Below are 244,502 nucleotides of genomic sequence, written 5' to 3'. Positions count from 1 at the left end.
TAGAGTAGGAGAAAGTTGATGCATAGGTGCTTTTGTATTTAAGTCCATTATATACTGGGTAATGGAGATTTAAGTACGTTCGTGAGGATCTGTGGGAGTTCCTTGGTGGCATGTTGATTAGGGTGTCCATGTATGCAGGGGCTTCACCATAGATGATTTTATGCACTAGAGCGCAAATTTTAAAAGTGAATATGGTCTTTGACAGGTAGCCAGTGCAGTTTCTTTCGCAGAGGCCTTGTACTTTCAAATCTAGATGCACCATAAATGAGCCTGGCAGCCGTATTCTGAGCTGTCTGTAGTTTTTTCAGAAGCACATCTTTGCACCCTGAGTAGATGCCATTGCAATAATCAAGACGGCTAATGACCAGTGATTGCACTAAAGTGTGAAAGACGTCTCTAGGAAAATATGGTTTTATGCGTTTAAGTTTCCAAAGAGTGAAGAACATGCTTCTGACGGTAGAAGTCGTAGGTTGCTCCAATGTTAAGTTTCGATCAACTATCACTCCTAGGATTTTCAGGGATTCAGAAATTGGGAGGGTAAGCTCAGGAGTAATTAAGGCTTGCGGTGCGTATTTGTTATAAGGGGAGGAAAGAATGAGGCAATGGGTTTTCTCAGTATTGAGCTTGAACTGAAAGGAGTTGGCCCAATCGAGCATGGTGTGTAATCCAACTCGTAGTTCCTCATGGATCTCGCTAAGGTCTGCTTTAAAAGGAATAGAGATAGTGATGTCATCAGCATAAATAAACAGGTTAAGACCAAGTTTGGATAGGGCAGTGGCCAGAGGGACCAGCATGATGTTGAAGAGAGTCGACGAAAGTGGGGAGCCCTGTGGCATACCGCTGGCTGCCTTCCAGATAGGAGATAAGCTTGAGCTGGAGTGCACTTGATAGGTTCTTGATGTTAAGAAACCTTTCAACCATGCTAATACTCCACTGGCACCAAAGTAATCGAGTAACTGTAGTAAGATGCGATGGTTCACCATGTCAAAAGCTACAGTTTGGTTGTAAGGATATCTACAGTGAATATTGTTCATACTAGTAAAAAAAAGGCCCGTTTCTGGCACAAATGAAACGGGCGCTAGCAAGGTTTTCCTTGTAGTGTGTATGTTTGAGAGAGTATGTGTGAGATTGACTGTGTGTGTATGAGAGAGAGCGAGAGTGCTGGGTGCAAGTTTGTGTCCTCTGGCCCCCCTGCAGCCACCGTGCGATTCTCCTCTCTCCCCTGCTCCCCTTCCAGCCACCCAGCGATTATACTTTTTCCCTTGCCCCCCTGCAACCACCCACCGATGGCGTTCTGTCCCTTGCCCCCCCTCCAGCCAACGTGCGAGCCTCCTCTGTCCCTTGCGCCCTTGCAGCCATGCAGCGAGTTTCCTGTGTCCCCTGCGCCCCCTCCAGGCACCCAGTGAGTCTTCTATATTCCCTGCCCCCCCCCCCTCCAGCCACCCTGCATTTGTTGTCTGTCTCCTGCCTCACCTCCAGCCACCCAGTGATTATCCTATCTCCCCTGCCCTCCCTGTAGCCACCCTGCTATTGTCCTGTGTCCCCTGGCCCCCCTGCAGCCACCCAGCGATTGTCCCCTGCCCCCCCCAGGCACCCAGCGATTGTGCTGTCTCCCCTGCCCCCCCATCCAGCCAGTGATTTTCCTGTGTCCCCTGCCCCCCTGCGATTTTGGTGTGTCTCCTGGCCCCCCCCCCCATGCAGCCAGCCAGCGATTATATTGTGTCCCTGCCCCCCTGCATTCTCCCTGCGAATGTCCTCTCACCCTGCCCCTTTTGCCACGCCCCCTAGCGTCCGTCACCGTTCCCTTCCCCCGATGTCTCTGTTGCCAGTGCACCCCCTTCCACCCCCACCCATGTCGTCGCTGCCGGCGCTCCCCCCTCTCCGAAGGCCCCCCCACCCCAGTGAGCTGCCGAAACAGAAACAGAAGATTTTAGCGTGATTTCAATGCCCCTGCAGTACGAACCCATAGAGTAACGTCTGCCCCGCCCTTGACGTCATCGCGTTTTGACGCGAGGGCGGAGCAGAGCTACAGTGCAGTAGAACGTTGGAGGTGAGAATGTGCTCCGCCCTCAATGTCATAACGTTTGACGCAAGGGCGGGGCCCAGAGACTGTGATTTTCGTGGCTTCAGAGCTTCGAACTTACGAACCTGGCTTCAGTGACGTCAGTCAAAATAGAACGTTGAGGGTGAGTTTTATATATATATATATATATATATAGAGAGAGAGAGAGAGAGAGAGAGGTTTGCACATATCTGTCTTAAAAGTCAGTTAATCTGCATCTTGTCTTGAAACTTGGACCTAGCTGCCTACCTTGAGAACCAATAAGAAGTAATCCCTGTACTATTGTTTGTTTGTTTATTCGTATTTGCACAATACTGACAAGTGGAATAAGGCAGTTTACAATCAAAAACAAAAAAAAAACGAACTGGAAAAAGAAAAAGAACTACATTTCCAGTTGATAGGTCAGAGGAGACAATCATGGCAACTAAGTTTATTAAATACTACTAATGCTGTGAGAAAATTATTATGGGGCATGATATTCAAAGGGTTTATGCTCCCAACTTTGAGAATTGGCCTCATGAATTGGCCTCTTTGAAATTTACTAGGGCTGAGTGCACAACTTTGTACTCAGAATTTCACTGAACTCCCTAAATTTAGGAGCATAAAAAGTGGGTTGTCAAAAGGGCACTGATTTTCTGCACCAGGCTCAAAATTCTAGGCAAATGAAAGGTAAATCTAAATTTATAACCATAACTTTTAAGCTAAAGCAAGATGATTTTCCGGCTGAAAACTTGAGCTCATAAATTTGGTTGAAAATAAAGAACAAATTTAGGATCTTCATTTTTTTTTTTGGGGGGGGGGGGGGTGGTTCCCCCCCACTATCAGGACCATAGTTTTGGGGGTTTTTTTTAAGTGTGGTCATTTAAATATGACAGTTGGTCTGGTATGAGGGACCTGGAAAGAAAGAGGACCACTGTGACAGCCTGTTTTGAATTTGTAGTCCGCACATCTTACACAATACTGAGTGGATTACAGTAAGGCATTCATAGAGAGTAGCGAGCTCGTCAATTTGGATTAAACAGTGTTGTTAAATTTTCCTCTAATGTCTAAGCGAAGGGGCAAGTTTAGAGGTACGCCTCTACACCGAAAAATCTGTTGGATCACCATGACAGATTACAATAACATATGCAGACCTTATCCAATGATACCTCCAGTCCCCCTGAGTGTGAAAGAGCCTGGAAGTGTAACTGGAACTCCTGCGTGGGAGGTAACCAGCATTAGCATCTCTTTTGGTACTGACATTGACTATAGAGGAAAGCATTAATTGCTCACAGAGTTTTAGTAAAGGGAGAGTTGCTGGTATTAAGGGAAAAGGCAATATGGCTTTTCAGAACTTTTCCCTCTCGGCTTCAAACCTTTGCAACCTCTGGTAAAGCCTGAAGTAACTTTGGAAGCATTATGGACTGCTAAGGAGAGCTTATATCATGCCTATTCATATTTTGTTTCTATTTCATCATCCTCAACAGCTGAACTGCAGGACATTGACACTAAACTGAACTTTCAAACCTCAAGGATAGATGGTTTATTTAATTTGATATTTAGCCTTCTTTCCCAAGTAAAGCCCAGAACATGTTACACAAAAAACAAAATCAATTAAAAACGAAATACAGTAAAAAGTCAAACATAACCCCCCCCCCCCAAATAGAAACAGATAATTAGAATTCTTATCACTTAGTTACAGTAATATTTTAACAGCTTTCCTGAACCACACTAGTCAGCTGGAGGACCATGAAAAAGTCTCTACTTGTGAATACAAGGGACCACTAGGCACACAAGTCAAGATCTTATTTTAAAAAAAATATCCAGGAGCAACCCCATGAAAAATCTTAAAAAGCAAGAACCAATAATGTAAAGAGACAATGTTTCTCAACAGGCGGCAAATGTAAAGCAATAGGCTGTGCCGTGGCATTTTGTACCACTGTAACCTTTTCAAGCTTTTAGCTGGCAAGCCTTCAAACAGGGCTTTACAGTAGTCAATCTGCTATATCAGCCTGGGTAAAATAGAAATGAATCCTACTGAGCTGAAACAAGAACTACTTACCCATGAAAATTTACTTTTAAAAGTTGAGCTAGCATCCAGCTCTACTCCTAAACTATGCATTTGATCTTTCAATATTATGACCACTCCATCCCAAGACAAGTTAGGATGAGGATTAGTACAATAAATCTACAAAAGTTCAGTCTTGGAAGAGTTCAACTATAACCTAATCAAGACCATCCCACTCTTAATTGGGTATCAAGCAATTTTTCAACTTCTCCCACTGACTATCAGGAGCAGAATTCAATGGAACTTATAACTGTATATTGCCAGTAAAAGTATGAACATGAATCCCATGTTTCAAAGATATATCAACAATAGGTCTCGCATAAAGATTAAAAAGTAAAGGAGACAAAAGAGCACCTTGAGGTACTCCAGATAGCAGAGGCTTGGGTTTTGAAATATCAGATTCCACCAAAAACACATTAATATCTGTCGTCCAAAAATGATCTAAATCAAGACAAAACAACATCCCTTATTCCAAGCTGAGACAATCTGCTCAGTAAAATAGTATAACATAGTATGTGATGGCAGATAAACACCTGAACGGTCCATCCAGTCTGTCCAACAGCCTCATTCATTCTCAATTCTAGATTGAGTCAACAATGAATGTGATATTATATAATTGATCATGATCTTTGTTTCAAGGACAGAGACTGTAGAAGTCCGCCTGGTTCTATCCTTATGTCCCAACTACAGGATTTGCTGTCAAAGCCTATTCAAATCCATCTTGTCATTTGTGGGACACAGACCGTAAGTCTGCTTGGCACTGTCCTCACGTTCCAAATTACTGAAGTTTCTATTGAAGCTCTCTACAGCCCATCCTAAGCCGGTTTGCTACATGTGGGACATAGAATGATCAATAGTATCAAAGGCAGCACTTAAATCCAATAGTACCAGGAGAACATCCATACCTTTATCCAAATATTTCCAATAGTCATCTACACTATCTAATAATACGGTCTCTGTGCTATTAAATTTCCTAAAACCAGACTTATAAATAATAATAAATCTTGCTCATCAAACAAACTTCTACAACTGAACTAATTCTATGTTCTCTAATAATTTTGACAAAAAAGGTAAATTTGAAGCAGGTCAATAATTTTCTGGTTTAGTAGAGTCAAGTTTGTTTTTTTTAAGGTGAACAGCTGCTGTGGGACTACACCTTGTTTTAAAGATTCATTAATCAATGGTAAGAACATTTGAACTGTTATCAATAGCCTTCAGCAAAGTAGAACAAAGATCAAAAAATGAAGGATGAATAGAATCAACCAAATTACAAAGTTCTGACAACATAAGTACATAAGTAGTGCCATACTGGGAAAGACCAAAGGTCCATCTAGCCCAGCATCCTGTCACCGACAGTGGCCAATCCAGGTCAAGGGCACCTGGCACGCTCCCCAAACGTAAAAACATTCCAGACAAGTTATACCTAAAAATGCGGAATTTTTCCAAGTCCATTTAATAGCGGTCTATGGACTTGTCCTTTAGGAATCTATCTAACCCCTTTTTAAACTCCGTCAAGCTAACCGCCCATACCACGTTCTCCGGCAACGAATTCCAGAGTCTAATTACACGTTGGGTGAAGAAAAATTTTCTCCGATTCGTTTTAAATTTACCACACTGTAGCTTCAACTCATGCCCTCTAGTCCTAGTATTTTTGGATAGCGTGAACAGTCGCTTCACATCCACCCGATCCATTCCACTCATTATTTTATACACTTCTATCATATCTCCCCTCAGCCGTCTCTTCTCCAAGCTGAAAAGCCCTAGCCTTCTCAGCCTCTCTTCATAGGAAAGTCGTCCCATCCCCACTATCATTTTCGTCGCCCTTCGCTGTACCTTTTCCAATTCTACTATATCTTTTTTGAGATACGGAGACCAGTACTGAACACAATACTCCAGGTGCGGTCGCACCATGGAGCGATACAACGGCATTATAACATCCGCACACCTGGACTCCATACCCTTCCTAATAACACCCAACATTCTATTCGCTTTCCTAGCCGCAGCAGCACACTGAGCAGAAGGTTTCAGCGTATCATCGACGACGACACCCAGAAAAAGTCATAACAGATGATTCATGATCAACAGCTACTTTGTTCTTTTTATATTTAAAGCTGAATGAATTCTCTCAATTTTTTTCAAAGAAACAAAAGAAAATATTTTGCTATCTAGATGAGAAGAAACCCCTGTGAATCACTCCTAGCAGTTAACAACTTTTTAATCAATGCTTCACGACCTATTAAGTGGTAATGATAACAACTGAGAAAATAGGTCCTCTTAACCTCAAGAATTGCAAGTTTATAATCATGGGCTTCTTTCTTCCATGTATTTTTTTTTCATCAAAAGTTTTAGCTTTACACCAAGGGCCCTGTTTACTAAGCAGTGCTAAGGGCGTGTTAATGTTTTTTTAGTACGTGCTAATTAGCACACAATAAAAGCTAAGTTGCCCATAGGAACATATGGGCAACTCATCGTTTAGCATGCGTGCTTACCAAACAGGGCTCCAAGTTTTTTCGGGTTTTCTAACCTTTTCAAAACCTGAAGATGATCATTAAACCAGGGAGAGTAAGATTTCAGAGAAGGAACTTTAATCATATTTGTAGACGCTAAGCTCTCATATAAGCTCTAGATTTCAATTTTCAACTTTCTCATCAAGTGTGTGGGCTTCTAAGTCAAAGTTTAGTCGGAAGAGACTAAGAGCAAAAGCAGTAGGGTCTACAGAGTTAGGATTCCAGACCTCCTTTGCTGATGAGCCACCTAAAGAATGAGCCAACCCATTAAAAAAATGATCAGACCATGGCACTGGTGTAAGAACTGGTCCAAAAGGTTTATCTTATTTCTTCTCTAGAAGAATTAAAGACCTTTCAAGGTATTTTATGGCTCAGGATAAGAACTTAATGAGAATATCTGCAAACTTAATAGACTTAAATAGAAATTTAAATTTAAGACTTCTTCATTTTCCACACTTTTCAAGTTCAGGTTTATTGAGAAATTACTATGCTGCTATGTGGGCGGCTTACAGGCTATCAGCTTCTCCTCAGAGAAAGTTGATTGTGACCCCTGAGGCAGGCGCTTTGGCACCGAAACACGGACCGTGTCGGGTCCTTGATATTGATATGAATATTCTGAATAAACTGTTTTTTGAGATTATCTCCCTATTGGTTTGCGCATTTGTCAGCCTCTACTTTTGCTGTTTTGCTAAGAATACTGCCCATCACAAACAGCTATTCCCCAGCCCCTGACTGAACAAACAAACAGCAGAGCTTCCACTGGCACTCAGCAAGGGCTGATGCAAGACTATGAACCTAGATGAACCTTCAGCCTTATGCTTGCCCCCTTCTCCCTCCACCCTATAAACGTTCAGCTCCTTACCTACCCTCCCTCAAGATGGTACGATTTTAAATATACAAAATTTTTTAAACAAACTATTGTATAGTGGATCATCCACCTAATACCACCAATTTCAATGACAAAATGAGTCCTATTAATCTTAACAAAAGGAACCTCAAAACTTCCAGTAGGGATGAATACCAGAAGTATTAAGAAAATCCACTACCTGAAATGGGAGCAGAATCATATCATCGGTTCTTATGAAATAATGAAAATAGGAGAAAAGAATCAGCTGCAAAAACGTCTTCTCCGGAACAAAATCAGGTGATTAAAAAAAAAAAAAAAACACACTTTTTTCAGAATAAAGGACAGGTGGATGATCACACTACAGTACCAAAAAGCAGTAAATCATACATAAAGACACTAAACTAAATGAAAAACAAGAGGATACCCCTCCAAATCGCAAACTGCACTCAAAACTACAAAATGTACAAAACAGTCCCCACAAAAAAACTTAACTGAAGTTGTCCATTAAGCTGTCCTTAAAGTTGTCGGTAGTACTTTCTCCAAGACTATCTTTGAAGCTGTCTTTATAGATATCCTTAGAACTGTCTCTGGGGCTGCCGTGCAGCTAATATAACCAGTTCAGCTACAGTCCAACATCAAATTTAAGGCAGTGCATTGTGGAGCCCTCTTGGTCGTTATCTACATATCTTCCTTTAACAAGAGCGCCTTGTTTCACTGATCATCATGCTATATCAGGAAGGAAAGTTATTTGTGCCAGGATTACTCCATGTTTTCACCGGTTCAAAGATGGCACTGAAGAGACACTCATGCCGGCAATTTAAAGAGCCCAGACTGCCACCTAGCCAATCATAAGCCACTTGGCTAAACCAACTACACATTTAGGGAGATCTACTTGTTATCAAAACAACCACCAAAAAATAAATCCACCCGAAGGAAGGGCATCATTAGAAATAGGCATTCCACTCTATATTTCTATTTAGACCATTTGGTTGCACTGTATTCAATCTGTAAATCCATTGTTGCTCTTTATGCCATAAGATTTTTTTTTTATTTTCCTCCCACCCTCTCTTACCCAAAATGACCTGGTCAATCACCATGCACCTCAAATGGTCAAATTGATGTTTATATTGTTGACAGTGTTTGACCATTGGTGCTTTAAGTTTCATTTGAGATATGCAACGACGATGGTCAATTGCCTGGGTTTTAAATTTACATATAGTGTGTCCAATATATAAAAGGTCACAAGGGCAATGAAATGCATAAATTACATTCACTGAGTCACATGTAGTCTTATGTTTTAATGTCAATGTACTGCCATTTTTCAAAGTTAAAACAGAACTCTCAATAGTTACTGAACAAATAGAACAGTGTCCACATTTTACGTGCTGTCCTTGATTTGATTGTTTGACAGTCCATACATCAGAAAAGCTTAGTTTATCCTGTAAATTGGTGTTATGGGCAAATGATATCATAAGATGTTGGTCCTGGAAGGTTTCATTTGTCTGCATCACACTCCAATGTTTCCTAATTATGAAAGCAATCTTTGGCGATCTATTGGAGTACTTCAAGATATAGGGAACCATCTGAGATCTCCCTTGTTCTTTGTTATAAGGCTCCAATAAAGCCTCCTGGTGATTGTACAATACCCGTTTAAAAGAGTTTTTAATCGAGTTCAAAATGGCTGCCGAGTAGAGCAGACGTATTACAGAAGCTCTTGCAATTTTCCTTTTTTTAAAGGGCTTTTTGTGTTAGCCATACCTTAAAAATGCCTAAGAGAAGGGGGAAAGCTGCTGCTGTAGCCTCCCAGCGGCTTAGTACCCCAACTCGAAGTGGTCCAATTGATTCTTTTTTTGCAGCGAGTTTTGGATGCCAGAACGCCGGTGAGCGGCTCGCTGCCGTCTCCTGTGCTGGTTGAAGGAGCACAGGAGACCTTAGAGCTGGAAGTCTCTCTAAGCCCCGACGCTCGAACACCTCCTCCTCCTCCAGTGCCTTGCGAGATTGGAGTTCAAGGTATGGCATCTCCAAGTCTAACCCCGGAAAGGGAGACAGACGAAGGACGACGGGAGGCATATGAAGATCACCAGGGAGCTGGATTGATCGCACAGGCTGAAACATCAAAGGAGGAGCAAAATGCCTCAACTATGGAAGGAATTTCCTTACAACAACAAATGGGGGTAGGTGCTTTTTCACTTGCAGTTTTTCAAGTTAAACCTCCCGAAGTTACGTTAGACTGTTTGTGGACACTCATTGCAGATTTGGGCAAGTTTAAGATAACTATATTTATCATTTTTCCCTTTTAAGTATATATGTAGTTTATGTTGATGCAGGGCAGCTATTGGGCAGAGAAATCCATCTGCATTCTAAGGCATTATTTTGTAGTATCCCAAGAAACACTATTCATACCTATATACATAGTGCCCACCCATATTAGGTATGGGCACACCCAAAAATTCAAGTCTGGCTATGCTACTGGTTTTAGTGGCTGTTTACCAGGAGTAGGGTTGCCATATGTCAGGATTTACCCGGACATGTCCTCTTTTTGCCAATCTGAACGTTTGTCCGGATTTCTGGACAAACGGGTGGACAGGTGGGCTGTCCTATGCTAGCCTCCCGGCCCTCCCCTCCCCATACTTACTACTCTACTGCCCTGGTGGTCTAGTGACCTCTTCAGCCTTCGGGGCAGGAAAGAGCCCCCTCTTTCCTGCCTGGAGCGCTGCCCTGCATCCTGTTGCTGATCTCGGCGCTGATTCAAAATGGCCACCGAGAGATGAAGCGACCTCGCGAGACTTCAACTCTAAGCGGCCATTTTGAATCAGCGCCGCGATCAGCAGCAAAGAAGGAGCTTTTTCCTGCCCCAAAGAGGTCACTAGACCACCAGGGCAGTAGAATATGGTAAGGTAAGGGAGGGGAGGGTAGTGGAGGAGGGGTGACGGGGTGTGTGACAGGGGAGAGGGGAATATGTGACAGGGGGCGGTGCGAGGGTGAGAAAGGGGGTGGGGCATGTCTTCTTTTTTGGGGGACCAAATATAGTAACCCTAACCAGGAGGAAAAAAAACCTCTGCACGCAATATAACATGCCAGGGTGTCCCTATAATAAGCTCCAGACACACTGATTAGGATTTATAACAAATTACTACTCTACCTAAGAAAAGTTATTCCGTTATTATACTCCCTCTGTGTACATCCCTATACTGCACAAGCTGGCATGTTTGAAAATATAAGTGAGATTAAATAAAAATGCTACCAACAATAAAGAACGACAACGTGGATACAGCAGCTCATAGGTTTGCTTTGTTTTGAGTGCATGGCGATGGCGGCTACGCGGGGAAAGGGAAACAGAGACTGTCCTAATTGGTTTGACGTCACTGTTGGTTATCTAACCTCCGTGCTGGAGACTAGAGAACAACCTAGACAGAAGCAGTCGTCACGTCGAGAAGTTGAATTCAATTGCTACAAAGCTTTGAAACACACAAAATAGGAAGAAACAAGAAACACCAGATTGAGGCTTGACATGTACTGAGTGTGTCAATTGGAGCACCCGAACGAGGCTTGGAATGCAAACAAAGAGCATCGGACAAATGAAACGAAAACCTCCTTGGCATGCAAGGCGGCCGAAACACCAGACTGAGGCTTGCTGCAACGCTCATTGGTTGAATTAGTAAACACCGTCCAAAAAGCGCACACGCACTGCAAGAAAGTAGCTCCAAAACCTGTAACCGACAACGGCAAAAAATATGCTCGCAGCCGGTCCTCAAACCCGGGAAACAGACCTAACTAGCACCTTGACTGAAAAGTAGCCCCCAAACTACAACGAGTCAACATTTCCAGCAAATAAATCCAGACCAATTGGGCGAGAAAACAGCGGAAATTGCAAGCTTGATCTACCGGCTCCTTCTCTCTCCTTTGCGTAAGCCCCACCTGTGGCTGTGACGTCAGACTCCGCCCTCAGCGCCGGCCCTCCTCTCCCGCTCGCCATGATGAACAAATGAACTCTCGGGGAATGAAATTTAAATTCCACAAAGGGGAGAAAGTGCTCTGCTTCGAACCGGACCCGACCAAGGCTAAAGTGCTGTACGATGCTAAGGTGAGGAAGGGTAGGGCTGGCATCATAACTAGGGCCTACTTGCAGGACAGATACATCTCTCCCAGCAGTGTGCCCCCCTCTCTCCCTCTATTTTTTTTTCTCCGTGTCCCCTCTCGGAGTGACTTCTCGCTTCCTCTTCCTTACTTCTTGCTGGGTGGCTCTGTTTTGTTTTTCTGTCGTTTTTGTGTGTGTTGCTCTTTCTCCTGAGTGGTGCCTTTCCCACTTCCCTCTTTTGTTCACTTATCGGGATATATCGTATATTTGTGTTGCCCGTACCTTTTTTTTTGTGTGTCCCCTCTCTATGCTTTGCCACCGCTTCACATCCAGTGCTGAATGTTATCCTAGGGGTATTTTTCTGCATTTATTACTCATCATAAGCTTATTAAAGGTAGGCTGACAACTACTGATCTATAATGATAGCGTTAAGATCTAGTCTTGTTTTTGTTAAGTTGATTTATGTGGTGCTTTAAGTTTGTTTTAAATTTGGTGTATGCTGACTTTATTGTATCTTTTTTGTTTAACTACGTACAGGGCTCAGAGCATGAACAATGGTAAATATCAAATATTGCATCTTTTAGGGGGTGGGGAGGAAATGGTATTGGTTCTCTAGGGATACAGAGAGTGGTCAGGGTATTTAGCTCAAAGGGGGAGGTTTTAGGTCAGTTTTAGCTTTCTGATATGATGTGTTTTGTCACTATAGCATAGGTTTTAATGTGTCAAATGAGGCACTATAAATCACACACAGCCTGTGGGTGTAAGTTTAAAGCCAAGATTGGAATTGGGTAACTTGGGATAGTAATAAATGCACATTTATCCCCAGAGTTCCCATGCTGCTGCCTCCTCTCCCTGTCTTAGTGTATTTTTTTTTACTGTCCTTTTAAAGATCTTCTTATTAGTAGGAATTTTTTTTTCTAGGAAAGAAGGTGTTGGTGGGGTAACCAGGGCCTTTTTTTTTTTTTCCTCCAGCTGGTATGATATATACAGCCATGTGGCCCAGAATAGCTGTATTTGGAAGGTAGATGCTGCTGAATCTGAGGATCACAGGTTTGATGCTGGCTGGTGCACCGATGGGGGAACAAGTTGGGAGAGTTTGAAAGAGAAATGTAATGAGGTGGATGGGATGCTTTAGGGAGGCAGGAAAAAAATGTGCTGGTATGCCGTACTGCCTGAAGAAAAGCCCTGTTTATTACCGGTGTTTACAAATAGAGTCATTCCGTGACAAGTGGACCAATTTTAAAGGTCGTCCCCACCTCACCATCTCAGATTTTGATGAAATTTGGTACATAGTTTCTTTATGATCAAAAACTAAGCTGTTCAAAAGACTAAAAATTGGAGGTTCTAGGGGACCTCAAGTGAAGGGTTGCAAAATGTCGCCTGAGCAAAAATGACATTTTGGGCCAACTTCCAGAAGCTGTAAAACTGGAAGTTTTAGTAGTACAAGGGGGATATTTGGAGAACCTGCACTACTTTTAGGGCTTAATGAACTGGCAAAACCCCATGTTCCTAGTCCTCTTACATTTTGAATGGTTTAGGCTCAAACTTTGCCAAAAAAACAGCAAAAATCAATTTACAGCGATGTTGAAGCTGCTGTAGTTTCTAAACTAGTTGGCCTTTCAGGTTGATGTTTGGTAGGTGTACTAAATGCATGGCTGTAATAAGGCATTCCAGTTTGCAGCACTTTCCTTCAAGTGGTTGAAAAATTATAAGCGTTCAAAGTTGGTATAAAAAGCATTTTTGCTCATTTTGGGCTATCTTTGATGCCCTTGATCTCCAGTGGGACAGCTTCAATATTCTTTCTTTTAGCACCATTAGAAAGAGCAGATTTCCTTCTATCAGAATATGTAGTTTTCATTTTGGAGTCTCTTCATATAAGGATTGCAAAAATGCCCTCAAATGTTTGCGGGCAGCAGCCTGTGACTTCTTCACTACACCCTTGATACAAGTGTAGTAAAAGTGATTCTTCTTTCAAAAAGCACCAATTTTTTTAAAAATAAAGAACACATTATGTTATAAAACTGTGTTCAAGTAAACTAAAAAACAGGGTGGAAACCATTGTATACATACATCTTGTTGAAGAAACTCGCACCTGCACCTACAGGCTCATTTATATTGAATTAAATGCCACAAATGAAGATATTAATCACTTTAGACTGAAGTAAAATTTTACCCATTGAAAACCTGATTGCAAGAATAAATGCGTTTGTTGAACTGATGCTAATGGTCATCAATGGATCCAGAAAGATCAGATGAATTTCCACTTTGCTCAGTTGGCTGTTCAAGTACATCAGAGTGTCATTTACGGACATACAATAAAAATAAAGGTTTGAAATTAATTGAAGAGCTTCTGCCTGATCAACAGAAGTTGTTACAAGAGCGTTCTGGTCAACTTTTCGATGCTGGATCAACTATTTGCCTTCATCATGAATCCTTACTGTTGAAAAAGTTTGAATTTTTGCAAAGAACCTGCTGTAACCCCTTTTCCAAAGGTGGTCATAATGCAAAAAGGGGCTTAAGAGTGCTGGATGACACACTAGCAGCCCAGCTAAAGGCCTTAACAAGCAAAATATTTGTGCCGGGTCAGAAACTGTCCATCTTGTCGAAAAGACGTCAGTAACAGAGCTGCTGATTCTTTATCATCATCAACAACAGCAGATGATGAACACAGTGACATTTCTGGCAAGTTGAACACAAGTTTGACATATCTTGGTATTTCTCCATTAAAGTTCAAAAAAGTCAGCAAGCGTGATGTACGAGGCTACACCAAGCGCAAAATCAGGCGAGTGCAAAATACTTTATCATCTTGCAGTTGCTGATGGGTTAGACCTAAATGAGTTTGAAACTCAACCTTCTACCAGTCAGAAATGTGACAAATGTTCTGATTATGATGACCTGCTAAACGAGTTGAAAAACAAAGTCCAAGTTTCAGCAAATCATGCAGAAAAACTGCAAATACTAACTTTAGCACCAAACAGCTGGTCTATTGAAAGAACTGCCTCAGAATTCATGGTTTCAACTAGAATGGTTAAAAAAGCAAGAAATCTGAAATCAGTTTGTGGAATTCTGGCAAAACCAGACAAGAAGAAAGGTAAAGTTTTACCAGAAGAAATCGAAAAAAAAATTCTTGGCTTTTTTGAAGATGATGAATTCAGTAGACTGTGCCCAGGGAAAAAAGATTTTGTCTTTGTCAGAACTGGCACTGAAAAAATTCAAATGCAAAAGCGCTTGCTGCTTAGCAATCTAAAAGAAATGTTTGTTGCATATCGTACTCGAAATGGGCCAGAAGTGGGTTTTTCCAAATTTTGTGAGCTAAGGCCAAAATGGTGTGTCACTGTTGGCTCATCTGGTATGCATTCAGTGTGTGTTTGTCATTCATCAAAATGTGAAGCTTATGCTTGCTGGAAGCCATCTGCTGAACGAAGATTACAAAGCACTGATGGCTAAAACTGTGTGCAATTTGGAATGCAAAGAATGCATGCTTCACAGGTGTGAAATATGTCCAGGTAAAGATGTGCTTGAAAATTACCTGACAGAAGTGTTCAGTGATGCTGACCCAGGTGAAACAATCGAGTTTAAGCAGTGGGTTCATACAGATCGCACCACACTGGAGACCAAACAGATGTATGTTGATGATTTTGTATCTGAGCTTGCATTGAAAGTTTCAAACCTATCAATTCACCATTACATTTCCAAACATCAGACACAATACTTAAAAACTGTTAAAGAAAACCTAAATCCTTGTGAAATTGTTGTTCTCTTGGACTTTGCTGAAAACTACTCCTTTATTGTCCAAGATGCTGTTCAAGGTTTCCACTGGGAAAACAGTCAAGCTACACTGCATCCATTTGTTGTGTACTTCCGTGATGCTTCAAGTGAAATTCAGTGTTTGCATAATAAGTGACAGCTTGCGGCATGATGCAGTTGCAGTACATGCATTCTTGGAAAAATTAATCGCGTTCTTGAAAAGCAAAATTGGAGAAATAAAATATGTAACATACTTTAGTGATGGCTCAGCTGCACAATACAAGAACTTCAAAAACTTTGCCAACTTGTGCTATCATCAAACGGAATTTGAAATAAGTGCACAGTGGAATTTCTTTGGCACAAGCCATGGCAAGTCACCATGTGATGCCATAGGTGGTACAACAAAGCGACTAGCTGCTCAGGCTAGTTTGCAACGACCTAAAAATAGCCAAATTCTCACAGCACAAGGCTTGTTTGAATTTTGTGATCAAAGAATAAATAAAATCAAGTTAATTTTTGTTTCCAAGGATGAAATTGAATCTTCAAGATCTGCACAAGAGGAAAGATTCAGTAAAGCTTCCACAGTTGCTGGAACTCGTGAAAATCACCAGTTTATTCCCACTGACTTGAACCAAATTTCTGTCAGTAGAGTGTCAAATGATTCCTCCTCATTTGTTGTCAAACTTTGTCGGTCAGATGACCCAGTGAGTGTACCTGGCATAAATGTGTCTCAGCTTCAGCCTGGGCAGTATGTTGCTTGTGTTTATGACAACAAATGGTGGATTGGCAATGTTTGTGACACATCATTTGAAGAACATGATACCTTGGTCAACTTTATGCATCCATGCGGGCCTGCACGATCATTTCATTGGCCTAGCAGAAGAGATTCTTGTTGGATTTCTGAACAGCATATTCTAGCAGTTCTTCCAGTACCAGCAACTACAGCACTTGGACGACAGTATACATTTCCAGAAACAGCAGTGAAAAATTCTTATCACTTCAGCACTGAGGTTTTACTTGGAAACCATTAAGACACCCCCATTAGGCTTGAGAAACTAGGCAAAGACAACCAAATGAGGCTTGGGAACCTCAAGTAAGATGCCCACCTTCAGGCTTGGGAACCTGTGCCAAGTGGCTGGACTTGCCTGGCTATCGGGCGTGACCTCTCGGCGATGAGGTTGCCACTTCCTATTGAATTGGTAGTGGCGTAGCCACCATGGACCAACGCATGCTTAAAGCAACTGAGTGACTTATACAGCAATTAGAAACATTGATGGGCCCTATATCCGTTTCATCTATCATTCAACAATACTGGCCAAAAAACACTTTTTTTGCAATCCTTATGGAGAGACTCCAAATTGAAAACTACATATTCTGATAGAAGGAAATCTGCTCTTTCTAATGGTGCTAAAAGAGAGAATATTGAAGCTGTCCCACTGGAGATCAAAGGCATCAAAGATAGCCCAAAATGGGCAAAAATGCTTTTTATACCAACTTTGAACGCTTATAATTTTTCAACCACTTGAAGGAAAGTGCTGCAAACTGGAATGCCTCATTACAGCCGTGCATTTAGTACACCTACCAAAAATCAACCTGAAAGGCCAACTAGTTTAGAAACTACAGCAGCTTCAACATCGCTGTAAATTGATTTTTGCCGTTTTTTTTTTTTGCAAAGTTTGAGCCTAAACCATTCAAAATGTAAGAGGACTAGGAACATGGGGTTTTGCCAGTTCATTAAGCCCTAAAAGTAGTGCAGGTTCTCCAAATATCCCCCTTGTACTACTAAAACTTCCAGTTTTACAGCTTCTGGAAGTTGGCCCAAAATGTCATTTTTGCTCAGGCGACATTTTGCAACCCTTTACTTGAGGTCCCCTAGAACCTCCAATTTTTAGTCTTTTGAACTAAAATTTTGCACAGCTTAGTTTTTGATCATAAAGAAACTATGTACCAAATTTCATCAAAATCTGAGATGGTGAGGTGGGGACGACCTTTAAAATTGGTCCACTTGTCACGGAATGACTCAATACCGAGCCTACCCTAAATAAGAGGTTAACTGGTGACAAGGAGTAGAAATGGCTATGACCAGGACTGTACCAAGCGTGTGTGACATTCTCACTGGCACCTTCCTGCCCTTTCTTGCCCTCATTACCACTGCCAATGAGAGGAGACAGTGGGCCGAGAGCACTGTTTGTGCCCCCCATATTTGAGCCATGTATAGTCATTGCTTTTGGTATGGTGTTGCTATACTTTTTGGGCAGGTCTCTTCAAGCTTTTCATTTGAAGGGCCACATAGGGCATCTCAGAATATGGTGAAGACCAAACAGGTAGGTGAGGTCCACCTTGAGGAATAGCTTGCTGAGCTGAGAGAAATATCCATTGTACCTGAATGTAACTCCCCTTGAGCTACTACTGAAAAAGGTGTGAGCAAAATCTAAATAAATAAATGTAGGGGAAAGGAGCTGTATCTGGCGTTCTCATTATTATGAATATTGGAGAAGAAGGGAGGCAGGCGGAAGGTTTGTAGGTGCAATACAAATAACCAACCCCCGCTTTTCCCCAATAACTGACCCTTGAGGAAGTGGGGAATGGATGGATGATGGGTAGCATACTGTTTTTCACTTAGTCCCTCTTCTACACCAATATATGGTTCTCTCCCTTTTTCACCTCACTCTTTTTAAACCTCTGCGTATCTTATCTCTGAATTCATGTTTGCCCTGTGTATCTATTTTCTCTTTTCTGTCTCTTCTTATTCCCTATCATTCCCTTCTTCAATTTCTACCCCCTTCCTCTGGTTCTGTAGCTTTGGAGCAGGGCACACCTGTGCACACGTGTTCCAGTACGGCATCTCTTGGAGCAAGGAGTTACTCGCACAAACACACCCCTGGTCTTGCAGCCCCAGGAACCAAATGAATATGCATATTCATTGTGAATATCATGGATATCCTGAAAACCTGACTGGAAAGGGGGTACTCCAGGACCGACTTGGAAACACTGGCTTACAGCACCAGGAGTTTGTGCAAGTGTTTTTGGTTCCTGGGGCCGCAGGACCAGGGGTGTGTTTGTGTGAGTTCTCCTTGCTCCAAGAGATGCCGTACCGGAACGTGTGCACAGGTGTGCCCTGCTCCAGGACTGACTTGTGAGACACTGCTGTAAGCTTTGAAGTAGGGAGATAGACACATACCAGCAGCCTTGCATCACCAAGAGCAGCAAACTTCTGCTCCCTCGGTAACAGTGATGCCCATGACTGCTGCAAGATGACGTTGAACTGTAATTGTAGGGATCAAAGATGATAGGTTGTATTAATTTTTGGTAGATTTAGCAGTCTCGGGCTCTGGAGACAGTGGTTATTCCTGGCTGTAACACTCACCTTTTGTCAGGAGAACGGAAAACAGCCTTAGGAGGAAGATCTGAGCAGAGGGAAGGACCACTGAGGCTGTGCTGCCAAGTCTGCTGGCTGGAAACCTGAAGCTGAGGGAGGGAGTGAAAAGGCAGAATAGAATACATTGGTAAAAAAGCAAAATGAAGAAAACAATTTGCTATAGAGGGTCAGAAAAATTTCACCTTATTCTGGTAGACCCTCCCTACTCTAGCATAAAGAAATGAAGCATGAAACGTATGTTGAGAAATCAACTAAGACATCACTGTCACTTCAGTGCTTTGGTTCTATTAAAGTGCCTAGGAGTTTTCTGGGCCAGATACAGCTCAAGTGTCTTTAATACTGCTAAACTCAGCACTTTTATTTGTCAGCAATATGGAAGTAAAGTTTCAATAATTGACAGTTGGCTAGCGATTTTCTATGAGAAGTTCGTGTAAATTTACGTTTGTTTGCTTTCCTGGTCAGGTTGTCGATGTTCTTGTTGGAAAAGACGAGAAGGGCAGAAAAATCCCAGAATATCTGATCCATTTTAATGGTTGGAACAGAAGGTATGTAGTTCTCAAAACATTGATGGCAGTCTCTTTCAGGATAGTTAAACATTTTATAGCTGCTATAAACTCTGACTAAATGCTGCAGGGTGGTGCTTTTTCTTTCAGCTAAGAAATATGAAATCTACATCTCTTATTCTCTGAATTCTAATAGTGCAAATTAATAACTTGTGACTTGGGGTGTGTGGATGTTAACATGAAAGTACGGTTTATGAAGTGCAGAGTCAGACATGAGAAATCCTTGGGCTAGTTACCTGTTTTGTAATTCATATGAGGGGTGATATGATAGAGGTATATAAAATGAGTGGCGTGGAAAAGATAGATATGGAGCGTCTGTTTACACTTTCCAAAAATACTAGGCAAGGGGACATGTGATGAAGCTGGAGTGTAGTAAGTTTAAAACAAATAAGAGGGAAGTTTTCTTTACTTAGCGCGTAATTTGACTCTGGAATTCGTTGCGATTAACTTAGCGGAGTTTAAGACAGGTTTGGGCGGCTTCCTGAAGGAAAAGGCCATAGAATGTTATTAAATGGACGTAGGGAAAAATCCACTATTCCTGGGACAAGCAGTACAAAATGCTTTGCTCCGTGGATCTTGTCAGGTGATTGTGACCTGGATTGGCCACTGTCGAAGACAGGGTGCTGGGCTAGATGGACCTTTGGTCTGTCCCAGTGTGGCGATGCTTATGTCTTATATGAAAGGCACAATGGTGCTTGGGTCCTTAATTGATGATGAGTTTCATTTAAACATCACATCTCGTTGGTAGTACAGAAATCTCTAGTCCTCTCTGGGGAAAAATTGTCACTAAAACCATTTTTGGAGCCACATGCTCTGAAAACACTGATTCGTGTGTTCTTTTTTAATAGGCTGGATTATTGCTATGCACTACTCATTGACGTTCCTTTGTATTCTTTTAGATATCTCCAGTTTACTCAAAACACTTATAAAACTTAATACGAGAAAATGTGATCGTGTGTTCCCCCTCACCTTTTTTAAAAAATATGAACAGCATTAGTTGCCTGTGCAGAGTACAATTTGTTATAAGATACAGGGCCTTCTTTATTAAGGAGTGTTAGCGTTTTTAACGCGCCTACAATTAGTGTGTGCGCTAACTGTGTAGGCACCTATAGGGATATTGTAGGTGCGTACATAGTTAACGCATGTTAGAAATGGTAACGTGCCTGTAACATGGCTTAGTAAACAGGGCCCCTAGTTTTTGACCCATAAAGCTCTCTTTACTGGTATTCCTTTGTACTTTGGATCCTTGCTGATTCCATACTTTCTGTCTAGACATCATTATTCCATGACAAATTAAGTGGTCATCCCTTCTCTTAGGAAAATTAACTCTTGCATCTTCATGAGATTCAGCATGTTCCAGTAGACATGCACACTGAGAAATCTCTTCCTAAATTTTAAACCCTAGTGAAGTCCTGGCTTTTTAGCCGCGCCTTTGTGGACTTTGTCTAGTGATTTGAAGCTTTTTTTTTTTTTTTTTTTAAATGGCATGATTAGTTTGTTTTATACCGTTTCCTATTATATCTCGCAGTATTTGGTGTTATGGTTTGTATTGTTGTGCTCTTATTCTCCTCTTCCTCTGCCTTGGCTGTTCGTGACTATGTATGCATGTATTGTCTTGGTTTTAATTGTACTTTTTGTTCACCGCTGTAATGGATTAATGAGAACGTTTAGAGGCGCTTTTACTAAACCTTACTGTGCACTAAGTGACATGTGGCCCATAGCTTTAAAATAGGACATGCAGCATTTACTTCCGGATTCTATATAGCGAGCCTAGAGATACGCGCCGAAATTCAGGTGTATTCTATAACACATGTAACTTGGCTTAACAAGCTAATCAGCATTGATATCAGCACTTAAGCAATAATGAGTACTAATTGGCAATAATTAGAGTTTACGCACACAACTCGCTAAGCGTATTCTGTAATGAACTCTGCCTAAATTCTAATGTGTGCAGTTCAAAAGGGACATGGCTATGAGAGGGGAAATGGGCGTTCCAAAATTTACACGCGTAGTTACAGAATATGGCCCAGTGCGAGTAAATCTACGTGCAGGGATTTACGCCACGTTTTTGTTGGTGTACACGGAGGCGCGTAGTTTTAGGCACTGGGATATCAACTAAGCATATTCTATATACCGCTCCTAAATCTAGGTGCCACTTATAGAATAAGCTTAGGCGGAAATGTTTACCGTGCGGATTTTTTAGGCACCTTATATAGAATTTGGCCCTTAGTGCACTTTAAGCTTAATAAAAGGGCCCATTAATTATTCTGTTAATCTAGCAGAAGACTTTTTTATTGATATATTGAGCTTCTTAGCAAGCTATTGCTAACAGGTAGCTGAAACAAGTGTTTCTTGCAGAACTTGTAAGTGATATAGAATTGTTGAACATAAATCTATTTCAGCCTTGCCTGTCTGTGAAAGCAGAACATTTTATTGTGTGTTTTCTTGTCTGTGAAAGGTCTGTCTAGATAATGAACACACGTAGCCAAACATGTCCTTAAAAATACTTAAATGACCAACTCTCTCTTTAAATTAATGGAAGACTTGGCCGTTGAGGGGCCCTTTTATTAAGCAGCGTAGGCGCCTACGCACGCCCAACGCTCATGAATTTGGAATTACCGGCTGGCTACTGTGTAGCCTGGGCAGTAATTTCATTTTTTGCTCGTGTCCACAACGTGCACCGGAAAATAGTTTTATTTTCTGTCATGAGGGCGGTAATCGGCATTTGAATGCGTGTTGACCATTACCACCCGGTTAATGCGCGAGACTTTACCACTAAGTGAATGGGTGGCATCCACTCTCTCATTACCTCTCGCCTTGACTACTGTAACCTACTCCTCACTGGCCTCCCACTTTGCCATCTATCCCCCTTCAATCTGTTCAGAACTCTGCTGCACGTCTTATCTTCCGCCTGGACCGATATACTCATATCACCCCTCTTCTCAAATCACTTCACTGGCTTCTGATCAGGTACCACATACAGTTCAAGCTTCTCCTACTAACCTACAAATGCACTCGATCTGCAGCCCCTCCTTACCTCTCTACCCTCATCTCCTCTTATGTTCCTACCCGTAACCTCCGCTCTCAAGACAAATCCCTCCTTTCAGTGCCCTTCTCCACCACCGCCAACTCCAGGCTCCGTCCTTTCTGCCTCTCCTCACCCCATGCTTGGAATAAACTCCCTGAGCCCATACGCCAGGCCCCCTCCCTGCCCATCTTCAAATCCTTGCTCAAAGCCCGTCTCTTCAATGTTGCCTTCGGCACCTAACCACTATACCTCTATTCAAGAAATCTAGACTGCCCCAACTTGACATTTCGTCCTTTAGATTGTAAGCTCCTTTGAGCAGGGATTGTCCTTTTTGTTAAACTATACAGCGCTGCGTAACCCTAGTAGCGCTCTAGAAATGTTTAGTAGTAGTAAGGTCTCGGACCCAAAATGGACGCGCAACAATTTTCATTTTGCCGCATGTCCATTTTCGGCTCCAAAAAAAGGGCATTTTTTTTTTTTTTTTTTTTTTTACAGGTGCACTGAAAAATGGATCTGCGCTCGTCCAAAACACGCGCCTACCACAGCGCAGGCCACTTTTTAGCATACTTTAGTATTTTTAAAGAGGACATGTGATGAATATGCATACCCAAACCTAGGCAGACCTTTCATAGTCTTTTGAGCTTCTGACCCTAATTATCAGCAGCTGGTCAAAGTGTGATAGTTTATGGTCCTTTGAACCTCCTGGCCAGTTGCTTATAATGTCTTGATTTGTTTGCAGAGACTCATTGTCCTGTGTGTGAGGCTATTCCATTAAGGTAATGCACAGTAACCATGGAACTAGCTTGAATATTTATAAAGGATTTTTTTTTCCATTTCTAAATATTTACCTTTTCTGAGAAGTTACTCACAGACGAGCAGCTAGATTTTGGCCTCATAATAGGAATGTGTTTTCATTAAAAACAAAAAGTTCCATGTTGGTTATTTCTGTTTTTTAATAATATGCAGAAAGCAGTGATGTAAAAATCCACACTAAATTAGAAGCAAAAAAGAAATTGGCAGTACATTGAAAGTGGTGTGTTTCAACTTTTGACATAAGCGCTATTTTCATTTCAACATTGTAAGCTCTTTACTCTTGGTGGGGGCCCCCACCCTAATGGACCAGCAATATCTGTTTGGTTCTGGGAATCATCTGTTCTCATTTCTTGCTGCCTGCAAGGTAGCAGGACAGTGGTTCCACAGGACCAGGTAGATATTGCTGGCCCATCAGAGGTAGAGGGAAAAAGCAGGTAATTTTTCCACTCTGGTTTGAAGACTGGCCTGGGATGCTATAGCACCTGGGACCTGTAGATTTCTAAGTTGAGGATCCTGTATTGATGTTTGTGTGTGTTTTTTTTTTGTTTGTTTGTTTGTTTGTTTTTAACTTCCCATTTATTTTCATTGAAGTCGTTGGTAACATTGGTGGTGCAGTAAGTTTTTGACATTCTAATGCTAACTAGAGCTGTACCAAATAGCATATTTTACTATTTGGCTGAATATGAATAATGTAAAATATTATTCGGCCGAGTACGAATAATGGGCATTGAGCTTTAACATAACAAATAAAAGAAGCAACATGAAATTAGAGAAAGTGTTTATTTCAGTATGGTTTAGCATAGTAGAGCCCTAAATTATTCATATTTGAATTTAAATAGCAATTTGTCCAAATACGGCTAATGTATTTGGGGCCAAATTGAATATGAATATTTGGTACAGCCCTAAAGATTGCTACAGTTTATTGCGTCAACTTCTTTGGGGTACAACCTCTGAGTAATGGGCATTGCTGGCAGCTGATTTAGGGGGTCCTATTTACTAAGCTATTAGGTGCTAATGCAAAAATGGCCTAACATGGGATGTAAAAGTGCCATGTGATTTTGCATGTGTGCGGGCTAACCATGCACTAAAGTTTTTAAAGGAGTGTGTCTGGGTAGAGAGAGGGTGTTTGTGCGCTATCTACATTGCCTCACACTAGTGCATGGATAACACGGGAGCACTTTCTGCCTACAAAATAGGTGGCATTAAGTACTCGCTTCTTAATTTTATAAAAATGGCCATGCACTAAGAACATTAGCGCATGGCCATAAATGCAATAAATAGAAAATAACAAGTTATTACATCCACAGTAAGTGCTAAAACCAATTCTTGCTGCAGCTTAGTAAAAGGATCCCTTAGTATCCTGAGAGCAATGTTTTCTAGAAATATCAAATGTTCTTTTTTTTTTTTTTGGCCCACTCGCTTCCTTTACACATATTTAAGAGCCACTGCCTAACCCGTGCCTGTAGTACCTGATTGTGTGCTTAAAGTTGTCGCATTGTGCATTCACTTGTGAGTTAGCTGTGTTGTCACGCTCTGCACTGCTGTTTTTACTTTCTTTTCCTAGCTGGGATAGATGGGCAGCAGAAGATCATGTTCTTCGTGACACAGATGAAAACCGCAGACTGCAAAGAAAGTTAGCAAGAAAAGCTGTGGCTCGCATGTAAGAAACACTACCTTTTATTATAATTTGATTGGGGAATTCCCTATGTAAGTTAATAGCTATATATAAGTAAGTTAATAAATATAGTTTTTTTTTTTCATATATCATTACTAGTGTATGCCTTTCCTCTTTGTGAAAGAGGGTGCCCTCTTATAGATAGTATACTCCTAAATGAAAAAGTAGGGGGGAAATTCCTGGAAATAATATAACACAACAGCTTTTGGGCTGTACATATCTGATGTGTAATATATAATAGTGCTTATTTTAGAAAATAGGATATTGACCTTGGAATGAATTTGAGCTGTCTTTTAAACAAATGTTTAAGGGGAGGAGTGTTGGCAGGATGATGTGATGCTCTCCTCTCTGTATATTCTGTTCATACAGTAGCTACAGTGCCCCTCCTTCAAATGTCGGCAGCAGACCATTGTAGGCTTGAGACTGTTATCTATCAGAGCATTAGTGCAGTTTGATCCTGCTGCTATTCATTTATTCATCTGCACTATTTTTCTTCTTGGTGATGGTGGACTGTGTGCAGCCTGGAAGCAACAGGTGGCACCTCCCTTCATAAAGATTGAAGCAGTTATTTATCTGCACTTCTTCTTCCCTACCCCTCTGACCTTGTTCCCAGTAAAGTTGTTTTTTTTGTTTTTGTTTGGGAGGGGGGGAGGTGTAATCACTTCCTAGAAACTTTAATAATTTCCTTAAGGTGCCTCTGCTAATCAGTTGAAATCAATAGTCTCCCTTCCCAAAGCATGCTGTCAGTTGTGTGACAACCAATTTAAGAGGTAAATTACAACTGCATAACTTGCACTGAGTGGGAGCTACCATCAATAACCACACAAAGGCTCAAAACTCTACAACAAATTTTTTTTTTTTTCCCAGCACCGTATACTTATCTCGATAACCTCAGCGGTGACTCTTCACATGGGCATACAGCTCATGACTCACCTGCCTCTTCATCGGTCGAAGATGCAATGTTAGCAGGCTCTATTGAATCATTCATTTAATTAATTCTTCTAATTTAATATGTTAAAACTTAATCCACTACTTTAGCTTTTTAGTAGATTTCAAGATCCAGTGCTGGGTGACAGCACCTTCTAGATAGGTGAAGCATCACCATAGCGTGGGTCCCTATCAGCTTCATACCCCACCCTAAAGTCTGTTTGACACTGGCACTCTTTCCCTTTACTTTGTGTCTTCTATGCCCCCACTGCGGTTTGGCTGTCTATGATGTTTGAGCTGTGCGATGCAGGAAGTTGGGCCTGTAGTGTAGTTTTCAAGTTTTGTGAGACTTCCTACGTTGCATGGCTCAAGATTCACAGAGCTGAATCACAGTGCGACAGCAGGAAACAGTAAAACTTGAGCCAGATAGCTATAGGAAAACAAAATTTCAATGGCATGGAATCTCGAGTGCCAGCATGCAATGTCTGGGTACTATGGTGACCTGGTACCTGTCAGAGCCTATTAAAATTGTGATTTTTGTTTTCTTCACCCACAGCGTGATACTTGGTGTGAACTAGTGAAAATGTGTGTGTGTGGTGGGGGGGGGGGGGGGGGGGAAGGGTGGTAATCAACAATTTCCCACCAATTTCCCATTAGGGGTGGTAATCAATTTTTACCAGGTCTGGAGAATCAGTTTTATTTGCTGGGCATTACATGAGTGTTGCATATGCTTACATGGATGGACTTCCAGAATCAACACTCCCTGCTCCCAGGAGGCTGTTTTTGCTTATTACCAATTATGTCGCTATATAAGGTTCTTAGATCCTGGAAATTTTGGATTTCATTTGAAAGACCGTCTGAATCGAGTATTTTGGCAAATTTTCAGATGATGACCTCAGTAGCTGCAGTTCACCGGGCATTATGAAAGTTGGCCGTGGGAAGCGGTGATGTTGCCTTGTAGACAAAATAAATGGTGTGTAGATATAGATATCTCCTTTAGAGTCTCGGATATGTACCAATTGATTAAACAAATACTGGAAATTTCAGTAAATGCAGAGCTGAGAGGTACCAATTTAGAGTGCTCCACAGGGCTTACAAGTCGGGTAGATAGATGTCCTGATTTATTTAAAGTGCACTCAAGTGCCTATCTCTTTCTTTCATGCCTTCTGGTCTTACCCAAGGATTAAAGCTTTTTGGCCAGCAACAGTAAGATTACATGGAAAGATTGTTGGGTGCATCTATTCCTTTCTTGCTGGCAGGTTTACTCTTGGACAAATATGAGGCCTTTCAAATTCAAAGTTGAGGTCATTGTTTATTACTTCGGAAGGCTGGCATACTGGGTGAAAAGAGTATTCTCAGTGTTTGGTTAATAAGGAGTCTCTAGCCTTTTCGGTCTGGCGCAGCCGATTGCATGCACTGATGGTTGAATCCAAAAGCCAAATTTACAGCTAAATGTAAAAAGTTGTTGCTGGATATTTGGGGAGTATACATTCAATCTTTGGCTCATAGTTTAATCCTTAATTTTTCTTGAAGTCATAGATTTAGAGCGGAGTTCCTCTCTGCATCCTATTGAAATTCTTAGCTAGTCTTAGTTCAAGTTCATGTAGTTTTATTTTATTTTTTTAGTTTGACTTTTTGTCTTTTATAGTAGGTATTAGTTGTTCAGTTGGTTTTACTTTTCATTAGGTGGGGAGATATGACACCAGTCTCCCTATTCATTTTCTTTTTCTTTTATAGTATTGTACAATACTTCTGTTAGTTATTGTAGCTTTTGAATGATATTCTGTTTTGGGTTTGGGGGGGATAGGGAGGGTTAGTGTTCAGTTACATTTTGAAATACTATTGTGATGGGGGAGGGGATTTGTATGGGAATTGAACTGCTACACACTGAATATAGTTCCTGTTTTATTCTTGTTTCATACAGTTTGCAATAAAAAGGTTTTAAATAATTTGTGATTTTTCAGTGCAGTAGCCTGTTTCTGAGATGGACATGGGGGAAGGGAAATGGGACTTGATACCTTTCTGAGGTTTTTTGCAACTACATTCAGGTACTTATTTTGTTCCAGGGGCAATGGAGGGTTAAGTGACTTGCCCACAGTCACAAGGAGCTGCGGTGGGAATCAAACTCAGTTCCCCAGGATCAAAGTCCACTGCACTAACCACAAGGCTACTCCTCCACACCACTGCTTACCCTGGGATTGGTAGCATGGAACAGTGCTAGTAATTGGGTTTCTTCCAGTTACATGTGACCTGGAAGCAGGATACTGGGCTAGATGGACCATTGGTCTGATCCAGTATGGCTATTATGTTCTAATGTTCTACTTCTCTTACAGGAGAAGGAAAGGAAAGAAGAAGAAACATTGTAGGTTGCCTGGTGTAGACTCTGTTTTGAAAAGCCTTCCTGCTGACGAGGAAGAGGAGAATGATGAAAACTGTAAGTTGGATGTTTGTGTGGGTACCAGATCTTTTTTGGCAACCCAAAACTGGAACACCACACCCTGAGACAGGACTCACTTCTTCCCTAAAAATTCTGAAAGTAATTGAACCCAGGTCACTCCACTTGGCATATTTCAAGCTTACAGTCTTGTGTTTGGAAGTGTGAGCCTTTGCTTTATGAAGTGGTTTTAATTGTCTTTTGACAGCTGCATTAATATCTACACATACAAGAGTCTAGAGGCATTGCAGCTCAAAGTTCTTTATTTTCAAGTCCCACTAGTATGATAAATTATTTTATTCATGTAGGGCTCCTTTTACTAAGATATACTAACAATGTGCCCTAACAATTAGCGCTCACTAAATGATAAGATACCCATAGGACTGTAATGGGTGTCTTATTTAGCGCGTGCTAAATCCATTAGCACACCTTAGCAAATGGACCCCATAGTTTAGTGCAGCAGATAAATAATTGTATGACATTTATTATGTAATTTCATGAATAGGCTATTTCTACTCAACCTTATTTATTTCAAAGCTATTCAAAACAGTTTCAAGCGGATCATGCTGTACACATACAGTTAAAAAAAAAAACAAAAAAACCCTGTTTTAACATAACGTGCTAATTTTCATAGACTTAAAAAGTTACATAGTAACATATGTAACTTTGTATGTCTGTGCTTTGAAAATGAGCCTCTTAATGTTTGAGATTCTTGATACACCACCTTTTTGTAGTACAACCAATTGATTTATATACAGGTACAGTAGCTGTGTCAATGATCTCAAAAGCAAAGGAAATTATGAACTGTGGTTTATTGCACATGGGGCCCTGTTTACTAAGTTGCGCTAGTGTTTCTAGTATGCGCTAACGCTAGAGATGCCCATAGGAATATATGGGGTGTATGTAACATTAACGTGCTTGTTAGCGTGCCTTAGTAAACAGGGCCCTTGGTTTCCTAAGTGCTTTGAGAAGGAAAGGGGAAAGGGAGAGGAAAAAATGCTAATGATTAAATGTTTTGTCCTTGACACAGCATTCAGTAGCTCTTCTGATGACAGTGATGAAGAATCAGATGAAGAAATAAAAAGTGAAGAAAGCGACCTTGATGAAAAGTCAGAAATGGTACATTGTGTTGTTGTTTTTTAATTGATATGTAGAAAGACCTTTTTGAAATGGATTTGCGTACAGTTCTTGAACAAAAATATGCCCAAATTCTCATGTCACTGTATAATATTGTCATGTATGTTTTTAGTGGGGGCTTTGAGAATTATGTAGTGGTCTTTTCTGGTTAATAATCTTTTCATGAAGAAATAGCTCAGACCTCCTTTAATCTCTTTATATACACTAACTCTCTTGTAAAGCTGATGGCTTCTCTTAAGCCATTCAGTGATTGAGGTTCCTTTCATTCATTATCATGAGTTACTCTGTGCTCCATAAATGGCAGTGATTTTAATTATTCAAATTTTTTCCACACATAGAGCACGACTCAGTTTTTGTTAAAAAACAAAAACAAAACACTCCTAGTAAATTCTGTAAGGTTGGAAACACTCATATAGCTGACTGCAGAGTTCTAATAGGAAAATTTCTATACGGAAATGCACAATAAAGTGGCACATCTCATTCACTGGAAGTTTTATAAATGCGACAGAATCACTCTACTAGAAAAGCACTGGATCAGTACTGTGGAGAATGAAGTGATCACTTGCGATGTTTGTTTATATTCCAACTGATAAGTTTGATTCAGGCAAATTGGACACAGTGATAAAGGAGAAAAACATAAAGGGCATTGAGAATAATTACTGTTACTAACACTTCTATTGTGTATTGTGTGGAGAGAAAGCTCAAAGTGCAGTCAAGAGACCAAGAAAATGTGGCAGAAAGGTAGTTACATTTCCCATTGCTTTTAATCGGGCCTGCGATCCCCAATAAAACCTCCAACCACACCTGATTTATTTCCTATATATGTATTATATGTTATGAAAGCAGAAGGAAGTTGGGGGTATTTTTTGGTACTATTCAAGTGTTGGTGATTTTTGTTAGCAGTAAATTTGAGAGATTTGAAATCCACATAATCCTGACTTAGGAGTGCAATTCATTATGATTGTGCTATGTACAAAACTAAACTATTTGAAGGCATTGACCCTAGGAACCATTCTTTTCCTGTAATCATTTTAGTTGCTTTTCACTGTATAGCTTTGTAGTTCCTACATCTTGTTTGAGATGGAACAACCAAACTGTACACAGTATTCAGGTGCAGTCGTGTCATGGATTGATAGAGGCATTATCTGTCTTTTTCTCCATTCCTTTCAGAGTGTACTTTATGTAAAAATAAGCAAAACAAAAAATGTGGAAACTATGGTAGCAACTGGACTGATGTAAAATATATTCAGTGCTACAGTTTCAAAATATTTTGGAAGTATTTTGTTTCTAAATGGTCAAAGCTGCCAAATATCATAGTAAATGACGGCAGATAAAGACCTGGATGGTCAATCCAGTCTGCCCAACAAGATAAACTCATTTTACGTGATATGTGCTACTTTAAATGTATACCTGAGTTTGATTTGTCCTTGCCATTCTCAGGGCACAGACCTTAAAAGTCTGCCCAGCACTGTTCCTGTACTAGAAGTTCTGAAGCTAATGTCAAAGCCCCTTAAAATTTAGACTCCAGCCCATCCCTTTCTATTCAGTCACGATCAGGGCGTAGACCGTAGAAGTCTGCCCAGCATTGGTTTTACTCTCCAGTTACCCGCGTCGCCACCCAATCTCCGCTAAGATTCCGTAGATCCATTCCTTCTACACAGGATTCCTTTGTGTTTATCCCACGCATGTTTGAATTCCGTTACCATTTTCATCTCCACCACCTCCTACGGGAGGGCATTCCACATATCTACCTCCCTTTCCGTGAAAAAATACTTCCTGACATTACTCCTGATTCTCCCCCCTCCCCCCAACCTCAACTCATGTCCTTTAGTACTACCACCTTCCCGTCTCCGGAAAAGGTTTGTTTGCGGATTAATATCTTTCAAATATTTGAACGTCTGTATCCTGTCACTCCTGTTTCTCCTTTCCTTCAAGGTATACATGTTCAGGTCGGCAAGTCTCTCATACGGTTTGCAACACAAATCCCAAACCATTTTTGTAGCTATTCTTTGCACCACTTCCAGTCTTTTTAGATCTTTAGCAAAATACAGCTTCCAAAACTGAACACAATACTTCAAGTGGAGCCTCACCAGCGACTTGTAGAGGGGCATCAACACCTCCTTTCTTCTGGTGGTTATATCCCTCTCTATTCATCGTAGCATCCATCTGGCCATATCCCTAATGGCTTGGAGTTTGTTGGGTTTCAAACTCCTGTTCTTAAATGCCTAGTAACATACAAAATGTTACTCCTCTTGAAGGTATTGTGTAGTCCTGTCCCTTGCCCCTGCAACCAGTAGAGAATGACACGGGGACAAAGTTTGTCTCCGTCCCCGTGGGCTCTGTCCTCATCTGCAGAAACCTTGAACACTTATGATTTTATATTTAAATCTTTTTATTAAAATATAAAAAGGAACAATATGCTGTGCAACTGTTGTCTAAATTACAAATAGAGAACAATAATAACAATGAGCAGCTATAATAACCCTCCTTCCCACCACCACTCTGTACCCTTCCAACCCCAACAATAGGTGATTTCAACTACATCAAGAAATCCTAATTCACACTGTTAAAATGTCTAGGGGTATAAAATACAACCCGTTCTATATGCCCTGAAGGGGAAAAGTATGCCCTATAAAGCACTGTTATGGTTTTTTAATCTGTGGATAAATAAGAAATCATCAACATGCTCAGGATTCAATCTAGCTCTCCTGTCTTCCACAGTCCTTCCTGGAATAGAAGATGTGCTGGTAGCAGGATGTACAGGATCTCCCATGCAAATTTTGCTAGTTGTGGCCAGTATGTTTGCTTGTTTTTCCAAAAAATCTAAATATCTTTGTAGGCATCACTTAAACATAAATAACAGTCCAGTTCATAGAAAATGACACGGGGACAAAGTTTGTCCCCTGTCCCCGCGGTTTCCTGTCTCCGTGTCATTCTCTAGCAACCAGTAAAAATCTTTATTGGTGTTTCACTAAGCCAATACAAAATAATTGTTCTCTTTGGAGCAGGTTGTCGCACAGAAAAGCCAGACGCAAATATGTATATGAACACAAGCGGGAGAGGATGATAGAATAGAGGAAATTGCCATTTTTGTAAACATATAAAAAATAACATAATAATGGAAGTTCACAGGAAAATCCATATATGATCACATTAGTTTAGGAGAAATCACATGATTTAGGAGAAATTAAACTTACAACAGTATATATATGTTTCCATATCATCAAGCTGATCAATCCATAGACTGGTGGGTTGTGTCCATCTACCAGCAGGTGGAGATAGAGAGCAAACTTTTGCCTCCCTATATGTGGTCATGTGCTGCCGGAAACTCCCCAGTATGTTCTCTATCTCAGCAGGTGGTGGTCACGCACAGCAGCAGCAGCTCTGGCTAGGCCTCCAAGCCTAATTTTTAGGTTTTGTTGAGTGCCTGGGGTTGAGGGCTCTTTTGAGCAAGTGCAAACCTGGTGGTGCCAGGTCCCTCCTTTTCTCCCCCCTCCCGCTGGCTCCGTTAAAAAAAAAAAAAAAAAAAAAAAATTTTAAACGTCTTTAAAGGCGTTTATTTCGACGTTTATTTAAGCGTCTATTGCAGCTACTCACTGGGACACCAGGTCGTTACAACTCGGAGCGGACAGCAGGTAATTTTACCTTTTTATAGCGGGCGGGGGTTCCCCGATTCTTCTCCTCGTGGCACATGGCGTCGGAGGGCGAGGGCGCAAAGGGTCGCTCCCCGGGTCGCTTGAGCGCTTCTAGAGGGGATGCGGGGGTCTTAAAGCCTGATTCGCCCTTGTTGGGTGGCAGTTTCGTGACCGATGAATGTCCCGGTCCTTCCTCCGGCGTGGCGGTTTTTCCCGCCATAAACGCCCATCCCCCGCTCCTCGCCTCCGCCATTTTGGCCGGCCACGCGGCTCGGACGGCTTCTTCTTGGGCCGCCCTTGAGGTTGGAGACATTAATGCCATGAACGCCCTTAATTTGGGCGACGGCACAGAAGCGGCTAAAGTTAAGAGCCGTTCTTCCCGCGCGGCTCCTTCGCGGAGTTTCGCGCCGGACGCCATTTTGGATGCGCAGCAGGCCTCTCCCCCGCTGTTGCGAGCGCCGGTTGAGAGTGCGCCTAGGGCTGTTGCCCAGGCTGCGGAAGTGCACAGTCTGGGGGGTTTCTCCCCCGAGTTTGTTTTGCTGCTGCATCAGGCCTTCCTCATGCACAACGCTGCCCCCGCTCCCTCGTCTGGTAAAGAGGTTGAGGTTCCCAGAGGTAAACGCCCTCGGGTTGATTCCCAGGCCTTGGAGGAATTTGTCTCCTCCGATGTAGATGAGGGCAGCGTGTCTGAGGTCTCCCAACGGTCCTTTGCGGATTCCTTGGAGGAGACGGATCCCCGCTCGGATGGAGCGGATGACCCCTCTGCAGCGCGGCTTTTTCGCCCAGAGGATTTGCCCAACCTGTTGTTACAGGCCATGGACACTTTGAAGATTTCCTCTCCGGAGGACGTCTCTCCCTCAGCCCCTGTTGGCTCTGCCATTATGCTGGGGACGAAGCGCCCGCCTAGAACCTTCCACGTGCATGATGCCATGCACACCTTAATTTCGGCTCAATGGGATGTCCCAGAAGCGAGCCTTAAAGTGGCTAGGGCTATGTCCCGCCTCTATCCTTTGGCTGTGAGTGAACGTGAGGCCTATCTGTGGCCTACCGTGGATTCTTTAATCACTGCGGTGACTAAGAAAACGGCATTGCCGGTGGAAGGTGGCACGGCCCTAAAGGACGCCCAAGACAGGAGATTGGAGGCGGCCTTAAGGTCGTCCTTTGAGGCGGCTGCTTTAAGTTTGCAGGCCTCAGTTTGCGGCTCCTATGTGGCCAGGGCGTGCCTGACTATGGTGCAGCGGGCTTCCCCCTCGGATCATTCCTTGAGGGATGATTGGCCAGCCCTGGAATCGGGCTTAGCCTATGTGGCAGACTTGCTGTATGATGTCTTGAGAGCCTCAGCTAAAGGCATGGCTCAGACAGTCTCTGCGCGGCGGTGGCTTTGGCTGAAACATTGGTCTGCTGACCACGCCTCTAAATCCCGCCTGGCTAGGTTGCCTTTTAAAGGCAAGCTGCTCTTTGGGGTCGAGCTGGACAAAATCGTGACCGATCTCGGCACATCTAAGGGCAAGAAGTTACCAGAGGTCAGGGCTCGGGCTAGTGCTCGTCCCGGTACCTCCAGAGGACGGTTTCAGGAAGCCCGTCGGTACCCGCCCGGGCAGGTCGGGTTCTTCTGCCCCCTCTTCCTTTAAGAGGCATTTCTCCCCCAAGCAGCGTTCCTTTCGCAGAGACCGCCGTCCCGGAGGTGCTCCCTCCGGTCCTCCCCCAGGGTCTCGTACCCAATGACGGGGTCTTGGTCCACGCCCCAGTGCAGATTGGAGGACGGCTGTCCTCGTTTCTGGGCGAGTGGACCACAATAACTTCAGACGCTTGGGTGCTGGAAGTCATCAGAGACGGCTACAAGCTAGAGTTCTGCCGACCCTTAAGAGACGGGTTTGTACTCTCTCCCTGCAAGTCTCCGGTCAAAGCTGTGGCAGTGCAGCAGACTTTGGACAATCTGATCCGCCTGGGTGCGGTCGTTCCGGTGCCAGAAAGTCAGCTTGGCAAGGGGCGTTACTCCATTTACTTTGTGGTACCAAAGAAAGGAGGTTCTGTCCGGCCTATCCTCGACCTCAAAGGGGTCAATCGGGCCTTGAAAGTGCGGCACTTTCGCATGGAGACTCTCCGCTCTGTTATAGCGGCAGTGAAGGCAGGGGAGTACCTGGCTTCCTTGGACATCAAGGAAGCGTACCTGCATATTCCCATCTGGCCTCCTCATCAACGCTTTCTGCGTTTTGCAGTCCTGGGCCGACACTTCCAGTTCAGAGCCCTCCCGTTCGGGTTGGCTACTGCTCCGCGGACCTTTTCCAAAGTAATGGTGGTCATAGCGGCCTTCCTGCGAAAGGAAGGAGTACAAGTCCATCCTTATCTGGACGACTGGTTGATCCGAGCCCCCTCTTATGCAGAGTGCGGCAAAGCTGTGGACCGGGTAGTTGCTCTTTTGAGCTCCCTGGGATGGATCATCAACGGGGAGAAGAGCCAGCTGCGCCCGACTCAGTCCCTGGAGTATCTGGGAGTTCGATTCGACACCCAAGTGGGCAGAGTGTTCCTGCCAGACAATCGGATTGTCAAACTTCAGGCTCAGGTGGACCAGTTCCTGGTAGCCTCTCCTCTTCGGGCTTGGGACTATGTGCAGCTGTTGGGCTCTATGACGGCCACGATGGAAGTAGTGCCCTGGGCCAGGGCTCATATGAGACCACTACAACACTCTCTGCTGCAGCGCTGGACTCCGATGTCGGAGGATTATGCGGTGCGTCTTCCCTTGGATCCAGCAGTGCGCAAGGCGCTGAGCTGGTGGATGCAGGCAGACAAGTTGTCTGCAGGAATGCCTCTGGTGACCCCAGAGTGGATTGTCGTCACGACGGACGCCTCATTGTCGGGCTGGGGAGCCCACTGCTTGGGAAGGACAGCGCAGGGGCTCTGGTCTCCTGCAGAGGCGAAGTGGTCTATCAACCTCCTGGAACTCAGAGCCATTCGGTTGGCGCTTTTGGAGTTCATCCCGGTACTGGTGCTGAAGCCTGTACGGGTACTGTCGGACAATGCCACGGCTGTGGCCTATGTCAACCGCCAGGGAGGTACCAAGAGCGCCCCTCTAGCCAAGGAGGCTATGAGTCTATGCCAGTGGGCGGAAGCGAACCTGGAACAGCTGTCAGCGGCCCACATTGCCGGAGTCATGAATGTCAAGGCGGACTTTCTCAGTCGCCATACCTTGGAGCCCGGAGAGTGGCAGCTATCTGCTCAGGCGTTCTTGGACATCACGAAGCGCTGGGGCCAGCCGAGCCTAGATCTGATGGCGTCATCGGCCAATTGCCAAGTGCCGCGCTTCTTCAGCAGAGGACGGGACCCTCGATCCCTGGGAGTAGATGCTCTTCTCCAACAATGGCCGACACAAGAGCTTCTCTATGTGTTCCCACCCTGGCCCATGTTGGGCAGGGTCCTAGACCGGGTGGCAAGACATCCCGGCAGGATAATCCTGGTGGGTCCGGATTGGCCCAGACGTCCCTGGTATGCGGACTTGATCAGGCTCTCAATCGACGATCCTCTGCGGCTGCCAGTGGAGCAGGGCCTGTTACATCAGGGTCCCGTGGTGATGGAGGATCCCTCCCCCTTTGGTCTTACGGCCTGGCTATTGAGCGGCAGCGTCTGAGGAAGAAGGGCTTCTCAGACAAGGTCATCGCCACTATGCTGAGAGCGAGGAAACGCTCTACTTCTACTGCTTACGCCAGGGTTTGGCGTATCTTTGCAGCGTGGTGTGAAGCAGGCTCACTTTCTCCCTTCACTGCTCCAATTTCTTCAGTGTTGGCGTTCCTGCAAGAAGGTCTGGACAAAGGCCTGTCGCTCAGTTCCCTTAAGGTCCAGGTAGCGGCTCTGGCTTGCTTCAGGGGCCGCCTGAAGGGTGCTTCCCTGGCTTCCCAGCCAGATGTGGTGCGCTTTCTCAAGGGAGTTAATCACCTGCGCCCTCCTCTGCACTCAGTGGTGCCTGCGTGGAATCTCAACCTGGTGCTAAGAGCATTGCAGAAGCCGCCGTTTGAACCCTTGTCGAGGGCATCTCTGAAAGACCTGACGTTGAAAGCAGTCTTTTTGGTGGCTATCACTTCAGCCAGAAGAGTTTCCGAGCTCCAGGCGCTCTCATGTCGAGAGCCTTTTCTGCAGTTCACTGAGGCAGGAGTGACTATTCGCACAGTGCCTTCCTTTCTGCCCAAGATTGTTTCTCGCTTCCATGTGAATCAGCAGCTCTGTCTCCCTTCCTTTTGTAGGGAGGACTACCCAGAGGAGTACTCTGCTCTTAAATATCTGGATGTGAGACGAGTCATCATCAGATACTTGGAAGTGACCAATGATTTCCGGAAATCGGATCATCTGTTTGTCCTGTTTGCAGGTCCTCGTAGGGGTCTGCAGGCTGCTAAGCCTACAGTGGCAAGATGGGTCAAGGAAGCCATTGCAGCGGCTTATGTGGCCGCAGGGAAGGTGCCGCCTATCCAGCTGAAGGCTCACTCCACAAGAGCTCAGGCGGCCTCGATGGCAGAGGCCGGTTCCGTCTCCTTGGAAGAGATATGCAAGGCGGCAACTTGGGCTTCGGCCCATACATTCTCCAAGCATTACCGCTTGACTGTGGCTGCTCGGGCGGAGGCCCGGTTTGGAGCTTCAGTGTTGCGGTCAGGGATTTCTATGTCCCGCCCTGGGTGAGTACTGCTTCGGTACATCCCACCAGTCTATGGATTGATCAGCTTGATGATATGGAAGGTAAAATTATGTATAATCATACCTGATAATTTTCTTTCCATTAATCATAGCTGATCAATCCATAGCCCCTCCCAGATATCTGTATTGTTTTATTCTGGTTGCATTTCAGGTTCAAGTTTACTCTTCAGTTACTTCAGAAAGACTTCGTGTTCAAGTTTTTTCACTTGGATTCTTCAAGAGTTAAGACGAGTTTGTGTTACAGTGAGCTGCTGCATTCCTCTCCCCTCCGTTTTACGGGGCTGGATTGAGACTTATAATTCTGCCGGCACTCCCTCCCGCTTCGTGCGGCTGTAGGGCAGTTTTGTACCCCTCCCGCTTCGGCGGTGTTCGGGTCAGTCAGCTCCTCCCGCGGTTGCGGTTGCAGGATAAGCCAGATCCCCCCGCATCGGCGGGGTGGTGTCCCTCCCCCGCTCCGCGGGGATGAGCTGGACGGATTCCCCTCCCCCACTTGTGTGGGGATGAGCTGGGTTAATTCCCCTCCCCCGTTTCGGCGGTGGTGAGCTGGGCAGAGTGTCCCTTCGTGGGTGTAATTCTCTAAGTGCTGAGTCCTGCGGATGGAGCTTTGATATCGACATACTGAGGAGTTTCCGGCAGCACATGACCACATATAGGGAGGCAAAAGTTTGCTCTCTATCTCCACCTGCTGGTAGATGGACACAACCCACCAGTCTATGGATTGATCAGCTATGATTAATGGAAAGAAAATTATCAGGTATGATTATACATAATTTTACCATATATATATATATGTGTGTATGTATGTGTATATATATATATATATATATATATATATATATATATGATTTTATAGGTTTAAATCTTTAATTGGTTGCATTCCACATACATTTAATATTAAAAACAACCGTTTTCTTCTTAAATCTAATGTCAACTTTATTATCTCAAAAAATATTTTTATATATATATCACATACATCCAATAAAACAGATCACATACACTTTCAATCATTCTATCATTCAACCACTTCAATCTAAATATGATTTCCTAATAAATTCTTAAAACCATATTAAATCTTCACATATCAACTGGACATTCATATTTAACTATCTTAACATATCTTATCGTAAATAGTATCTATTGTCCCATATAGTATTAAATCGTATAGATATTATCCATCGTTACTGATATTCCATCAGATGTCGTATGAATTGTCTTTCTCTATACTTGGACATCAAAACTTTGTTCGTTTCGTCAAAACTTGTTATGAGTCCAGTGAAAGTGTCCATAAAAGTTTCTTTTGCCTGGAATTCTTCCAGACTGTAGAATGAAACATACAACCCGACACAATTGTGTTTCACCAACTAAGGCGTCTTCAAGGGTTATTCATTCGTCCTACAAATGTAATGTGCATAATATTCAATCCTACTTGACTATTTTACACATTCTTACAACATCAAAACTTAAAAATTGTCAATCATTCTTACCGGCTTCTTAAGACGGCTAGGAGCACACATCCGTTAGCAGCATGGAAGGCAAAAAAACGCCCGCACATGCGTACTAGCGGTCAAGATTCCCATTGGTTATATCAAATGTTTAACCAATCAATTTCACGGTTAAGTCCACCAGGAACTACCGTATTCCACTGATGAATCAAGCGTTGCTCTTTTTTCAGTAGGCTGGAAGAGAGATTACCTCCTCTTTCTAATTTAACCTGATTAAGGATATATATATACACACACACACACACTGTGGTAAGTTTCATTTCTCCTAAATCATGTGATTTCTCCTAAACTAAAGTGATCATATATGGATTTTCCTGTTAACTTCCATTACACAATATAGTAATATTCTGTTATTTTTTATGTGTATACAAAAATGGCAATTTCCTCTATTCTATCATCCTCTCCTGCTTGTGTTCACATGCACACTTAGTGGCCATTGGCTAATCCCTTTTCAGTAAAGTGTGATCCCAGTGTGCAGAAGCCATGTAGCAAACAAGTAGTATGAAACACCTGGAGGGGCATAATCGAAAGGGGCGCCAAAGTTTTCCTGAGGACGTCCTCGCAGGACATCCCGGCGAAGGGGCGGGAAAACCCGTATTATCAAAACAAGATGGGTGTCCATCTTTCGTTTCGATAATACAGTTGGGGATACCCAAATCTTGAAATTTAGGTCGACCTTAGAGATGGTCGTCCATGATTTTCGGCAATAATGGAAATCGAGGACGCCCATCTCAGAAACGACCAAATCCAAGCCAGTTGGTTGTGGGAGGAGCCAGCATTCATAGTACACTGGTCCCCCTGACATGCCAGGACACCAGCCGGGCACCCTAGGGAGCACTGCAGTGGCCTTCAGAAATTGCGCCCAGGTGCATAGCTCCCTTACCTTGGGTGCTGAGCCCCCCAAACTCACCCCCAAACCCACTACCCACAACTGTACAACACTGCCATAGCCCTAAGGGGTGAAGGGGGGCACCTACATGTGTTTGTGGTGGGTTTTGGAGGGCTCACATTTACCACCACAAGTGTAACGGGGGGATGGGCCTGGGTCTGCCTGCCTGAAGTACACTGCGCCCACTAAAACTGCCCCAGGGACCTGCATACTGCTGTCATGGAGCTGGATATGACATTTGAGGCTGGCAAAAAATATTTAAAAAGTTTTTTTTTTTTTAAGGGTGGGAGGGAGTTAGTGACCACTGGGGGAGTAAGGGGAGGTCATCCCTGATTACCTTTGGTGGTCATCTGGTCAGTTTGGGCAACTTTTTGATGCTTGGTCGTAAGAAAAAAATGGACCAAGTAAAGTCTCCCAAGTGCTCGTCAGGGATGCCCTTCTTTTTTTCATTATGGGTCGAGGGTGCCCATGTGTTAGGCACGCCCCCGTCTCGCCTTTGCTATGCTTCCGACACGCCCCCATGAACTTTGGTCGTCTCCGCGCCGGAATGCAGTTGAGGACGCCCAAAATCGGCTTTCAATTATGCTGATTTGGGCGACCCTGTTTGAAGGATGCCCATCTCTCGATTTGTGTCAAAAGATGGGTGCCCTTCTGTTTCGAAAATAAGCCTGCTGGTGTCCTATTTTCTGAACACATATTTCCGTTGGAACATCTTGGACTTTGCAGGGTCCTCAGTCTCTCTTTACCATCAAGGTTATATCCATGTTATCTGCCATATATGGGCCGCATAGCATCAGTTCCTCCTAAGTGTCACCTTGACATGTGGCCAATACTTTCCATGTACTGATCAAGCACTCTTCTTACATGCAGCTGTAGGGAGACAGTAAAATTATGCTGATGACAGCAATACTAGGAAATCTGAGGGCTAGCAGGGCCATCTTACAGGCCTAGTATAGTGAGAAATATACAGTATGGGCTCCAGAAATATGCATATCACTGCAAATGAGATCCCACTGGACACTTTATAGGTGCACTGTCATCTCTTTCTTTTTTTTTTTTCCTGTTGGCCAGTCTTCTTATGCACCCACCCATTTTAGGTTTTGCCTCTTGATTACTGGATGCAGTCATCCCCCAAACCCGTTCCTGCGCTGCCTTCATACACAGAAGTTAGATGCTGTATACTAAGTGTGACTACTATAGCGGGAATTACATATGTACTTGGCATGTCAATTTCACTAGCTAGGGATAAACACATCAAATTAAGGTCCAATTACAATACTTTAACCATACGATAACATCTTATATATTGCAAAATGCTCAACTTGATGGTAGGCTGTAGCGTGAGAAAACAACTTATTTATTTATGACATTTATATGCTACATTATTCCAAACAACCTCCGGTTCAATGTGCCTTACAAAGCACAGTGAGAATAAGCAAATAAGTAAAAACAATGTATAAGAACACAATACTTAATATCAAAAGTTCAAAACCATTCCAAAAATAAACATCATAGAGACCATGAACTTGTCTAGAACAACACTCCTAAATGAAGCCTGGTGAAGATGACCTTCAGAAAGAAATTTCCTAAAGAGAAATGATGTCAGCAATTTACGGAATAACGGGTAACTGTCTGTATTTTAATGGTATTTGGTACCTTGAAAAGAGAAATTGGTGGAAATTGCTGATTAAGTGATTTTCTTGTAATTAGGGAGATGAAGTCAAAGATAACTTCTGGTGCCAAAGTGAACATTATGCAATCAAAGGCTGCATATAATCCAGTGATGCACCATATATTATTTGGAAAGTTAAGAGCACAGAGCTTGAAGATTACCTTAGCTTTAATAGGGAGCCAATGCAGCTCGCACAATAAAGGAGCAGCCCTTTCAAAGCGAGAAACGTGACAGATCAATCTAGCCGCTGTATTCTGGGTTGCTTATCTTTTGAGGACACTCTCCTTCCATCCTGCGTACATAGCATTACAGTAATTGAGTTAGGACTAGAGACTAAATTTAGGCAAGCGCTTTTACACAAGCCATTGATTTAACTGCTGTCAGGCACATAACTGCTAGTATTCTGTAATATATACATGCAAGGGCCAGACAGGCCCCTGACCCACCCAGACCCCTCCCATATCCATGCCTCCCTTGCAGTTGTGCACTGTGGATTTTGCATACTCAATGTCTGGAATCCCAACTAAGAGCACCAAATATAGCCAAGAAGTGGCTAATTTCGATTAGCAGCTAATTAAATTGTTATGCACGTAACTGGTACTTTCTATAACTGATACATGCAACTTATAAAATTGTATGTGCAAGTTTATAGATTTAGGGGCCTATTTTACTGCAGTGAATTTCAGTTGCCAAATTCTAGACAATGCCTCAAACTTCACTATCCACCTTATAATTGAAAGAGAAAAACGCCTAGATTTCGACCCAAATCGGGAGATAGACGTTTATCTCACAAAAACGAATAAATCGGTATAATGGAAAGGCGATTTTGGACGTTTTCAACTGCACTCCATCGCGGAAGCATACAAAGTTGACGGGGCGTGTCGGAGGCGTGGCGAAGGTGGCACTGGGGTGTGGTTACCCCCAGAGGGAATCGGGGATGACCTCCCCTGACTCCCCCAGTGGTCACTAACCCCCTCCCACCACAAAAAATGATGTTTCACAACTTTTTATTTTCACTATCAAATGTCATATCCACCTCCCTGGCAGCAGTATGCATGTCCCTGGAGCAGTTGTTAGGGGGTGCAGTGGACTTCAGGCAGGTGGACCCAGGTCCATCCCCCCCTACGTGTTACTACACTTCTGACATTTAGGGCACTTTTTGGGGCCTTATTCGTGAAAAAACAGGGTCCAGGAAAAGTGCCCTAAATTCTAGCTACAAACGCATACTTTTTTCCCATTATCGGCGAAAGGCGCCCATCTCTCCTCGGCCGATAACCACGCCCCAGTGCCACCTTCGCCACGCCTCCGACACGCCCCATCAACTTTGTACGCTTCCGCGATGGAGTGCAGTTGAAAACGTCCAAAATCGCCTTTCCATTATACCGATTTATTCGTTTTTGTGAGATAAACGTCTATCTCCCGATTTGGGTCGAAATCTAGGGGGGCACCTACATGTGGGTACAGTGGGTTTGGGGGGTTGGACGACTAATAAGCATTAAGCAGCACAACTGTAACACGTAGGCAGGACTGGGGTATGCCTAACACATGGGCGTCCTCGACCGATAATGGAAAAAAGAAGGGCGTCCCTGACGAGCACTTGGGCGACTTTACTTGGTCCATTTTTTGTTACGACCAAGCCTCAAAAAGGTGCCCAAACTGACCAGATTACCCCCAGAGGGAATCGGGGATGACCTCCCCTGACTCCCCCAGTGGTCACTAACCCCCTCCCACCACAAAAAATGATGTTTCACAACTTTTTATTTTCACTATCAAATGTCATATCCACCTCCCTGGCAGCAGTATGCAGGTCCCTGGAGCAGTTGTTAGGGGGTGCAGTGGACTTCAGGCAGGTGGACCCAGGTCCATCCCCCCCTACGTGTTACAGTTGTGCTGCTTAATGCTTATTAGTCGTCCAACCCCCCAAACCCACTGTACCCACATGTAGGTGCCCCCCTTCACCCCTTAGGGCTATAATAATGGTGTAGACTTGTGGGCAGTGAGTTTTGAGGGGGATTTGGGGGGCTCAACACACAAGGGAAGGGTGCTATGCACCTGGGAGCTCTTTTACCTTTTTTTTTTGTTTTTGTAGAAGTGCCCCCTAGGGTGCCCGGTTGTTGTCCTGGCATGTGAGGGGGACCAGTGCACTATGAATCCTGGCCCCTCCCACGAACAAATGCCTTGGATTTATTCGTTTTTGAGCTGGGCGCTTTCATTTTCCATTATCACTGAAAAACAAAAACGCCCAGCTCACAAATTGTCGAATAAAACATGGACGTCTATTTTTTTTTTTCGAAAATACGGTTCGGTCCGCCCCTTCACGGACCCGTTCTCGGAGATAAACGCCCATGGAGATAGACGTTTTCGTTCAATTATGCCCCTCTATGTCTCTCCATGTAATTCACACCTTCCAGGGTATCTACCCTGTTGTATGTGAATGCTACCAAAATAAAGAGAAATCTTTTTCCTATACATCTTCTGCAGCCAAAAAGAACTGGATCAAAGACCAATCCCTGTCCTTTTTCTCAGATTTTGTTCAATTTCCCACTGCCTTTTGCCTCTCACCAACCAGTTGCTAACCTAATGTGTTTCTTGTGGGGTCTGTATCAAGAGTATTATGGTTTTTGAGCTTCCTGTGGGAAACTGTTAAGTGTATGACATGTAGTATTAGCCCCTCCCCATCCATCTCTGTCATCATCCAGTCAAAAGAAATTGATCAGATTTGTCTGACAGGACCTACCTCTAATAAAAACCATGCTGCCTTGGATTTTTTTAATCCATTAGACTTCAGACGCCGCATTAGCCTCTGTTTTTAGCAATGCTTCTATTAATTTACTCATCACAGAGGGCAAAAATAGGCCTGTAGTTCCCAGTCTCATCCATACTGACCAATGCCTATATTGTAGCATCATTGCAAAGTCCTGAATTCTCCACCAGAATGGTTTTGGTTCAACAGTATGGTGACCTACTTAGTTGGCAGTATTGGAAAGCTTTTACAAAAGGATGGGGATTCTGGTTATAATAGGCAGTCTGGGAGTTCTTTTTTTCACAGAAGGCTAGAAGCTCATCAAAGAGAATTGTAATTGGAGAGCCTTATGGCGTTAAATGGTAACTAACAACAAATGGTTATTTTGCCTCTACCATAAAAAACATAAGAGTAGCCATACTAGGTCAGACCAATGGTCCGTCTAGTGGGGTATCCTGTTGCGAAGCCAGGTCACAAGTACCTGGCAGAAACCCAAATTTTGGTAACATTTCATGCTATAAATCTGAGGGCAAGCAGTTGTCTCAATAGCAGACTATGGAATTTTCATCCAGGAAATTGTCCAAACCATTTTAAACCCAGATATGCTAACTGCTGTTACCACATCCTTTGGCAAATAGCTCCAGAGCTTAACTATTCATTGCGTGAAAAAATATTTCCTCATTTTTTAAAAAGTATTTCCATGTAACTTTCTTGAGTGTCCCCTAGTCTTTCTACTTTTGGAACAAGTAAAAAATTGATTCGTTTCTACTCATTCTACACCACTCTGGATTTTGTAGAGCTCAATCATATCTCCCTTCAGCCATCTTCTTTTCCAAGTTGAAGACCTGTTTAGCCTTTCCTCATAGGAGAGGTGTTCTATCCCCTTTATCATTTTGGTCGCTCTTTGACCCTTTTCTAAATCTGCTATATCTTTTTTGAGATATGGTGACCGGAACTGAACGTAGTACTCAAGTTGAGGTTGCACCATGGAGTGATACAGAGGCATTATAGTATTCTCTGTCTTATTTACCATCCCTTTCCTAATAATTGCTAGCATCCTGTTTGCTTTTTTGGCTGCAGCCGCATACTGGACAGAAGATTTCAGCGTGTTGTCTACTATACCTAGATCTTTTTCTTGGGTGCTGACCCCCAAGGTGGACTCTAGCATCAGGTAATTATGATGCAATTTTTCACAGTCCGCATGCGTTTTAATAACCTTGAATAGTTTTGTGTCATCTGCAAATTTAATCATCTCACTCGTTCCAGTTTTCAGATTATTTATAAATGTTAAATAGCACCAGTCCCAGTACTGATCCCTGTTGCACTCCACTATTTACCCTCCTCCACTGAGAGAAATGGCCATTTAACTCTACCCTCTGCTTTCTGTCCAATAACCAATTCCTAATCCACAGAAGGACATTGTCTCCTAGCCCATGACTCCTTAATTTTCTCAGGAGTCTCTCATGAGGAACTTTGTCAAAAGCTTTCTGAAAATCTAGGTACACTACATATCCAGCTCAGCTTTTTCCACATGCTTATTCATGTCTTCAAAGAATTGAAGCAAGTTGGTGAGACGAGACTTTCCCTGTTTGAAACCATGCTGACTCTGTCCCAGTAAAAGCCATGTTTATTTATGTGTTCCATAATTGTATTCTTTATAATAGTTTCCGCTATTTTACCTGGCACTGACATCAGGCTTACCGGTCTGTATTTTCCCAGATCACCCCTGGAACCCTTTAAAAAAACAATTGCTGTTACATTGGCCACCCTCCAATCTTAGGCATTATGGACGACTTTAATGACAGGTTACAGATTACTAACAACAGATCAGCAATTTTGTGATTTGAGTTCTTGAGTACCCTTGAATGCATGCCATCCAGTCCAGGAGATTTACTACTCTTTAATTTGTCGACTTGGCTCAGTATTTCTTCCAGGGTAACCAAGATTTCTTTCAGTTTGTCCGCATCATAGTAACATAACATACGTAGTAAGTGACAGCAGATAAAGACCTGAATGGCCCATCCTTCACCCTTGAAAGACTAAAAGAATTTATTCAGGAGGCCTTTTACAAAGGCAAGCTAGCGTTTTTAGCGCGTACTAATAATTAGCGTACGCTAAATGCTAGAGACACCCATAGGAATATATGAGCGTCTCTAGCATGTAGCGCTTCTGATGTACCTGAAAAAGGTGTTTTGAGTTTTTGCCTCTATGGTTAGTTTCTCTGAATATTCTCTTTAGCCTTCTTTATCAATGCTTTGCATCTAGCTTAACTGTGCCTGTTGCATCTTAATTTGGGTTCTTTTTCCATTCTTTGAAGGATTTTCTTTTGGCTCTAATAGCCTCTTTCACTTCCTTTTAACCATGCTGGCTGTCGTTTTCTCTCCACTTTTGTAAATAAGTGGAATGCATTTTGTCTGGGTTTTTAAGATGGTATTTGGTATTTTTAAACATCTATTTCTGATTTATTGGCCTAACCTTTGCAGCCGATCCTTTTGGCTTCTTTGTAACCATTTTCCTAATTTTCTCATAGTCACCCTTTTGAAAATTAAATGCTGCTACACTGGTCTTCCTTTGTGGCTTCATTCCAAATAGTAGCTCAGACTTGATCATGGACCCAAAACCATTATCTCTCGTACTATGCACTGCACTCCACCAAGAACTAGATCTAAAATGGCTCCCCCTCTTGTTGGTTCCTGTACCAGTTGCTCCAAGAAGCAGTCCTTTATTACATCTAGGAATTTTATCTAGCTGTGCTCCCTGCTGTAATATTTGTCCAGTCAATATTGGGGTAATTGAAATTTTCTGTTATTATACTGTTGCCCAATTTGCCAGCTTTCCTAATTTCTGCAAACCTTTCTTCATCTGACTGTTCTGTCCTATCGGACAGTAGTACAACCCTACAAGAATACTCCTTCCCTTCACACATGGAATTTCTATCCATAATGATTCTGCTTTGCTATCTGTTTCATGTAGAATGTTTGTTTTGTTTGATTCAATTCCCTTTTTAATAGAGCAACTCCCCCCCCCCCCTCCAATTTGCTCCCAACTATCATTGCAGTATAATTTGTACCCCGTTAATGCGGTGTCCCATTGATTGTCCTCCTTCCTCCAAGTCTCTGAAATGCTTGTTATATCTAACTCACCATTTAGTGCTATATAGTAACATAGTAGATGACGGCAGAAAAAGACCTGCACGGTCCATCCAGTCTGCCCAACAAGATAAACTCATATGTGCTAGTTTTTTGTGTATACCTTACCTTGATTTGTACCTGTCTTTTTCAGGGCACAGACTGTATAAGTCCGCCCAGTACTATCCCCGTCTCCCAACCACCAGCCCCGCCTCCCACCACCGGCTCTGGCACAGACCGTATAAGTCTACCCAGCACTATCCCTGCCTCCCAACCACCAGCCCTGGCACAGACCGTATAAGTCTGCCCAGCACTAGCCCCGCCTCCCAACCGTCTCTGCCACCCATTCAAGGCTAAGCTCCTGAGGATCCCTTCCTTCAGAACAGGATTCCTTTATGTTTATCCCACGCATGTTTGAATTCTGTTACCGTTTTCCTCTCCACCACCTCCCGAGGGGGGGGGGGGGAGGGAGGGGGAGGGGGGGGGCATTCCAAGCATCCACCACCCTCTCTGTGAAAAAATACTTCCTGACATTTTTCTTAAGTCTGCCCCCCTTCAATCTCATTTCATGCCCTCTCGTTCTACCGCCTTCCCATCTCCGGAAAAGGTTTGTTTGCGGATTAATACCTTTCAAATATTAGAACGTCTGTATCATATCACCCCTGTTTCTCCTTTCCTCCAGGGTATACATGTCCAGGTCAGCAAGTCTCTCCTCATACGTCTTGTAACGTAAATCCCATACCATCCTCGTAGATTTTCTTTGCACCGCTTCAATTCTTTTTACATCCTTAGCAAGATACGGCCTCCAAAACTGAACACAATACTCCAGGTGGGGCCTCACCAATGACTTGTACAGGGGCATCAACACCTCTTTTCTTCTTCTGGTCACGCCTCTCCCTATACAGCCTAGCAACCTTCTAGCTACGGCCACCGCCTTGTCACACTGTTTCGTCGCCTTCAGATCCTCAGATACTATCACCCCAAGATCCCTCTCCCCGTCCGTACCTAGCAGACTCTCCCCGCCTAACACATACGCCTCCCGTGGATTTCTACTCCCTAAGTGCATCACTTTGCATTTCTTCGCATTGAATTTTAATTGCCAAACCTTACCATTCTTCTAGCTTTTTCAGATCCTTTTTCATGTTTTCCACTCCCTCCGGGGTGTCCACTGTGTTACAAATCTTAGTATCATCCGCAAATAGGCAAACTTTACCTTCTAACCCTTCGGCAATGTCACTCATAAATATATTGAACAGAATCGGCCCCAGCACCGATCCCTGAGGCACTCCACTACTCACCTTTCCCTCCTCTGAGCGAACTCCATTCACCACCACCCTCTGGCGCCGGTCCGTCAACCAGTTCCTAATCCAGTTCACCACTTTGGGTCCCATCTTCAGCCCATCCGTGTCAAAAGCCTTACTGAAATCTAAGTAGATTACGTCTACTGCACGTCCACAGTTCAATTCTCCGGTCACCCAATCAAAGAATTCAATGAGATTCGTTTGGCACGATTTCCCTTTGGTAAAACCATGTTGTCTCGGATTTTGCAGCTCATTTTCTTCCAGGAAATTCACTATCCTTTCCTTCAGCATCGCTTCCATTACTTTTCCAATAATAGAAGTGAGGCTTACCGGCCTGTAGTTTCCAGTTTCTTCCCTATCACCACTAATTCTCTCATCTTATGTTTTTAGGCTTCTAGAATTTGTATACAGGCACTTCAAATTGTGTTGTTTTTTTTTTTCCTTGCATCTACAAGTTGCTCTGAAGATGGGGATAATTTGCATCCTTTACTCTGTTCTCCCATTAGATACTCCTGGCTTTCTTTCACCATTATTGAAACCTCTCTATTGTGATTCTATAAAGATTCTTTTTCAATAGTATCCACACATTTTAGTTAAACGGTACTCCACACATTTTAGTTTAAAAGCTGCTCTTTCACCGGTCTGTACAGGCTCCCCCTTTCCCAAAATGTTGCCCAGTTCCTAACAAATCAAAATCCCTCATCCTTGCACCATTGTCTCAACCAGGCATTGAGACTTCGAAACTCTGCCTGCCTCTTGGGTCCTGCATGTGGAATGGGGATCATGTCTGAAAATGCTGTCCTGGAGGATCGGGACCTTTTGGCTTTCTACCTAAGAGCTTAAATTTAGCTTCCAGAACCTCCCTCCCATGTATTCCTATGTCATTGGTACCCACATGTACCAAGCCAGCCTTCTCCTCCCCAGGACTATCTAAAATCCTTTGTAGGTGATGTGTAAGGTCTGCCACCTTTGCACCAGGCAGGCAAGTGACCAGGCAATCAGCCACCCAGCTATCTACATGCTTAATGATCGAATCACCAATTATAACAATTATATAAACCTTTCCATCTGGGCAGAAGTTCTTGGAGACGTATCCTTGGTGCGAGATGATAGTGGTCAGGTCCTGGCTACAGGAGAACTTCCTACTTCACCATGATGATCTCCTTTTAGGAGACTTCCCTCCTCCGAGGCAGCACAGAGGCTGCCAGACTGGAGGTGGGACTTCTCTACAGCATCCCTGTAGTTCTCTGTTTCCCTCATGTCATCCAAGTCTGCTACTCTAGCCTCTAGAGAACAGACTTGTTCTCTGAGAGCTAGGAGCTCTTTGCATCAGGCGCCCACATATATCCTTTTGCCAACTGGGTGATAATCATACATGTGACATGCAATGCACCCCTCTCGCTTCCTGGAGCAGATACTTAACCCTGTATTAGAACCTGTTCTTTTGCAAGCTGGGCTGTACTTATCCACTCTTCAAGGTATGGTGCATGGCAGCTGGTGGTCCTGTAGATATACAGGGAACTAAAAGGCTTTCATTTCTTTTTTGTTGCCGTTTTTCTTTTGTTTTCTAATAAAATGCTGTCAGAAAAAAAATTTTTCCTTTTTATTATTTGTAGTCTAAAATTATTTTTTTTTTCTACTTGCAGAAAGAAGAGCAAGAAACCCATTGTAAAAGGGAAAGGGAAATGGAAGAAAGAACAATTACCATTGAAATACCGGAGGTTCTAAAACAGAAGCTGGAGGAAGACTGCTACCATATTAATAAGAGAAAACGGGTATGACAATCTCTTATGGTTACAGGTTCTCTGTGTTCTGTTTGGGGTCCTCAGACTCATTTTTGTGGGCTGTAACTTAGCCAGATTTTCAGGCTTCCCACAACAAATCTGCATGAGAGAATGTAAGCAAATAAATGCCATGTACAATTACTGTGGAAATATTTTAAACATGAATGGATTTTGACCCTCAAGTGCAAAATTTGAGGATCCCCACCCTTGGCTTTTTAAACAAAAGGCAGGTTTGGACCCATATATCAGAGCTTGTTGGAGTCAGGTGTGACCTGGTGGCAGTGTGCTCTTTTATGAAGAGGGAAGACATCAGTTGGCTGTTGTGGCAACGCCTGCAGGCCAAAGGCGGTGGTGCAAAGAAAGTCTTGAAGGAGATTCTATTAAAATACCTATTTACCGCTTACTTGGACACTAAAATCTGTCCAAAGTGGCCCTTCTGGCCCGGAGCAGTATTTGTTGCGCTGGGGTACACTTTGTGCAGTCTTGTTTCAAAGCCTCCAGTAGACAAGCCACTAGTTCTTGTAGCTGCTGCTTTTTCTTTCCTTTTTGATATTGTTAAAAAGGTGTGCTTCTCAATCCCAGGATTTTTACTTAGCCAGTTGGGTTTGTTGGATTGCCACAGTGAATATGCATGAAATAGATACATTTTGCATATAGCGGATCTCTAGTGTATGAAGATTTATCTCCTGCCTGTTTGTGATCATCCTGAAAACACGACCAACTAGGTGTATACATCAGGAGAGAGTTGAGAAGCTCTAGAAGAGAGAATGGAAGCTGGAGCCTAAATGGGGCCTGGCATCTCTGGATCTGAAGGATGTTGTAGTTTTATTGAGCTATCTGCTAGGTACGACTGGCAGATGTCAAAAACTGATTCAGTAGCGCTCTCAGGCAAACATCGGCACATTCTGACTTTTTGTCTCGAGTTTCTTATGCAAGGTGAAATCTAAATATGTAGATACTAAGAGGTTCTTGCCAAATTCTGACCTTTTAAAAATAAAAAAAAATATATATATATTTTTTTGGTAATTTACTAATTAGTGGGTTCAATATTAGCTGCTACTTGTGAATATAACACATCTAAACATCCCTGCTTGAAACCTGCAGTACTTGAGGATCTGCCCACTATGTAAACCAAAAGGCTCTTGAGTGTTTGATCTGTATATCCAACGTTGCTCTTGTTGCATTAGTATCTTCATGATCACCTCCTCTTACTCCTTAAGGCACCCAGTCAGTCACAAAAGATTTCTAGTTATCAAGTCTGTGTCTTTTCTCGTCACAATGTACTTCATTCTTCATTCTGTCCAAACTTGATATATGTTTGTTCTGATCTTCAACAGCCTAATAGTTTTGCCAATACACAATTTATCATGGACCTAGAATCACATAAATAACAAATTCACTTTTACAGTTTGTGAAATTCTTCAATATATATTAAACGATCAGCTTGGGAAGGTGTGCCTATGGTGCATGGAATGTCTTAATAAGACATAGCAAACAGAAAAAAATATAATACTTTTAATACAGGAATGATTAGTGGTTTCTATTGATTCTTACCAGCCTTTCCAATGTATATTGTGTATTATCTTTTTGAAATGTATAAGGTGTTTTGCTCACTGTGTAACATTTTAACATGCATTATTTTATATATTTGTTTTATGTACTGCGGTTGACCCTTCATTTCCGTGTTTATATACATCTTTTACAATTTTTTATTAGTGGTATATTTATTTAAATTTTTTGTGCTTTACCGGTTTAGACTCCTGCAGAAGGGCCTAAAGCCACAACACAGCTTGTGTTGTGTCAAGCTTTTATTAATGCAGTAAAGTTTGTATGCACTTTTTTTTTTTTTTTAATGTTGAGCACGAAGGAGAGGGAATCCAAAAGCACACAACTGAAAGCGAGTACCCAAAGAAGCACAAGAAACCTTCAGGAATGGGATGTCACAACTATACTTTATTAATTAGACCCAACATGGTCCGTGTTTTGGCAGAACCGCCTTCAGCAGGGGTCTAGGCAAATAAACATAAATAATAAGGAACAATTTACAGGAGGTGTGGATTTAAAACAATACTTAAACATAAATGAGTATAAATCACTGATGTCATTAAAAAATTTACATAAATGTAAAATGAGAATACAAACCAAAGAAAATGCTAAACAAGAAATGGGAATAATAAACTGTTACAGGAAAATTATGGATTTCAACTACAAAATAAGAAAACAGTAATTATGTTTTTTTAGTATGTATATATTTTTTGACATCGCTGCTTTATATCATGTTATGTTTAGTACTGTTTTAAATTATTTTATGGTTGAAATCTATAATTTTCCTGTAAATTGTTCCTTATCTGCAATTTATGTTTAGCATTATCTTTGGTTAGTATGTTCATTTATTTATATTTTTAATGATGTCACCGATTTATACTAATTTATGTTTTAAGTATTGTTTTAAATCCACAATGTTCCTGTAAATTTGTTGTTTGTTTTTATTTACCTAGATCCCTGATGCAGACAGTTTCACCGAAACTTGTACCGTTTTGGGTCTGATTGATAAAGTATAATTGTGTCGACCCCGCTCTTGAAGGCTCCATGTGCTTCTTTTTCTGCTTGCGTTCTTTTGTTGTCGTTAACCCTGCTGTTTGTTTGAGAGGACAACCAGTTGATGGTTGTCTTATTTTCTTTATAGAGGTCCAAAATACACTTTTTTTTTTTGGGGGGGGGGGGGAGGGGACACACTGAGGCGTATTTTAAAAGCATTTAGACTTACAAAGAGGCAGATGCAGCAACCAAACGTAAAAAAATCTAAATCGTTAAAGTCCCTAACGATTTTAAAATAACGAAAAATGCACCAAAAAAAAAAAAGTCACACATGCTGAGATCGGTATTGAAACGTACAATGTATCAAAGAATCACAATACACATCGTTAATCGGCCCCCAAATCATGCGCAGAGCAGCCAAGCATTGATGTTAGCTGCTCTGCGCATGCCACAAACAGTCAAAACACAGTCAAATCACAAGCACATGGCTCCCAAATCAAAACAAAAAAAAAAAAAAGGGTCGGGAGGGGCAAAGGCGCTGGTCAGGAGCGTTCTGTATGGCCGTCCTTGCCCCCCCCCCCCACCCGTGGTCGCCGTTCCCCCCGCCCCACTTCCCCCTGCATTCTAAATTAAAAAGCAAGAAGAAAAGCAAACGTATCTTTAGCAGCCCCGGCCCCCCTCCCTTCCTCACTACTCTGTCTCCCCTCAGCTCCGCCTCCCGACATCCTCAGCCCTGTGCCCCGTCCCCTCTTGGGGTTGTCACCGCCATTCCCCTCCTCCATCGGGCCCCCCTCCCTCTTACCGGGCCCGTGCAGCACCTCTCCTCTGTCTGAAGGCGCTGCACGGGCAAGAAGAAAGCTGATGCCTGCCTTCGCCCAGCTTCTGTCGCGCGTCTCTCTCCTCCTGCGCCCGCCCCTGTCTGACGTCAGTAACCTACGTAGGTTACCGACGTCAGACAGGGGCGGGCCCAGGAGGAGAGAGACGTGCGACAGAAGCTGGGCGAAGGCAGGCATCAGCTTTCTTCTTGCCCGTGCAGCGCCTTCAGACAGAGGAGAGAGGCGCTGCACGGGCCCGGTAAGAGGGAGGGGGGCCCGATGGAGGAGGAGAATGGCGGTGACGACCCCAAGAGGGGGTGGGGCACAGGGCGGAGGATGTCGGGAGGTGGAGCTGGGGGGAGACAGAGTAGTGAGGAAGGGAGGGGGGCCGGGGCTGCTAGAATTTTGCTTTTTCGGGGGGGGGAGCGGCGGAAAGTGGGGAGCAGCGGGGGGGGGGGGGGCAAGGCCGTCCATACAGGACGCTCCTGATGAGCGCCCTTGCCCCTTCCCCTTCCCGATCCTTTTTTTATTTTTTTTATTTGATGTGTTTTCTGACGTCCTTTGGACCAATCACAGCGCTTTTAGCTCTGCTAATGCGCTGGGATTGGCTCAAAGTTTGTTTATTTTTTCACTTAATGATTTTTCCTGGCACAGAGCTGTCCTAACGTGAGGTCCAGACCTCTCGTTAGATTTCCTGCCTTTTTCCTGCGTAAAGGCAATCGGAAAAGGTTAGTGCATGTCGTTTCAATGGGGTTTTCACACTAATTGCTCATCTCCATTCCGTTTTCGTTAGCTGCTGGCTTCCTCGGTAAAAGCCCTTTGATGCATGCAACGGATCAAATTTTCCTCGTTGGAGGGTCATTAAAGGCTCATTTAGCTTTAGTGCATCTGCCTCAAAGTTCCATAGTAACCTATCAAACTTTGAGAGTCTAAATGCTTTGAAAATGAGACCTACTTTCAACTATAATACAGGTTCAGTCCTTTGGAACATTGTCAAACATCCTAGAAAGTTTTGAGACTCATTTTCAAAGCACCTAGGGCCCTGCTTACTAAGCTTCGTTTTAGGCACGCAAACATTTTAGTGCACGCTAATGCTAGACACACCCATAGAAATATATAATGGGTGTCTGTATCGTTAGCATGCGCTAAAAGGTTTGTTCGACTTAGTAAATAGGGCCCTTAGTCTTACAAATTTCTGTACGTTACTATGGAACTTTATAAGTCTTAGGGGTCTTTTTACTAAGGTGCGCTGAAAAATGGCCTACGGTAGCGTAGGCGCGGGTTTTGGGTACGTGCAGAATGATTTTTCAGTGCACCTGTAAATTTCCATTTTTTATTTTTGCTGAAAATGTACATGCGGCAAAATAAAAATTGCTGCGCGTCCATTTTGGGTCTGAGACCTTACTGCCAGCCATTGACCTATCAGTAAAGTTTCACGCAGGAACTGGGCGGTAATGACGTGTGCCAAATGCCACTTGGTGCGCGTCCGATACTCGTGGTAGAAAATAATTATTTTTTCGGACACACGGCAAAAATGAAATTACCGCAAGAGCCATGCGGTAGCCGGGCGGTTACTACATTTTGGCGCACGTTGACTGCACGTAGATGCTTGCGCGGCTTAGTAAAAGGGCCCCTAAGTGCTTTGAAAATACTCCTCTATGTGTCATATCTGCTCTTTTTTTAAAACTTTTTTTAAATTATTGAATTTAGTAGTTTAAATACCTCTCAAATATATATATATATATATATATATATATATATATTTTTTTTTTTTTTTTTTTTCATTTGTATGCCACATTTTCCCACCTATTTGCAGGCTCAATGTGGCTTACATAGTTTTGTTATGACATTGTTATTCCAGGGTGTCAGAAACAATTAATAATGTGCAAAGATTAAGTAAGGGAAGAAAGAAGGAAAGTATTAAGCGGGTAAGTGTAGAGGTGGACTTTCATAGTTGGGTGGGTTAGTAAAGTGGATTAGTAGGACTGTAGATACAAAGAAAAGAGAGGAAATTAATATTACAGATAACAAAATAAAGAATATAAGAACAGAAGAGTAGCCATACTGGGTCAGACCAATGGTCCATCTAGCCCAGTATCCTGTTTCCAAAAGTGGCGAAGTCAGGTCACAAGTACCTGGCAGAAACCCAAATCATGGTAACATTTCATGCAATAAATCTGAGGGCAAGCAGTTGTCTCAATAGCAGACTATGGAATTTTCATCCAGGAACTTGTCCAAATCTTTTTTTTTTTTTTAACCCAGATACGCCGCTAACTGCTGTTACCACGTCCTTTGGCAAAGAGTTCCAGAGCTTAACTATTCATTGAGTGAAAAAAATATTTCCTCCTATTTGTTTTAAAAGTATTTCCATGTAACTTCCTTGAATGAGTTAAAAATCAATTTACTTCTTCTTGTTCTACACTACTCAGGATTTTGTAGACCTAAATTATATCTCCCCTCATCCGTCTCATTTCCAAGCTGAAGAACTGTAACCTCTTTAGCCTTTCCTCATATGAGGGGAGTTCATCCCCTTTATCATTTTGGCTGCTCTTCTTTGAACCTTTTCTAAATCTGCTATATCGTTTTGAGATATAGCGACCAGAACTGAATGCAATAAAGAGGTGGTATAGTATTTTGATCTTATTCACCATCCCTTTCCTAATAATTTGTAGCATCCTGTTTGCTTTTTGGGCTGCCGTAGCTGCACACTGAGCAGAAGATTTCAGTGTATTATCTACAACGACACCTAGATCTTTTTCTTCAGTGCTGACCCCCAAGGTGGACCCTAGCATTAGGTAACTGATTCAAATTATTCTTTCCAATGTGTATCACCTAGCATTTGTCCACATTAAATGTCATCTGCCATTTGGATTTGCAGTCTTCCAATTTCCTACGGTCTTCCTGCAATATTTCAGTATGCACGTGTTTTAACAACCTTGAATAGTTTTGTGTCTTCTGCAGATTTAATCACCACACTTGTTCCGATTTCCATATCATTTATAAGAATGTTAAATAGCACTGGTGCCAGTGCTGATCCCTGGGGCACTCCACTGTTCACCCTCTTCCATTGAGAAAAATGACCATTTAACCCTACCCACTGTTTTCTTTCCAATAACCAATTCCTAATCCACACTAGAACCTTGCCTCTTATCCCATAACTCTTAACTTTCTCAGGAGGCTCACCTTTATCCACATGTTTATTCACACCTTCAAAAAATGAAGCAAATTGGTGAGGCAAAACTTCCCTTGGCTGAACCCATGCTAATTCTGACCCATTAAACCATGTTTATCTACGTGTTCTATAATTTTATTCTTTATAATAGTTTCCACTATTATGTCCGGCACTTGACATCAGGCTTATCGGTCTGTAATTTCCTGAATCACCCCTGGAACCCTTTTTAAAAATCGGCATCACATTGTCCATCCTCCAGGTACTATGGATGATTTTAAAGACAGGTTATATACTAATAACAGCAGATCAGCAAATTTCTTGAGTTCTTTGAGTATCCTTGGATGAATGCCATCCAGTCCAGGTGATTTACTACTCTTTAATTTGTCAGTTTGGCTCGGTTCCTTTTCCAGGTTCACCGAGATTTCTTTCAGTTCCTCCGCATCATCACCCTTGAAAACTATTTCCGGTATTGAAGACAGTATGTAGTGGGGTGTTAACACTCACCAAATGTGATGCAGCTCCACCCGCTGTAGAAAAATTAGTAGGCTAAGGGGCAGACGTATGTTCCTCAGAATAGGGAAGCAGCAGAAAGTGACAAATTACTTATTGTTCTGTGGGGAGGTGGATCCTCTATTGGCTGGAAATGTTGGTCCATAGGTCCTTTAACTGTGGCCAAAGGTACCTTGCTTTCCTCTTCCCCTTATCAAAAAGGAAATAATTTCCTCTTCCAGTCTCCTCTGGGCTCCAAAGGGGCTAGTTGTGCCCTTTTGGCCATGGACCATCGGCCACACGGGCCGCACTCCATGGCACCAGCTGGAATAAGAAACTTGGACTTAGCAATGATGTCACTTGCCAAGGGAGGGGGTGCCCATGGAATTGCCTGTCAGCGAGTCTAATGGTACAGCATACTCACACCCTTAGGTAGTAGCTCTCCCCATCTTTGGCCATTTTAACATATTAAAAATAAATGTAATCTGTGTAGTACATTTCCACAAGAGAATACTGAATCTTCATGTAGAAATATCTTCGTCTCCCTCAAAGACCAAGCTTTAGAATCTTATTCTATTCCTGTCTATGCTGTCAAGGATATCATTTGCTTGTTATAGTGTCTGATTTAAGATATGCTGCTCTTCCTGTATTGTTGTGCACCATCTTGAGTAGCTGAACATATAGAGTCCACTTTTATTTTATGTCTAGCACCTTTCTCCCCTCTTCAGCCACAACATCCACCGATAATCCAAGCCAAAACCAACATTCATGTGACAAAGTGGACTCTGGTCTTCAAAAGCTCGTGTTTTAATAAATTTGAGGGTCCTTTTATCAAGCTGTGGGAAAAAGGGCCCTGCCCTAGTGGCGGGGGCCCTTTTTATTGCAGTGGGTAAAAAGCCCCCAGACAAACATAGCTATGCGGTAAGAGAACTTTTACCGTGTGGCCCTGCAGCAGGGAGCCCTTACCGCCACCCAGTGAGGTGGTGATAAGGGCTCCTGCGACAACTTGGCAGTGATCTGTCAGTGTGCCCCAATGCCCAATTACTGCCATGCAAGCCATTTCCAGGGGTTTTGTTTTTCCCCTGGAAATGGTGCATGTTCTGGGTGGAGCTACCAACGGTGGCCTTGTTGGGCCGGTGGTAGTCCTGATTTAATGTTTGGTAAGCCCTTGTTGGGCTTACCGCTTTGTAAAAGACCCTCCTTGGTTAGTCTGTATGGTACCAGCTGACTCTTACTCATGTTACACCAGATTAACACAGCTACCCCTTTTACAGTGTTCACAGACACCTGTCTGGCCTTCTGAGTGGCTGTAGCCATTCCAGATGGTGCTCTATCAACAACCCAAAATAAGTGTGTAGTTTGTCAGACCTTGCAAGCCTAATTTTTGCTATGGCTCTGGGTATTTTGCAACCTGCCAGATATACTCGGCTTGCTAATTAATTCATCTACTTTCTTTCTTTCTTTCTTTCTCCCATTTTACTTTGAGGTCTGTGTTATTCTCTACCACATAATCCAGTAGAGTAGGGCATTCTAAGCAGCCACAACCCTGCTGTGAATTATTTCCTGATTTTTGCCTTCATGAAGCCTCCATAGCATATCCACTGAGCATCCTAATTGAGACCATATCCTATGTTTATTATGGAAGTTGAATAGCCCTGTGCTCTGTCCAAAGAATTTTAGATAAAATTGCAGGTCTTAATTAACTAGCGCACCTGGCATTTTTGATAGAAATTTAATCCTATTCTTACCAGTTGACAGTAGTTTGTTTAACTGATTTGTGCTTTTGGAAGGAAAACCAGTCTCTGGTTGGTAGGTGCAATTAATTGCAAATTTGTGTGTGTAGTTGTAAGAATTATTAAAACATGCTTTTTCATTTAAAGCATTTAAAGGTCGGTGCACACACACTGCAGCTGCTACGCTTGTTTGGTTAGTCCAGAAAGTTATTTTATTGGTTTTTGAACTATATATCCTACCATAGAGTTGAGCATTTTGCAATTTGTAAGATGTTATAGTATGGTTAAAGCACTGTAATTGGATCTTAATATGATGTTTTTATCCCTAGCTAGTGAAATTGCCCTGCCAAACAAACATCATAAATATTTTGGAGTCTTATGTGAGACATTTTGCAATTAATGCTGCTTTCTCAGCTAATGAAAGAATTCGGCACCATCAGACTACTTCAGCTGGCAACATGAATCTGCATTACATCCCACCAGAGAAGAAGTAAGAAATAAGAGGGTTAAATTTATTTTTCCCATTTCACTTAAGTATGATTCTGGAGATTTTGAGAGATTTAAATGGTTTGGGTATAGAAATAATCCTGAAATGAGTTGTTTTTTTTGACAGTTATGGTGCCCGGATTCATAAGTGGAAGCAATGCTGTTTTGTGATGCTCCATAAAGAAGCACTTTTATCACCTTCTAGGGTGATCATCCTAAAAGCATTCCATTTTAATCTATGATAAATTTTGCCATTGAAACATTTTTTAAAATAGTCTATTAAAGAACTGATTTTGATTTCTAAGGTCCTGTAACTGTATTGATCTATACTTATGACAGATGTATCAGCTGAAGGGGCATTGCTATAAGACTTAACTTTGCAACTTTTGTGTGTGTGTGACAGAATGGCTGGCTGAAGATTAATGACCAGAACACAAGAATCTTACATGTGCATCTTTTTAAACAAGTTGGAAAAACGTTTAGTAAACTTTAAGATTCATAGAAACAAACACTATAGCTGTTTTGTTATCTCCCCCCCCCCCCCCCCCCACCTCCTCAGCAAGGGCTCCTGGGCCTGTCCTTTGTAATCCACAAACTGCTCTAGTGCCTGGGATTTTGCCAGCCTTGGCCATATGTGCATGGCTTCAGAGCACAGTGCTGAAAGCTAAGTTCCTTTTGCGTCTGAGAAAAACATCTTGGTGGAGGAGTGCAGCTGGTTGCAGACCCGGGGAAACCGGTTTCAATTCCCTCTGCAGCTCCATGTGACCCTGGGCAAATCACTTAGCCCCCTCCATTGCCCCAGGTACAATATAATATTAGATTGTGAGCCCGTTAGGGATAGTACCAGTACCTGAAAAACAAAATTGTAAACCGCTTAGGTCTAGGCAGTATATAACTACTAAAAATAAATAAATCCGTGTTGCACTGTGGAGTATGTTGAACATTTCTTGTCCAACCCTGCCAAAAACACAAATAGCAAGCAAAATGGGCAAAGAAATGGCAGGAAGAAAAAGCAGAGTTTTTGTTTCTCAAAAGCTTCAGTTGTCATAACTACTGAGTGAAAGCTTCTTTAAAGACCATACTTCTCACGTAGAAAATCTATTTTTAGCAGTTGCTTGACTTTATTTTTAGGAAATAAGCTTTCTTGTTAAAGCTTTTTTTGCAGTTTGTCTTGAAACATTAATATTTTTTGTAAGCTGAATCTGTTTTGGTTTTAAGTAAGTGAGTATTGTTTGTCTAACAAGGCTAAGTAACCAGCCTAGAATTATAGGGTAGCGCGGGATAGACATTTTAAAAATAAATAAATACAGGCATGAGGGTAATAAGTTGACTAAAGTTGATCATTTTGTAGTATTTTGTACAGCTGCATGACTATTGGCAACAAAAGTTTCTCTGACGTGCTTTCCAAATTCATGTAGTGTGTGTTATGTGTTTTTTTCCCTCCCAGTGTTGAGCTTTGTAAAGAGATGGTGGATGGGCTCAGAATAACCTTTGACTTCACACTCCCATTGATTCTACTGTATCCATATGAACAAGCTCAGTTTAAGAAGGTGACTTCCTCCAAATTTTTTCTTCCAATTCAAGAAAACACGCCTATTGTGAACAGGTAAATCAGTTTGTTTATTGCATTAGGGTAGTGCTTTTTAACTGTCAAATTGCCTAATCTTGGCTATATTCTATTCTATTTTGTCTTTATTTCCTAACCTTTGCAGAAAGCGGAGTTCTTTACAGGTGGTGATTTTTTTATTGTGTAATTAGTCTGTAGCTAGGAAGTGCAGATCAGATATTTTCTCATCATTTTAACTTGCCCTTGTGTGTGAGTTTTTTTTTTTTTTTTTAATTTACGCCATACATCTTATTTAAGTGAGATGTATTTTATTGCACTAAATATGGAGCCCTTTTACAAAGCGCTAAAAAGGAAGTATCGCTGGACTACTGCAGCACCCCGGTTGGTAGTTCCCACCCCCAGTGCACTATTGTGTCCGGCACTACAAAATATTTTTTTGTAGTGCCGGTATGTACTCGGCAGTAACCACCGGGTTAGCATTAGAGCCCTTACCGCCACCTCAGTGGGTAATGGTAAGGGCTCCCCCCCCCTGAAATGGTCATGCGGCAAGTGCTTCACTTGCCACATGGCCGTTTTCCTAAAGAAAAGAAAGACCTACCTTTTTTTACCCGCTGCGGTAAAAGGGGGCCTTGACATGCCAGCACAGGCCCCCTTTTGCCACAGCTTAGTAAAAGGGGCCCTATATGAACAGAATATTTAGGTGCCCTTTTATTAAGCTGCACTAACAAATGGGCTTGGCGCCTCCTTATGTGAGAATTTTCCTGCGCATTAAGCCTATTTATAGCATGGCTGTGAAAAAAGTGTTTGTTTTTTTTTCTGTACTTTTTGAATATATATGACCATGTGCTAATGTTATCATCAGCACTCAGCCATTGAAAAAAAAAAATTACCGCAGCAGCGCTTACCTTTCACTGTTTAGGAGAGCTAAAAGCTCCCTTGTTACGGATGCACCAGTCAGTTAGCACTGCAGTACTGTTGGCATGCTAGTTGATGAGCACATTCGTGCCCGCTCTCTGCCCTTACCTAGACACATCCCCTCCCAAACAAAATTTTTGTAAAATTTGCATACTTAGCATGTGCAAATGGCAAAACTTAGCGTGGAATTCTTTGACTTGTCCAACGTTGAGCCATTTTTGCTGCTTTAGGCATACTCTAGCACCTGACACAGCTTAGTGAAAAGGGCCCCTTAGAATGTCATAATAATTCTGAGATGTTAACAAAGGGACTTGACTTTTTTTTTTTTTTTAAGTGGTATTTCTTTTGACTAACAAGGCATTCTGTGTTGACATTTCACTAATTAAACATTATTCATAATTTTTGTCAGCAGAAACATTTGGTAACGTTCCAATTATACATCTGAAGTCTCTATATTCTGAAATGCCTTTTGACTTTTTTTTTTTTTTCAGTACTCTTCCCCTTCCCATTTTGTTCTCTCCTCTCCTTATTCATGCCCCCTGTTTGTGTACTTAAAATGCCCATGTCCCATTAATGTTAAAATAGTTGGTATTAATGGTCATATCTTGCCAATAAAATTACATCTCTCTATATAAAACGCACCTCCAACGTTCTATGAGGCCAAGTTTCCCAGCATTCCAAGTACTTGGTCATGGTGTAGATCAGTTTTCCAACATGAGAGCCTGCCCCGCCCTCGTGTCACAACGTGATGACGTAGAGGGCGGAGCACATACACGTGAAGAAACAAAAACCACACCCGCTCCCTCCCATACCACACACGATGATGTCACACGCAACGCGAACACAAACGACAACCAAGAAAGACAGCGAGGGAGAGAGCCAGCCACACTGACTGTCACAGGAAGGGAGAGACACAACCAAAACGTAAGAGGGAGGGAGCCAGGCAGGCACGCAAGCAGGCAGGCAGCCTGAACGTCGGAGGGAGGGAGGGAGCGAACGAAAGAACCAGCCAGCCACACAACGTGGGAGAGAGGGAGCCAGCCAGCCAGCCACCCAGCTTCATCATGGCAGTGGGAGGGAGGGAGCCTGCGGAGGAGCACGAGGGCGACACCGAAGACAATGCAGCGGCATTAGATAAAAAAATAAACAAACGCACACAACTGCACTCCTTCCTCCAACACTTCACAGAGAACAGGCGATTAGCCATAACCATTAAGACACACAACTAAACTCCTTACTCCACCAGTTCACACACAACAGACGGCTACCATGCTATGCAGCAGTGACATAACTCCCCTTCACTGCCAGACAGGCAGGCAAGGAGGGAAGGGGGGGGGGCACTCCTCCACCAGTTCACACACAACAGACGATTACCATGCTATGCAGCACTGACATGGCTCCCCTTCACTGGCAGGCAGGCAAGGAAGGAGGGAGGGAATGGGGGGGAGGGGCGACATCCTGCCACACACTCAGGGAAGGGGGGAGGGGAGGGGCAACACCCTGCCACACACTCTCATTCCCACACACACACACACTTGCACCTGGGACAGTGGGAGGGAGGGGGGCCACCCTGGCACAAAATCCCTTTCAAAACATTCATTGCACAAAACAAATGCCTTGCTAGCGCCCGTTTCATTGCTCTCGGAAACGGGCCTTTTTTACTAGTATTTTTATAAATGCAGTGTGGATGAAATAACCCACAGCATCTCCACTTTATCAGGTTTCTTCTGGACATAGCACTTAAGGAATAAACTGTACCTCAGAGGGATTTTCTTCTCAAACTAAAGTAGTGTTTGAACCACTTACCTCTTGTATGTTCATTCTTTGAAAATATTCCCCTTGAACTAGTTAACTTAAGATTTTATAGGTACTTTCAAACAAATGGACACTACTAGCCCCCAAATTCTATGAATTGTGCACGCGATTTAATTGAGTAACAAGCTGATTAGTGCTAGTAATTGGGCACTAACAATCGGTTATTAGTCCTGATTGGCAATTTGAATTTACACACGCATTTTTGTAGTCAGTACTCTCTAAAGATGCGTACGTAAATTTTTCTCCGAGGACAAGCAGGCTGCTTGTTCTCACAAATGGGTGACGTCCACGGCAGCCCCTCTGATCGGAGATCTTCCTAGCAACAGAGTTTGCTAGTTCTCGCGCGTGCCCGCGAGGCCGTCTTCCCGCCCGAATTCGCTCGTGTTTGCTAGTCTCCTTTTTTCCGCAGCTCGGGACGGCTGTTTTTTCGGTTGCTCCGCACCCCTAGGAGATCCCTCGCGATTCGCGTTCTTTTTTCTCTTTTAAATTTTACCTCTATTTCTAGTGTTGGCACGTAAGTTTTCTTTCGTGGTCGAGTGCGGCTTTTTCGCCGCCTTTTCGTTTTTTGGTGAGTTTTGGGGCCTTTTTCACCATCGTGGATTTCGATTTTGCTGGCATGATTTTTCCGCCCATGTCATCGAAGCCTTCCAGCGGCTTCAACCCGTGCACCCAGTGCGGCCGGTTAATCTCTCTCACTGATAGGCACGCTTCTTGCCTTCAGTGTCTGGGGCTGGGCACCGTCCTCAGGCCTGTAATCTCTGTCTTCTTTTGAAGAGGAGAACTCAGGAGGCGAGATTAGCCCAGTGGAACAGTTTGTTCGGGGCTTCATCCGGCGCGTCGACATCCTCCGTTCCGCGGTCTTCGGCATCGGAGCCTTCGGTACCACGCCCATCATCAACTTCGGTACCGCGTTCATCGGTACCGGAATCAACATCGAGGCCTTCGGTATCGAAGTCATCGTCTGGTGCAGCTGCGAGACCGGGATCGTTCCTCGTGAGGATGTCGTCGGAGGGTGCTTCGATGTCTGGAGTGCAGGTGAGGGCTGTCCATTCCCCTGCTGGTGGCAGTGAGCCCATGAGCAGGTCTACGCCTGTCTCGAGGGCTCCCGCGGTACAGCCCCCCCGGGATCGACCCTCTTCGGACCCGGACCCGAGGAGACGTTTGGATTCGACGTCTTCCTCTTTGGTACCGGGGGGTACCGAGGCCATGCGTCTTGCTAAGGCAAAGAAGCACCGACATCGGTCACCCTCCAAGCGTGGTACCGAGAGCTCTGGGTCGCTGGTACCGCCGGCACCCAAGCGTCGACATTGGGAGGACCGCTCACCCTCCATTCAGGAGGTGTCGATGCGTTCCCCTGTGGACAGCCCGGTACTGCCTCCATCCCCTGAACAGATTCGCAGCTCGTTGCCGGTACCGGCCCCACCGGCTTTCTCCACAGCCTCTCTGAACGAGAGCCTCAGGGCCGTCCTTCCGGGGATCCTGGAGGAGCTGTTTCGCCCTTCTCCGGTACCGGGGGTGCTTGCGCCGCCGGTGCCGTCGAGTGAGGCGACGGCTGGGCCCTTGTCTGCGGTGAGGACGCCTGCCCCGGTACCGCTTGCGGTGCCGGTGCCGGCCGCCTCCCAGGAGGGTTCCCCGACGACGTTGATGGAGGGAGCTTCATCGTCTCCACTACGGGAGTCCTCTTCTCGACGCTCCCACCGTGGCTGTGTTTCCACGGAGTCGAGGCAGGCGCAGCTTCGGACCGAAGTCCACCAGCTGGTGTCCGACACTGATGAGGAGGCCTCGTGGGAAGCAGAGGAAGGCGTCGGATATTTCTCTGACGAGGAGTCTGACGGTCTTCCTTCTGATCTTACTCCCTCGCCTGAAAGACAGCTTTCTCCTCCGGAGAGTCTCTCTTTCGCGGCCTTTGTCCGGGAAATGTCTACGGCAATTCCCTTTCCCGTGGTCACGGAGGATGAGCCGAGAGCTGAGATGTTGGAGCTCTTGGACTATCCTTCGCCACCTAAGGAATCGTCCACAGTACCCATGCAACATGCCGGGGGGACAATGTTTTTGGGGACAAGGTCGAACAGGTGGTTGAACAGCTCCACCAGCGGGATACCGCTTTCGACAAGTTCTCCCGCCGGCCGCCTTCAGCCTCTACCTCTTCGGGTAGACGTTTTTATGGGGGAAGGAGGACGGTTCCCTATTCTTCCGGTAAGCGTAGGTACAATCCTCCTTCCCGCCAGCCTGCTGCTAAGGCTAAACCCCAGCGCGCTCGCTCTCGTCAGCAGTGCGCGCCTCAGGCCCCTGCGGCTCCCCAGCAAAAGTCAGGGGCGGGCTTTTGACTGGCTTCTGCAGAGCATAGCCGACGTTCCAGTGTCTGTGCCGGACGGCCTACCGGTCGGGGGGAGGTTAAAATTTTTTCACCAAAGGTGGCCTCTTGTAACCTCCGATCAGTGGGTTCTCCAAATAGTCCGGCTAGGGTATTCTCTCAATTTGACATCAAAGCCTCCAAATTGCCCACCGGGAGCTCAGTCCTTCAGCTTCCAGCACAGGCAGGTACTTGCAGAGGAACTCTCCGCCCTTCTCAGCGCCAATGCGGTCGAGCCCGTGCCACCGGGGCAAGAGGGGCTGGGATTCTATTCCAGGTACTTCCTTGTGGAAAAAGAAAACAGGGGGGGATACGTTCCCATCCTAGACCTAAGGGCCCTGAACAAATATCTGGTCCGAGAAAAGTTCAGGATGCTTTCCCTGGGCACCCTTCTTACCATGATTCAACAGGACGATTGGCTGTGCTCTCTGGACTTAAAGGATGCCTATACGCACATCCTGATTCTGCCAGCTCACAGGTAGTATCTTCGATTTTGTCTGGGAACACGGCATTTTTAGTACTGTGTGCTACCCTTTGGGCTCGCCTCCGCACCCAGAGTGTTCACCAAATGCCTAGCCGTAGTAGCGGCTTCTCTACGCGGGCTGGGAGTGCATGTGTTCCCTTACCTCGAGGATTGACTGGTAAAGAACACCTCCGAGGCAGGAGCTCAGCAGTCCATGCAGGTGACTATTCAACTCCTGGAGCTGCTAGGGTTTGTGATAAATTATCCAAAGTCCCACCTTCTTCCAGTTCAGAAACTCAAATTCATAGGAGCTCTGCTGGATTCTCAGACGGCCCGTGCCTACCTTCCAGAGACCAGGGCCGACAATCTGCTGACCCTTGTCTCCTCGGTGCGGGCGTCTCAGCAGATCAGAGCTCAGCAGATGTTGAGATTGCTCGGCCACATGGCCTCCACGGTTCACGTGACTCCCATGGCCCGCCTTTTTATGAGATCAGCTCAATGGACCCTAGCCTCCCAGTGGTGCCAGACTGCTGGGAGCCTAGAGGACGTGGTCCGCTTGTCCACGAGGTTTCTCCTCTCCCTTCATTGGTGGACAATTCGATCCAATTTGACCCTGGGACGTCCCTTCCAGATTCCTCAGCCGCAAAAGGTGCTGACCACGGACGCGTCATTCCTGGGGTGGGGAGCGCATGTCGATGGGCTCCACACCCAGGGGACTTGGTCCGTCCAGGAACAAGGTCTACAGATCAACCTCCTGGAGTTGCGAGCGGTCTGGAATGCTCTGAAGGCTTTCAGGGATCGGCTGTCCCATCAAATTATCCAAATTCAGACAGACAACCAGGTTGCTATGTATTACATCAACAAGCAGGGGGCACCGGATCTCGCCCCCTGTGTCAGGAAGCCGTCAGCATGTGGCATTGGGCACGCCGGTTCGGCATGTGGCTCCAGGCCACGTATCTGGCAGGCGTAAACAGTCTGGCCGACAGATTGAGCAGGATCATGCAACCGCACGAGTGGTCGCTCAGTTCCAGAGTGGTTCGCGAGATCTTCCAAGTGTGGGGCACCCCCTTGGTGGACCTCTTTGCCACTCAGACCAATCACAAGGTCTCTCAGTTCTGTTCCAGGCTGCAGGCCCACGGCAGACTGGCGTTGGATGCTTTCCTTCTGTTTTGGGGGGGAAGGCCTCCTGTACGCGTATCCTCCCATTCCTCTGATAGGGAGGACTTTGCTGAAACTCAAGCAAGACAGGGGAACCATGATTTTGATTGCTCCTTTTTGGCCTCGTCAGATCTGGTTCCCTCTTCTTCTGGAGTTGTCTTCCGAAGAACCGTAGAGATTGGACTGCTTTCCAACCCTCATCACGCAGAACAAGGGGGTGCTTCTACATCCCAACCTCCGGTCTCTGGCCCTCAGGGCCTGGATGTTGAGAGTGTAGACCGCCTCCTTGGGTCTGTCAGAGGGTGTCTCCCGAGTCTTGCTTGCTTCCAGGAAAGATTCTACCAAGAGGAGTTATTTTTTCCTCTGGCGACGGTTTGCTGTGTGGTGTGATGGCAAGGCCTTAGATCCTCGTTCTTGTCCTACACAGACCCTGCTTGAATACCTTCTACATTTATCAGAGTCTGGTCTTAAAACCAACTCTGTAAGGGTTCATCTTAGTGCGATTAGTGCATACTATTACCATGTGGAAGGTAAGCCGATCTCTGGACAGCCTGGATTAAGAACTGGTTGAAAGATAGGAAGCAGAGAGTAGGATTGCGTGGCCAGTATTCTCAGTGGAGGAGGGTAGTTAGTGGGGTCCCGCAGGGGTCTGTGCTGGGTCCGTTGCTTTTTAATGTATTTATAAATGACCTAGAGATGGGAATAACTAGTGAGGTAATTAAATTCGCCGATGACACAAAATTATTCAGGGTCGTCAAGTCGCAGGAGGAATGTGAACGATTACAGGAGGACCTTGCGAGACTGGGAGAATGGGCGTGCAAGTGGCAGATGAAGTTCAATGTTGACAAGTGCAAAGTGATGCATGTGGGTAAGAGGAACCCGAATTATAGCTACGTCTTGCAAGGTTCCGCGTTAGGAGTTACGGATCAAGAAGGGATCTGGGTGTCGTCGTCGATGATACGCTGAAACCTTCTGCTCAGTGTGCTGCTGCGGCTAGGAAAGCGAATAGAATGTTGGTGTTATTAGGAAGGGTATGGAGTCCAGGTGTGCGGATGTTATAATGCCGTTGTATCGCTCCATGGTGCGACCGCACCTGGAGTATTGTGTTCAGTACTGGTCTCCGTATCTCAAAAAAGATATAGTAGAATTGGAAAGGTACAGCGAAGGGTGACGAAAATGATAGTGGGGATGGGACGGACTTTCCTATGAAGAGAGGCTGAGAAGGCTAGGGCTTTTCAGCTTGGAGAAGAGACGGCTGAGGGGAGATATGATAGAAGTGTATAAAATAATGAGTGGAATGGATCGGGTGATGTGAAGCGACTGTTCCAGCTATCCAAAAATACTAGGACTAGAGGGCATGAGTTGAAGCTACAGTGTGGTAAATTTAAAACGAATCGGAGAAAATGTTTCTTCACCCAACGTGTAATTAGACTCTGGAATTCGTTGCCGGAGAACGTGGTACGGGCGGTTAGCTTGACGGAGTTTAAAAAGGGGTAGATAGATTCCTAAAGGACAAGTCCATAGACCGCTATTAAATGGACTTGGAAAAATTCCGCATTTTTAGGTATAACTTGTCTGGAATGTTTTTACGTTTGGGGAGCGTGCCAGGTGCCCTTGACCTGGATTGGCCACTGTCGGTGACAGGATGCTGGGCTAGATGGACCTTTGGTCTTTCCCAGTATGGCACTACTTATGTACTTATGTAGTTCGCTTCATGAGAGGTTTGCTTTTGTCAAAGCACCCACTCAAACCTCCTACAGTGTCATGGGATCTCAATGTCGTTCTCACCCAGCTGATGAAACCTCCTTTTGAGCCGCTGGACTCCTGTCATCTGAAGTACTTGACCTGGAAGGTCATTTTCTTGGTGGCAGTTACTTCAGCTCGCAGAGTCAGTGAGCTTCAAGCCTTGGTGGCTCATGCTCCTTGTACCAAATTTCATCATAACAGGGTAGTCCTCCGTACTCACCCTAAGTTCTTGCCGAAGGTGGTGTCGGAGTTCCATCTGAACCAGTCAATTGTCTTGCCAACATTCTTTCCCCGTCCTCATACCCGCCCTGCTGAACGTCAACTGGAGCGGACAAGCTCACACAGACAGTCCGCCCAACTTTTTGTTTCTTTTGATCCCAACAGGAGGGGAGTGGCTGTCGGGAAACGCACCATATCCAATTGGCTAGCAGTTTGCATTTCCTTCACTTATGCCCAGGCTGGGCTGACTCTTGAGGGTCATGTCACGGCTCATAGTGTTCGAGCCATGGCGCGGCGTCAGTGGCCCACTTGAAGTCAGCCACTATTGAAGAGATTTGCAAGGCTGCGACGTGGTCATCTGTCCACACATTCACATCTCACTACTGCCTTCAGCAGGATTCCCGACACGACAGTCGGTTCGGGCAGTCGGTGCTGCAGAATCTGTTTGAGGTTTAGAATCCAACTCCACCCCACTAGGCCCATGTTTGTTCTGTTCCAGGCTGCACTCTGTTAGTTGGAAAAGTTTAGGTCAATCTCAGATATGTCCTCTCCGTTGCGAGGCCCAATTGACCAATGTTTGTTGTTTTGAGTGAGCCTGGGGGCTAGGGATACCCCATTTGTGAGAACAAGCAGCCTGCTTGTCCTCGGAGAAAGCGAATGCTACGTACCTGTAGAAGGTATTCTCTGAGGACAGCAGGCTGATTGTTCTCACCTACCCGCCCGCCTCGCCTTTGGAGTTGTGTCTTCCCTTCTCTTGTTTTTGCTTGGTACGGGACTAGCGAACACGAGCGATTTCGGGCGGGAAGACGGCTGCGCATGCGCGCATCGTGGGCGCGCGCAAGAACTAGCAAACTCTGTTGCTAGGAAGATCTCCGATCGGAGGGGCTGCCGTGGACGTCACTCATTTGTGAGAACAATCAGTCTGTTGTCCTCGGAGAATACCTTCTACAGGTATGTAGCATTCACTTTATGTGCTGATCCAAAAAGGGAGCATGGCCATGGGAGGGGCATTCCTAGAATGTGTGCAAAGTGTTATAGAATACTGCAGATCCACGCCTAATTTAGATGCAAGTGTTTACACCAGGTTTCAGTTGGTGTAAATTCTCTCACCCAGAATTGGGCACAGATGCTGGCACTAGTCTTTAAATGACGCACAACTGGACCGCTATTTATAGAATTGCACTTAACACTTTTGTTTTTTCATTGCCCAAATTTGGGCACCATTTACAGAATCTAGTCCTGGTTGTGCAAAAAAACAAAATGAGTTTCTAGCTAGCTTTTTCCTTTTCCCACTCCCCCCACTTCTAAACAAACAAACAAACACACAAACATTTTTCTTGTTCATGTCAATTAGTGCTGGTTGCTCAGTATTAAATTTAAACAGAAGATGGCAGAAACACCATTTGGTCTAGCCAAAATATTTCCTTAGTTTGCTCATGAATCTACTGTAATCCTATGGTCCCTTGTTCCATATTGGAATTTCCATGGAAAGAAGTCTACTTTCCTTGCATTTATTCCTTAGCGGTATTTTAAATGTCTATGATATCTCGCCCCCCACACACACCTCACATTTTGTTTAGGGTATGCATATTTAAATCTTTAAGGGCCCCTTTTACCAAGCTGTGGCAAAAGGAGGCCTGCGCTAGCATCGACGTGTGTTTTTTTGATGATGCGCGCCGAGGCCCCCTTTTACTGCAGCTGGTAAAAGGGTAGTCTTTCTTTTCCTACAGGAAGTGGCCATGTAGCAAGTAAAGCACTTGCCGCATAGCCATTTCAGAGGGGGGAGGGGGAACCCTTACCACCACCCATTGAGAGGGACAGTAAGGGATCCCATGCTAACCCAGTGGTAACCGGGCATCCCATGACACTGATGGTGTGCTGGGGGTGGGAAGTACCGCTGGGCTTCCTGTGTAGCGAGTGGTAAGCCTGTGTTGGGCTTACCGCTGCTTTGTAAAAGGGGCCCTAAATGTGTTTCCCATATGCTTTATGATGAAGACTGTCAGACATTTTAGTATCCATGCCCTGGACAGACTCCAGCTTATATCCTTTTAAAGGGGCAGTTTCCAGCATTGCATACAATACTTCAAATGAGGTCTCACTAAAGTCTTATAATGAAGCACTACTGACTCTTAGCATCAAGATTCAATGAATAGCTCAGAGAGAGCCCATCACTCCCACTTTTATTTTTTTTTAATTTGGCAGTTAATTTGTTGAGTACTCATTCTTGGGAGTATAATCCTAAAGATGGTAATGTTTCTGTTTGCAGTTGACTGGAAGCTCTGTAGTTACAGTGACTCATAATTAGCAGAACAACTCCTTCATGTCATGAAAAGCTTCTTGGATGACATTTTTTTAAATGAGCACTGGGTACTGTCATATGGGCGTCCGTGACTTTTGGGCGCCCTAACAGCGGCATCTAAAAGCCCTCTACTTCTCTTTCCCCCCTCTCCCCCATGTTCTGACCTCCAGTACTCCTCAGGCACAGGGTTTGTGCCTGCTTGCTGCAGCTGGGGGTCCTTTGGCAGAAGAGAACTGTGGGCTTCTTCCAGGCAGTGTCTGTGATGGAGAACAGAACAGGCTTCCTGAAGAATTGCCCTCTCTTACAGGAACCACCGACAAGTACCGGAGGTCAGTGCAATAAGGAGGGAGAAGTAGAGGATTTCCAGATGCCACCATTTGGATGGACAAAAGTCCAGCACCCTAACAGCAATGATGAATTAGTGCCAATACAGTGGCATACAAAAGTCCTCCATTTTAAAATAACTTTTATTTTTTTGCTGAATAAATGTACTAAGGCAATCTTCATTACAACAAATTTGAGCAAAACTGAAAATATCCCTCTTGATTGCCAACTGTGTGAGTTTGTTTGATGTACTGCACCATCAGTAATTGCCATCTGAGCAATTTGTAATTACACCCTATATTAAAATAGTACACTGCCCCAACCAGTAGGCTACTTCAGGGATCTGCTTGCTGCACTAAAAGCCTCAGATGTTATAGCCAGTCCTATCATAGAGGCTGATATGTACTGTCTCTCCTACATCTTTGGGGTGGGGGGGGGGGGGGGTGGTGGGAGGGTCAGTAACCACTTGAGGAGTAAGGGGAGGTCATTCCTTTATTCCTCCAGTGGCCATCTGGTCATTTAGGGAACTTTTTTGTGGCTTAGTCGTTGGGTCTAGCTCAAAACATCTTAATTTTTGGCCTGGACATTTTTGTTTTGTTCCATTATGGTTAAAAATCCCGCCCTTAACACACCCCACACTCCCCATTGAGATTTGAACGTACTGTAGACTAACATCATAGAAAAATGTCTGGAAAATGGGTTTAGAAAATACCGATTTGGATGTTTTGGAGAGAAAAACGTACAAATGCTCTTATGCCACTTTTTAAATGTTTTTATCTTTCGAAAATGAGTCCCTCTGTATTGTAAGGTTAGAATTTTGTAGGGGATTCTCTGAGAGTGGCAGCCTGTTAAAACAAAGGGGTGACAGTGTTTTGCTGTTGTAATCATCTTTTAACTGTGGTGTTTTTTTTTTTTTTTTTTTTGTTACATTTGTACCCCGCGCTTTTCCCACTCATGGCAGGTTCAATGCTGCTTACATATTATATACAGGTACTTTATTTGTACCTGGGGCAATGGAGGGTTAAGTGACTTGCCCAGAGGGTTAAGTGACTTGCAATCATTTTTATGTCTACTGCTCAAAAGCCTGAGAATAGAGCATTGCAATTATCTAATTGCCCTAGCACTGGGGAGCGAAGCAATTTTCATAGGGCTTCTTGGTCAAAATATGACTTTACTCAACAAATCTTTTTTTTTTTTTTTTTTTGTTTATTGTATGGTCTCCAATTGCTTCCTACCTTGCTTCCATTACTTATGAAACTACATAGATGACTAAAAATATCTATCTCAACAAATCTCTTTTAAAGAAAAATTTTGAACCATGGATGAAATTTTGTATTTGGAAATTCATTTAATCATCAATATGCACCTGTAGTATTCTTAGGGAATGAAAATTGTCAATTTTATGCCATGAGGTGCTGGGAAGAGCTTCCAGATCTTCTTGTAAAAACTAGGCCTTTGGCTTTTCCATGTTTAACTTCATTTTGTGAAGTTTCAATCAAGTTACAATTTTGTCAAGCTGCAGATTTAGAGTAAAGATGGTTACTGGGGCTGCGATAAATCCAGTGTACTCAGTAATTGGATGTCATCTGCATAGGCAAATGATGTTCTTTGTTTTTATTTTTTATATTTATTGCAGTTTTGACATTTTCACAAGTAACTCTGTCATGTTAGAGAAAAATGAGCATAGAAGGAAATAAGGCAATAAAAACAAAATCATGATTCCATTCGGAAAGGAAAAGCTCTATTACATCTAAAATAAGTGGGGAAACGACAAGAAAACTAAAAGGGAACTATCAAGGAAATATTAGAAATGGTATTAAGAACACAAAAATGAACCAACATTCCAGACCGCTTCAGTCGTTACCACTAGGCATTGATGTGGAAATAACTGAATTCAGCATCTTTTTAGCATACAGGAAAAATCTCAATTGTTCTGGGACATCAAAAACATATTGCTATTTTCCAACATTTTAATCAGATATTTACAAATGTATTTAAGGCATCAAGAAGCACCAGGCTACACATTTCTTTACATATAGCAACAAAAGCATTTTAACAAATATTAGTTCTAATGATTGAATTAACATGACCAGAGGTGCCATAAATGTTGAATTGGTGCAAAGGTAGATAGATTCCTGTGGGACCCCCATAGACGCTGGAATAAGTTGGCGACAATGTTAGATCTATGAGAATATAGTAGTGCGCTTAACAGTGTCTGCTACAATTGGCTTCTGTTTATAAGGGCCTTCTCTGGTGCTCGGCACACCAGATATGAGGTTATTCTTCTCGGACAATATAGTACGCAGAGAAATTTAATTTGTATACTATACAGGGACTCCTGAGGCAGGCCCTTGTGGCCGAAACACGATTTGTGTTGTCCATTGCATATTTTTTGAATAAAACTTCTGATAACTCAAGAATGTCCATTGGATGTTTGTTCTACACCATCGTTAGCTGTACACCACCTTTTGTGTCACCTCTGCTGTGTTTGCCCCAACCATTATACTCTGAAGTCTACCTGGTAAACTGCTATGATCAACTAAATCAAAAACAGGTAAGTCTAAGTTAATTAGCACCACTGTTTTATCTGATCTAAGTGGACCTGGATAAAAATGGTGATATCTAACATTCTCCGAGGACAAGCAGGCTGCTTGTTCTCACGACTGGGTTGACGTCCACGGCAGCCCCCACCAACCGGAAGAAAACTTTGCGGGCGGTCCCGCACGCAGGGCACGCCCACCGTGCATGCGTGGCCGTCTTCCCGCCCGTGCGCGACCGTTCCCGCTCAGTCTTTTCTTTTCCGCGCTGGAGAGAGCCGCATTCGTCTCTCTCTCTGTCAGCCCCGGAAACCGGATCATGCTTTCGCCGCGAACTTTTTTTCTCTTCGTTGTTCTCCGTTTTTCTCTTTTATTTTGTGTAAAAAAAAAAAACGCTGAACTTTGTTTTTCCCTCGTCTTTTAGCGGGGGCGTCTCGTTGCAGCCTTGTGGCCGCGCGATCGATTTATTTTCGAGGTGTGACTTTTACCGCCACCATCGACGACTTTGACTTCGCCGACGCGATTTTTCCGTCGATGTCCTCGAAGGTCCTGAGTGGATTTAAAAAGTGTGGTCGGTGCGGCCGGCATATCTCGCAGACCGACACCCACGCTTGGTGCCTCGGGCCGGAGCACGATACCAAGACGTGCACCTTGTGTCTCAGTCTCCGGAAACGGACACAGGTAGCGAGGCAAGTTCTTCGGGACCGTCTTTTTGGAACTTGCGCCGGCCCCTCGACGTCGACTTCGACGGCATCGGTATCGACGGCCGGATCTTCGGTACCGGTATCGATGTCCACGAAATCGGCACCGACCCCAGGAGCACAGGTCCCGTCGGCCCGCCGGTACTCCGGAGACGGCAGCGGTGAGAAGCCGATTGGGCAATCGGCCCCGGTCACTCCCTCTACCCAGGGCCCTCGGGACTGAACCCTGTTGGACCCGATTCCTCGAGGCCGAGGGGGATCCACTTCCTCCTCCTCTGTCCCACCGAGCGCCGATGATGGGCACCGTATAAAGGCGAAGAAGCACCGTCATTGGTCGCCCACGACGCATCCGGCTCCCGGCGCCAGGGATGAGTCGACGCCGAGGAAGCGGCAGCATCGAGAGGAGAGGTCCCCCTCTGTAGTAGAGGTATCAGCACGTCAGGGTGCCAGCACTTCGGTGCAGTCTCCTGGACCCGAGCAGCTTCCGGCACCGACACCTCTACCGGCCCCCTCGTCTTTCCCGACAGCAGGCCTGGACGAGTGCCTCCGAGCCATCCTTCCGGGGATCCTGGAAAGTCTGATGCGCCAGACTGTGCTGGCACCGGGGGTGCTTGCGCCCTCGGCGCCATTGATGGAGGCGCCGGCGTGCTCTAGCCTGGTGCCGAGGCCTTCGACGCCGCTTGCGGTGCCGGTCTCGACCGCCACGCAGGTGGAGTCGATGGAGGGAGTTTCATCCCCGCCGGCACGGGACTCCACCACTCCGACGCCACCGAGGCCTCGGTGCCTCGACGTCGAGCCGGGCCCGGTTGAGGACTGAGTTGCAGGAGCTCATGTCCGACACCGAGGAGGAGGCCTCGTGAGGGGAGGAGGAGGACCCCAGATATTTCTCCTCAGGGGAGTCTGTGGGCCTTCCCTCCGACCCCACTCCTTCACCAGAGAGAAAGCTCTCACCACCTGAGAGCCTCTCCTTTGTATGTTTGTGCAGCGCTACGTATGCCTTGTAGCGCTATAGAAATGCTAAATAGTAGTAGTAGTAGTAGTAGCCTCCTTCGTCAGGGATATGTCTATTTGCATTCCCTTTCCCGTGGTCTCTGTGGATGAGCCGAGGGCTGAGATGCTCAAGGTCCTCGACTATCCATCACCACCTAGAGAGTCCTCCACGGTGCCGTTGCATAATGTCCTCAAAGAGACACTGCTTCAGAACTGGTTGAGACCATAATCTAATCCCACCATCCCCAAGAAAGCGGAGTCCCAATACAGGATCCACTCGGACCCAGAGTTAATGCGGCCCCAATTGCCTCATGACTCAGCGGTCGTGGACTTTGCTCTCAAGAGGGCACGGAGTTCGAGGGATACCGCTTCGGCACCCCCGGGGCGGGAGTCTCGCACTCTGGACTCATTTGGGAGGAAGGCCTACCAATCTTCCATGCTCGTGACCCGCATCCAGTCTTACCAGCTCTACACGAGCATCCACATGCGGAATAATGTGAAGCAACTGGCGGACCTGGTCGACAAGCTCCCCTCGGAGCAGTCCAGGCCTTTTCAGGAGGTGGTCAGGCAGCTGAAGGCGTGCAGAAAGTTCCTGTCCAGGGGTATATATGACACCTGTGATGTCGCATCTCGTGCTGCGGCCCAAGGTATAGTGATGCGCAAGCTCTCATGGCTGCGTGCCTCTGACCTGGACAACCGCACCCAGCAGAGACTGGCCGACGTCCCTTGCCGGGGGGATAATATTTTTGGTGAGAAGGTCGAGCAGTTGGTGGACCAACTACATCAGCGGGAAACCGCCCTCGACAAGCTCTCCCACCGGGCGCCTTCAGCATCCACCTCAGCAGGTGGACGTTTTTCCCGGGCCAGGCAGGCTGCGCCCTACGCCTACAACAAGCGTAGGTACACCCAGCCGGCCCGAAGGCTTCACCAGGCACACGGACAGTCCCAGCGCGCTCGTTCCCGTCAACAGCGTGCGCCTAAGCAGCCCCCTGCGCCTCCACAGCAAAAGCCGGGGACGGGCTTTTGACTGGATCCATGGGAACTTAGCCGCCATCAAAGTGTCCGTACCGGACGATCTGCCAGTCGGGGGGAGGTTAAAATTTTTTCACCAAAGGTGGCCTCTTATAACCTCCGACCAGTGGGTTCTCCAAATTGTGCGGTGCGGATACGCCCTAAATTTGGCCTCCCCTCCACCAAATTGTCCTCCGGGAGCTCAATCCTTCAGCTCCCATCACAAGCAGGTACTTGCAGAGGAACTCTCCGCCCTTCTCAGTGCCAATGCGGTCGAGCCCGTACCACCCGGGCAGGAAGGGCAGGGATTCTATTCCAGTTACTTTCTTGTGGAAAAGAAACGGGGGGGATGCGCCCCATCCTAGACCTGAGAGGCCTGAACAAATATCTGGTCAAAGAAAAGTTCAGGATGCTTTCCTTGGGCACCCTTCTGCCAATGATTCAGAAGAACGATTGGCTATGTTCCCTGGATTTAAAGGACGCATACACTCACATCCCGATACTGCCAGCTCACAGACAGTATCTCAGATTCCGCCTGGGCACAAGGCATTTTCAGTATTGTGTGCTGCCCTTTGGGCTCGCCTCTGCCCCACGGGTGTTCACGAAGTGCCTCGTGGTGGTCGCGGCGTATCTACACAAGCTGGGAGTGCACGTGTTCCCATATCTCGACGATTGGCTGGTCAAGAACACCTCGGAGGCAGGAGCTCTCCGGTCCATGCAGTGCACTATTCAACTCCTGGAGCTGCTGGGGTTTGTGATAAATTACCCAAAGTCCCATCTCCAGCCAGCCCAATCTCTGGAATTCATAGGAGCTCTGCTGAATACTCAGACGGCTCAGGCCTTCCTTCCCGAAGCGAGGGCCAACAACCTCCTGTCCCTGGCTTCCCAGGCCAGAGCGTCTCAGCAGATCACAGCTCGGCAGATGTTGAGACTTCTGGGTCATATGGCCTCCACAGTTCATGTGACTCCCATGACTCGTCTTCACATGAGATCTGCTCAATGGACCCTAGCTTCCCAGTGGTGCCAGGCCACTGGGAATCTAGAAGATGTCATCCGCCTCTCCATCAGTTGCCGCACTTCACTGCACTGGTGGACCATTCGGACCAATTTGACTCTGGGACGCCCATTCCAAATTCCTCAGCCCACGAAAGTGCTAACGACGGATGCATCTCGCCTGGGTGGGGAGCTCATGTCGATGGGCTCCACACCCAGGGTCTGTGGTCCCTCCAGGAAAAGATCTTCAGATCAACCTCCTGGAGCTCCGAGCGGTCTGGAACACACTGAAGGCTTTCAGAGATCGGCTGTCCTGTCAAATTATCCAAACTCGGACAGACAATCAGGTTGCAATGTATTACATCAACAAGCAGGGGGGCACCGGATCTCGCCCCCTGTGTCAGGAAGTCGTCAGGATGTGGCGTTGGGCCTGCCAGTTCGGTATGCTCCTCCAAGCCAAATACCTGGCAGGCGTAAACAACAGTCTGGCCGATAGACTGAGCAGAGTCATGCAACCGCACGAGTGGTCGCTCCATTCCAGAGTGGTACGCAAGATCTTCCGAGAGTGGGGCACCCCCTCGGTGGACCTTTTCGCCTCTCAGACCAACCACAAGCTGCCTCTGTTCTGTTCCAGACTACAGGCACACGGCAGGCTAGCGTTGGATGCCTTTCTCCTCCATTGGGGGACCGGCCTCCTGTATGCTTATCCTCCCATACCTTTGGTGGGGAAGACCTTACTGAAGCTCAAGCAAGACCACGGCACCATGATTCTGATAGCGCCCTTTTGGCCCCGCCAGATCTGGTTCCCTCTTCTTCTGGAGTTGTCCTCCGAAGAACCGTGGAGATTGGAGTGTTTTCCGACTCTCATTTCGCAGAACGACGGAGCGCTTCTGCACCCCAACCTTCAGTCTCTGGCTCTCACGGCCTGGATGTTGAGGGCGTAGACTTCGCTTCGTTGGGTCTGTCTGAGGGTGTCTCCCGTGTCTTGCTTGCCTCTAGGAAGGATTCCACTAAAAAGAGTTACTTTTTCAAGTGGAGGAGGTTTGTCGTTTGGTGTGAGAGCAAGGCCCTAGTACCTCGTTCTTGCCCTGCACCGAACCTGCTTGAATACCTTCTGCACTTATCAGAGTCTGGCCTCAAGACCAACTCAGTAAGGAATCACCTTAGTGCGATTAGTGCTTACCATTATCGTGTGGAGGGTAAAGCCATCTCTGGAGAGCCTTTAGTCCGATTCATGAGAGGCTTGCTTTTGTCGAGGCCCCCTGTCAAGCCTCCAGCAGTGTCATGGGATCTCAACGTCGTCCTCACCCAGCTGATGAAACCTCCTTTTGAGCCACTGAATTCATGCCATCTGAAGTACTTGACCTGGAAGGTCATTTTCTTGGTGGCAGTTACTTCAGCTCGTAGGGTCAGTGAGCTTCAAGCCCTGGTAGCTCATGCTCCGTATACTAAATTTTATCATAACAGAGTAGTGCTCCGTACTCACCCTAAGTTCCTGCCAAAGGTGGTGTCGGAGTTCCATCTTAACCAGTCAATTGTCTTGCCAACATTCTTTCCCAGACCGCATACCCGCCCTGCTGAACGTCAGTTGCACACATTGGACTGCAAAAGAGCATTGGCCTTCTACTTGGAGCGGACACAGCCCCACAGACAGTCCGCCCAATTATTTGTTTCTTTCGACCCCAATAGGAAAGGGGTCGCTGTCGGGAAATGCACCATCTCCAATTGGCTAGCAGATTGCATTTCCTTCACTTACGCCCAGGCTGGGCTGGCTCTTGAGGGTCATGTCACGGCTCATAGTGTCAGAGCCATGGCAGCGTCGGTGGCTCACTTGAAGTCAGCCACTATTGAAGAGATTTGCAAGGCTGCGACATGGTCATCTGTCCACACATTCACATCACATTACTGCCTCCAGCAGGATACCCGACGCGACAGTCGGTTCGGGCAGTCGGTGCTGCAGAATCTGTTTGGGGTTTAAATCCAACTCCACCCTCCAGGACCCGAATTTATTCTGGTCAGGCTGCACTCTGTTAGTTGTTCTTCGTAGGTCAATTTCTGTTATACCCTTGCCGTTGCGAGGTTCCATTGACCTGGGTTCTTGTTTTGAGTGAGCCTGAGAGCTAGGGATACCCCAGTCGTGAGAACAAGCAGCCTGCTTGTCCTCGGAGAAAGCGAATGATACATACCTGTAGCAGGTGTTCTCCGAGGACAGCAGGCTGATTGTTCTCACCTACCCTCCCTCCTCCCCTTTGGAGTTGCGTTTTTACTCATTTTTGCTTGTCATTCAACTGAGCAGGAACGGTCGCGCACGGGCGGGAAGACGGCCACGTATGCGCGGTGGGCGTGCCCTGCGTGTCCGGGACCGCCCGCAAAGTTTTCTTACGGTTGGTGGGGGCTGCCGTGGACATCAACCCAGTCGTGAGAACAATCAGCCTGCTGTCCTCGGAGAACACCTGCTACAGGTATGTATCATTTGCTGTGTGGGCTTGATAGATTAGTCCTTAAAAAGCTGTTTGATTGGGGTGCAAAGCATTGGTATTTAAAAACTTTGAAAGCTGATTTGCAGTGATCCTTTCTGTTAGCTTTGACAGAAAAGACAGATTGGCGATAGGGTGGTAACTTGATATTAGTTGTGTATTTTGTTTGGGGGGGTCCTTTTTTTTTTTTTTTAACTGTATTTTTAATTTGGGAGATATATATGCTATCTTCCATGCTTTTGGTACAATGCCTGACTCTAATGAAGAAGTAGTCATGTGTAAATAAGGGAGAAAAATAGACTCAGATTTTTATTCAGAGTGAAAGGTTTAGGATTGTGCAGAGTAGTTGTAATCTTCATGGAGCTAAGAAATTTTTGAAGTTCAGCAGTTTTGTGTGCTTATTAAAGATAGTGAATGAGCTGCATGGTGGCTAGCTTTGAATAAGGCCAAATTGGTCATCTAAGGAGGACCCAGTATCCATCTCTTGTATAGGTGTTAAAGAAAGTGGCTAAAGAATTATAAAAGGATTTTGAACACTGCACATCAGCAGTTTTAATCTTCAAAATGGAAGGTTCTGTTTGCAGCTGTAGGTACAATAGTATCTAGTGACTTTTGTGGTCTTATACTAACGGACTAAAGTATTAAAAAAAAAGTTTTGCTGAGTTAGGAGCTGTATTGATCAGTTTGGGAAAATAGGTCCTTTGAGCTGCTTGTAGCTGAATGCCAACTGTAGAGTATATTTTGTGCAATATTTTTGCCAGTTAAGCTTCTTGTACCAGAGTTGTTGTTTAAGAAGTTCTAGTTCAGATAAAGGAACTCGAACAGGAACCTGTATATAAATACTAAGGCTTGGAATGAGCAACAAGTTAAGCATAAATTACAGAGATCCTGCTCAGAAGGAATGGATCCTAAAGAGCTTAGACGAGATTGGGTGGCAAAGCCGCTGGTGGGAAACGGAGATGGTGCTGGGCAGACTTATATGGTCTGTGCCAGAGCCGGTGGTGGGAGGCGGGACTGGTGGTTGGGAGGCGGGGATAGTGCTGGGTAGACTTATACGGTCTGTGCCCTGAAAAGGACAGGTACAAATCAAGGTAAGGTATACACAAAAAGTAGCACATGTGAGTTTATCTTGTTGGGCATACTGGATGGACCGTGCAGGTCTTTTTCTGCCGTCATCTACTATGTTACTATGTAGAGATCAGTAAAGAATATTATAGGAGACTAAAATTTGATTTTGAAGAGTACATTAACATCACAAAATAAGACAGAAGCCATTAAGCAGGTGGCAGTTCCTGGCAAAGGTATCAAACAACTGGATGTACAAACAAAATTCTTCATGTCCATGAGGTAACTTATAAGAATCTCTGTACTTTCTTTGTGCTGGAGGGGTAATGGGCCTCAGATATATAGCTTTTATTATAAGCCTCCAGGCCTACAACAGCTTCAACAGATGCAAATCTGCAAAAAGTATTGAAGTATGAAAGCAAAGAAGGTATGAGGGAGAATCCACTGGTTCACACGGAATAATCAGAATTTGTTTTTTTTTTCTCTTGTTTTAACTATCTTAAGAGTTGAATAGCTGTTTTAAGCCATTTTCTCCCCGTTTGTGCTGGATATAATGGGGAAGAAGAGGTCAGATGTGTACCTACCTGTGGGTGCAAAGTTCTGTTCTTGACCTGCTGATTCAGACCTTGTTCAGTGTTGCTGGCATCATGACCCATTGATCTGCTACAGTGCCTTTGGAGGGCCCGACATTCAATGAATCGAGCCTTAGTGCAGAGTAGGTGTCTTGGGGACCAGAAGATAGACTGGTTCCACCAAGATTGGGAAGTAGCCTCATCAAGCACGTGCTTTATGATTTAGTCTGTATGTACTTGAACTAGATGGCTGCAGTGGTGTGGCCTGCTGTTGGCTCTGGCTATGACATTGGGTGGTGAACTCAGTCTCCAAGACCCACCTTAGCAAGTTGCCCTTCAAGGGCTGCCTGTGGTGAAGCTAGTAAAGGACCAGGGGAAGGCGAGGCATCAGCGCCTATCCAAGGACAAAGTTCTCTGGTACATTCCACTGATTTTGGAGTGGTAAGCTGAATGATGAGCAAGGTGAAACTTATTCTTATCTGTTTTCCTGGAGTCCTGCTAGATCAGTCCAGCATTCTGCCACAGAAGACTGGTGTTGGGAATTCACTCTGTGGCTGTTCTAATTTGGAAGCTGTGTGCTGCTTCCTGTGCTCCTAGCATATTGTTTAATTCAAAAATTTCCTGGTTTGTTTCCCTGAGGGCTTTAGTTATGTTTTAGGTGTGTGCTTTGTTAGATACTGACCAGCACCTGGCTGCACCTCCTTTTGTTTTGGTGATGTCATTGGAAACACTCTTGTTTCTCTACCTCCATCTGCTGGTGGGGTACATAATCTACTGGTTTGGACTGGTCTAGTGGGACTCGAGGAAAGGAAATTAACAGGTAAGAGTAACTTTCACCAGTCTTTAACTGATCTCAATTCCTTCTATACCTTCCAACATGAAAGAACAATTTTGAAACAGTCAAAAAGTAAAAATAAAAAAGGGGGACAGTTCTATAACTTAGTACCTCCGTTTAGGCTTTTTGATGCTGCACACTGTGTGCCATAATGCTATTGCAAAGTGCTAATGTAAGCTCGATTTGGCATGCCTAAATTTTAGGTATGACTGTAGCAGGGGTAAATGGGTGTGCCTCAGGGCCCTATGCAAAGCACGTAACTTATAGAATTCTATAAGTTTCACATGCAAGTTGGAGACATGCCCATAGCCCACCCGTACTTCACCCACAAATCCACACCCTTGCAGTTACACACTAGAACACTTAGGCATGACCTAATCGCTTACATGCGTAAGTGCTCATTTTGGCGCTTCTGACGCACATAAATGGCACATACATGTAGATGTTGAGTTATAGAATTGCCCTTCAAAGTCTCTTAATTTTATTAAATATTTGTAGTTCGTCTCAATACATGGTGAAGCCCTTTTTTTTTCCCAGCTATAACAGCCATGAGTCATTTAGCAAAAGTGTCTACCAAATTTTCATATTGGAATGGTGCAGTTTTTGCCTGTTCTTGCTGAATAGCTCAGGCTCTTTCAAGTTGGCTGGAGAAGATTAATGTACTACAGTCTTCAAGCCTTGCCACAGATTTACTATTTGAAATCTGGTCTGGGCTTTTGGCCACGAGCACATTCACTTTCTTCTTGTTTAGCCACTTGATTTGTTGCTTTTGCTTTGTGAGTTAAGATTATCTACTGAAAGGCAAATCTCAGTCCCAGGACTATGGGAGGATTTGCGATTGTGGTGCAAAATGGACCGGACTCCTTCAACATAAAAAAATTATGTGCTGTCACTGACAGTGGGGTTAATGTGGTATATACTTGCAGGATCTTGAACTTGATGAGGTATCTTTGGTGCACAGCTTTGCAACTCTGCGTACAATAAATCATTTTTTACATAGGGAAAACAAGTTCCGTTTCTGGAAGAAATCTGTGGTGATTGGAAAATGCCCAAACCATAGTTGAGTTACTACTACTACTACTACTTATCTGCCTTCTCCTAAAGCCGGCCAAATTGGTATAATTGAAAGCCGATTTTGGGCAGCTTCAACTGCTTTCTGTCGCAGGGCCGGCCAAAGTTCAAGGGGGGCGTGTCGGCAGAGTACCGAAGGCGGGACGGGGGCATGCTTAAGAGATGGCCGGCTTCGGCCGATAATGGAAAAAAAGAAAGCCAGCCCTGACGAGCATTTGGCTGACTTTACTTGGCCCCTTTTTGTTCACGACCAAGCCTTAAAAAGGTGCCCCAACTGACCAGATGACCACCGGAGGGAATGGGAGATGACCTCCCCTTACTCCCCCAGTGGTCACAAAAAATAAAAGTAAAAAAACTTTTTTGCCAGCCTCTATGCTAGCCTCAAATGACATACCCAGCTCCATGACAGCAGTATGCAGGTCCCTGGAGCAGTTTTAGTGGGTGCAGTGCACTTCAAGCAGGCGGACCCAGGCCCATCCCCCCCTACCTGTTACACTTGTGTGGTGGTAAATGGGAGCCCTCCAACCCCCCCCCCCCCCAAAACCCACTGCACCCACATGTAGGTGCCCCCTTCATCCCCAAGGGCTATGGTAGTGGTGTACAGTTGTGGGGAGTGGGTTTTGGGGGGGGGGATCTGGGGGGGCTTAGCACACAAGGTAAGGGAGCTATGTACCTGGGATCATTTTGTGAAGTCCACTGCCCCCTAGGGTGCCCGGTTGGTGTCCTGGCATGTGAGGGGGACCAGTGCACTATGAATGCTGGCTCCTCCCACGACCAAATGCCTTGGATTTGGCCGGGTTTGAGTTGGCCGCCATTAGTCTCCATTATCGGTGAAAACCAATGGCGGCCATCTCTAAGAGACCGTATTATTGAAACGAAGGATGGCTGGCCACCTTGTTTCGATAATACAGTCGAGTACGCCGCTTGACGGGGCCGGCGTTAGAGATGGCCGGCCCCGTTTGATCGTGGCCCCCATAATAACCTAGTGTTGTCAGCAACATATCTGAATTTTAGAAATCCAGCTTGATGTCTGTGTATGAGAGTTTGAATAACAATCTCCATTCTGCAACAAAGTAGTTTCATGTAAATCTTATAATCTGCATTAAGTAATGAAATCGGTCTGTAATTTTGTACAAGGGTACAATCCCTGTCTCATCAGCTCATAACCTTGGGGTCATCTTTGACTCCTCTCTCTCCTTCCCTTCATCTCTGAGCACTCTACCAGAACCCTTAGCCACACTCTTGTCACCAAGTACTTGATATAAAATCGAAAATACTATAAATTCTTTGTATCGCTCCATTGTGAAACTGCACTTTGAGGATTGTGTTCAGTACTGGTTGCCGTATCTCAAAAAAGATATAAAAGATTTAGAAACGGTTTAAAGAAGAGCGACCAAAATTATAAAGGGGATGGAACTCCTCTCATGAGGAAAGGCTAAAGAGGTTAGGGTTCTTCAGCTTGAAAAAGAGACAGATGAAAGGAGATATGATTGAGGTCTACAAAATCCTGAGTGGTGTAGAATGAGTAGAAGTAAATAGATTTTTTTTAACTTGTTCTAAAAGTACAAAGACTAGGGGACACTCGAGGAAGTTACATGGAAATACTTTTAAAACAAATAGGAGGATATATTTTTTCACTCAACGAATAGTTAAGCTCTGGTACTCTTTGCCAGAGGATGTAGTAACAGTGGTTAGCGTATCTGGGTTTAAAAAAGGTTTGAACAAATTCCTGGAGGAAAAGTCCATAGTCTGCTATTGAGACAGACATGGGGAAGCAACTGCTTGCCCCAGGATTGGTAGCATGGAATGTTGCTGCTAATTGGGTTTCTGCCAGGTACTTGTGACCTGGCTTAGCCACTGTTTGGAAAACAGAATACTGGGCTAGATGGACCATTGGTCTGACCCAGTATTCTACTCATGTTCTTATGCTTATGTTAAGATGTAGCAGAATGAAACTGGATTGGAATGAAATAAAATTCTAAGACTGTGTTACAAGGTGGACTTCAAGCTTGCCAACTACTTGAACAAGCAGTTTAACCAGCAGCAAAATTAGGAATTGCAGCTGTGAAATTAAAGAAATATCACTAAACATTGCTGCTGAAGATCAGATGTTTCATGAGGCAGTATGTGACATGTTCAAACCATTCCATGACGTTTCCACAGCTGTCTCTTGCAAAGTGTTAGACTGCCTAGTAGTCTCTACAGTAACTGGAATTCAGAGCTCTTGGAGAGCATGATATTAAATCTCATGTCAGAAGTGGTGCGAGCTAAATCCAAAATGCAAATCCAAGGTTGCCTAACTTTGGGAGTGTAGAAGGATTTTTTTTTTTTTTGCTTTGCACAACGAGCTACAGGTGTATATGCAAAGAAAACAAGAACCACTTTATTCCTGCCCTTTTTAGTCTTTTTGGAATTCCTGCAAAGATTCACTACCTTTTTTTTTTTTATTAGCAGACCTGTCGCTCTTCTTGTGAATGTGCTACCAACATCTGTAGAAAGTGAAGGGCTCTTCTCTTGAAGCAGAATATCTAATTACTGATCACACTGTGTTCTGCAAATGTTGAGAAAATAATTTTGATAAACTAATCTATCTTTGAATAAGCAATGACGAAGTGGATGTTAGAAAAAGCAGTTTAACGAGGGACAAACCATAATGAAATAAATCATTGTTTAGGACCTTTTATAGGTTTTAGTATGCAGTTAATGTCATACAAATGTAGTTTCTATGCCAGTTAATAGTTTGAAAGAGAAATATATCACTTTTCAGTTCTATTCATTATGCCATAGTTGCTGACTTGTAAAATTCAGGTTTAATAAAGATCTTTTAAATCTTTTTTTTTTTTTTTTTCCACTGAAATGCATAATTATCTTGGAATATTTATTATTCAATAACATCAGCTAGAAATGTTAAGCTTATAACAGTACTTTCAAAAGATTAAGGGCCCTGCTTACTAAGGTGCATCAGCATTTTTAACATGCCTACAATCAGCATGCGCATGTGCCTATAAGGATATTGTAGGCGCATACATGGTTAACATGCATTAAAAACGCTAACGCGCCTATAACACAGCTTTATAAACAGGGCCCTAAGTATTTCATGCTCCAAGAAAATACAAAAATGAAGGAAAAGACCTCCGAAGTCGTCTGTGGACTTTTATCTATAACTGATGGTTATAGTCTCAACAGACTTCAATATAATCATTGGCCAAAAACTTCCAGTCGCCTGCACTAATAGTTACCTTGCCAACCACTATAAAACATAGTATCATACATACATACCTTGTAAATGTAATTGAATCAATGTAATTTCTAACAACTGTTAAATGTAAGCCATATTGAACCAAAATTCATTTTTGAATAATTGTGGTATGTATGAATGTGTGTATGTATTAGTGTTCAACTGTAAATAATGCTTTTAAATTTCATCTTGCAATTGTAATTTTTTTTTTTAAGCATATTGAATAATATTTTCATTACGCTTAACTGAAGCTGACGGGTAGGGGCTGCCCTGGCCTGTCCCGTCCCCTGCATAGAATGAGCCACTACTCTTCCCCCCCCCCCCCCCCCCCCCCACTCCACTGCTCGGCCTATTGCCCATCCCTAGTTGTCTAGTAGGTATTCAGGGCAGGAGCGAAGCCCATGTCCTCTCTGCTGCCAAAGTGGCTGCTGCAGTCTCTTGGCAGCTAATTTGAGATTGGAGCTAGCATTTTTATTTTATTTTTGTTACATTTGTACCCTGCCCTTTCCCACTCATGGCAGGCTCAATGCGGCTTACATGGGGCAATGGAGGGTTAAGTGACTTGCCCAGAGTCACAGGGAGCTGCCTGTGCCTGAAGTGGGATTGAACTCAGTTCCCCAGGACCAAAGTCCACCACCCTAACCACTAGGCCACTCCTCCACTTCAAATCATGGGCCAAAACAAAATAAGGCCAAACAAAATTTTCAGGCCAGTTTCAACATGAAACTGAAATTTGGTCTGCCTCTGTTTGGGAATACATTTCCTTCTTCCCCTTCCCAAAATGATGGCCTTATTCTCTAATTTTCTGGCAATAGTGGCATTTCTATTGTCTTCAGCTTTCCTATGCATCTTGCTTTCTAGTTGTAACACTAAGGGGGAAAAGCTATCAATGTGGGCTACTGTTAACCCAACTTGTGGTAAAGTAACCTGACTTAACAGTAGCTCACATTGATAACTCCCTCAACCCTCCTACAATGGTAATCTTAGTTGAAAATGGTGTAGAATTGTATGACAACTTAAAAAAAAAAGGCACATTCTATAAAGGTTGTGTGTGTGTGTCTTTCAGTCGTTCATGGATGGATGGCCATGAGAGTGGTCAAGGGTGAGTGTGTGTGCTCTCACTTTCCTTCTCCCACTTTACCCTCCCATGTGTTTTCTTTCCTACCCTCTGTGCTGTACTCAGCAGACAAGGTAATAGACAAATGCAGATGTTTTTTAGCAGACACCTGGTAGAAGCAGAAGAGAATTTGGGCGCCATTCCAACTGTTTTTGCTACTGCCACACACCTGAGATTCTCTGAGCCTAGGCACTCCAGCACTTATAAGTTCAGTTTGCTTGACTGCTGCAGTGCTGCTACTTCTCATCTGTGACCGTGTCTGACAAAACAAACTAGGAGCGTCTTTTATAATTTTAATAGTACCAAAAAGCAACTGCATCAATTTTTCAGGAGGTCTTTACTAATCCATTACATAAACTATCTCCAATATAATACAAATATACCATAGACCGTAGCATTACCACTCATTGGATATCAATATCCAGTGAGTGGCACCGCTGAAGTCTATGGTATATTTGTATTATATTGGAGGTAGTTTATGTAATGGTTTTATAATTTTTTTTTTTTTTTTTCTTTCCAAGGTTTTAATTTTATAACAATTTTAGATTTTTTTTTACAAGTGATACTTGCATATAGAAATACAGAGAAAGTAAAAAGTAACAAAAGAAAAATAAATATAGAAGATATACAACATCTCTCTTCCTTAGACCTCAAAAAAATTGGGTTGGGGGTGGTATAAAGACGAGGAGATCAAAATACAGTAGAAAAGAAAAAATAGGAAATGACTTAACCTGAATAATCCCATCCTATTTTACTTAAATCAGTTGTTTCCCTCGGCCCACTAGAAAGCTTCTTCATGTCCAAGAAATTTCGCAATTGATCTGGTTCAAAGAAAACATACTTAATGCCCAAAAAACGAATTAGGCATTTGCATGAGTATGCAAACAAAAATAATGCTCCCAGGGCCCTTGTCTCCTCTCTTAGAGCCAAAAACAGCTTCTTCTGTCTTGTGTAACTTTTGTCACGTCTGGATATATCCATATTCTATGTCCACAAAATTGTATACGAATGAGACAATTAATGTCCCTCAGGTGGATACGTCTGTCAAAGAATCCTCTAGTAATGCGGACAGATCTTGGATTCCAAATTCAGTTTCCTGTGTTTTGAGGTAAATTTCCAGAAGTCACAGGCTCCGCTCCTTTTTGAGAAGGTAATGGAAGATAGTAAATGTTATTAAATGGGAGAATAGCTGGAGAAGAAAATTTCAACAAAATATTTTTTGAAGAAATCCGTCTGAGTCATACCTGTAGTTCTAGGAAAGTTAAATACACGAAGTTTAAACGTCTGTTATAGTACTCTATTTGCTCTATGTTTTGATAAGTCCAAATCTTATCTTTTACCAAAGCATCCATTGTAGATTTTAAATTTTTGACCTCTAGTTGTGTCTGCAAAACTTGATTTGCTGAATCCTGTTTAACATAAAAGATTCAGTTAAGTTATCCACCTTACTCATGAGAAGAGATGTGTCTTGGGCTGATTTTGTAACAGCTTCAGTTAGGTCCTGAATTGCTTTCCAAATGGACTCCATTGTGGCCACCACGGGAGCTCCAGACTCCTGATTAACATTCTCTGCGAGTTTGGGTGCTGCACCGCTGACCTGGATCCTGCTGTTCACGGATTCCATTTCAGCTAGGCCTCCTTCCTCGCTCCTAAAGATCGCAGGACATGGTGGCGGATTAAGTTCCGGGGACGATAGTTGTTTCTGACCCCAGGAGGGCCAACGCTCTTCCTCGGCACTTTGAGCGGGGCTCGTTATCCTGGTTGTTAGTGGGCGACTCATCGCGTGTCGGTCTAGTGTCTGCTGGACTGGAGATGAAGTTTCTGGCCAATGGCGGTTGGCCTTTTACCATCCCCTTCCTCTTGGTATGAGGCATTGGAAAAGAAGAAATTGTAAGAAGAAAACGCCAGAGAACAACTAAGACCGCTATAGATTTTGTTATTTTAGCATAATTACATCCTTTATTTGATAGCCTTATGGCCTTTTGAAATTGCTACACTAACATAGAGTTAATCATATCTAGTTATGTCTGCATTTCGCTATAATATTGAACACATGCAGCTGACCTTGTTTGGGTTTTGTGGGTTTTTTTTTTACACTAGTTAAGTGTATAATGCTCTGAGAATTACATTCCCTAATCTCAGAACTATACTCACCTTAATATTGGAGATAGCTATGTAGGGTGAGCAGTTAATTGTCAGGAAATAGCACGTCTTTCTGCCATTGATGTTTGATAGAGTGTGATGTGATGAGAAGTTACCACTTTCTATAAATACCTCCTATGCTATCTGTGTTTAGACTCAAAGGTGATTTTACAGATGGTTTTGCAGTTCTAGAAGCATGCTGTTAGAAATTTCTGTCTCTTGAGTGATGAAACATTGTGCAAAGCTAAACAGACTGGTGTTTAAGACATTTAACACACTCTAAGCTCCTGTATAGAATGCTGGTTGGTACAGCAGAAGCAGTGCTTTGGTCACTTGTACAGTGAGTTCAGCAATAAATGCCCCTCCCCTTAAGTCTTTGTACCTGTTGAAAGAGTAAACAATTGATTCCATTTTACTCATTCTACTCAACTCCAGGATTTTATAGATGTTTCTCATATCTCCCCTCAGCCATTTTTTATTTTTGTTATATTTGTACCTCGCGCTTTCCCACTCATGGCAGGCTCAATGCGGCTTACATGGGGCAATGGAGGGTTAAGTGACTTGCCCAGAGTCACAAGGAGCTGCCTGTGCCTGAAGTGGGAATCAAACTCAGTTCCTCAGTTGCCGAGGACCAAAGTCCACCACCCTAACCACTAGGCCACTCCTCCACTCTTCACCAAGCTGAAGAGACAACCTCTTTTTAGCCTTTTCCTCATATTTGTTCATCCCCTTAATCATTTTGGCCACCCTTCTTTTTAACTTTTTTTATAATTTCACTAGATCTTTTGAGATGTGATGACCAAAATTGCACACAATACTTGGAGCAGTTGCTCCATGAAACAATAGTCATTCATATTTGTTTTTATTCTGTAGTCCTTTCCTAATAATTCATAACTTTGTGTTTTTTGGCCACTGCAGCACACTTAGCAGATTTCACCCCCTCATTCTGTAATTTTCTCTGCGAATTTTTGCGTTTACCATGCAAACTTGTGCATGTAGGTTGTAGAATAGTGCCAGTTATGTGCGTAACTTAATTGAATTAGGCATTAAGGGGGAGATTCTATATATGCCACCTAAAAAATCAGCGCTGAAATCAGTGCCGATGAAGTGTATTCTATAATCTGCGCCTAGTTTATATCTCAGCGCCTAAAACTATGCGCATCCATTTACACCAATGAAAATGTGGTGTAAATCCCAATGCGTAGATTTACGTGCACTGGATCATATTCTATAACTACACGTATAAATTTCAGAATGCCCATGAAACGCCCATAACCACGCCCCTTTTTGCCTGCATGCTTTAGAAGTTTGGCGCACTTTGTTACAGAATACACACTTAGAGAGTTGTGCGCCTAAATTCTAATCAGTGGTCATGCGGTAAGAGAACTTGCTGTGTGGCCATGCGGCAGGGAGTCCTTACAGTCACCCTTTGAAGTGGAGATAAGGGCTCCCACGCTAACCTGGCAGTAACTGGACATTGTGTGGCAATACCCAATTACCGCTGGGTTATCGCTGCGCAAGCCATTTCTGGGGGTTTTCTTTTCCACCCGGAAATAGTATGCACTTGGGGCAGGATTACCGCTGGCAGCCTCGTTGGGCTGGTGGTAGTACCGGAAGAGCGAGCGCTAAGCCCTCGTTGGGCTTACCGCCGCTCTGTAAAAGGGCTCCTAATTTGGTAAAAGCTAAGGGGCCAATGTGTGTGTTTTAGTAGTGTGTGTGGAAAGAAAAAATAATTCCTTGACTCTGGACAAGTCACTTAACCCTCCATTGCCCCAGGTACAAATAAGTACCTGTATATACTATGTAAACCGCTTTGAATGTAGTTGCAAAAACCACAGAAAGGCAGTATATCCAGTCCCATTCCCTTTCCCTTTAGTAAATACAGTGAAATTGGTAAGTGTAAAAAAAAAAAAAAAAGTTGCTATACGAATAGACATGTTTACAAAAAAGAAGTCATATTCAGTATGTGTAAACTAAGTACATTCAGAATACATATATTTATTATCAATTAAGTGTGTTTGAAAATATCATTTATTTCCTTATATACAGGAACAACAAAAAGTAAACTTTCATCTTAATTCCTCCTTTCCCAGAAACCAAGAGGAAGTGTCCCCAAGTCCACCTCTTCTGAATCCACCAACCCCTCAGTCGGTTGACAGTCAGCCTGCAGCTGGTGAATCAGCCACACCCAAGAGACGAAAAACAGACCCAGAAGCTGTACAATCCTTGAGGCGCTCTACTCGTCACACCTCCAGCTGTGATCGGATGTCAGAGAGTAGTTCCTCCCCCCAGCCTAAGCGGCGACATCTTGAGGCATCAGCTTCTATGCCTAAGCTCTCTCTGTACCTGGACAAGAGTAGGTTGCTTATGGGTTCATCCTCTACAGCAAACTGTGTACAGTATTATCTGTGGCAGCTTAATATTTGCACAACAAACTTGTGCTTCTGATGGCATCTAGTCTATCCTTTTTAGATAGAGAATTAATTAGTTAAGGAGATCCTTAATGACTTATTTCCATGTATAATATATCGTCCCCTGTATGTTGTCTTGGACTACAGTGTGTCTACAAGAAATGGGGAGAAATTAATAACTAGCTATTTTTTTTTAGATTGTAAGCTGTATTGAGCAGGGACTGTCTCTCTGCGTCAGGTGTTCAGCGCTGCACGCATCTGGTAGCGCTATACAAATGCTAATAATAATAATAATGCAAAAGCGGATTTAGCTTGTTTCTGGGGTGTGATGTTTCCAATCAGTTTTTATAAAATATTAGAAGCTTTCTTCTACTTCTTTAACCTCATTTAGAACCAGCTACAGCACCGTTTATATTCTCTTCCCACATCCTCTTCCCCCTCAGGACTAAGAACCATTTTTAACTATACTCCTGAAGATTAGCCATTATAGCAGTAATGCTGTGGCTGAGACAGATTGCAGCTCCATCTTGACCCTAGCTTTCAAGTGCTTTTAGCCAGATGTCTTATTTGACAGCTGGGATTCTCTCTCTCCCTCTTATGGACTGTGAACACCATCTTGACTGTCCTGAGATAAGAAACACTGTTTTCTTATTTTGGAGCTCTTTTCCTGTTATCACAGGTAGCTACTGTCTTGCCCCCTGCAGGGTGTAATTCTGTAATTCCTGACTGGTGGTAGATGGAGCACAGACTAGGAGGGGAACAGATTGGTTGGTTGTTTTTTCTTTAGCTTACATTAAGCTTTTCAGTTATGGAAATAATAATGCAGAATTTTGGTTCTCCATGTGTAAACCTGTAGTTTTGCATTAGATAGATTTGAGTAGTAAGACATTTTGGCCAGCATTTTGAGTCGATTAGAATCAAGGTTATAGGGAGAAATTAAGATTTATATGATCTGGTGCTACCATGAAATAGGCTTCCATTTTGCCCTTCTCAGTTTTTTGAATATTTTTGTATGCAGCCCTTCTGTCTTGTTAATCAGAGTGTATTTTAAATATGCATTGTACTATTTGTCCTAGGAAAAAATAAGTAGTGTCTGCTCTAATCTTGCATGTACTGTGATTTACGCTGGACTGTTCATTATTGGACTCTTACACTTGATTCTTGATTTAGTAGTATACCCATGGACTATATTGTGTTGTGCTTCTTGGCTGTCAGATGCTCGTGGCAGATATTCTCTCAGTAATCACATTAGCCTTTTATATTACTGTGATCTTTTTTGGAACATCTTTATTTACAGTGATTCCGCTTCACTATTTCTCATATCTTAATAGAAACACCAGTTCATAGTGGATCATCTTCACCTGTCACTTTGACTCCAAGCAAGGAAGGAAGTAGTATCTTTGCTGGTTTTGAAGGTAGAAGAAACAATGAATTGAATGAGGTAAGGATCTGGTATTCTATAACCTGTTGTAAATAAACACTAGTTGAGGAGCTTTGAACACTGTTTGCATAATTTTTGCCTAAAGTAGTGATTGTCAAACTTGTTTTGGGCAGCACCAGTTATTCGGGTTTTTCAGGATACCCACAATAAATTCAAGTAATCGTGTTATGATAGAAGCAAAGTAGACAAATCTCTTGTACATATTCATTGTAGATATCTTGAAGACCTGACTGGCCGATGCTTCTCCAGGGCAGCTTGAACTACTGGCCTAAAGCAGCATGACAATTTAAAACTATTTTCTGGATGGATTGTTTTCATAATTTTTGTCCTTTTTTTGCATCTAACGCTGACAAGCATAATAAATATTGAAATGGATTTATCATGATATTGGTAATATTTTCTCATAAAGGAAATGGCTAATGTGTGTGTTTGTCTATCTGTAATTATCTGTCCAGATCCAAAATATTGGATCTCCATTCTTTTTGGTAAAAGGACTGCCTTCACCTGCTTCAAGGCACGCTTCTTTTTAAATTCCTGAAACTATTTCCATTTATCCCTCAGAGACAAAAGCTGTGGTCTCTATAGAGATATGTGCAGGGCATTTAGGCAAATGTTTGCATATATGGGCACATGTATATGCATTCTTATTCTAAACTTGTTAGTGCCCACTGTATAAAATTGTCCCTAAAAGGGGGAATTCTATAAATGGCGCTCCAAAATGGGTGCTGAAAACAAAAAGGAGCTAACCCCCAGATTCTGTATAGTGCACCTAGGGATCCTTGCCAAAATCCAAGCGGATTCTATAACAAATTGCATAACTTAACAAGCTAATGAGTGCTGATAACAGCACTTAAGCAATAATGAGCAGTAATTGGCACTAATTAGAATATACACGCACAACTTGCTAAGCATATTCTGTACCAAAGTGTACCAACCTAACACGTGCAGGCAAAAAGGGGCATGGTTATAGGTGGGGAAATGGGTGTTTTGACATTTACACGTGTGGTTATAGAATATGGCCGAACGTGCGTAAATCTGCTTGCTGGGAGTTGTCACATTTTCATTGGTGTAAATAGAATCGCTTGTAGGTGTTAAGATATCAACTAAGTGTATACCGTGCCTAAATTTAGGCACCACTTATAGAATATGCTTAGTCGGCATTGAGTCCTGTGCCTTTTTTTTTAAGTCAGCATATATTGAATGTTCCCTTAAGTGCTATGGGTCGGATTCTCTATATGGTCCTTTAAAAAATCCCTGCAGAAAACATTTCCAGCTAAGAGTATTCTATAAGATGTAGGCGCAGTATATAGAATATGCTTAGTTGATATCCCAGCACATAAATATACATGCTCTGTTTACCCTAACGAAAATGTGTCGTAAATCCCAGCACATAGAGTTACGCGTATTGGGCCATATTCTATAACAATACATGTAAATTTGTGAATGCCCATTTCCCCGCCCACGTCCATGCCGCTTTTGAACTGCGTGCTTTAGAATTAAGGTGCACAGTTCAATACAGAATACACTTAGTGAATTATGCGCGTAATTCACTAAGGGCGTCTTTTACTAAAGCTTAACTTGAGTTCTCCGAGGACAAGCAGGCTGCTTGTTCTCACTGATGGGTGACGTCCACGGCAGCCCCTCCAATCGGAACACTTTCTAGCAAAGTCCTTTGCTAGTCCTCGTGCGCCGATGCGCACCGCGCATGCGCGGCCGTCTTCCCGCCCGAACCGGCTCGTGCCGGCCAGTCTTCTTTTGTCCGCGCTCGGTACGGTCGTGTTTCGCCGTTCGCGCCCCGAAAGTTGACCTCGCGCATCGTTTATCGACTTCGTTCTAAAAAATAAAAAAAAAGGTGTCGGAAGGAGACCTTTATGGTTTTCTCCCTTCCCGTACTTCTAGTTTTGCCCCGGTAAGTTTTCTTTCGTCGTCGGGGTAGGCCCTATTTAGGCCTCGGTTCGAAGTTTCTTCCCCCTATTTTTGTGGTGCCATTTTCGCCATTTCGAGTTTTGATCTCGCCGGCGTGATTTTTCCGCCCATGACATCGAAGTCTTCCAGCGGCTTCAAGAAGTGCACCCAGTGCGCCCGGGTAATCTCGCTCACTGACAGGCACGCGTCGTGTCTGGGGGCTGGGCACCACCCGCAGGCCTGTAGTCTGTGTTCTCTTTTGCAAAAGCGGACTCAGGTAGCGAGATTAGCCCAGTGGAACGTTTTGTTCTCGGGCTCTTCGTCGGCACCGGGAGTATCGACTGCTTCGACGTCGTCGGCACCCGGACCTTCATCCTCGCCCCCGATTGCATCGAGGCATCGGCCCTCTGCATCGGGGCGACATCGGAGGGCTGCGTCGGCGTCGGTGGTTTCGAGACCTCCTCGTCTGCTGATGTCGTCGGACGGTGGTGCTTCATCTGGAGTGCAGGTGAGGGCTGTCCATTCCCCTGCTGGTGGTGGTGAGCCTTCGGGTGGGTCTCCCCCTACCCTGAGGGCTCCTGCGGTACAGCCCCCCCGAGACCGACCTCCTTCGGCCTCGGCCCCGAGGAAGAGACGGCTGGATTCTACGTCCTCCTCGTCGGTGCCGGGAAGCTCCGGTGACATGCTTCGTCCCAAAAAATCGAAGAAGCATCGTCACCGGTCCCCTTCCCGTGTCGGCACCGAGAGCTCTGGGTCGCCGAGGGAGTCGGCACCCAGTAGGCATCGGCACCGAGAGGACCGCTCGCCCTCTGTTCAAGAGGTGTTGGTGCGCTCCCCTTTGGACAGCCCGGAACAGCCTCCACGCCCGGAACAGGTTCTGACATCGACTCCTGCATCGGCTTCCATGTCTTTTTCCACAGCCGCTCTGCACGAGAGCCTCCGGGCCGTTCTCCCAGAGATCCTAGGAGAGCTGTTGCGCCCTACCCCTCCGGTACCGGGGGTGCTTGCGCCACCGGTACCGTCGAGTGAGGCACCGGCTGGCCCATTGCACGGGGTGAGGTCTCCGACATCGGTGCCGCTTGCGGTACCGAGTGCGGTAGCCTCCCAGGAAGGCTCCCCTACTACGTCGGCGGAGGGAGCTTCGCCGGTGCGGGCGAGGGAGTCTACCTCTCGACGCTCCCACCGTGGCTCCACGGAGTCGAGCCGGGCACGGTTGCAGACACAGGTCCGTGAACTTGTGTCTGACACCGATGGTGAGGCCTCGTGGGAAGAGGAAGAGGACATCAGATATTTCTCTGACGAGGAGTCTGAGGGTCTTCCTTCTGATCCCACTCCCTCTCCTGAAAGGCAGCTTTCTCCTCCTGAGAGCCTGTCTTTCGCTTCCTTTGTCCGGGAGATGTCTACGGCCATCCCCTTCCCGGTGGTTGTGGAGGACGAGCCCAGGGCTGAAATGTTTGAGCTCCTGGACTATCCTTCTCCACCTAAGGAAGCGCCCACAGTACCCATGCATCATGTCCTCAAAAAGACATTGCTGGCGAACTGGACCAAGCCTCTAAGTGATCCCCACATTCCCAAGAAGATCGAGTCCCAGTACCGGATCCATGGGGACCCAGAGCTGATGCGCACTCAGTTGCCTCATGACTCTGGAGTTGTGGATTTGGCCCTAAAGAAGGCCAAGAGTTCTAGGGAGCATGCTTCGGCGCCCCCGGGCAAGGACTCTAGAACCTTGGACTCCTTTGGGAGGAAGGCCTACCATTCTTCTATGCTCGTGGCCAAAATTCAGTCCTACCAGCTCTACACATGCGGAACAATGTGCGGCAGTTGGCGGGCTTGGTGGACAAGCTCCCCCCTGAGCAAGCCAAGCCTTTTCAGGAGGTGGTCAGGCAGCTGAAGGCGTGCAGAAAATTCCTGGCCAGAGGGGTGTATGACACCTTTGATGTTGCGTCCAGGGCCGCTGCTCAAGGTGTGGTGATGCGCAGACTCTCATGGTTGCGTGCCTCCGACCTGGAGAATAGACTCCAGCAGCGGATTGCGGACTCGCCTTGCCGTGCGGATAATATTTTTGGAGAGAAAGTCGAGCAGGTGGTAAAGCAGCTCCACCAGCGGGACACCGCTTTCGACAAGTTCTCCCGCCGGCAGCCTTCAGCCTCTACCTCCTCTACAGGTAGAAGATTTTTTGGGGGAAGGAAGACTGTTCCCTACTCTTCTGGCAAGCGTAGGTACAATCCTCCTTCTCGACAGCCTGCGGCCCAGGCTAAGCCCCAGCGCGCTCGCTCTCGTCAGCAGCGTGCGACTCAGCAAGGCCCCTTGGCTCCCCAGCAAAAGCAAGGGACGAGCTTTTGACTGGCTCCAGCAGAGCATAGCCGACATACAAGTGTCAGTGCCGGGCGACCTGCCAGTCGGAGGGAGGTTGAAAGCTTTTCACCAAAGGTGGCCTCTCATAACCTCCGATCAGTGGGTTCTCCAAATAGTCCGGCAAGGATACACCCTCAATTTGGCCTCAAAACCTCCAAATTGTCCACCGGGAGCTCAGTCTTACAGCTTCCAGCACAAGCAGGTACTTGCAGAGGAACTCTCCGCCCATCTCAGCGCCAATGCGGTCGAGCCCGTGCCATCCGGGCAAGAAGGGCTGGGATTCTATTCCAGGTACTTCCTGATGGAAAAGAAAACAGGGGGGATGCGTCCCATCCTAGACCTAAGGGCCCTGAACAAATATCTGGTCAAAGAAAAGTTCAGGATGCTTTCCCTGGGCACCCTTCTCCCCATGAGTCAGGAAAACGATTGGCTATGCTCTCTGGACTTGAAGGACGCCTACACACATATCCCGATAATGCCAGCTCACAGACAGTATCTGCGATTTCAGCTGGGCACACATCACTTGCAGTACTGTGTGCTACCCTTTGGGCTCGCCTCTGCGCCCAAAGTGTTCACGAAGTGCTTGGCTCCCCTTTGGAGTTGTGTCTTCCCTTCTCTTTGTCTTGCTACATATGAGACTGGCCGGCACGAGCCGGTTCGGGCGGGAAGACGGCCGCGCATGCGCGGTTCGCATCGGCGCGCGAGGACTAGCAAAGGACTTTGCTAGAAAGTGTTCCGTTTAGAGGGGCTGCCGTGGACGTCACCCATCAGTGAGAACAATCAGCCTGCTGTTCTCGGAGAATACCTTCTACAGGTATGTAGCATTCGCTTTACCTGCAGCAGGGCCCATTTTATTCCTATGGTCCCTGCTGCAGATAACTTGAGCTAAACTTTAGTAAAAGACTCCCTAAGTGAATTATGCCAATTAGTGCTCATTATTGCTTAAGTGCTTTTAAAAACACTTATTGGCTTGTTAAACCAATTAAGTTACGTGTGTTATGGAATATACTTAGATTTCAGCACAGAATGCTAGCTGTGCTATATAGAGTTCGGCAGTATGCGCTATTTTATAAGGGGTGCATGACCTTCATAGAATGACACGTAGAGCTGATTCCCGTGCCAGACTTAAACCTGCTGGCGCCCAAGTTAGGCACACTTTTCAGAACGCCTCTGAAACGTCCATGGCCATGCCATGCCACACCTTCTTTTGAGTTACCTGCTAGTAGTTATGTGCCATGCCTTATGAATAGCGTGCTGCCAGATGCATGTGCAAATTTTAATGCATGCCAATTAAATTCAATAATTGTTGGCACCCAATTTTTGATAGTCAAGGGCTTTTGTTACTTAATTTGCGCATGCGCATCTTGGGCGCACAAATCTGGATACCATGTATAGAATCCAGGGGGAAAGTGCCCTTAGAATTTGTGCCTGTTATTTGCCTGAACTGATGGGGTGGAATAGCACACGTACATTGGCCAATCAGATAGGAATGCTATTTTTTTTCCTTCGCCTAAACATGTCCAGAGAAACAACACCTTTGTTCTTTTCCCCACACCTAAAATTGTATGCTGAAGAGCCTGACATGTACTTCTAATCAGGTAAAGAAGGATAGCTTTCTGTCTGAGCATTTTACTGAAGTAAATGGGCTTAGGAATTGTAAATTAGAGCAGAGGACAATGTAAACAATGCACTGTTATAACTAAATTGACTAGTTAGATGCTCATACAAATCTTGTTATCTGTAGATGACTGAGATTTAATTTGTTAATTTAATACTGAGGTGTGTTTTTGTTTTACTACTACCTGCTAGAAAATAATATACTCCGTGGAGGTATATTGTGTTCCATATACCTTTCTCATGAGCTAGGCAAATGTTTTCTTATTTAGTATAAAATCAGGAAACATCAATTCTTTTCCACTTCCTCCCAAGCTAAGCTACTCATTATGTATATTTCATTTCCCTCTCTACCTGACATAGGACTATCTTTAGATCATTCGTCCTTTTTTTAATGACATAGGTTAAATCCCTAAGAATGATGAATTGGTCCAGCTATAATAATGTGCCTTGTGTAAACCTCATTACTTTTATTGTTCCTCCATCTGAAAGTAAAATTTTGTCTATGTATTATATCTGGGTGTTGTGGAGAGAGAGACACCCCACCAGAGACTTAATCAAATTATTCTCTTTACATGGTATGGTATGCTTTTTTTTGTAACTTCTGAAATATTGCTCCCAGGTACTGTCGTGGAAATTGATGCCAGAAAACTATCCTCAAAGCGATCAACCCCCTCCTCCCTCTTACATCTATGGATCACAACATTTACTTAGACTGTTCGGTAAAACTTCTTTTTTTTCTCTTTCAGTGAATTGTTGGCCTTTGTATATTTTAAAGTATCTTTCAGAAGATTACTTGGCAGAATGAGAGCTTGCTAGCTAAATTGGTCCTAGAGAGAAATGCAGACTTTTTGTAGATTATACTTTTTTATTATTGGACCAACAAAGAAGTATAGCTTTCAGGACCAAATAGATACAGATTTCGTAAGAGAACTTGACCTATGTGATGTCAAAAGCTCATGTATTACAACTTTCTTCAGTAGCCCAATTAGAGGTAGCAGAACTGCATAACTTCTAGTTGTATATTGTATAGCCTTTGAGTCTGTTCTGTGAAAGCTCTGATATATACCTTCCTATGCAAACACATTCAGGTTTATTTTGTTGCCTGTAATAATTCATTGTCACCACTTAACTAGAGTGGTCAGTTTTACACTCGACATGAGGTCTAATGACCCTTCGTAAGAAGCTTGCTCAGAGACTTTGTCTAGAGCAGGGGGTTCTCAACCCAGTCCTTGGGATACACCTAGCCAGTCAGATTTTCAGGATACCCACAATGAATATGCATGAGTTAGGTTTGCATTACAGTGGAAGTGGTGCATGCAAATTTATCTCCTGAAAACCTGAATAGCTGACTTAAATGGATGTGTCCCAAGGAACCCCCTTGTCTATAGGATCCTTGTGGTCTACTGTTGGTGACTGGCTGAGTGTTCTCTAGCACAGAAACATGGAGCTAATGCACTTGCAGAGCCTGTTCAAGTGCTGTTGCCGGAGCTTTAGCTATGAATCATTGGTTTGTAAAATTTCCTGTATTGACACAACTGTCAATTGTATTCTTTTGAAATGCTTAAATGCCAATATTTATACTTCAGATTGAGTGAGAAGTAAAATGGTTGGTTGGGTTGAATCATCTCTATTAACATGGAATAGTTTCGTAGAATCACTCTGTTTACCAATCCTGCTGGCAAGAGTGAGAACCCTCCCCTCCCCAACAAATTTTGTGATCTATTCATCTAATTTATCTAGTCTAAAAATTGTAGTAAGTTACAAGAATGCTTCTTGGGAAAAGTAATGTTAAACAATAGCCTGAGCAAGCAGGACTGTCTCACAGTTGTTGCACAGAGTCAAATGACAAGTCATGTACCAACCAGAGCTAGTTCCAAACTTCATAACTTGACGTTGTTAAACTAATGTTCATGTTTCTTGGGTGCCAACCTAGGTGTTATAAGTCAAAGCCTTGCCGCTGGACTTCTAAGCTTCTTCTGTCTATGTTAATTTAGGCATTTTGGGATTTACTTTTGAATGAAAGAATTTTGGTTGCCATGTTAGTCCACGTGGGCGTGTAGAAATACAGGGTCAACAAGCAAGTGGTATGTGATAACCCGGTTTAGGAAAAGCATTAATGGCATCTGCGACTAGCTTTCAAAAGATTCTTCTTCAGGTCAATGAAGAAACAGCACAGTGATACAGATTTAAATCAGAGTGAGTAATTTAAGCCTTAGGTTGCCTACATATATTGTTATAGTTCAATAAGGGAAGCAAGAGAGGAGGTATTTGTGAGCTGCAATAGCAGACACAGTCTGAGATTGATTTCTCTATACGGTTTAAACACAGTCTCATGGTGCTGTTTTTCCATTCATCTAAAAAGATTAAGGAGCATGTTCACTAAAGTGTACTGAGCAGTTGATGTGAATTAGCATACACTGTTACCACACTTGTGCACTCACACTGGTACATGAATTAGTGCATGCAGACCGCAAAAAACTTTGTAAGAAGAGAAATGGATGTGGACTGCACATCACAATTAGCACATGGTACTTTATCACACGTTGTCACTTGTGCAGTTTGTGTGGGTATAGTTATTGCTTCCTAAATACAATGTAATGCATGGTAGAAAATCTTTTCTGTGTGAATTGTATGGTAACATTCTAGCAGTGCCCAGAACAGTTTGCGCACAGCCTTTGCAATAACCGTGTATTAAATGCAAAAATCAACAGGTGGTAAGTACAAAACTTAAGTGCATTTTTAATAAGACAATCCCCTAAATTTCAAAAGTTTGCCACAGATGTATTGTTAATCCACTAAAGAAAAAAAAAATCACCTGTGACTTGTTCCTGATTCGGAAAAGAAAAGCCATCAGATACGTGTGGGTTGTGTATGTGTGTTTCCTCCTATCCCACCCCATTAATATTGCATATCCCGTATGTCAGCATAAAGTATTTCATACAGAAATACAAATCATTTCATCCACCTACATTCTTTGCTTAGGGTGTTCAGTTCAGTGACAGTCCCTAAGGGCATTCTTTTCACAAGTTGTTAAATTCTTTGACTCCTGTCTGAATCCTCTACACAAAGTATGCTAGGAGTGTCAGATTGCTGTTCTTCCACGTGTTAAGCTGTAAAGACCGTAGTGTCTATAGCAGGGATGTTGAACCTTGGCCCTCGCCTGGTTGGGATTTCAGGATTTCCCTAATCAATATGCATGAGATCTATTTGCATAGAATGGAGGCACTGCAAGCAAATAGATCTTGTGCATATTAGAGAAATCCTGAAAACCCGAGTGGATTGCAGCCCTCAAGGACCAAGGTTGGACAATCCTGGTCTGTAGTGATGACTCAGGCATAAGAGAACACATCTGAGCTTGATACCTGCTTGAGGATATCACCTTAGCCTAGTCCTGGTAGGAAATGTTTCATGCCTTCTCATGAATATTTTTGAATCAAACCACTGGTGTTAAAACTGAAGCTGTCCTCAATTGTTTTGACTTGAGTCTAGATCTAAGAGCATGGAGGTAAGACAGTGTGTCTGCTTTAAGTGGCTCAGTCTGCCAATAGAAGTCGTGGCACATGTTGAACAATACTATATGACAAGCTGTAGGTGTGTTTACCTGCGATCTCACCTTTGCTGGTCTTGGCCTATACAAGCCCGAACCATTCTTTTATAACAATATGAATACTTCTGCCTGTGGCCTGCATACATCTGTATTCATCAGAAACCAGCTTTTCTACAAAAGGAAAATTACTGCTGAGCATACCATGATGACTTCATCCAGGGACATATTATTTGTTGCAAACTAGCCCAGTTATCTCCTGGAAGAATGGAGGAGAGAGAGACACACAGATGGCTCCAGGAGTATGGGATCCGACAGGGAGGTTTGCATGCCTTCGGTAACACTTTCTTTGCTATAAGAAAGGCCATGAAGCTGGCTGGACATTATTACACCGTCTGTGATTGGTCTACAGGTATCATCTGACCCATGGATACCAAAGTTGGACTGAAGCTTGATGACTGGCAGGAGGATAGTAGGCTCTGAAAGAGAGAGAGCATGAGACTGATTTCCTAAAACACCAGTGAACTGCAGACCTTGTAATAAACGAACAAGGTTTCTCAGCTATGATACACGGCCTTACCTAAAGACTGTGTCATCTGCATTCAGAATACAGACTTGGACTTTATTCCTGGACTGATAAGACTCGCTGAGGCTTCAGCTTGAGTCTCAGAGGAAGAATCCGCATTTTTTTTACCATTGGCAGTCTGCCACGGACTGCAGGGTGAGATAACAGGGTTTACTACCTATTAGTTAGGGGATATTTCTTGTTTTTTTTGTCTGTGACAGATTGGATGTCATGACTTATGGTCTGTGAATTTAGCTGCTAACTGTGTAATTTGCATAAGATGTGTGGTGTAAGTTCTCATAATAATCATTAGGATATCTGTATTGTAGAAAATCTTTAGCATCATATGTTAAATATTCTAATGCAAGCTTATTAGGTGTGCCAGTATTATGCTAACATTGTATTATATGTCTGGTATTTGAATTCCAGTTCTGTTAAATATATATATTTTGATACTGTTTCATGGTAGTTTTATTATTTGGTTTCAAAGTACTATTTTTAAATTTACCTCATTTATTGTAAGTTTTATGTTAAACTGTACCCTCACCTTGAGTGAATCTCTTCATAAAGGCGGTTAATAAATCCCAATAAATAAGTTATCATCAGTTCTATTGTAAATTGTAAATAACCTGGGGTGGGGCATCATTATAAATGCTACAAATAAACATAAAAAATGTCAGAAACTAGAGGAATGTTAGCATTCAGGAACAGAAAATGATTTACCATATTTGAGAATAGAAGTAGTACCTTTGCTTCATGGTGCTTACATGTATGTAGTGAACTTCCTCATCAGATTAGTACAAAGCTATAACTGGGAAGCAGGTAGAAGAATGTTGGTCTTGATAAACCTTTTCATTGTGTCTTATCTTAAGTCTTTGTTCTTACCTGTAGTTACTGAATGTAATTAGTCCTGAACGCCATTGAAAAAGGTACGAACAAAATTCAATTATGCCATCTTTTCCTAGGGGAAAACACAATGCAGATTATGGAAGCTATGAAATACATTATGTAGAAGAATAATGCATGCATATTCCAGTATAAAGATATTGATTACAGGACTGAAGCAAAATCTTTCAGCAGAACGATTGTACATAAGATGTGTACTGATACTGGGTTTACAAGGAAACTTTTCTGTTAACTTTTTTCAGGCAGATGAGCATGGCATTTGAGGCTGTAAACTCCTTTACTAAGCTATTGTATTTTCTCCTGATGGGTTGCTTTTCAGATAGATTTTTAAATTTCTGGTTTGTAGTCTGTTTTCCACATACTTAGATTCTTCTGTTCTTACCCCTTCCTGCTGCATTTTTTCTGCTTGTTTGTATCCTATGCATCACCAATTGACTGGTTTGGATGAGAGACCCATGGCTTTATAAACGTTTTTTCTCTTTAAAAAAAAAATTTTTTTATTAATGTATAAGTAAATGAGAATGATACTAAATACAAAGTTGGCAGGGGTGGGGAGAGTAATGAACAATGAAATAAAATGAACTTCTGTTTACAACCACTTGGAGAGAGAGCTGAGATTTGGTTAATACTTCTTAATTAGATGATTATATGACTAGGTCTTTTTGTTCTGGGATTATAAAATTGCCTACCCATAATAGATGTCCTCCATAGATAGCAAGATTACTTAGGCACATAAATGAAAAAGGCCATCAGATGGCACTGAGGTGGAACAGCTCTCCTAGAGCACAAAATTAATGGAATATTCTGAGCATGCATGGCCCTTCTGCACACAGTTCTCCTTAGTCCCCTCTGTTCCTTAGCTCAAGAAGTAATGGCAGCTCTTAAGGAGGTGGGAGCAATTGTGGTACTTGATTAATTTTGCTTCTCTGTTGACAAGCAAGATTGAATTGGGACACAAGTGGATAATTTCCCCAATCCCAAGGTTGCTTCAGTTTATAGACATCTTTGAACTATTGAGGAGCAACCTGGTTAGATAGACTGCTCTTTACTGCTAAAAGCAGTAGTGTGAGCTATAGAGTGGGGACTGACTTGTTGCTTTGTGTATATTTTCCAGCAAAACAGATTTGAGATCTACAGCAGTGGTAGCATGTGCTTAATGGTTAACTGTACTGGCTCAAGAGATAAGTCTGCTGATGTATGTTTTGCCATTGGAACTCCAAGGCTGTTGGGTTTGAAGAGGACAGGGCTAGTTAGATTTCCTGAGAAATTCTATTAAGATAGTGAGGCCCCTTGCATCCTAGAGAGTGAAGGAACTTCTTACATGAATGTTTCCGTGGTTTAGGATAAAACACAGTGCTTAAAAACCTTTCATGTCAATGAGAAAATTGTTACACTTTTGGCAGTATTTTAGGATTACTACATATATGCTCAGATTCTTAAAGCCTCATACTTGAGTAAGGTTCGAAGTTCACTGATTCCCGCTGCTCCGAGGAAGAGTATTTTCGGGATAAATATTTTAAGCCCATGGAGTCCTTCGTCTCTCAATGGCAGTTCATTAGATGTAGGATGATATTCAGATCCCATGAGATTAGAAGGCTTCTGTATTGCTGGTTTCACATGAAGGAAGTTCCTTCATAAATATCAAAATTATGGTACACTGAGAAGCCAAGGGCTTGGTCTAGGAGGACCTAAGACAAAACGTCACTGAGATGTACTGTAAAAGAGGATGTCCCGCCTGAGGCCATAAGAATGACATAGGTACTTGGAGGTCCCCAAAAGGGGTCTTGTTTGTGAATTATCTGACTAAAATGATTTTTGAAATGTGCAAACATCTATCTGGAGATCTTCATGTTGCCATCAAGATGTCTTGAATCAAGTTTCTATGCTGTTAGAACTATTGGCTTGAGGGTGTGATACAGACGGAAGCCACCATTCTGTGGAAAGGGCTGGAGTCCACACACAGTGAAGAGGGAACCAAGCTCTGATAAGGCCAGTACAGTGCTATATGAATCACTGTGTTGAACTGCCTTTGGAATTTGTACCATTGCAGTTTGAGCCTAAACAGTTACTAGAGTTTGCCTCATACAAAACTGTTGCTCATGCAGAAGGCTGTGGAAGGACTGCTACTGTGGCCTTTGGAGCTTCTATACATTTAAAAGGCCTACTATATCCATTCTAGGTTTCCCTTGTTGCATGTATTGCAGAAACCTTGGGTAAGATAACTCCATAAAGGGAGCCATATCTGGTAGAATGAGAAGCAAAGGTCAGAAGGAATCACTGTGGAAAGTTTCTCTAGGGGGAGGATACTTTTGGAATGTAAGTATGATCTGGGTAATCCTCGGGGCCACTTTGAGAATGTTCTGACCTCGAGGAAGGAGATAGTAAATGTCCATTCAATGATTCAGAATCCAACATAGGTAAAATCATCATTTAGATCCTGGGAAGAATGCATTGGTAAGTTAGGAAGCTGACCACATTATCTGTGCTTTTATGTGGTGTGGGCACTCCCTGAGGGGTGGCTGGGATCCTGGGGGGGGGGGGGGGGTATTTCTTTTAACTGGCGCTTTTTGAAATTACTTTCTGGATATTGCTTAAAGGTCAGCTGAAACTTATTTCTTGGAATGTGACAGGCATCTCCTCATCTATTAAAAGAAAGAAGATTAATATTCCTTGCATATTGGAGAGTCATGTGCAATATTAGCTCGGAGAGTAATCCTTTGAAGGAACTTATTCAGAGGTCTTGACTGTAAATATTGTTGGGATATAAACAAAGTAATAATACACAGAGTAAAACACGAGACAATTATTGGAGTTTAATATAAAAGTTTATTGGTTATAGTTATGCAATTGACTTGTAATTCTCCGAGGACAAGCAGGCTGCTTGTTCTCACTGATGGGTGACGTCCTCGGCAGCCCCTCCAATCGGAATCTTCCTAGCAAAGTCCTTTGCTAGCTCTCGCGCGCCCGCGCGCACCGCGCATGCGCGGCCGTCTTCCCGCCCGAAACCGGCTCGAGCCGGCCAGTCTTCTTTCGTCCGCACTCGGTACGGCTGTGTTTTTTGCCGTGTTGAGCCCCGGAGAGTCGACCTCGCGCGTCCGTTATCTAATCGACGTGTTTTTTCTTCGGAAAAGTTCTTTTCGTTCGGAAAGTGCTCCGGAAACCCCCTTGGGTTTCGTTTGCCCCTTCCCGTATTTCCAGTTTTTGCCCCGGTAAGTTTTCTTTCGTTGTCGGGGTAGGCCTCTTTTCGGCCTCGGTCGAGATTTTTCTCCCTTAAAGTTTTGGTGCTCCAAATTCGTCATTTCGGATTTTGACTTCGCCGGCGTGATTTTTCCGCCCATGACATCGAAGCCTTCCAGCGGCTTCAAGAAGTGCACCCAGTGCGCCCGGGTAATCTCGCTCACTGATAGGCACTCTTCGTGTCTTCAGTGTCTGGGGGCCGAGCACCGTCCCCAGAACTGTAGTCTGTGTTCCCTCTTACAAAGGCGGACTCAAGTAGCGAGATTGGCCCAGTGGAACGTTTTGTTCTTGGGCTCTTCGTCGGCATCGGCACCGGGGTCATCGTGTGCATCGACGTCATCAGCGTCCAGACCTTCTTCCTTGGCTGCCAGTGCATCGAGTGCATCGAGGCATCGGCCCTCTGCATCGGCGCCGAGACATCGGATAGCTGCATCGACGTCGGTGGTACCGGGACCTCGTCTCCTGATGTCGTCGGACGGTGGTGCATCGAGTGGAGTGCAGGTGAGGGCTGTCCATTCCCCTGCTGGTGGCGGTGAGCCCTCGGGTGGGTCTCCTCCTACCCTGAGGGCTCCTGCGGTACAGCCCCCCCCCGAGACCGACCTCCTTCGGCCTCGGCCCCGAGGAAGCGACGGCTGGATTCTACGTCCTCCTCGTCGGTGCCGGGGAGCTCCGGTGACATGCTTCGGAAGAAGTCGAAGAAGCATCGACACCGGTCCCCTCCCCGCGTCGGCACCGAGAGCTCTGGGTCGCCGAGGGAGTCGGCACCCAGCAGGCATCGGCACCGAGAGGACCGCTCACCCTCTGTTCAAGAGGTGCCGATGCGCTCCACTCTGGACAGCCCGGAACAGCCTCCACGCCCGGAACAGGTTCTGACGTCGACGCCTGCATCAACCTCCATGCCTTTCTCTGCAGCCGCTCTGAACGAGAGCCTCCGGGCCGTTCTCCCAGAGATTCTGGGAGAGCTGTTGCGCCCTACCCCTCCGGTACCGGCGGTGCTTGCGCCTCCGGTACCGTCGAGCGTGGCGCCGGCTGGCCCATCGCCCGGGGTGAGGTCCCCGACGTCGGTACCGCGTGCGGTGCCGACTGCGGCCACCTCCCAGGAGGGCTCCCCGACTACGTCGGCGGAGGGAGCTTCGCCGATGCGGGCGAGGGAGTCTACCTCTCGACGCCCCCATCGTGGACGTGGCTCCACGGAGTCGAGCCGGGCACGGTTGCAGACGCAGGTCCGTGAACTTGTGTCTGACACCGAGGGTGAGGCCTCGTGGGAGGAAGAAGAAGACCCCAGATATTTCTCTGACGAGGAGTCTGAGGGTCTACCTTCTGATCCCACTCCCTCTCCTGAAAGACAGCTTTCTCCTCCCGAGAGTCTGTCTTTTGCTTCCTTTGTCCGGGAGATGTCTACGGCCATCCCCTTCCCGGTGGTTGTGGAGGACGAGCCCAGGGCTGAAATGTTTGAGCTCCTGGACTATCCTTCTCCACCTAAGGAAGCGTCCACTGTTCCCCTGCACCATGTCCTCAAAAAGACATTGCTGGCGAACTGGACCAAGCCTTTAACTAATCCCCACATCCCCAAGAAGATCGAGTCCCAGTACCGGATCCATGGGGACCCAGAGCTGATGCGCACTCAGTTGCCTCACGACTCTGGAGTTGTGGATCTGGCCCTAAAGAAGGCTAAGAGTTCTAGGGAGCATGCTTCGGCGCCCCCGGGCAAAGACTCTAGAACCTTAGACTCCTTTGGGAGGAAGGCCTACCATTCCTCTATGCTCGTGGTCAAAATTCAGTCTTACCAGCTCTACACGAGCATACACATGCGGAATAATGTGCGACAGTTGGCGGGCTTGGTTGATGCTCTTCCCCCTGAGCAAGCCAAGCCTTTTCAGGAGGTGGTCAGGCAGCTGAAGGCGTGCAGAAAATTCCTGGCCAGAGGAGTTTATGACACTTTTGATGTTGCGTCCAGGGCCGCTGCTCAAGGTGTGGTGATGCGCAGGCTCTCATGGCTGTGTGCCGCCGACCTGGAGAATAGAATCCAGCAGCGGATTGCGGACTCGCCTTGCCGTGCGGACAACATTTTTGGAGAAAAAGTCGAGCAGGTGGTAGAGTCTCTCCACCAGCGGGACACCGCATTCGACAAGTTCTCCCGCCGGCAGCCTTCAGCTTCTACCTCTACAGGTAGACGATTTTTCGGGGGAAGGAAGACTGTTCCCTATACTTCTGGTAAGCGTAGGTACAATCCTCCCTCCCGACAGCCTGCGGCCCAGGCTAAGCCCCAGCGCGCTCGCTCTCGTCAGCAGCGTGCGCCTCAGCAAGGCCCCGCGGCTCCCCAGCAAAAGCAAGGGGCGAGCTTTTGACTGGCTCCAGCAGAGCATAGCCGACATCCAAGTGTCAGTGTCGGGCGACCTGCCAGTCGGAGGGAGGTTGAAAGCTTTTCACCAAAGGTGGCCTCTCATAACCTCCGATCAGTGGGTTCTGCAAATAGTCCGGCAAGGATACACCCTCAATTTGGCCTCCAAACCTCCAAATTGTCCACCGGGAGCTCAGTCTTACAGCTTCCAGCACAAGCAGGTACTTGCAGAGGAACTCTCCGCCCTTCTCAGCGCCAATGCGGTCGAGCCCGTGCCATCCGGGCAAGAAGGGCTGGGATTCTATTCCAGGTACTTCCTTGTGGAAAAGAAAACGGGGGATGCGTCCCATCCTAGACCTAAGGGCCCTGAACAAATATCTCGTAAAAGAAAAGTCAGGATGCTTTCCCTGGGCACCCTTCTCCCCATGATTCAGCAAAACGATTGGCTATGCTCTCTGGACTTGAAGGATGCCTACACACACATCCCGATACTGCCAGCTCACAGACAGTATCTGCGATTTCAGTTGGGCACACGCCACTTCCAGTACTGTGTGCTACCCTTTGGGCTCGCCTCTGCGCCCAGGGTGTTCACAAAGTGCCTAGCTGTAGTAGCAGCGGCACTTCGCAGGCTGGGGGTGCATGTGTTCCCATATCTCGACGATTGGCTGGTGAAGAACACATCCGAGGCAGGAGCCCTGCAGTCCATGCAGATGACTATTCGCCTCCTGGAGCTACTGGGGTTTGTGATAAATTATCCAAAGTCCCATCTTTTCCCAGTGCAGAAGCTCGAATTCATAGGAGCTCTGCTGGATTCTCGGACGGCTCGCGCCTATCTCCCAGAGGCGAGGGCCAACAACTTGTTGTCCCTCGTCTCGCGGGTGCGAGCGTCCCAGCAGATCACAGCTCGGCAGATGTTGAGATTGCTGGGCCACATGGCCTCCACAGTCCATGTGACTCCCATGGCCCGTCTTCACATGAGATCTGCTCAATGGACCCTAGCCTCCCAGTGGTTTCAGGCTGCTGGGGGTCTAGAAGACGTGATCCACCTGTCCACGAGTTTTCTCGAATCCCTGTATTGGTGGACAATCTGGTCCAATTTGACTCTGGGACGTCCTTTCCAAATTCCTCAGCCACAAAAAGTGCTGACAACGGATGCGTCTCTCCTGGGATGGGGAGCTCATGTCGATGGGCTTCACACCCAAGGACGCTGGTCCCTCCAGGAACGCGGTCTACAGATCAATCTCCTGGAGTTGCGAGCGATCTGGAACGCTCTGAAGGCTTTCAGAGATCGGCTGTCCCATCAAATTATCCAAATTCAGACAGACAACCAGGTTGCCATGTACTATGTCAACAAGCAGGGGGGCACCGGATCTCGCCCCCTGTGTCAGGAAGCCATCAGCATGTGGCTCTGGGCTCGCCGTCTCGGCATGGTGCTCCAAGCCACATATCTGGCAGGCGTAAACAACAGTCTGGCCGACAGATTGAGCAGGATTATGCAACCTCACGAGTGGTCGCTCAACTCCATAGTGGTGCGCCAGATCTTCCAAGCGTGGGGCACCCCCTTGGTGGATCTCTTCGCATCTCGAGTGAACCACAAAGTCCCTCAGTTCTGTTCCAGGCTTCAGGCCCCCGGCAGACTGGCATCGGATGCCTTTCTCCTGGATTGGGGGGAAGGCCTGCTGTATGCTTATCCTCCCATTCCTCTGGTGGGGAAGACTTTGTTGAAACTCAAACAAGACCGAGGCACCATGATTCTGATTGCTCCTTTTTGGCCGCGTCAGATCTGGTTCCCTCTTCTTCTGGAGTTATCCTCCGAAGAACCGTGGAGATTGGAGTGTTTTCCGACCCTCATCACGCAGAACGAAGGGGCTCTTCTGCATCCCAGCCTCCGGTCCCTGGCTCTCACGGCCTGGATGTTGAGAGCGTAGACTTTGCCTCTTTGGGTCTGTCAGAGGGTGTCTCCCGCGTCTTGCTTGCTTCCAGGAAAGATTCCACCAAGAGGAGTTACTTCTTTCTGTGGAGGAGGTTTGCCGTCTGGTGTGACAGCAAGGCCCTAGCTCCTCGCTCTTGTCCTACACAGACCCTGCTTGAATACCTTCTGCACTTGTCTGAGTCTGGTCTCAAGACCAACTCTGTAAGAGTTCACCTTAGCGCAATCAGTGCATACCATTACCATGTGGAAGGTAAGCCGATCTCAGGACAGCCTTTAGTTGTTCGCTTCATGAGAGGTTTGCTTTTGTCAAAGCCCCCTGTCAAGCCTCCTACAGTGTCATGGGATCTCAATGTCGTTCTCACCCAGCTGATGAAACCTCCTTTTGAGCCACTGAATTCCTGCCATCTGAAGTACTTGACCTGGAAGGTCATTTTCTTGGTGGCAGTTACTTCAGCTCGTAGGGTCAGTGAGCTTCAGGCCCTGGTAGCCCAGGCCCCTTACACCAAATTTCATCATAACAGAGTAGTCATCCGCACTCACCCTAAGTTCTTGCCAAAGGTCGTGTCGGAGTTCCATCTGAACCAGTCAATTGTCTTGCCAACATTCTTTCCCCGTCCTCATTCCTGCCCTGCTGAACGTCAGCTGCACACATTGGACTGCAAGAGAGCATTGGCCTTCTATCTGGAGCGGACACAGCCCCACAGACAGTCCGACCAATTGTTTGTTTCTTTTGATCCCAATAGGAGGGGAGTGGCTGTAGGGAAACGCACCATATCCAATTGGCTAGCAGATTGCATTTCCTTCACTTACGCCCAGGCGGGGCTGGCTCTTGAGGGTCATGTCACGGCTCATAATGTTAGAGCTATGGCTGCGTCGGTAGCCCACTTGAAGTCAGCCTCCATTGAAGAAATTTGCAAAGCTGCGACGTGGTCATCTGTCCACACATTCACATCTCATTACTGCCTGCAGCAGGATACCCGACGCGACAGTCGGTTCGGGCAGTCAGTTCTTCAGAACCTGTTTGGGCTTTAGGATCCAACTCCACCCCCCGAGGGCCCTGTTTGTTCTGTTCCAGGCTGCACTCTCAGTTAGTTGGTAAATTTTTTAGGTCAATCTCAGTTATGTCCTCGCCGTTGCGAGGTCCAATTGACCATGGTTGTTGTTTTGAGTGAGCCTGGGGGCTAGGGATACCCCATCAGTGAGAACAAGCAGCCTGCTTGTCCTCGGAGAAAGCGAATGCTACATACCTGTAGAAGGTATTCTCCGAGGACAGCAGGCTGATTGTTCTCACAAACCCGCCCGCCTCCCCTTTGGAGTTGTCTTCCCTTGAACTGTATTGTCTTGCTACATACTGGACTGGCCGGCTCGAGCCGGTTTCGGGCGGGAAGACGGCCGCGCGAGAGCTAGCAAAGGACTTTGCTAGGAAGATTCCGATTGGAGGGGCTGCCGAGGACGTCACCCATCAGTGAGAACAATCAGCCTGCTGTCCTCGGAGAATACCTTCTACAGGTATGTAGCATTCGCTTTGTACAGGAACATATTCATGAATACTTAAGAAGGAAAGGAAGGGGTGGAAGATGTGGGGGGGGGGGGGGGAATTGGATGATAGTAGTTTTAGGTTCATTAATATATGACAGAGTTATTTGTTATCAGATTTATATTGATATGGAATTGTCTACCATGTGATCTCATCAATAACAATCGTTGAAACATTAAAAGTTAAATATAGAGCACGGTAAAAGAAAAAAAAGGGGGGGGGGGATAAAAGTTATATAAAAAATTGATGGCTATAAGTAATGCTGTATTTTTGAAGTTTTGCTCCACTGAGCTCTGTAAAATTGCATTGACGCCGCTATGTTAAGGTGGATTTGTACTTTATGACTTATCAATATAAACCGTTGAAACATAAAAGAAGATTTTGACTTTGTTAAAGCATCACACTGCTGATACTGCCTGGCTGTAAGAAACAAAATTAACTGACCATGAACACATGAAATTGAGACAAGGTTGGGTTGGTGAGGTGTTCTATCTCTCGTCTCCCCAGAAGAAGGCAGGGGTGGCAGTCTTAATTCGTAAGAATTTACCTGGGGAGATTAAAATGGTGTGTAAGGATACGGAGGGCAGGTACATTTTATTACATATTAACTGAAAGGGTGTACATTTTTCTTTATTGGTGGTATATGTGCTTAATAATAATTGTTCATTAATATTTTGTATAATTGGCTACTTTGGGGGCACGTGATCTGTCCTGGCCGATGGTCTAGGCTGGTGATTTGAATTGGGTACTAAATTATCATTTGGACAGATCTTGTGGTAGGACAATTTCAGCGGAGGGATTGATGGATTGATGTCATTTGTATTTTTGATTTTTGTTTGAATGTTTTTGCTATGTATGTAGACTGTACCCTGCTAAAACTTTTATTTAATGCAGGTTATAAGTATACTTGTTTTTCTGAGTTAAGTCCATTTTTTTTACGTTACATTTTTATTGAATATATGGAAAATGTACAAACAGTATATGCTCATTACAACTTAGCATATTTAATCCAGCACACTTATATGCCATAAGCTAAGGTTATTAAACCATCTCTCCCATAACAATTATCCCTCCCCCTCCCTCCTACTCCCACCCATCCCCAATAAATTTGTCCTTAGGAACGTTGGGTTAGAGCTACAAAACGTGTCCATAGGTCGGAAGTCGGATCGTAAAGTCCCTATCTCTTTTCTGTAAATTTTTTCAGCTCTCCAATCACGGATAACTTCAAGAGCCAATCAGCTTTGGTCGGCCCCTCTGACTGTTTCCAATGGTTAGCAATGACCATCTTGGCAGCTGCCAAGCACATAAGTCCATTTTTAAAGACTTTTGCTAGACCTTTTAAAGATTTCAGTGTAACAGTATAAAGGATCCTGTGAACTCAGGTACTACAATTTTTGTTAGTCCTTTCTAAAAGTATCATATCCACTTAAACCTCCAGGTTGCTCCCAAGTCAGTGTGGAAGAGTGGCCTAGTGGTTAGAGTAACGGTCTTGCAATCCAGAGGTGGCCAGTTCAAATCCCACTGCTGCTGCTTGTGATCTTGGGCAAGTCACTTAACCCTCCATTGCCTCAGGTACAAACTTAGATTGTGAGCCCTCCTGGGACAGAGAAATATCCAGAGTACCTGAATGTAACTCACCTTGAGCTACTACTGAAAAAGGTGTGAGCAAAATCTAAATAAATAAAAAATATTTTTTGGAAAAGACTTTTAAAAGCTAAATTTCTAAAATATTGCATATTTTCTCTCCATTTGCAGTAAAGCTTCCAGAAATAATGGGGAAGATGTATTTTTCTGACAAAAACCTGAAGGCTTTGTTGAAGCATTTTGAGCTCTTTTTAAGGTACTTATGTTCATGATTATAAGAACTTTTATCCAAGATGCTGTTGGAACAGATTTGTTACTTGGTGGATTGTAAGGTATAACCTCTGAGGTTAACAATTATCACAAAACTGATTACTTGAAGCATACCTGGGGCTTCTTATTTTTTAGGTTTTAACCAATAAAATTCCTCTTGAGCAGAAAATGTAAACTAGGTGTTTGTTGGGATCTGTGTTGTCCAAAGAGTTCCACTTTTGACTCCTCTATTCAAAAGGCTTGGGGATCATCCAAGTGTGTTTTTGCAAATGGAGATGAGCATTGCTGTTACTCTCGGATAGCAGAAGTTTCCACTTTGTGACTCTCCTATTCATGAACACTGACTTTAGCTGAGGCTAGAGAGGCCTGCTGTTCTTTAGATATTATTCTGGGATGTTTTGTGACCTCCCAGCTGAGGTGTCACTGCACTCTTGGAGTAATTTTTGCAGGCAGGCCAGCCACTCCTAGGGAAGATTCACCACTGTTCCAAGTCTTCTCTATTTACAGCTCTTGCTGTAGTTCATTGGTGTCCCGAAGCTTTAGAAATGGCTTTGTGACTTTATATGTCAAAAACTATTTTTTTTTCTCTTCTGGAATTTACCTTAATCGTTGTATAATCTTCTTGTTGAAACATTAGTGGTCACTATTTCACTCTCATGGTAAGGTTCAGAATATAGTAAGGTTCTTATTTGACAGGGCTGGCTGTAATCAAGCCCGGTTGTGTTCAGTCAGCTGAATCTAATTATCAGTTAAATTTAGTCAATTGGTTGATGAAGGGGACAACAGTTACTTTTTTGGGTGCAGTAGGTGTTGGATAACTTAATTTATTAAAAAAAAAAACCAAACAAAAGTTATAGTTTAAAAACAGCTATGTGTTTTGCTCAGACTCCCTTTTTCTAGTATTCTTTTTGTTTAAAGATCAGAAACCATTCAATGTGACACACATGAAATAATAGTGGAAATACTTTCACATCCCTGTACATCAGCTTTATATCAAGGCTAAAGGTGATTTTTTTTTTTTTTAAATTCAAACAGAACTGCTACATTAAGCTGTTTTAAAGTATGCTAATTGGATAGGATTTAGCACTGTGAATGTGTTTATGTATTTGTTTCATGACATGGATCAGAAAACTACATATAAAGTTGGTGTGTTTTTTGTTAGAAATGCAGTGTTTTAAATGACATTTGGCAATATGGATTTTACATGTTTTCCTGTGTGGAAAAGATGTTGTGCTGGGAAAAGGGCAGGGGGAAGCACCAGAAAAGCAATTGCAGGAATTCAGTTATCCTATTTCCAATGCTGCTTGTTCTACACATTTTGCGCCTGCAAAGTGTGCAGGTTAAATGGGATTTATTTATGTCATGTGCCACAGACTCAGAAGGAAACACTGTTGTTGTTTTTTTTCTTTTTGAAAAATCTGCTTTTATGCCATTGAAAACTGGCCTCAGTTCTTTAGTGAAGTAGTATATTGGTGCTCTGGTTTTACACAATGCCATGGGGAGGGGCCACAAAATTCAGCCCTTCTTATAGAATCATCAAGGAGAGGCCAAGAGCTGGCATATCTATAATGGCAGGAGTGTTCATGGTAGAAGCAGTAACAGTCCTCTCATTTTTATCTTCCTACTCCTCATTCAATGAGAATCCAAATTTAGTTGGAGTGGGTGGACAGCAGCAGTACAATGTCAGGTCACTATCCTACTCTGGTGCTTGATCCTGGTTGTCAGAAACATGGCAGTCCCTTTCTCCTTTTCATTCAGTACCTTGCCCACTTAGGAGGTACAGGACAGTGGCAGTAGTGTCTGCCTCAGGCTGCATCTTCTGCTGCTAGGCCCTAAGTGCTGGATTTGAAGAACAAAGCATGGTAGGATATAGCCTGGGGCAGTGCACTTCTGCGCTCTTCCTCCTCATAACAAGAAGGATTGGAGGAAGAGGGCAAGAGAATAGGAGAAAGGTGTGTGTGTGGGTGGGGGCAAACTTTGTAAGAGAAAGGGGTGGCAGTGTGGGAGCAAATGAGACCGCAGTGGGTGTGGGAAGATGGGGAGAATGAGTGAAGGCATCAAATGTATGATAGGATGATGTAGGGGATTGATTTTCTCCCTCTCTGATCCAGGCTACCCTTCTTTCTGCTCCCTTCTTCTTCTACTGTTCTGATTTCCTTACATTCTCCCCACCCTGTGTTCTCCATGCTTTACATGTTATCCCTTTTTTATGATCTCTGTACAGAGGCAGTATCACCTCCTTTTTCCTATTCCTCTCCTATGCATCTTTTTGGCTTTTACCATTGTCTTTTCTACTTGTTTAGCCACCCGATCATCAAATACCATCCCCTCCAGGTCCTGTTCTTCTCTCATGCACAGAGGTCCTTCACCCCCTATACTTGCAGCTTCAGTGCATGATCATGCATTTTTTAGCATTCTATCTTAGCTGTCAAATTCTAAAACATTCTTCAAGTTTTGTTAGACCCCCCCCCCCCCCCCCCCCCCGCTTCATGAAATCCACACCTCCCAGAGTATCTACCCTGTGGCAGATTTTGGTGTCATCTACATAGAGGCAAGCCTTACCCAAACAATATCACTTGCAAAATTAATGGGCGGGAAAATGAATCAAGGACGGATCCCTGCAGCACATCACTGGTAATGTGTCTATCCTCAGCATGAAAGAGGATGGGACTTGATATTCTGTTTCTGTGATTACAATCTAATCAGGGAAGATCCCCCAATACATAATTTTAATATGCAAGTATAGTGTGTTCTAACTGCAGCCCTGTCCTTTTATTGCTATGGATATGGTGGCAGTTCATGCTACCTCTTGTAGCACATACTTAATATTTTTTAAACATGGTCCAATATATTCATACTGTAAATACTTCGCCTTTTGTTTTATAACGTTAACTATTTGAATGTCTTTTTTATACAGATTTCTTGCTGAATACCATGATGAGTTCTTCCCAGAATCAGCTTATGTAGCTGCATGTGAAGCCTACTATAGCACCAAGAATCCTCGAGCAGTTTATTGAAGGTGTTTAACTTTTTTTTTTTTTTCCCATGAACAAATTCTGCTGCTTTTGCCCTTTTAACCAACAGTGGAAGATGAAAAGAAAATAGGTTTGTGGTAGAGATGGACCACTTTTTTTTGTTTCGGAGTTGTATGGAGATTGCATTCTGATTCCTTCCAGGTGTCGTATGTAATCATCATTTTGTGCTTAAAGAAGTTTTGCAGCAATTTTGAACACATTGGACCATGTAGAATTGTATTAATAATAAAATTGATAAACTAAATCCCCCATACTTTAGCAAGACATTTAATTTTAAAGAAAGCCACTCCATGTGGCTTTAATTTATAGTTTTATTTGCCTTTTTCAAGTCCATGCTCAAGGTTAATGAATTACAATCATACATGAGTTATTTCCCTGTCCAAATGGGCATACAGTCTCTGTTCCTGAGACAATGGAGGATACACGACTTGCACAATGTAACAAGGAATGTCGGTGGAAGAAGCAGGATTTGGAACCTGGTTCCCTGGTTCTTACTTGCTACTGTAATGACTGTTACTCCTCCGTCAGTCGATTTTACAGCATGAAAAAGAATGGACTTTGGAGAACATTGATATCTTGTCTTGTTGGTTATTATATACAGAGTATATATAGTTTTGTGAGGCCATCTGTACTATAATGTTTTGTGTATAAGAATGACAAAACTTACGACATTTTTTTGGTGGGTCAAAACGTGTTCTGGTTTTGAATTTTCAACAAAACCTAGTTTCTTAGCAAACAACAAATAAATGATGCAATCATTTCTGAGATCTTGATGTAGCTGATACTTCTGGTATTTATGTTTAGTTTTTTTTTTTTGTTTTTTTTAGTTGTGCTTATTTTCATGTGTGTCAGCTTGTATTTTTAATGCAATGTCATTCCTAATGCATTTGAAATTGGAAATAAAAGGTAAGCAAAATAGATTGCAGATGTTGCCTACGTCTCTTATTAGACCTACTTGGTAAATTGTCTATTAAGACAATAATAAACGAGGTTTTTTCCAACTGATTTCTGGAGAATTGTCATTTGGTATAAATATTTTTAACACCTCCCCACCCCAATAAAGGGAGGGGAAGGTATGTGAAATGGGCATCCTACACCACAAGGAAGAAAAGGAGTTGTTTTCAAAATAAAGAAGTTGTATTATCAGCTTTACCTCTGCTCAAACACTGTGTGATGTTAAAATAATTTGTAGTACCCCTGCTTGCCACTCATTATAAAGAGGCACAGGTGGGGGTGTCGCTAATTCAGGATTCAATCCCTTCTTCATTTTGTGAAGCTTGATGTGGATCCTCTGATGGAGACGAGGGGAACAGAACCTTTACAGGGCCTTAGGTGTAGTAATTCTTGAAAAAACTCACAGCACCACAGATGGTGTTCCAAAACAGTAGCACAAATGTATTGCAGAGCCTTGCTATTCACAGGTGGTTCATTGCATTTTTTCCATTAGCATTAGTAAGCTCCAACACTATTAATGTGTTAAAATTTCCTTACAAACTGTGGGGAGTGAAAGAAAATCTAAGGGAAGGTGGTTGGTGAGAGAATATGGAAACCCTATGAGAGCATAAGTGGGGTAAGAGAAATGTGGGAGTGTATTAAAGTTAAATGGTAAAGGCTGAGCAGGCTGCCACCCCTGGGTTATCTGGGTGTCCTGACTCATGCTTAAACTGTGATTTTTTTTATTTTTTTTTAACTAGGCTGCCACCCTACCGTTATCTGGGTGTCCTGCTTAAACTAACAGAAAAGGTGGAAAGAAATTGATGTATGGAAATATGAGTGGAGAATTCTTTCAAAAGGAGGAGATTCTGGAGGGAGGAGACAATCATTGGGAGTTCATATATTGATTGTTGGGTAAAAGAAAATGGTAAATTTGCTTAAATATGAGTAAAGAAGACAGGAAAAAAGTTGGTGTGAAGAATGTGATCAAAATATTACTCCTGCTGGAATTCTGTGCCAAATAAATCAAATCCTGTGCAAAAAAAATGTCAAAATTCTGCGCACAAAATTTGCAAATTCTGCAAATTTATTTTGCATAATTTAATACTTTTTGCAGTGCCCATCCAATCCCTTTTTTTACAGCCACCCACAGCATCCCTCCTTTTTTACAGCCCCTCCCTCTCATAGCATTCCCCTTTTCTTGCACCCCCTCTTCCCCCAAATATAGCATTTCCCTTTTTTCATCCCCTCCCGCACTCTCTCACAGGATCCCCCCTTTTTTTTGTAGTCACCCACAGCTTTCCCCTTTTTTTCAGTCCCTCTCTTCCCCACACATTTCATTCCCTTTTTTTCCAGCCCTCTCCCACAGCATCCCTGGTTTTAGTCACACACAGCACCCCCCTTTTTTTATACAGCCCTTCTTCCAGCCACCCCCTTATCCATGATGTCGGAGGAGCTGCACAAGGAGAATCTCTTTAGGGCAGCAAAGAACCCCACTCTTTCCTGTCCCACTGCTGCTGCTCTCTCACTAGTGCTATGCTTTTTCCAAATTGCCGCCAAGACTTCAAACAGTAGTCTCACAAGATTACCGCTTGACGTCTCGGTGGCCATTTTGAAAAAGCACAGCAGTGAGAGAGAGAGTGGGGTTCTTCACCCAAAGAGGCCATTTAGACCACCAGGGCTTGCTGTGTTCAGGTAGTAAGTAGGCACAAGGGGTGGCAGCAGTGGATGGGGGTTCGGGTGTCATAATTGGGTGGCAGCAGGTGTGGGGGTTGAGTAGCAAGTGTGAAAGTGTCAGAGCTGAGGGCGAGTAAGGGGAACCCAGCCTAAAGCAGGAACCTGAATAGGGGAAGCCTGCTCAAGGCCAGGGTGCAGCTCCAAAAGTGCATCGCTGTAAGGAGGACAGTCTAAAGGGTCTGAGCAGTTGATAACAGCCTTGGATTATTACTAGCCCCTGGGATGGGTAAAAGGACAGGAATATCTGTCAATGTGTAAATACTGAAATTGCTAAGAAGATCAAGTTTGGAACAAAGGGGTGAGATTGTGTTACAATCTTGGATGGACAGGAAGAGTTGCATTGTATATATGGAGTTATAAGACATTAATTTACCTGTTTGCATAAAGTTCAGTTTGCATCAAAAAGACATTATTGGACTGCTGTGTGATTTCTGTGATGCAGGAGTGAGGATGCTTGCTCCTAGACTGGTGAGACACTGTACAGAAGCCCACTTAATTTCCCAATCCCTGGGTCTCTATTCTGGACCTTAACCCACTCCAAAGCTTTAATTAAGCTGATCTGAGAGTGCAGAGTAGCAAGAGTATGATATAGTGGAAGTAGAGAGATCTTATCCTTGTGACCTGGGTCGATGTGGAAAGAGTGGAGCTGGTGCTGGTAGTGTCAATATCCGGGTTACACTCCAAAAATAGAACCTTGAGTGCCTAAGCTAAATGTTTCTACAACAGACAAACCCCCCCCCCCCCCCCCCAACAATATAGCTAAGTGTATGGTACGTGTCTGTCTGCCAAGTTTTTTTTTTTTTTTTTTTCATTTTTATGTGGCTCATGTCAATCAGCAACCAGGTTGGTTGTCCATTCACTATGGTATCAAATGAGCAATCTGCATCAAGGGGTATGAGAGGATAGATGATCTCAGGTGCTGGCTCTCCATGAAAAGTCTCGGGTTTTTCAGTGTTGGAGCACCCCATATTTAGTCAGTCACTAGGTGGGACATAGTGATATACAGGGATTGCTCAGCTGCAGAAGCAGGGGCTCCTCGTGGAGACTCTTCAGGACAAGAAGCTTTCCAATGTCCCATTTGGCCACATATGAAACGTGGGCCTCCTGGTAGGCCTTTGTCCTCCTACCTCTGCCTCGACTCTTCCCCTTCCTCGGTTATTTAAATTCTGGAAAGATCACAATTGCAGGTTGAACAGTTCTTGTTTCTTTGCTAGTTTGGAGCTCTTCTTTGCTTCCTGATCAAGTAATTTACGATGGCAACATTTAGCTACTTCAACAAGAGACTCAGGTGTTTCTGTACTCCATCCAACATGAATGGTTTTCAGCAATGACTATACTGGTGCCAGGAGCCCATTAACAAACAGCATTCTTTAAAGCATTGTCAATTCTAGACTATTTCTTAAATTAATTTGCCAGTCGGCCCCAATAATTAGAGGGATATTCCCCAGGTTTCTGTTGGCATGCATTAATTTTACTCCAGTTGGCCTTTGTTTTATATATTTTAATAACTTTAGTTACTATATTATTATATTTGGCCTTAAATTTGTCTAGGCTGTCATCCTCTGTGTAATCAATGTTTAGATCTTTTGGGTACTATTTAGCCTACTTGAGTTTACTCAATTTGGTATCAGGAAGAAGAGCTCTCAAGAGATGGCTGACATTAGTGTAAGTGGGATTATATCCATCAAATGTATTATGCAATTCTTTCTGCCACTCTACTGGATCTTCCTCAATATCAGGAAAATCTTTGGCTATGGCTTTGATCTCAGAGACACTCCAAGTCACTGGGACTCTCACCAACTTATCTTGTTCCCCAGGCAGCAATCGTAATGGATAAGCTGTAACTCTCTCTGTCTCAGACTCTGAGACCTGCTTTCTAGCACTAGTGTGCCTAAGCCTGGACTTGTTTTGATGCAAGGCATGTAACTCAGAATAAGACAACTTTTTATAATCTCTTTCTAGTTTGTCATAAGTGTCAACACTTTTACAATCAGCCCATATAATCAAATCTTTGGGAAAACCCTTTATTTCTGTGTCATAAGTTTCTTTGGTTTTTCTATATCATTATACATCCTTTCTAATTCTGCTCTAGCCTCTATAGATTTAGGCTGAGCCCACTCTATTGAATGTCTCAACATGTTTTCCCTTGTTACACGGTCTGGTTTGTCTCCTGCATCTGGAAAATGAAATGATTTTTTTTCTCTGTGTTGTTTCTGAATTGGATGGAAATGCATCAGGATTCCTGCCACTGACCCCCCCCCCCCCCCCCCCCCCCCCCCCATTCTGCATGACATAAAAATATCTATATCTTCCTCTGTATTATCCTCTGCATGATAATCAGGAGACAGGGCAATGGGATAAAGTACCAGATACAAAGAAGTACATCTTTTTTTCAACATAATCAGCTTTATTTTTAACCTCAGCCAATTTCTTTTCCATATCACCTTTAACTTCATCAACCTTTTTCTCCATTGTATTTTTCAAACCTGATAGAGCAGGTGCTTATAACATTTTAAACATTTCTCATACCATTTAAAATGCTGGGTCCACTGATCTGGGGCAATTTTGTTTGGTTCTGAAACTTCTCTTAAATGTACCAGTATTTCTCCGAGGACAAGCAGGCTGCTTGTTCTCACGACTGGGTGACGTCCGCGGCAGCCCCCACCAACCGGAAGAAGCTTCGCGGGCGGTCAGCACGCAGGGCACGCCCACCGCGCATGCGCGGCGTCTTCCCGCCCGTGCGTGACCGTTCCCGCCAGTCCTTTCTTTTCCGCGCCTGGAGAGAGTCGTGCGACTGCCGCTCTCTCTTCGTACAGCCCCGGAAAACCGTCGCGTTTATGCGAATTTGTTTATTTTTCGTTTAGTTTTTGTTTCTGTTGCTGCGCGCTCCAGTTTTTTCCTTTTTTCTCAAAAAAAAAAAAAGAGCACGCGCTTTTTTCCCTCGTTTTCTAGCGGGGGCGTCGCGCTGCGGCCTTGTGGCCGCACGGTCGATTACTTTTTCGAGGTGTGATTTACCGCCACCATCGACGACTTTAACTTCGCCGACGCGATTTTTCCGTCGATGTCCTCGTAGGTCCCAAGTGGATTTAAGAAGTTTGGTCGGTGCGGCCGGCCGATCTCGCAGACCGACACCCACGCTTGGTGCCTCCAGTGCCTCGGGCCGGAGCACAATATCAAGTCGTGTTCCTTGTGTCTTGGTCTCCGGAAACGGACTCAGGTTGCGAGGCAAGTTCTGCGGGACCGTCTTTTTGGAACTTGCGCCGGCCCCTCGACGTCGACCTCGACGGCATCGGTATCGACGCCCGGTTCTTCGGTACCGGTATCGAGGCCCGAGAAATCGGCACCGATGGCATCGACCCCAGGAGCACAGGTCCCGTCGGCCCGCCGGTCCTCCGGTGAGGGTAGGGGTGAGAGGCCGCGTGGGCAATCGGCCCCGGTCACTCCCTCGGCCCATGGCCCGCGGGACCGTACCCTGTCTGACCCGGTTCCTCGAGACCGAGGGGGATCGACCTCCTCCATGCCACCTGGTACCGATGACGGGCACCGCAAGAAATCCAAGAAGCACCGTCATCGGTCGCCTTGGATGCATCCGGCTCTCGGTACCGGAGAGGAGTCGACGCCGAAACGTCCGCGTCGAGAGGAGAGATCCCCTTCGGTAGTGGAGGTACCGACGCGTCAGGGTCCCAGCACTTCGGTGCAGTCTCCTGGACCCGAGCAGCTTCCGGCACCGACACCTCTACCGGCTCCCCCGCCTTTCCTGGCAGCGGGCCTGGACGAGTGCCTCCGAGCCATCCTTCCGGGGATCCTGGAAGGGCTGATGCGCCAGGCTGTGCCGGCGCCGGGGGTGCTTGCACTCTCGGCGCCGTTGACTGTGGCGCCGGCGAGCTCTAGCCCGGTGCCGAGGCCGTTGACACTGCCGCCGCTTGCGGCGCCGGTCTCCACGGCCACGCAGGTGGAGTCCCCGTCAACGTCGATGGAGGGAGCTTTGTCCCTGCCGGCGCGGGAGTCCACCGCTCGACGACACTGAGGCCTCGGTGCCTCGACGTCGAGCCGGGCCCGGTTAAGGACTCAGCTACATGAGCTTATGTCCGATACCGAGGAAGAGGCCTCGTGGGGGGAAGAGGAAGACCCCAGATATTTCTCCTCAGAGGAGTCTGCGGGTCTCCCCTCGGACCCCACGCCTTCACCAGAGAGGAAGCTCTCGCCTCCTGAGAGCCTCTCCTTTGCCTCCTTTGTAAGGGATATGTCCATTTGCATTCCCTTTCCCGTGGTCTCTGTGGATGAGCCGAGGGCTGAGATGCTCGAGGTCCTCGACTATCCATCACCACCTAGAGAGTCCTCCACGGTACCGTTGCACAATGTCCTCAAAGAGACACTGCTTCGGAACTGGATGAGACCACTATCTAATCCCATCATTCCTAAGAAAGCAGAGTCCCAGTACAGGATCCACTCGGACCCAGAGTTAATGCGGCCCCAATTGCCCCATGACTCGGCGGTCGTGGATTCTGCTCTCAAGAGAGCACGGAGTTTGAGGGATACCGCCTCGGCGCCCCTGGGGCGGGAGTCTCGCACTCTGGACTCGTTTGGGAGGAAGGCCTACCAATCCTCCATGCTCGTGACCCGCATCCAGTCGTACCAGCTCTATACGAGCATCCACATGCGGAACAATGTGAAGCAACTGGCGGACCTGGTCGATAAGCTCCCGCCGGAGCAGTCCAGGCCTTATCAGGAGGTGGTCAGGCAGCTGAAGGCGTGCAGAAAGTTCCTGTCCAGGGGTATCTATGACACCTGTGACGTGGCATCTCGTGCTGCGGCCCAAGATATAGTGATGCGCAGGCTCTCATGGCTGCGTGCCTCTGACCTGGACAACCGCACCCAGCAGAGACTGGCCGACGTCCCTTGCCGGGGGGATAACATTTTTGGTGAGAAGGTCGAGCAGCTGGTGGACCAACTGCATCAGTGGGAAACCGCCCTCGACAAGCTCTCCCACCGGGTGCCTTCAGCATCCACCTCAGCAGGTGGACGTTTTTCCCGGGCCCGGCAGGCTGTGCCCTATTCTTTTGCAAAGCGTAGGTACACCCAGCCGGCCCGAAGGCCTCGTCAGGCACAGGGACAGCCCCAGCGCGCTCGTTCTAGTCAACAGCGTGCGCCTAAGCAGCCCCCTGCGCCTCCACAGCAAAAGCTGGGGACGGGCTTTTGACTGGATCCACGGGAACATAGCCGCCCTCAAAGTGTCCGTACCGGACGATCTGCCGGTCGGGGGGAGGTTAAAATTTTTTCACCAAAGGTGGCCTCTCATAACCTCCGACCAGTGGGTTCTCCAAATAGTGCGGTGCGGATACGCCCTGAATTTGGCCTCCCTGCCAGCAAATTGTCCTCCGGGAGCTCAATCCTTCAGCTCCCATCACAAGCAGGTACTTGCAGAGGAACTCTCCGCTCTTCTCAGCGCCCATGCGGTCAAGCCCGTACCACCCGGGCAGGAAGGGCAGGGATTCTATTCCAGGTACTTCCTTGTGGAAAAGAAAACAGGGGCGATGCGTCCCATCCTAGACCTGAGAGGCCTGAACAAATTCCTGGTCAAATAAAAGTTCAGGATGCTTTCCTTGGGCACCCTTCTGCCTATGATTCAGAAAAACGATTGGCTATGTTCCCTGGATTTAAAGGACGCATACACTCACAGACAGTATCTCAGATTCCGCCTGGGCGCACGACACTTTCAGTATTGTGTGCTGCCCTTTGGGCTCGCCTCTGCCCCACGAGTGTTTACCAAGTGCCTCGTGGTGGTGGCGGCGTATCTACGCAAGCTGGGAGTGCACGTGTTCCCATATCTCGACGATTGGCTGGTCAAGAACACCTCGGAGGCAGGAGCCCTCCGGTCCATGCAGTGCACTATTCAACTCCTGGAGCTGCTGGGGTTTGTGATAAATTACCCAAAGTCCCATCTCCAGCCAACCCAGTCTCTGGAATTCATAGGAGCTCTGCTGAATACCCAGACGGCTCAGGCCTTCCTTCCCGAAGCGAGGGCCAACAACCTCCTGTCCCTGGCTTCGCAGACCAGAGCGTCTCAGCAGGTCACAGCTCGGCAGATGTTGAGACTTCTGGGTCATATGGCCTCCACAGTTCATGTGACTCCCATGGCTCGTCTTCACATGAGATCTGCTCAATGGACCCTAGCTTCCCAGTGGTTCCAAGCCACCGGGAATCTAGAAGATGTCATCCGCCTCTCCACCAGTTGCCGCACTTCACTGCACTGGTGGACCATTCGGACCAATTTGACCCTGGGACGTCCATTCCAAATTCCTCAGCCCACGAAAGTGCTGACGACGGATGCATCTTGCCTGGGGTGGGGAGCTCATGTCGATGGGCTCCACACCCAGGGTCTGTGGTTCCTCCAGGAAAAGGATCTGCAGATCAACCTCCTGGAGCTCCGAGCGATCTGGAACACACTGAAGGCTTTCAGAGATCGGCTGTCCTGCCAAATTATCCAAAAATTCGGACAGACAATCAGGTTGCAATGTATTACACCAACAAGCAGGGGGCACCGGATCTCGCCCCCTGTGTCAGGAAGCCGTCGGGATGTGGCGTTGGGCCTGCCGGTTCGGCATGCTTCTCCAAGCCACATACCTGGCAGGCGTAAACAACAGTCTGGCCGACAGACTGAGCAGAGTCATGCAACCGCACGAGTGGTCGCTTCATTCCAGAGTGGTACGCAAGATCTTCCGAGAGTGGGGCACCCCCTCGGTGGACCTTTTCGCCTCTCAGACCAACCACAAGCTGCCTCTGTTCTGTTCCAGACTACAGGCACACGGCAGGCTAGCGTCGGATGCCTTTCTCCTCCATTGGGGAACCGGCCTCCTGTATGCTTATCCTCCCATACCTTTGGTGGGGAAGACCTTACTGAAGCTCAAGCAAGACCACGATTCTGATAGCGCCCTTTTGGCCCCGCCAGATCTGGTTCTCTCTTCTTCTGGAGTTGTCCTCAGAAGAACCGTGGAGATTGGAGTGTTTTCCGACTCTCATTTTGCAGAACGACGGAGCGTTGCTGCACCCCAACCTTCAGTCCCTGGCTCTCACGGCCTGGATGTTGAGGGCTTAGACTTCACTGCGTTGGGTCTGTCTGAGGGTGTCTCCCGTGTCTTGCTTGCCTCTAGGAAGGATTCCACTAAAAAGAGTTACTTTTTCAAGTGGAGGAGGTTTGTCGTTTGGTGTGAGAGCAAGGCCCTAGAACCTCGTTCTTGCCCTGCACAGAACCTGCTTGAATACCTTCTGCACTTATCAGAGTCTGGCCTCAAGACCAACTCAGTAAGGAATCACCTTAGTGCGATTAGTGCTTACCATTATCGTGTGGAAGGTAAAGCCATCTCTGGAGAGCCTTTAGTCGTTCGATTCATGAGAGGCTTGCTTTTGTCAAAGCCCCCTATCAAGCCTCCCACAGTGTCATGGGATCTCAACGTCGTCCTCACCCAGCTGATGAAACCTCCTTTTGAGCCACTGAATACCTGCCATCTGAAGTACTTGACCTGGAAGGTAATTTTCTTGGTGGCAGTTACTTCAGCTCGTAGGGTCAGTGAGCTTCAGGCCCTGGTAGCTCATGCTCCATATACCAAATTTCATCACAACAGAGTAGTGCTCCGCACCCACCCAAAGTTCCTGCCGAAGGTGGTGTCGGAGTTCCATCTTAACCAGTCAATTGTCTTGCCAACATTCTTCCCCAGGCCGCATACCCGCCCTGCTGAACGTCAGTTGCACACATTGGACTGCAAGAGAGCATTGGCCTTCTACTTGGAGCGGACGCAGCCCCACAGACAGTCCGCCCAATTGTTTGTTTCTTTCGACCCTAACAGGCTAGGGGTCGCTGTCGGGAAACGCACCATCTCTAATTGGCTAGCAGATTGCATTTCCTTCACTTACGCCCAGGCTGGGCTGGCTCTTGAGGGTCATGTCACGGCTCATAGTGTTAGAGCCATGGCAGCGTCAGTGGCCCACTTGAAGTCAGCCACTATTGAAGAGATTTGCAAGGCTGCGACGTGGTCATCTGTCCACACATTCACATCACATTACTGCCTCCAGCAGTATACCCGACGCGACAGTCAGTTCGGGCAGTCGGTGCTGCAGAATCTGTTTGGGGTGTAAATCCAACTCCACCCTCCAGGACCCGAATTTATTCTGGTCAGGCTGCACTCTCAGTTAGTTGTTCTTCGTAGGTCAATTTCTGTTATACCCTCGCCGTTGCGAGGTTTAATTGACCTGGGTTCTTGTTTTGAGTGAGCCTGAGAGCTAGGGATACCCCAGTCGTAAGAATAAGCAGCCTGCTTGTCCTCGGAGAAAGTGAATGATACATACCTGTAGCAGGTGTTCTCCGAGGACAGCAGGCTGATTGTTCTCACCTACCCTCCCTCCTCCCCTTTGGAGTTGCGTTTTCATCTTTTTGCTTGTCATTCAACTGGCGGGAACGGTCACGCACGGGCGGGAAGACGGCCGCGCATGCGCGGTGGGCGTGCCCTGCGTGCTGACCGCCCGCGAAGCTTCTTCCGGTTGGTGGGGGCTGCCGCGGATGTCACCCAGTCGTGAGAACAATCAGCCTGCTGTCCTCGGAGAACACCTGCTACAGGTATGTATCATTCACTTTCATGTCTAAAAGATCCATCTTGTGGGAAGCACAATGCATAATTATTTCCAGTAAAACTATTCTATTTATCCAAATAGTTACATGATTCAGCACCATAATTAGTGCTCATGAAAGCTGCTGGCCTTGAAAGTAAGATTTCAGACTTACTTTTCTGATTTCCCATAATTAATATGTGGAATGGAATCTATTAAAAAAAAAAGTATGCCACTTTTCCCTCTCCCAAATCGGGAGTGCAAATTTGATTATTTTCCTTTAAGAATCAATCAGACATGGAGGGGCATAATCGAATGCGAACGCCCATTTGTAAAAACGTCCATCTTCAAGAACGGGTCCGTGAAGGGGCGGGCCGAATTATATTTTCGAAAAAGATGGACGTTTATCTTTAGTTTCGAAAATACGGTTTGGGCCGGGCAAATGCATAAGATTTGGGCGTTTTTTGAGCTAGGCGTTTTCGTTTTTCAGCGATAATCGAAACCAAAGCGCCCCAGCTCAAAAACGAACAAATCCAAGGCATTTGGTCGTGGGAGGGGCCAGCATTGGTAGTGTACTGGTCCCCCTGAGATGCCTCTATGCCAGCTTCAAATATTATCCCAAGCTCCATGACAGCAGTATGCAGGTCCCCCGAGCAAATTTAGTTTAGTTGGTGCTGCCCGGACCCATGCAGAGAGCAAAAATCGGAAGAAAAAAAAAAAAACATGCAAGTGCAGTTGGGGACGTCCAAATTAAAAAATAGTAAAAGGGAGATTCGAACCAGCCGCCTTCTGATTCCCAGGGCAGTGCTCTAAGCTGTTTTGAGTCATGATGTCAGCTAAAGGAGCTGTGATTGGCTGACAGAAACTTGGAGGGGCTTAATGGAAAGGGAAGGATGTCTAAACAACTGATTCATGTGGTGCAGTGCTTAGAGCACTGGTCTGGGAATCAGAAGGTGGCTGGTTCAATCTCCCTTTTACTATTTTTTAATTTGGACGTCCCCAACTGCACTTGCATGTTTTTTTTTTCTTCCGATTTTTGCTCTCTGCATGGGTCCGGGCAGCACCAACTAAACTAAATTTGCTCGGGGGACCTGCATACTGCTGTCATGGAGCTAGGGATGATATTTGAAGCTGGCATAGAGGCTGGAAAAAAAAGTGTTTAAAGTTTGGGTTTTTTTGGTGGGAGGGGGTTAGTGACCACTGGGGGAGTCAGGGGAGGTAATCCCCGATACCCTCTGTTGGTCATCTGGTCATTTAGGGCACTTTTTTGGGACCTGTTCGTGAAAAAACAGGGTCCAGAAAAAGTGTCCTAAATTCTAGCTAAAAACGCCTTTATTTTTTCGATTATCGGCCGAGCGCGCCCATCTCTCCTCAGTCGATAACCACGCCCCAGTCCCGCCTTCACCATGCCTCCAACACGCCCCCGTCAACTTTATGCATTCCCGCGACGGAGTGCAGTTGGAAATGCCCAAAATCGGCTTTCGATTATACCGATTTGGGCACCCACAAGAGAAAGACGTCCATCTCCCGATTTAGGTCGGAATTTGGGCGTTTTTCTCTTTCGAAAATAAGCTGGAAAGCCTCCTCTGCCCTGCCTGTTACTGCCTGCTCACAAGACCTGTATTCCAGCTCCCAGCCAGACAAGTTATTTAATCCAAATGAATGAGGGAAATTTTTTTAAAAACATGTAATACTCACTTCATCCACAAGGTGGCAATTCTTATCAATAGAAATAATTCACAGAGAATAGTTTTTAGGGAGACAAAAGAACCAAGAATTATTTTTTTTTTATAGTTCTTCCGAGCAACAATTGTCTCTCAGAAAAGCTACTACCCAAATTTTAAGAACAGAATACCAGAATAAGAACACAAAATCCTGTCAAGAAACACCTAGAGCCTACCTGGGGGGTTAACCCTGCAGCCACCTAAAAGGTTTGTCTCAGCACTGCTCAGGTCCGCTACCACCTGTGCACATGCTCTACACTGGCACACTCTTCCACCCATTTGCTGGGTCCCACTTACCTCTGGGTGAGTCTTGGTGAGTCTCACACCTGCAAGTTATTTCCCCAATAGTTTCTAAGGACACTGGGGCCACAATCCCAGGGGTCCCACAGTTCCCAGAAAGTACCCACAGACTAAAATACAAACCACCAGGATTCTTAGTCCAGGACAGCAGTGTTAGTAAACTAAAGGGTTTGTTGTCAGGAAATTGAACAGTGAATGGTAAGAAAAAAACATGGTAAAAATCTAGCATCAATAACAGGAAATCAAACAGGTATCAATATTAAAACTAACTAAACATTTGCTTACTACCTGAGTAGTACCTGGGGAGTTCAGGAAATATAGCTGTTCACAGGTTACAAAATATAATTGCTCATGGGGCCTCAGTGAAGAGAGATCTTCACTCTGCTCTCCCTATCTGAGACTAAAGATTGCCTCACAGCTTAGGTGTGGAAAAAAACTGTCACTTCTGTAACAGCTTTGCAAAAAAAAAAAAAAAAAACCAACACAGTCACCATCTGCTGGCCAAACAAGGGAAATTCACTAAGGAACAAATATGTCATACTTTTACATAAGAAAAACAGAGGGGGGGGGGGGGGGGGGAGAGATAGGCTCTTTCCAAACAATGGAGAAGATGTATGATTTTGAATAAAAAGTAATGTTTATTACAACAAGTTGACTCAACACAGCTGTGTTTCGGCGCCGTGGCGCCTTCTTCAGGAGTCTTCCAAAGGTGTAACAGGTGCTTGAATGGTTAACACACCAACAAGAACATGCACTTAGGAATACACAATTCCTTCTCTCCAAAGACTATAGCAGTATAACATATAACAAACGGAGTCGTAGTCTATTACAGACATCTTTTCTTTCTCGTTGGTCACCTCAGTATCAAGATCTGGACTTGATTTTACCCCTTCCACTACAAGAGAGACAGTCTCTGGAACAGTGGTCACAGGAGGGATAACCTGCTCAAAGGAAGGACTGTAGAAACGCCAAACTGGGTTTTGATGACCATGGATGCAAGTCTGTCTGGTTGGAGAGCTCAGTGGGTAGATGGGCTCAAGGGTCCTGGTCCATGGAGGAGTCCAAATGGTCAATCAATTGACTGGAGCCGTGCAATTGATCTAGCACTTCTCAAATTGTGATCTCTAGTGCAGATCAAGGTGATTCAGATTTTATCAGACAATATGACAGCAGTAGCTTATGTCAAACAAGGAAAGACAAGAAGTCAACAAGTCACAGAGCAAGTAACCCTGATGATGACTTGTATGGTGGAGAATCTGGAAGATACCTCAGCAGAACACATTGCAGGTGTTCACAATGTGCAGGCAGATTATCTAAGATGAAATCTCAAAGATCTGAGAGAATGGAGTATCTCTATTAGTCTTCCAGACAGTGGTGCAGCGTTGGGATTATCCAGTGATGGATCTAATTGCAACATTACTAAATACAAAAGTTCCCCTCTTCTCTTACAGAAGGGGCCTCAAGTTAGTGGGCATAGCTACCCTGGTTCAACCTTGACCACAGTCTTCTGTATATAATTCCTCCTTGGCCTCTGATAGAGTAATGCAGAAAATTCAAAGACATATGGGACTACTAGTCCTTATAGCTCCTGATTGGCTAAGAAGACCCTGGTATAGGGATCTGATGAGACCGCAGGTGGAAGAGCCACTCTCGTTGTCAGGCAAGGAGCAGTTGTTAGTCCAAGGTTCGATCAGCATGCAGGACGTATATCCATTTTATCTTATGGCTTGACTCTTGAAAAGGCAAAATTGAGTAAGAAAAGTTATACTTCTTGTGTAGATAATTTTATTGCACTCTAGGAAGTATTTAGCTTATAATGGAGTTTGGAGAATCTTTGAAGATTAGTGTCAGTCAAAGAATATTTTTCCTTGTATTCCTCCATTCCGGAAACACTAGAATTTTTGCAAGATGGCATGAAGAAGGGGTTACTTCTAGCCTCCTTGAAAGTTCAACTAGCAACTTATCCTATTTGAGATCTGGTTAAGGGGAAATCTTTGTGTTTCCATTTGGATGTAGTACTTTTCCTAATCCTCCAAAGTGCAAGATAGTTTTTCCTTAGGACTTAAATTTAGTTCTCACTTCTCTGGTTTAAGTGCCCTCTAAGCTTGGATTCAATTAAAGATGTTACTCTTAAAGCAGTATTTCTGATAGCTATCTGTTCCAGCATGTGGAATTTCAGAGCTTCAAGCTTTATCTTGAAGAGAAACATCTAAACTAACATAGCCCTCCACAGGTCCTACCATTGACTGGTGACAATTTACGTGAATTTCTTGTACTTGATGGGGTATATGATTCTGTACTGCTTCAGTACTTAACTGAATAGGCAACAGCTAATATGCATGTCAAACTAATAGTTAAATAACATAGACTATTTGCACAGAGATGATGTTGGTTAATATTCTTAACTCTCAATTCAGGTAGAAAATTAATGAAGAGTCTAGGGGCTCTGTTTACTAAGCAGCGATAAGGGCACTAGCATTTTTAGCGTGCGCTAAATGCTAAAGTCGCCCCGAAGTATCTAGTGGTCAGTTTTTATTTTTGTTGGTAGTCCACAGTCAGCAATTGGATTTAAATTTTAATAATTTTAAAAATAAGCATTGAAGGATGTGACCAATTATCCTTAAATAACAGGTATAGGATGACTTGACTCTGTCAACCTGGCGTGCTGAAATCCATTATAATGAAGCAAAAATGCAGAATTAAGCTCATCTTGCCTTTCTTGTTTGGTCCCAGTATTTAGTAGAATGGTAGATTGGAATAGATACAATTTATAAGTATTAGTAATTGTGGGAGTCTAGACAACTAATCCTATTTAGGGAAGAGAGATGGAGTCATTTGAACTAAGTCAATCACCCGTTGCATATTGTAAAACTTAAAAAAAATACATCTGTGAATTTCACACAAACTACTTTTTTCTCCTTAAATGACTTTGCTCAGGATTTATTTTTAAGCCTTTAGCTAATTTCTTTAGTGAGAAATAACTTCTATAGTACAGTCTTCATATATCCCTTAATCAAATATCACTTGGTATGGTATCTGTTCAATCATTTCTGTTTTCCTGAATTTCTTTTGCATAGCAGGGAGACAGATATTGCTGATGTACTTATGCTGAGGGACCAGCCTGGGTAAGTGGAGTCACTATCTTAAATTGCCATTATATTATAGTCAGTTGAATTATCCCAGCCGATAATAAAATTCTGCCCGCTTGAATAAGTACATTCTTACATGTACTTCAGCAAGAAAATTGCCACTTGAACTCCTTGGTTACATTTCTAGACTAGTATTGAGCCCATTATGGGAGGAACATATAACTGGCTTTATCACTGAGGAGAAGAAAGAGCTTGTTAAGGTAGAATTTAGTTCTTCTGATTTTGAGTGGTAAGCAACTTCTGTGACATGTCAAATAAGCTGATTTGTTTTTTTTTGGCTCAGGGTAAAACTAGTACCATTCAGAAATCAGTAATATAATGATAGCCACAGGTTATTTACTGGAATGAATTATCTGGACTCCTTATATGTTCTTTCCACATGCCAGTGCTTGGCAGTTAAGCTTTAATGTGAAGAAATTTAGGATGATACATTTGGAGGGCAGAAATCCAAAGGAGCTACATGGGATAGGAAGTGAGAGACTGACGTGCATGGACCAAGACAGGCTGCTAGAGTCTGAGGATCTTAAGCTGGTGAAACAAAGGGATAAGGTGGCGGCCAAGGCAGTGGTGTAGCCAAGGTTGGTCCCAAGCCCACCCACTTTGGGCTCAGGTCCACCCAGGAGCTGGCAGGGATTCCCAAGCCCCACCAGCTGAAAACTTCCAACAACTGTCCCTCCTGCATACCTTGTAAATAGCAGATCTTTGCCGGCAGCAAGCAGCGACTGATACATACTGCTTGCACCATCCCCACAGCCTTCCCTCTGACGTATTCCAGCCTATACTGCAACAGGAAGTTACATCAGTGGGAAGGCTGTGGGGCCAACATGAGCAGTATGTATTAGCTGCTGCTCGCTGCCAGTGAAAATCTGCTGTTTAAAAGGTATGCGGGAGAAGGGAGTTGTGTGAGAGACCATATGGCATGCAGGTGAGAGAAGGAGAGACCAAATCACCTGTGGGATGGGTGGGGTTCTTCTGCCCCACCCATCTTGGGCCCAGGCCCACCCAAAATTGGGTGTCTGGCTACGCCACTGGGCCAAGGCATGAAGAATGCTTGGCTGCATTAAGAGGGGGATAACCAGCAGAAAGGAGGAGGCGATAATACCTTGTAAAAGTTGTTGGTGAGACTACAGTTGGAGTACTGTGTTATGTTTTGGAAGCTGCATCTTGCCAATGACATAAAAACACACAATGTCGTTCAGAGGACAGCAATAAAAATGGTATGGGGTTTCCACCTAAGGACATATGTGAAGAGACTTTAAGAGTATGTGTAGCTCAGAGGACAGGAGAGATAGGGAAGATATGTTATAGAGTTAGCTAGGTTACAGAGCTAACAGACATGAAATGAAGCTACAAAAAGAGAAAGCAAAACCTGGAAATACATTTTCACAGAGAGGGTGTAGTGGATGCCCAAAATGATCTTCTGTAGAAAGTGGTATGGACAAAAAACAGTGATGGAATACAAAAAGGTGTGGGATAAACAGAATCCCAATATGGCAAGAAGACAGAACAAGCGTAAAGGGTATTTCCACTCAAAGCAAAACAAAAATGGCTCTCAGAAATAAAAGAGCATGGGGTGGGGGTAACCTGCACTGCACAGAGCAGCAGGTGCAATCTTACCCATCTTTCTGGGGAGACTGGATGAACCAGCTTTATCTGCATCCATTTACTGTGTTATTATGTTCTAATCTTCTTATGCTCATAACTTATTTTCTTCTTTCAGAATGACAAATGCTTTTCTATAATTCTCAGCTTTTGGTCAGTTAAAGGGGAAAAATCCACACCCACATATTAATCTTTGTGCTCATGCTCATAACAGATTACGGTAATTTTCTGATATTTTGGCAAAGAAAGTCAAGCCCAAATTGACCGATCCAACATTCAATGAGCAGTAATGAGTTCATAACTTAGAACACGTTTAAGTCTCTTCTAATTGTATTAGGTTATATTTTTAGGAACTGACCTAATACAGCATGATAATACCTTATCCAGAATGCACCTGTTAATTCTAAAGGCACCGTGGAATCATCTTGTATAGTTCTGTCCTTCATTCCTTAGATATTCATTTGATAAGAACATAAGAATAGCCATACTGTGTCAGACCAATGGTCCATCTAGATGAATATCCTGTTGCTAACAGTGGACAATTCAGGTCACAAGTACCTGGCAGAATCCCAAAGAGTAGGAAGACTTCATGCTATCAATCCAATGGAGAGGTTTGGGTTTTCCCCATGTCTGTCTTAATAGCAGATTAGGGACTTTTCCTCCAGGAACTTGTCCAAACCTGTTTTAAACCCAGACACTGAATTTACCACATCCTCTGACAATGAGTTCCAGAGCTTAACTATTTGCAGAGTAAACCTAATACATTCAATGGTAGCAGGTCACGCAGACTATTTCAATGGAATTTACGCTGGATGCAAAGAACAACTCACAAAGAAACTCCAGACTGCTCAGAATATAGCAGCCAGACTAATATTTGGCAAATTGCGATTCGACAGTGTCAAGCCCCTCCGAGAAAAACTGCATTGGCTGCTAATCAAAGAACGTATTATTTTCAAAATCTGCACCCTAGTCCACAAAATTATCTACAGCCAAGTCCCAGGATATGTGACAGAACTTATAGACCTACCACTCAGAAACGCAACCAGATCATCTTGAACATACCTAAACCTCCACTACCCAAACTGCAAAGGACTTAAATACAAAGCAACCTATGCATCCAGTTTCTCCTATATAAGCACACAATTATGGAACGCACTGCGACCACCTAAACTCCAGGAAATCATTAAAAACCTACCTGTTCAAAAAGGCATACCCCACCGACCCAACATAAACTCTGCAACACAACATAACCAAAGCTCATAATGGACACTACCTAATCTTTCCTCTCCTTGATCCCCATTGTAACTGAAACACATGTTCCTTATTCAACCACAATACCACCTGTATTTGTTTCATTACCGGACTTGGCGAACGCCTCTACGGTACTATGTAAGCCACATTGAGCCTGCAAATAGGTGGGAAACGGTGGGATACAAATGTAACAAATAAATAAATAAAAAATATTTGCTTCCATTTGTTTTCAAAGTATTACCAGGTAACATCATGGAGTGTCGCCTGTCATGGAAAAGGTACCCTTAACCCATAAAGCCAAATTGTGCCATAATATTTCAAGGAGATCCTATTTACACTTCCAAGATTTTCTCCTATTTTTTTTTCTTTATGTAGTGTTTCTTTATGTACCGTATGGGTTTTGATAAAAACTAGATTCTTAGTAGACTGTAATACCTTTTGTGAAACACTGGTACCCATAAATAGTTCCCATAAAAACAATCTAATTTTTTTTTTTAATTTAATATAAGAAGGCTATAAATATTACCAGTGTGGCAGTTTATGACATAATGTTCAAATTAGAAAGTAATGGCCCGGAAAGTGTTCAGGGCAGCTGTGTATGTTTTATAATTGCCTAACTCTTGACTGACTTTCCTATAAGTTACATAGTTTAGGAAGACAGCTTTTGAACAAGAAGTGTAATCTTACTTCACCCAGCTTCATACTATTTCAAAAGACTAGCACTGTGGTAAAAATCAAAATTGGGGCTGCTATTGATACCATAACAGTGTAACTTTATATTCTAGCACTATATTCCATGGAAGCCTATGCTTTCTAGTGAAAGCATATTTTTTGCAATAGGATCTTGTATAATTATTCAAAAAAGTCCAGTTTAATGATTTGTAGTAGTAGTAGAAATAGGAGGACATTGGGGAATTTTTTAAAACTGTACTCCAGGTAGGCCTCTAATCATTACTTTTTTATAATTTGAAGGAGGTTGTGAAATCCTTTTCTTTAATTTGGTTTCCTATATCATCTTGCAAGTCAAAATTACATTTAATTCCTGCCTCTTCCCCTTTTAAAATTCTCAGTTCTACATTTTATGGCCTACACAGAGGACCCTTTAGAGCTGCCTTATTTCTTGTGCCTCAAATGTTCAGTTACCATCTCCAAAAGTCTGAGTTGTCATTTAACAGAAAGGTCTAGTTTTGAGTGGAGTAACATTATGCAAGATCTAACCAGGCTAAACTCAACATTCAGTTTCTCATATCAACGGGTCCAGATTAAAACTGTATTGCGCCCTAAGCAAACTTGTGGCTCCTCCCGACCATGGAGTCCATTTCTTCTCTCTTCGCCCCCCCCCCCCCTCACTTCTTTGATATTCATTCATGCCCTTCTTCCCAATTGCACCTCTCCAGAAGTAGCATGGAATGGTGCAGAGTCTACTGTCACTGTGGACATGGTGACAGCGGTTATAAGTTTGTGAATGAGCACAATGGTTTAATAATTAGAGCTGTAGAGCTCCCAAGTTACCCAGTCCCAGGAAAGAGATTTTAGGCTTGTTCTGGAGTTCTGACAACCTTATCGGTGTGCATTATGCAACATATAGCACTGATATTAATGGGTAGAATCAGGGACCACAAATAGCATACTGACTTTACATGTAAGTTCAAAAACAGGACTGGCCAAAAGTCTCCCACCCGAAGCTGATATGTTGACAGCTCTGGAACAGTGTGCTGAGAACCAGGGAAATTAAGCAAGTAATTTTCACCCTCCATTGCCTCTAGTACAAACCAGAAATGTCAAGGATGGATTGCTCTAAAAGTGAAATTTATGGTGAATAGGAGTAATTCTCTGTTGATTGCCTAAATATAGGTGCTGGGATTGCATGTGCTAAACATGAATTCTATAATGGCTTATAATGTGACCTGACATCAGTGCCGGATAAAATTATAAAGAATAAAATTACTGAACATATAGATAAATATGTTGTAATGGGACAGAGTCAGCATGGATTCAGCAAAGGGAAGTGTTGCCTCACCAGTTTGCTTCATTTCTTTGAAGGTGTTAATAAACGTGTCAATGAAGCTGAGCTGGTTGCTGTCGTATATCTAGATTTTCAGAAAGCATTTGGCAAAGTTTCTTATGAGAGACTTGAGAAAATTAAAGAGTTATGGGATTGGAGGCAATGTTCTGTTGTGGATTAGGAATTGGTTAGTGGACAGAAAACAGAGGGTAGCATGGCCATTTCTCTCAATAGAGGAGGGTGAATAGTGGAGTGCCGCAGGGATCTTTACCAGGACTGGTGCTATTTAACATATTTATAAATAATGTGGAAATTGGAATGAGAAGTGAGGTGATTAATTTTGTAGATGACACAAAACTATTCAAGGTTATTAAAAACACGTGCAGACTGTGAAAAATTGCAGGAAGACAGTAGGAAATTAGAAGACTGGGCATCCAAATGGCAGATGAAATTTAATGTGGACAAATTCAAAGTAATGCACATTGGGAAGAATAACCCAAATCATAGTCCTGATACTTGGGTCCACTTTGAGGGTCAGCACACAAGAAAAAGATCTAGGTGTCATTGTAGACATTACGCTGAAATCTTCTGCCCTGTGTGCGGCAGTAGCCACAAACAAACAGGATGCCAGGAATTATTAGGAATGGGATGCTAAATAACACCTACTTCTTTGTATTGCTCCATGATGCGATCTCATCTTGAGTATCGTGTTCTGGTCACCGTATCTCAAAAAAGATATAGTAGAATTAGAAAAGGTTCAAAGAAGAGTGACCAAAATAATAAAGGGGATGGAACTGCTCCCATATGATGAAAGGTTAAAGAGGTTAGGGCTCTTCAGCTTGGAAAAGAGATGGCTGAGGGGAGATATGATTGAAGTCTACAAAACCCTGAGTGGTGTAGAATGAGAAGTGAATTGATTTTTTTTTTTTTACTCTTTCAAAAAGTACAAAGACCAGGGGACACTCAATGAAGTTACATGGATATACTTTTAAAACAAATAGGAGGAAATATTTTTTCACTCAGCGAATAGTTAAGCTCTGGAACTTGTTGCCAGAGGATGTGGTAACAGCAGTTAGTGTGTCTGGGTTTGAAAAAGGTTTCAACAAGTTCCTAGAGGAAAGGTCCATTACTTCTGCTTTTGAGACAGACCTGGGGAAGCCACTACTTGCCCTGGGATTGGTAGCATGGAATGCTGCTACTATTTGGGTTTCTGTCAGGTACTCGTGACCTGCATTGGCCACTGTTTGAAACAGGATACTGGGCTAGTTGGACCATTGGTCTAACCCAGTATGGCCATTCTTATGTTCTTAGGTGCATAATTGCTGTTATAAAATACTAGTGTAAGTCTGCAGTTATGTGCCTAAAATTTAGGCTCAAGCACTTAAACTAGATCAATGCCTGCTGTAAATATTCATGCCTAAATGCTGTCAGGTACAAAACTGATAGTATTCTATAACCTGTGTGCATTAGTGCTAGGTTCCCCCCTGACCTGCCAGTGCTCCTCCCAGGTCCATTGCTCTTTGCAGTTGCACACTATAGATTTTGCACATTTAATTTGTAGATTTCTAACTAAGGGCAGTTACGAGTGTTAGTGACACTTAGTGTTAATTAACATCAATTACAGCCTATTGGTTAATTAGTAGCTAATTGAACAATTATGTTACACATGTAACTGGCACTATGCTATAAATTATGGGTGAAACTTAACCTCCAGATTCTACATAGTGCGACTTGAGTTGCGTGTGCAAATCAGGTTGTATTCTGATTAGCATGTTCAACTTAATTATCTTAACAAGCCAATCAATGCTGATAATTACCAATTAACAAGCAATTATTGATACTAATTGGCATAAATTAGAATTTATACGCACAACTGTATAAGCGTATTCTGTAAAATAATGCACATAAATTCTAAGGTGCTTATTTGAAAAAGGGGCGTGGAATAGGTGGGTCATGGGTATTTGTAAAAACTATGTGGGTTGTTAGAGAATACATGTAGAAAAAAAGTGAGGATGAAGCAAGGAGGAATATCAAACAACTACATATAGTTTTTCAACGGACAATACTCCATTTCCTACGGAGGAGAGATTGAAGGAGGCATTGCATTGTTCATTAATCAAGCATAAACTTTCATCGGTGCAATATTTTCACACTACTACACCTGAGATTAATCAAGACCCCTGAGGCAGGCCTTAGGGCTGAAACATGGCCGTGTCGGGTCATTTTTTGAAAATCCTTAATAAAGTTATTTGGTATTCCTTCTTGGTTCATCCTCACTTTTTTTTCTACATCTCACGGTACGTGAGGTCTTTTACCTCCTTTTTTTGCTGATTTTGTTAGAGAATACACCCAGTCCACGCCTAATTTAAGCATAGACATTTGCCCCTAGTTTTACTTGGTGTAAATGCTCGTGACTAAATTTAGTTGTGTGGACAGGCACTAGGCATATTCTATAAACCGTGATTAATTTTAGATGTAGTTTATAGCGTATTTTTTTCAGTGCCAATTTTTAAGACACCATATATAGAATCTAGCCATAAATGTCAAAATTGTGCTTGCAAGTTTATAGAATCAGGGGGAATGTGTCTGAGGTATAAATGTACAGTGTTTTATGTGTGCAAAAAAAAGTTCATAAATGGAACAAGCAGGAGACATTCCTACCCCTTCTCAACAACCCCTCTCACCTCCAAAACACTACAGAAAGGGGAGGGGGGAGGATTGAAGAGCTATAGAGGGTTAAATTGAACACTATCCACTCTGTCACCATCCATTTAGCTTTGAGACTATACCTTTATAAATCTGTAGAAGCCTGAAAAAAAATTCAGAGTAGGAAATCCTAGCCTCCTGACTCCTGATCACATCTGACAGGGCGCCCCCTAAAATTATATGTCCTAGGCACTTGCCTAGTTTGCCTATGCCTTAATCTGTCTCTACATATCAACATTTTAAACTGTTGACAACCTAGTCCATTAATTGAAAACTCGATGCCCTGGGTTAATTGTGTCACCTACTCTTCTCAGGAATAAAAACAACTGTGTTAGCATCACTCTGGTTCTGAACAGTTTATCCAACTGCTAAGAAGTCTATAGCTATAAAACGGGCTTTTTAGTATTTAGCACATACTATTTCTGTTAGTGCATGCTAAGCTTTAGTAAAAGGTCCCCTAAAAGTGTGGATTTAAAAATAAAGTTTGGTTTGTTTTCAAATAATTTTAGGCTTTTTTTGGTCATTTCAGAAACTAATTTTAATTAGCTCAAAGTGAGTTACATTCAAGTACAAGTAGGTATTTTCCTTACCCCATGGGAATTGCTAGTGTGGCTTTATAAATGAAGCCCTAAATGAAGAAGGGAACTATCTGTTTCAGCTTCTGACTGCAGGCAATACATATATCTCAGCAGGCATTAATGAGGCTAATCATAGGCAGATCAATTAAACCCTGTGATGTAGTTCAAAGAAAAATTTGAGCTCTCAGATTTATGCTGTTTTAAATATTGTTGATCTAGACATGTCCATTGTTTGAGGCTGGACAAAAAGGTTGTTTTGAGATTGGTGTTCAATAGTTTGATTGGATTGTTAGAGGGCAGTAATATTTTACCATTTACAGTGTTCTCTTGTCTAAAAAGGTTGACCTTTGCATGCGGGAGCTAGATGGCAGCATGATATAGGGAACCAGCATCAAAAAATTACCTAGCAACTATTTCTTAAGCATATTGTTCCCCCATCCATTCATTGTAATGAAATGCAACTTAAACTTTAACAAAAACTCTATTATGCCAAGTACAGCATACAAAATGGAGATAACCAAACAGCACAATCAATGTTGTGCCCAACAGGCTTACCTTGTAAGCTGTTTTTTTTGGTTGTTATATAATCAGGTTACTTTGGAGGGAAGCTGGTGATAAATGCAGTTACAAGTCTGTATTTACAACCCTGGTGCAGATTGTATTATTTTGAAAGCTAATCTAGATTCTGCACTTAGATGTTGGCAAAGATGCTTTTGAAAAAATAGCCATTATTAGTGAGGAAGCAATGCACCTTGAAGACATAGATATTTGTAGAAGATATTTGTAGAACTACCAAGTCTTATTTCAGTGACCTAAAATAATGATCCACTACATGAAGACAAAAAACAAAATTGTTGTTTACACATATAGAGTTTTGGGGAGGATTCTTGTAAATTCTTGCTGAAAAGAGAGAGAGAGAACCTAAAATCATATGAAATTCACATAAATATGTACACCCTAGAGGAGAGGAAACTTGAATATGTAAAGACATTTAAATACCTGAAATGCAAAAGAAGTAAGTCTTTTTCAATGGAAATGAAATTGTAGAACTTGGGGACATAATATGAAATGTAAAGAGGTAGACTCAGAATCAATGTTAGGGTGATTCATTTTGTCTTTAAGAAGGATTGAAGTTTCCATGATGGAAGGGGCTAATGGGGCCTTCTACCAAGCCAGTGGCGTAGCCAGACAGCCAATTTTGGGTGGGCCTGAGCACAAAGTGGGGGGGCACAAAATTTTCTCTCTTCCCCAGCACTTCCCAATTCAAAATATAAATACTTTAGCAGATGAGGATCCCCAATCTCTGTCAGCTGAAGGCCTCCAGTAAAGATGGCCAGAACTCCTCTCCACCAAGCCCAGTAGGCAGCAGCAACTCCTCGAGCCACTGATGCCAGCACCCCATACATTCTTAGTTGTCAGTGGCTCCAGGATGCTGCCCCCATCTGCCAAGCTCAGTAGAAGGCATCTCTGGCCAGCTTCAGAAGAGACCCCAGCTAGTAGGGCTTGGGAATCCCCACTAGCTACAGCAAGGGTCAGGGCTGCCGTTAGCCATGCTGGTGACCAGGGCAGAAAATAAAGCCCCTCCCCCAATTCCCTCTCCTCTCCAATCTCCTCATCTGCAGTTAAAGTCACACTGACAGACCCTCACAAATTAGAAATAAAAATATATAGACAAAATTGAACTGGGAAACTCAGCATGTACTGCAACACTGGCGAAAAAAAAACCCAAAACAAAAGCACATTTTCTTTTCTACTTAACACAATAAAAAGACATCTGCTATGCACATTTCCCAAAGTTAACATATTCCATTTAAAATATTCAAAATAAATGATTTTCCTACCTTTATTGTCTGGACATTTTATTTTTCCATCATGTTGGTTCCAATTTCTCTTTCCCATTTTCCTGTCTGTCTTCTGCTAATTCTTCAAGCGGTTGTCCATTTGTCTTTTTTCTCCTGTCGTTTCATTTCCTCACTACACCTACCTCTGAAATATTGATCCTTCCATTTTAGCTCTTTCCTTTCTTTTTTTTTCTTTTCTGCCTCTGTACACTCAAATTTCATCCTCTTTCTAAATCTTTTCCTTCTTTTTACTTTTCAGATATCTATCACATTTCTATCTCCTTTCACCCACTAGCTCTCCCATTCCCCATCTCTCTCCTTTTCAGCCTTCCATCTTTGATCTACACGCCATTACCATATTTCTACCCCCTGTGATCACTATTCTCTCATTTTTTCCTTGCCATCTCCACTCCCTGGGCCTCTCCCCCATGCTTTCCACCATTCCCAGTGTCTCCCTCCCTCCACCCTTCCAGCCCAGCATCTGTTCCCTCTTTCTACGCTCCCACCACCAGCATCTTCCTGTCCCATCTCTCTCCCCTCCCCCATTGTCCAGCATTTTTCCCTTTCTCTTCCCTACCATCCATTGTCTATCTTCTCTCCCTGGATCCATCTTCCCTCTTTCTCCCCTCCCCCGCTTGTGCATCTCTCCTTTCCTCTCCTCTACCTTCATGTCCAACTTTTCTCCCTCTCCCTGCCTTGAGCCCCTGGTTTGACATCTCTCTCTGCCCCCTAGCACCACCATCATCATCTCTCCATCCTTCCTTTCCCTCATTGCCATGTTCAACATTTCCCCTCTCACCTCTCCCTTCCACTTCCATGTCCAAAATGTTTTTTTTCTCTCATGCCCTTTCTCTCCATCTCCCCATCCCACCCATATCCAACAATTCTCCCTCTCTTTCCCCTTGCAGCATCTCTCCGTCCCTCCCCCTACCTAGCTCTACCCTGTCTCACTCCCTCATCCCAACAGTGCTCCTGTCTCTCCCCGACCCCCACCCACCCACCACCACCACCACCACACACACATTTTTCCCTCCCTTTCCCCAGCCTGACACGCTGGCTGCACGCCTTCTTTCCCCTCCCTCCCCCCCTTCGGGCAGCCGTAGTCTAACGCTACAGCTGTGCAAAGCTGTACCGCACCACACCGGGTCCGTCTCTGTCCTGCCGCTACTTCTGCCCTCCGGCTCCGGGTGACCTTTGTTTGCTCTTCTGCTGCTTATCTGCAGCGGTTCCGGAACCGCACGCTCCCAGGCCTGTCTGTGTATGCTGCCTGCGACTGCTTCCTCGGCGCTAGGCCCCGCCTCTTCAGAAGAGTAGGCGGGGCCAGCGCCGAGGAAGCAGTCACAGGCAGCATACAGACAGGCCTGGGAGCGTGCGGTTCCGGAACCGCTGCAGATAAGCAGCAGAAGAGCAAACAAAGATCACCCGGAGCCGGAGGGCAGAAGTAGCGGCAGGACAGAGACGGACAGACCTGGTACAGTGCGGTGCGGTGCAGCTTTGCTCAGCTGTAGCGTTAGACTGCGGCTGCCTGAAGGGGGGGAGGGAGGGGAAAGAAGGCGTGCAGCGTGCCGGCGGCGGATCAATTCTTTTGGCATCTCTCATCGTCGCTGGGTGGGCCTGAGCCCAAAGTGGGTGGGCCCAGGCCCACCCAGGCCCACCCGTGGCTACGCCCCTGTACCAAGCTGCGGGAAAAAGGGCCCTGAGATAGCGTCGGGGACTGTTTTGCCCTCATGCTAGAGCCCTTTTTACCACAGCGGGTAAAAAGCTCCCAGGCAAACATAACCATGTGGTAAGAGAACTGTTACCATGTGGCCATATAGCAAGGAGCCCTTACCGCCACCCATTAAGGTGGAGATGAGGGTCGTGCGGTAACCAGGCAGCGCACGGTGATGCCTGATTACCACCAGGTTACCACTGTTCAAGCCATTTTTGGGGGTTTTCTTTTTCCCTTGGAAATGACGCATGCTCAGGGTGGAATTATCACCGGCAGCTGTGTTGGGCCGGTGATAGTCCTGATTTAGTATTCGTTAAGCCTGCGTTGGGCTTATCAATGCTTTGTAAAAGACCCCTTAAGGTTGGAGGCAGTTTTTATCTACTAAACCATATAGCAAGGGATGGGCAAACACAGTCCTTGAAGGCCATTGCCCAATCAAGTTTTCAAGATTTCCACAATGAATATACATGAGATCTATTTACATACAATGGAATCAGTACATGTAAATCAATCTCAATTCATTGTGGAAATCTTGTAAAACTGGGTTGTGATCTTTGAGGACCATGGTTGCCCACCCCTGCCTTAAAGCATTGGAATTCTGAGGGTTTACTTGTAGCTCCTGTGAACTGACCCAGTCTGAAACATGATCCATTCAAGTGGTTTAAATCAGGTGCAGAATAGAAGGGATAACTATGAGCTGTGGGAATATTTATTTATTTTAAACATTTTTAGAATTTAATTTCTTATATACTGCCTGCAAAGCTGACAGCTATCAAAATGGTGTATGTTCGGGCACAGTAAGCATTTTCCCTGTCCCTGGAGGACTCACAGGCTGAGTTTGTACTTGAGCTAGTCACTTAACCTCCCATTGTCTCAAGATCACAGGGAGCTGAAGTAGGATTTGAACTAGGCTTCTCAGGGTCTCAGACTGCTGTTTTAGACATTTATTTAATTTATTTATTTACTACCTTTGTACCCTCCAAAGTTTCCCACCCGATGGTAGGTTCAATATGGCTTACAGGTTATTTAAGGGAAAACAGGTTGCATGGTGAAAGGCAGTGTGGAGCAACAAGTTCATGACAAGCAAATGCCTTGTGGGATGATGGGTCAAGTTCTGGTCAGTCCAAGAAGATGGTTATAGAGTGTAGATCGATAGTCTGCTTGAGCTATGTGAGCTCATCAGGGAAGAATGTTCTGAAAAAGTGGGCTTTCAAATGTTTTCTGAATTGTATGTAGTTGTTCATGGATTTTAGGGCTCTAGGTAGAGTGTTCCAGATTTTGGTGCTGATATAAGTGAAACTGGTTGTGCATGAGGTTTTGTATTTCAGTCCTTGATATCTGGAGAAGTGAAGATAAGATCTTGTGTTCTTGGTTGCATTGTGCAGTGTTAAGTAAATTAGGTCGATCATGTTTTCTGGGGAAAGGATGAATATTATTCTGTAGGTCAGTGTGCAGATCTTGAAGGATATTTGTGCTTTGATGGGTAGCCAGTGCAGTCTTCAAAGCAGTGGTTTTGCATTTTTGAAATGTTTTTTTTTTCCATAGATGAGTCTTGCCGCTGTGTTTTTGTTGTTTGCAATTTTTTGTAGGGTTTGTTCCTTGCATCCTGCGTAAATTGCATTGCAATAGTCTGCATGGGTTAGGACCGTGGTCTGGACTAGGGTGCAGAAAACATCTCATGGGAAATAGCTTTTAATACATTTGAGTTTCCACATGGGTGGAACATCTTCTTAGTGGTAACTTCTACCTGTTTGTCGAAGGATAATTCTCGGTCTATGGTTACTCCTAGGATCTTCAGATCTTCTGCTGTAGGGAAGTTTGTTCCCATGGCATTTATAGTAGGGAAACTGTTTAGCCCTATACCTGTGCTCCTTATCAGAAAGGCTGAAAGGCTAAACCTTCAGGTGCTTATTCCTCCAGATAAACTAAATTGGACTAAAGATCACAGGAAGCGATACACCATTAGCCAATCATAAATTTAATATAGAAGCTTATTTATTGCAAATAGGAATAGACATCTAATTGCTAACTTGCCAATTACAGTATATAAGTAGTACATACAAAAAGTCTTTCTTCCTGTGATAGGAACTACCAACCCGGAAGCAAAGCGCTACTCAGTGCTAGCAAAGTTGCTATTTCTGAGGTAACAAACCATTCCTTTTTTACGTTTTATCTAACTGTGTCTACGTGACAATCTTCATATCTACTGTCTCTGCTGCTGCCCTTATCTAAAAACAACATCTGACTTTACTTGTTCTTTCAAAACCAGTTTCATGACCTCCAACACAAATCTGCACATGATAGTCCTAGGGCTTGTTTATTCCTCCCTGTTGCTGTGCTTACAAGTGGAATGTTAGATAAAAACTTATGCTGGAATACTGTCTGTACTTCTGATGACCTTACCTCGCTTTTTTTACAGAGAGAAAGGTAGACATTTTAGGAAGTAGAGAGCAGTCCACCATCTTATGGACTGCAGATTTATACAAAACATCACCATATAAAACTGAAAACGTTCAGTTTTATATGGTGATGTGAGTATCAGGCAGTGTGTTTTTTCCCTGTTCAGGTTCAGTTTGAAGGCTGATGCCCAGGATTCCATGATATGCAAGCTGTCTGTGATTTGTTATTAATTTCAGAAGGGTTGTTATTGAAGGGGCTAAAGATTTTTACATCATCAGCATAAATGAAGGGGTTGAGACCCTTATTGGATAGGGACTATGCTAGTGGGGGTCATCATTAGGTTGAAGAGTATTGTTGAAAGAGGGGAGCCCTGAGGAAATCCGCATTCTGCTTTCCATTGAGGGAGATAGTGGAGTTTGTCTTCACTTGGTATGATCTGGATATCAAAAATCCCCTGAACCATTCAAGCACCTTTCCTCCGATTCCTGTTTTGTTTAGAATTCTTTGTAGGATAATGTGGTCGACCATGTCAAATGCGCTAGATATGTCAAACTGTAGTAAAAGGATGTTTTTACTGGTTGAGATTTGCTGTTTCAATTTTGCTAAGAGTGTTGTCAGTACTGTTTCCGTGCTGTAATGGGATCTGAACCCTGACTAGGATTCATGTAGTATGGATTTGTTTATGACGTTGGTTAGTTGATTCGCCACAATGCCTTCCATTATTTTGGTCATAAGAGGTATGGATGCTACTGGTCTGTAGTTCAAGGGATCTCTGATGTTTTTCTTGTTATCCTTTGGGATTGGCTTATTATGTTGCCTTTTTTCTGTTGGGAATTGGCCTTCTCATGTGTGGTGAGTTGGTCGATGAAGCGGGTAGGGGATGTCTTCATAATGTAGCTGGGACATGTGTCTAGCATGCAACATGTGGTGGAAAATTTTCCTTTTGCTTGTGTCACTATTTCGCTGGTGAGTTGGTCAAGAAGTAGTCCATGTCCTGTCCACTGGAGATTAATCTGTAAAATTGTAGAGTTTATCTATTAAGGTTTCAACGTTGGTGTCCTCCTGTGGTAAATTCTTCCGTAGGTTAAGTATCTGGTCATTTCCTGTTCTGGTGGTTGGTAATCGTTTTTGGTTAATAAAGGCCTGGTGTTTAGTAGATTGTCTAAACGCTTATAGAGTTTCTTCATGTCTTTGTAATCTGACCCTAATTGTTCTTTGTAGAACTTCATTTTTTCTGTTCTTATTTTGTTCTTGTATTTATTCCATGCTTCTGTCCACGCAGTTTTGGTGTGTTCATTTTTTTTATTTCTTCCATGTTCATTCTTGTCTTCTACATTGGGCTTTGAGCTCTTTCAATTCCTCATTGTATCATGGGACTACTTTTCTTTTTTGTGTGAGTTTGGTTGATATGGGGCTATTTCACCCAGTACGGTAGTGCATATGTGGTCTCATTCTTTTAGGAAATCTGCAGAGTCTGTTTGCGGAGACCAGAATTTAATTGCATGAACTTTTCCTCGTAATTTGTATGGGGTTCGTGTCTGTATTGGAATCATCCCTCGTTCTTTCCAGTAGAGGGTCATGCTTAGTTTGAAGTGATCAGACCAAGGGGTTGCTATCCAGCTCTGACTTTGTATTATGAATTCCTGCTTTGGTGAGAATCTGTATGCTAGGAGGTCTAGCACGTGACCATTGACATGCGTCGAAGGCACTGATGATCTCTGGAAGTCCCAAAGGGGGAGGAATCCAATACAAACTTTATTGTTGTCCGAACAACAAAGAAGTGAGGCTGCCAGTTTTTCTGGAGCTGTATTTTGCTTAGCAGAGCATTAGTACCTTGTTCTAATAATGCACTGCGATCAATTTAACATATGACTGCATTCTATCAACATTTGTTACTAGTATTTCTACTGACATATGTTTACAGGTTTGCTGACCCCTGAGGTAGGCTCACACACTGAAACACAGCCGTGTTGGGTCCTAGATGAGTTGAATCTGTGACTACAATAAAGGTCCTAGATGCTTTAAAACTTTGGAAGTCCTCACTGTTTTTTTTGCCTCACTTCTTTGTTGTTTTTAACTGTATTTGGGAGCATAATTTGGGTGGAGCACAGAATAAATCACAAAGAGGGGCATAATCGAAAGGGGCGCCCAAGTTTTCCTGAGGACATCCTCGCAGGACATCCCGGCGAAGGGGCAGGGAAACCCGTATTATTGAAATATAAGATGGGCATCCATCTTTCATTTTGATAATACGGTCGGGGACACCCAAATCTTGACGTTTAGGTCATCCCTAGAGATGGTTGTCCTTAGACTTGGTCGTTTCTGATTTTCGGTGATAATGAAAACTAAGGACTTCCATCTCAGAAATGACCAAATGCAAGCCCTTTGGTCATGGGAGGAGCCAGCATTTGTAGTGCACTGGTCCCCCTGACATGCCAAGACACCAACCAGGCACCCTAGGGGGTACTGCAGTGGACTTCATAAATTGCTCCCAGGTGCATAGCTCCCTTACCTTGTGTGCTGAGCCCCCCCCCCCCAACTCCTCTCAAAACCCACTCCCCACAACTGTACACCACTACCATAGCCCTAAGGGGTGAAGGGGGGCACCTACATGTGGGTACAGTGGGTTTCTGGTGGATTTTGAAGGGCTCACATTTACCACCACAAGTGTAACAGGTGGTGGGGGGATAGGCCTGGGTCCGCCTGCCTGAAGTGCACTGCACCCACTAAAACTGCCCCAGGGACCTGCATACTGCTGTCATGGAGCTGGGTATGATATTTGAGGCTGGCATAGAGGCTGGTAAAAAATATTTAAAAACATTTTTTTGAGGGTGGGAGGGGGTTAGTGACCACTGGGGAAGTAAGGGGAGGTCATCCCCAATTCCCTCCGGTGGTCATCTGGTCAGTTCGGGCACCTTTTTGAGGCTTGGTCGTAACAAAAAATGGACCAAGTAAAGTCACCCAAGTACTCGTCAGGGACGCCCTTCTTTTTTCCATTATCGGTCAAGGACACCCATGTGTTAGGCATACCCCAGTCCTGCCTTCACTACGCTTCCGACATGCCCCCGTGAACTTTGGTTGTCCCCGCAGTTGAGGATGCCCAAAATCGGCTTTCGATTATGCTGATTTGGGCGACCCTGGGAGAAGGACGCCCATCTCACGATTTGTGTCGACAGATGGGCGCCCTTCTCTTTTGAAAGTAAGCTTGAAAGTGTGCACATAGCTTATAAAATACACATGTACATTTATACTTCACACTCAGCTTTGCAGTGGATAAGTTTGGAATTATACATAGAACTGTTCTGACAGCATAGCACTGAACAATCTGACACCATTTTATAAGATTTTGTGACCCCTTAGGCATGCAATCTTCACTGAAACACTGCTCTGTTTAGTTGCGGTGCTTTATCAATAAACCTCTTGTTTTGAACCTCCCTTTTGGCTCCTTGTGGATTTGCCATTGTCCTGCCCTACTTTTTTTTTTTTTTTTAACCTCCATCTAGGTAGTTTTATTTCTGGTTCTGACATTTCCACCTACTCCCTTGTATATATGGATGCATTTTACCCGCTTCTACAGATTTTGTGAGTTTATTATATAAAGACATGTAGGCATCTGTTTTCTTAGCAGAATAGGTCCAAAATAGGCACCTACTTGGTCTTCCCATTTAGAAAACCTGTTATATAATTACCTTTGAAAAATGCGTTTTGTTAAAGTCTAATACTTTTTCTGAAAAAATACTTTGGAATAGCCTCTGAAGACAGGCCATGACCTTGGTTGCCTTCTGCTAGAGGCAAAGACTGCGAAAAACAGGATATCATGTGGAAGAGTTATATTGGATGATTAAATACTTACAGATTAGTGATCCTTTTTTTGCCATACTAATTGTTAGTTTGTTGCTGGAGTGACAATCTTTCAAATAAAGGAATTTTGATTGGTTTTGCTTTTTCTGCCAGGCCTTTTTTCTATGTTGAGTTTGTCTCTTAAATAGATACAAGCATTCATGCTACCAAGGATGAGTACTATGTGAAGAGACAGGCTGTTCCTGTAATGGTGCAAATATTTTCAGCGCTGGCCTCAGGTGAGAGTTCCTGGTGTCTATTTCTTCAAGTGAAATCACATAAATATTTGAGGAGAATTGTGTGAGATCTAAACTATACAGATTCCTAAACAACTTGGTCCCTTTGGTCTGAGCGAGGATTTTAGAAGAAGAAGAAGAAGAAAAAGAAATGATCCAATCAAGATATTGCAGTAATTGCAGCTTCCCCAATGTGGTGTAGATGTACCAGTATAAAAATATAGATCTAGCCTGTGGCTGGTCTTGTGAACTGAAAAGTGAATTGCTTGCTCAAACGCTATATATCTGACATGAATACAATCTCCTGCAACCAGAAGGGTGAAAGAATGGATAGCACCGTGATAGAGGTTGAATCTATAGTGGGCAGATGATATACTACTATGAGACTAACTGTTAGAGCACCTGGAAACTGAATAAACAATACCTTTGATGACTGGAAAGAGGGGAGAGGCAACACAAGCAGATGTAAGTCAGGGACATAAATGACATCCAACTCCTCCCCTCTCCCATCTCTGCCTATGTTCCCTTGGTTTGAATTAAAGAGAAAGCTCTGAGGATTCAAACTTGTTGTAATGCCATAGATTCAGCTTCCTTAAACCAGATCTCATTCATACATAAACCCTCAGATTCTATATATCGGACTGAATTCTATAAATGGTGCCAAAAAAATCGATGTTGACTAAAAATCACATAAGCGCTTTTCTAAAAACAGTGCTTAAAATTAGGTGCTATTTATAAAATAGTGCTTAGCGGTGGGAATGGCGACTACTTTTAGGTGTGACCATTTACACCAACAGAACCCCAGTGTAAATGCCTGAACCTAAATTAGGCGTAGATCCCCTTTATTCTATATCAGCATACAGAAATTGTAGGACGGCACCAATCTGCCCATGACCATGCCCCATTTTGGAGCTGCATGTAAATATACCTGCATAAATTTTAATTAATACCAATTAGCACTAAGCCCCAATTATCAGTGCTAATTGTCTTGTTAATTACATTGCACATGCAAATTAGGCATGTGTCCAAATTTGCACATGCAATGTTTTACGACTTTTATAGAATTCAGGGGGATGGTGACCAAATTTGGGCACCGATATTTGGGTGCAAACCTAAAATGTGCGCCTAACTAAATTGGCTAATGATCCAATTAATGTCAATAATTGGGTGCTAATTGGCACCAATTTAAATTTGCATGCACGTGTTGCTATATGCTACTCTATAACAATGTGCACCAGGAGGTACACCTTGGGCTAGATTCAGTAAATGACACTCAAAGCTATTCTATAATAAGCACTGAAAATGAGCACTCATTATAAAATAGTGTTGGGTGCCAATTTCAGCACTCAAATTTGCATGCTAGGACTTATGTCTGTAGAAGCCAGGTGTAATTCCTGGTGCCCAATTTGGGTCCACATCCCTGGTATTCTACATTACTGCGACCCTGACCCACCTATGCATGTCCCATGGCCACACCCCCTTTTGGGTTGCATGCTATGGGGTTTGGGCACACATTGTTATAGAATTCCTCCCTCTCCTTCTCTGCATATATTCAGCAGACTGCTAAAACCTGTCGTTTCTTTCTCTATAATATCACCAAATTTCGCCCTTTCCTTTCTGAGCACACTACCAGAACCCTCATCCACACTCTTATCACCTCTCACTTAGACTATTGCAACTTGCTTCTCACAGGTCTCCCACTTTGCCATCTCTCTCCTCTTCAATCTGTTCAAAAGTCTGCTGCACGACTAATATTCTGCCAGTGTCGTTATGCTCATATTAGCCCTCTCCTCAAGTCACTTCACTGGCTCCCTATCCATTTCGCATACAGTTCAAACTCCTCTTATTGACTTATAAGTGCATTCACTCTGCAGCTCCTCAGTACCTCTCCACTGTCATCTCTCCCTACACTCCTCCCTGGGAGTTCCGTTCACTGGGTAAATCTCTCTTATCTGCACTCTTCTCCTCCATTGCTAACTCCAGACTCCGTTCCTTTTATCTTGCTGCACCATATGCCTGGAATAGACTTCCTAAGCCAGTACGTCAAGCTCCATCTGTGGCCGTCTTCAAATGTAAGCTAAAAGTCTACCTTTTTGAGGCTGCTTTTAACTCCTAACCCTTATTCACTTGTTCAGAACCCTTATTTTATCATCCTCACTTTAATATTCCCTTATCTCTTATTTGTCCTGTTTGTCTGTCCTAATTAGATTATAAGCTCTGTCGAGCAGGGACTGTCTCTTCATATTCAAGTGTACAGCGCTGCATACGTCTAGTAGTGCCATAGAAATGATAAGTAGTAGTAGTAGTAGTAGTGTGTAGCATGTTTATGCAAATTCAAATTGGTGCCAATTAATACCCAATTATAGGCACTAACTGGTTCATCATCTTTGAGTGCCCATTATAGAATAGTACTAAGCGTCGATTTTTGAGTGCAATTTATTGAATCTAGTCTAAAATGTGTAATTTGCATTCTGGAATCAAGCCATAGATTACAGTGATTTAAGGATAGGACACTGATTAAATCCATCTGACAGAGGCAGCTTAAATTGGAAACTGGGCTCCATTTTAAAGGATTTAAGGATGACCAAGAGGAATTCTGACAAAGCAGATTCCAGTGTTTCCCAAGTTGGTCCTGGAGTACCCCTTACCAGTCAGTGCAAGACATTGATTTGTATACAGTAGCTCCATTATATTCAAATCTCTTTCATGCACATTTATTGTGGATATCCTGAAAACCTGACCGGCAAGGTGGTACTCCAGGACTAACTTGGGAAATACGGGGAATATGTAAGCTGCTTTGGTTGTACCACAGAAAGGCAGTATATCAAGGGGTTTGGGAAGGATCATCCAAGTCTGGGAAATGATGACATCTTAAAACTAGAATAAGGAGGTCTTAAAACTAGAATAAAGAGGTAGAGACGTGAATAATCTATCATTACTATAAAGAAATAAACTCCAGAAGTACAGATCTGGAAGCACATGAGGGAGCACACTAAAGAGAACATCAGATTCTTAGGCGTGCTCCTTTGGCTCTGGTGTGTGCCATAATTACAAGGATCTTTAAAGCATCCAGATGCTCACTTGACTCAGTAAGTAGGCAGGGTTTAGGCCTAAACAGGGCCCAGGAAAGTACAAGTAGTAGAACTGAGATGGTAATCTGCATAGAAACAAAGGAAAAGGGAAAAGAAAACAGACATGACTGCATTAGGCTGCCAAGAAGGAGTTGGGATAAATTGCACAGAGTGGTGATTTTGACCTTAACAGCCTATCCTTCCAAGAAGGCATTGGGGTAACCTACACGAAGTAGATGTATAACCCAAACAGCAGTGGCAAGAATGCATCAAGCTTCCAAGGAGGCATTGGCGTAACCTTCAAGGGGTCCATCTATTTGTAATGTCCTGACTAGTGACTTGCAACATTAGTAGTAGTTATTCATTTAGGAAGGCTTAGAATTATTTTGGAGGCTGATGGCATTTTGTAATCATAGCACTTTTGTTTTGAATTATTTATAAACTAGTAAAAAAGGCCCGTTTCTGTTTGTAAGGAAACGGGCGCTAGCAATGGTTTATTTTTTTTTTTTTTGGTATCTGTAGAGTTGTTAGTAAAGTGTGTGTGTTTGAGTGTGTGTCACAGTGAGACACAGAGAGTGGAAAAGAGTGTGTGTGTGTGTGTGTGTGTGTGTGTGACACAGAGCTACAGTGTGCCAGAGTATGTGTCTGCATGTGTGCATGACCCCCTCATTCTGTCCGATGTGCAGTTACCCCCACCTTTTGTGTTTGAAGTTCTAGGACCACAGGGGCGAGCAGTGAGTATGTGTGAGTGTCTGTGTGTGTGTGTGTGTGTGAGAGAGAGTGTGTCTGTCTGTGTGTGTGTGTGTGCATCACCCCTTCCTTCTGTCCGTGTTGCAGGGTCGTCCCCTCCCCCCCCATGTGTTTGGATTTTCAGTAACTTTTCCTTGTTTTAATCCTGCGATTGTGCTCTTTTGTCCATGCCCTCCATCCATCCATGTGTAACATTTGTCCTCTCCCCTTTCCCTCCCATTCTGTTCTCTCCCCCCTCTCAATGTGTTTTTGTATGTCTCCCCTTGAAGTTCCAGGCCCCTCTCTTTTCCTCCCCACCTCCCTGCATGTGAGAGAGAACATGTGTGTGTGTCAGACAGAGAGTGTGTGTGTTTGAGAGTGTGTGTCACACAAAGAGTGAAAGACTGTGTTGTGTGTGTGTGTGTGTGTGTGTGTATGACCCCTTCCTTCTGTCTGAGGTGCAGGGTAGAGAGGGAACTGGCAGAGGGAACATAACCTGTCTGTTAATCATCTTTATTTACTAGCTAATTAGTTGACCTAGAAGAGTTTTTTGACCCCTGATGCAGGCGTTTGTACGCCGAAACACGGCCCGTGTCGGGTATTCATCATTAATAAAGGATTGCATTTTTCTCATTCCTGAAGGCCCAGTGTTTACTTTTTCTGTTTGTTTGGTTGCTTTTGTATGCTGTTTTCCCTCTGTTTTGTGACTGTATCCACCTTTTTGAGTCATCTTCGCTGTTTTGTTTGATGCTACATATTGCTGCGGAGATTTGTTTCTTCTGTTACACATCGATCTGTCCTTTAATGATGCTATATGTTCAGAAATGATAGCCATATGTATAGACAGTTATTCAAACATCACATGCACACACCAGGACAGGCATCCATATGCACATTGTAAAAGTAAACAACTTCTACAGAGTACATCCAAAACTTAATTTTTATTTTCTCATTTCCATCTTCCAAAATTCTAGACTACAGATCAGTAGGACCCAAAGCAATCCAAAACATTCTGTTACATTTAAAATGACCTGGTGATGGACTCTCAGTCAGCTGTGTGGTCTGAGGTTCAGATGCATATGTACTCAAAATGAAGATGTTAAATTACAGGCGCAGGCATTTCAGCAGAATCTGCAAGAGCGACACTATCCTCAAAAAGTTTTGAAGCAGGCATACCTCGGGGCTAGATACAATAACAGAGACGTTTTACTACAGGACAAGCAGCAAACTACATCTGATGAGGCTCGGATGGTGCTTGTTACGCAGTTTGCACCGAAAGGAAAGGCTACAGCCAGGATTATTCCTCGCCATCGGGACATCATGAAGACACATCCAGTATTCATGAATACAGAATTGAGAATGGCGTACTCCCGCTCGAAAAATTTGAGAGAGGTATTGAGCCCGGCGGGTATGCCCCAGACCACACAGCTGAATGAGAGTCCAACGCCGGGTCACTTTAAATGTAACAGAATCAACTGCACTACATGCACTATCACACTGCAGACTGACCAGTTTATCAATCATTTGGATAAAAAAACGTACAAACTGTGACAGCATATCACCTGTCAATCACAGAACCTGTCGGGGTCCGGTGGATATATGAAAATATGCAGATAAGTGTTCGATTGTCTTTCAGCATATGAGTGATGTAAACAAGAGGACTGTGTTCTTATAATAGAAAAGAAAGAAAAAACAAAAGACATAAAAGAGAAACCAAAAAATTGATATAAAACTGTAAAACAAATCAAAACGTTCACACGGTACCACCTTCTTTTAAGACACAAAGGTGGTGGGGGGTTCAAGTCAGTGATTATATGTAGTCACGGAAGCTTAAAAAGTCCCGAGATGAATTTGAGCACATAAGCGAGTTAACATTATGAGACTGTTCCCCTTCCACTGAATTCATAGTCCGTAGTGGTATATACAACTGTTGTTTTGGAGTGTATGTTGAAGCAAAGAGCTTATCGGAAGTATATAGCCATATTTTTTTGGGAGGAACTGGACAATGTTGGCACATTTAGATTGCCTCTGGACAGAACTTCAGCTTGAAGGAAGCCCTTCTCTCATTATTCAATACCTCTTTGTGATATAGTAGTAGTAGTAAAAAAAAAAGCAAGTGCATTTTTATAATATACCACTGCATTCCACAAAACAAAAGAAGCAAACTCCCACATACCATCTTTTTCTTCTGATGTATGCACAGAAAAAAGATGTTAAAAGCTCCCAGGTTTCAACCTAATTAATGTTTTTAAAATAAATTATACCTATAAATAGTAAGTCTGATTGTTGAACACCTGATATCATAAAATGATGTCTGTTTTGGTGGCTCTTTACTAGGTGAAAACATCTCTGCACGAATATAGGGAGTCCCTATAACTAGCCTCTCCAAATGACACAATGATTACAATTTAGAAATAATGCTTCTCTAACCAATGGAACTGATACTTCCCCTGTGTACAACCGTATGCAGCAGCTCATAGGTTTGTTTGCTTTTGTTTTGGGTGTATGGGGATGATGGCTGCATGGGAGCCAGGGAAAGGGAGATTAACATAATTGGCTTCAGCTTTTTGACATTATGCCGTCTCTTGTTCTCAATCTAACCTCCTTGGTCAGTCCTGGGTAGAAGGTGGCCTCACCAAACTAGTTTGAACAGGTCCCTCCAATTGCTAAAGCCAGCTTTGGCTTCCCAAACTCCCTCCCCTCTTCCTTTGATGCCTCACTCCCTTTTATCTCCCCTGCCATTTTTTTCTTTTCTCGCCCACCAGCTTTCAACCCCTTGGCTAGTCTCAGCACAGAAGCTATAGCCTTTGTTTCCTCATCCTCTGTCTTGGACACTGACTGGTGGAGCATCCTTGCCTCCGCGGAAGAAAGTCTAAGCCTTCATAACAGAGGGAAATGGGGCTTCAGCAGGCATCAGAGGCCTCTTTGTGTGCTGCCTTTGAACCCAGAAATACCAGACACAGTTTCCTTGGAGTCAGCATTAGAAGCAGCAGTGGTAAATACAATACCTACAGACTACAGTGCCATGCAAGCCAGTGGGACATCAGTGGTAGCATGGCAAGGGGTGGACCAGAGCCAGGAGCTTGCCTGATTCTCTGCCCAGATTGGGGAATCTTCCCAGAGGACTTGGACCTCCAGTGTGTTGCTGTTCTCTTCCACACATGCTGAGAAATGCCTCAGGATGTCACTTCTATAAATTGGTGCCTCAGTTTAGGCACCCCGATGCCATGCACTTAGTGCCAGTTCTATAGCGGCACCTTGGTGCCAAGATTCCATTATAGAATACTAGCATAAGGTCAGCATCGGCATGCTCATGTGTAGGCATATTTACACCATGTCAATGACAGGCATTGATTGGTGTGCCTAGATGCAGGGCCGCCAAGAGGGGGGGACAGGGGGGACAAAATTCCCCAGGCCTAGGCCTCTGGGGGGGGGGCCTGGTGCCGCCGCCGCCGCAGTCCGGCCCACCCACCCTCCGTCGCTCCCTGGCATTGAACTTAAGCGCCTCACCTTCGAAAGCGCAGCAAGCAGCAGCAGACCACTCCTTCCTTCCGTGTCCCGCCCTTGCCTGACGTAACTCGCGAGGGCGGGACACGGAAGGAAGGAGTGGTCTACCGCTGCTTGCTGCGCTTTCAAAGGTGAGGCGCGTAAGGTCTGCGCAGAGGGCCTGAGGGTGGAGAGAGGGCCCGGTGGCGGGTGGAGGGGGGGCCCGGTGACCTCAGGTGGGGGGGCGGCCTTGTACCGGGCCTGGCCCAGTCTCTCGGTGGCCCTGCCTAGATGCACCAAGTGATGTGTGCAATTTAAAGCAGTCTATAAATTATGCACATACCTAGGAGACACACTAATGTTCCACCCATGTGTACAGCCCCTTGCAGTTAGGCACTATGGCACCTAGGGGCTACCTTATGGCATATAGGTGCCTACCTGTCAATTAATGGCTCTTTGACACACCTTAGATGTGTCTAACTTTAGGCACCACTTTATAGAATTGCCCCCTTTGATATTAAAAAGGATTTCTTCTCTAGAAACTACTGAGAACTAAACAAAGGTTACGGCTAAAACATTTCACATGCTACAATTATTATTATTATTATTTATTGCATTTGTACCCCACATTATCCCACCTATTTGCAGGCTCAATGTGACTTACAGAGTGTTGTTATGACAAAGTCATGACAGGATCTAAAATTCAATCGGTAGTAATCAGAAGATGTATGAGGGATTAGAGAGGTAAGTGATTAGGTAGGGTGGTGTAAGAGGTGTATTTTAATCCTTGAGTGGGTTGGGTGGAATTAAGTCATTAAGGGTTCTTTTTGTAAGCTTTGTTGAAGAGATGTGTCTTCAAAGATTTGCGAATGTTGGTTAGATTGTCCATGGTTTTCAAGGCTGTGGGTAGTGCGTTCTATAGCTGTGTACTTCTGTACGAGAAGGTAGTAGCTTATGCCTGCTTATATTTAAGTCCTTTACAGCTGGGGAAGTTCAGATTGAGGAATTTGCGGGCTGATCTTTTGGCATTTCTGTGTGGCAGGTCCACTAGGTTTAACATGTAGAGTGGGGCATCTGCGTTTATGATGTTGTGTACGGTCGTGCAGATCTTAAACTCAATGAGTTCCTTGAGAGGGAGCCAGTGTAGTTTCTCTCTTAAGGGTTTCGCATTTTTGTATTTAGTTTTTCCAAATATGAGTCTGGCTGCGGTATTCTGAGCTGTTTGGAGTTTCTTAATAGTCTGCTCTTTGCAGCCAGCGTACAACGTGTTACAGTAGTCCAGATGACTTATTACCATTGACTGTACCAGGGTGTGGAAAATGTTTCTCGGGAAGAAAGGTTTCACTCTTTTGAGTTTCCACATCGAGGAAAACATCTTTTTTTGTTGTGTTCTTCACATGGGTATCAAGTGTGAGGTTTCGATCGATAGTGACTCCAAGAATCTTCAAATTTTCTGAATTGGGAAGAGTGCAGTATGGTGTGGTTATGGTGGAGTAGTTGCTTGTGTTGTACTGGGAGGTAAGTACTAGGCATTGAGTTTTTTCTGCATTGAGTTTTAGCTGGAATGAGTCTGCCGAGGTGTGCATGATTTGGAGGCTTTGGTTGATCTCGTTGGTGATTTCATTTAGGTCATGTTTGAACGGGATGTAGATTGTGACATTGTCTGCATATATGTATGGGTTAAGGTTTTGATTGGCTAAAAGTTTGGCTAATGGAGTCATCATTAAGTTGAAAAGAGTTGGAGAGGGGGGAGATCCTTGAGGAACTCCACATTCCGGTATCCATGGAGGTGATCTTTCAGCGTTCGTTGTTACTTGATAAGTTCTGGTGGTGAGAAATCCCTCGAACCATTTGAGAACTGGACCTCCGATTCCGAAGTATTCTAGTATGTGAAGTAATATTCCATGATCAACCATGTCGAAGGCGCTAGACATGTCAAATTGTAATAGGAGTATGTTCTTACCGTTTACAATTGTTTTTTTGAATGAGTTCATAGCAGACACTAATACCGTTTTGGTGCTATGATTTGATCAAAATCATGATTGGGACTCATGTAGAATTGAGTGTTTAGTTAGGTATTCAGTAAGTTGTTTCGTCACTATGCCCTCCATCAGTTTGGTTATGAGTGGAATGGAAGCAACTGGGCGGTAATTGGTTAGGTCCATTGTGTTTTTTTTGGCATCTTTTGGTAGCGGGGTGAGTAGGATGTTTCCTTGATCCATGGGGAAAAGCCCATTTTGGAGTCTGTGGTTTACTTGGTTTGTGAGGTCTTTTTTGAATTGTTTGGGGGCGGCTCTTATTAGGCTAATGGGGCAAATGTCCAATTTGCATTGAGACTTGGCGTATTTTCTAAGCCATTGTGAGAGTTCATCTACTGAAATCTTGTTGAAGTTGGTCTATAGTCAATCGGCTGGGTATTCCCCAGGTTTTGAATCTAGGCATTCAAGGATGGTTGTGTAGTTGATGGTTTTGGTGGGTATCATGCGTCGGAGCTTTGTAATTTTTTCGTTGAAGTATTTCACTAAGTCAGTGGCGGATGGGGTGTCTGTGTTATTGGAGGTAACCAGTGTAGTGTTTAGGAGTTTGTTTATAAGGTGCAAGGATTTAAAATAGCAGTATGTGTATTTCAAGAAACATTTAGAGCACATATTTATGAGATATATGATTGGAGATCATTATAGGTTTTTTTTCCTACACAAAGCAGCACTTAAAGTGGATAGCAATGAAAAAAGAACAAAATGAAAGTGGATGGACTTTGAAACTTTGATTAAATTAATGCTGGTTTGATCAGGCAGTTATAGTCTCACGTTGTACAGCATGATGTATGAATGCTCCTTTAAGTTCAACTAATGATAGATTGGCTTCCCATTTATGTACATCTTTTGTGCTATTTTGTTGAGTAAGTTCTTGGTGACTCATCTGATTTCATACATATTTATATTGTCACATAGTCTACTGTCGAACGTACTCCTAGAGCCAAGGCAATTCATTAATGGGAGCTCTAGTCCTTTTCTTAAATAAGGAAGAATGCAAAATTTCCAGCATTTTTCAACATACACCTGTTAAAAATTAAAGGTGGACAGGCCAAAACTTTTTGTTTTATTTCCCATGCCATTTGCATTATTATTTTGTTTCGTTTAGTCTTCATTTTTGTTCCAAGGGCAATGTAGTTAAGAAGATACCCTTTTTGCAAAGAGTGTGCCGACCATCCTGAGAGTGTGCACATGCGCACACTAATTCATGTATGTGCAATGGTTTGTGCATTCGCACACTATCAAGAAAGAGTGCTCCTCGTTTCTGAAATCTAAATAGTGCATACTCTTTGCAAAGAGTGCATACTATTATTGGTGAACCAAAATACACAATCGACTAGATTCTATATATGGCACCTAAAAAATTGGTGCCGAAATGAAATATGCCTAGGCGAATTCTATAAAGTACGCTTAAATTTAGATGTAAATGGCAATGCCTAAATTAGGCACAGACAGGGTGTATTCTATAACAATGTGCTTAGATTTTAACAATGACCATGACCCACCCATTCCATGGCCATGCTCACTTCCCCTTTTCAACTATGCGACTTAGAATTTACAAGCATCATTTTATAGAATACGCTTAGACAGTTCTGCTTGTAAATTCTAATTAATGCCAATTACTGTCAATGATTGCTACTTAAGTGGCAATTATCAGTGCTGATTGGCTTGTTAACTAATTAATATGACTGGATTTGTATGTGCAACTTAAGTTGTGCTATATAGAATCTGGAGGAATATGTGTTTTTTTTTCTATTTGTTTTCTTTTTTACAAGTTTGCATTTTTATTAGATTTCTAAAAGAAAGAACACAATCTCAAATAGAGGTCCGAGAACATAGTTGCTCAACAATCATGCACAGTACACATATGATATGCACAACAGTAATCAGAAAAGATATCCTCATACCCATTCAAACAGTAAGATAGTAAACATGATATATCAGTTGCACTGTATCTTAAGTGCAGTACCACACAGAGTTGTGCCATTTTGCTGATAAGAATGGTGACTCCACCCTTTTTAGCCTGGTTCTTGGAATATAAGCAGTCTTGCACCCATCTTCCTCTGAATTTCTCAGACTCACTCACCAACAGGTGGATGTCTTGCAAGAAGCATATCCGCCTGTTGTTGTTTCAGGAAGCCCAACACCCTCTTTCTCTTAGTGGGGTGTTTGAGATCATTAACATTCAAGAAATGTTAACCACTCCCATATTAATAGCACAGCAGTGTACCAAAATCTATCCAATACCAGCTCCACAAGCACACACATTCACACACTCACACCCTCCTTGCACCCATACAAACACATCAAATCATCCCATCCTCTCTCCTCCCTCTCAGCTCCAACCCCCATGGGCCAGCTTAGATGCAGCAATTTGGCAATCTCCGTGGAGCACCCCTATAATGATCCAGATGGCCTGAACATATCATGAAGACATTAAAGCTGGTAATACACTACAAGATATATAACCCAATACAACCTATAATAAGAGTTCAGTTGCAAGCGCATCAGAGTATGCAGCAAATAGAAGCTGTTATGCATGGAAACAAAGGTTCTGAGCAGCATTCCAAATATAAGAACATCTCTCTATATAAAAAGCAACACCAACGTTCTATGAAGCCTCCAGCCGGAAGTGTGAAGGGGGCGAGATATCCGGTTTCCCTATGAGTATCTGCCCCGCCCTCTCTGTAACACAGTCAGTGAAGGAAAGCAGCAGAGCACAAAATCAAATCGCTGGCTCTGTAACAGTGAAGGACTCAGAGGGGGGAGGGGAGAGAGGCCAGAGGGCAGGGACTGACACACTCCCACATGCACACAGAAAAAAAACATTGCTAGCCCCCATTTCATTTGCATCAGAAACGGGGCTTTTTTACTAGTAAGTACATAAGTGTTGCCATACTGTGACAGACCAAAGGTCCATCAAGCCCAGTGTCCTGTTTCCAACAGTTGCCAATCCAGCTCACAAGTACCTGGCAAGATCCCAAAACAGTACAATACATTTTATGCTGCTTATCCTAGAAATGCAACACTACAAGAGAATGGCGTTACTTAATCTCAAAAAAACTTTGTATAACTACACAACAATAATTAGATTAAGGTCATTGCAATAAGATGCTAATTGGCTGTGAAGGTTGTCTCATAGTATCTTAATCGTCCATATATACCATTTGTTGGTTTGGTTTTAAGGACTATATATATTTCTAATCATTGATAGCCTCCAGCCAGCCAGTAGTACAAAAAGATACTCGTGTACCTATGCAAACTTCAGTCAACCATATGTACTGCTGGTCAGATTATTTCAAAAATTCAACATTATTGCAAAAAACGCAAATAATGCATTAAAGGTACTTAGCTTGTGGGCTCCGGGTTCTATCTTATTGTTTTCTGAAGCCGGAGTTTCCCAAATATCATCATAGATAGTAACGTTTAACTGGCAACTCCGATGCCGTTGTGTGCCCGACAGGACCCTGTTTCGCGGTCTCTGGCTTTGTCAAGGGCATAAATCACGTGTTATCTGTTGTAATCGAAATGTTGCCGGCCCTAGAAATGAGCAGTGGATTTTCCCAAGTCCATTTTAATAATCGCTTATAGACTTTTTTTTAAGGAAGATGTCCAAACCTTTTTTAAACCCTGCTATGCTAACTGCTTTTACCATATTCTCTGGCAATGAATTCCAGAGTTTAAATATACATTGAGTGAAGAAATATTTTCTCCTATTCATTTTAAATTTACTACTTTGTAGCTTCATTGCATGCCCCCTAGTCCTAGTATTTTTGGAAAGAGTAAACAAGTGATTCATATCTATCTGTTCCACTCCACTCCACTCTACTCCACTCATTATTTTATATATCTCTATCATATCTCCCCTCAGCTGAAGTATGCAGGAATAACACACAGCAAACAGGGCAATGTCTTCAAATCAAAGAGTCATTATGTTGTCTAATGAACTCTTCAAATTGACTGGTTTTATTGTGGTAGATTACCTTCATGACTGCTGAGTAGAACAACACATATTGAGCTCCCATTTACTTGCAACTGAGGGCTCAAGGCCACAATTTTTTTTAATGATGTTAAGTGGTTGTTTTGGCAAAATATGGCTCTATGCTTAATTTCACACCATTCCATTGCAAACTAGGTGACAATCGGGCTTTCAAAAAAAAAAAAATCTCCAGAGTCTGTTGATATCAGGGCCCAGAGTGCTTTTGAAATAAAGGACCTTGGGCCTCTCATCATTGCAGCTGGGCAAATGGTGTGCTGTTTTGACTTTAAATGGGTACCTAAAATGCAAGCTGAGCTGCTTTGGGAACACGCCTTCTATGAACCCCTAAAGACCTTTGGTGTCTTTAGATAAACCAAGGAACCTGATTTTATTTATTTATTTATTTATTTAGATTTTGCTCACACCTTTTTCAGTAGTAGCTCAAGGTGAGTTACATTCAGGTACACTTGTTCCAGCTGCTCCTGTTATTAGTATTTTCTACTTCTTGCTTGAGTTTTGAAAGCTACTTCCAATCCTGTGCACAATGCTGCTGATCAGTTTCTATCTCAGTAATCTGCTGTTCGATATAGATGGTGCATTTAGAACATTTGTTCCTCTGTATTACCAGGTTTGCCATTTCAGATTGCAAGGCAGTTATGTTACTGACACTCTCTTGAATCAAAGCTTTAATTGTGCTGAGTTATGCAATAACTGGCTCAAAAAGTTAAGCCACAACTTTTACTACTGTCAGTTTTAAATGGGGTTGGTAGATATGGCTCTGGTCACTTTCTGCCTCTCCATGCATTGAATGCGGACTTAGTCTTGTTGAGTTTGCTGCTAGACATATTGGAGGCTAAAAAGATCTAGAGAAAAGTCACAGTTGAAGGGGTACATCGTGTTTTGAGGTCAGTAATACATGATTGATTGGAAAAGAAGTGGCTATAGGCGGCCATCTTGATACAATTCCAAGCTCCGCCCCTTTTCTATTTCTTTTCACTTCATGTGGCGACAGGGGATATGTCATTTTGACATGTCCTGTGTCTTTGCTAATAACAGCTGATCCCTATTGAAAAATCCCTATCCTCCTCAGACTGAGCGCATGTTCAGCAGATTCTGCTTCCATGGTTGGGCTTCACCTTAACTTTGACAGCAATCAGACCACTAAGAAGAAACTTTTCATGCCTTCAGCTAGATGGATAGATTAAACACTTTTCTGCCCTGTGTTTAAAAGTATTAAAATGCATGAGTGTAATTATATTAATTTTCCATTTTTACTTTTCCCCCTTTTTATGGTAGCATGGCTTTTTTGCCATGCATTGGAGGGTTTGCTGTTTTTCTTAGGATTGGCAAACTTTTAACACAACAACAACTAACAATCTTTGTTTGACTTTATGATGGAAAGCACATACACTTCATAAATTTAAGTGACAGGAATTTAGTCTCATTAAGATGCCATATGTGTGGTTATTTTCTAGGATGTTAAAAGGGAGACATTTAACGCAGCATGGTGTGAACAAGGAAATTGCAATTGCCCAGTTACTGTAATTTATTAGTCCTACAAAATGTACTTGACATCAGTTGAAAGTGTCTTTCTCAAATAAAATAATGATCATTAAGGGATGCAATTCAGATTAATCTTTATTTGAAACCAGCTCTTATGATGTGTACCTATACTGAAATTCACTTGACACTTTCAAAGACTAATTACATTATCAAATTAAAGATTTTTACTTAATTGTTGGCAAAATCAAATCTTTCCTTTTCTCAACCTTATTAGCATTTGTGTGCATTTAAAAGACATGACAGGTAGCCCCTATCAATCTGATGTTAAGCGATGACTGGGAACTTCTCCAGCTGCAATCAAGTGATTAACAGAATACTCCTGACCTTTTGGACTCATAGGAGGTAATTTTAGGAAGAACGTTTTTGCAAGTAAAGGCCATTTTATGCATATAAAAGGGCTTTTGTAAAATTACCTCAAGGGTTATGCAGAGTAACAAGAAGATGTGTGACCCACATGTAGGCATGTTTAGGGATGGAGTTTCACAACGTATGCACATGTGTTATAAAATATTAGAGTTTCCCTGGACCAATGTCATCTCATCATTATTGTGTCTTTAGATCTCTCCTCTGCATTTTACCTCCTTGATTTCTCTCTTCTGTTTCATCATCTTTGCACCATTGGTATTTCTGGAATTGTCCTCTCATGGTTCATCAGTTACTTTTCTGATCGCTCTTTTCATCTTCTGGTGCTTTTTCTTCTACCGTCCCTATTATCTCTGGTGTCCCCCAGGGTCCCATCCTCTCCTCTACGCTTGCCCCACTGCTCACTCTAATTCAAGAACAGGGTTGTGTGCCATTCTGTTATGCAGATGACATTCAAATCTTATATAGGATACCCGACAACACTTTATCTTCCTTGTTTTCCCCCAATTCCTGTCTAAATGCTGTCTCTACTTGGCTGAAGTACAATGGTATTTTCCTTAATCAGTCCAAATGCAAATCTGTTTTCTTTCCCACCTCCAACTGCCTGATCCTCTCATCTCCAACTATTAATGGCCACCCTCTTTCCTTTTGTGAGTCGGTCAGGATCCTTGGGGTTGTTTTCTACTGTAAACTTACTGTAAACTTACTTTCAAAGCACAGATGATTCCGTTCTTCGCTCTGCCTTTTTTTGCTCTTCACCATATTTGTGCTATCTGTTCTTTCCTGTCCTCTCAGCCTAGTCACACCCTTCTTTTCTCTTTGGTAATTTCTAAAATTGACTATTATAATTCCCTCTATGCCGGTCTACCCTTGCCCTCTCTGAAATGTCTTCAACTTATCAAATCGACAGCAGTTAAAATTATTTATCATGCACACAGCTCCGACCATGTCACTCCTCTGCCTTTAACACTGGTTATCTTTCTCTTCACGTATCTGTTTCAAGCTTTGTATGCTAGTTTTCAAAGGACATCTCCCCTCTGCACCTGCCTATTTCTTACTCCCCATCCCACCTCCTGTGCTCCGCATCTGATCACCTGTTGTGTGTTCCTTCACCTATCGCTCTTCATCTTACAGTCTCTCGGGACACTGCTTTCAGTTATCTGGGTCCAAAGCTTTGGAATGCACTTCCCCCCTCCCTTCAGTACTTGGAGCCCATCGACTATTTTGAGCGCCGATCTGGGATCTACATCCAATTTTGGATGCCCACATTTGGGCAACCTTTATAGAATCTTCCCTTCCTTAAGACTCACATTTTTCCCTGGCTTTTGAATGCTCCCCCTTAAGCAGCCAGACCCAACACCCATAAGCAGCCAGACCCAACGGTCTTTGACTGTGGATTGATACTGCATTTGCAAAACACTCGCCATGTAGGAACATATCCCCTAGCTGACTTCTTGCTTCAAAGATAAGCTGAGTTTACATTTTTATGAATGAAGAGTTGAAAATTTGAAAATGTAAAGAATTAAAAAATTGACCAATGACGATTCTGATACATAATGCTCAATGGTAAACTTAGAACACTGAGTTGCATTGCTGAGGTCAAAAAATATATTTAAGAAAATAACTTTAACTGACAGCATTTATGCCAAGGCTAGTGTAAATGCTCATGCCTGAATGCTGTCAGTTGCACAAGTAACTGATAGTATTCTACAAATTTACTCCTGGATTCTATAAAGGATGCCCAAAATTGGGTGTGGATCCCAGATCGGCGCTCAAAATAATTAGTCAATGGGCTCCAACGATTTAATTATTGAAGCTTACAAGCACCTAATTGGTGCTAATTATGATTTGGGCACTGATCTGGCTACACACTTTTCTGTAACAATAGGTGCCTAAATTGGATCATGCACAACTCAAAAGGAGGTGTGACCATGGGAGGCGCATGGGCGGGTCATGGGAGTTCACAAAGGAGGTGCACAGTGTTACAGAATAGCCATTTGTAGAAACTGGCCCTTAATATATAAGTGCTTGAGATGCTGTGATCCACCCATGCCCTTCCAATGTTAATGCCCCCTTTGCAGGTTCGGAAATGGCTATGCTCACCACTCAATTTTTGGATGCTTTTAGTAAAATGTCCAAAATTGGATTAAACATTTTATTAGAAATGTCCCTCCCTGTCTCTCATCTATATATATAAAACTCACCCTCAACGTTCTGAAGACAGTGACGTCAGTGAAGCCAAGCCCTGACTTCCTTCAAAAAGGTTTGAAGGTTTGTGGTGGTGAAGCCACCAAAATTGCTCCGGGCCCCGCCCTCGAGGGCGGAGCAATGGCAGAACAACGAAGGGGTTGGCAGGGAGGGAGGCGGGGTGGGGGTGGGAAATCGCTACGGGCCCCGCCCTTGAGGGCGGAGCAATGGCAGAACAACCAAGGGGTTGGCAGGGAGGCAGGGAGGCGGGGGGGGGGTGGGAAATCGCTACGGGCCCTGCCCTCGAGCCAAACGTCATGACGTTGAGGGCAGAGCAATGCCACAACAACGAAGGGGTTGGCAGGGGGGGTGTTGGCGACGAAAACCTTGCTAGCGCCCGTTTCATTTGCTCAGAAACGGGCCTCTTTTACTAGTTGTATTATAAAAGGGCATAATTTTGAGAGCTTGGCATATTTTGTTATTGACAGTGTTTCAGCGGGAATAAGAGGTTGCAGTTGTGAGAAGACGTTGATGTGGCAGGAGCAGCACTGCATGTATAAATTGAAAACTCAAGAGCCACATGATTTGAATATTAATATTGACTGGAAGTTTTTAAATAATGTGATAAAATTTGATCTGCATATATTAAGCTTTTGTCACAGCTTGGGAGGGTTAACCCTTGGGCCGCAGCCAAGTTGACGCTACTCGGCCAACCCGAGGGTTAGCTGGGTCCTGCCTAACAGCAGGCAAGTCACCTAGGCAAGCTACACAACAGACAGAAATAGGCACTGTAGTCTGACTAGAGTCAGGACAAGCTGGAGTTGAATACAAGGCTGGAGCTGAGGGCTGAAGACCGGGCTAGAACTCAGAGCAGAAGACAGAGCTTGAACTGAAGACTGGAGACAAGGCCTGAACTGAAGACTGGAGACAAGGCTGGAACTTGAAGCTGGAGACAAGGCTGGAGTCAGGGTGCAGGCAAGGCAGGAAAGGACTGGAGGTAAGGCTGGAGATAGGCAGGAACAGGACTGAAGGCAAGGCTAGAGAAATGGTTGCAACTCACTCAAGGCAGGACCAGGAGACCCATTGCAATGGCACTGATATAAAACCAGAGACTTCCTTAAATAACCCTCAGACAGACGGGAAGTGAGGGCATCCACAGGTCATGCTTCCTGCTACTGGCCCTTTAAAACAGGACCTGGCTGGCACACTGCGATGCACGCATGCAGAACCGGCGGGAGTGCCCTGGCATGCTGGTTGCCACAGTGTGGGTGGCCTGCCATCTTGGGAAGCTGGCCAGGGACCCTGAAGAGACCCACGGAACCTGGTACCAATGCCTCCTGCCAGCGAAACTGTAAGCTGCGGTGCAGAGGGAGCGGGCGCAGCCGCAATCATGACAGCTGTGACTTGCAATTTGATACGTTCTTTTTTTTGAAGGTGTGAAGAAACATATAGATAAAGATAAGCCGGTTGATGTAGTGTATGTAGATTTTCAGAAAGCTTTTGTCAAAATCCCTTATCAGAGACTCCTGAGAAAAGTAAAGAGTCATGGGATAGGAGACAATGCTCTGCTGTGGATTGGAAACTGGTTAAAAGAAAGCAAAACAAAACAAAACAGAAAGTAGGTTTAAATGGCCAATTCTCTCAATAGTGAATAGTAGAGTGCCATAGTGATCTGTACTTGGATTGATGCTTTAACATATTTATAAATGATCTGGAAATGGGGATGATGAATACATTTGCAGATGATCTAAAAAAATTCAAAGTTGTTAACTTGCTTGTGGAATGTGAGAAATTGTAGGAGGACCTTAGTAAATAGGAAGACTGGTCATCCAAATGGCAGATAAAATTAATATGGACAAGAACAAAGTGATGCACATTGGGAAGATTAATCCCAATCATAGCTACTTGATGCTAGGGTCCACATTAGGAGTCACCTTCCAAGAAAAAGATCTAAGTGTCATGGTGGATAATACATTCAAATCTTCTGATTAGTGTGTGGTGGCAGCCAAAAAGTTAACATGTCTTTTGTTTAGAATTTTATTATGGATGTTATATTGTAACACGCTTAGATTTTACAAGATATCACAGGATATAAATATGATAAATGAATAAATAAATGTTAGGAATTTTTAGGAAAGGAAGAGAAAATATGACAAAGAATATTATAATGCTTTTGTATCTCTCCATGGGGTGACCTTGTAAGAGAGAGAGAGAGAGAGAGAGAGAGAGAGAGAGAGAGAGAGAGAGAGAGAGAGAGAGAGAGAGATTCTATTCTCCACCAATTACCTATAAGGTAATAAGATAAGGATATGTATGAAAAAGGGGAATTAAATATTATATTTGTTAAATTACATTAACCTGCTCTGTAAGGTTTAAGAACATGTGCTCAGAACATAAAAGACCATATGTTTAACTTTAAAAAGGTTTATTTACAATACAGGTAATGTAATAATGAATTATAAATTATGCTGGATAAAGTAACTCACTTTGATAGAAGTTGCTGGTTGAAGTGATGCAGGGGAAATCCTCTCTGCTATAGAAGTCTTTGCTGCAAAGTTGGTTGCTGGAGCCTGGAGAGAAGTCTTGTCAGGATGTGGGTAATGTCCAGCAGAGAGGCAGGAGGCAGGTCCAAAAGGAGCGAGACCAGTCAGGAATCCATGAGCCCAGTGTCCAGAGGAAGAGAGAGAGAGAGAGAGAGCCAGCAGCAATTCCAGCTCCTTTTCTAGTAAAATGGTCTCATCTATTTTTGGTAACGGGTCACCTGGTCAATGACATCATCTGAACATCTGCTGGTCCATTGTCTGAGAGTGATTGAGCTTAGATGGGCTTAGTCTTTGTCTGAGAATAGGTGGAGGTATAGTCTTTTGTTAGGTGCAGTCTCTGTGATTGATTCTTTGGAGAGGAACATCTGCTGGTCCATTGTCTGAGAGTGATTGGGCTTCTTTTGTCTGATAGATGGGCTTCTGAGTCTGAGTAATAGGTGGAGTTTCACTGTCTTTTGTTACTGTAGTCTCTGGGATTGCTGTCTTTGGAGAGGTGTTGATGGCCTTAGGTATCCACCCAGCTAGTTCATGTTCTCAGTAGTTTTCCAGAGGGAAGGAGGAATGTGAAATAAAAGCCAGACCAATTTCTGATTCTGTCCCAATAAGTCATTAAAGCTGTATTTTTTATATGATTTAGATCTGATCCAGCAAAATCAATAATTCTGACAATTAACTCATATCATGCTACATATCATATCATGCTACAACTTCACCTTGAGTATTGTGTGCAATTTTGGTCACCGCATGTCAAAAAAAATATATATAGCAGAATTAGAAAAGGTACAAAGAAGGGTGACCAGATTGATTAAGGAATAGACTCCTCTCAAATGAAGAAAGGCTTAAGACGTTAGGGCTCCTCAGCTTGGAGAAAAGATGGTTGAGGAGGGACGTGATAGAGGTCTACAAAATCCTGAGCAGTGTAGAATGGGTAAACATAATAGGTCTTTCAAAAAGTACAAAGACTAAGGGACACTCCATAAAGTTTCATGATAATACTTTTAAAAGGAATAGCTAAGCTCTGGAACTTTTTGCTAGAGGATGTGGTAAAAGCAGATGGCATATCTGGGTTTAAAAAAAGGTTTGGACAAATTCCTAGAGAAAAAGTCCATAAACTGCTATTAAGATAGACATTGGGAAAGCCACTATTTATCCCTGGGATTGGTAGCATGAAATCTTCCTACTCAGGATTCTGCCAGCAAGTACCTGGCTTGGCCACTGTTTGAAGCAGGATTCTTGGCTAGATAGACTAGTATAGCAATTCTTATGTTCTTAACATAGATGGTAAATGAAATCATGTAAATGGCATAAATAGTAAATGAAATGACATAACAGCACAAAACACATTTTTTTCTTTGTATACATCTAAACAGTAGGGATGGGCAGCCAGAAAATTTTAATTCCATGTCATTTTCCATATTGTTTCCAGAACGTTTGTTTTATTCATTTTCAGTTGCCCATTTTGTAATTACAAGAGCAAAGTCAATGAGTGTGCACTCTTTTGAAAAAGTGTACACCATCCCCCGGATTCTCTAAATGTCACTCAAAATTGTGGCCACACACCCAATTTGCTTGCACAATTAATTGAGTAATTAGCCAAGCAGTGCCAATAATTGGGAGCTAACAATCAATTATTGGTGTTAATCGGCAACAATTTGGACTTGTGCACACATTTCGCTAAGCGCTATTATATAAAGACTAGTAAAACAGGCCCGTTTCTGACACAAATGAAACGGGCGCTAGCAAGGTTTTCCTCGGAGTGTGTATGTTTCAGAGAGAGTATGTGTGAGAGTGACTCTGTGAGAGAGAGAGAGTGAATGTGCGAGTGTGTGTGTGTGACAGAGAGAGAGTGAGACTGGGTGCGAGTGTGTCTGTGAGAGAGGGAGAGTGTGAGTGAGAATGAGAGTGTGTGCCAGGGTTTGAGTGATGCGCCGAAGGGGGGGGCTCCTGATCACCGCGGCCTGGCTGCTACCGCCCGCCCTGCTCTTTCCCATCGCCATCCCCGCCGGTCTGATCAACCCGCCCACTACCAGGACAGCCCCGCCCCCAGGGGTGTGGCCACAATGGCTACGGTGACATCAGCCTGTGCTACGGAGCCTAGCAGACCAGCTCCGAAGAAGCCACGGACACAGGTAGCAAGATGCATAGAATGTTGGAGGCGAGAATTATTATATAGGATGTATGCATAGATCTTTTAGGGGTCCTTTTACTAAGCTGTGGGAAAAAGGGCGCTGCGGTAGTGGTGCAGGCCATTTTTCCCATGTGCCAGGGCTCTTTTTACCGCGGTGGCCATGCATTAAGATTACTCTTACCGTGTGGCCATGAGGGTGGGGGAGCACTTACCACAAAGGTAAGGGCTGTGGTAGCACGGTGGTAACCGGGCAGCGGTGATGCCTGATTACCACCGGGTTAGCACCACACTATAAAATAGCATTTTTTTACGGCGCGCCAGAAATGGTGCATTCTCGAGGCAGAACTACCACTGGAGGCCACATTGGGCCAGCAGAAGTTTCAGGTTAGCGTGCAGTAAGCCCACATTGGGCTTACCGATGCTTTGTAAAAGAGACCCTTAGTGCACAACTGAAAAGGGGGCACTGTGATAGAATTTGGGGGGGATCTGTACCTAATTTACATGTAGAATTTACACTAGGTTTCAGTTGGTGTAATTCCTCACTCCCAAAGTTGCATGCAGATCCCGGCACGACACTACTCTATAAATGGCACCCAACAGAGGGCACATTCTTTTCCTGATAGTGCACACACTGACTATTCACATAGGCACAGTTCAAATGGGTGCCCTAACAGGAAAACAGTGCACACTCTTTACGAAAGACTACACCCTCTTTGCACATGGTGCAGACTCTATCAAAGGGGTGCACACTTTATTTTTGGCAAACAGAAAAACAGAAATTCTATTTTTATCTGCTCATTTTCTTTTGGTAATGACATGCCACAAAATGGGATATGTCACTGCGAATGACAGCCCATCCCTATTAAACACCATTTACTAGCTGAAATATCGGCACATAGGAGAGCACATTGTTCTTCATTAACTGCACATGGCTGTGGCTGGTCTTTTTATTCCTTGATGCAAAGAAAAGAATATTTTTCTCATTTCAAAAAAGCATACAGAATTATACCATGAAACAATAACGTCTTCAAATCTACCTTCAAAATGAACTTCAATTTGAATTACACATAATTACTGTAGTTACAGGTAGATGAATATTTCTTGATGAAGGGACTGCTCGATGTGTCTATCTACAGATGAAAGGATCTAAACACCTTGCTTAAGTAATATCCTGCAAAAAAGGTTGTTTTCCTTTTTGCAACCTTTCCTGAGACTGCTAGAATGGCACACAAAGGACTTTCGTAACTGTGAAGCTTGAAAAAAAAGAAATGCATTATTTTTGTTAATTTCAGAGAGGGTGTTTTCCTATACATTTTCAATTAAAGCAATGACTGCTTCCTTTCCCCCCTGCCCCCCCCCCCCACTTTTTTTTCTTTTTTACCTAGTTCACATCTCTCAACACTTGAATTTCCAGCCCAGTCAAAATCTGCCCCAGCCCACCCCATGGAATTGGTGGAGATGAAGGCTCTATCTGAATTCAAGCAAGCTTAGGGCAAGTAAGGGACAGGAAGAGATAGTAGATGGCATGGATGGGCAGACTGGATAGGCCATTTGGTTTTTATCTGCCTTCGTTTTTCTCTGTTTCTATGTTATAGTGACATGAGCAAGAAACAGCTAGTTGTAGCCTGCTTAATTTTATATTACATAAGACCTAATGCTGATCTCTCAGTGAATAGTCAATTTCAGGGAGATATTGGCTCTGTGTAAAAAAACAAACAAAAATAAATTAAAAAAAAACCCAATGAAAACAAAAGCAAAGCAAAGTTCTTTAATTTTACTGCTCCTAAGTAAAAAAAAGTGTGTCAGAGGACTGCATAGCAATGTGAAGGAAAATATGTGTATCCTTCAATCTAGCTCAAAAATAAATTAAGTTTATATGTGTGGAGAACATTGCTCCCCAAAGGATTTCAAATCTCAGAGATGAACTGAGGAACAATATATATAACAAATTGGCTGAATAAAACAGAATTAATAACAGCTACCATAAGTGGTGAATCAAATAACTCAGCTCCAATACCTCAATTATTGGTTTCTGCCTCACTAAACTATGACTCTCAAAAGCAGGATACTGTCTTGTACGTTTTCTTCCCATCTCTTACCCACATATTTTTTCCTAATCTTTCTCTCCATTTCTGTCATTGCAATCTGTCCCACTAATACAACGCCATTGCAGAGTGTTATTTCCTAATTTTAATTTGTTTTCAAGTTTAACACTGTGAAGCTTCATGCAAGTACTCTCCCAGGCCTTCTCCACTAGACTCTGTAGGGAACTAGCTTAGTATGATGTGCTTTTGGAGCTTATGGCTGCTCTCACTGGTCCTTTTCCTCCTCCTTAATGATCAGAGCTGGCAATTCATTACTGAGCTTCTCTTCCAAGCTGCCAATCCAAAGTTTTTAATCCTGGAATTCCCTAGTTCAGTTTTGATCTACTTTCTTTGTCCTTTTCACTTTAGGGATGGCAGTCGCAAATGTGTAAGACTCTTAATTCCTGGGTTTGTTCTTTTTTCTCCACTCAAACCATTCCGAAGTTCATTTTCAAACACCTGTGATTTTATCTGCTTTACTTGACTGGTCTGCTTCTCCCTACCCTTTCTCCAGACTCTGGTGGCTTTTTCTGCTCTCAGCTCCTGGTTGCACTTTTGGATGGGGACCTTATCTCCACACAGGAGCAAACTGAAGCATTGGAAAGAAAGGGGGGGGGGGAGGTTTCCTGGTGGATCACAATGGGCTGCCCCTGCAACACCGCACTATTAGTGTGTATTTATACCATCAACACATATTGTGACTTAGAAAAATAAGCCTCTGGGGGCTGAGATGGTGAGAGGAGCTGTGTGCTGTGCAGTATTGTTTAAAGTACTAGGTCAAAGTTATCGGAGCTGTTCCACAGTGCTATGTGCAAGGCAGGAATTTGTGCGTTTTATATACAATTTGGATGAGTTTGTTCTATGTGCAGTAGTAGTGCAGCTTTTTGATGTCAATCTCAATATCTTTTTTATTAATTGACAGAGTGTTGGTACAGAATCCTGATGAAGGCCTTGCGACCGAAACACAGTTTGTGCTGAGTCTTTGCTAACCACCAATAAAACGTCTGCACCATACAGTTGTTTTGGGGACTTTTTTGCCACCTTTGCTGTTGTCGCTTCCCGTCTGATAGAAAGCATATCTTGAGATTTTATTTCTGAAGGAGACATATTAAAAGAAATTTTTTTCCAGATCACTGTAAATATCTCAAGAATGGAGAAAGAATTTTCTTATCATACACTAAGAAGAATTGACTTTAGGTGCATCTTTTTGTGTTACAATTTCCATGTAAATATATTGTTAGATTTCAAAATGTACAATATCTCTTCTTTGAGCCCATTCAATTATGTAGATTTGTAGTTGCTCAAAAACCAGGGCAGGTTGGCACTGCTGATTCTATATTAATTTAAGAGATTCCCCTCCTCTGTATTTCTTTTAGGAATTCTTTTTCTGGATATGATTTCTTTCTAGTATTTCTTTCTTGGCTCTCCTCCCCACCCCTTATCTTGAGGGCTTGAGTTTTTGCTCTTTTTTCTTCAGTTTGGTTTTGCTGAATTTCCAATCAAGGGTCTTATACTTGATGGTTGTGTAAAAATCTTGTATAAATAAAAAAAAAAAGCAAAGTAAAATAGGCCTTTGTGTGTGTTAAGACCTTATGACCTCTTACTTCCTTCCTCTTATTCTTATGCTTTGGTGATTTTTATTTAGTTTAAAAAATTGTATTCCGCCAATCTACAATCCTTGGTGGATTACAATAAAACATGCATAAAAGTAATCAATAACTGACCATATTAATAGCATTCACACAAATTTAAAACACAAAAGTAAACAACATAAATAGTTGCCCATATGAATGACACTCAAATTACTGTATAAAAACTACAAAGTGTGATGTTCCTTTTGTTTCTAAAGATGATGGCAGACGTCACATAAACTTCCATTTAAGATCCTTACTGATTTCAGAAGTTTATTACACTGATCTCCTTATTTAGGTTATAATGCAAGAGGAAAACCAAAGAACATTTGCTTTAAATAATCTTGTATAACATTCGCTCTGATATAACACACTCAGATCACATTACAGATCACTGTGCAATGATTTGACAGGTGGAGGGGTAATATTGGGCTGTGACAGTGAGTAGCCAGTAGGCTTGAATAAACATGGGGCATGCCTTCCAGGTCTTTTATGTTGGAGATTTTTCAGATATTATGTTAGAAATATGCCTATTCTGTTGGTGTTTGGATGTATTAAATGTTTTTTTTCTAACTGAAAAATACTGGAGACTTTAGCCAAACACAGCCTCTAGACAAATTATATTGAAACATAGAAACAGAAAAATGCAGGCAGATAAAGACCATATTGCATATCCAGTCTGCCCCTCCAAGCCATTTACTCTCCCTATCACTCCCTTAGAGATCCAATGTATTTGTCCCAAGCTTTCTTGAATTCAGATACTATTTTCATCTCTATCACCTCCACTGGAAGGCTGTTCCACGAATTTATCCCCCTTTCCGTGAAGAAATATTTCCTCAGGTTACTTCTGAGTCTATCCCCCTTCATCTTCCTTTCAATTGAAAGAGACTAGCAGTTTGGATAACATTTATCCATCTTGTTTAACACTATGATTATACCTCTTGGTCATCTTTTAGATAAACATGGTCTTTTGACATACATATATGCTGATGATGTCACCATTTATATCCTATTCTCTAAGGAATTACTTGAAATAGCTCACATGATTAGTCTAGGGATAGAACTAAGTTTCTAATTATAACTAATCCTCACCATCCTATGAATCTTAGTAACTTTACTTTTAAGAAAAAAACCTATTCCCTTGAGTCATCAATGAAAATTTTGGGAGTCACAATAGATCATTTCTTTCCCCTGGAAAACCAAGCCTCTAAGTTGACCTTGTGTCTTTCACTCACTTTGGAAGCTAAAGAGATTGAGGCCATTTTTCTCTAAATCTGTGTTTTGTACTTTGGTTCAATCCCTTGTCCTCACTAAATTCGACTATTGAAATTCCATCTATGCTGGACTTAAAGGTGGACTTCTCAAAAAAATTACAAACAGCTCAAAATACTGCTGCTCGTCTTTTATGTAGATCTTGCTTCACCAAAGCCACTCCTCTTCTATTTGAGCTACATTAGTTACCAATAAGAGAATATCTTTCAAATTATGTGTTTTCATTCACCAAATTCTGTTTGGTCAAGCCCCATTATGTATGAACAATCTCATTGAATTACCCCCTCATAATGCTGTTTCATCATCTAGAGAATATCTTGCCTTACATTTCCCTACCTGTAAGAATGTGATATATAAAACAATTCACTCTGCTAATTTCTCCTATCACGGCACCAAAATTTGGAATTCTCTTCCTAAATCAATCAAGTTTACAGATGATTACCTAACTTTTAAAAGTCTTCTAAAAACACATTTCTTCAGTCTGGCCTTTCTGAATACAAAGAACTCTATTTGAATGTTACCCACACCCTTTTCTTAATCTTGTTTCCCATCTAGTCCTGTCTAATTATGCTTTCGCCCATCCATCCTTAATTATTTGTTTGTCCTTGAGATAGTCTAAATCCCATGGTTACTTACCGCACATGTGTTAATTTGCTTCTTGAGCTTATTATAATTTGTGTTATATTCAGTACATTATTATGTTTTATTCACTTTATTGATTGTTTGTAAGCCACAGTGAACTTGAATCTATTTAAGGCTAATGTGGGCTAATATCAACTTCAAAGTCCACACATTAATCCACAAGATTATCCATAGTGAATCTCCGGGATATATGCTCAATCTGATTGACCTTCCTACCAGAAACATGTCTGAATCTTCGCGAAATTACCTCAACCTGCATTACCCCAATTGGAAAGGAGTCAAGTACAAGACCTATTACAGATCCAACTTCTCCTTCCTAGGCAGCCAACTCTGGAATGCCCTCCCCAGATCTATTCGTTCAATCTGTGACTACCTACCCTTCCGTAAAGCACTAAAAACCCATTTATTCAAGCAAGCCTATCCAAATGACCCAGACTAATTAAAAAAATTTTTTTTTAAATTATTTATTTAAGTGAATTTAATTTATACACAAGCATTAATCTTGTTACAGGTAATATTAGACATCTTTTAAACATAGTATCTATACAAATTACCAAACATATATGTCTACCTCAGACCACATTACTTCAGGGGGGGGGGGGGGGGAAAGAAATTCCAGAGAAAATAAAGAAGCAAAATTTAAGAAATAGGCAATATACCCTCAAACCGTCTTCTTCTACTACTGCTATGTTCTTTATTCACTTGACTATCTTTTTCAAATCTATGAAGTCTCTTAATTGTTTCGGAATAAAGAAAACATATTTATTACCTAGCTATTTTACTATGCATTTGCATGGGTATGCAAGAAGAAACATTGCACCCAAAGACCTCGTCTCTTCTCTCATTTCCAAAAATCTTTTTCTTCTTTCTTGTGTTACTTTCATAACATCTGGAAAAATCCAAAGTTTTTGTCCACAAAATTTCTGGTGAATATTTTTAAAGAATAACTTCAAAACTGCATTGTAATCTTGTTTGAAAACAAAGGAAATTAACAAAGTAGCTGTATTTGCTACCTCAGTTAATGAATCTTCCAATATTAAAGATATATCATTGAGTTCATCGGATTTTTCTTGTTCCAAGCCTTCCTGGTTGTTGCCTTGGCTTCTTTTTGAGGGTAAAAAGAAAATCTTATTTACTGGAGGAATTTGTTGTGAAGAATATTTCAATCAAAATTTTTTTAAACATGTCCATGGGTGACATTCCTGTTGGCCTTGGAAAATTCAAAATCCTCATATTAAGCCTTCTATTATAATTTTCAATCTGCTCAATTTTTTGACGCATACTTGTACTATCTTTTCTCACTGCTAATACATTTTCCTTAATTTTCTCTGTTTCAGCATAGTTATTCTTTACTTGTTCTTTGAAATCTTGTTCTAATTTAAGAAACGAGTTAGAGAGTTGGCCAACAGTTAAAGTCAAATTTCTTGTTTCTCTCGTTGATTCAACAATCATAGCTTGCATTTTCTCCATAGATTTCCATAATAGTTTAAGTGTTACCTCCCTTGGAGGGGCTGAAACAGTATACCCTCCTAAGATCACCTCAGCCTCTGCCTCTCGTTCCAAGAGGAAACCCCCACCACTGGCCTCAGGGCTTCCGACATCCGGGTCCTATCGAGCAGCTTGCCTCTTGCATAATTCAGCAGAGCAGGGAGGAATTGCAGCATCCGGAGGAGAGAGAGAAACTTCATGTCCCAGAGGCTCCAAGTTCCCTGCCTTAGAGCCTAGCGGGACCTCAACTCTGGTTACCTCTGACGGAGGTCAAACCGCAAATTCGTCCATAGTCCGTTGTTTCGGGGAAGAGGTAAGAGCTGGGGAGGGTAAAGCTCTTACATTCCCCTTTCTCTTAGTATGCGGCATTTTTGGTAGTAAGAAACTGGAAATTCAAACGGCCATTCAGAGCGTTCTTGCTAAGTTTGGCGTGCTGGCGCCATCTTGGATCCACCCCCTCAAGAATAGAGCTTTTTCGACCCAGACTAATTTTATGAACCCATCTACCCAACACATACCCATATGATAATGACATTGACCCAGATTATATCTCCCACTTTACTCCCCAATCATCTCTTCTTTTATCATGGTACCTAATCATCTCTTCTATTATTCTGATATACTTAACGTTTAACCTCTCTAACACTATTCTGTATTCCTATTACTGTGTAAGCCGCATTGAGCCTGCTTTGAGTGGGAAAGCGCAGGATACAAATGTAATAAATAAATAAATAATAGATGCCAGTGCTTTAGAAAAGATTGTGCTGTTAGAGATGAGAACAGTCAATTGGATTACACTGAAGTCCGGCTAGTACTTGCTATCCTTTTCATTAGCGCTGTTTCAAATGCTTCCTTCTCTTGAGCCTGTGTTCAGTGTTAATCCATGGATAACACATTTTTCTAGTTTCTAAGGGCAAGCTGCTACGCTTTCTTTCAGCAGAAAGCATCCTGGTTCCTGTGATTGTAATTGAAGCCAAATCAATATAACGCAGAGATTTTATTTCTTAAGAATGTGCTTTTCCCTGAATTGTCGTACAGAGATACACACAACTTTAAAATCGATGTAGAGTTTGTTCTTGATGCTTGTCATGGTCTGGCAAATATTTCTTTTGAGTATTTCTTATAAATTATCAGAGCAGCTGAAAGAATGTCAAGAGAGCATTGGGAAATCAAGTAACTGTATAATATCCAGATAGTAATCAGCATCCCACGTGTGTTGCCACTAAACACACAGGGCAGATGTAATACAGTGCAGGAAGCTTTGCACACAGCTTAGTGTGGCTTCTCTGCACAATTTTGTATGCTATCATTATCACCTTATGTTTGCACATGAGCTAACCTTGTGGAAAGACTCAGGTGGACATCAGAGCACAGCTTATTTAAAATGCTATGGCAATGAAGGTATTAGTTAGGAAAACCAGACGCAAAGAAGTAGTCAAAAGCCCTGAGGGCTGATTGAAGTGCTCTATCACCAGGAGGAATAAAAAGGTTAGTTCATTCTTCCCTTGTCGGCATTAGTGAGAATTTCATGATTGCTTCTTCTCTTTGCTACGATCAAGGACCTGCAACTTTTTTCTGGCTTTGTTGACGGGATGAGGCCAAAAATAAATAAATGAATGAATGAATAAATAAATAAATAAATTACATAGGTTGAAGAGCTGAGGGGGCTTTACACTGCTTTGAAGAATAAAGTGTTCGACTGCTGACATTCAAATGATACAGCAAAATTATAGGTCAAATCTGCTTAATATCACATTCAAGGGACCATTCAAATCATGTGGCATTAAGCGGAGTTGACATTTACAGTGCAAAAAAAGCAGAGAAGACAGAGCCAGAGGTTTGTTTTCATATTTCAGCTTTTATTCAATGGAGTTGACACACTATAGAACTCGAAAAGGCGGTAATATTCAAATCAAAATCGTTGATCTGCAGCAGAAAAAAAATTGCATGATTTTACACTGTGTGAGATTCACTGGCCTTTTAATTAAAAAGTCCTGAATACAAGCTACAGCACTGAAAACACCCTACTGCACATCTGTCAAACTGCCAATAAAAGCACGTACCATTTTGAAAGCAGCCACAGGCTGAGCACGAGTAACAGTGGTCGTTTCTTTAAAGGTTGTTTTGTCCATTTCATTTTCAGCACATTCTGCATCCTCCAGAGCACTGTTGTCATTGTTTTTTCAGCAACTTGTAGCAATTTCTTCCAATGGACCGTGTTTCTGTTATAATGAGTTCATCAGCAGCAGTTATGAATTCTTCAAAAGTCATTAAACTGTCCGAAATTGCAGACCACTCCTGGTCGCTCAGCATGGGTTATGGCTTATCAATATTTTATTTATTGCATTTGTATCCCACGTTTTCCCACCTCTTTGCAGGCTCAATGTGGCTTACAATATATCATGGATACTGGAAATGAGAAGAGGAAAGACATTTGGTTTTACAGAAGGATTTTGGGTTACATGGTTATGAAATACAGGATAGTGGTATAACAGAAGACATTATCAGACGTTAGAAATACAAGATAGTGGTGTAACAGAGACATAGAAAAACATTAAACGTGATACGATGTTTCTGATTGTGTCACCAGCATTTTCAGGTGCCTTTGATGAATCAAACTGTGCCTTATGAAAATAGTTGATCATCACCTGGCTAATTGAATTCTATGCAGGGTGCATAAAGTCAATGGCAATTTTGACATCAATGTTGGTTGATCGCTTCTGTACAATTGCATGCAGAATATACCTCACAATTCACTTTCTGTACTGGTGCTTGAATGCATAGATGATACCCTGGATACAAGGTTGAATCACACTGGTTGCGTTTGGTAGCAGAAAGACTAGCTTTGTTGCAGTCAGGTTACTGATGCCAGCATGTGCTGGGCAACTGGCCACAAATAACAGGACTTTCCTTTTCCTTTGTTTCATTTTATTTGTCAAATGCAACCAACCAGTCTTCAAAAGTTCTCCTGTCATCCATGCATGTTTGTTTGCCTTGTGGGTCCCTGGAAGGCTTTTAACATTTTTGAAACAGTGTGAATTTTGTGATTTTCCAATTACAAACAGTGGGCACTTGGCAGTGCCAGACATATTGCAGCACATTGCGGCTGTGAGGCGGTCTTTTGCTCTTTTTCCACCATGGCACATCTCTTTTTTGAAGCACGGCGTTTGGTCTGGTAACAGTTTGTAAAAGACACCAGTCTCATCCATGTTGAACACATCACCTGGTCTGTAGTCCTCCATTATTTTTGGCAAATGGGAAAGCCAGTGGTTCACTGCCTTTTGCTCTATACTAGCACACTCACTAGAAGAAACCTTGAACACGATGTTATGGCGTTTTTTAAAGTGTTCAAGGAATCCGTTGGAATATTTCCATTTAGGTAACCACATCTCATTAACCAGACTTTCAGAAACTTCTGTAAGCATTGGTCCACTTTAACAATGCCTCTTCAATGTCTGTGCAAAGGGTAGTCTGCTAGTCATGAATGAAAATCTTATTTTGTCCCGCTTGTTAGCTAGTTTTTACACAGTGGACCTGTTAATGCCAAACCTTTCTGCAATGTCCTTGCCCTTATCTAGCATTTTTATAATCTCCATTTTTGTGTGTAAGTCCAAATCGACAGCTTACACTTAGCCACCGTTTTAACATGCACATGTAGACCGACACATCACTGTTAATCAGAGTCTGCATGAAGCTGCAGCTGAACTAGTATCCGTCATGTGATGAAGAAGCCACAAGCAAACAGAAGAAACCTCCATGTAGAAAGTCCAATCAAAAAGGAGTAGAGGATGGATAACGGACACTCCAACACAGGAACTAGTGCTTAAAAGATGCTTTATTCAATGCTTGCACAGCAGGATCCGACACGGTCCGTGTTTTGGCGTGATAAAATGCCTACCTCAGGGATCACAATGATGTTCAAACAGATATGAATAGATAAAATTATCCAAGGAACTTCATTTGAAAAAAAAAAAGGGGTAGACATCCAGCACAACCGATAGGTTAACACCTTTGGCATCTACGATCTCTCTGCTTCTTTCTGATTCTGCCAATGGGATGTTCCAATCCACATGAGGCAAGTTGAAATCTCCAAGCATCAATGTGCACAAATGTAGATGCTCCTGTTAGCCTGATCCAGTTCCCACTCCTTGGTTTTTGATTTCCTGTTAGCACACACCCATGTGCAATTTTCCATCTTCAGTTTAAAATTCTGACCCTTGCTCACAAGACTATTCATACTAACATACCCCTTACTTGGCCTCACTTATCACACCTTATTCCTTCTCTCACCTCCTTTGTTGATTGAATTCCTTGAGATTGTGTCCCCCCTCCACCCATGTTCATTGGCTCGCTTAGATACTCTGTGGAATTGTCTTCTTCCTGCCCTACAGCTGAAATAAAGGCCTTAGAAACCCACTCTTTTAACGAGACCTTTGGCTATGCATAGCCCCAAGAGGGGACCAGGCAACAGGATAAATATTTCTTATTTCCTTTTGTTTATTTATTTTTTTCTTAAATGTAAACTGCTTTGTTTTGTTTAAGAAAAGTGGTAAATCAAAACCATAACCATGTGTGCATGCTTCCGGTATATTCTCCAATACTGCATATTTTTTTGTGTGCGCATGCTGTAATATTTGATTGCAGCACTGGGTGCAAGATATTTTTCCCTGTGCTTTAGCACATGGCTATAACACACAATTTACTGCATCACCCACACCAAAAGATGTTAGATGGTTCCCTTCTGCAATATTCATAGCTCCAGCTGCCCTGGCAAATGGCAGATCTGATCCTACAGCTGAACCCAGATCCATGCCATTAATCTATCAGGCTGTCTCATTCCAAAAGTATTCTTTGAACTGCGTGCTAATTTTCATAATGTGGGTCTTTGCTGTTTTTGTATGTGAGGGGGAATGAGACTTTGTTTATTTGTGTGTATGAGAAGGAGAGATCAAGTTTGTATGTATGTGTGACAGAGAAGAAAGAGTTGTGGGCAGTTCTTTGTATGAGAGGTAAGCTGAGGTTATATATACTGGTATATCAGAAATGGAATGTTTTTATAAGGGTTGAAGATGTGTGAGAAAAGGAGGCCATGTGTGTTGAATAGAGTGTGTGCATATTGTTGCTAATTTCTATGGCGGTAGAAAAGGATATGTGATTCACTGTATAAACAGTGATGACATAATTGATCAAATGTCATTGAAAAGTTCATTAATATACAAGGCACTCACTACATGTGCTATAATTAAATGAACATTTGAGCACTTTAATTGATTGCTTATCAAGTAGATGATAATTCTGGCATATATCAAAACTCCTGTACTCTTTAATTAATTACAAAAAATGACAACAGTTAATGGCCAGGAGGGGGAAATACCTTGGGCATTCCCCCTTCCTTAATCCCTGAAAACAGCTAAATACTTTCACAGATGTCACCTAAGCTAATTGCCACTTTCCCCATGCTTCTTCCATGGCAGACACAGCAAATATGAACAGATAAGTATGTTGGAAAGAACTCCAGAAGCCTCCATACCTCTGCATGCTTTGCCTCCCTTGCTTGATTAGGAAATTATAATTACTATATTTGGGGAGAAGGAGAACTCTCAATTAAATGTGGAATTTTAAGATGACTATTAGATGAGCAATATGGGCCAGTTTTGAAAAAATAAATTCAGGGCTGGTTGACATTCCCAATGTGCTCCAGCTCCATCCCTGAAGGCTCTTTCCTTTTTTTGTTCTTCTGTAACTGAATTTGAAAGGACCTTCTCCCTTGGAGCCTGCTTTATGTATCCTGTTTCTTTGTTCACTCTGATTTGTTGGCGATGAATGTAGAATCTGTGTCAACCATGCAATTGTTTTCTTCTAGAATTAGATTTGTACCCCTTTGTACAATGTCCTTCTTGTGTACCCTGTAGGGACCTGTTCAAACACAGCAGCCCTGGAAAAGGTTTTTTCATTGGGGAGGGGGAGGAGAAACTACCCTTAAACATCAGAGGGTCACACACTCAGACTCTCAAATAATAGTTCTGCAATAGAAGTTGTTCCAAACCAAAGTAAGATTTACAGGTGTATGGGTAAAAAGTAGAAAGTTAAATAATATGAAATAGAAAAGCCAGTTCTAAGTTTCAGTAGATAGGAAACAATCCTCAAGTTCAGTTCCTTTTGCTACTAAAGTTTCAAGATTACTATTGGTTCCTTAAGATCTATCTTCCTTCCAGTGGCACCTATGGAATTAAGAAATCTTTCTTTCCCACTCAAGATTTATAACAAGGTATCTGATTAGTGCTAAAGCCTCCTAGACAATTCTCCTTACTCTCTGGATCTATGAAAGCAACCTCTGTGTTAACTTCAATAGGATCCTCTCTTGAACCAGAAGAACTACTAATAGTGAGGCCCAAATTTACGTACAGGCAATGCAAGCAACTGCCTCCAGTCTCAAATCTGGATAAATAGAAACATGACGGCAGATAAGGGCCATATGACCCATCCAGTCTGTCCATCCTCTGTAACCCTTAACCCTTTTCCTAAGCGATCCCACATGCTTATCCCATGCCTTTTAAAATTCTGGAACAGTCTTCGACTCCACAACCTCCACCGAGAGGCCATTCCATGCCTCCACCACCCTTTCTGTGAAATAGTACTTCCTTAGATTACTCCTAAGCCTATTCCATCTTAACTTCGTCATATGCCCCCTCGTTCCAGAGCTCTCCTTCATTTGAAAAAGGCTCTCTTCCTGTACATAAATGCCCGTGAGATATTTAAACGTCTCTCATATCTCCTCTCTCCCTCCTCTCTTCCAGCGTATACATGTTGAGGTTCATATGCCTGTCCCTATAATTTTTGCATTCAAGACCGCTTACTAATTTTGTAGCTGCCCTTTGGACAGACTCTATCCTGTTTATATCTTTCTATAGGTGTGGTCTCCAGAACTGCACACAGTACTCCAAATGGGGCCTCACTAGAGACTTATACAATGGCACTATCACCTCCTTTTTCCTGCTGGTCATGCCTCTCTTTATGCACCAAGCATCCTTCTGGCTTTGACTGTCGCTTTTTCTACCTGTCTGGAAGCTTTAAGGTCATCAGACACAATCACCCCCAAGTCCCGCTCTTCCTTCATACACTGAAGCACTTCACCCCCTATACTGTTCCCTTGGATTCTTGCGACCCAAGTGCATGACCCTGCATTTTTTGGGATTAAACCTTAGTTACCAAATATCGGTCCATTACTCCAGCTTTGCTAGGTCCTTCCTCATGTCATTCACGCCCTCCAGGGTGTCCACCCTGTTGCAGAGTTTAGTATCATCTGCAAAGAGACAAAGCTTACCAGACAGCCCTGCCGCAATATCGCTCACAAAGACGTTAAAAAGAGCCGGCCCTAGGACAAATCTCTGCGGTACTCCACTGACGACCTCCTTTTCTTCAGAGCAAGCTCCATTTACCACTACCCTCTGTCTCCTACCATTCAACCAATTTTTAACCCAATCAGTCACTCCACTGAGATGATTTACATCCAAGATTAGAAGCAGTGAGATATTGCACAAAACATATACAAAGAATAATATGTACCTTCTGTCTCTACCTTATTCCTCTCTGTTGACATTCTCATTCTACCTAGTGGTCACTAAGCATTTATAGATTTTTGCAAGAAGGTCCTTCTCTGTAGGTAGATGATATGAATGCAAGTATTTTCCTATTGTTAAAACCATTGCTGGAATTTTCCATGTTATCCATCACAGAAAAGGCATTAGTGGGTATCTAATTGATTTTTAGAAATGATAGTTTTCACAAAGAACATTAGGAAGTGCTTTTACAGTGATTGTTCAAAGAAAACATTACCTAAGCTTTGGATAACTGCATTTCCTGAATCAATTGGCACACATTCTAATGATGTCAGAGTTGTTAATATATACCAGACAATTATGCAGTTTATAAAAGAAGTATTTTTCAACAGATAGAACCTTTTCCTGGCATAGCCTCTCTTAGTCAAAGGCAAAACAAATGCCTTCTGAATTCTGGTCTCCGTTCCTCCCTCCCATATCTAAGACATTCCAGACTAAAAAGATTACTGGGCCTCTGCTATTGGATATCTGAATATTTTCCTAATAAATATTGCAACCAGATATATCCAAGGTTTGTTGTATGGAAAAAAATCCAAACCTTAAGGCTAAGTCAATGTAGATAAAGCATCTGATTCATTCAAAATCAGAATGGTTAATTAATCTAAACCAGAAAAATATTTGTTGGCTTAGATAATTGAAAAGTATATTCTTTCAGGTCAATATTCAAAACGACTTATAAGTACGTTCTATCCGGTTAAGTGCTGCTGACTGGGATATTTAGCAAAACTATCCAGATAGTGTCTCTGAATATCCTTACAGACCACCTTGGCATGATGCAGATAGTGCTGGGATGGAAGGTGGGTGGAACCAGGGCAGTCTCAGAATGTATCTGGACAGTGGAAATATTCAATCTGCTATCCAGATAACATAGGACAGATAGAAGGCTGACCTAAGTTATCTAGATAAGTTATCCGGATAGCAGACTGAATATTACTACTATCTGGGTAGGTTCTGGTGATGACCATCATATCCAGATATTCAGTTCCTGCCACTAACTAGATTGTGAAGCTGAATATCCAGATCATTTTTGACTGCCACAATGTTTAAAAAATGCTGATCATGCTGAATATTGACCAGTTTGTCCTTGTCAACTTGTCATTCAAACTGTGGTTCTTATAGGATTGTGATTGGGTTTATGTGGGTCTGTTTACTTATATCATATTACCTTTTCCTTAGGTAAGGTTGCTGCATCTTGTTTTGCCTCAGTTTCTCATATTGTATTTTTATTTAAAATCCACTAAATTGAAAAGCAAAAAAAGTATAATCTGTTGGGTCAATATTCAGACTCAGTGGTAAGCGTCTTTGTAAATACCATTAGTGGTAGTTAAAAAAATACATATATTTCATTGCTTCTATGCAGTTAGCAATGGTGTGCTGGAACCAACTCGCATGCTTGATAAACTTTAGTAACATAGTAAATGATGGCGGATAAGATAAAGACCTATACGGTCCATCCAGTCTGCCCAACAAGATAAACTCATTCTACATGGTATGTGATACTTTATACCCAAGTTTGCTTTGTCCTTGCCATTCTCAGGGCACAGACCGTAGAAGTCTGCCCAGCACTTTTCTTGTACTAAGTTCTGAAGCTAACGTCGAAATCTCTTAAAATTTACAAGCCAGCCCATCCATATCTATACAGTCACGATCAGGGCGTAGACCATAGAAGTCTGCCCAGCACCGGTTTCGCTTCCCGATTACCTGCGTCGCCACCTAATCTCTGCTAAGATTCCGTTCATCCATTCCTTCTAAACAGGATTCCTTTGTGTTTATACCAAGCATGTTTGAATTCCATTACTGTTTTCATCTCCACCACCTCCCACGGGAGGGCATTCCACATATCTACCACCCTTTAAGTGAAAAAATACTTCCTGACATTACTCCTTAGTCTGCCCCCCTTCAACCTCAATTCATGTCCTCTAGTTCTACCACCTTCCTGTCTCTGAAAAAGGTTGGTTTGAGGATTAACACCTTTCAAATATTTGAATGTCTGTATCATGTTACCCCTGTTTCTCCTTTCCTCCAAGGTATACATGTTCAGGTTGGCAAGTCTCTCCTCGTATGGTTTGCAATGCAAATCCCATACCATTTTTGTAGCTTTTCTTTGCACCGCTTCCAGTCTTTTTACATCTTTAGCAAGATATGACCTCCAAAATCTATGATGTGCCTTTCCTGTGAATACAGAAACATTGCACTTTGGTTTTGTTCCATATACTAGTTTTATCTGTATAAATATAATTGAGTGCATTATATTTCAGAAAAAAAGGGCATGGCAGAGAGAGAAAGTGGTGTTTTGTGGCATAGTCCAATGAGATGTTTCCATGTAGCTCTCAGACCAATAGTAGCAGAGGGATGGTTAAAGATTGACAATTGCACTAGTAGGACTGTGAAAGGCCTTCTAGAAATTTCTGCTATCTTTGTTAAATTTAAGTGAGACAAATTTTAGCCAAGCTGAAGAATTTGATGTAGTGTTGGTGCTTGTTGAGGTATGATGTTATCAGTCTCTTTTATAGACTGTTTTATAAGAAGCAGTTTCTGCAGTTTTCTATTGAATCAGTACAGACGGGACATGGCATTCACTTTAAAAGCTAGGCAGAGAGGAATGAGTACTTTTTCCTTCTAATCCTGGCCTTGCAGAATTTAACTATTTTCCTTTCTTTATTTAGGATTTGTGTGAAGGAAGTAACCTGTTCCAGGGCAGACTCAGAGGGAGCAGTGAACACATGCGAATTGCGAAATCGGACTGAAACAGGGCAACAGGCGCGCGCCGCAGCACCCCCCTAGCGGTGTGCACCTGGGGCGGACCGCCCCCACCGCCCCCCCTTGGTATGCCACTGGTTGCTACACATATCCTTTGTACCAATAATATGTAATAAAGTTACATACATACATATGTACAGTTTTTTTTTGTTTTTGCCAAGCCCCGCCATCCAAATAAATAGACGTCTGCCACTCCCTGCTGCTTGTTTCTGGCTCAGAGCAGCATGCTGGGACCTTCTTGTGCATGTTCTGAGAATACGCAGAAAGTCCAGGCATGCAGCTTAAAGCCAGAAACAAGCAGTGTGGAGAGGTGGCAGTCCATTTATTAGGTTGCCAGCTAAGGAATGTGTAGCATACCTGCACGGGGGGGGGGGGGGGGGGGGGGGGGGAGAGGAATGCATTGCCCCTCCCTCATATTGCAGGGCTGGCTATGCCCAGAGAGAGAGCCTGTTGTTAAAAATTTACCAGCACACCACTGTGTAGGTCTGTGGCTGAGATAGTGCAGGGTTATGTGACCTGTTCAAGATCATAAGGAACAGCAGTGGGGTCTGAACCTACATTAGAAGACTACATTGGTTACCAGTCTCAGCAAGGGCACTTTTTAAGACTGCTTGTATTGTATTTAGCAAACTACAGGGGAATTGTTCCTCCATTCTTCCATAGTTGATAGCTTATGCTTATCCAACTCTTCGAACAAATTCCCGCTTTCATTCTACTTGACTGTTAGGATTTCCATCTGTTAAAAAAGTTCGCTATAAGAGATTCATGATGGCTCTTTTACTTTTCAAGCTAGTAAATTGTGGAATTCTATACCTGTACAAATTTGGGTGATTTTAGGCTATTTACAATTCTGCAAAGCACTGAAGAGCCATCTTTTAAAAAAGTATTTGAATGAATAACTTTGTAGGGCCTTCTTGATTTTACTCCTCAACTCAATAGTACTGTACCTTCTTTTTAATGGCAGTAATTGCTTTTATTGTAAACCACATAGAAGCCAACCTTCTTTTTAATGGCAGTTAATTGCTTTTATTGTAAACCACATAGAAGCCACCTTGGCCCATTGTGGTATATCAAGTCTCTGTAAATAAATAAATGTAACCCACTTAGACTCTGCATTGATATTAGTGGGATATAAATAACTCGAATAGAATAGAACCTGGTTTCCCTGTTCTCAGTCTTCTGCTCTAACCATTGCATTATTCCTCTATTTAGTGGTGATATTCTGATACTGTTTGTCTAGCTAAGTGGTTTAATTTAAGCAGCCTTTTTTTTTCTGACTTAAATTAACTGATTAGCTATTAGGGGTCTGCAGCTGGAAAATGTTAATTTTTTTGTCAAGGAATGCTTAATTTATCTAGGAATTTAGGGGGCATTTTTTCATTATTTATTTATTTATTTATTATCTCATTTGTACCCCACAGTTTCCCAACAATGTCAGGCTCAATGTGGCTTACAATGCACCACAGAGGCAGGCACCAATGCAGTAAAATGAAGCTAATACAACAAACCTACAAGAGATAATGGGGAAGAATAGGAATGGATGGAAGGAGAAGGGAAGTTTTGAGGGAAGAGGGAAGGGGGATATGTCCAAATGTCTCTAGATCGGTGTGCCTCCAGCAGTGGAGTCACTGGAAGAGTCCGCAGGGTAGGCACTTCTGAATAACATGAATAATTATGGGAGCAATGTTGTTGAAAGTGTGTAGTTTTTTTGGACAGAGTGCATCTCTTTGCAAATAGTGCACACCTTTTGGGAAGAGTGCACAACCTGTGAAAAGTACTCACTTTTGAAAGGGTATGTACTACTGACAATCAATGAAACAACAAAAAATATCGTGTTTGTTTTCCTTGTTTTTATTTAACAACTACATAAAATGGGTCTTATCAAATGAATGTACATCTGTCACGGTTGTGGCCGTGCCCTTTTGTCCAGACCTACTGTTTGTCTGTATCTAGCTCGGTGACCTCTCCAGTCTGCCTTTTTTCCTGTTGTTTTTCTTCCTGTTAGCCAAGCTACTACTACTACTTATCATTTCTAAAGCGCTACTAGACGTACGCAGCGCTGCACACTTGAACATGTAGAGATAGTCCCTGCTCGAAAGAGCTTACAATCTAATAAGGACAGACAGACAGAACAAACAAGAGATAAAAAAATATTAAAGTGAGGATGATAAAATAAGGGTTCTGAACAAAGTGAATAAGGGTTAGGAGTTAAAAGCAGCATCAAAAAGGTGGGCTTTTAGCTTAGATTTGAAGACGGCCAGAGATGGAGCTTGACATACCGGCTCAGGAAGTCTATTCCAGGCATATGGTGCAGCAAGATAAAAGGAATGGAGTCTGGAGTTAGCAGTGGAGGAGAAGGGTGCAGATAAGAGAGATTTACCCTGTGAACGGAGTTCCCGGGGAGGAATGTAGGGAGAGATGAGAATGGAGAGGTACTGAGGAGCTGCAGAGTGAATGCACTTATAGGTCAATAAGAGCAGTTTGAACTGTATGCGGAAGTGGAAACGGATAGGAAGCCTGGCTTTAGTGTCCCTGAAGCCAAGCTTCGCTTTGGTCTCCCTGCTTCCGCTTCATTTCCTATTTGTGACATCTTCAGCCTACTCCTTTATAAGGACCCAGGGAGCTTTCCTGCATTGCCTTTGCAACAGGTCTATTTTTCCCTTTTCTTGTACTTTTGTTTGATTCTGAGGGAACTGGTGGTCTTGTTAGCTGTGCCTCAGGGCACAGCCTTGAGCCCTGCATGTGTGGTTTTGTTTTGAACCTGTATGGATTATTTGCCTGTTATTTTTGCTTTCAAGCAAAGCCCTGTTCTGTTTTTCTGTGTGTGTGGTTCTGGTTTGAACCTGAATGGATTGCTTCCTTGTTAACTAGGCTGTCCGGCGTAGCTTGTTCTGTTTCCCTGTGTAGTTTCCCTTGTTACCGTTCACTGTTCAGAGAGCTGGTTATTGCCAGCTGCTTTCCTTGATTACTTTCTTTCAGTGCAGCTGTGTGTGCTCTGTCTGCTCTGTCTCTGCCTGTCTTCCATTTCCCTACCTGGCTATGGGTGCTGGCTGAGTTCTGGTAAGCACCACTGGGCCTTCAAGAAAGAGATAATAGCTGTCATTTTATTGTGAAAAAGACCCGACAAGGGCTGTGTTACGGTGCACAAGCGCCTGCCTCAGGGGTCAAGGTGTATCTTCACAATGTATAAGCAGAAATCCTAAGTGAATTGCCAGCTACCGCTGTACGTACTTTCAATCATGCTGAGAGCTGGCTAGTTTCCAAAACAGCTGTTTCCCTGTGTAGTTTGCCTTGTTACCTTTCACTGTTCAGAGAGTGAATCTAAGTGGGGTTGTCCTTTCCCCTTCAGTTTCTTTGTGCCTGTGTGTAGGGTCTTTTGACCCGTTGTTTGTGGCTCTGTTTAGTGCAGTGTGTGTACACTGCTTGAGTAGTATTTGCTCAAGAGATTTCATTCTGTTTATTTTCCCTTCCCTCTGGTATGAGTGTTTTCCAGTTCAGCCTTGTGGCCCGTATGCTTGGACTCTGTTACAGGTGGATTCCAGTTCGGCCTTGCGACCCGTATCAGTGGCCTTCCTTTGTTCCTGGTTCTTGCCTTTGTTAAGTTATATTCCTGGTTTTTGCTTTAGCCAGGCTCTGGTTTCACCTTGTTTTGAGTGTGCTCTGTCTATTTGCCATGTTTGGTATCTTGTTTGTATTTAGTGCCTGGTTCTCCTCTGCTCTGCGCCTCCCCAGAGGACTTGTCTGCTGCACCCAAGGGCTCACCATCTCGGGTTCCGTGACAAAATCCCTATTAGCTATACATATAGCATCTGAATATTGCTGCTCTATATACAGTTAAGTGGAACAGGCTTGCTTCTTTCCAGTACTATCTGTATAGTGGCGGAGTGTTGAGAAGAATTTTCAGTTGAACTATATCAGGATCAATTCTATAACTGGATGCCTCCATTTAGGTACCTGGAGGGCATATGGTAGGATCCTCTTCTATAACAAAACCTAGGCACTTAGGTTCCATTAGAGAATATCAACATAACCTGCATAGGCAGTCGGTGGCCCAACTGTTTGGGGAGGCTAAAGGGGGCGGGGTTAGGTGTGGGGCCAGGGGTGGAGCTTAAGTCCATAATTGTCTGATAACACACAGAAAAAAAGAAAAATAAAAGTCACAATTAATACCTTTTATTAAATTTAGATATTAGATATGTATCATAGGTCAAAGAATAAAGTGGTTGCTCAAAGCACAACCACAATCGCTCAACTGTAAAACACTATGCACATCTTTGTGCAAAAACACACTCAGAACCTTACTGTACCATAAATATTACACTGGGCAGAACCTAATACACCATTAGGGGCTTATAGCCCATTTAGTTATGTTTAAACAAAAGAGATCTGCGTTAAAAAATATTTATTTTTTTATTTTGACTAATTGACTTGTTTTAAAACCTTCAGTCTCAGAGTCAGTCAGCAGCACCTTTCTGCCTAATAGTTGAGATCACAGACAGTCTAAGTCATCATATAGGAAAAACCAAAAGCATTAGGGGCTTATAGCCCGTTTAGTTATGTTTAAACAAAAGAGATGTGCATGAAACAAAATATTTATTTTTATTTTTGACTTGTTTTAAAAACCAGAGTCAGTCAACTCAGCACCTACCTCTATCTCCTGAAATCCAATGCGCTGCGCCTACGTGCCAATTTGGAAGGAAGGAAGGAAGGAAGGAAGTGGGAGGGAACATCTCTCAGACACTCTGTCTCTGACTCTCTTCTTGTTCTTCAGCCTTCCCTACGTGAAGCCCCTCCCGCACGTTCCCGCCTATGCGGAACAGGAAGTACATGACGGCACGGGAGTGAGCGCTCGTAGGGAAGGCTGACTGGCTGCCTGAGGGTGACGCGACGGCGAGGCGAAGAAGCACTGCAGGCACAGGAGGACCGCGGCGCGCCGGGTTGAGAGCCCGAGCGGGCGAGCGGAACTCAACTGGGCTGATGTCTGATTGGGATGGTGTGTCGTTGGCGTCGTGTCACGTCGTCGGTCCGAAACAGATCCTGCAGCTGGGCGGCTGGGCCGAGCGGCGAGCCCCGGGCGGGCAGAACTGGGTCATGTCGGTTGGCATCGTCGCGGGTGACGTCATCAGGATCCAATCCTGCGGCTGGGGAGGCTTAGCCTCCACAAGCCTCTTATACCGGGCGCCTATGATAACCTGCTATCAACACACCTAACATTTATGTGCTCACAATGCCAGGTGTAGAGCTCGTATAACTGTGCATGCCTAGTGTGGTACGGATGCAGATAACTTATGCACATAAGGGGGAACCTTGCCTATGTCCTGCGTTTGTCCTCTGTGTATGTCCCCCCTTGCAAATATGCCATGCCAAATGGCAAGATTATGCCGCACTGTTGCTTCTCCGATTACATTGGTTTTGTGCTTTGGATTGAATTCAGAATCAAATTTAAAATATTGACACTCGCGTACAAAGCTGTACTGATATTCCACCTACCTATCCTCCCTTACTATTCCTTACGTCACTTTCCGTTTTCTCCGTTCTGTAAATGATTACAGGCTGGTGCTTCCTGGCCCTTTCCGAGCCTGCTGGGAATCCACTAGGCACAGTGCCTTCTCTTTTCTAGTGCCATTGCTCTGGAATGCCTTATCCCTCTCCTATGTGCTGAATCTTCCTATAGATGGTTCAGATTAGCCCTTAAAACATACTTATTCAGAGTGTCTTTTTGTAATTAAGGGCAAGAGGGATTTAAGCGGCCCTCTGATATCTGTCTCTATGTTTGACTGGATGACCTTGCTTTTAACTGAACAAGCCCAGGGTTCCTGTCCCAGAATCTAGACTAATGGACCAAATGTGTGATTTGTATGCTTGCTTTATGCACAGAAAAGGGTGTTTAGAAGATTACCCAGGGGTTATGTATGTAAAGGGCCAAAACAGCGCTTACAAAAGATTTTCAGTTACCATGCATTAAGGAAATAATTCTATAAACACATAGGCACCAAGAATGTGTGCAAGTGACTAGAATACTGGCATATATGTCTATATAGAGTGGCCATTTTGAACTTTATTTTGTCTTTCGAATCACTATACAATGCGGAGGTGAGGCTACAGTGCTTACTGATTTTGTCAACGCGAATAGATGGTGATACACGTTTACAATTTCTATTTTTTAGATCATACACGGACCACTGAACCCCGAGGCAGGTCTTCGAAACGGCGGCCATCGTTGGTCGTGGTCAGAGTGTAAGAAGGATCCGTACGCCTAGACACCTGACAAAGCTAAGTAATGTCTGGTGTTGATTCGAATGTATGAAGTGATCTATTAGAAAACGAAAGTTAGAAGTAAAGAAATATATTTGGAAAAATACAAGAAATAATTAACACACACACACACAGATGTTTTCTGGCCAATGATGAAGAAGCCCAGCCCCCGAAGCTTGTAGATATGCTGGGGGCTTCTCGAGGCCTTTCCTCTGTTTTTCAGTCAGACCTTTTGATGCATATTATTGTGAATCTCCTAATTTTCTAGATTGACATTTATATGTATGCACATACATATATAAATGCCAATATTCCAGCCATGTGCTATTTATTTATTAGGATTTATTTACCACTTTTTTTAGAAGGAATTTACTCAAAGCAGTATACAGCAAGAATAAGTACAAGAATAAGTCAAACATAAGCAATATGCAATTACAGCAGTAAAAAATATTCAAACAACAATACACAGTATGGCATAGTATGCTACATTACAATGGAGCTCATTTTCAAAAGAAAAAACATCTAAAAAGTGGCATAAATCAGCATTTGGATGTTTTTCTCACAAAAACATCCAAATCAGTATTTTTGAAACCTATTTTTCAAATGTTTTTCTATGGTGTTCGTCTGCAGTGCATCCGAATCTCAAAGGGGCATCTCGGGGGCATGTTAATTGCGGGATTTGGGCGTCCCAAAGACTTTTTCATCCATAATGGAACAAAACAAAACTAAAATAAGATGTTTTGAGCTAGACCTGTTTTTATAACGAATAAGGCACAAAAAGGTGCCCTAAATGACCAGATGACTACTGAAGGGAATCAGAGATGACCCCCAATATCCCCCCAGTGGTTACTGGCCCCCTTTCACTCCCCAAAAATGTTAAGAGAAGTATGACTTTCCAGCCAGGTCTATTAAAGCAGCATGCAGGTCCCTGGAGTAGTGTAGTGGTTGGTGCAGTGACTATGGAGTGGGGGACCTAGGACCCTATCTCACTCTACCACTTGTGGTACAAACTGTACCAGCTGCTCCATAAAGCAGTCCTTGATTTTGTCTAGGACTTTTACCTCCCTAGCATGCCCCGATGTTACATTTACCCAGTCAATATCGGGGTAATTGAAATCACCCATTATTATTGTGTTGCCTAGTTTGTTTGCTTCCCTAATTTCCTTTAACATTTCTACATCCGTCTGTTCATCCTGGCCAGGTGGACGGTAGTACACTCTTATCACTATCCTTTTCCCCTTTGCACATGGAATTTCAATCCATAGGGATTCCAAGATGTGTTTTGTTTCCTGCAGAATTTTCAATCTATTCGATTCAAGGCTCTCCTTAACATACAATGCTACCCCTCCACCAATTCGATCCACCCTATCACTATGATATCATTTGTACCCCGTTATGACAGTGTCCCACTGGTTATCCTCCTTCCACCAGGTCTCAGAGATGCCTATTATATCTAATTTTCATTTCGTGCAATATATTTTAACTTTGCCATCTTATTTCTTAGGCTTCTGGCATTCGCATATAGACATTTCAAATTATGTTTGTTTTTCCTATTTACATCATGCTCAGTACTTGACAGTATTAATTTGCAATCTTTTGTCTGATTTTGATTTAAGGACACCTGATCTACTACGGTCTCTTTTGCAACCTCACTATCGGGATACCCTATCTTCCCTGTTCTGGTGATATCTTAGAAAGATACCTTATTTGCCACTGATACATGATGAAAGTATGAATGCCATAATCCTGGCAGCTTCCACATGGCAGTGTGGAAGTGGTGATTTATAACTTTTGCATGTAAGTGGTGCCACTTCCACATTTAGCTGCCCCATTTTACAAACTTACATTTGCAAGGGACACCAATTAAGAAGTGAGGCCACAATGTTAACTTGGTTTCATTTTAGAGGTGGGAATAAATGACATGAGGCTAAGGAGAAAGACTCCTTTTATCACTGATATAAAACCCAGGCCAAAATATGCACTTTTATAAAATGCCTTTGAGCTAGTGTAAAACCTGACATGGGCATTCCTCCTTATACATGTGTATTTCCTTTATGAAATGGGAAATACAGGTGTATATTATAGACTCACCCAAGCCATGCCCAAACTCTACCCCCTTTAAATCTCTGCATGGTGTAGATCTTCACATGTACACAGTGGCTTTTGCATGTCATATATATATATATATATATATATATATATATATATATATATATATATATATATATATATATATATATATATATATATGTGCAAATGTCATTATTTATGTGTGGATACGTTTCTAAAATAATGGCTGTACTATTTTGCACAGGAGAATAATAACTAATGTTTAGCTATAGACATGCAGTGCACGTGTAACCTTATGGGATCTATAAATCATCTGCTGTTTTGGGGTACTAGTCTCTCATTTATATTCCACTGTGGTGTATGAGTATATTTATTTTCAATTTTCCAGAATGCCAGTGCTTAGTGATGATTGTTTTAGGATGACAATTTAAGCACTTTAAGCACTAGGGAATTTGAAATGAATATACTGCAGAATGGAGAGCCTTTTTCAAGCAATTGATCAGATACCAAGTACTCATTTACATTGCACAATAAGGAAAAGGTAGAATATTTTACATAGTAACATAGCTAATGACAGATGTTAAATATTCTGTACTAGATTGTCTATATGGAACCTGAAGAATCGACGCCAAAAATATTTCCACCTAGATTTAGGCACGGCTTATAGAATACGCCTAGCCGATTTATAGAATACACCCAGCAGCCATGCCTGCACCTAACTCTAGGTGCATCTGTTTACGCCAAGTAAAATGGCAGGTGTAGAATTTTCAGAATGCCCACAGTCCGCCTATTCCATGCTCATAGCCACACCCCCTTTTTGGCAGCACGCAACAGAATTTACGCACACCACTTTACAGAGTATGCTTAGCAAGTTGTTCATGTAAATTCTAATTAATGCCAATTAGTATCCATAATTGCTTGTTAAGTGACAATTATCAGCACTGATTGGCTTGTTAATTAATTACACTGCGCATGCAAATCCAGAATACGACCGGCTTTGCACACACAATTTCAGTGACGCTATATAGAATCCGGGGGTCTATATGCTCATCTACATAAGGACTCTTAATACTTCTAAAAGGGAAAACAGGATCCACGGGAAAATTAGTATATCAAACAAAAGCAATGCAACTCTGGAAACAAATTATCACTTGTAATCACTCAATAAAACAGAGTTGAGGAAAATACCTCAAACACCCCAGCAGTACATTACATGTCCGTATTCTCATCAGGACTCAACAGGGCTGCTAAAATGGGTTGCAAATAATCGTTGGTCAGAAAAACCTCCACTCAATGAAATTAATGACAGTGCACTCAAAATATTCGCATTATATCACATATAATTCAAAAGCAGGGTACATGCAGCATTTATCTGAAAGCAGGGTACAGGCAGCACTTATCAGACACAATGTTCAGACTTTGTTCAGAGTATTCATAATTTATTCTTTTTAACTGTATAGGCAATAATAGTCCCACATATAGAACGAGATACTATATATTGCGCTGAGATATCCAAGCAGAAATCGAATTGTGTTCAATAAAGTATGCTTTAATTTAAGCATACTTTATAGTAAAAGCCTAAATTTTCACATGGCTTATAGAATACGCCAAGCACCGGTCCACACGGTCAATTATGCAAAGTAAAACCTGGTATAAATCCCTATATATAAATTAGGCACAGAGCAGGTGTATTCTATAACAACGTGCATAGATTTTAGAAACGCCCATGACCTGTCCATTCCCACACCCACTTTTCAACTATGCAACTTGTATTTACATGCACAATGTGGAGTGGCCTAGTGGTTAGGGTGGTGGACTTTGGTCCTGGGGAACTGAGTTCAATTCCCAGCTCAAGCACAGGCAGCTCCTTGTGACTCTGGGCAAGTCACTTAACTCTCCATTGCCCCATGTAAGCCACATTGAGCCTGCCATGAGTGGGAAAACGTGGGGTATAAATGTAACAAAAAACACAAAACAAAAAAAAATGTTACAGAATATGTTTATCAAGTAGTGTACGTAAATTCAAATTAATGCCAATTAGTGCTGATAATCGGTTGTTAATATCCAATTATCAGCGCTGATTAGTGCATTGTTATGGAATGCATTTTGATTTCCACACAGAAATCTTGGCACGATATATTGAATTCTGGAAATTGTGGCCTTGCTACCCTCTGTGAGGGTACTTCTGTAAGCGGATGTCTCCTTTTTAAGTGCCCTGATGCAGTGCAGTGAGAATCTGTTCAATAAGGGTCAGATTCTATATATGGCACCTACAAAATCCATGCGATAAAGATTTCTGGCTAAGCGTATTCTATAAGTGGTGCCTAGATTTAGGTGTAGCATATAGAATAGGCTTAGGTGGAAATCCTAGTGCCTATAACTACGAGTGTCCATTTAGGCCATAGAAAACACGGTCTAAATCCCTGCGTGTAGATTTATGCACACTGGTCATATTCTATAATTGTGCATGCAAATTTTGGAATGCCCACAACATGCCCATTTCCCCGCCCATAGCTACTCCCCTTTTGAAAGGCGTGCATTAGAATTTAGGCGCAGTTCATTACAGAATATGCTCAGCGAGTTGTACACAAAAATTCTAATTATTGCCATTTAGTGCTCATTATTGCTTGTTAAGTGCTGTTAACAACGCTGATTAGCTTGTTAAGCCAATTAAGTTGCTCACGTTGTTATAGAATATGCCTAGATTTCAGTGTGGATCTCTAGACGCACTATATAGAAGCTGGGGTTAAGTGCATCTGGGTGCCCAGGATTCTGTTATAGAATAGTAGCGTAACCTGGCATTGGTGGGCTGTACATTCACATGCCCACAGTTACACTAGCCATAGAGAGATTGGCCACATGTTTTAGCTCTACAACACTTATATGGATGGTGCAAAAAAAAAAAATTACTTGGAATGCCCTCCCGAGGGAGGTGGTGAAGATGAAAACGGTAACACAATTAAAAAATGCGTGGGATAAACATAAATGAATCCTGTTCAGAAGAAATGGATCCTCAGAAGCTTAGCAGTGTCTGACTTGCTGCCTGGATGTCTCAGCGCCATCTGAAACTAAACATGACAAAGACTGAGCTTCTTATCTTTCCCCCTAAACCAACCTCTCCTCTTCCCCCATTCTCTATTTCTGTGGATAACACTCTCATCCTTCCTGTCTCATCAGCTCGTAACCTTGGGGTCATCTTCAACTCCTCCCTCTCCTTCTCTGCACATATTCAGCAGACTGCTAAAACCTGTCGTTTCTTTCTCTATAATATCACCAAAATTCACCCTTTCTTTTCTGAGCACACTACCAGAACCGTCATCAACACTCTTATCACCTCTTGCTTAGGCTATTGCAACTTGCTTCTCACAGGTCTCCCACTTAGCCATCTCTCTCCTCTTCAATCTGTTCAAAATTCTGCTGCATGACTAATATTCCGCCAGTGTCGTTATGCTCATATTAGCCCTTTCCTCAAGTCACTTCACTGGCTTCCTATCTGTTTCTGCATACAGTTCAAACTCCTCTTATTGACTTATAAGTGCACTTACTCTGCAGCTCCCCAATACCTCTCCACTCTCATCTCTCCCTACACTTCTCCCCGGGAACTCCATTCACTGGGTAAATCTCTCTTATCTGCACCCTTCTCCTCCACCGCTAACTCCAGACTCCGTTCCTTTTATCTTGCTGCACCATATGCCTGGAATAGACTTTCTGAGCCGGTACGTCAAGCTCCATCTCTGGCCATCTTCAAATGTAAGCTAAAAGCCCACCTTTTTGATGCTGCTTTTAACTCCTAACCCTTATTCACTTGTTCAGAACCCTTATTTTATCATCCTCACTTTAATATTCCCTTATCTCTTGTTTGTCTGTCCTAATTAGATTGTAAGCTCTGTCGAGCAGGGACTGTCTCTTCATGTTCAAGTGTACAGTGCTGCGTACATCTAGTAGCGCTATAGAAATGATAAGTAGTAGTAGTAGTAGATTGGGTGGCAGCACCGGTGGTTAGGAGACGGGGCTAGTGGTTGGGAGGTGGGGTTACTGTTGGGCAGACTTCTACAGTCCGTGCCCTGAAAATGGCAGATACAAATCAAATACATATAAAGTAGCACATATGAGTTTATCTTGTTGGGCAGACTACTATGTTACCTGCTGTAATTGCAGTCGCATACATGTGGCAAGGGCACATGTAACTTACAGTGGTGTGTATAAATGGCAGCACCACCCATGCCCCTTCTATTCTCAACCCATGTGAACACCTCATTACATTTACACACTATGGGGGGAATTCTGTATAGGTCAACTAGAGTTAGGAACTAGGATGAACCGTGTTGCTAGTGTTCTATAAAGCCATTCTGCATGGAACAGCCTTTTAAAAGTACTAGCTTAGCATGTATTTTCACAAATGAAAATGATTGTGCCTAACTAATGGCTGTTAGGCACAGAAATGACAGTATTCTATAACCTCGTGCCTAAGCTATGGGAATGCTCATGAAAATTATGAAAATTAGGTGCACGTTATTGAATAGGGCATAGTCAAATCTCCTAATGACTGTCAATTAAGTGCTTGTTGACTTTAGTTATTGATTCAGTTATGCCAATTACTTAAGAACCACATGCAAAATTGAGCACCTAACTTTGGGTGACCTATATAGAATTCCCCAGTATGCCCTTTATGTACACCCTTACAGAAGATTGCTCAGTTGCTTTGCAGGCATGTACACATGTAAGTATATGCTTACCCAAAAAAGTGCTGATATTTAGTACATTTACACACAGATATGGCATGTAAATACTGCTGTTCATTTATAGAATTGCCCTTCATATATCCATCCCTAGTATGTTTGTTTGCTGGTTTGTTTATTTATTTATTCTTGTATCCCACTATTATCCAAAAACAAGTTTCAGTTCAAAGTGGCTTACAATTTACGTTCTGGTTTAGATTACAATAATTGCTGGAAGTTGTGATACTGACTTACATTTAGGAGGTGATTAGCAGTTAAGAAATTACTAGAAGCGGTGGTGTACAGATAGGGAATGGAAAGTTCTTTGACGATGTAGTTAGTTGTAGAATTTTTTAAAAGAGGTATGTTTTCAATTCGTTTCTGAACTGGAGATAGCTGGTGATGCTTCTTGTGATTCTTGGTATTGAGTTCCACCATTTGGAACTTACTGTAAGTAGCTAAATCCAGCCATGTATATGGTTTTCTACATTTTTCTGCAGTTGGGTAGGTGTAGAAGCAGGTACCCTCTGGTCTTCGGGCCTGCGTTTCTTGGTGATAGTTCGATCATATCTAGCATATATTCGGGCGACATACCAAATAGTATTTTGTAAATGATGGTGCTGGCTTTGAAGATTAGTCTAGCCTTGATTGATAGCCAGTATAGTATTTCTATGGTGCTGGTCTCCTCTTCCTCCACTAATATGCTAGTCCAGGCCTTGTCACCTTCCTTTTAGGTTCTTACAAGACCCAACTTAGTTGATCAACAAGGTCCACTCATGTATTATCATCGAGATTTGTAATAATCCACATAATCACCAAATTATGAGGGCATGCTTGTTGATGTTAGAATTGTAATCTTTGCTGCCCCCTGGAAGACTGATATAGTAACATAGTAACATAGTAGATAATGGCAGAAAAAGACCTGCATGGTCCATCCAGTCTGCCCAACAAGATAAACTCATATGTGCTACTTTTTGTGTATACCCTACCTTGATTTGTACCTGTCCTCTTCAGGGCACAGACTGTACAAGTCTGCCCAGCACTATCCCCGCCTTCCAACCACCAGCTCTGGCACAGACCGTATAAGTCTGCCCAGCACTATCCCCGCCTCCCAACCACCAGCCCCGGCACAGACCGTATAAGTCTGCCCAGTACTATCCCTGCCTCCCAACCACCAGCCCCGCCTCCCACCACTGGCTCTGCCACCCAATCTTGGCTAAGCTCCTGAGGATCCATTCCTTCTGAACAGGATTCTTTTATGTTTATCCCACGCATGTTTGAATTCCGTTACCGTTTTCATTTCCACCACCTCCTGCGGGAGGGCATTCCAAGCATCCACCACTCTCTCCGTGAAGAAATACTTCCTGACATTTTTCTTGAGTCTGCCCCCCTTCAATCTCATTTCGTGTCCTCTCGTTCTACCGCCTTCCCCTCTCCGGAAAAGGTTCGTTTGCGGATTAATACCTTTCAAATATTTGAACGTCTGTATCATATCACCCCTGTTTCTCCTTTCCTCCAGAGTATACATGTTTAGGTCAACAAGTCTCTCCTCATACGTCTTGTAATGCAAATCCTATACCATTCTCATAGCTTTTCTTTGCACCACTTCCATTTTTTTAACATCCTTCGCAAGATACGGCCTCCAAAACTGAACACAATACTCCAGGTGGGGCCTCACCAACGTCTTATACAGGGGTATTAAAACCTCTTTTCTTCTGTTGGTCACACCTCTCTCTACACAGCCTAGCAATCTTCTAGCTACGGCCACCGCTTTGTCACACTGTTTCGTCACCTTCAGGTTCTCAGATACTATCACCCCAAGATCCCTCTCTCCGTCCGTACTTATCAGACTCTCCCCGCCTAACACATACGTCTCCCTTGGATTTCTACTCCCTAAATGCATCACTTTGCATTTCTTCGCATTGAATTTTAATTGCCAAATGTTAGACCATTCTTCTAGCTTCCGCAGATCTTTTTTCATGTTTTCCACTCCCTCCGGGGTGTCCACTCTGTTGCAAATCTTGGTGTCATCCGCAAAAAGGCAAACTTTACCTTGTAACCCTTCGGCAATGTCACTCACAAATATATTGAATAGATTCGGCCCCAGCACCGATCCCTGAGGCACTCCACTTCTTACCTTTCCCTCCTCCGAGCGAACTCCATTTACCACCACCCTCTGGCGTCTACCCGTTAACCAGTTCCTAATCCAGTTCACCACTTCGGGTCCTATCTTTAGCCTGTCTAGTTTATTCAAGAGCCTCCTGTGGGGAACCGTGTCAAAAGCTTTGCTGAAATCTAAGTAGATTACGTCCATAGCACGTCCTTGATTTAATTCTCCGGTCACCCAGTCAAAGAATTCAATGAGATTCGTTTGGCACGATTTCCCTTTGGTGAAACCATGTTGTCTCGGATCTTGCAACTTATTTGCTTCTAGGAAATTCACTATCCTTTCCTTCAGCATCGCTTCCATTACTTTTCCAATAATCAAAGTGAGGCTTACCGGCCTGTAGTTTCCGGCTTCTTCCCTATCACCACTTTTGTGAAGAGGGACCACCTCCGCTGTTCTCCAATCCCACGGATATATTTGTAGCTGTGATTTTAGGACCATAACCTCTCCAGTCTTTTCTCTATTTTTCTTTTCTTTCTTCTTCATGTTAGATGTAATCCCCCTAATTCTATAAAAGTCGCCAAAAATTGCGTGTGCAACTTAATTGAATAACGAGCCGATTAGTGTCAATAATTGAATTTTTAACAAGCAGTTATTGGCACTAATTAAATTTAATTGGCATCTACCCATGTAAATATAGACTTGGGTTCCACCTATATTTTATGTCTAGCCCACAAAAGGGGGGCATGGAAATGGGTCATGGGTATTTTGGGGCAGATCAGGGGCGTGGTTTTCAATTATGTGTGTAATTGGAGCTATGTATGTAAATTTAGGCATGGGCATTTGAGCCATTTTCATTGGTGCAAATGACACACCTAAATTTGTGCGTGACTTCTGCAGCTAAGTGTCATTCTATAAACTGTGCCTAACTTTAAGTGCAGTTTATAGATTAGCGCTTTTGTGACACTGATTTTTTAGGTGGAATATAAATCTAGTCCAATATGTGAAATACAAATTTATGTGATCTTGAAAATTCATTTGACATCAGCTCTAAAGTATTCTTTATGCTGGTTTAATAAAATATCACAACCTGCAAAGAATCTCATTCCCTTTTTTTTTTTTGTGAAGGATGGGAAGCACTGTGAATGTTGTATATCTTGAGCACCTTAAAATCTATCCCCTCCTGAAACTTAAACACCATGGTCAGCATAGACTTCCTGGATATTCAGTGGCAGGCTATACTGGGTACTGAAACTTGGGGCCCTTTTACTAAGCTGTGTAAGCGTCTATGCACGCCCAACGCATGCCGAAACGGAATTACCGCCCAGCTACCGCGTGGCTCTTGTGGTAATTTCATTTTTTGGAGCGTGTCCGATACACGTATCCAAAAATGTATTTTCGGATGCCCGCCAAGTGACATTTGATATGCGTAGGTCAGTACCACTTGGTTACCGTGTGAGACTTTACCGCTAGGTCAATGGCTGGCGGTAAGGTCTCAGACCCAAAATGGACGTGCGCCAATTTTGATTTTCGGCAAAAATAAAGAAAGGCATTTTTTGCAGGCACACTGAAAAATGGATCTGCGCATGCCCAAAACACGCGCCTACACTGCCGCAGGCTATTTTCAGTGCAGCTTAGTAAAAGGACTCCAGGCCGATGCTCAAAATTCTGGTGCTGTCCAGTATAGTGCTGGAAAAATAGTGCTGCAACACAGCTCCCTACTGCTCAACACTAATGAAATGCAAATTTAGGCACGCTGTTCGCATTGAGCATTAGGGAATTCAGGGGGAGCATGGTGCATGGCGCATGCGCTCAACAGTTGTGAGTTGAGCGTATGCCCAGAGCACCATCAGGGGAGGAGGGAAGGAAGAAGAAGAAGAAGTGCAAACTTGATTAGAGCTGCTCACTTTTGCCCTGGGACTGAGCCTGCTGTGCCCTCCACACAGATGGCTGTTGAGTGTAGTGGTCTCCGTGCTGGAGTGCGATGAGGGTCTGTTGTTATCCCAACCTTTGCATACTAGGACAGCTGTCTTCAGCCTATGCAAATTCAAAAACGGTTTGTACTTTTAGGGAACTTTATATCTGCTGAATCCACCAGCCTTATGCCCTCCCCTTCCAAGTTGTGAGTTAGCAACCCGTCATTCCTTAAATAGCTTATTCCTGGACAAGAGGCAGGGTAGAGGTGCTGAACTGACATGCCCCAATGCAGTGTCCATGTTGTAAATTTGCTTCTCTTTCCTCTAGATACCATAAGGGTTTTCAGCAGCAAGAGCTCCCTTATTTGGTGCGCTTGCTGCTGCTGAGCATTGCAGAGGAATAGGGAATCAGCTTATCAGCATGTTGCACTATCCCTCGGCGTGCTCATTATTCCCCGCGATAGGGGCCTTTAGCATAGTGTGCCGGCAAAAGCGGGTGGTCTAGTGTCCACATTTGCTTCTGAGCATCATTGCCTGAATATTTGTGTATAAGGCAGCTACTGGAAGTTGGGGTACCCAGTGCTGAATATTGGAAGTATTTATTTATATTTTGCTCACACCTTTTTCAGTAGTAGCTGAAGCAGTGGCGTAGCCAGACTGCCAATTTTGGATGGGCCTGAACCCAAAGTGGGTGGGCACAAAATTTTCTCTCTACCCCCCTCCCCCAGCAAAATTTAGTCACGCTAATCAGATGCATTTGTCACACAGGGTAAAGTGCTGCTTTTCAGTGCATCAGATTTCAGAAAAATTATTTAATAGCCTAACACCCTTTTCAGTAAGCTTTCAGAGGCCAAAACCTCCTGCCTCAGGTCAGTATAATGCTGTTACGGTATCCTCTCCTGACCTAAGGAAGGAAGTATTGGTCTCTGAAACTTCATTAACACAGGTACCATATTACTTTATCCTAAATTAAAAATAAAATTATTTTCTTTACCTTTCTTGTATGGCCATTTACTTTTTCTCATTGTGTCGCTCCCAGTCTCTAGATTCTGCTTTCCTTCATTTTCGCTTAACTCTTCTGCCAGGTTTTCCTGGCCATTTGTCATTTTTCTCTCCTTTTTCTTTGCTTTCTTCAATATTTTTCTGCCTCTCTCTCTCTCTCTGTCCTGATTTAATTCATTCTTACTATCCATTCTTTAATTTCCTTCATCTACTTATGGCTTTTCATCTTTTTCTCACCCTTGTTCTCCCCATGCCCCTTCCTCTTATTCTCCAGTCTTTCACTACTCCCCTTTTCCATCCAGCAGCTCTCCTCTTTCTCTCCCCATCCTTCCAGTCTCTCCTCTCTCTCCCCATCCTTCCAGTAGTCTCCCCTCTTTCTTTCTGCATCCTTCCGTCCAGTGTCACCTCTTTCTCCCTACCCTTCCATCCAGCGTCCTCCCTCTTTTTCTCCCCATCCTTCCATCCATCTACCCTCTCTCCTGATCCTTCCATCTAATGTCTCTCTCTCCCTCTTTCTAACCAGTGTCTCTGTATCTCTCTACCCTTTTCTGTTCAGTGTCCCTTCTCCCTCCACATCCTTCCAGTCTCTCCCCTTTCTCTCTGCATCCTTTCATCCATCTCCCCTCTTTCTCTCCCCATCCTTCCATCCAGAGTCTCTCTCCCCATCTATCCGTTTTCCCTCTTTCTCTCCCCATCCTTCCATCTGTTTTCCCTCTTTCTCTCCCCATCCTTCCATCTGTTTTCCCTCTTTCTCTGCCATCCTTCCATCTGTTTTCCCTCTTTTCTCCCCATCCTTCCATCTGTTTTTCCTCTTTCTCCCCATCCTTCCATGTTTTCCCTCTTTCTCCCCATCCTTCCATGTTTTCCCTCATTCTCTGCCATCCTTCCATTTTCCCTTTCTCTGCCATCCTTCCATCTGTTTTCCCTCTTTTTCTCCCCATCCTTCCATGTTTTCCCTCTTTCTCTGCCATCCTTCCATCGGTTTTCCCTCTTTTCTCTTTTCCTCGAGGCCCGCCCTGCATGCCAGCGCCAGCCCCAGCTCCCATTGCGAGCCACTGCTGCTTTTCCTGTTGAGCAGCAGGGCCGGCGCTACAAAAAGAAGAAGCGCTCAGCTGACTGAGCAGAGCGCTAACGCTAAAGACGAAAAATGTTTTTTAAAAAAGCGCGGCACCGGCAGGCACTGTCTAGGCAGCCTTGAGGCATTGGCTGCTAGCTCTGCAGGCTCCTCCCATCTCTTACGTTACTGCCCCTGCGTTGCTCCAGGGGCAGTGATGTAGGAGACAGGAGGAGCCTGCGAGCCAGCAGCCAATGCCTCAAGGCTGCCTAGACAGTGCCTACCGGAGCCGCACTTTTTTTTTTTAAACATTTTTCGTCCTTAGCGTTAGCGCTTCTTCTTTTTGTAGCGCCGGCCCTGCTGCTCAACAGGAAAAGCAGCAGTGGCCGGCAATGGGAGCTGGGGCTCCACCCGTAGCTACGCCCCTAAGCTGAAGGTGAGTTACATTCAGGTACACTGGATATTTCTCTGTCCCAGGAGGGCTCATAATCTAAGTTTGTACCTGAGGCAATGGAGGGTTAAGTAACTTGCTCAAGATCACAAGGAGCAGCAGTGGGACTTGAATTGGCCACCTCTGGATTGTAAGACCAGTGCTCTAACCACTAGGCCACTCCTCCACTAGATAGTACCTAGATAACTTCTGACTGTACCTTATCTGTGGCCTTGTTCTACCTGGGAACTACTCAGATAGTACCAAGAGACTCAGATATGATTTTCAGCAGCAATATCTGGATAATGACACTGAAAATCACTGACTGTGCCCCAGTGAGTGCTAGTTATTTGGGAAGCTGGTGCTACTAATTGGAAAACTAGCTTTGAATATTGGGACCTACTATTTTTAATGATTGATTATTTGAAGCCTGCTCTAATTTGTGTGTGTGTGTGTTTTTTTTTTAATCAGCCTTTGCAAAAGTAGAGCCAAGGCTATTTAGCACAGTTTTAACATAAGTTTTTAATCAAAACAATGTAATGCTAATACAAAACTATGATGCACACTGTTTGTCTAATTCATTTTAATCGAGCCAACATAAAGTTTGGCAAAATTACAGTTCAGAGTGCCAACTGGTGAAAAATGGCAGCCTTTTAGTCCTGCTGAGGAACTCCTTGAAAATCAGTACATGAGGCTGCTCTCAGCTCATGAGTCAATTATTATCAGTGCTTTGTTCTTTATGTATTTCATGTGTTTTCTTTACTTGGCTCAAACTATTGTATGTCCAGTTGAGGACTGTGATACTGTGAGCGAGGGTTGAGGGTGGACTTTCACAATAACACAGCCAGACAAGGTTATAAACATGAAAATAATTGCTTTATTAACGTAAACCTGAGGCCTGTTACTTCCCAGATCTAGGAACAAAAGTAAAATGTCTTATCTCAGAACAAGGCTCACAAATCTTCAAATAAAAGATTGGCTTACCTCAGTCAGGTCACAGCAGCTAGATGTATACAGTAAAGGCGTAGACTGGGGCTTCAGCTCTTCCTTCCCTGAGCCTCCTTAACCCCACTCTGGCCCTGCCTTTTATACTCCCAGGTTCCTGTCCCTTCGGCTCCACCTCTCCCATCTCACTTCCTTCCTGAGTGGGACTAGTAGGTTTATGGTGGCTCAACTTACCTGAGGGATTATTCTTATGGGTGAGGGGTAGTGTTCTATAAAACCTCTCACATATACTCCCCCTCAGCTCAACCCTGCCTGGTTGAGCACCTGCCATATCAGGGTCCACCTCCTGGGACAAAAAGTCAGCATTAGCATGTTCTCAGCCCGCCAGATGTTCCATTCGATACCTAAAGGGCTGGAGGCTAAGGAACCAGCACATGATGCATGCATTTGAGTCTTTATATCCAGCTATCCACTGAAGGGGTTGATGGTTTGTGACCAGCAGGAAGTGTCACTCCCTAAACAAATAATACTGGAATGTTTGAAGGGCACATTTGACAGCTAGAGCTTCCTTCTCAATTACTGCATCATTTTTCTCTCTCTCAGGAACAGCTTCTAGCTAATGTATGCCACCAGGTGGTCTTCCCTATCCACTTCCTGGGCCAGAATGGTCCCGAGTCCAACCTGTGACACATCGGTCTGCGCAATGAAGGGCCAGTTGAAGTTCAGGCCGACCAGCATGAGCTCTGAGCAAATATCCCGCAACATCCTGCTCTTCTGTCCAGTGTATTTTTTCTGGAGCCTTCTTCTGTAGGAGGCGGGTTAGCGGTTCTGCTTTCTCAGCAAACCCAGGAATAAACCGGCAGTAATAACTAATGGGCTATGTTGTCATTGCTGCACGGCTGCTGCTAGCATGGTTTCTTTAATGTGAATTGTGATTTCTCTCTTGATGTGGTCTGGAAGATTGTCTCAGTTATTATTCTATTTCCTATCGATTGTTTGAGGCCATTTTTAAATAGCTACTGAAATATCTATCTTTATTCAAATTTCTTTTTATGTTTATTGAATTTGCAAATAAAAAAACAAAACTTTTGTGTGAAATGCAGAGAGAAGCCAGCCCATGAAGCCTTTATCATATGCTGGGTTTTTCCCCCCAAAATTTCAAACTTAATGAACTGCTTTGTACAATCTTTCATTGCATCCATGGGTAGCTCATGGCAGATGTGAAGTGATGTAAGGCCAAATGGGTAGATGATTGAAAGCCCTGCGCTGTTCCAAACAGTGCTCCAAAAATAGTTCTGGAACAGTGTGGGGCTTTACCGCCCCTATGATCAGAGATAATAGCATGCAAATGTAAGCAGGCTATTCTCTCTGATCATAGAGTAGAAGTGCAGGAGGATTGTGCATGCGCTCATGAACAATCCTACCGCACTTGTTTACAGGTCTGGGCTGTCAAAAACCCAGACCTGTCAAACACAGGGTCTGGAGGTTCATTGGACCACCAGACCCCAAGTACCCCCACCCAAGCCAAAAGAAATGGGGGCTGGAGGTCCGGTGGACCTCCGGTCCCCCTGACCCCCTGACATGTTTGGGGGTGGGCTGGAGATCCGGTGGGTCTCCAGCCCCCCTAACCCCCCTAGAATCCCCTCAAATGTCCCTGGTGGCACAGTGGACCATGAGTCAATCCCCCCCACCTGGTGGTCTAGTGGCCCTTCCCCATCCTCTATCTTCATTGGAGGAGGGAGGTGGCCTCCCTCCTCTTCCATCGGCGCCACTTCGAAAATGGCGGCACCCAGCCCTGCCCAGTGCATCTCTGGGATGCACTGGTTGGGGCTTTACACCATATAAGGGAGGTGGGGGATTGACTCATGACCCACTGGGCCACCAGGGACATTTGAGGGGATGTTAGGGCTGGAGACCCACTGGATATCCAATCCCCTCTGAACCTGTGTCAGGGAGACTGGAGGTCCACCGGACCTCCTGCCCCCGTGTTGCTGGGGGGGGGGGGCTGTTTCATTGGGTGGAATGGGGGGGGCCTGCTATCATGCAAATGCATGCTGGACAGGGCTCAGCATTCCTCCTCAATGGTCTGCAAACCCTAACGCTAGCTCCAAGCTAGCGTAGGGTTTGTCGCGGACAGCACGCCAATGTTTGGCACGCTGCAAGCTGATCATTGGGGAGGAATACATTTAGTATGGATTTGCATGCTACTTGTGCTAAGAGCCATGTTTTGCATGCTAGTTGCATTCAGAGCCCACAAGCATGTTGTTTCACGTGCTCAGGGGCTCTGATTATGGGGCAGTAGTAAACGCAAGTGCTAGTATGGTGTTAGCCTCTAGCACCTGCATTTGCTTCTCATCATCGGCCCATGTGGGACCTCTTTTGCGTAAGTAAGTAGGGGGCTCAAAAACAAGAGAAAAATGAGGCATTGTGCAAAAAAACAAGGAATGGAGGAATAGCCTAGTGGTTAGTGCAGCAGCTTAAGAACCAGCAGATATAGGTTTAATTCCCACTGTAGCTCACTATGACTCTGGGCAAGCCACTTAACTCTCTATTGCCCCAGGTACAGAATAAGTTAACATTTACTATACCACTTTAGCTGCCAACTTAGTGTACAAACTATAGATTCAAGGAAGGAACTACAATAAAAAAAAAGGAAAAAAACCTAAAGCCGCCCAAAGTCATGCCGGTTGAAATAGCTAGGTTTTGATAGCTGCTTTAAAACATTTTAGGAAGAGTTCACTCCAAATGGCAAGAAGTCTAGAATTCCATAATGCAAAGGCCGTGAAAAATAATGCACTATATTGTGTGGATTCTTGTAGGGCAGCCTGAGGGCCAGCTAAGACCATTTGCTGGTCGTTGAGAGACCTCAGAGTATGGATGGGGGTGTAAGGGATAGTCAGGGAGTTCAGATAGGGAGGAAAACCCATTCTAAAAGCTTTAAAGGTCAGTAGTAAAATTTCAAACCAAGCTCTAAACTCAACAGGGAGCCAGTGATGATTCTTGAGTAGGGCACTAACATGAGTAACCCTACCAGAATGACATAGTAGTCAAATGGCACAATTTCACACCATTTGCACTTTGATTGTAACCAACATAGAGGTGGAATATCAAATCTCATCCTCTATCCCTAAAAACAATTACTCAACAGTAGGGTCATTCCTGGTTGCAGTAACTAATTAATTATGAATTAAATAAAAATTTGCATGCAGAAAACAAGATGTAAAATCCTACTGTGATCTAGCTAAACTGCTGTTTTGAATTTTAGGCCTCATTTAGAAGAGCTTTGTCTTACACATGTATAATGCCTGGGCACCTCTTAGTGAACAACCAGGATACAGTGTGGGTATTGACTAGCAGTCCAAGGCCTTCTCCCTTGGGACAATATTGGGCAGGGGTAACTCCTCTCTGTGGATGCTATGGTCCCCTTTGACAATCTGTTTTTAAGCTGTGCAGTCACTCAAAAAATGCATAGCCATTCGGGATGATTGTCCAAAAAAGAAATGGATTTCTTCTTCAAAACAAATACTTAGGTAAGCAGTGGAAAACAGAAAGTGAAAAATGGTTAAATAGTCTTGCAGAATGGATCTCAGGACTTATATTTTTGCTGAATCTTTCATGATCTAAACATAGCAAAGTGGAACAGAATTTTAAAACGCTCAACTCATACAGCCTGATCTAAAATAGAGAACTGGATATTCAAGTGCTGGCTGTGTCCAGCATGAACATCCAATTTACAAAATGAAACGCCCAAATTATGAAGGGGACAAAACAAGGGACATGAATGTTTTAAGGCAGCATAGGAACATTATGAAACAGCCATGAGGAGAAATAGTCTATTGGTTAGAGCAGCTGGTTAGAACCAGTGCAGAGGTTTTCTATGTTTTCAATTCTGGAGGATGTATATCAAACAAGATAGAGATAGGCTAGAAAGGCAATCAAAATAGTGAAGATTTGGCACTGAAACCAAATGAGATGAGACGTGATGACCTGAATATGTGCATCCTAATGCAGTGGTTCTCAAACTTGTCTTGGGGGACCAACAGCCAGTCTGGTTTTCAGGCTATGCCCAATAAATGTGCATGTAGATTTGCATATAATGGAGGTGGCAGGCATGCATATCCTGAAAACCTGATCACTGACATAAAAGAGAGGGGAGAGGGGAAATATGATAGAGCACTTAAATATCTTAACAGAACTGGATTTTAACCTTAGAAAAAAATTCTAAAATTATCTTCCATGGTTATGTGATTCACAAGGTTTAAGGTTAATGGTAATTTCTATTTTGTGAAATTTTATCATGTGTGTGGTGAATAGTTACATTTCTGTTGATGAAAAGATAGAAACAGTAAAAAAGATGAGGCCCAAGGGGAAAGCAGGTAATAAAGAATCACTCATAAGGCACATTGATACTGTTGGTAAATGGGATTTGGGGTTTTTATTGCTAATAAGCTTTTAAATTTGCTCTGGTAAATAGACTGGGGAGATGAAGTATAAAATTGTATTTAGTTTTAAACCATTTTGCATTAATATTGGCTTTCAGTTGGATGACTGCATTGGGGTTCAACTGAACCAAGTTTTGTGGGAAAGCTACTTTTTTTTCTTTCCCTGGAGGTTCCCTAGCTCGTAATTTTAATATTAATGTTTGGTTTATCCATTAGCTTTTTCTTCTATATTAATCCAGCATAGCGAAGCTTAGTCCAGGAAGACTTTCAAAAACTATTTAATCAAGGTTCTGTAGAGGGCTATAATTGCATCTCTCACTACAAATTGTTTCCTACATAGATTTTCCTCAAGGTGCAAACATCTATATAAATAATTCTCACCTCAAACATTCTGAAGCTCACTCTGTGGCAGGGAAACACTGAAGCCCTGCACTTAGGCTGTCACCACTCAGGCTGTCACCACTCACCTCTCACTGTCACTCATGCACCACTCACTGATAGACCCGCCCGCAGCCACGCCCCTTCCGCACATAATTCCCTACCTCAACGTTCTAATGAAGCTGCAACTTCCGGTTCTTGAGGCAGCAGAGATCGGAATTTTTCCCCAGGACTGTTTGCTCCACCCTCGCGTCAAACGTGATGACGTCGAGGGCGGACAATTGACACTTTCCCAATCGCATCGCTGCGCCCTTGACGTCAACACGTTTGACGCGAAGGTGCCGTTTCGCCTGCAGGGCCATCGGCCAACGGGGAGTCAGCTGTTTGCCCGAAACCACAAACGTCGGACGAACGCAAGGCGTGAGGCAGCCAGCCTGAAGGTCGGAGGCAGCGAGGGACCCACCCAGCCAGCCCGGACGAACAGAGGGACTGAGGCAGGCAGCCTGAAGGTCGGAGGCAGCGAGGGAGCCAGCCAGCCAGCAGGCACTGTGGGGGTGGGTCCAAGACCCTGAAGCACGGAGGGTAAGGCCAGCAAAAAGGGGAGGGGGATGGGAAGGAAACCGCCTTGCTAGCGCCCGTTTCATTGGCCTCAGAAACGGGCCTTCCTTACTAGTTTGAAATAATAACCTTTGTGATGTAATGCAATAACTTTGAATTCTAGCAAGAATGACATGTCTAAGTTTATCCCACTGTAGTGAAGACCAGTAAGTGCAGTGGCAGCCCTACCATTAGGCCACCTAAGGTGGGAGCCTCAGGTGGCACTGTTTTGGAGCAGCATTGCCCCGCCTTCTTTCCCCAAATTTACCTTTTTTGATGGTTTTTCGAAAGTCGGGGCGGCAGCGGTTCCCATATGCTGCCCTGCTGCCAACCCCTTCTCTCTTATGGCCCACCTCTCTGATGTACTTGCCGTTTCCTCAGAGGCATGGTGGGCCAGGCCACAGTAGAGTGAAGGGGCCTGGACTGACGGCAGGGCAGTGTATGGACATCGCTCCCGCCCTGACTTTTGAAAAGCCACAATAAAAAAATAAAAGGAAAATTTGGGGACTAAAGGAACAGGAGATATGTCAGATGGGAGGAGTGGAGCCGAGTTGGGAGGTAGGGCGACTCTGAGCTGAGCCGGGGCAGCAGACCATCAGGAGGCAGACTGTCTTGGGCAGCCCTTGAGTAAGTGACATACGCATCTGTGAGGGAGTGAGTAATGTAGGGGCAGAAACACTCCCTAACTGATGCAGTTCAGCCTCCTTTCGGCAGATGGCACTAGTCTGCTAAGGTGGAGGCTGAGGCTGACTCAGTTCAGGTACCAGGTGGCGCTAGGCTGCAGAAGCTGAGCCTGAGTCATAGGGGCGGGGCTCAGGCCAGGAGGGAGCTAACAGCCCTTGGGTAGTGCAGATCAGGGAGGCCCTGATACAGAGGCACCAGGTCCAGGGAGAAAGAGAGCAAGCAAAAGGCCCAGGGGCATTTTTGAAATGTCTAAATTCGATTTTAGATGTTTTGTAGAAAATGTCCAAAAATCCAATACTGAACATGGCCATTTTGAAACCAGAAAAATGTACAACTTTTAGTTTTAAAAACTGCCATTTGCTAGATGTTTTTGTGCTCATTGCCTCTATCTTTAAGAACCATTTTTGAAAAAAAAAAAGTCCAAGGGAAAAATGCTAAAAACCAAGCCATTGGGACGTATGGGAGGTCAGCATTCTTAGTAGACTGGCCATACAGACATCCCAGAAGAGCAGTGGGGCACCCTAGGGGGCACTGCAGTGGACTTCACATAAAAGGTCCCATGTACACATCTCACCGTTACCCCCTTATATTTTATAGTGAGCCCTCCAAAACCCACCAAAAACTTATTGTACCCAACTGTACACCACTACAATAGCTCTTACGCCTGCAGGTGTCACCTATATGTAGGTACAGTAGGTATTTAGAGTTTTTTAGAGGGCTCACAAGTTCCACCACAAGTGTAACAGTTAGAGTGAGATGTAGGTCTGGGTCCCCTTCTTTACAGTGCACTGCACCGACCACTAGGCTACTTCAGGGCAGGGGCGTATCTGCGTGGGGCCACAGGGGCCTGGGCCCCCGCAGATTTCGCCCTGGCCCCCCTCCCCGCCGTCAACCCTCCCCCGCTGCTTACTTTTGCTGGCGCCGAGGTCCGACCCGCAATCTCCGTTTTTCGTCTTCCTCCGTGGCCATGCTTCCAGGAAGTAACGCTGCAGTGCTGATTCGTTGAATCCAGTTCGGCGTCTGACGTCAGACGTCGAACTGGAGTCAACGAATCAGCACTGCAGCGTTACTTCCTGGAAGCATGGCCACGGAGGAAGACGAAAAACGGAGATTGCGGGTCGGGACCTCGGCGCCAGCAAAAGTAAGCAGCGGGGGAGGGTTGACGGCGGGGAGGCGGCGGCGGCGGCGGGGGGGGGGAGGGAGGCAAAATGTGCCCCCCCTCTCTGGCTCTGGCCCCCCCTACCGCCGGATTCCAGATACGCCCCTGCTTCAGGGACCTGCTTCCTGCAGTAATAGGACTGGCCATAACATCTGAAGCTGTCATAGAGGCTTGTATGTACTATTTCTTTCACATCTTTTGGATGGGAGGGGGTCAGTAACCACTGAGTAAGGGGGGGGGGGGTCATGCCTTAATTTCTCTAGTGGTCATCTGGTCATTTAGGGCACCTTTTTGTGATTTAGTTGTGTTTTAAATAGATCTAAACCAAAACATCTAACTTTTAGCCTTGGACGTTTTTGCATTGTTCCATTATAGCAGATAAACATTCAAGTTTTGGGAATGCCCAAAAGGGGCATAATCGAACGGAAATGTCTATCTCCATGGGTGTTTATCTCCGAGAACGGGTCCGTGACGGGGCGGACCAAACCGTATTTTCGAAAAACATGCACGTTTATCTTTTTTTGAGCTGGGCGTTTTTGTTTTTCAGCGATAATGGAAAATGAAAGCGCCCAGCTCAAAAACGAATAACTCCAAGACATTTATTTGTGGGAGGGGCCAGGATTCGTAGTGCACTGGTCCCCCTCACATGCCAGGACACCAACCGGGCACCCTAGGGGGCACTTTTACAAACAAAAAAAAAGGTAAAACAGCTCCCAGGTGCATAGCACCCTTCCCTTGTGTGTTGAGCCCCCCAAATCCCCCTCAAAACCCACTGCCCACAAGTCTACACCATTACTATAGCCCTAAGGGGTGAAGGGGGGCACCTACATGTGGGTACAGTGGGTTTGGGGGGCGGTTTGGAGGGCTCCTATTTACCAGCACAAGTGTAACAGGTGGGGGGGATGGGCCTGGGTCCACCTGCCTGAAGTCCACTGCACCCCCTAATAACTGCTCCAGTGACCTGCATACTGCTGCCAGGGAGGTGGGTATGACATTTGAGGGTGAAAATAAACAGTTGTGAAACGGCATATTTTGTGGTGGGAGGGGGGTTTGTGACCACTGGGGGAGTCAGGGGAGGTCATCCCCGATTCCCTCCAGTGGTCATCTGGTCATTTAGGGCACTTTTTGGGGCCTTATTCGTGGAAAAACAGGGTCCAGGAAAAGTGCCCTAAATTCTCGCTAAAAACGCATATTTTTTTTCCATTATCCACGAAAGGCGCCCATCTCTGATCGGCCGATAACCACGCCCCAGTTCCGCCTTCACCACACCTTAGACACGCCCCCATCAACTTTGTCCGCATCCGCGATGGAGTGCAGTTGAAAACGTCCAAATTCGGATTTCGATTATACCGCTTTATTCGTTTTTTGTGAGATAAACGTCTAACTCCCGATTTGGGTCACAATATAGGCGTTTTTCTATTTCGATTATAAGCAGGCAAATCCCACCCCCATCACACCCCTTGTGATTTGCAAGTACTGCAGAGAAAAGCATCTCAAATCTGAGTTTTGAAAATCACAATTTGGACGTTTTTCATAGAAAAACATCCAAATGCCACGTTATGCTATTTATGAGACTTTTTTTTTCTCTTTTGAAGCCCCTTAGTATGTTTGAGTTGTTGATATTGTCCTCCAAATGAAATAAAATTGTAATGTGAACTCTTTACCTAAATGTTATTCCACAAAAAATCTTGATATTACTTAATAGAATTTTGATCCAGTAAATTGTATTTTATTATTCTTGAATCAGGAGACACATTATTCAGAAATTGATCTCTTGCTGGGCACCTCTCTTACCTGCTCCTCTTCGTGGAGTCTGACCGAGTTGTAGGCAGGCTCAGGAATAAAGCTTCTTCTGAACACATTCCTATGTCAGCAGCTGACAAAGGAAATCTAGAGGTCATGAGCCAGACAGGAAATCCAGAAGATGGAACCAGGCAGGATGTCCAGAAACAGAAATCAGGAAGAAGAGATCTAGAGGTTAGGAATCAGACAAGGAAGCCCAGAACCCTTCTTCCTTTACTTTTTAAAATTCTGTTCCTTGTTAATTCTCCACCATCTTTTGCTTCAATTACCGCTCACTAGGGACATGTCTTAAGACTTCCTTTAATATGTTGAGCATATACTGAAAGCTCTACCTCCCCTATGCTCCTGTGTTTCTACTGAATCTTCTAGCTCTGGTTTTTATGTGTAATGGTTCAGATCACTGTGCTCCTGATACTTCCTGCTACTGCCTCCTTTCTTCCATATAGTTCACAGCTCATGTTAATCTACATACTACCCCAAGCTTCAACAATAGTAACAAGAGGCATGGGTAAGAGAAGAGTTGGGCTGTCAGAAAAAAACCCCAATTGAAAATATTTTTCCCCTAATCATTCCAGTTAAAAGGTGCTTTGTAGTCCAACACTATATATTTCACTTCAGTAAACAAGAAAAAAAAATAAACCCTACATCTCCTCTGTGCATGTGTAGCCCTATTTTAGATAGAAATTGGAATTGAGATGCCCAGGTCTGGAGATGTCAAATTCCAGTCGTATTTTAGAAAAGGGTCTACCAACGAAGAGCTTTTCCTAAAATACATGCAAGAACGCATGCATATACATGTGGCAGGAAAAACCATTTTATAAATGTCCAACATCATCATAGGCAACTCGGCAACATGTTTGTCTAAGGTGCTTATTTTCAAAGCAGATATATGTCTTATAAGGGCTATGAAAAAGTCCATCTGCTGAAAATGCCTAAATAATGATATTGGAAAGGCAGAATTTGGATATTTTACACTGCAGTGTGTCCAAATAGCAAGAGGGTGTGTGGGAGTGTGTTTTGGGTGGGACTAGGGTGACCCAAAATTAGGACCTCCAACAGCGATAATGGAATGGACATCCAAGGGGATAAAGAAAAGTATTTTTTTATGTAGACCTGTTTCCATCACGTCCAAGTTACAAAAATGTGCTCTGATTGAGCAGCAGACCACTGGAGGGATTAAGGCAAGAACCCTCCTTAATCCCCCAGTGGATGCTGTCTCTCTCCCACCCCCTAAGAAGGCCTTATAACAGCTTCAGGTAATATCTAACAGAGCAGCAAGCAAGCCTAGTGGTCAGTGCAGTGCACTGTAAACAAGGAGACCCAGGTTCAAATCCCACTCTATCTTTGGGTTGAAATGTGAGCCTTCCAACAACAACAAAGTATCTACTGTATCTATATATATGACACACCCCTGAAGACCATTGTAATGGTGTATAGTAGGTTTTCTTCTGTTTCTGGAAGGTTCACAATACAATATAAAGTAGTTAAGGTGGGATTTTTTCCTGGGTGCCATTGTTAAAAGTCTACTGCACAGACCACTAGGCTGCCCTTCTGCTCTGCAGGGATATCTGTGAGGCCATTTTTGTACAAATGTTGCCCCTGGTTTTTCATCGTTCTTAAGTTGGACGCTTCATTTTGGAAAATGGCTGTTCATTTTAGATGTTTAGATGCTTTCAGCATAAGGACATCCTCACATGTTTTCAAACAGGAAATCAACACTTTCACTGTTCGAAAATAGTTGTGAGATGGGCTTTGTTTTTAGACGTTTTATGCTGGCCAGTGGTTTTTTTTTTTTTTGCACTTAGATGTCATTTCAAAAATGCCTCTCCAAGTGTCAGCATTTACATTACAGGTATTTCAAAACCTTAAAGTGTAAATGTGGTGCATATGGTAACGTGAATGAGGGCGGGTCCTGGAGTGAGGATATGGAATGGAGCCACAAATCAGTCAGGGTCAGCAAAATAATACTTTATTAAAGGTGCTAGGTAAGGGGGTCCTGTTAACAGGCAAAGTGAAAATAACACAAACTAGCTCTTAGGTGTAAGCAAAAAGTCCTCCTGTGGTCCTGCTTCTGCAGGCCACAGCATGTACCGGTCTCCAGTCAAGAACAATCTCCAGCTGACCCCTGGCTGGATCAAGCATATAGTTCTTCAAGGTCCCCAGTGGTACGGTTGCAGTTCATATGTAGGTGGTAGAGGCAAATGCAGTTGGGCGTTACTGCTTCCCTTTGGGCCTTCTTAACCTGGATGTGCCCCTAGCTTGTATACTTCCTAGTTTCTGCTCTTCTGGCTCCACACCTCCTGTGTCACTTCCCCCTTGGGTGGGACTATGGACCTTAATATGGTTTTGACCAGTGGCGTAGCTACGTGGGGCCTGAGGGGGCCTGGGCCCCCGCAGATTCGCCCCAGGCCCCCTGCCGACGACCCCCCTCCCGCCACCAACCCTCCCCCGCCATCGCCGCCCGCCCCGCCACCGCATGATTTACCTTGTTTGCTGGCGGGGATCCCCAAACCCTGCTAGCCAAGAGTGTTCTTCAGCGCCGGAGTTAGTAGACTCCGGCGCCTTCATTCAAGAAAGTTCGTCTGAAGGATCAGCTGGTTTTGACGCCTTTACGTCCTGCACGGGGCTACATGAATGAAGGCGCCGGAGTCTACTAACTCCGGCGCTGAAGAACACTCTTGGCTGGCAGGGTTTGGGGATCCCCGCCAGCAAACAAGGTACTTCATGGGGCGGGCGGCAACATCGGGGGAGGGTTGGTAGCGGGAGGGGGGTTTAAGAGTGTCGGCGCGATCAAGCGGGGCAGAGGGGGGTCACCGGAGGGGGGGAGGCAGCTTAACAGTGGCCCCCCACCTCGGGCTCTGGCCCCCCCTCCTGGCAAGGTCTGGCTACGCCCCTGGTTCTGACACTGTGAGGAAGTATCCTTAAGGGGAAGTGGCCATGTCCTATAGACTCCTTCACAGTGCCATTTTCGAAACCTACATATTTAAATGTTCCCAATTAAATACAGAGGCATCAATCATTCAGCATTCTCAATTTTGGGGGGAAAACATTGGAGATTTAGAAGGTGACATCTCCTAATCTCCCCTCCCCATATAGCGTTGTCCAAAATGAGCACTTTTGCAAAATCTACATGTACCTCGGAACAACTGCAAATTCTGACATGGACCTCTGTGATCACTGCCATGCATTCCCCTTCTGAAATGGGAAAATACATGTATTTTTTGAATCCACTCTTTTCTTTCTAAGCTGTGCCCCCTTGCCATAGATTAACACGTGTAAATCCCAGCGTTCTAAAATTAAGGTTTTAACGTTTTTTAAAACTATACATGTGCAAAAGCTGAAATTTATTCCTCTAAATTATGAATAGGGCTTCTAAAATTATATTGTCTGCTCATCTTCCTATATATATATTGGGCATGTATTGTTGAAAATAAGTATGGTTAAGACTTCCTTTTCACAGTAAACTTGTACGGGAGAGGAACCATCATCTTCACCAACTAGTGTACATCAGCTTCTAATTTTTGAAATATTATAGCACCTAACAAGCAATAATGAGCACTAATTGGCAATAATTAAAGTTTACGCACATAACTCACTAAGCGTATGCTATAACTCACTGCATCTAAATTCTAATGTGCATATCCAAAAAGGGGTGTGGTTATGGGCAGAGAAATGGTCATTTCATGGGCGTTCCCAAATTTACATGGATTGTTATAGAATATGGCCCAGTCTGTATAAATCTACCTGCATAGATTTATGCCACATTTTCTTTGGTGTAAATGGATGCACATAGTTTTAGGTGCTGGGATATCAACTAAGCGTAATCTATATATTGCACCTAAATTATATTGTAATTATTTATATTGTTACTATGTAAGCCGCATTGAGCCTGCCATGTGTGGGAAAGCGCGGGGTACAAATGTAGTAAATAAATAAATAAATCTTATAGAATACGCTTAGGCGAAAATGATTTCTGTGTGGATTTTTCAGGCACCATATATAGAATCTTATAATTTAGCATGTGCTAATCATTAGTGCACCTTAGTAAAAGGACCCCTATGTTTGTTTTATGTATCTATGTATCCTGTTATTCACTTTGCATGTTCTGTTTGAATAAAAAGGCTGAATACAACTATTTTAAAATTAAATTTAGTAGTCTCTAAGGCTTGATCTTTGATTTTGTTTATGGTGATTTTTAACTTTGTAGAATTAATTTATTGATTTTCCTTGAATTTACTTTTAACAAGTTTCATTTGCAGCTGGCAATTTCAGAAAATCTGCAATATAATACAGACTGTTCCATTACTCCAAAAATCTAGAGTTGTATTTTGCCCTACTACATTTTTGAAGGAAAAAAACATATAAAATGGTTTTGGAAAATTTTCCATTAGATGAGACTTAGAGGAGTATCTCACTGTCACAGGTTGCTAACTCTCATATAAAACAAATCATGCTGCTTGTGAATCACCTTGCAAACAGTGTTATTCCATCATCTTTGGAGCATGAGGTTACAAAGCCTCTGACTGATGCTTCTGAGCTCCATCTTAAAGGGGTCAGTAACATTGCAAAATCGCTGTTCCCTGAGCATCCCCACATGCACAAACTCATAAGTACATAAGCATTGTCATACTAGGACAGACCACAGGTCCATCAAGCCCAGCATCCTGTTTCCAACAGAAGCCAATTCAGGTCACAAATACCTGGCAAGATCCCAAAAAAAGTACAAAACATTTTATGCTGCTTATCCTAGAAATATTTTTCCCAAGTCCAATTAAATAATGGTCTATGGACTTTTCCTTTAGTAAGCCGTCCAAATCTTTTAAAAACTCTGCTAAGCTAACCGCCTTTACCACATTTTCTGGCAACGAATTCCAGAGTTGAATTACACGTTGAGTGAAGAAACATTTTCCCCAATTCGTTTTAAATTTACCACTTTGTAGCTTCATCGCATGCCCCCTAGTTCTAGTATTTTTGGAAAGCGTAAACAGATGCTTCACATCTACCCGTTCCACTCCAGTCATTATTTTATAGACCTCTATCATATTTCCCCTCAGCCGTCTTTTCTCCAAACTGAAGAGCCCCGAACGCTTTAGCCTTTCCTCAAAGGGACGTCGTGCCATCCCTTTTATCATTTTTGTCGCTCTTCTCTGCACCTTTTCTAATTCCACTATATATTTTTTGAGATGTGGCGACCAACTAATCCTGCATCCCCCAAATCAAGCTCCCCAACAGTTCCCCCATTCAGAAGCCCTTCCAACTTGAAGGGTCCCTGTTGAGTGTAGAACCCTCCCCCCTAGAAGTTCTCTCCTCCCCACTCTTCCAAAGGTCCCTCAGGGTCTACCTTTGAAAATTCTTGATTCCTAGTGGGGTCAGTCAGGAGAGATCCCCAGTCAATCCGGGCCTAGCTGGCACTGGTGACCCCTATTGGTAGTCTCACATTACTACCACTTGGGAACATGTTTCAGATTAAAGGCTTCTTTGCAGGGAATGGGGTAGTTAAATGTGGTAATCTTATGGTACTACTGCTAGATGGCACTGGTGCCATTTTGACCCAACACCACTGAGCTGGTCAGCCATCAATATTCAGCAGCATTTACTAGGTACTGCCGCTGAATATTGCTGCTAACTGGCAAAGTTAGGGGTGGTCCTGGGGTGAAAAGGAAATGGGATTTGATAAACCACTTTTTTGTGTGGTTATAATCAAAGAGGTTTACATATTCAATACAGGTACTAATTTGTGCCTGGGACAATGGAGGGTTAAGTGACTTGCCAGAGTCACAAGGAGCTGCGGTGGGAATCAAGCACAGTTCCCCTGGTTCTTAGGCCACTGCACTAACATTAGGCTACTCCTCCACAAATTAGCCAGTTAATGGTGATATTTGGTGTTAACCAGCTAAGTAAGTGGATAAATTAAGGACAGTAAAGCAGCTTCTAAAATGACCTTTCTCAGGCTTCTAAAATGACCTTTTGCAGAATATATGTTGCAGATCTGCCAGAAGCAGTCATAAAAGATGAGAAATACAAGCGAATGCAGTAAACAATAAAATGGTGAACATGGTTGCATTTTATTTGCAATGATAATGAGTTAAATGTTTAATGAGCCTCAGTTAATAATCTATTGTTTAAGAGGCTACTTTAGTAAGAAAGGCAGTTAAGATTTCACAGGCAAACATGGACATTGACTGGGTTTGTATCACTTTAAGAAATAAGCCTACAACAATATTGCAAAGACTCCTCAGTGACTGGGATTACAATTTGACCTTTTAAATCTTACTTTTACAATAACGATTTTTAGCCTGCATTACAGATAATTGCTTACAGACGCTAATACAATCCTCCCTTGGTACCGGACCTGAAAGGTTTGCTATGCTTCTGTGTTCATATATCAGGTATCCAGCCTAGATAGGGAGTAGTAATGGAATTTTTTGCATTTGGTATGGAATATGTCAGGCTGACTTAAGCTTTGGTACAACACACCCTGGTGTGGTGCAAAGAATGCACAATGCAGGATATAAATGATGAAACTAGATGGCCTGAAAAATTTGTTGTGTTTCTACTGCCCTCCTAAAGAGGGCGCTATGTAAAATGTTTACAAGCATTGTGTCAGAAGAACATTAACGTGCAACACTGTGAGGCCTATTTGTTAATATAAGAATAGTAAACACCATTACTATGGGTTAAATCCCATGCTAAACATCTAACATGGAATTTTATGTTAATGAAGGAAGGGGTAGGAAAGGGGAAGGGACAGCAGCACAGACATTGACATGTGTTAGCAACAAGGTGTAGGTCATTATTATAAGACTGGGGTTCTCAATCCAGTCCTCGAGACACACCCAGCCAGTAAATATTACAGGATATTTACAATGAATATGCATGAGATAGGTTTGTGCAATATCTCCATTGTATTCATTGTGGGTATCCTGAAAACCTGACTGGTTAGGTGTGTCCTGAGGGCTGAACCACTGCTATAGAAATTTAACTACACCTCTAAAGGTATGTAAAACAACAGCTATGTTAACATATGGTAATGATTAGCAAAGTTATAGCTGTTTCTCTCTAACTAGAAAACATTACTACAGAGGATTTGACCACTAATATAAATTAAATTTTGCCATTAATATGCATTCATGATAAAACATGCCATTTTAGTAAATAGGCACCTATGTAATGTCCTATTGCATTTCAGGCAGATAAAATTTGACATCCAGTTCCCATCTATGGTGATCATAATATGTGGTAAACTAGTGGGCTGGGCTTAAAATGCTGGCACCCAAAGGGAGAAGAGAGATAGGGAGCGGTTCTAAAACACATGGGCCTTCTTTTAATAAGGTGCGCTAACGGATTTAGTGCACACAAACAATTATCATACGCTAAAGGCTAAGAAGCCCATAGGAATAATGGGCATAATCGAACGGGGCCGGCCATCTATAAGGGCGGACATTTCCAATGTCGGCCCCGTTAAGCGGTGTCCCTGACTGTATTATCGAAACAAGATGGCCGGCCAACTTTTGTTTCTATAATACGGTCGGGGCTGGCCAAATCTCAACATTTGGGCCGCCCTTAGAGATCGCTGGCATTAGAGATGGTCGCCATTGGTTTTCGCTGATAATGGAAACTAATGGCGGCCATCTCAAACCCGGCCAAATCCAAGTCATTTGGTCGTGGGAGAGCCAGCATTTGTAGTGCACTGGTCCCCCTCACATGCCAGGACACCAACCGGGCACCCTAGGGAGCACTGCAGTGGACTTCACAAAATGATCCCAGGTGCATAGCTCCCTTACCTTGGGGGCTGAGCCCCCCAAAACCCACTCCCCACAACTGTACACCATTACCATAGCCCTACGGGGTGAAGGGGGGCACCTACATGTGGGTACAGTGGGTTTGGGGGGGGGGGTTGGAGGGCTCCCATTTACCACCACAAGTGTACAGGTAGGGGGGGATGGGCCTGGGTCCACCTGCCTGAAGTGCACTGCACCCACTAAAAACTGCTCCAGGGACCTGCATACTGCTGTGATGGAGCTGGGTATGACATTTGAGGATGGCATAGAGGCTGGCAAAAAATGTATTAATTTTTTTTTTGGGTGGGAGGGGGTTGGTGACCACTGGGGGTGTAAGGGGAGGTGATCCCCGATTCCCTCCATAAGTACATAAGTAATGCCATACTGGGAAAAGACCAAAGGCCCATCAAGCCCAGCATCCTGTCCCCGACAGCGGCCAATCCAGGTCAAGGGCACCTGGCAGCGTCCCAAACATACAAACATTCTATACATGTTATTCCCGAAATTGTGGATTTTTCCATTTAGTAGCGGTCTATGGACTTGTCCTTTAGGAAACTGTCCAAACCCTTTTTAAACTCTGCCAAGCTAACCGCCTTCACCGCGTTCTCCGGCAATGAATTCAAGAGTTTAATTACGCGCTGCGTGAAGAAAAATGTTCTCCTATTTGTTTTAAATGTACTACACTGTAGTTTCATCGCATGCCTCCTAGTCCTACTATTTTTGGAATGCGTGAACAGACGTTTCACATCTACCTGTTCCACTCCACTCATTATTTTATATACCTCTATCATGTCTCCCCTCAGCTGCCCCTTCTCCAAGCTGAAAAGCCCTAGCCTCCTTAGACTTTCTTCATAGGGAAGTCGTCCCATCCCCGCTATCATTTTCGTCGCCCTTCACTGCACCTTTTCCAATTCCAGTATATCTTTCTTGAGATGCGGCGACCAGAATTGGACACAATACTCAAGGTGCGGTCGCACCACGGAACGATACAATGGCATTATAACATCCTCACACCTGTTTTCCATACCTTTCCTAATAATACCCAACATTCTATTCGCTTTCCTAGCCGCAGCAGCACACTGAGCAGAAGGTTTCAGTGTATTATTGACGACGACACCCAGATCCCTTTCTTGGTTCGTAACTCCTAACATGGAACCTTGCATGATGTAGCTATAATTCGGGTTCTTTTTTTCCCATATGTACCACGTTACTCTTGCTCACATTAAACATCATCTGCCATTTAGCCGCCCAGTCTCCCAGCCTCGAAAGGTCCTTCTGTAATTTTTCACAATCCTCTCGCGAATTAACGACTTTGAATAACTTTGTGTCATCAGCAAATTTAATTACCTCGCTAGTTACTCCCATCTGGTCAGTTCGGACACCTTTTCGAGGCTTGGTCATGAACAAAAAGGGTCCAAGTAAAGTCGGCCAAATGCTTGTCAGGGCCGGCCTTCTTTTTTCCATTATTGGCCGAGGCCAGCCATCTGTTAACCATGCCCTGTCCCGCCTTCGGTACACTGCTGACATGCCCCCTTGATCTTTAGCCGGCCCTGCGACGGAAAGCAGGTGAAGCCGGTCAAAATCGGCTTTCGATTATACCAATTTGTCCGGCATTAGGAAAAAGCCGGCCATCTCCTGATTTGTGTTGGAAGATGGCTGGCCTTCTCCTTTGAAAATAAGCAGGATAGGCTTCTTAGCATTTGGCACGTGCTAATCATTAGCACATGCTAAATCCATTAGCGCAGCATAGTAAAAAGAGCCTATGGAATCAGGCTCTTATTTAGCTCAGGTCTTTGATGATTTCAAAATCTAGAACCCCGTACGTTGTCCATGTTGTCTATGGATATGATGATGAACATCCTGTAGACTTAGTGAAATTTGACTGTTTTTATGTAAAGTTTTCTTTTATGCTTGTTATACATTTTATTTTTATAATCTTTTATAATGTTGCCTAGAGCTCCTTTTGAAATGAGACAATTGATAGCTTTCAAAAAATAAAATAAATGTGTCTTCAGTTTATAACTTAACTCCCATTACATAGAAATTGCTGTAATTATATATGATTACTGAAACAAATATATATGCAAAACAACTAGATTCCTCAGAATATCAGCTTGCTTGTTCCTTAGCTCTGCTTTTTCCTTGTTTTGGTATCTATTGTTTTTGGCCCTAAAGTGTTTTGGAATTTTTTTTCGTGTTTTTGCAGTTTTTCTGGATAAGTGGTGTGGACTGTATTAATGTTATTATGATTATATATTCATGTGTGGCACATCACAGCCAACATTGACTGGTTTTAACTCTATTAATTTGGATTTTACTCAAGAACCTGGGAATCAGAGATATTGGCACAATATTGTATGATGTACAAGTAGGGTAGGTTTTTTTTTTTTTTTGGTTTGCAACAATGATCCGGTCAGTATTCGTAGTGATTTAAGTGGTCAGGAGAGTCACTTGCCCCATCTAAATCATGCAGAGTGGGCTGGTGTCAATATTTAGTGGCACTTAACCAGCCATTTTTGAAGAGGACCAAAGAAGGATGTTCTGGAGGCAGAGATGGGAGGAGCTGGCAGCTATGTGGGTGCTGGCAATATTCAGTGGTCTAGTGGTCCTTGGGTCAGGAGCAAACCCCATTCACTCCTGCCTCTTTTGATTCCTCCTTGAAATGGCCGCCATGATCTCTAGCAGTACTCTCAAGGACTATAAGTAGGCCTTAGGGGGCTGTCTGGGTCTCAGCGGGGGCAGATCAGAGGTCCTTGTGAGGATGGGAGAGGGATTTGGACCTGCGTTGGGGTGGCAGGAGGGAGGTTTGTACCTGCATCAGGGGGTGGGAGGGGGTTTAGAGTTGCATCGGGGGTGGGAGGGGGTTTGAAGGTTCTTGGCGTGGGAAGGGAGCAGAACTGCATTGGAGGATAGGAAGGGGTTTGGAGCTGCATTGGGGAGTGGGAGGGGGGACCGAGCTGCTTCAGGGAGTGGGAGGGGGAGTGATGAATTTTGTTCTGACTGACAGCTATGCGGCTGTTGGATGATATTCAGTGCCAACACCTGCATATCTAAATGACCAAAGTTAGAACATCTTTTTATGTGATTCATTTATAGAATTATAACATACAATTTCAGTTCACAGTTTTTGTTATCATCTCGTTCACGAACAGGCCTACTTCAAAGCTGCAGTCTTATTTAATAATTGGCTTCCTAAACCAAGTATTAGTAACTTAGGAGTCCTTTTTCAAAGCTGTGGTAAAACGTGGCCTGCAGTAGTGTGGGCGCTTCTTTTAGGTGCGCGCTGGGCTATTTTGTTACTGCAGCTGGGAAAAAGGCTATTTTTTAATGGGCCAGGAAATGGGCCTGCGCTAATATTAAAAACTAACATGCTCCTATTTATGGCCTGAGCCCTTACCACCACCCAATGACCTATTGGTAAGGGATCATGTGCTACCTACACGGTAACCATGCAGTGTGCGCCAACAACCGGCAGAAAAAGGAGGGGTTTGGCTAATGGACAATTGGCCTAATGACAGTTGGTCTAAGGATACAATTCATCTAAAGTCCAATTTGTCCAAAGAGACACTTTATCTACAATTTAACTTGTCCACAATGAATATTCATGAGAGAGATTTGCATGCATTGCCTCTACTGCATGCAAATCTATCTCATGACTATTCATTGTGGATATACTGAAAACCTGACTGGCTGTGGTGCTTCCAAGACCATTTGGGAACTACTGCTATACTTTTTAAATAAACTAAGTAGAAAGGTGTGGTAGCCGTGTTTGTCCACTTTTAAAGGTTATCTTAAAGGTTTCCGATCTGACGAAGAAGGGCTGTAAGCATTTATAGATGAATAACTCTGCTGGGCAAAGCTACCCAATGAGTAATTCCCAGGTTCCGTTTACAGGAGACTGGCTAAACCAACTTCCTAGCTCTGTCCAGGGGTTATATATTATAAAGGAACCTGGCGAGTCCCCGTCTTAGGAAACAGCACAGGCTCTCTGCAGCATGCAGGATTACAGTCTCTCTGGCCGGTAGAGCTGAACCAACAGGTACTTTCTTCAGATGGTCAGTTCACAAGGTTGTGGACCACTTCAGGTCTCGCTGGTCTTCTTGCCAGCTACCCTTCTTCCAGTAGAACCAGACAAATACCCCTTTCTTCTTTTCTTTCTTATCTTCTGTCTGTCTTTGGACCCCTCTGTACTGTCTTTTGTTCCCGCTCTCTGGCCCCTGATTCCCAGGTGACCAGACAGCAACCAATCAGGATCTTGTCCAGCTCCTTCCCTGAGCAAGAAAAAAACCTTTTTGATCTTCCAGTTGGTACATTGGTATGCATTCCTGTCTCTCATCAGACTCGCTGGCACCATGGCCTTACCCCCTGTAGCTCATCAGGGAGGTGCAAGGGTCAGGTAGCCCACTGCATATCCTTGAGTTTTTTTCCAGACCTGCCAGTTATTTACCACAAGCAGAGCTCTGCCACAAACAGAAAGTTGAATCTGCTTGGTCACTGAAGTGCAGGGTCTTAGTTCACAGACTCCATCTTGACATAGTTATATACACAGGCTGAGATCAGCAGAGTGAGGCTCACAGGGAAATAGCCCTACAGGGCAACCTTCGAAAGCTAATCAAGAAATGTATTAAGTTATGTCCAATAAAAAAGGTATCATCTTATTTTCTTTTCCATGTTTTATTTTGTTTGATTTCTATTGATAACCTAAATAAACTAAGAAAATCATTCCAATGAATGGAAAGAAAATTATTCCAAATTCTGTCCGCAGGTGACCCCTCACCTAAAAATGGCTCTAAAATTAAATCTGGGTTGGTGTCAGAGAACCCTCTTCTAAATTTAATTAATTTACCCTGAAAAAAATGTGGCCAGTTGATTTGCTGATGGAATTTGATCTAAGGTTTGATTTTGAGAAATAGGACACTTTGGGGCTCATTTTCGAAAGAGAAAAATGTCTAAAAAGTGGCATAAAGCAGCATTTGCGTTTTTCTCATAAAAACTGATTTCTACATCCAAATCAGTATTTTCAAAACCTATTTTTCAGACATTTTTCTAAGCTGTTTTTCTACAGTGCATCCAAATCTCAAGGGGGTGTGTTGAGGGTGGGATTCGGGCGTTCCTAAGACTTGGATGTTTTTCAGTCATAATGGAACAAAACAAAACCATCCAGGAATAAAGCTAAGATGTTCTTAGCTAGACCTATTTTTATAACAAGGCACAAAAAGGTTCCCTAAATGACCAGATGGCCACTGGAGGGTATCAGAGATGACCTCCCAATACCCCCCCAGTGGTCACTGACCCTCTCCCACCCCCCTAAAAATGTGAATAAAAATATGACTTACCAGCCTCAGATGTTAAAGTCAAGTCTATTAGATCAGCATGTAGATCCCTGGAGTAGTGTAGTGGTTGGTGCAGTGCACTATGGAGTGGGGGACTCAGGTCCCTATCTCCCTCTACCTGTCACACTTGTGGTAGAATCTGTGACCCCCTCCCAAAGTCACCCAAACCCTACTGTAACCACATATAGGTGCCCCCTTCACCCATAAGGGCCATTGTAGTGGTGTACAGTGTGTGTGTGTGTGTGTGGGGGGGGGGGGGGTACTGGGTTTTGGATGGGTTTTGGTAGGCTCAGAGGACAAGATAAGAGAGCAAAGGTGAGATGTGTACCTGGGAGCATTTTTATGAAGTGCAGAGATAAACCCTCTAGGGACTAGTCTACTAAAAATGCTGGCTCCTTCTATATCCCAACGGCATGAATCTTTACATTTTGTGGGGTTTTTTTTTTTTAAATGGACCAAAAAACAAAATGTCCAAAGGACAAAAACTTGTTCGAAACAGTATTTTCAAAAAAAAAGATAGATGCTTTTCTTTTTCGAAAATGACCTTCTTTCCTATTCGAATTGGACTTGGAAGTCATATCGAAAATGCCCCTCTTTGAGCCTCTTTTACTAAACTGTGCTAGTGATTCCCATGTGGCAAATGCAACACAACCCATTCAAAATGATTTGGCAGCAGTGCATTTGCTGTGCCAGGAATCACTAGCACAGTTTAGTAAAAGAGGCCCTTTATAAGGGAGTTGACAATCTGAAATAGCTGCTTTGTATTAAGATGGTCATTCTCAATCAATTTTTTTATAATATTTCTTCCTTGTAGATTTTAAAGCTTGTATATAATCTTGAACTTCTTCTTACCAAATAGATCTAGAATGATCAGTTTTATCCTTCAGCTACCTAAGCTTAAGTTTTCTACATAGACACTTTGGGGTATGTTTTTAAGGTACGTTAGCGTTTTTAACATGCCTTTAAAGTTAAGGTGCATTAAACACTAATGTGCCAATATACAGGGCCGTGCCTAGGGTCTCTGGTGCCCCCCTGCAGACTATCGGTTGCCCCCCCCCTCCCCCCCCCCCCCCCCCCCCCCCCCCCCCGTCCAGCAGAGCAGGAACAGAAGGGAGCAGGCAAGTAAGCCGGACCTCAGGAAAAATAGCACTGTATGTATCCCTCATTGATAAGTCTCTGACTCTAAAGTTTAGCAATTTCATTAAAGCAAAATGTATTTTCACATATCACATCCTATCCAAGGAGAATGTTTTATATATGTCACCCGTCTGTGGTAAAACTTCACACAGTATCAAAATACCTCTAATATGTAGTCGTGCCAGCCGAGGAAACTAACTGTGCTCAGCTCACAAGAGACAGAGTGAAAATAAAACTTCATCCTTAAAAGATAATATCGGATGAATGCATGAAGGTGAATATGAATTCCTGTGAATGGAATCAATTTGATTTACAATAAATCCAGATACTACTCCCTCATATATATAACAAAAAATTATTTAAGTGGAATGGAATTATTTGACTGTACTGGTAAACAGAAAGAAATACTCTATTGCATTCTAATCTCCTTTGCACCAAAGGATATAATTCAGATCAAACATTTATCTCTGATCAACTATCTCAGATCAAATATTTATTTCAGATCAAATATTAAGGTTTCCTTGCTTATAGTCACTTAAATCTACCTAGCCTTTATATAGCTTATAGGATTTAAACACTCTTAAACTGAAATTCACCCTTTTCTATTCTTCATAAACTTCAAGTAATCCTGAAATATTCAGATCCTTTTCTCACTAGAGAAACTTCAATCGCCACCAATCTCTTTTCACTTATATTTTCTCATTTACCACAATCAGGCACTCTTTTATAACTTCAGTCAACAAACACAGGAAGTCACAGTTGGATGTCTCTCTTGGCAAAGGGCAGCTCTCACTCTGTTCACTTCCCGGGCAGAATTCTTAACAGAAGTTGATCATCCAATCAGAGAGCTCTATTTGAATGCAGATTAACATACAGACACTCATGGGAATGTTTAGTGAAAAACACCGGACTAATTTGCATATGATTTAAACAAATCTGAGCATATGACAACCAAGTACAGACTCCCAGCAACTGAATTCTGCAATTAGATTTAAGGCAAATACTTTTAAAACTTATTTTTAGCACTTTTAAAATTTCAGGTTCTCTTTAATTTGAATGCTGTTTCAAGCTCTGAAATTCACCCTGACTGAGGAGCTAGCCCCAAACTGAAGCATAAATAGCAATCTGGTTATATTCTCACGTAACTTGAAGAGCGTGCCTGCCTCAATTAATACTGCTGCTTTGCATGAAAAGGGGAGGGCAGCGGAAATAGGAGAATCACAAGTTCAGGTGAAAGATTTTGCAAGTGAGCAGACGGACGGCAGGGCAGTGGCGCCCCCTGCGGCGCTTACTGCATCAGCACGGCCCTGCCAATATATTCTGATAGGCGCGTTTTGATGCGCATTAGCATTTAACGAGCGTTATAAATGCTAACGTGCTTATAGCGAGCCTTTATAAACACAGGCCTTTAACTTTAGTAGATCTGGAGTAAACTATTTATCATTCTGTCTAGGATGTCTTATTTATGAGAGAAGTAGGGCTATTTCATTTTTGCCTAATTCCTGTCCTGTATTTAGGATAGATGATGTCTCTCACTCTTGTGGAGTTTGTTTGTAGTGTGGGAATGGTGATCGACCATTTGTGTCTATGGATAAAAAAAATTTCATCTATAGCAAAAAGAACATTTGTTAAGTTGTATTTGGTTAAGCAGATTCAGGCTTTTATCCCTGGCTCTGATCTTCATATTACTTTGCAGATAGTGGTCCTGTTCAACCCTGCCTATTGTAATTAATTATCTGAGCAATATTCACCCACCTAGACCTGGATATTCAATGCTGGGCCATGTGTGGGCACTGGCATTGACTATTTGGGCCTGACTGAACAGGAAGCAGCTGCCTGTATTTAAGTGGGTCCCAACTGATATTCAGCTGAATACCTGCATATAGATGGGACCCACATAAGGGTATCTGGTCAGTTCCCCCCTCCCACCCTCCCTCCAAGAGTATTGCCTCCACACTCTTCTCCCAAACCCTGCACCCCTTTTAAAAGCTCTCCCCCACCCCCTGTAGGCCTACCTTTACAGTCCTGGTAGTCTAGGCTAGAAAGGGCAGAAAGAATCTGCACTCATTCTTACCCATAGCAGCTCTGGCTTCAAAATGGCGGCCTCAACTTTTAGATTTTTATATTTATTTATTTGTCACATTTGTACCCCACATTTTCCCACCACTTTGTAGGTTCAATGTGGCTTACATAGTGCCGGAGAGCAGTTGCAGACTTCGGTGTATACAAATACAAGGTGAAGTAGTGATAGGGTAATGTTCATGTGGCAGGACCCATAGGCGCCCGGTATAAGAGGCTTGGAGAGGCTAAGTCTCCCCCCTGCTGCAGCAGAATGGATCAGCTGTGGAGCCCAGCTGCTCTGAGGGGATTAAATTGTTGATTTACCTCCATCCTCGCAGCAGGAGCTGCAGTGAATGCCCTCTAGCAGTTGTAGAAATTGGTTTATGGTTTGTTTACCTTACTGCTGGGAAAGCAGGGGGGGTTGGCTGGAGGTGTCCTGGGTTGCCAGGAAGATATTTAACGAGGATGACTTCCTGACCTGCACTGAGGACAGATAGCAGCAGATTGGATACTGGGCCAGCATGATCAGAAAAAGTCACCAGACAACAAAGGTAGAAAAGATCATTTTATTTTCATTATAGTGTTTGGAATATGTCCACTTTGAGAATCAGGTACTCAACATTAAAAGTTTATATTTATTTACTTATTTATGGCATTTTATCCCACATTAAACATGAATTAGGGTGTTTTGTGGCTCTACATGAGAATTGTGATGATATGATCCCTTGTTTCATATTGTTGACGGTCTGCATTTTCCGTATGGGTGGTATATTGGTGTATTAGGTCTGCCCAGTGTAATATTTATGGTACAGTAAGGTTCTGAGTATGTTTTTGGACAAAGTTGTGCATAGTGTTTTGCAGTTGAGCGATTGTGGTTAGAATATGCTTTGAGCAACCACTTTATTCTTTGACATATGATACATATCTAATATCTAAATTTAATAAAAGGTATTAATTGTGACTTTTATTTTTATTTATTTTTTCTGCGTGTTATCAGACAATTATGGATTTAAGCTCCACCCCTGGCCCCACCCCTAACCCCGCCCCTTTAGCCTCCCCAAACAGTTGGGCCACTGACCGCCTATGGCAGGACCACATAGAGGAATCGTTCAACGGGAGAGTTTGGTGAAGGCCATTACGAACTTTAGTGTTGTTGTGTCGCAGAGATCAGGCATTTACGTTGGATCTGTAGGGTATGCCTTTTTAAACAGGTGGGTTTTGAGTGTCTTTCTGAAGTGTAGATGGCCGTATATGGTTTTCAAGTCTTTTGGTAGTGTGTTCCACATAGATCATTTTGAATATTGACTTCTATATCTTGAATTGACAAAGAAATGCCTTTCTAGGTTATAATCAGTTCTGAACATGACAGCTAAGCCAATAGTGTTTCAAAAACAATGATACTGCATTCTGCATTCTGCTTAAATTCCTTATACTTGTCTTTACAGTGCTTAGAGGAATACTCCAAGCTGCACAGGAGAGTGCATTCATAATTATTTTCTCGGAGGGAGATTTGTTGTCAAACCATAATAGTTCTTTTAGGGGCAGAGCTCCCCATAGATGTGAAGCCTGAATCCCCTTATCTGGAGTTCTTGAAAAAAAATTAAAAGCTTGTGGGCTGCTTTTTAAACACTGGGATCTTCATTTGCTTTAAACAGCGGCAGTAATGTTTAAATTAATTGATAATGCTGCCATTATCCAAATAGATAGTGGTGCTGAATATGAATGCAGAGCAGTCTGAACTATTGCTATCTGGATGGCAATAAGCAAAGCCTACAAACTGCAGGAGATTAAACACATTTTTATTTCCATTGCCTTTCATGTTGATGATGGTACTGTTGCTGTTTTGCGTGGGACACTTTGAATGTAATGCTTTGTTACTGCTTGTTGTTTGTGGTGTACGCACCAATAAAAATTGTTTCAAACTAAACACATTTTTCTTTTTCTTTTCCTGATTCACAGACACATAGGTTAGTTACATTTTAAGGTTTGAGAAAAAATATGTCTATCTATCTATCTATCTATCTATCTATCTATCTATCTATCTATCTATCTATCTATCTATCTATCTATCTATCTATCTATCTATCTATCTATCTATCTATCTAATATAATATAATAAATTGCACTTCCAACGTTCCAATGTCTCTGACGGTGTTCGTAACATTGGAATGTTGGAGGAGCAGCTTCAGCCCTTCGCCATGCCCCCCCCCCCGAGGTCAACGCTGCTTACCCCTCCACCCCCCCAGGGTGCCACCGCTCCCCCCTCTACCCCCCCGAGGTTGCCGCAGCCACTGCTTCCCCTCCACTGCCCCGAGGTCGCCGCAGCCACTGCTCCCCCCTCCACCCCCACCGAGGTCGCCGCCACTCCCCCCTCCGTCTGATGTCAGCTGCCATTTCCGGCCACTGCTGCTTCTCCTGTTGAGCAGCAGCAGCTGGTACAAAAACAAAAAGAGAAAATTAAACTCCCAAAAATGTTTTTAAAAAGGAAGCGCAGCACTGCAGGCAGCCATCAGGCATTGGCTGTCAGCTCTGCAGCCGCTCCTCTCGCCTCGCACGTCGCTGCCCCTGGAGTAGAACCCCGGAGGAGTGCAGCGACGTGAGAGGCGAGAGGAGCGACTGCAGAGCTGACAGCCAATGCCTGATGGCTGCCTGCAGTGCCACGCTTCCTTTTTTAAAACATTTTTGGGAGTTTAATTTGATCTTTTTGTTTTTGTACCGGCTGCTGCTGCTCAACAGGAGAAGCAGCAGTGGCTGGAAATGGCAGCTGACGTCGGACGGAGGGGAGGAGCAGCAGCGACCTCGGGGGGGGGGGGGGGTGGAGGGGGGAGCAGTGGCTGCGGTGACCTCGGGGGGTGGAGGGGGAGCGGAGGAGGGGGAACGGTGGCACCCTGGGGGGGTGGAGGGGTGAGTGGCGGCGGCGACGACCTCGGGGGGCGTGGTGGTGAGGGCGGCAGGGGCAGGGCCTGAGACCAGGGAGGGGGAGGGGGTCCTGAGATCAGTGGGGAGGGGGGCCTGAGGCCAGAGGGGGGTCCTGAGGCCAAAGGGGGGTCCTGAGACCAGAGGGGAGGGGGGTCCAAAGACCAGGGAGGAGGGGGGAGGGGGTCCTGAGACCAGAGGGGAAGGGGTCCAGAGACCTGAGAGGAGGGGGGAGGGGGACCAGAGAGGGAGGGGGGAGGTATCTCTATCACACACACACTCTCTCACACACACTCTCTCTGTCTCTCACAGTCAATGGCTTTCACTCTCATACACTGTCTACCACACACTCTATGTCTCACACATTCACTCTCTTTGTGTCACACAGTCACTCTCAAACACTCTCTTGATCTCATACACTCTCAGTCTCACAGAGATTCTGTGTATCGCACACATACTCTTTCACACTCTTATCTGTCTCACACACACAATCTCTCTCACACACACTGTATCTGTGTGAAACACACTCTCACACTCACTGTGGCTCACATACGCACTCGCACACACTCTCATTCTCACACACACACTCTCACAGATACACTCGCACCCACACTCACTCTTTCTCTGTCACACACACACACTCACACATTCACTCTCTCTCTCTCTCTCACACAGTCACTCTCACATACACACTCTCTAAAAAACTTAGGGGGGCAACTGAGAGAGTAAAAACTGTACAACAGGCGTGGACGCTGTTCAAAAATAACATCCTGGAGGCCCAGGCCATACATATTCCGCGAATTAGAAAAGAAAGACGAAACTCCAAAAGACAGCCGGCCTGGTTGAAAAGTGAGGTGAAGGAAGCTATTAGGGCTAAAAGAAACGCCTTCAGAAAATGGAAGAAGGAACCGTCTGAAAATAACAAGAAGCAGCATAAGGAGTGTCAAAGCAAATGCAAGGCGCAGATAAGAAGGCCAAGAGGGATTACGAAAAAAAGATAGCATTAGAGGCAAAAAAACATAGTAAAAAATTTTTTCGGTATATTAAAAGCAGGAAGCCAGCAAAAGAATCGGCTGTGCCGCTGGATGACCGAGGGGTAAAAGGGGCGATCAAGGAAGACAAAGACGTAGCGGAGAGACTGAATGAATTCTTTGCTTCGGTCTTCACCGAGGAAGATTTGGGTGGGATACCGGTGTCGGAAATGGTATTTCAAGCGGACGAGTTGGAGAAACTTACTGACTTCACGGTAAACCTGGAGGACGTAATGGGGCAGTTCGGCAAACTGAAGAGTAGCAAATCTCCTGGACCGGATGGTATTCATCCTAGAGTACTGATAGAACTGAAAAATGAGCTTGCGGAGCTACTGCTAGTGATATGCAACTTATCCTTAAAATCGAGCGTGGTACCGGAAGATTGGAGGGT

At 43.6% G+C, this 244,502-nt stretch overlaps 1 protein-coding gene across 3 annotated transcripts; it reads left to right on the top strand.

Moving 5' to 3' along the window:
- The first annotated feature begins 11,178 nt into the window (after positions 1-11,178).
- Positions 11,179-120,867, top strand: MSL3 (MSL complex subunit 3). 3 transcript variants are annotated; one of them, XM_030201599.1, is made up of 15 exons: positions 11,476-11,547; positions 12,079-12,098; positions 19,130-19,212; positions 24,636-24,731; positions 28,007-28,107; positions 29,138-29,226; positions 50,441-50,569; positions 59,655-59,815; positions 61,259-61,417; positions 72,517-72,675; positions 93,513-93,775; positions 95,162-95,271; positions 101,768-101,867; positions 116,967-117,051; positions 119,983-120,867. In XM_030201599.1, exons 2-15 carry the CDS (start codon positions 12,096-12,098, stop codon positions 120,080-120,082), a joined length of 1,638 nt encoding a protein of 545 aa, XP_030057459.1. In that variant the 5' UTR covers positions 11,476-11,547; positions 12,079-12,095; the 3' UTR covers positions 120,083-120,867. The 3 variants fall into 3 exon arrangements, with proteins under 3 accessions (XP_030057458.1, XP_030057460.1, XP_030057459.1); XM_030201598.1 differs by lacking the exon at positions 12,079-12,098 and having other exon boundaries at positions 11,179-11,547; XM_030201600.1 differs by lacking the exons at positions 12,079-12,098; positions 72,517-72,675 and having other exon boundaries at positions 11,182-11,547.
- The last annotated feature ends 123,635 nt before the right edge of the window (positions 120,868-244,502 follow it).

The sequence above is a fragment of the Microcaecilia unicolor genome, chromosome 4 (assembly GCF_901765095.1).
Source record: "Microcaecilia unicolor chromosome 4, aMicUni1.1, whole genome shotgun sequence".
NCBI lineage: Eukaryota > Metazoa > Chordata > Amphibia > Gymnophiona > Siphonopidae > Microcaecilia > Microcaecilia unicolor.
The sequence above is the reverse complement of the archived record's forward strand: the minus strand, read 5'-3'. Positions and strand labels throughout refer to the sequence as shown.

Coding starts and splice junctions, on each gene's coding strand:
- MSL3 (XM_030201598.1), top strand. CDS start 11,449: ATGAACTCTCGGGGAATGAAATTTAAATTCCACAAAGGGGAGAAAGTG. Junction 59,816..61,258: donor TACATCCCACCAGAGAAGAA/GTAAGAAATAAG, acceptor TTTCCCTCCCAG/TGTTGAGCTTTGTAAAGAGA. Junction 72,676..93,512: donor ACCACCGACAAGTACCGGAG/GTCAGTGCAATA, acceptor CTCCTTTCCCAG/AAACCAAGAGGAAGTGTCCC.